The sequence below is a fragment of the Aulonocara sp. 'chitande type north' Nkhata Bay genome, linkage group LG22, assembly GCF_057382095.1.
Source record: "Aulonocara sp. 'chitande type north' Nkhata Bay isolate Kocher_YH1m ecotype deep benthic linkage group LG22, A_spYH_male_GT1.1, whole genome shotgun sequence".
Lineage (NCBI taxonomy): Eukaryota > Metazoa > Chordata > Actinopteri > Cichliformes > Cichlidae > Aulonocara > Aulonocara sp. 'chitande type north' Nkhata Bay.
The window spans coordinates 12,508,831-12,731,224 of NC_141364.1; the positions used below are offsets into that span (position 1 = coordinate 12,508,831).

General features: G+C 42.3%; 2 protein-coding genes across 3 annotated transcripts; one reads left to right on the forward strand and one right to left on the reverse strand.

Moving 5' to 3' along the window:
• The first annotated feature begins 19,196 nt into the window (after positions 1–19,196).
• ext1b (exostosin glycosyltransferase 1b) lies at positions 19,197–157,620 on the forward strand. The gene is made up of 11 exons (XM_086279684.1): positions 19,197–21,080; positions 112,452–112,545; positions 115,678–115,785; positions 117,698–117,817; positions 124,400–124,532; positions 128,674–128,792; positions 135,010–135,105; positions 148,156–148,245; positions 150,400–150,560; positions 151,245–151,416; positions 153,649–157,620. Exons 1-11 carry the CDS (start codon positions 20,137–20,139, stop codon positions 153,832–153,834), a joined length of 2,223 nt encoding a protein of 740 aa, XP_086135810.1. The 5' UTR covers positions 19,197–20,136; the 3' UTR covers positions 153,835–157,620.
• A 5,310-nt stretch (positions 157,621–162,930) lies between these two features.
• On the reverse strand, positions 162,931–217,208 carry med30 (mediator complex subunit 30). Of its 2 annotated transcripts, none has more exons than XM_086279710.1 (6): positions 217,103–217,208; positions 216,268–216,551; positions 214,330–214,488; positions 201,851–201,958; positions 164,403–164,486; positions 162,931–163,557 (listed from the first exon to the last, which is right to left on the reverse strand). In XM_086279710.1, exons 2-6 carry the CDS (start codon positions 216,451–216,453, stop codon positions 163,486–163,488), a joined length of 609 nt encoding a protein of 202 aa, XP_086135836.1. In that variant the 5' UTR covers positions 216,454–216,551; positions 217,103–217,208; the 3' UTR covers positions 162,931–163,485. The 2 variants fall into 2 exon arrangements, with proteins under 2 accessions (XP_086135836.1, XP_086135838.1); XM_086279712.1 differs by adding an exon at positions 174,211–174,309 and having other exon boundaries at positions 162,931–164,486.
• Positions 217,209–222,394: the final 5,186 nt, after the last annotated feature.

Sequence of the window (222,394 nt, forward strand, 5' to 3'; positions counted from 1 at the left end):
GAGGGGCTGATTTTCATTTGCCCCCAGCTGCAAACTACCCCTCTACTGCACCTAGAAATTCTAGAAAAGTTATGAAGAGTAAAAGGGACAAAGAGCAGCTGTGGTAGAGTTCCACACCCACTGGGAACATGTTTTTATCACTACTAGCAATGCAAACCAAGCTCTAACTCTGGCTCTACGACAACTAAATGCCACCCATACACTTTTCACTAAAATTTAAAGACCCTGACAAAGGCATTGCACATGGCATACACTCCTCTCCTTTGCTTTGGCAAAGTACCTCCCTGAGAGGATGAGGAGAGTGATCTCCCTGAGGCCAGAACAAACCCTTGGGTCTGCTTCTTAGAGAGAGGAATACTCCACTCCACATTGTCCTCCACCTCCACAACATGTGATGTTTGCGATGCATGCGTAGAATGAGCATGTGCCGCAGTAATACTGTACGAATGAGTGATATAGTTAGATATGCTAGAAACACCGTGTCTGAGAAGTCAGTAAGAAAATATGGCAGTTACTCTAATCTGTGTCTCACGCCACTTGCGTCACCCCTTCTTCAGTGTACTCTGCAGCCCAGATATTCAGATCCATCCACCTTCCGCCCTGTGTTCTCTCTTCTTTCATGTTGCTTTATTATCTGTTGGTTTTTCTTGCTCCCCCTCCCCTCCCCTCTATTTTCATCTGGCATTTTGATAAAGGGTTAGGGTGAGTCCCAATTTTACAAAGGTTTATGGCCAACAAAGGCCAGATGATTCAGTGTCCCCGCTAACCCCCTCCCCAAAACCCCTCAGTTTTTTTTTTCTCCCACAGAACAGATGAAACAGCAAGAGGCTGAAAATCTTCTATCTTAGCTGAGCTCAAATTGGAGAATATACACACAATACTGGCCCGAGAAAACCTTGATCTGCGTGTCTTTATTTTTCTGGACCCCGATGAACCAAGCTAACTCTTAGATGTCGGTTGCCAGTGGGGTGTCCTTGAGCTTCTCGAGCGTAGTTTTTGTTCTTTGCCAATACTATTGGCTCAAAATCCCTTATGGAATCGGTGTCCAAGCCAGCTGGAGATAAGGGGCTCTGTAGCGCTTGAGCTTTCATAATGAGGGATTAATTACTATTTTGCATAGTTTCTCCTTATTTTTCCATAATCAGTTAGTAGTTTTTCACCAAAAGAAAACAGAATAAAGAGACATAAGCATAAAAACGTGTAACATGATGTTGTTGGCATTATTTCATTTAAACATACTTAAATAAACACCAGTTTTCAGGTTTTCACTATTGCACGGCTCACTCTGACTTATCATTTGGAATCCTGAGCTATGAAACAATGCTTTGGATTTCAGACAAAGGTAGACAGTAAAAGCAGACTACAGAGAGACCTAAGGGACTTCAGATTCATTCTGTTACCCACAGAATAAAGAGCAGAATGACATGGTTTGATCCATGAATCCATTTTCTTGTGCTTATCCAATTTAGGGTCATGGTGTGGCAGAGCCTTTCCCAGCTGTCACAGGGTGAAAGGCAATGTACAAACAGGACAGGACACCAGTCTGTCACAGGGTAACACAGATAAAGACATTCATGATCACATTCACACCTACAGCCAACACCTAGCAGGCATGTGTTTGGGAGGAAGGTGGAAGAAAAGATCCAAACTCCACACACAGAGGGCCAGCTAGCCAGTAGATTTGAACCTATAGGAGCTTCTTGCTATGAGACAGGACTGCTTACCACAGCACCACTGTGATGCCCACCATGCTGAGGCAGCTGGGGCTTAGATGGTTGAGTGGGTCATCTGCCAATCTGAAGGTTGGCGAATTGATCCCCGACTCTTGAACAGAGGGAGAAGTATCCTGGGGCAAGATACTGAACCCTCCACTGGAGTGTGAGTGTGTGCAAATGTTAGAAAGTGGTTAGGAGTATATAAAAGCCTGCATGAATGTGTGTCTAATTGGGTGAATGAGCAATGTAGATAAAAGCACTTTGAGTGTGTAAATGAGTATCTAAAGCTGAATTTTTTTTCTTTCACTTATCCAATTCAGGGTCACGGGGAGTCTGGAGCCTTTCCCAGGTGTCACATGATGAAAGGCAGGGTACACCCGTATGTCGCTGGGCTGCCACATAGAGACAGACAGCCTTTTAAACCTACAGCCAGTTTAGAATCACCAGTTAACCAAATCACATGCAGGTTTTTGGACTGTGGGAGAATACCCAGAGAAAGTCCACACAGACACAGGGAGAACATGCAAACTCCACACATAAGGAAGTATAAAGCCGACAGATCTTTCATGCTAAATTACAACTGCTCAGTTGGGATTTGGCCTTGATTTGGTGGAGGGTTTTTATATTTTTAGTTCATCTTTAAAACAGGTAATCTCCCATGTCCTGTTACAAGTTGAGGCCTAATCTTCATCGATTTGAAGAGTGCCGGTTTTTGTTGTTTAATGCTGTTTTCATGACAATCTACAGATCTAAGTGGACAAACCCATAATTTATCATTTCAGCTGCTGCCGCTGTCAGTATGTGAGAGTTTAATGACATCTCTCTCTGACACGTCCATGAAGCGCAGAAATCCTCTGAATAGAAGTCGGTCTATAGAGCACTCACGCATGAGACTGGGTTTTTGTTTTGCCTGTTTGGCAAGCACACCACAATTATGTTATTTCGTGTGGCTTCATTGTGCGCATTTCCCTGTGATGTAGACTATTGTTTAGCACACTGGATTAAATTCACTAAATTGGATGACTCCCTGTTCTTGTGTGAGTGGGTATGTGTGAGTATTTGTATGTTTGGGGCTTCTCTGCTTTGTGTAGCTGTAATTTCAGTATAATGGGTTGTATTGATGCTGAGCCTATTTAGTCTTAAGTGCTCGTCTGTACATTAAGTTTTAGTGTCATTGTGTGTTGTATATACAACAAAGTGGATTTAAAATAGACTTTTGTTATTTATAAGGAATGCTTGTAGTAATTTTTGATATTTATACTGTATACCCAACAGAAAACAGGGTAATATTTTTAAAGAATACATCTTTCATACACTTTTATACACACAGACTGTATTGTCAGAGCTTCTGTTTGAAACCTGAGCATTTCTTTACAGCTTCCAGACAGGTTTCATTAAAAACATGTGCTTTTTCATATGTGAAAAAAACGATGGTAATGTCTTACAGTGAGCTGTGCGATTATAAATTCTCTAATCGGCAGGCGTGTATGAATTGCTGTTCTTTGAGGATTATGTAGGATTACTTGCTTAAAATTTGAGTCCGTGGAGATTATAGACGTTACTGATATCAGATCTGAGGACCTTGCAGAATGAAAAGTGGGCACTGAGGTAACTGTCTTTGTTCAGGAAAATAATTGCCAAGCAGAGGTTTAAACATCATTCTTGGCCAAAGACACCATCTCACCTCCTTTTAGTGCTGCTGCATTGTCCTGTGCGGTACTGCACATTTTGATTTGATCTGATACCAAGTAAATATGGGGCTAGTATTGCCAATACCAACGCTGATACTGATACTTTCAACTTATAAAGGCAGCTAAATCACTTAGATTTTTACTCTCCAAAATTGCTAGCTAACAGAACAAAACGTGCCTTTCAGATTTTCGTGTATTTCGAAAAATCAGTTTTTATGCAGACCTGGAAGGTCTTTAAAGCAGTTTGGGTCAACTTCTGTTGTTTAAACGTGTGACAGATTATAAATAAAACCAACTTAAAAACCAAAAGGGTGAGGCATTTTTCACAGTGCGTGTATATTTTCATTTCCGAAAAAGTGTATTTGACACAGTTCAGTGGTCCACATGCTAAACTTAGAGGGCAGAAACGAAATATCGATTTTATCACACTGGTATCGATCCAATTCCAATACCCACATTGACAGTGATGCTATCTATATTTACATGTAACAGCCCACCTCTACTGCTGCTACACGACACCTGCAGACAACGAAAAGCAGAGATCATTCCTGTTCTTCTTTGGAGTCCACTTAAAGGGCACATGCGTAGATGGTGCAGTGTAGTGTAGTGTCTCCATGGGTGAGTTTGTAGTTTAATATATCTCGTGGATACAGCAAACAGCCCAAATAAAAGTGTAAATGATTACTGATATGCACTGACATCTGATCACTCAAATCAGCTCCCGAGGCGCTTTGGGATGCATTTTGCTTCATACTTGTAAGTGTTGATGTACTGTAGCAAGAAAATATGTCATCGATGCAAGGGTGTGGCTGAGAAGTCAAATTTCCTTAGGAAGGTTCCTAACTGAGCAAAATGCCCCACAAGTTTGTACGGTAGCCATAAAAGGGGCTGGTTGAACTGTCTAAATGCCAAGGAAAGCCACATCAGAGCTTCTTTATTAGCTCCTTTACCACAGGATACACTGGCTTATCCTTGATTTAAGGAGAGGAGACAATGCCATCCCACAAATCATAGCAACATAACATTAATAACACACCTGAAAAGTGATGAAAATCTTATGAATCTTAATTATAAGTTTGTTGCTGATGTGCTTTGAATTTTCAGCCTGTTGCACCAACAGCTGAACTTCAAACGTTAGGCTTTGCTCAAGGTGTTAAATATAGTAAACATGATTTAAAGTTCATTGTGGTTCAGTTTGCATAACTCAGTATGTCCATTGTTGTACTGGCAGCCTTTAGGATAAACATTAATCCATTCAGGATCTTCTAGTCCTGAATGAGAAGTTTACTTCAGTCACGAAGGCATCAACAAAACAGAGGAAAAGGAGTTCCACTGGGTCATTTCACCAGCAGGAAAAAAGAAAACAATATGTATTTAATTTATAGGGTATATAAAATATTTCACCAGAGGAACGCATGGGGTGAAGTAACATGCATATTTTATATTTCATCTTCTGGACAATGTAGTGTTTAGTGTGGCAGGCGTTGTGAAGATTCTAGTGCAAGACTAGTCCGATTCTTTGCACAGCACTAAGTCCTTAGAAATTCTCCTCGATTTTCCTTCACCTCAAGATGTTTTCCAAGTTAAGTGATTAGGAAAATGAGGTAAGAAATGTGTTTTTCATCTTTGCCCTGTCAGCTGGATTAGCCAGTTCATATATAGTATGTATTTTCTTCAAAAACTGAATCACTGTCTGCAAAAAAATCTAGGTGTAGCTTCCTATCTAATAATCATAACATCAATGACTCCCTTTAGCTGGATGCTCATGTTATCGCAGCTCTACCATCTTACAAACATCTGGAAGAAGACTGTGGTTTGAGAGCACAAAAATACCTCACTAAACCTTATTGCTTTGTGACCTTTTTTCCACTTTGCTGCCCCAGACTTCAGATTCAACGTTAAACTGGCCTTTTCAAAGACAGCTCTGTCGCAATTCCCAGCTTTTATAAATTTTACTGTGCCCAGATTGCACCACAGAGATCTTGATTATATTCTGATGGCGCTGTGAGTGAGTTTAGCATATGTTTGTTTGTAAGTGCCAGTGAGCTTGTCCTTGCAGCTGCAGCTTCTCTGTGCCAAAGAAAAGTGCCAAAATAATGCCACACTAAAAAACTGGGACTTAAACTTGCTGCATTGTAATTCTGAGACAGACTACTTTGTCTCGCTGGAACTGCTTTATTTGCACTTTGCACGTTGATGTGCAACTCACATTACAGATATTTTTAAATCGGTAACACACTGTTCATTTACATTCAGTTGGGTGTAACGCAAAAAATGTGAATTACACTTTCTTTCTACTCTCTACTGCCTGTCAGTTTTTGCTGACCTTGCAATGTAGCTGTTCAAGCCAAAAAACAAAACAAAACTGCAGCGACATTCAGAAAATGCATCATCCATCAAGGTTAATTCCCTGTTTATCAAATTATAATGTGTATGCTCCATCTTTCCATCAAGTTTCATGAAATTTGGCTTTGTTATTTATGCATAATCTTTCTGGCAAACAAACAGCCATCAAAATAAAAAGAACCTGTCACATAACACAAGTTTTTTCGGAAGTTACTGTTCTAAGGGAGGAGTGTCCACGCAGTATGATGTTTGCAGATGATCTGTAGTAAGAGTAGGGAGCGGGTGAAACATGAAACGGAGCCTGGAGAGGTGGTAATGTATGCCCTGGAGAGAAGATGAATGAAAATCAGTAGAAGCGAGACAGATAATGTGTGTAATTGAGAGGGAGGCAGGTGTAGCAGTGAAGATGCAAGGTGTAGAGGTAGTGGAGGTGGACGAGTTTAAATACACGGGGTCAACTATCCAAAGCAACAGGCAAGAGAGGTGTAGAAGAGAGTGCAGGAGTGGGTGGAGATGAGTGTCAGGGGTGATTTGTGACAGAAGCAGCGAGATTGAAAGGGAAGGTTTACAAAATGATAGTGAGACCTTCTGTGATGTAAGGTTTGCAGATGGTGGGAATGACAAAATACAGGAGGCAGAGCTGGAGATGCTAAGATTTTTGTTGGGAGTGACTTAAATGGACAAGATTAGAAATGAGTACATCGGGTTGAGTTAGAGAGGCAAATAATTGAGTATGGAGCTCCCAGGTAGGAGGAAGAGAGTAAGACTGCAGAGGAAATTCATGGATGTAGTGAAAGAGGACATCCAGAGGGTTGGCATGAGCGAAGAGGATGCAAAGGACAGGGTCAGATGAAGGCAGATCATCTGCTGTGGCGACTCTTAAAGATACCATCTGAAAGAAAATGAGGAAGAAGAATGCCATCGCATCATTCGGGTCTTTCTTGTTTTAGTTCTCTCACCAAGTATGTTATATTAAGCAACCGATTACATAATTCATCCTCGGCCTCTAGAAAGAAATGTTCTATGATCTGTCGAGCCTCTGAGCAGGATGAAAGCACTGGCTTGTGATCTGGCTTGGAAAGAAATTATAGTTTTGGAGAAAAATAAAGAATAAAGAAACAGTGATTTGAATTAAATTACTGCTTCATCAAGTTTAAAGGAGCTTAGTCATCGGGAATTTGTCTCTTGAGTGTAAACATATCCTGTTTTAGGGAAAACTGCAGTGACTAATGCTTTTCTCATGAAAGCACTGACATTTCAGTTGCAGTTTATGATGTGTTTCGACCTGCTCCTTTACCCTAATGTATGCTTCCATCCTTCCAAGTGCTTTGCAATTAGTTGGAGTGTCATCTTTCAGTTTCAGTAACCCAATCAGTCAACATTATGAAAGTAATGCAATAAAGAGTAACATATGTGTCAGCTGTAATCACAGTGGTCATGGGAACTTTATCAGAAAGCAGCAATTTCCAAACGCTGTAAATGCGTGACGAGTGGCGTGTGGGTGCTTGACATCACAGTGAATGGAAAACACTGTTCTTATCGTTGTGTTGTGTTGGCCCCGGGCAGCATAGCATGTGGCATTAATGTGGATGTGTCACTGCATTCACTCGGAGCTTAGTGAGTAATGAGGAACTCCCTAACTGTTAAATGGATTTCATCAAACTTGATTTACAGCTTTCCACTTCTTCATTTTCCCACACTCTATCCTTCTTTTCTATCCTTCTACCACACCTTAGTCACTTTCCTTCTCGCCCTTCTCCTTCTCCTGCCATCTAAACAAATTAAGGAGCAAATGAAGAGGGAGGAGTGATATGGGTGATGAGGCATGCCAGAATGTCAACAGATGACAAGCAGTGCAGACGGGGGGGTGGGGGAAAGAGGGAGAAAAAGATAGAGAGAATGTGTTGAGAAAAAAAAATAGAAAACGATTCCCTGAAAACCCAGACTTGAAAAGAAATGATTAATGAGGCCAGATGTTGGGCTTCTTTTAGCATGAATCATTGCATTCCCCATGACAAAGCAAAAATTATCCCACATTTCCTCAAATGTAGCAAATTACTCCTCACACTGCAGACAACAGAGACAAATCCACTACTTTTCTGGCTTGAGCAACTTTTTCCACGACGGGTGAGACAGTAAATCGACTAAATGTTTCAGGCTTTTTTCCTCCACCCTGACATCATTTCATTCCGATCCATAACTCTGTGAACAATACAAAAACAAGGTCTTTTAAATAGATACACTCGGGCAGAACCACTTCAGAATGCTTTTTCCCGGCCGAGCTAATTATGGCATCTGTGCAATCAAACGCCTATGAATATGCAGTGTCTTGTGAAAACACAGCAGACCCTCCAGTGGTGCTTTTGTAGGCACCGATTTTAATGAATCAAATAAACTGGGCATATCTTACTTATCCCTGACTGAACAATTTGATGTAAATTTATAGTGTGGAATGAAACGGTGCGTCAACAGAAAATGGTTAATAATCTGTTGATTTATATATACGTGTGCGCATAAATCATTAGTAAAAACAGGGGTTTTCTTCATCTTTTTAAAGCTAGTGACCTACTTAGGTGTTAAGGATGCATGTACACACTGAATAAATATGCCTATCACTAAAGCTGTCTGATTAATACTCTGTTTCTTGTTTGTGTAACCCGTACATAATTGGAAACATAAAACCCATCAAAGCAACCATCTCCTTGGAACAGAAGCACAGGCTGTCTTAGATTTTATATTTCTGTTCTTCCACTTGCGTGTCCATAAGTTGCTTCAGGCTGACAAACATGGCAACATAATGCTCATTATGAGTAGCTGGATGGTTTACCAACTCTCAACAGTCACCATCATGGCTCTGAATTGTAAAGGAGAGTCAAAAAGAAAAAAAGAAGAAGGGAAAAACTAAACAAGTATAGCTTGTTTGGAAGGTTTGCCAGGAGGAAGCTTCTTCGCTCTAAAACTAACACGGCAGCATGGCTTAGGTTTAACAGACTTGCATATTATCGAACAACAAGACTTCCCAACAACTTCTGAGCAGATGAGACCAAAGTATAGATGTTTGCTAGCATATCACAGCATTTTACCACAAACACCTCATACCAGCTGTCAAGCACAGTGGCGTAGGGGTGATGATTTGGGCACCTTGAAGTCACTGAGTAGACCGTGCACTAGGGTTGGGTGACTGGACAAATATATTGATTGATTGATTGGTTTTTGGATGTGGTTAACAATATTACCAGCGGTGCTAAAGATGTGTTCTGATGGGGTGCTTGTGGCTGGTATACACAGATCTTTCCATGCCATGTGTGATATCAATGGGAAACATTTTTCATGCATTTTCCACCAAGCCGGCGGATCTTCTTCTCTGTCTACGACCGCCTCGCTGAGGTAACAGTCCACTTCTATCTGCGCCTTCTCCTCCAGTGTGCAATCAGTCAGTGCATGATTACATTGCCATCAAAAAATCTGCACGAATACATCGCCTATCATCGTTATTAAACTGACGACTGTTGTTTGGAAACTTTTTACATATCGCCCAACCTTACCATCTTTGTACCAAAGTATTCTAGTCAAATGTGAGGCCACCTATCTGATACCTACAACTGTATGATAATCCCAAGCAATGCTGCACGTTTACAATAGAATAGCTGAAAAAGAAAAAAATGAGGGTATTACAATGGCCCAGACATCAACCTAAACAATTTCTTCAAGTTATCGCTGCTGTATCTCAATATTCCTGTTCCTATAGATGACTGTTCCCCAGTAGGTACTTAGCAGGCACCGTTTGCTCAGTGTGTTTCTCAAATTACACCTGTGCTTTTAAGTTGATGTTCGTGTATAAGGATTGTTTTATATTATATTATATTATATTTAATCAATATTAACAAAATGAAATGAACACAAAAGAGTTAGAAAGTTAAGAAAATAAATCCAAGGAAGGTTAAGCTATTAACCTGACACTCTAAAGTCTACCTGAACCACCTACTGATTCAATAGCACAGTAGGTTTGAAATGTAGACATCAGTAGGTAAAGAGTTAACAGTCCAGTCATGTAGGTTCACCGAGCAACTAATGGGACAAAATGTACATGTAAGTAAAGGTAAATGACTTATGAGTGTTGGATTGGAGACTTGTTCACAGCCATTTAGTAATCAAATTCATTTTCAGTCAGTTAAAAATGATTTAAACAACAGAAACATGTATTTGGCCTCTTTATTGTAATAATATGATTCATAGTTAGTTTCGTAAGAGACGCTCTGACTGGGCATCTATTGTATGTGGAAACAACATCGACGTCTGTCCTCTGTGGAAGAGCTTTTGCCTGTTTCAACATAGTTTGCCAGGTGCAGATAAACTGACAGCATGTATTACAATACCTGCTCTGTGTGACTCAGTGTGGGAAACTCTGTGCTAATATATTTCAGTTTTAGTGAGTTTTGATTCGCCTAAGTTAGCCGTCCCCCCCCCACACACACACACACACACACACACACACACTTTCATGCTTTGCACTACGCTAAGGTACCCATGACACTGGTATCAATCTTCTCATCTCACCCTCTGAAAGAAGTGGAAGTGTTTCTCCGTAATGTCGGACTGATTTTATAGGGAATAGATTGTCATCGCATTGCTGAGGAAAGAAGGAATTAGATGTGTTTCTTCATGAGTCTCTGGTTCCTCTTTTCAGTCGGGCGAGTTAAGCAGTTACATCAGCTCCACGTTACTCAGGGGATGTGTTTCACTCGTAATCCATTAGTAAAATGTGTTATCAATAAAACATCAGCTAAAAAACTGTTGTTAACTTCCCATGTCAGAAAATCCTGAGTGGAACTCCACCGGCCCGATGCATTCTCGAGCAGTAATAAAACATAAGGGAACCTAATGCGCACATAGCCAGAAGGCAGCCAGGCTATCTTAGGCTGTGCAACTTAATGTTAAGCCCTCACCAACAGAGGAGGCCATCCATAATTAACCCTACACTGTCAAGTCAAAGCAGCAGTCATAACATGCCCTCACATGTCACTCTAACCTTTTTCACTGCATTGTTTTCTCTGCCGTCAACCCATCACCCACATCTGTTGTTCCCTGCATGAGGACTGCAGCAAGAGGGGGTTGAGGGAAAAGACTTTGATCTACCATGTTTCCTTCACAGCGTTGATCTCAAAGGCTTTAGACAGCGAATGATACACAAAGCAGAGGGAGAAAAACATGCTTCTCATTTGAGATTGTTGAGGTTCGTGTGTGATTTATTTCCTGTTAGCGAGGGGCGATTGAGCTATTTGGCTGTAGGTTAATCACTGCTATCAACATCTGCTGTTCTCTGCAAGAAGCTAAATACCACATATTGTTTCATTTTTCCTTCCTGTTCGACATTCTTTTCCCACCAGTCTAAATCTTAATAAATCTTTGTATGATTAAAGATTTCATTAATTCCGGAGATGGGAGAATGGGCAATTAAAACGTGTGAATCAAAGCAGAGAAAAGGGGCGAGGTACAGGGAGCACAATTGACTGAGTCAAAGGGTCAGAGAGGCTAAGTCAGAGAGAAAGAAAGAACAAGGAAACGAGCAAGAGACGGTGATTAAAAAGTGAAAGACGGAGATAGATTTGCCTGTCTTTCACTAGAAACTGAAATAGAGGCCAATCAAATGTGTCGGGGAGACCAAAGTGAGAGATCTGTGGGAGCAAGCGAATCAGAGATGGATGTCATGTGGACACGGAGAGAGACAAAGAATAAGATTAATAAGATTTATTTGCCTTAAAGGGAGACGTGCATATACAAAGTAACCCCCCCTCCCTGTACTTGGTAACTTACTTCATCTCCAACTTAATCTCTATTAGTTGTTTGGTGACAGAGTCTGTATTTTTGATGGTCAGTGATGGCAGAGGCTGTTTCCTGCCACAATGGTGGATTGCTTTCTTCTTGTCAGTGAGATGGAAAGAAGTTCAGTTCAATTCAGTTTTATTTCTATAGCGCCAAATCAGTTGCCTCAAGATTTTTTATATTTTAAGTTATAAACCTCACAAAAATGCAGAGAAAACCCCAACAATAAAATAACCCCCCAATGAGCAAACACTTGGTGACAGTAGGAAGGAAAAACTGCCTTTTAACAGGAAGGAATCAGACTCTGCTGTGACTGGTTGGAGATAGGAGAGGAAAATAGGGCAAGAGACACACTCAAGACAGACAGAGATTTAAAATAATGTGGGTAAAGTAGAGTGTTGTATGAACACATAGTGAGTGAAAAAAGGTGAGTGAAGACAAAATGCTCCCAGCAGCATTGGTCTTTTGCAGCATAACTAAGGAAAAATTCAAACAGTAAGCTTTATTAACAGGGAAAGCTTTAATCTTAAAACTAGAGAGGTTGTCTGCCTCCCAAATCCAAACTGGGACCTGGTTCCATAGAAGACAGGGCTAAAAGCTGAAGGCTCTGCCTCCCATTTTACTTTTAAAACCCTAGGAACGACAGGTAAACCAGTGGTCTGAGATCAAAGTGCTCTATTGGGGTGCTACAGTACTATGAGCTCTGTAAGATAAGCTGGAACCTGATTATTTAAGATCTTGTGAGGAGAAGGATTTTAAATTTGATTCTGGATTTAACAGGCAGCCGATGAAAAGAAGCCAATATGGGAGAGCTATGCTCTCTAGTTTTAGTCCCTATCAGTAGGGGAGACCGGGGATAGTTGTAACGTGGGTTAGTTGTAACACTTCCAATTTCTCCAATCAGGGCTACGTTTCAAATGATGTGACTCATCCTGTGCATGCCCAATTCAGTTCTGCTATCACATGTGAAAAATCAGCACATTTTGTCAAACACAGACAATTTAACATGAAAAAAAGTAATTTGTATGCCAAAAAGTAAGTTTTTCTACTTTATTTCAATGTTTAATAGCATTATCTGCTTTGCAGTTAAACTCATCAAATTTAAATTATGTTATTTGTATGTCTATGGGGATATATTCTGTGTAAGTCTTTAGTGCTAATGTTTTAGCCGTTGGCTGTAATGTTAGCTAGTTCATGACTATAGGAGTCTGGGTCAGTTGTAACAGCAACAGTCTGGGTTAGTTGTAACAATAATGCAGATGTTACAACTTACCACACTATTACTTTAACTTATATTAAACAAGTTGGGGCAACGACATCAGCAGAGAGAGGTTCACTGGTCACTTTTGTATATGCGGTTAATGCCATTGGCAACACAATTCCTCCACTGTTTGTGTTCCAACACATACATTATGCAGACCTCTGTGTCAGAGATGGACCAGTAGGAAGTACTGGTAGTGGAAATAAATCAGGATGGGTGCAAGAAACAGATTTCCTCATCTTTCTGAAGCACTTTGCAAACCACACCAAGGTAAGCCATGATAAAAAGTAATGGAATTGCGATGCTGGTGAACAACTACATTTTTTCAGCTTCATTGTTATGTTCAAAATTGGTGCAAGAGTTAATATTTCAATATTTTTAGGCAAGGTACATGTCTTTGATTCCTGAAAAACCAAGTATATCTTTATTAATATCTAATGGACTCTGAATTGTGCAAATGCTTGCACAATTGAAGCGTGACAGTTGTTTACTTTTCATCCAATATCATCAGCAAGTCGCATTTTCAATTTGCCCTATATTCTGGTTTATGATTAGATACCTGTTGAACTCATATTTGCATTAGAATCTGCTCCTTTGCAGTCAGTAACAATTAACAAAATCACGGTGAACGTAGTAAACATTATACCTCACGACGCCGCTCTCTCCTGGTTGTAGATGCTTTGTCGCCTGCGCAAAAACCACCAAAAACCTTTTCCGTCTGCAGATGAAGCAAAGATAAAGGTTGGCAGAGTTAAAAAGCAGGTTAAAGTTCAAAGGGGTAAGAAGAGCAAACTCTCCTCTGATCTCTGACAAGGAGGGAGGTTAAAACATTAGCATTCACTCTGCGCAGCCATATTTTAGCCCCGCATCTCCTCAAAGGCAGGGAGGAATTCATGCAGTCTGCACAGGGGAGATACATGGGGTACATCCAGCATATATATTTGTAAATACAGTATGTGGGTGTGCATACTAAACTGAGAGCGGTCCTTGTGTATATACCTTGCTGTGTATATGAAGACAAATGATGGAACGACAGAACACACCGTGTACAGTACGGTCTGATTTCCACACTCACAAGCTCTATCCGTAGGATTACTTGAGTCCATTTATCATTCCATATGAGTGTGGCTTGCATGGGTAATTGTAAATTAAGTGGATTACTGTGCAGTGTAGTGCCTGGGGGAATTAGAGAATCTCTGAATGGATGCAAAATCCTTTCGTACTGGAGCCTGCAGGTCCCAGAGCAGCATCAGCACTTTCTGAAGCAATGATATCAGCATGAGCTCCTTTGAATGATACTGATTTAATATCAGCACGGTAGATTTAATGATACTGACACTCATTATGTTTCAGCTCCCTGAAGTGGGGCCAATGTTTCAAGTGATTGGCACATTCAGCAGTAAGTGTGCTTAAGAATAGGTGTTTCACGGGACGAGGGTTAGACCCTTCCATATGCAGGAATACTTTCCTGCTGCTCAGCCAAGGCGGAGGGTTTGTATTTAATAGCAAAGTTGGAAAGTAAGTGAGGGAAAAGTATATGTAAAGTTGTTCTTTCAGGGCTTTGCGTAAGATGAAGCTACAAGATTCATTCTTCTCCTCCTGGCTTCAGTGGCCTTATACCATCCAAATCCCTCAAATCAAAATCCACCTCGAATGAATTGCCGTGGAATACAAATGAGGAAGCAGTGGCAGGGATTTCTCTTTTAATGAGGACAAAAACCTATCACCACATCTAACCTGAAACGCTTCATTTGCCGCTGCCTGCCAGCCTGCGCTTCCCAGAAGAATTCTGGGGTTAAAACTGTAGAGTTTGAGCGCGGTTCGCTCAGGGCCCTGGCAACAAACGATGGCCTCCCTCCCACACCCCCGAACATTTAAACCCAGCTCAGTTTGCCCAAAGCAATCTCGGCTCGGGAGTCGAAAGGTCGCTTTAAATAAATAAAGAATAAGGAGATTACTAGGCATCCGACACACGGAATGAGCAGCACTTTGAAAGGATAGCCAAGGCTACACCATTTAGCATTCAGTAGCCTCGAGCAGTCCGTGAGGCTAGCAGTCAGAACAGAAAGTCCAGATTGACTCCCACTCACTTGCCACAGCTTCATCAGTTCTTTAAGCTAAACTTCTGACCTGTTTGTCATTGTGCCGTTTGTTGTTTGTCAGCCATGAGAATATGTGGAATTAATTTATTGCCTCAGGTTGAGCAACGCAGACACTGTTTTGACCAGCATTTCATTATAATATGTTTGCATCTCCGTGACTCTCAACTTTTACCCACCCAAACTTTGCAACAATATAGCACTTGGGAATTGTAAAGCAGGTGACAAGACAAATGCTTCAATAAGAGCTCTCTGAAAGCTTTTGTGTTATTTTCTGAATCTTCTAAATAAAAGCGGCAGTGTTGGGCTGGAAGAGCACACTCCCAGTGAGACCATGTAGCCAAGATTACACAGTACATCAGTGGAACTCTATTCCCAGGTATTAGGTGGGACTTCACAGGCTTTAAAAGCAAACTCAATAAGATTTGTGACTCATCGTATACATGCACACACAGACAGCCAGCAAAATATAGTCTCCAGTGCATACGCATGCCGGGTGCATGGACCCAAACACACCTGAAATCCAGTCTTTTTGGGGCATAAGAGCCTGCGTGCACCGTCATACACACCACACACATACATGCCCTTTGTCAAGCCGAGCTTGTTACATCATCCTGAGGGGAGTTTATCAGCGACCAATCAGCAGCAGCCCAAAGGCTGTTTTGTCTTCCTTTTGCCTGAAACTCTCTGAACTCACAGATTACCTTTCAGCCATGGGTATTTGCTTACCGCAGCCTGAATTTGCAAGTCTTTATCGTGGCTACTTGCCATCACTGAGGGGAAGTGTTTTATACACAGTTTATCTGCGCAAGGAGAGTCAGTCCACCGGTAATCCAGGTCTTTGTTTAACTACCTTCTTAGCGTGTTTGCTCAGTCACGGCTTAAAATAAGAGAAATTATTGCTTCTTTTTTTTCATTAGACAACACTGTGTAGCATCTTATCATTTTATTCAAATGCCAAATGAGTACCCAGGTCAAGATATTAAATGTAGAGATTGCACAAGCAAAAATTCATCCATTTATTAAATCTACAAATTGAGAATCATATTAGCTGTGCAGTAATGCTGCATATGAGACTGGAAGTATTTGCTTGCTGTTAACAGGTAATTTGTTACATTCCATGTTAAAAATGTGTAATATTTTTCTATAGACATGGTTTACAGTCCCATATATTCTTCTCAAATGTTTGGCCATTTACACACTGGGAAGCATTTTCTAGTGATGGTGAACTTATGTAGCATTACTTTAATAATCTTTATTCCAAATAGTCCTAATAGCCTTTGAATGCCTCTCTCTTTTCCTGGTAGTAAAAACTAGTCACTTCTACTTCTTAAATTCCCTGCACATGATCACACTGTCATCAGGGCTGCGTTTAAGGGGGTGGGAAGAAAATCAGCACATGTTTTTCTTTATTTCAGATCCTTTCTTTTTCTCTTTTTGGCTGATTAAAAAGGAATGTTTTACGTGACAGTGTTGCACAATCCACCTTATAGGGCTTCACAGGCGACCAAAGGCTTTCTCACCTTCACAAATCTCCACCCTAATACAGTCCTGTGAAGGAAAGCGAGACAAAAGCGTCACTGTAGCAGGGAATTTTTTCTGTGGTGGGAATATTAGAAGCATACACAAGGAAGGATGAGCGAGCGGAGCAAGGCAAAGCTCACTGGAACGACTCCCAGCCCTCATCACAATCATGCCGAGACCACACAGCCACAAAATGTTCCAAAACAGTTGGAATACATGGGATGAACTGGGGAGGGTATGTGGTGCCTTTGATGGTGAGCGGTTAACACAGCTGCCTCTGCTCAAGCAACTGCGTCTCTCTGTCTCACCTGATTTACGGAAATGTGAAATGATGTGCACACACTGCATTCAAAAGATACAAGCTTTCTTTTGAGAGAGCACGTCTCAAATTACACTAAATTCTCTGGTTAACACAATCCTAGTTTCCAGTGTCATTTAGCAACCAGTGTCATTTAGTCTCATTAGAGTTCCAAGCAATTAAGAGAGAAAAGTCCCTCCAGGCATAAACAAAGGCAAGAGCGGCATTGCAAGTATGGCAACTGTAAGACGCTCTAAGGGTGCAGGAACTGCTGCAAGAAGACACTATTGGAGTTAAACCGGGGGTGCAGAACAACCACATTTTGCATAAAGAAAAATGTGAAGCATTTTTGGACTGCTGGACATCAGATTAAGCGGGACAACTTTGAAGACAAGAGCAGCCTTCTGGAACAGCACCCAGGCCTCTTCATCACCAACATATTCTGACGATGAGCACTGGCCAACCTCAGGATCCTGGCCTGTCTCCCAGCCAGCCCTGCTAATTACTCCCCCTCTTCTGAGCTAATTGGCCGATAAAAAATGAGGATGGCCTCTTCACCCAGCCCAAATGTTGTGCCACCATACGGCAGTAGGGAGGATTATGCGGGCTTATGAGGCATGGTGACACTCAGCGAGAACCACTCCTCTGCTATTAATTTCCCTGTCAAGCGGGTCGCCTCTGCTGTGTCACTTTGGTTTGTAAGCGGATGCGAGAAAACTTTGGCCCGGGGTTGACTTCCGACAACTTCTTCTCATTTAGCGCCCTGGTACAAATGAACAATGAGATCACTCATTTGAGCAGATGTTGAGTCCTGGGTGATATCGGTGTTACAACTTGTTACAGGCAAATTACAAAGGGCTTATCTTACTTGAGTGGATTTTCCTTCTCTTTGCACAGTCAGGACTGCGGGTAGGTGATTTGGGATTTCCATGAAAACCCGTCTAACAATAGACCATGCATCAAGTTAATAGAGCTAATGTTTAAGAAAATAAATGCCTTGGACCGGCTGTCCTGGTGGTCTGGCTGTTGAGACACAACACAATGTGACTGCAGCAGATTTTTTGTTTACAGCCATAAATCTCCATATAATTAGGAGGCTATTTGCTGAGCAATTATGATATTAATTTATTCAAACACAGCTATATTTGTGGACTTTGCAGGTAATATTATTAAGTCTGTGAGAAATACAAATACTGAATAACAAGCCGTGCTCAAAGCCAGCAGCCTGTTAACAGCACTGGCAAAGGTCAGTGTTGGAGGTTGATGAGAACCAGGCGAATATTTGCCTGCAGAGTTGCATTCATGTTCTTGGGGTCTTAGCCCCTAATAATAACCCTACACTTTGGAATCCTGTCCAGCATGTGCAGCCAAACTACTATCAAACAGGATGGAGCAGCTGTGCACAGAGTCACGTCTATCTGTGACTGACTAAATGTGGCCTCTTCTGAAGAAGCATTTCTCAGAGGTGGATGCATTGACGTAAATATCGATAGCATTGAAGCAATCGATACTGGACCGATATTAGTGCAATAGGATCAGTAAGCTCAGTATGTAGCCCACTAAACTTTGATAAATTAATAATAATAATAATAATTATTACTACTACTACTGGAAATGTAAAAACTATGCATCAAACACTACAAAAAATGTCTGAATCTTTTTGTGCTTACTGTCACGTCTATTTTATTTATATTTTAACAACATAATTTGACCCCCAAAAAGTATCGGTATTAGTATCGGCAATACTGACACTATATTTACTTGGCATCGGATTAATAAAAAATGTGCAGTATCGCACACTGATCAAGCAAAAACCTGGCGGACTTCTCATTAACTTCTTTTGTCAGCTATTAATAATCACAGTTGACAAATGACACACAGACAGTCACAAAAACATCCGTCTCTAAAACGGGAATAATGTCAGAAGAAAGAAGAAGTGAAACTGTATGTAATTTAGCAGGAACTGATTTCAATAATATTTGATTACTGTTGCTTTGTTCAGTTACTGTCTGTCGTTTTCCCTTCAGTCTTTCCCTGTCTACAGCATCAAAGTTGGGCACATTCAGGTTAAAGGATAAACAGGCCACGGAGAATACTGTGGGAGAAATGCAGAAAAGACAACTGAATATAACACGCGCGGGTAAATCAGAAAACGTTTGATCCAGCCGCAAACAGCACGAGCATCTCCGCGAGATTTTGACGGGCCGCTCCTCCCGAACGCTATCAGCTTCTGTTAAACTGAGAGTGTTTTGCTCTCTGGCAAAGCTCCAGTTTCCATATAGGCTTACAATTAGATAATTTGCACATGCGGAAGACTCCGGTTATGAATGGGTGCATTCCGCTAGTCCCGCCTCTTCCGTTCCCACAGTCTGACCAATCGGCGGCGTCTTTGAGCCGATGGGGCGTCGCGTCGGCTGCCGTCGTGTCGGGATTGGAATGTTAGCGACCAACAATCGGAACAACTGAGCACTCGGTAATTGGACACTAGGATCAAGGAATCCCGTCTTTTTGAACATTTTCTCAGCTATTTAGTCAGTCTGAGGTCACCGTTTGTTACCCGCGTGTCTTCCGGATAACTTCGCCTGCCGTGCGGCTCTTCGCCGACGAGCTTTTTATTGAATAAGAGCGCGTATGTGGGGAGGTTGTAATAAATAAGAGAAATGCAGGGATTCGTCAGGTTACAGTTGTGCCGCTGAGCTTCCTCCTGCGCTACGACGAGTCCCCGGTTTTTTTTCTCCGCTTCTCCTCACACGGGACCATGGAGCAATAAAAAGGGGAAAAGGAGGGGGTGTGTGGGAGAATCGGACGAATTCACCCAGAGGTATTTGGATACACGCGTGGTGGCCGTACCGATGTGTTTTTACACTGCCCGGTCAGCGTGTTGCCGAGTTTAACATCCAATCCGGGCTGTACCTTTACGTCTGGGAGAGCCTCGGGGACCCCAGCCGCTGTTTATCCGGGAGGACGGAGTTCCCAGGCGGCTGTCTGACAGTTTTCCATTTCAATAGCCCCCCACCCTCCGTGCAGCCAGGCTGAATGAGGGTGAGAAGAAGTGCAGGAGAGAAGAGTGGCTGCATATGATTGTGTCCGAGAGGGTCCGGTGAGCGCTGATCTTTGTAGGTGCACCAGAGCCCGGCTGCTAGGCGTTGTGCGATATGGTGAAACTCTACAGAAGAGGGAGAAAGGGACAAGACTTCTAAAATCGCCCACATGCACTGGATCAATTGCTGGATTTGGGAACCGAATACGCAGAAGGGGGGTTGGGGATCCTTGGAGGCTGCCGGAGGATGGAGCGGTGTAGTCAGGGTTAGTGAGAGCCTAACTTCGGGCCACTTTACATTTCTTATTCCTGAACAACTCGCCCTTGTTTTCAGGACACATGCAGGCCAAAAAACGTTACCTGATCCTGCTCTCCGCCGGTGCGTGTCTAGTGCTTCTCTTCTACCTCGGAGGGGTTCAACTTCCAGCGGCGAGCAGGAGTCGGCATGACCGCAGCAGAAACGGGCACCGGCCCGAGCAGCCCTGGCCTCACTTCTCGGACCCTTTACATCTTTTCCTGCCCTGGGATCAGACCGACACCGAGGACTACAACCTGCACATATCTCCGAGGCAGAAGAGGGACATCAACACAAGTGTTTACAAAGGCAAAAGGTGTCGCATGGATTCCTGCTTTGACTTTTCTCTGTGTCGAAAGAACGGATTCAAAGTTTATGTTTACCCCCAGCAGAAGGGGGAGAAGATCTCAGAGAGTTACCAGAATATTTTATCGACCATCGAGGGGTCCAGGTTTTACACCTCGGACCCTGGACAGGCATGTTTGTTCGTTCTAAGTTTGGACACTCTGGACCGGGACCAGCTGTCCCCTCAATACGTCCACAACCTGAAGACCAAGGTCCAGAACCTGCCCCTGTGGAACGACGGCAGGAACCACCTTATATTTAACTTGTACTCGGGGACGTGGCCGGACTATACGGAAGATTTGGGCTTCGACATCGGTCAAGCCATGCTGGCCAAAGCCAGCATCAGCACCGAGAACTTCAGGCCCAACTTTGACGTGTCCATCCCCCTCTTCTCCAAGGAGCACCCGCGTACGGGTGGAGAGAGGGGGTACCTCAAGTACAACTCCATCCCGCCTTTCAGAAAATACATGCTGGTGTTCAAGGGGAAGCGCTACCTGACTGGCATCGGCTCGGACACAAGGAATGCCTTATATCACGTTCACAACGCCGAGGACGTGGTGCTGCTCACCACCTGCAAGCACGGCAAAGACTGGCAGAAGCACAAAGACGCACGGTGCGACAAGGACAACGCAGAGTATGACAAGTAAGTTGGAGCAAGTAGAGGGGAAAGTGATTATCTGTTGGTTATTATTTTAATCAGTGCTTACATTTTTTTTTAAATGTTATTATTTATTTATTTATTTGCGCTGTCATCACTCCAAACTGCGCAGCAGGAGCGCATCATCCACAGTTCTCACGCTGTGGCACAGAGTGAGTGAGTGAGTGAGTGAGTGAGTGAGTGAGTGTGTGTGTGTGTGTGTGTGTGTGTGTGTGTGTGAATACTTCAAATGAACTCATTAAGTGTCCTTCAGAACTGAAAATAGACACTGATCAGCAACATTCACAAGTTTGCTTTCCATTGAATTCATTACCTTTTTAAAACCCGAACCTCTTTGAACCCACCCACCCCTCTAAAACTCCAGGTCATAGTTTATATCTGACTGCTTTACCCCTCCACCCCAGCTCCTTTCTCCCTCTCCTACCTGAGGTAAAAGATCTCCAGCCAGGCTGTTGGCTCTCTGGACACCCCTCCCTCCTCTCCTCCCTCCCCTCACTTCTTCCCTTCCTATGAAGGAATCCCACCACCACCACCACCACCACCACCTCCCTACTGAAGCCTTTTAAAAGGACATGCATGGGCATGTTTGATTTGCACCCTGTACTTAGTGCAAATTAAGTGAAAGTTGGACCATGGGAGTTTTGGGCTCTGAAATTAGAGGTAAAAATGACCCAGCCATGACAAAAAATACAGCTTCCTACAGTTGAAGGTGCATGCAGTGTAGTTTATGTTGGCTGCCGTGCCTAACATGTTTGGTTGAACGCGAGTGTGAATAAATCAGTCAAAATGGGTTAATTACACTTTCATTTCTGGGAGTTAGTGGCGTGGTTTCCATTTAGCCCCCGGGGACAGTTGATTACCTCTAATTCTGGAGGTATCAGGTTTTGTCGAAGTGGTAATTAATGATTCCCCCTTGGGATCAGCAGCTGTACTCGAGTGTTTGGTATGTTTTAATATAGGGGGGAATGTTTTCTCAGGTTCACATATTTGGATTAAGCGGTGAACTCGACTGCTCAGGTTCACTTGTGTGTGAGTAGCATCTGCTTGATTTGCATTTATCAACCTGTGGATCCTAGCGTTTGCAAAGAATCCAGAGTAAACTCCAGGCGTGTGGTAACACACAGCGTGTGTGTGTGTGTGTGTGTGTGTGTGTGTGTGTGTGTGTGTGTGTGCGTACCTGGTGTCAGGGTTAAGGGAAAGAACAGATGGGCAGCATATGGGAAGTTAACACAGACGTATTCGCTTTCTGTTAATCAGAAAGATGGAGAAAAAGGAGCTGCTGGGAAAGATGGCACTTGCTTGGTTGAGAGACAAAGTGACTTTCCTTGAACTTGTAGTGAACTCAGGAACCAGTGTGTATGCACTCAGGAACCTCTTACCAGACGTTTTGGTAATGCAAAAAAAAAGCTCTAACAAAACTTCACAAGCATGCACTTGTCCATCCATTCATCATCCCCTTTTCCTTCTCCTTCCAACATTCCCCTCTTCTCCATCTCCCTGGATGCCTTGGGCTCGGTGTCACCTGGAGAGATATGCCATCCATTATCTGACATTCCAGTCGGCTCTGGACAGCCTACCTCTGCTCCTCTCGTGGCTCTGTTTGCTAAAGGATCAGGCCTCATTCTCGCAAAGGCGGCTTTGCCTCTGGAAGATCTCAGCACCGTAATCGGATGATTGATCCGGCTTGATGGCAGTGGTTCAGGGAAACCTGAGTCTTCACTGCCCATTCTTTCTGCCATAGCGCGTTTCACAGTCGAGTTAATTTTGATCAATACTGCTACATCTCAGTCATTTCATTTCCAGCTGCAATGCTGTATTTGATTTTTGTTCCCACTAAAACTCAATAAATCCAATCACATTTTTACACAGCACATTTACAGTGCAGCTAGATTTGGGCTGTCAATCCGTACGTCTCTCTGTGGCTTTAGTCTTCTTTGTTTTTGTTTTGTTTTTTTCCCCAGGTTATCGAAGTTCTCGGGTTTCTAGTTTTCTCTGGTATTTGGCACAAACGAGGCAACGCATAAATTTTGCTCTTGTTGTGATTTAGCAACCTGTTTAAATTTAATCAAACTGATGCCTCCCTCTTAATCAAATTTAAAGCCCTTTGGGTGCCAAAAACCCTGACGTAGCTCTCCAAGGTAAATGGATCTATATGCAGCTGACCCTCTGGTGTTTGCCAGTGCTTCATTTCCAGAGGCTCAGGGCGGACAGGCGATGCCATGCGGGGACGCTGCAGTGCAGGAACTTAGGAATGCACACACGTGTCACAGCAGCTGTTAGCAGCTGAAGCAAGACCGCTGCCAAAGCAGAGTGTCTGCACAGCGCATGTACCTGGATGTACCTGTGAGCAGTACCTGGATGCTTTTAATGTACAGTGTAATTCAAAGTTTGATCCCAAAGAATAAATCATATGATGGAACACAGACTTTAAATAGATGGAGGCAATCAGTGCAATCAAAGCCAGGATAGTGTTGGTTCTAAGTTAGCCAATCACTCGCTTCTCTTTTCCGTGTGACAGGAAGTTGTAAACAACCAAGTCCTATAAAGTCGGACAAGTGCAGTTCGGCAGTATTTAAAAAATGAAAGTGAATGATCGTACATGTGATGTGTCAGAATAAACTGGCACATGACCAGTCATAGCTTCACTTTGCAAACTAATCTGACGTGTTTTAGCAACATTTGAAATCCATTAATCGCACTGAAGAATGCGATTCTTAGTTTTAAATGGCTCTTAAATGCACACGGTATTTTGTGCGGACAGTGGTTGATCCTACACCTGAAGGAAATCGGTCACCGTTCCACATACCTACATGCATACATACACGGTGCCACGGTTGGTGTTGCATCCAAATTCATGTTCTTCTTTTTTCCCGACCTTTGACCTTGCAGCCTTCTAGAGGAATGCTGCTCTACAAAGGTATGCAGCAGGAGGGCAGAGTGGAAGCCGGTATATAAGTACCAAAACTGATTCCCACCCACCCACACTCATCACACGCAGACACAAACGCACCACGCGCCACACATTTATTCAATTGATTTTCTTAGCCGCAATAGCTTTCAATTGGAGTCACTCTGGTCCACTTCCATGGCCAGGCGCTGATGAAAGGAGCCATTCACTGCTACATTATCCACTGAGTTTCAGGGCTGCTGACAATAATCCAGGGAGAGGACAGTGAAAGGCTATTATGGCTCCGCAGTTGAAAAAAGTTGATGTTGGGAGGAATTCTGCAGCAGTGCTTTGCTTTGTAGAGGAATACGTCAAACTGGGGATTATTATTATAATTTTTTTTGTTCTTCGTGACTTGAGGAGTTCAAAATAAAGTTCCCGATTCTGTTAAATGGTAAGCATGTGTCATGCCCCACGGTTTTTCAGGTGTGAGCTTTTTCCGTTGTGTTATGTGACAAAACAAGGGCTGAAGAATCATTTTAACACACCTCATACTTTTGCATTTGTCTCTGTGCAGTAGCATGCATAGTTTGTGTGTGTGTAGGCAAGCAGTGAATCAACCGTGTAAGTACTGTAATTGCTCTCTGTTTCACTATCAAGCAGATTATCCTGCAGAAACCAAACGTATAGTCTCATCTAATGTCAGTGGAGTGAATTGCTGAAAGTACATCATTATTATCATTGAGTGTTCCATTAAAGTCTGACTGAGCATGTCCTTTTTTCTTTTTTTATTTATTTTTTCCCCTTCGTTGAAGCCTTTCTCCGGCTAACTGCAGCGTCATCATCCCCCCATTTAATACTTAACCAGCTTTGTTGACTCGTATTGACTTTGTACTTTAGCTACTTCACTGGCAGCTGCCGCTCAAGGTCACCCGGGGGACTTGAAAACCCCGACGAGAGAGGGAGGGCAGCGACGAGGAGAGGTAGAGGGAAAGATTTACAGAACGAGAATGTCAAGAGGAGCTACGGGAAACGCGTCCGTGTTTGCAAATGCCCGTGCTCGAAACGGCGCAAGGGGAAGAAGATGAGCAAGTGGGTGTGATATCGAGTGATAATAATGGCAGCAATGTCGGAATGAAAGAAACGGAGAGTCCAGAAAATTGCGCGTGTAGTGGGATTTTTCCCATTAGGAGTCAATGACGGTAACATCAGCCAGGCACTGTGGCATTTTCATTTCCACAACTGTGTCATCAGCAGAAATTTTTCCCACTTGAGAAAATTATCTTGGAAGCATGAGAGGCTGAGAGGGAGAAATGGGGAGACAGGCCGGCCTCTGGCCCTCTTGCATCCCCCTCCCCACCCTTGTTGTCTCTGTTTTACTTTCCATTCTTACCTTCTCTCCTTTTACTCTGGTTATCTTCATTTTTCTCTTTCTCCCCCCTCTTCTGCTTCTGTCTTCGAGCAACACTGAACTGAAGCAATGATGTGATTTGTCTCCCTGCCACAGTTTCATTTTCATAGGATATTTTTCCCCTTCTTCGTCTTTTTTTTTTTTAAAATTCAAAGCAACGTGGCGTCTGACACATTGTTGACAGAGCGCCACAGAGTGAGAGACAGTAGCTGATCTGGGCCAAGTGAAGAAAACCAGCAACATTTCCTTTCCACCTTATCTCGGTTAAACACAGGTTTTTTAAAAAAACAAAAAAACAAAAACGAGAGAACAAAAATTGTGAGTGGGAATAACGACATTCACCTGAATGTCAGCTCGGCGGCGTCGCCTGATAGCGGCCTCCTGTTGGAGAGCGGAGCAAGTAGCAGACACAGTCGTGTTGCTTACCTCGGTGTTTGGCAGGAGAGGGTGTCACACTCCCCGGGTTGCCATTGTTTGTTTTTCTGTAGTCAGATTAATAAATCATGAATATTTCATGATTGCCTGCTCTCTCTTAGATAAAGTACTCAGCTCGTGATGGGGAATGTTAATGATGTGGAGAATAATTAGTCTGAATGTGGTGCAGCTTAATTGGGACTCTTTGATATTTTTTTGTGTGTGCATGTGTGTAAGAGACATATTTAAGCCTATAACTACATAAAACCCTCTGTTTGTTGTGTTGCGTTATCTTATCCGTCTTAAATCCCCTCTACTTTCACTATCTGTCTTTCTCTCCTCTCATTCCAACCATCTTCCTGTGTGTTTGAGTGGATCCAGCCCCTCTTTGGGACACGCAGGGCAAGTCGCTAAAAGAAAAAAGCTCTTTCCAACTTTCCATCTCATGTTTTCTTTGCAGCAAACAGTCAGAAATGTAAAGATATTCATTTTCCAGCAGTATAAACCAGAGGAAGCTAGCACATCCACACAGTTTTGTGATGGAGCACTTGTGAAAACTGTTAGGAGCTGAACCTCTGCTGTCAGACATTACAAGCCTTTGTAATCAGTTGACCAGGTTTTTGAATATGCTAGCTAGACTTGCTACTAATGATCATCCTTTAATCAACCAGTTATTGATCTCAAGTATCCAGTGCCCAAAGCAACAGCTTCAAATGTAGTTTTGTCTAATCAATAGTCAAAAACCCCCCAAATTAAGGCTAATAAAGCTAGAAGATAACTGAGATGAAAGGGTTGAGTTACTCATCATCCTGATTTTCTTTTTTTAAAAAGTCTTTACTAAAATAGAAGGTCACCTGTTGTAAAAAGCGTTACCAGTTTACTTCCTCTTTTAACTCAATTAATTCCCTAATCATTTGATTTCTGCTCATCTCCATTTTTGTGTCTTTCACATTCTACTCGTTCTCATCGGTGCAGTTTTGCTGGTGTGTGGCAGCTCATCTATTCACGCCAGTGTGTGCGTGCGCACCCCTTTGGGCCCTTTGTCTGAATGTGTGTGTATTTGCGAGTGCGCACAGGATGGCTGGGGTCACGACCCTGCTGTCTGTCCCCTTGCTGAGTGACGAAGGCAAAGCCCCACTCGCTGACCCACATTCATTGAGGGATTATCAGGGCAGCCAAGCCGCCCCTGGCCTCAGATGAGGTGGCAGGGGTGGAGGGGTGGGAAGCAAGTGAGGGGAAGAATCGAGGGGGGTTGGATGGACATGAACTCGGCACATACACACACACACGCACACATCGGATCAGACGGCGCAGTCCAAGTGCAACACCCCGCACCCCCCCCCAGGCCAGCAGCTGGCTAGGTGGTGGAGAGAGATTGATCAGCTGGGAGGGTTCCCCCCCAAAATGAAAATCGATGGGAGAATTAGCACAGCAGTGGGCCAGCCCCTGGCGTCATTTTCTCTATTAAAAACTGCTCACTTCCACTCTGGAGGAAAGAAAGAGGTCCAAGGGCTTGTTGTGCTCGTGGTAACTGTAATTGAAAGAGTGAGAAATAACAAGGCATCAAAACGCCTTCCCTTCCCAGGACTGTCAGGAAGTGTTTAAGAGGAATGAATTAATAAGAGACACAGGCACAGCGGTAAAAGTTAACTCTCTATTCTCTCCCTGTCTCTCTTTTTTTTTTCTTTCTCCTTCCTGTCACAACTGAAGCGTGCTCAGGCTTAACTAGTGCCGATGCAGTGATGTAAAAAGTTTGCAGGCAGACAGGTAAGTGAGTAGCTGCGCGTCTTTCTGACAAGCCCAGAACAGAAAGGGAAGAGGAGCAAGAGAACAAAGCTGATTGGATCCCTGTGAACTCAATTAAAGTAGACAGGTATGTGACTGGCTGAGGCAAAAAGCGATGATCAGGACAGACACGTGATTGGCTTCTCATTAAAATCTCCGCAGTGAAGGAATGAAAGGAAGATACGGCTGCTGTCTGCACGTTCGGCTCGCACAACGGAGACTGAGTTCTGACATCTGTCTTTTCTTTTCTCCCCCTTTTTTTTTTTTTTTTTTTTTTTGGTCGACTAAGTTTTTGAGAAATTCTCACATCTCGGTTTTCTCTGCGTAGCGTGGGGGCATGCCGAGACAGGACAACTCCGCTGTGAGCGCACACTCCCGTCTCCATCATTCCAACATTCCCACCGTTAGTCGCTGTAGTCTTTCTCGCCACGTGTCCTTGGATTTAAATTTCTCTAACCCATAAATATCTATCATTCGTTGAGTACGTCTGACACATATTTGCTGCACTTTATCGCTAACTGCCAGTTTCTTGCAGCAGTGCATGGGGGTTACATTTATTTAGGGTTGCTTTACGGAGCGTTTTATGAGTGTTTAGGCTGTGGCACTCCCAAGTTTATTGTTAGGATTCAGCGGCATTGCTTTCGTATCAACTGTGGTCATCAAAAAAAGATCTCCTTTAAAGTCACAACTGAACAGAGAGACAGTTATTCCCTCATTCTTCTCTCCTTTTCTTGCTCTAGTCTGGACTAGTTAAGTAGACGCAGGTTTCACTTTGAGTAAGTTAGGCTGTAATTGTAGAGCTGTTATCGTTTTGCTATAAAACTGTATAGGGTGTGTTTGTGTGGAGGTGGCTGGATTTCCGGCAGCCCAGTGATCCTGGGGATTTGCCTTTTGGGCTGAATGACTGCCTGGTTCCCAATCTGTGGATCACCCAACCACTGTTCTATTATCAGTGATCATCAGTGGGCAGAAACCATGACCTTTAGATGCACTCACACAGACCTCTAGTAGAAATATAAACATTTCCTTCCAGGGGGAACCCCCCCCCCCCACACTGATTACACCGTAAGTCCATCAATATTTGTTACAGGTTTCCCCTCCTGGGAGCTCTGTGCCTCCCTTGAGACACTGCAACAACTCCGCAGGGGAGAGTGGAGGAGGTGGGGTGTTAGCTAGTTTTTATGGCCTTGCAGAATGGCAGCTTTTACGGCCCCGAGAGACTGTTCGGCAAACACCTACTGACGGCACATCAATGGGACGGCGGACTGTTTGACGTCAACTTATATGTTGGCGTCCTTCCTTCACTTCTCTGTCGCAAGAGTAAAAACAAACACTTAACCCTTCTCCTGGTATTCATATTCAAATAGTAATGGCAAAGGGAGGAAATCTGAGTAAGAGCAAAAAGAAGGAGAATGGGGAGGAGGTGGTGATGTTGGAGTGGGGGGAGTTTAAGAGGGCAATAGCTTAAAAAAGCATTATGTCACTGAAGAATGTGTGCATGGCTCAGTGTTTAAGGGGCCAAGGCTTCAAGGAGAGAAAGAAGGTTTTGTTGGAGCAGCTCGGGCTGCCTGGCAGACTGATGGAAGGGCTCTTATCCCTGTTTGGTTCATCTTGCTTTATGACTTCCACTCTTAGGGTGTAAAAGTTGGGGCTGCCCCTAGAGGGGTTCCATTGTGCCGAAGTTTGCTCTCTTTCCAGAGGGAACCCCCGGGCCTCGTTGACACCAATGCCTCCCCTTTCACTCCCTCGTTTTCACAGCTCTCCATTAAGCCTCCCTCTCCCGCCGCGGTGGCCTCTCCTCCTGTCTGCATCTCTTTCCTTTTGGTTTTAAATCCTGGGCGACAACTGGCAACAGCGGCCGCTTGCACAGCTCCAGCCATCGACAACCAGGCTCTGGTTTGGCAGATTTCACAACACTTCACGGTTCAGTGGCTTAGCCAAATCTAACAGGGAGGAGGTGGCTGTGGAGGATGAGAGGATATGGTTACAAGGAAAGAAGGCATCTGGTCTCACCAAGGAGAGTCCCAGTATGCCCAGAGCGTGGGTGTGTGATTGACCGAGAGGAAGGAAGGAATTATGGTGGTTTATCGCTGTTTCTCCCAGTTTCCCTGGCAGCTTGTTTGCCGGTGCTGTTGCGTGGTGTTTATTCATGAGTTTGATAGGGCCTCCTTTTCAGATCAAGCAAAGGAGTGCATGCTTGTCTTTGAGAGGCGATGTAGGACAAAGTGCAGCTGCTGGTGGTAATGCTGGATATTTCAAATTGACACCCACTCGTATTCTCTGCAATTTCTTTCTTCTCCTTCCTCTCTTACGTAGTCATTTCCTCTGTCTCACACTTCCACAGCCTAACAAGCCCACATGGGCAATATTCATGTCTGAATGCGTGCGAAAAGTTAGGAAAATGGATTACTTCTCATGAAGTTTTGGCACTTCAAATAATAAGTGGCTTGGTGAAATTTTTCCACAGGTTGATGTGAAGTTGGTCTGCAGATCAAGTGCAAATTCCTGTAAGTCAGTGCTCTGCTGCTTTATCTGCAGCTCTTTCTGTGGCTGTATTGCCAAGCTGTAGGATGCTTTTTCTTGTTCAGTGGCTTCATTTTTGCCCTGCTGCGTCATGACTGGTGGTGCCTATCCAACTGCATCCTTTCCATACAAGCAGACCTAAAAAAAAAAAAAAAAAAAAAGTCAGTAAAGGATGGGTAACTCGAGTGGGGAAAGCCAGTGACTCTGAATGTGAGCCACTGAGGTGAAAATAGGAAAGCAGAAAAATGAGGTGTGGGGGGGAAAAGCAAGAAAGTGTGCGGCAGAAAGAACAGCAGAGCATCCTGCTTAGTTTAGCAGCTCGACAAGGTGTGTTTTCCTTGTGGGAGTGAATTGAAGTGCTTATTTCCCCAGAAAGTTGGGACATGGCAGCGCTTTGTTTTCAAAGTGTCTTTTTTTAGGTCGCTTGCAAGTCGTGCCTTTATCTGAAGAGGGACTAATGAGCGGAACTATGGATCCTTCGCCTTATGCAACATTTGGATCCTGTAATAAGATGGGAATGTGGAAGGCAGCAGTGAAAACGTTTGGTAAATGGGCCAGTTAGTACTGAGTGTGAAAATCAGGGAACACGATTTGAACAGCAGTATCAGGTATCAGCCTGAGGTGAGATACACTTGACTTGAATACCCGCTGCTCTGCTGGAATCTGTTGAGTGGCCATCAGTTTAAGACTTCCTGTACCTTCGCTGTGCACGTCTACAAATATGTGATTTTTAAGGGAAAGGGCTTAGGAGACAGATGCACTACACGCACATGAGGTTGAGTTCATGTTGCACATGTTGAGCGGCTGCATACATGGATGTGTTCTTTCCGGCTGTTGGTGGCTTTAGGCTTATTCATCTTTGCCTGCTTAAGGAAAGTATGTAACTGTATGACCTTTTTCCTCATTTTCCCACTCACTTCCCACACACTAATTATGTTTGTTGGAAAAACACAACATCAATTTGAGGTCTTCTACCTTTTCCCACTACCTGGATGCACATTCGGAACTGCCCACTGGGAAGCTCCACCGAGAACTACATACCTTTTAAGGGCTTTTTTTCCTCCTTGCACTTGCATTGCCAAAAGAAATGCAAGCGATATCAAGCTTGGTGTACAAGCTTAGCTTGGGTTGTAATTCCGTTGACATATAGATTCAACAAAGCCTGAACTTCATAGTATGTACATTAGTGTCATGTACAGACTGGCTAACACTTTAGCAGTTTGGCATGTGTGCTATGTATTCAACCAATCAACATGTTCTAATGCCCGGATCATTCACTCTTATATTGGATTTATGCCACTGTTAAACTCTAACCCTGTTGAAACTCTACGCCCTAACCTGATGTTCACCTTTCCCAGAAATGCAACTACATGACACGTCAGCGCAGCCCGTAGAGGTATAAATGCTGGCGGGCGGCAGTGTTGGTCGCTTCAATGCAAATTTGGAAATTACACTTTGGTTAATATTTAGTGTTAGCTAAATGGTCCTCGTTTGTTGAGTACCTATCTTAGAGCAGGAACTAAAAACATCCTACAACGAAGCTCTAAGTTCATTTTAGTTCAAACTGCATCTCAGAGCATCTTCTGTGGAAAGTTACAGAAATAGCCCGACATGATACTCCTTTGACTTTCGAAATGCTAATTTGAACTTGGTTAAATGATCTAAATGTTTTGATGTGAGCTCAGATCTTTTCATATACTTGGAAAAAAAGAACAAAAAAATTGTTTGAAAAGTGCTTTTCCAACACTTTTCAAACATGAGACTCCAGCCTGCAGAGTGTTTTTTCTTTTTTGTATCATTGCCTCTTTATTGAGCTTATAGGCCAAAGTTTGAGGTCCTGCATGTGTGTCTGTGTGAAAGAAAGCACATGTATTAGCTAGTGAGTCCAGTCAGGAGTTTGTGGAGTATCTGGTGACTACAGAGTATTTGCCCATAGCTACATAGCTGACAGTCTATAAATACACAAGTATACTACTGGGATCACTGAGTTTTCAGGAGCTTAAGGAAAGCATGAGCTAGTAAAGTCCGAATATACCTGCTATCTTTCTGTGTATCATGTGGCCTAGACAGCCGAGGATTGCTCACCTCTTGTGAAGTGTTTGCACTGTAGCCCACAAGGGGACAGACAGAAATCCAGACAAGTATGTGCTACGTTTACACTGCAGTCTGAGCTGTATGTGTGTTAAATTGTGTATCTGCATATGCATATGTGCATGGCTGTGTATGCTTCTAGGCCTGTGTGTGTGTGTGTGTGTGTGTGTGTGTGTGTGTGTGTGTGTGTGTGTGTGTGTGTGTGTGTGTGTGTGTTCCCTTTAGCAAAGTAGTGCTGATTCAATAGTGTCTTTCCATTCCCACTCTTTTTTTCTCCCCCTGCTTTCCTCTGTGAATGTTCTCCTTTTAAGCCTTCAGGCGAACCTCCTGCCCGGCCTCTTCCATCCCTGTCCGCACGCAGACATACAAGCGCACCCCACTCCCACCCTCCCACGTACTGTGCAGCATCTTGTTTGGCTGAAACCCGGTGCTAACTCTAACTGTGGCCACTCATGTGGAACCCCTAGAAGCTACAAACATGAATAATGTATCAGCAAAGGAGTTTTTATTCATGTTTTTATTTTCTTTTTTTTTTCCTTTCCATATTAACTAGCATGTCTGCACAGACACATCCAGTCACACAGCACAGCCCAACCTCCTCGTCTTCTCAAGGGTATGGGCAACCTCTGGATTTCACAAATATTTCCTCTAAGCTGCATGGGGGGGGATCTGACTTCCTGTACACTCTCTTTTGACCAACAAGATAAATTCCATTTAAATTTTACCCACTATCTGAGAGTGACCTTTAAGGTCTTGTAGCCACATAATTCCCTACCAGCCAGTTGTTACCAGGGGTTTGCTGACCAGTCTGCATGACTTTGGCTTAGCAATCAATTTCACAGCGCCTGCTTGCAACCTCACAGAAACGATCTGGTAATGCTAAATGTTCCCTAGCAGCTGGTTGTTGCCATCCAGTTGCCAATCAGTCTCTAGGCCATTGCACAGTTTCAAGCAATGTGCGATACATACAAAGGTTTAGACAGTACTGAGTTAAATTTTAAGTTATGAGGTAGTGAAACCCTAAAGATGATGTAACAAGCATAGACCCTTGTGTTGTATACAGATAACATAGATTTAAGCTAAGCTGCTATGAGCATTGATCATAGTCTCTGCTCTGAGTGTTTTAGCAGGTGCTTGGACACCGAAGAGGAAAAGGCTGCAATCATCTTTATAACATGTTTGAGGAGGTTTGAGGCTTGGCCACACTGTAGAAAGCTTCCACGCCTTCTCATTTCACCATTCACTAAACTGTGTGACTCTTCTATTCATCTTTTTTAATCTCACAGTTTAAAACGGAGATCTTTCAGAATTCTTTTAGGTTAAAATTAAATTTTTCTGTTTAATTTTTGTGCCTATTTGCTCTCTTTTTTTCTTGCTTTTTCGGAGACTTTAAAACAATTCAATACCCTGTTGCAGTAATATGGCTAAAAGTTACTGATATACAGTATATTTCAGTTTTTCCATGTCTGTTTGCTCTTTAATGCTGAATGGATGACAAATAGTAACTAAAAGTCCAATGCTGGCCACTTAAAATTTCTGTGCAGCTTAAAAATTTAAGCGTGGTTTGTAAATTTGAGTGAAAGATTAGAAATTCTGTCAAATCCCACCAGATCCTTAATGGATTAATAGATGGAGACAATATTGGTGCCTCATCCTGTCCCGTACTATGGGTGTAACTACCCACTATTTTATCCTTTCATTATGGGCTCATGGAGCAGTAGCAGAGCCAAGTTTGGATTACCTTCGCTTTCCAAGCTAATCAGAGCGCTAGGGTGGGATTAGCATCCACTAGCCATGTTATCTTCTAATCACTTCAAAGCTGTCACCTGCCTCTTTGGTGCCAGCGTATTATACTGTTTAACTCATACATGAACCTTTTGTTAAATAATTTAAGCCTATTTTCAGTTAATTAGCATGTGGGACTTTTGACTTAATGTTTTGTGAAGTGTTTTGTTTTATGTGATGTAAATGCGTGTTTTCAGATTAAATAAACTTCACTCAAAGTATTTAATGTGGAATCCTTCATACTGGATGATCAGCCAGGCACCGGCGCTGGCTAATTTCTAACTTTCCCAGCCCTGACAGGCAACCCAGAGGCCATCCTGCGCCTACGTCCAATTTACAAGGAAGTCCATTTCACACTTGGCTGATGTTTGCACAGTGGCACAAGTAAATGGTCGCGCGCATACTCGCAACCAAACACTAATACGTCATTAGCGTGGAACCTCCTCACAGGTAGTAAAGATCTAAAATTTTCCACAGTGAATTGTGGAGGGACCACCACAAAAAACTTACCTACAAATTATCCTCACCCAGCCAAACATGGACAGAGCTCACAAGCTAGCAGCCTCGGTATGAGCAATGAATCTAACTAGCTACAGGAAAACTATGGAGACAAGTGAAAAAGGAAAAAAAATATAATAATAATGCTCTGTTATCAGGTGAGGTACCTGGCATTTATTTTGTTATCTTACTCTGCTGCACCTGCCTTTTGTTTGGTGAGATAAAATATGTCAGCAGGTAATGGAGGGTGTACAGCGGCACATTTTCAGTTAATTATTTGTGCCCGTTTCCAGTGGCAGAGCACTTTGATTTGAGTTGTTTCAGTGAGAGAAAATCCTGTAACTTATGGCAGTTTGAGAGAAATTGTTCAATAATTTCTTTTATTAGGAAATTAATAGATTGCATTAAAAATAGTTTTTTAAAAATGCATCAGTTATAGCTCTCAGAAAGAAAATCAGAGCTGATAAAAATCGATATGAGCAGGTCGCATTTAGAAAATCTGAAACTACAGTCTCTTAATCTCTTTTTTTTTTTTTTTTTTTTAATAGCAGAAATGTTTATTTACTAGTCAGTTAACTTGGAACAAACACTTCAGGGTGATGTATAGATATCGGTGATGTGTGAAAGTGTAATAATAGGTTGTAAATGTTTTCATTCACAAGGAGCCATTGTTTTTTTTTCTTTTCTTTTTTTTCGTTTTCCCGGGTTCTGCACAGTTTAGTTTATGATTTTAGTGTATTTTCACTTTTGTTTCCGGGAGCTTTTTATGATCAGATCCCGAAGCGTTTCTACCCTCTAAGGTCACTCTGGTAGTGCAGCAACTGCACTGTCTAGTTAATAATTGTCAGATTACATTACCCAACATAACCTTATCAAGGCCATAATGTGTCAGGCTGTCACTCCTTATCAGTCTGTTACCGCACGGATGGATGCACATGTGCATACATACAAAATAAACATGGATGTGGAGAGGGGGAAATCTGACCCGCAAACCAATGAGCCCGTTTATTGTACCGAGCTCGGCGGTGAAAGGCGTGCGGGCGGCCACCAACGACCTTTTTTAAGGTGTGTTGTGTTTATAACTCCTCTCTTCTAAGTCATGCTCATTTACTGTCATGATGATGTGCAGCCTGAACCGACATAGTAGAGACAGGATCCGCGAGCATGCATGAACACTGCGCTCACAGGGTTGGGTGTGTTTGGTCACTGAGCCGTGCAGCAGGGAAGGATTATTTTAACTGTATATGAAACACTGCTGTCAGTTTGGAGTAGAGAGCAAATCATATGAAATCCCCTGATGTTGCTAAGAACGTATTCAGAAAGCTTTATGCATGTGTTTTGTTTTTATGGAGGTTTCTTCTGTGGCAAAGTAGCTGCTAGGATCAGAGTGTATTCTGTTAATGGGTCAGTTAATAGCTAGTAGTAGCACATCCGTCATTTCTGAATCAATATGGCTGTAAGAAAGCACATATATCTGTGGTCACTAAGAGCATAAAAGGCCAATGTTCTGTGTTAATTCCCGCCTTGCTGTCCATCTGTGCGCATATGTTAGTTACTGTGTTGGTAAAGCAGAGTCCCTTTAGTCAAAGGAGCTTGCAAAGAAAAGAGTCCCTTTAGCAGCGCAGTGAGGACTGCTATAATCAAAAGACTGTAATAGCATTTGCAGCCATTTCTAATTGATGGTAGAGATCTGTGTGGGTACCTCTCCAGCCTTACTTCCCATGATACAGCAGTAGCAAGACACTTGAGCACAGAGCACGGCACGGCAAACATCAGTAACAGCACACATGATATCGAGGAGATGATAAGATAGGAGCTCGGGCAGAGGTGGGTTGCAAGACAGCAGCCATTGTGAGCAGGCTAAAGTAAAAAGCATGTTCCTTAACTGAAACTAAAGCTAAATTAATCGATTTCATTAACGAAAACTAACATGGAAACAAATAAAAAGGAAACAAAAGCATTGCACTGCATGCCGAGGCTGGTCAGAATTAACGCTGTTCTCACTTGATCATATTAGCATAGACATTAGTTGGGTTATTGATTAGTTAACAGAAAATTTGCTGTCTCCTCTTATTAGAAATTAAACATCTTAGAATTTTGGATCGTTTTGCACATTTTATCCCTTTGTTTCTGACTGGTGGTATTCTGTGGTTTATTATGAATACTCCTTATTCCTTACGTCCCTCAAATTCCCGTTGTTGCTGAAAATGGAAAGTACTATTTAAACTTAAAGTTCAACCTCTTTTGTTTCTCCCAGCATTAGCCGATGAAATGCTAAGGTAACATTATGATAATCAGTTCAGATTGATGATCAGCAATCACCCCCACTCACTGACTATGTAGCCATTGTTGTTTAATGCACTCAAACGGCTTGTTTCCTCACAGCGTAATAAGCCTGATGGTGAATTTCATGAATAAGTTATAATTTCTTATGACAGTAGGAGCAGTGACCTTTACTTCAGGGAAGGTGAGACAGGTTGAATGGCAGTATAAAGTTTAAATGCCCCACGATGCTCTCGACAGCGTGTCAGTGATTTACTTTGGCGTAGTCATCAAGACACTCGTGATGGATTTTGAAACTCTTAATGCCAGCGTTAAGTTTCCTCGCCCTGCTTGTCTGTGCTGCATGTCATGGCAGCTTACAACAAGACCCACAAATGTTCCATCTAAAAATAGCACGCAGCCTCAGAAATCCACATCGTTAGAATTTTTTATTCGTATTTCTTGCGAGGAGTTCACAAGATATCTGACTCTGGCAGTCGTACGTCTTTTCCAGCCAATGTGATACGGGTGCGGCTTCAGCTTCTCCCGGTGATGAATGGCTGGGTTTGAGGCGATCTGAACAGGAGGCGCAAAGTGAATGGCCTTCACAGACAATAGGTGTTTGTGGCTGCTGGCAGGAAGGTGAAATCCCAGAGGAGGAGGCGCTGCAGATCTTGCAAACAAAACAGCTTTAACTGTCTGCTGCATTTTCTCGCACGAATCCTGTGATCAAGTGCGGGGAAGTAAACATGAGCTGGACTCATGATGGTTGCCTTTGACATAAGACTTTGGTCTGGAGCTGGAGATCCCATATAAATCACAGAGAAACCTTTTAGTCTGTCAGACTTTAAATGCTGAGGATAGTTGTGGAATTTGAGCTTCTTTATAGAGACTCGTTTTTCAAATCCTTTATACAAGATGTGTATGTTGTTTGACTTTTATAGAGTTATTTTGAGGAAACCCACCTATATGACACCATGGTTGCAGTCTGACAGCAACGAGCAAACTGAAAACCAAAGCAATTTTGATTCATTTTTGGGTATAGTGGCAATCTCAATCTTCTATCAACCTCATCCCACCTTTAACTGGAGCATTACTTGTTGGATGCTCTTGGTCAAGGCGCAATTATGTAACGGGAAAAAAAGAAAGCGAGTTGAGGCTCGGGATAGCTGAATGGTCCTGATGGGCCTGCCGCAGCATGATGGGAGAACATTTGTGGCAGTAATTTAGCACATGGGTGCTTCCGCCGCAGGGGTTATTGCATCCGTCACGCTCGGCTGCGACCACGCCGACCCCTCGTTTATGTTTTCAGGCCGGCCGGCAACCCCGTAAACTCACTGGCTTCCAACAATAGAGCGCAGAATGAGATGCAGCAGACAGCGAGTTGGGGAAAAGGTGGAAAGGAGAGAAAGCCAGGGAATCCAACAGGCATGAATAAAGCACATAAATACACACAATCCAAAAAACAGACCCCCAAAGAGTGGTTATCTCCGCCGTCCATCCAAATATAAACAGAACTTATTTTGGGGTTATAATCAATACGCTGAAGCTTGGAGAAAAGGAAGTAAGAAATGACTTTAAAAGTACAGCCTGACGGGTGAAGTAAGGCAGGAAAGAAGTTACAGACGATGAGAAATGTTGTGCTCAGATTGCAGATTACGTCGGGCCGGAGCGGCTCAGACCACAGGAAGCCTGAGAGCACAACATAAACAGAGAGCATGTGTGTTGCTGAACCCTACCCGACCACAGACCCGCCACCAAAACAGAGAAACAGACCCGCTCTGTGCGTGCGCGTGTATAAATATGTATGTATATGTACACACGTGTGACAGTGTTTGTTTAAAACCACAACATAACGGAGGCAAACAGCTGCTCCGACCAGTGTGGTCAGCGCTAACCTCTGCTGCGCCCAGAGCTCATTTAACATCATATTTTCAGTCTCTAGGGTGTTTTCTGAGTGGAGGCAGACACCTCTGCTCTGCCCATATTAATTAATGACTTCTCTAAAGAGTACTGTTGACGTAAAGGCCGTGCTGTATGAGTGTGTAGTGTATGTATACACTACTGCCTTCAGCAAGGACGGAGGCAAGGGGAGCGCTTTGCAAGTGGGGTAAAATGCATGTGGATAATCAACTAGGCCATGAGGAGCATAAGTGATAAGAGTAAACTGTGCTGGCTTCAGTTGTGCATCCTCTTTGAAATGTTACTAATGCATCGTGGCCTCAGGATGTGATATATCATCTGCCTTCTCTAGGGTGGAAGTCTAAAGAGGAAATTGAGCTTTATAAAGATACAAATGATTCGATATCAGCAGATCATTCTAAACACGATAAATGCATGCACTGTGCAAAAGTCCCGAGCCACCTCTCATCTGTTTTTTGCATGAACAAAAGGTTTCAATAAATTGATGTGTTAAGTACAAACATACATGAAATACATTATGTAAAAGTCTGTACAGTTCTAATGAGCTTGAAACTAAAATATCTGGCATGGTCACCTTATTCTGTAGTAGAGCCTGAATGCTCAAAGGCATTATTTTTAAAAATGTATATTTAAGCGCTCCTCAGGAATAGTTCTCCAGGCTTCTTTAAGAACCTTCAAAGCTCCTCTTTGGATGTTGGCTGGCCTTTACTCTGCTCTCTCTCAAGATGTTCCCACACTGAAAAATGAAGCACATTCCAATCAGACTCTTTTCAGATGGTATTGCATCATGGATCATATCTGCATCAGTTTTAACAAGATCAAAGTCATGATTTAGAAAACGCCTATAGATGACTGTAGACACTCGCTGCTCTGCCATGATCTGACTGTACATATTAATGGTAATTTGAACCAAAAATGTCAACTTTTGGCTCTGTTGTCTTTCACCACTCATTTTCAGTCCAGTTCAGGTGTAATTTGGTGTGTTTCCCAGTTTCCCTGCCTTTAAAAATGCATTCTCAGTAGCGACCCTTTGATAGTAGGGCTGTGTGATATGACCAAAATCTCATATCCCGATATAAGAATTCTATCGTCCGATAACGATATAAATCACAAAAATGTAACATTTTCTGTAAATTATGTGAATCTCGGGCAGCTCGACTTGCGGGAAGTGTTTCCAGCTGCGCGTCATGTAGCTGGAGTCCATGAAACTACACATTTTTAGACAAAAGTTGTAAAGGCCGCAGTTTTCTTTGTGAGTATTTATTACACGGCGTGCTGCGGGGAAAAGCCTGTTCTAACGTTTGAGTCTAAGGTTTATTTTCTAGCACCTGGCGGCTCTTTTTTACTTCTCATCCGTAAATAATCTGCTCTTTCACGTGATTCAGTTTATTTTGAAAAGTCTCAACAGGATCTTGAGCTTTATTGTGAAAGGTTTATGTGGAACATAAACAAGCGGACACGCGATGCTGTTACCGTCGTTGTTGCTAACCACAATGCATAAAAACAGGCGCTTGTCCGTCTGTAGTGTGGTTATATTAAATATAAGAGAAAGAGAGAACTTTAAGAAATTAATATAGCCACTACAGTGACCATCAAAACGATGAAAAAATATTGCCGTAAACAGTTTATTTTGCGACACCACGAAACAAACGATAGCGTAAAAGGAAACGATAGACGTTTTTATATCGTTATATCGAACAGCCCTATTTGATAGAGACCATTTGTGATGCGAGTTCAGGAAACAGTAGATGGATCAGCTGAAGGGCAAGATGCATATCTCAAGTCCTGCCTGTGAAAATGTTTGGGGATGATAAATTTTCAACTTATTCTGATCCCATCGTTGTTGTTTTCAGCAACTGGAGGGGAATTTTAGTTTTATCAACACAGTGATGCAACATAATGAAGTAAAATCTGTGTAATCCTGTCCTAATCATTCTTAGATGAAAAGTAATTTCGCTCAAGTAAATGGAAAAAAAACAACTGTGAAAATGGAAAAAGCTACTTAGCTACAAAACATAGGAGCACCATGAAAGTATATGAAGATAATAATAACATGTTGACTGACTGTTGGAGCAGACGGCACAGAGTAAAAAGAAACCTAGACCGTTTTCATTCAGGCATAAGATGCTGCATCGTTTCATGTGCAGATTAGTTCCATCATCTAATTGCAGAAAGGATAAATAAGTCCTCAGTAAATGAAAGCAAATGTTTTAGTTATGCCAAGCTGCCAGTCTTAATGATGATGAAAAGGGGGAGGGGGAGATGCAGTTTATTTTTTATTTTTTTTAAACCGCCTTGATCTGTTGGTTCCCAGCCTCTTATCCCTCCATCTTTCTGGCGGGGATGAGCAGACAGCCAGGGGTGAACCATGGTGCCAGGGGAAAATTAGTTTGCCGTCTCAAGGGGAAACCCGAGGTGTGGACTTTGCCCCGATTATTTAGCATTTCAAAGGATGGCCGCTGAGAAAGGAAATGAAGGGTGTGGAGGGATGGTGGGACTGGAGAGCAAGAGTGAAACTGGCCGGGAGAGATGGAGTCTGCCACATCAAGAGCCCTGACCCTGTCCCCAAGTTGGAGCTTTCTCATATCGATTAGTTATGCCATGTCACCGCCATTGTTCCCCGCTTGTCCGGGAATCTATCTCCTCCCGTCTCTGATACAGTACTTCCTGCAAAAGCCCCTGGAGACCGCAGACGAGTCTTAGCCCTTCACATCCCCTCTGTATCACATTGAGAAAAGCTTTATAGCCAACAGTTGCCAAGAAAGAAATGACTTGGTGGCGGTGGGGTAAAAGAAAGGAGTTTGAAAACGAGCATATGCGGTGCCATTTCGACCCCCACCCCCTTCCCTTGTTCCGCTTCTCCCTCCCACGCATACACACACTTACACACAGACACATGCACAATGCCTTTCTGCCATAGTAACCACCCGGCTTTTCCCAGTCCCGACCCTTTTTCGCGGGCCCGTCACTCAGTGTGCCGGAAAATCCGACTTTCTCTTCAGTGAGGGATCAAAGCTCAAAGCTCAGTCCAGCCGGTGTTTGAGAAGTCACATTCTTGGGCTTTCCGCTGATCCACACGGACCTGACTCGCCGCCCGGTAGCGGAAAAATGTTGCAGTCATTTGTCCGGTAGAAAACACATCTCACATTTTGCCTGTTCTTTTAGTCCCTTGCCCTCCCTCCCGGCTTCCGTGTAGATCATGAGTCATGCACACGCTGGCACACCTTAGTGGTTTCCAATGTATGCAGAGCCGTGTGTTTGTGAGTCGACAGAAGGATTACTCCTCACAGGATCACACATGGGGTGGGTAAGGATGAACTGAACTTACCTTGACCCCCTTGGCAAGGGACAGAGGGAACTTAGTGGCCTGTAAAAAGACCGAAATAGGAAAAAAGAGACAGTGGAATATGTTGGTCGAGAGGGATTTAATGGGAAGGATGATTAATACGAGGCATTTGTTATGATCCATGCGAGAGGGGATGACTCTTCTTTTCTTGTTCCACAGCCTCTGTTAACTCCAAAGCTGGTGGCATTGATCAAATGTGGGACAGCTGGAGTTGAGTTTCCAAGGTTAAAAGCAAGAAACGGGAAGAAAGAACAAAAAATGAGGGGATGGGGGGGCGGTCATGTCTGAAGTAAATCTTCCTGAACTGTTTGGTTTACATGAGAGGCTTTAGTGGCTTAAAGCTTTAAAAACTAACCCCCTAAAAATGCCTTTTTCTGCAACTCTTACTCTGCAATTCAATTCAGCTTTATTAATATGGCGCCAAATCACAACACCAGTTGCCTCAATGCGCTTTATATTGTAAGGTAGGTAACGTAGTAATCATATGACCCCCTATGAGCAAGCACTTTGGTGACAGTGGGAAGAAAAAACTCACCTTTTAACAGGAAGAAAGCTCCGACAGAGCCGGGCTCAGGGAGGGGCGGACATCTGCTGCAACCAGAGAAATTCCCTTTCCCCTTCCCTTCCTGCTCTTCTCCCCACAGTGACTCAGACTTTCCATCAGACTAACAAGGAAACATTTTTAAATGTCACAAGAAATGAAAATGAAAATCAGGTGCTCCTCCATTAGCGTAGCTGCAAAGAATACATTTTCTTTCCGAATACAAAACACAGCTCCATCAGGAAAAATGAAATCCTTTTTTCATTCCTGCAGTACTTTTCAAAAAAAGTGTAAAAACATTTTAAAACCTGCATGCATGCATGCATGCATCCCACGGCGCCGGTAATTGGCAAGTTCCCAAAAACAGTTTAGGAGGAAGAGAAAGACGACTGAGAGAAGCACCTTGGCTGAGCAAGCGGCGTATTAAACATAAAAATGAAACATACCGGGTATCTTTATGAAACGCGTATCCGTGGCCTTTATCCATTTAAAGCTCCATTTCAAAAATCAATTTGTTAAACGTTATCAGGTTCAGTTATCGATCGGACTACAAGCAGCCGTGGACTCGCTATAATACAGTCAGTGGCTTCCTAAAGCTCAGTGTGGGATATGAGGAATGGTTATGGTGTTTTAGTTCCATTTAGTGTCAGTGTGCGCGCCCGGCGAGCTGTGCTTTAGTGTCACACTGTCCTTTTTGTTGAGTGTCACATTTTATTTTTATTTATTTATTTATTTATTCTTGAATAAAACGGTTTAAGTTTCCTCGATCCTTAAGCCGCTGGGAAATATCTCTCTTTCTCTCGCTCTGTTTTTAATCTTATTTCTCTGATCCACAGCATGACATCCAGAAATAGACCTGGACAAAACAGTCTGCTTGCTAACTGCGTGAGTCAGAGTCAGAGACAGAGAGGAGAAAGCGAGACAGAAGCCAGATAGAGAGGGAGGAATGAAGCGGGAGAGACGCAGCAGGAGAACGTGAGCGAAATAAAGCGAAGGGCAAGCACAACAGAATGAACCTGACCCATCACGATGCACTCGATATCCTCAAGAAGTGCCCGTTAAGCTCATCAGAGTCAGACCTTTACTGCTCGGGGAGGGGAAAAAGAAAGAAAGACCACAGTATTCCCAACTCTCCATCAAGGTAGACTTTATTATCCAATTACCGGCATATTGTTGGAAAGAGAGCGCAGCTAAACATCTTTGCCGTTCAATTCAGGAACGGCCGAGCCAATATTTTCTCATTAAGCTTTTTGCCAGCAGCGGCAAGTCATTCAGCGGTTGCTCCATGTAGTCATCTGCCAGATTTTGGTATGAATGCAATGACGGCGTTTCACATTTGGATTTACGTCGCGAATTTTGGTGCAATGTGCTGCTCTCGTCTGGCTGTCAACATGAATTTTTCCCCATCCAGCTTTTTGGACATTTAAATGTTACTTTTTTTTCTCTCTTTCTTTTAATGCCGGGTTTGCAGCTTCTCAGACACAAAGTAACCTCGAGTTAGAACAACGCCACGGCGTGCATTGATAGGTTGCTCTATTGAGAAAGAGAGAGACAGGAAACCTGATCCAGGAAGTGCATTCATTTGTTGGGGCATGAGTTTCCAGGCTTATCCGATGCTAATAAAGTGTCACAGGATGTTGTAGGTCTGGAAAGTTATCCCAGCAATGGGTACTGTGTTTTAGTTTTGTTTTGTGGGGCGAAGGCTACGAATATAGATGCTCTCAAGGATGCAGAGATTAAATTAGAAAAATAAAACCACAAAATTTGCACAACCAACAAAACAGCAGGTGATGGATTTGAACAAAAGAGGCCATGTGTTTGCGTAGTCACCCCGCCCATATTGCTTATTGCATCATTTGGAAAATCAAGTGTATTTAACGTTGGATGGTGCAGTGCAGGTATCATTGCAGAACGAACAACATGTCGCTTTGCACGTGACAAATAAAAGGCTTGATTAATTGATCATAAGGAGAATCCCGGCAATTTAGCTGCCCCGTGTGAGCGTGCACTTGGCGAGAGTGTGGAGGAAAAGCTCTCTTTTGTTATCAGGAAGAAACCACTGGCAGAACCAGGCTCAGGGTGGGCCAGCCATCTGCCACCACCAGCTGCAGGGATGGTGCAAAAATGCTTGCCAGCAGTGCACTTCAAAAGTCAAAATAAAATAGTAAAAAATGAAATTAGGCAGTTAATTTTAACCACATTGCTTAATTTTAAAATTACAAAAGAGTTGGATGATCAATTCAGGGGGAAAATAGCCAGATATGACATAATTAGTCTTGCTTGAGTTATGGATCATGGATCAACTTAGTCAATGCATTAGTGTAAGCATTGACTCGTATATAAATCACAAAACTACAGTCCAGCATGACTTAAAAGCATTTCCTCAACTTAAGGTGGCTGTGCCTTTTCAACAAGCTAGAGCACTACACGCTATACATGGTAAAACAGCATGTGCATGCTTGTATCATCGCATGCTCACATATGTTCATCCTTTCTAAATTAATGCACGAAGTAATGCGCACGCATGCATACTAACTCGAAAAAACAGTGTGTCCTAAAGTGCATGGCTGCCCGCTTGTTTTTTGCGTTCGCGTGCGTGCGTGCACGAATGCCGGAGCAGCTAGGCCATATGGTCCACGCTGCAGACAATCCGTTCCAGCAGCTCCTAAGAAACGAGAGAGCGAACAGGTCTATCTTCAGTGAGGGAACCAGAGAGCATTCCCACGGAGCCTCATTAGGGAATCTGGCAGAGAGGAGGAGTAGGAGGAAGTGGCCACAAAGGCAGGTGGTGGAGGAGAGCTAGAAGAGGGCGTAGGGGTATTTTACAGGGACAGAGGAACGGTAGAGAAAAATGCGTCTCTGGGGATAATCAAATGATGAGCATCCAGCGCTGCTTTTTGCTGCATTAAAAGCTGCTGGGTTTTGCTGGCCGACTGGGAGAGGGTAACTGGCGGAAGACGGTAAAAGCACACCTCTGGGCCTTCGACACTTTACATTTCGTACATTTTTTAACTCTCCTTTCTCCATTCCTGCCCCATTTGCTGCCTGTGTTCCTGCCGCTCCTCTGTTTTGAAGCCGTGTGATTTGATGGCCTGCTCGGCACTGTGGGATACCGCCTGATGCCCGGGCACTCTGCGAGATCTCACAGCATCTTGCAAGCAGTAGGCCGCCACTCCTCTTAAAGGGGCAGAGGAGATCAAAGTCAAAGCCTGAGAGTACGGTGATTTACTGCTCAAAGTAAGATGGAGACAGAAGTGAGGCTTATAATGATAAGTAGATAGGAGGGCCTCGATGGGCCTCGATGTTCACGTGTGGCTGGGCACAGAAAAGACGATGATGTGGAGTCCTCACAGTGTTTGTGGTGAGCGGTACAACTGCTACAAGTTTGGCAAAACCAGACTTTGTCACATTTTTTTGTAACCGTGAGGTCTATAAGTTCCCTCCCTCCATATACGCATAGACGCAAATTGTTTGTCAAGTTTCTTTTATGATTTGACTCAAATCACGCGTTGTAAAAAAAGAGAAAAAACCCCATCACAGCACTAAACGAGGGGAAAAAGCGGAAATGTTTTTCAGGAGGCAGCACAATCTGCACATTATTTGTAATTTAATAAATTGTTTAGTTATATAAGCAACAAAACAGGAAAAGGTTCTCTGAGGGGATCTGTAATCAGCCGATGACTTCCTCTTCAGCCTTATTAACTGATAGCTGCCTTCATGGAATATGATATCCTGGTATTTCAAACCCTTTGTCCGCCAGTAACAAGAAGTAAGCATTCGAGCTGAATGAAAAGGGCTGTAACGTGATTTCTTATCTGTTTACACATTATGAGAGAGAAAACTACCATTTTAAAAAGGCAAACTCTGTTAGGTTAATAGACTACATGAGGAAATGATCATCTGTGCAGCTTGTTTTTATACAACACCCTCGTGCATGTACTTTCAGCAAGCTGGTGACGAATGCTCCAGGTACAAGTTTGCAGAACTGTCACTTCCTGAGTTTCAAAACTTTGAATAACTTTACCAAAACCTGAAAGTTTTCAGAACAGCCAAAAAAAGGCCCAATTTGATTGATGCAAAGGCTGCATCTTTTTCCCCCCTCTTTTGAACAGCCATTCTGATCATTTCCTGTTTAGGGTGAATTCATACTGCTGCAGTCTCCTCCTCGTTGTCTTACACGCCTTAACCTTTTCAGTGTTAAGTGCTTCTTCACCTTTGGAGATTTCTCCATCCAGAGCCAGAGAGCCGTCGGCAACATAGATTTCTTCTCTCTGTTCGCTCTGGTTTTTGTGCATGTAGAAGCACTTCAGGGAGGACATTGTGTGTTTTAGAGAAACACTAGAGGAAACTGCAGGGAAGCCTATCTCTTAATGTTATGAGAAACTCACTGCCGCCGCTGCTGTTAGCTATTCCTCCTAGACCTGAACAGCATGAGGCCAGATGCCTTGTGTGCGTGCTGTGTATTTCCTAGCGCGTATCTCTGCTACGGAGCTGGTTTGGACTCTGTGGATATTTTTGCTTAGGAAGTCCTGGTGGGCCGAAAAAGGCTGTTTGTGCTTGCGTGCGCCTGTGAAAGTGCACGAAACCAACCACACTTCTATAAAGCGAAGGGAAGCTCTGTGCCTTCCAGCCCATCAACCACTGCCAATTTTTTCAAACACACGTGCACCCATACACACACACTCGGACTAATCCTCTAAAGGCAAAGTGGCCAGCGAGACGCAGTCGGGGAAAACATGGTCAGTATCCTGAAAGGACGCATCCTGGTCTCTGCTTCCTCTCCATCTCCTCCTCTGTACTTTATGCCTCTCTCGCTAGAAACAAAGTAAATGCAATCCCCCCTTTATGTGTAACATCTTTATGAAGCCTGAGCTAAACAGCTCGGGCAATCACCTTATTGTCCAGTCGATAGGAAACCACAGCACCGCCTGTCTCACGTGGATGTAAACAGAAGGTGCGAGGTTGACAATCACGGTAAAACAATAGGGGAAAGAAAAGCCTCGAGGAAAGAAAAAAAAAACGTCTACTGAAAAATAAGCAGTCCTAGCGATCCCAGGACTCGTGGCTTTCTTTGAATTGCTTGCTTCAATCTGCAAGTGTTTTCCTGTGGAAAAGGTTGAAAATGTCAGGTTTCAGATTGATTATTTGTGTGGGCGTTGGAGTGAAGGAGAGGATGCAACACATAACAAGAAGACATTTTCTGTTATGCTGCAAAACATGCTTGTTTTGGGAGTGATTTTAATGATTTTACTTCACTTGACGTGTGGGGGAAGAGGGCCACTGTATCGCTGACACACTGACCTCTTTCATAAACCCACCAATGCTAAAATGCAATTTTGCAGATATAAACCACAGTCGTTTATATAAAGCTGTTTACTTTGACATGGCTAGATGTGTTGTCAAAAGAGACCAGTAAAAGCGATGAACTCACAGAACATTACACCCAGTCTTGCAGTTTCACTGAGCCCTGTGATCCATTTTAGTGCCTTACAGCTTTTTGTTTGGCTTTACAGCCTGCAGTTAAGTGTTATGGTTCACTTTAACAGTTACATAACGAACACACATAAAGCCAACTCCCCAACAGAGCTCGGGAATCGTTGCGTCAGCGAGGGTTCAGACTGCAGGATCATCATGTGGTACATGTAGACTTTGGATAGTTCCCGGAAGTGCTTAGTGGACAATTGGAATATGTGAACACAGAGAGACAGAAGTCCCTTTCCCAGTAATTGGTAATCAATAAAGGCATTGATCTACAGTTGTTTTAATACCACATTGAAGTGGATGCAGCATAAGTAAAATATTTAACGATTAGTGTTAACAGCAGGTGTTATATTTAAGGCTGCTGTTGGTTTGTTTTATTGGTTTTTGTTATTATTGTTATTTTTTAATTAATATTGTTGTTTTTTTCTACCTGCCTTCTTCTTCTGTGTTTTCAGCAATCTCATGATAACTCAGACTGAAATTAATTTTAATAATTCTATTTTTCATTCTATTCTATCGAAACAGGATAGAATGAGTGTGACAGGTGACTATCAATGATGTCAAGTAGCATAATGAGTCAGTACACCAGCACGAGGAGGTGTTTTTCCTGTGCACTGAGGTGTGGTTTTATAAGCCAACTTACATTTATGGAATTTAATTATTTGTTAATGTTAAAGTATTAGTTACTAGATACTAATAATACTTTAAGTATTTATTATTAGTAGTATTTATTATTTTTCCCCTATACACATACAACATGGGCAGGTAAATACTCGTGCTACATGCTATTCTTGTCATTAGCATAGAGGTCACAGCGAGTATCAACACATCACTGCCTAAGTTGGCCGTGGGAGGAACCACTGCAAACACGTTTTTAATAACAAATCTAATCAGGCACTTAACTCGCCTTCACCGAGCTGAACACGGACATTTTTAAAGAATGTAACAAAGGCAACGTGGCTAAAGCTCAGCGCTTTATGGAGAGTGCAGTAATAAACAAGTGTCAGCATCCTGTTATCTGGTAAAGTGATATACAAAAATGAAAATCTGAATCAGAAAAAAATTGGTTTTGGAAGATCAAACAATATTTCCTCACTAGACCTTTTTTTTTTATAATGCAAATTATTTTGCGAGAACACAGTTCAGGAGGCGGGTTTATACCTTGCACATTAATAAACTTTAAAGCTTTGCCAAATACAATCATTCTGATTGAACCTGATAACTAAATACCAGTGAACAAATATCCAAATAGGACTGTAATGGAATATATATTACTATTTATTTCTAGCTCTATTGGCACTTGGCAGCAATAATCCTCTAAGCTCGTACACGTCACAAAACTGGTGGTGTCCCAGTTTAAAATGCTATATTGTACTTTTTAGGCGCAGTGGATGAAAGCACATTAAAATTGATGGATGTAAATTAGAGAGAAAGCAAGAAGAAACACTTTTCTCGGAAGCCTCCCCGTTGATTACGTTTATTTTTGTATTCCTGTGTGTGATAATCACGTGTTTGCACATCAGTCCCCATTGTGTCTACACTCTGGAGTGGGTGTGTAGCAAAGCAGCAAAGCTTTTGTATGTAAACCAGTCTCTGCATCACATTTATCTGTGTTTATTCTCATGCCCGCTGACAGCCAACAGCTCCCAAACAGTCCAACAAGGGACTGACTATGAAACACCCCCTTTGATCTCCCCGTGTTCCCCCTCTGAACTCTCTCCCTCTCTGTCTCTCCCCATCCTTTCTGTCCTCCTGCAAATCGGCAGAGCCTCGCCCTTTCATCGCATCGATATTTAAAGCCGTCGTCCGTGGCTGTCGCTCTGTGTTTTTATGTTCGTCTGTGCACGGCAGCACGTGTTGTTAAATGCGTGCATGTGTGTTTATATATCTGCGTCTGAGTTAAGGGCTTTAATATTGGTGCTGACAGGTAGTGTCGGCAAGTCCAAATGTGTTGCCATGCTCGGGTGTCTAATGCAGAGGCTGACAGCCCGGTGACACCAGAGGGACCCTTAGATCTGTGTGAGTTTGTGTGAATGTCAGAAGATTTTTTCTTTTTTATTAAGTTAAAGTCAGTTTGACACCTCTTTGTGTGTTTTTATGTCTCTTTACTTTTCTTCTTGGTTTGTACCTCTGTGGCCCTCAGTCTGCTTTCAGACATTAAAGACATTAAAGGCCTTAAAGTGACTTGTTGCTTTTTTTATTTCACCTGCTAAATCTCCAAAAGCTCTTTTAAAGCCCCGATCAAAACTCGGTGCACGGTATCAGAATTCAGAATATGGACTCAAACATGCTGTGAGTGTTGAGGCTTTGATGTACTGTGCTGTTAAGAGAGAAATTTTTTTTAAAACATTTTAAACAGCATAGTAATTTAATTTTTTCCCCTCTTGGAAACTAATTCAGTTTTTGAGTATTTCATAGGATGTCAGCCTCAGTCTTTGCTTCTGCCTTTCCTACATCCATATCAGGATACTGTTTATCCAAACCCAACAAGGCTTACTTCACCTTGGTGGTGTTCAACTGCTGAAACCCCAGGTAACTTCACAAAAACGGGTATTTTATAGAGCTCAGCATTGACCACAATAATTGTAATCGTCTGAACAAGTAATCCGCCTGTAATTATGCACAACATGTAGGCGAGAGGCAGGATTTATCGTGCTGGAAGTTTTCTGCTGTCCACTAGTACTCCAAGGTCTTGGGTGCAGACCGTGTGGAGAGCAAAAGAGTGATTGCATTTGACATCATAGATAATTTAGCTTTTTATAAATAGCTTTTTATCTGAATTAATAAACGATCACATCGGTACAAAGAGAAGAAAGTCTTGGGCTGGGTATCAGCTGGCTACACTGATAGCCTATAAGTAATGGATGTTGATGATGACTAACATACTGACCAAAAAGGGGAAAAAAGTTTCTTTATTGTTAATTTTTCTACAGCAACAGGCTACACAGCTCCAAAGCAGCAGCAAGGTAAGAATTTCAGTGTGTTTTGTTGGTGTTTAGAAATAATTCATATATTGCTATTGCATGTAGTTAGCACAGACAGTATAAAAGAGGTTACTGTATACAAATGAGAGGGTGGAGTGTTAATTTAACAGCGAAAGAGGGCAAGCTGCATTCATACACTTTCAAGGTCCAATGCACAGCCATGCATACCGGCTAATTAGTGCTAAGTAAAGGGATCAGACTTTCCACATCCAGGAGTATACTAGGGTCTCCTCAGGTCCAAGCGACTTGAATTTTCTCATCAGACGGTTAGCGACTGAACATTACACAAAACACTGCTCATCTGTTGAAGTGCATGTAAAGCACCACTTTAAATACTGGAAGTATTTAAAGGTGACACAGTTAACATATGTTGAGGTTTAGGCAGAATTCTCAGTAAAGTTAAATGTGAAAGGTAAAGCGCTGCATTTCTGTGCGAAACCTAAATCTTCAAGAGTTTTAAGCATCTCACCTGCAACGAAGCGACCCACAAAAACATCACGTTACACTGGTAAATTAAATCAACCGCACCTTAAGCAGTTTAGCCCATTTTCAAGCACATCTTTTATTTTCCTGCATGCTCGCTGCTTATGTGACTGTGGTCTGACCTTGTTTGAAAGCCTGTTACTCACTGTGGGCCATTGTCAGTCTAATCCCAGTCAGGTTTATTTGTGGGAGCATGTGTATGGCCTCCGTCTAGGCTTAACGTGACTTAATGCCGCCGAGAGCCAAGCCACTTCTCTGCCTTTGATCCATGGTGGGAGAGACTGCACGGTTAAGACACTCAAAGACCACACCGTCATCTTTAGGAAGTCTCCTCCCCCACCCCACCCGCCACATGGTTTAGTCTCCTCTCTTTCCGACAAGGCTTGCATGTTTTAATTCACCGGATAGTAAAAGCCATCCTTCCTAGCTCTCCTTACCCATTTTTTCCATTTCCCTTTCCCTCTTAGGGTTTTTTTGGGGAGGGGCAGTGACAAAACCTTTCACATGCTGCTAAAGCCATGTCTCAGTGTCTGAGTGCGCTGAACCATCACGGCTAATGCTATGTGGTCGGGTAGTTTTCATGACATAAGCAGACAGTGACAGAGAGATCTATAATTTTCTCCCTCTTGCGCTCGTTTTTGAGGCTTCCTCTCTGTTTCTATTCGGTCGGCAGAAACTGCAGCCAGGGGCGATGAGGGAATACCCTGTGTTTATCCCCTCCTTTCACAAAGATTGTATTTACTGGTGTTGTCTACGTGCTTCTCCGTGTGCTGAATCGACTCTTTTTTTCTTTTTTTTTAACTTCTCTTTAAGTAACAGCATCATGTTCACAACACACATTCACACCTGTGCAGCTATACATCCACTCGCACAGCTGTTTGCACTCCGTCGAGCATAACATTACAGCCGGGGTCCTTCACTCTCTGGGTCTCTGTTGGAAATGCCAGAACTGAAGTTAGGAAAGGAAGTGCTGTCATCGTCTCAGATTGCACCTCAACTCTGTCTAAAGCAGCACCAGTGCATGCTTTCTCTATTTTCATCTGCATTCCTCTTTAATTTCACCCCCTGCTTCTCATCTTTCCTCTTTCACGTCCACTTGCATGGATGCATACATATGTATAGATGTCATCTGCCATGTATTTGCCTTACCTCATTGTTTTCCCTGTTTTTGCTCTCTGCCACCTGCGCTCAAACAGCCATCCCTTATTTATCTCTGACACTGTCTCGTATTTATATCCTGTTTCTCTTTTCCCATACGCTCCTCATACTTCTTTTTATTTGTCCCTCTGTGCATATATATCTTCAGACTTGGCATGGCACCCATAAAAGCCCTTTTCAGTCTGCTTACTTCAGCCATGCTCTAGAATTTTTTTTCTCCCCCCTTCGGTCACGCTGCCCAGCTTAACCCTCTGCACGATTACTCATTCTGTGTTTTACTGCTCCACGTTTATTTTTAAAAATGCTTCCAAGTTCCCTTCATGCTGGCACTGCCGGCCGCTCTCGCCCATGTCAAGCGGCTGAGGTTAGCACAGGCCAGATGATGTAATGATGCAGATTTTTCCAGCGTTCCTGCCTCGCGAGTTGGTCACATGGGAATGGGTTATGGTAGAAGGAAAAACATATATTCAGAGGCACTCTTCCAGGTTTCAGATTTACACAGGTTGATGGGGTTAAAGGGGTGTTATGTATAGCTACCAGGGACATATCTGGTAGCACAGGACATATCTACATGCACGTAGCGTGTAGCCTGTTTTTATGAGGCTTTTATCCATGAACACACAGGTAGTTACTCAGGTGCTGTTCTTCTGTACTGTGCATATGTGTATTTGCTCCCTCTGTGGAACAGGCGGCTCAGCGTGTGTTGACATGTGCAGTCAGCCTTTAGCTTGTGTGTTTACCCAGGACCACAGAGCATGACTCTATCCATAGGCTGACATGCACATGCAGCTAAAGTTAGATGCATGGGCAAAACAGGGAATGAGTTTGTGAGCTAGTGTTGTTATAACCAGGAGAAAATATGTCTCGTTGCCTCCAATATATATCAATCTTACTCTAGATATTTCCTTCTATGGTTTAATAATCATAGCGTTATTTATTCATATTCATCTCATACTCTAAAATTGTAGTGTGAGATATAAAACATAGATATTGATGGTCACCGCCTGCTTTACCCTCAGTAGCCCCCCAGCTCTTCTTCTATGGAGCCAAAGCTCCCTTGTTTTGGAGTAGCAAGGGTCAAAGGTGAGACCAGGAAGAGGCTCCCAACTCAAGAGTCAGACATTCCAGCATTCCTTTGGTCTAAATCGGAGCGAACACAACCTCTCCCCGAAGATCAATGGGCAACTGTGTTATTAAAATGCAAGGCGACCACGGGGGGGAAGGACTGGATGGCTCGGTGGGTGGGAGGTGGCGCACAACAGCCGCACTTCTGATGGGAGTGACGAGAAGACTGCCTTTTTTATCTTGAAATTTGACCCCTAGCCCACCCCATCCACATAAACTTCCATTTATTTCAGTCCCAACTGATCTTTAAACGGAGCTGATGAATAATTCACTGTTATCCACTTGGCTCCCCATAAAGTCCCAATCAGGCAAATGTAATTCTTAATTCTTTATCTCTCGTTGAGATGGATCTTTAACCCTTCGTATCCATCCCTTCTTGCCTTTAACCGAGATTTTTTTCCATTTTTCCAGCTATTATAGGATTTCCACGGGTTAAAATGAAAAGTCAGTAAGGACAGAGTGAGCATAGGGACTCAAAAGCAGTTGAAAACAAGATCTCAGGAAGCTCATGATCTCGTAAATTACACGTTAAGCCACCTTTTAGACTTAACTTGATGCATTTGATCAGGTCTGTATAAGCACGGCGGTCACTTTTCTGTAAAAGTTGCGATGCCAACACGTAACATTTGTGCATCACTTTTACCACAGGAGTCTGAACTGGTTACAGTTGCAGTAAAGGGTGTGCAGTTGCAAGCTCAATGCTTTTATTTTGCTCTCTTCTCTGTTATTTGCTCGACCACAGGAGCTAATGATGCTAATATAAACTGTGAAGCTCTCCTTTCAAACTGCAGCTGCTGATGAAACTTTAATGCGCATTACTTCACTACAGTGCAGGGTTTTTATAACGTTGGAGCTTTAATGCATATGCTCAACAACAAAAATAACATGAATTAGGTTTATTAAGTCTGAATTTTTATGTAATTTAAAAAAAAACAGGCATAATTTACGTCTAATTTTTGGAATATTATGGATTTTTACTTCAATTGAATGTCGGTCTGTTCGATGTTGTCACGGCTGGCAGAGTGAGCCGTGTGGTGTGGAGGAAAGGGAGGACCCAAAATGCAGCAGTGACTGATGATACGAGTGATGTTTATTTACAAAGTGACAATGGCAGAAACAGGCAGTGAGGCATGACAAAACAACTGAAGAAACCTAAACTGGGAGAACTAAATGACAAACCTGAGACCATACAAAAGGGGTGCGGGGCAGAGAGACGCAGAGACAGGAACACCATAGAACGCAGACGAGCCGACAATGAACACAGACCGACACCCACTAAATATACACACACACAAGGTAATCAGGTAATCACACACAGGAGGGAAGAACAGCTGAACCTAATACACATGAGGACCGGAGGACACAAGCTGAACACAATGACAACAGACACAGACCTTCAAAATAGAATAGGAAATCCAGAACATGAGCCTTCAAAGTAAAGCAGGAACACACAGACTGATTTACAACACAACACGGGGACATGAACAGAGCACCAAGGACAGACACAGGTAGGGCTGAATACATACACCAAACTACAGGTTCAACCCTAAACCAATACAAAATCAGAATAAACACAAAGCACAAAAATGAACTTCAAGGAAACACAAAACGCTGGGCCAAAATGACCCAGGACCATGACAGTAGCCCCCCTCCAAGGGCTGACTCCAGACAGCCCAAAACAAAAACAGATGACCAACCCAGGGCGGGCGGCGGGGGCCCAGGACGGAGGGACCAACACCGAACAAAAACAAGCCCCAGCGAACCAAGTGACCTGTCCAAAACAAACACACATGCCGGAGCACAAGGACAAAACACAGTTCAGGAGGCCGGCCCGGAGGCTGACACAGATCCAAAAGCCGACCGAGCGGAAGGCAGCGGTGGCGGAGTGGAGGCAGTTCAGGGGGCCGACCGTGCACACAGCAACGGCGGCGACGGGCAAACAGTTCTGGGGGCCGACCGTGCACACGGCAACGGCGGCGACGGGCAAACAGTTCTGGGGACCGACCGTGCACACGGCAACGGCGGCGACGGGCAAACAGTTCTGGGGACCGACCGTGCACACGGCAACGGCGGCGACGGGCAAACAGTTCTGGAGGCCGACCACTTGGAAGGTAGTGGTGGCCACCGAGCAGGTCCGGAGGACGGCCGCGATGCCAGCGGCGGCGACGAACTCTTTCCGGAGGCCGCCCCCGAAGGCCGTGATGCCATCTTAGAGGCCCGGAAAACGGCCGGCAGAGGCGAGGCAGAACGGGTCGAGCTGGCTCCGACGGCGGTGTGGCAACCGCAGGATCAGACGAAGGCGGAGCCGAGGCCGGACCAGGCGGCGGCGTGGATGACGACGCAGAGGCCGGACCAGACGAGGATGACGCAGAGGCCGGACCAGACGAGGATGACGCAGAGGCCGGACCAGACGAGGATGAAGCCGACGCAGAGGCCGGACCAGACGAGGATGAAGCCGACGCAGAGGCCGGACCAGACGAGGATGAAGCCAAAGCAAATGCTGAAACCGGACCAGACGAGGATGATGCTGAAACCGGACCAGACGAGGATGATGCAGAGGCTGGACCGGATGAAGCCAAAGCAAATGCTGAAACCGGACCAGGCGAGGATGAAGCCAAAGCAAATGCTGAAACCGGACCAGACGAGGATGATGCTGAAACCGGACCAGACGAGGATGATGCAGAGGCCGGACCAGACGAGGATGATGCAGAGGCTGGACCGGATGAAGCCAAAGCAAATGCTGAAACCGGACCAGGCGAGGATGAAGCCAAAGCAGATGCTGAAACCGGACCAGGCGAGGCCGAAGACTCTGAGGCCGCAGCAGGCGAGGGTGATGAGACTGCAGCTGGTGATGAGACTGCAGCTGGTGATGAGACTGCAGCTGGTGATGAGATTGCAGCTGATGGCTGGACGGGCTCCTCGGGCCCCCCAGCTGACGAGGCAGAAGGCTGGACGGGCTCCTCGGGCCCCCCAGCAAAAACAGTCTCGGACCCAGTGGGCACTGGAGCCCCTGGCACACACAGAACAGAACCAGCAGGCACACGGGCCTCTGGCAGGAACGCAACAGAACCAGCAGGCACACGGGCAGGCACACGGGCCTCTGGCAGGAACGCAACAGAACCAGCAGGCACACGGGCAGGCACACGGGCCTCTGGCAGGGACGCAACAGAACCAGCAGGCACGCGGGCCTCTGGCAGGGACGGAACAGAACCAGCAGGCGCACGGGCCTCTGGCAGGGACGGAACAGAACCAGCAGGCGCACGGGCCTCTGGCAGGGACAAAACAGACTGCAGCTGCGCGGAGCACCGACCCTGCTCAGGCAGCGACAGCCGGGTGCAGTTCTCAGCTGGGTTCTTAGCCTCCAGGGGTCCAGAGTCAGCTGAGGGCTGTAACTTAACCTCTGGTGAGGCCCTGGAGCAAGTAGCAGTCTCTAAACTAGCCAGCTGTTGAGGAACGATTGCATTTTTAACGTGTTTGTCTCTCTGCAAATAATACGTACTAGAAAAAGAGTCAAAAATGGGAGGCACAAGCGCAGCCTCCCGTACAGAGGGAGTCTGTGAAGACGGAGACGGCATGAATGACTGGGCTAGCGGAGATACCGGAGTCCGAGTTGCTTGTGGCTGTGCAGCTAAACGAGGTAAAGACAGCTCAGCAGGAGAATGAGCAAGCAACACACAGTTCTCCTTGTCGTCTGCTGCACCAAACAAAGTCCCTGGATAAACTGTTCCACAGTCCAAGACAGAAAAAGGGTCCTTCTCACTCACCACGGCCGGCAGTTCTGAAGTTCCAATATCTGGCTGTGGGGTGACGCGCCGACGGCGCGATCGTCGCTTCCTCCCGGGCAAAACCTCCGGCGGGCCGGGCAAAACCTCCGGCGGGCCGGGCAAAACCTCCGGCGGGCCGGGCAAAACCTCCGGCGGGAGAAGCTGACGTGGCTGTTCCGGGGTGGCCGTAATCCGCTGCTGCTGGACAAAGTCTGTGGATTCCCGAGCTCGCACCACCCCCCGGGCTTTATGCAGGTTGCAAATTAAGCCTGAAACTCCCTTAAGCTGGCAGAGGTAGGGATTTTCTTCCAGGATTGCTTCGATGGCTTTTAACCCCACCACTTGTGCCCTTGCGTTGGTGGTGTGGGTTACCCAGTCCATCAGGCGTCGGATGCGTGCGAGGTCGCTCTCTCCAGACAAAGCTGCTGGGTCCATGTTTGGTCGGCTCGTACTGTCACGGCTGGCGGAGTGAGCCGTGTGGTGTGGAGGAAAGGGAGGACCCAAAATGCAGCAGTGACTGATGATACGAGTGATGTTTATTTACAAAGTGACAATGGCAGAAACAGGCAGTGAGGCATGACAAAACAACTGAAGAAACCTAAACTGGGAGAACTAAATGACAAACCTGAGACCATACAAAAGGGGTGTGGGGCAGAGAGACGCAGAGACAGGAACACCATAGAACGCAGACGAGCCGACAATGAACACAGACCGACACCCACTAAATATACACACACACAAGGTAATCAGGTAATCACACACAGGAGGGAAGAACAGCTGAACCTAATACACATGAGGACCGGAGGACACAAGCTGAACACAATGACAACAGACACAGACCTTCAAAATAGAATAGGAAATCCAGAACATGAGCCTTCAAAGTAAAGCAGGAACACACAGACTGATTTACAACACAACACGGGGACATGAACAGAGCACCAAGGACAGACACAGGTAGGGCTGAATACACACCAAACTACAGGTTCAACCCTAAACCAATACAAAATCAGAATAAACACAAAGCACAAAAATGAACTTCAAGGAAACACAAAACGCTGGGCCAAAATGACCCAGGACCATGACAGATGTAGGTCGTAGAGCTCTGCAGGGCAGGCTATTTCAGGTCTCATCTCTCTCTTCGAAAACTTTTTTTTTTTTTTTTTTTTTTTTTTAAACGTTTAGCTTCCATTACAGTCACATCTTGTTCTGATGCTCGTGGTTCAACATAGTGATGGCAAAGCACTGCAAGGGAAAAAGGAGGAACAGGACTGAGTTGTGTGCACTTGTGTGTCCTCGCGGTGTTTACGTGTGGAGGTCAGAGCAGGAGAAGTGAATGATTTATAAAGATTGATGGCTCACTGTGCCCAGCTAAAGCAGCCGTGCATCGTTGCTGGAGAATGTCACCTGGTCCTGGAGGACCTTACAGAGCCTGAGCGACCATCCCGTATTTCTGATTTTAGTGCGCGCACGTTGCATATTTTGTGAATTTGACATTGTCCTGTTTGGACTGCTGGTGAATAGAATGTCATGTGGCTCGAAAGCTTTAAAGCAGCTGCTTAATGAACTCAGACTGTTTTGTCAGCTGCTATTGCTAAAGTCAATAGTGACAAAAAAACAACTAGTTATTTTTAGGTGCTGTTCATGCTCCCCGACATAGTTAAAAGCTGCCAGTTCATTAGTTAATTCATTTGGCAGAGTTGCAGAAACGCAAATTTTCTACTGAAGTGAAGTGAGTTTTGTGGTGTTTTTGTTACTTTGTTGTTATCTTTGAATTTTCATAGTGTTGATCAAGGATATTACTTTGCTCTTTAACTCTTCTTTCATTAACTGAGAAAAAATTATCTGCATTAACAAAACTCTAGGATCTGCACAGACCGCGGCACTGAAATGTTTCAAACCACAGAGCTCAAACTCAGGGGCTCTGAAACATTTGATAAACTCAACCAACCAAGACGGGCCATATGTTGCTCCTGCTGTCCTCCACTTGGCTTTATTAGCAATGTTCTTTTGGATGAGTTGCACTGTGAATTTTTGCCCGGGTCCAGACCTTTGAATCGGTCCGCTCCACCGAGTTCACTGATTCATCTGGCATCGTGGCATGAGACATCGTTTTCTCGGCTGGAACAGTCCAATGAGCACCGTAGGAAGACCAACTGGGAGCCAATGTGCTTGGAGCATTTTGAAGCTGTATGCAGGAACTAAAGAAGAAGAAGATTGAGGTGGACCACCCAAAAATTGCACCGATCATTGATAAGCTTGACGGCATTGATTCTTACATTATGTTTGCCTGACTCTTAAAGAGCAACAGATATTCCAGATTTGCTAGGACATCTTTTCGTTTGGGATCGGTTAGGAAACATCAGATCCCTCAGAATCGGTACGAGCGGATGTGATGCCCCACCGAAAATAGAATCAGACTCTGAGTTAAGTCTGTCTGTTATCAGGCAAATGAGAATTAAGACAGGATGACACTGCAGTCACTGACAGTTAGTCCCAAACACTTCTGATCACTCGTCCATTTCCAAGAGAAAAACTGTATCTGCATAATTAAAGCAAAATGATAAAATCAGCAGCTCATGTTAATGCATGAAGATTGTGTCTCTAAAGTGACTCTGATCATTAATATTAACAATCGCAGCAATTCACCCCAATTCGAAGAACAGTTGCGCTTTTGCATCAGATATCGGGGATGATTATTTTGACCTACAGCAGGGAAACTTGATATTTCACTCTCAGGCATTCCACATTGTGGAAACTAGTCATGATTAGAGGCAGTTTGCCAAGTGAGCACAAAAACATGCTGTTTGATAAGAAAGGGAAAAACTGATGAGAAACCACCATATGAAGCTGTATAATGGAGCATGGAAGCAGGAACCAGTGATGAGTGACTTAGTTCCTGCCCATTTGATTTTGTATCTGCTGGCAGGCATTTGGTTGTGTTTTGTTTTTTGTGGGTGTGTGTGTGTATGTGGTGGTAGTGGTTGTTTTATATATTTAGTTTCATGTGGATCCATTCATCTGTTGGCTGTGCTGATGCCGAGTCTGATCATGCTCATGGGGTCTGTGAAGTTGATATGTTGCAGGGCAAGAAGTGGATAGCTCAGCGAGGCATTTCATGTCAGAGAGACTTAATGCAGAGGCATACGGGTGAGGGATGAAATAAGTTTAACAGATAGCGTCTTGCAAACCAGGCATGTAGAACATCTAATTTCAGAAGGAAGGGAGGGAGAAGAGACGGGAGTGTTGAGGAGACAGAAGTTGTGAGAAGTTCATCCTCATCATAAGGCAGGGGTAGGCAACGCCAGGCCTCGAGTGCCGGTGTCCTGCAGGTTTTAGATCGCACCCTGGGTTAACACACCTGAATCAAATGATTAGTTCATTACCAGGCCTCTGGAGAACTTCAAGAAATGCTGAGGAGCCATTTAGCCCTTTAAATCAGCCGTGATGGATCATGGACACATCTAAAACCTCCAGGACACCGGCACTCGAGGCCTGGAGTTACCTACCCCTGTCATAAGGCAAGGCAACACAGGCTGTACTAAACAGTCAAAAGTCCAAATTTGTGAATCTCGTGTCCTTCTTCCCCTCACTAAATCTCTGTCTTAACACACACACACACACACACACACACACACACACACACACACTGGCACCTTGGGCAATGAAGATGAATGATGAGCACCTTGCTAAGCAGGGCTGCAAGAAGCTTTGGAGATAATGTGGGCACTCACATACACCAGCCGTCTTTTGGCGGCAAAGACATTTTGCAAATCTCACAGTGCCTTGTCATGCTTGTCATGCAAAATAGATGTTTGTAGCATTGTAGCATTGCTTTGTGGTCACATTAAACCATTTGGCTCATTACAGCCGGAAGCTTTAAGCGTACTGGCGTCCTGTAGAGAAAGACAACACCAATGCAAAGCTTATTAGACAGGCAGGAGGAGAAGAATCACAGTGGCTGGCAGAGTATAGAGCCATAAACAGTAAGAGCTACTGTAATGTACTCCCTTTCATTAATGTTTACTTGAGCTTTTCCATAAGCCTCTACAGGCACATTCACTTATGCAACAAAGAGGAAACACATGCACAAAATAGCAAGAGCCCAAGAACAAATGCTGGATTTTTGAATTAATTGATATTTGAATTTAAAATCTGATCTTGATGACAGAGAAGTCCTGTGAGTATAAAGGGAACTATAGGAAGTAAGTGGGTGGTGAGTTAAACTACTTAAGATGAATGATTGACGCTGCAACCGATGGGAGCAAAAGATGCTGGTGATTGAGGTGAGCGCAAGATGTAGTCAGTAAATGTGCAGCAGGGTTACCTGTGCAACACAGTCATTGACCAAGTTGTCATATAGCCTTTCAGTTAGCCTGAGCTTAAGGTTATTTAATAGAAACATGTTTTTCTTATAAATACGAGGTGATTAGTGTGTAATTAGATCTTTCAACAAATTGATGCATTTTGTCATAAACTTATATTTAACCCATTAAAAATACATAGAAGTGGACCACCTATGTAGTACACAAAGGCAGAGGAGACTAGTTGTAGGTGTTAGCATGCTGTGGAGGGACATGTCTGTACCTTCAGACTCAAGATATGAAGGCTCATACCTTTGTTTTATCATCAACTCTAAGGAACAAGACAACGCCAGCGGCATCTTAATAAAATCTCGTCCTTTTCCAACCTCACCTCAAGCCTCATCTCCTGAACTGAGATCTTGGCTCTAACACACAAAAATGTGCATTGACATGTTTATTTGTTCCTGATATTGTTACAGTTACTTATAGTTAGCAGGTTAGACATGCAACCCTCCCGTCTCTGGATCAATGCCACCTAAACCACAATAACAACAGCTGGTTTGAAGCTAACGTTATCCCGGCTAATGTTGGGCTCGAGTGTTCACTTTCATTCTGATAAACAATTTGAAGCTGTTTGATAAACAGAAGCCTTCTCACATCGTGTAAGAGTTTATTTACTAAGCTTCAGAGCCCAACAATGTTATATGCACTTTAAGGACAGTTTTACTACTGCTGGCTAACAGCAGCTAACAGAGGCTAACAGCAGCAAAAACAGCAGCACTTACCAACAGGAAAGTTCAGCACAGCAAAGTTCCTCAACAACTCTCATCAGTGTCGCTGTCGCCGGACAGAAGTGAGCTTCACTGACTCGATTTGTATCAGACTTGTTTCACAAAGATTTACAGCTTCTTTCAGAGCAGAGGCGAACACTCGTCACCTGACATTGACAGCTGAGGTAAACAATGCGCTAACGGCCCTCCAAAATTCGGGGAAAACGCCGCGGTAAGAAAACAGAATTCAGTTGAGTGTAATTTGCAATCTATTGATTTCTGACGGTGAAAATTTTACAAAATGTAGTGTACATTTGAAAATCAAATATAACACAAACACTAATGCTGGCATGAGGAAGACAGGAAAGGTCGATACCAGACTCAATACTCAGACTAATAGGCAGATTGGGGATGAGCTCATTTGTGTGTCACTGTCATAGGAACCTCTTCCCTAATTTTCCCTGTGTAGTAAATTAGGGAGAAAGTGGTGTTGAATGGGTCGGGATATATAATTGGTAACAAAAGATGAAAGGAAAAGTTTGCACATCCCTAAAGGAAAACAAAAAAGACCCAAACATCAAATAATGCACACTGCAGAACTAGTTCAAAAAGATGAACGGTCCTGTATAATCATTGAAATTAAATGAAGTAGTGTTTTGTCTGAGCAAATACATCAACATGATGGAATTGGCGTGCGATATCAGTGTGATCAATGCATCAGGCGGGCTCTAATAAGCTCTCACAAAACACATACGTAATTGCATCATATGTTGTGCGTGCACACAAAAATACACACATGCTCACACACACAAGGGAAGCAAGGCAGTTATTAATCACGTTAGGGGCTTGTTGTACTGACAGAGCTCTGCAGAGAGAAATGCTTCATTAATATCAGCCCTCAAGCCCCGTAGAAGTACTAAACACACACACATTAAGCAGCTATAGACGCACTGTGCATGTATGTAAAGGAACACGCACATTTGGTTTGTTTGGATGTTTGTTTGTTTGTTTTTTTATCTTATTTGTATATTGATCTTGACCTGACTAGCATATTCCCACTTGTGTATCAATCAAAGATATTTGCACTGATAATCATCTGTCTCTCACACACAAACACACACACACAGAGGCATGAGGGCTCTGTGAATGTGGAAGACTTATTTATTTATTCACCGCTTCCTCTATCCAGGTCAGGTCATCTCCGACAGCTTAATGCACACAAGGCACTGCTTTGAAAACATCAGCCAGCCTCTCCCTCTCTGGGTATTTGAGGACTGACAGCTAAACAGAGAACACGCACACACACACAGCTTCAGGTGGTTGTGGTGGTACTGTCTGTTGCCCCCGCTAAGGCAAAGCTTTGATTTCCTCCCAATTCCTTTCTCGTTGGGGTGGAAGCGCTCCTCCTTCTGACGACAGTTTGTCTGCTGCTGCCGCTTGATGTTTTTATAGCAACTTGCCGTCTCTCCGCGGACTCCCTAAGTGACCCCCTGCAGGATTCAAGCAGCACCCACAGTGACACAAACACACACACTCAAAATTAGGTCCGAAAGGAAGCGCCTTGATTGGAAGAACCACAGGAAGTCTCCAGCTTAGCTTCCTGTTTCCATAGGCTATTGTATTCCAAAATGGCAGCAGTAGCACAATCAGGATGTACGTACACGCAGACATAAACACTTAAACATGCACATGAGATCTGCGTCTCCCTTCTAAGCTCCTGCTCGCAAATAAACAAATATAAATAAGACAATCATTGAGTGCAGTTTATTTCCAACCAGTTGTCTTTTCTAATGGGAGTCAGACATCCAAACATTTGCTTGTTATATTATATTTCAGTTTTTAAAATGCATACAGACAAGTACTGCTAATAAGGGTTTGTTTTTATATTATACTTATATCTTTTTTTTATATCTACTGTCTGGTAAAGTCAAACAACAATCAGTTGAAAGTAGCCGAAGATAGACCATGACTAGCTGAGTCTATCTATTTATCCCCTGCCGGTATCAGTTTTATCTACTTCCACCAGTTATCTTAATCTTACAGCTATTTCAAACATCTGTTGATTCTTATGGGTTAGTTGCTGCAGTCATGTGTTGATTGTAACATCTGAAATTTTAACCACTTGCCCATGTTACAAAATGTAACCATTCCCATTGCATTTTAGTGAGTTCTCCAGTGCTTTTAGCTGCAAACATGCTCTTCATTATTTTCTAACGATTTGACTGTTAGTTTTAGTGAAACCTGCCATTCAGCAGTTGCTCTGCATGTCACGATTTCCCCTGCTCTGGTTTCTTTCTGATCGGTTTTCTCAAGAGATTTGTGACATTCAAATGTTACATCTTGCACAATGTGTGGATATTACTGTGACTGTTTTTTGTTTTGTTTTTTCAAATAAAATTGTAATCTCTATGCATGGAGCCGGGCCATAATCCTTCTCCATATCCCCTGCATAAGTGCCCCTTGGATCCATGGGAATCGCTCTCCAACCTGCCCATCAAAGAGCTCGTACAGTAGTTAGTCCTGCTTCTTACCACACTGACTCTGTCTGCCGCTCCCTTATTCACGACTCTGCGATGGCTAACACCTTCACACATGACACAACAGAAATCATGTCTTCACACGTTATATCACCCTAATTTTTTTTTTTTCCATCTGTTAATAATGAAATTATTCTACAGTTACGCGTCTCTAACAGGAACTAGCAAACTTGTGAGGAAGTCAGAACTTCCCCACAAGCGTTACTGCTACAACATCCTCCTTTTGCGGAGGATGTTGTGTTCCTGTGTGTGTGTGTGTGTGTGTGTGTGTGTGTGTGTGTGTGTGTGTGTGTTTGTTTTTTTTAAAGATCGATTTTCATACTTGGTCTATAGCTTTAACAACTGCTTTCTTGCAGAGAAAATCCAGTAAAAGGTTCAAATGTAGTTAAAAATGAGAATCTGAATGTATGGGACGGCAGTTGTAGTTGTTTTTCTGCCCCAACCTACTTTTTGAGATAAGATGAAAGTATCGGAACCTCTAATGCGGTAATTTCACCCTAGATTTAGATAAAATGAAAAGCAAATCTGCCCCAAGAATGTGCTAACAGGAAGGTGAAAGGGAAAACTAGTTAATTGGCAACCTCATTATTCATGCTGATGCAGATCGCTGTAGATATCAAAGTCATAGTCCATTTGTACAGGTGGACAACAAAAATAAACAAAGGCCCAAAACAAGATTACGTTATGGAAAGTTGTGAAGATTAAACAGAAATGTGCATTTTAGTTGTACAATATAGAACAGTTAGGGGAGAAAATCATTTAAGTTTACCACAATTTGTTGACCACATGCACATATTTAAAGTTCTTTAAAGTTCATTTGATAGCAGTTGCAATTTATTCTATCAGCAAATCTGGCTTGTGCACTTTGTTAAATCCTGCGTGGTGTGTGGTAAACGGATTGGTACTTATATATATATAGTGCCTTTCTATTCAGTGAAGCACTTAAAGTGCTTTCTTACTGCAAGTCTCACTCATGCAGCACTTTTATTTATGCCTTAGGGTTGCCGACACATAACACAGTCCTTGCTCAATAGTACTTTGGCACATAGACTGGTAGGAGTTTTCCCTGGTATCAGTACAACAGCCTAAATGTGTAACATATTAAACAGTCTCTTAGACTGACTGAAGCATACTGCCTCAAAAATGCTGCTCATGGTGCTTTTTTTAAAGAACTATAAAAACTATACCGCACCATATTAAACATTAAATCAAGTTTAATATCTCTTGCGGGAAAACCTGTTAATAACCAACATATAATACTATAAGCTATAGTCTCTTATAAGGGCTCACAAAGCGCACACATCCACACAGACTCTGTAAGATGCTAGGCTCCTGTACATCTGTCGTATCATTTGTAGCCAAACTACTTAGAAAAAAATCAACTTTTCACGACTCTTCCCAGTATTTCTTCACCACCGAGCATATGCGAAAACACACGTTTTGTGCGTTTTTGTTTTGTTCTCGTTGACATTTCACACAGATGTGTTGCGACCTCATGGCTGAACGAGGCCTGTGATGTTTTACTGCACGCAAAAAAAAGAAACACAACAAAAAAACAGACCGGCAGTGTCGATGAAAGGGCACGAGATTGTGGTTATGATAATTTCATGCTGATGTGCAACTACAGTGAAAAATCCCCATAATCTCACTATAATCTAATTATACAGTGTCACAGTGGCAAAGGGAAAATATTAGGCTAATCTGATAACGCTTGCAATAATTAATTGAAAATGTGCCTAATGGGCCTCTGAGAACACCTGGCAGTGTTTGTGCTTCCACTTGTTCCAGTTTCTGAGAACAGCGCTCTTATCTGGGCATTACTGGGAGGCATGTATGGGAGATGTGTTATTGAGGATTACTTCCCTTCCATCTTTTCTCTCCCTCTCTCTCTCTCTCTCTCTCTCTCTCTCTCTCTCTCATTCTGCAGCCCACGCAGACTTTTCTCTGCGGTTTGACACCTGAGTGTGTGCAGGTTTCGTGTCTTACATTATCTAAAGAAAGTGGTGGGTGGAAGGAAGCACACAGCAGCACACCAGCTTTTGAACAGGCACATATGAAGCCACACACACACACACACACACACACACACACACACACACACACACACTGGCAGGAACAGACACACTCTCTTCATGCCGAGAAGAAGACAAAATGTCAGGGCTGGTTCTGGGAGACAACTGCTGGTGCTGCTGTCGGCATGGAGACCGCTGTGGTGTAGGGTTGCAGCAGAAGACTGCCGTGCTTAAATTCACTTAAAATGTCAAAACACCTGAGGGGGGTGTGGGCTGTGCCTGGACCTGACAACTATCAACCTTTCTCTGCCTCACGCACTCTGACAAAAACTGGTTGGAAACCTCAGTGATAACTGTGTAACCTTTCCAGTAAGCACTCTGCCCTTTATTTGTTTTCAAATCATATTCTTTTTTGTTTTGCTTTACACCAACATGAATTTTAGGCGCCGCTTATATTCCCCTTCAGGACACGTGAGGTGATTTGCTGGAGCGCATAGAGCGACTGGTTCACCTCTTTACCTCCGCCTTAACTTACGACCAAAGAGCCTAATAAACACCGCATGTGCATGTTTAAAAAGAGGAAGACTATTACGGATCCCATTAGGGCTGCTTTAGGCTCTCTTCCGTCTAATTTATTCCCTGCATGTTAATTGACACAACCTTGCTTGATATTTAGTGGCCATGAATTTCCTACAATGCGCGCTGTGGCATTTAACAAAGCCTTAAAGGGGAAGGAGAGCGTTGCTGTTCAGCCGTCAGTATTCGGTACAGCTGTTACCGGCTCTGCAAAGATTTATGGGAAGCCTAATCCAGGAGGCTGCTCCACTTGTGTGCAATTTTTGTCTCAGTGGGAATAATGTGCAATTTGTCCTAAGTTTGGTGCTTTGCCAGAAGGGAGATGCCAGCCGTGTGATTTGTCAGGCAAGTGGCCTTCTAGCCAGATGTTGGGCGGTCAGCTGACCAGAAATTAATTCAAAATTTCGACCATGCAGGCAGTAAAACTTCTGGATGTTGGAGCTTAACAAAACAGAAGAAACAGAAGACGCAATTTAGCAAAAAATTTAATGGGCAACCACTTTGATGGATGATTAATTATTTATAAGAACATATTTTATGGTTGAATTTCTCAAATGAGATTTCTATTAAACCTGAGTCTTTGTAGACATTAGAACAGATAGACATCAATCAGTTGAGGTAAAACAAATCTGCTAATAACTGTTACATTCAGCCCTAAACTGCTCATTAATATGGAGATACTTTTTTTTTAAACAATCAGCTAATCTTTCTCCTTAATGCACAGTCTGAAAGACTATTCATTGCAACAACTAATATGCAGATTGGGGAAAAAGTACATCCCATGATTCAGTCGTCTGTTGAACCACTTTTAGCAGAAATCACTTTGATTGTTTTCTGTATGACTATCAGTCTCTCACATTGCCAACACATTAGTTTATTGAGGTTTTCAGCCATTCGTTCATGCACAGCTCTCGTAATATCCATAGTATTTTAATAGGTTTGAGGTCTGAGCTTTGACTGGGCCCTTTGCAACGCCTCAGCCAGGTCATTGTACATTTTCTGCTGCTTTTGTTTGGCATCGTTGTCCTGTTGTGTGACCCAGTTTCATTCAAGCTTTAGTCAGCCTTCCATTTGGCTCTATAATATCTTAGTATACCGAGGGTTCATGGTTGACTCAATGACCTCAAGGTGCTCAGGTCCTGTGGCTGCAAAATGAGCCCAAATCATCACCCCTGTGGCTGACAGCTGGTACGAGGTGTTTGTGCTGATATGCTGTGTTTGTTTTTTTGCCAAACACGGAGCTGTGCATGATGGCCAAATCTCTCCAAAGGACATTCTTGTTGTTTTTGTTCAAATGAAACTTTGCAAACCTAAGCATACTTGTTCTAATTGGGCTTTCATTAACTTTAGCTATTAACATCAACTTTTGGGCTTTTGTGCCAGGAACTCTGCTGGAAAGATCGTCATCGTGCTAACACTCACCTGTTTTTATAGAAGTGCTCACACTTGCTGATGATCACTTAATCAAGTCCATTTGATTCCCAGCACTTGTTTGGTACTTATATTCTTAATTAAGAGTGCATGTTTTTTCCCAGAACTAGAAAGTGTCCAGTAAAAACATTGTAAATGAGATTAATTTTAATTATCCCTGTGTCTGCTACTCTTTAGCATTTTCCAAAGGCCTAAAAAAACACCCTCAGGTATCTTTAAATTGTTTGTTTCTTTTCAACCAACTCTGCCAACCACAAAGATATTGTAATTACAATGATACAAAGCAGAAACTAGCAAATTCTAGTTTTAGAGTTGACTGCAAATTAGACCCACTTATTATATTTTTGCACATAATTTCTCCCCTGGCTTTAAGTGGAAAGTCATTCCCAGCTTTTGATTGGCTGCTTGCCCAACACTGTACCAACAGTTTTTGCATACAGAAGCCGAAGTGCACTTGGTTTAAATGTACACATACACTCCTGCTGTGTGGCAGCAACTAAAAATGCTGTCTTCTCTGTCATGCCCTGTTGCCTGATGGGTTTGTCGTAAGCCACATGAGGCCATGTTCGCCTCCTCAGCAAGCTGACTTTCTTTCTTTCTTTCTTCCTGTTTTAACCGCAGGAAATTTTCCCGTCGCCGCAGGCTGTATGAACAGCTGACTGAATGTCTGACTGAACGGCTGCCTGGCTGACTTAAAAGGGACTTTCAGGCCATAGGCTGCCGTTAAGTGTCCTCAACTTACAGTAATTGGTAGGCTTAGGGCTCATCAGAAAAAAGCTTGTCATGCCAGAACCAGCGCCCAAAAAAACATTCAAGAAATATTTACAGTAAGGAGCGAGTGGTTCCTTGAGCCACTGTTTAGGAGTGCGTGTGGGTGTGGTTGAGAGCAAGCCGGAGCGGTGATGCAGCTCTCTTGCCACTTTAAAACCTGTCAAATAAAACCACAATTATTGTCACACTTGGTTAAAAAACAAAGGGAAATCTTACACAAATGAAGTTTTGCATGCGAGTTTCAACTCTGCATTTCCCATCATCATCAGACTGTTTCACAGGAAATCTGGTACATTGCTTATGACAAAAAAGAGACAATGTCTGCACTGTGTTAGATCAGAGTAATACTAAACTAATATGCCGCTCTGCTATTGTTGCACCCATCTGTTTATCTTGTTGAAATGCCCGTGGACTGTTATCAAAAGCAGTGAGGAATCTGTTGTCTTTAAATAAGCTTATGCTGATTATGTGTGATTGCTCGAAAACCACAGTTTACATTAAGCTGCTGCCACTTTAACCCTGTGGATCCTTAAGCGCAGTTTTTGTTTCGCAACTGTATTAAATCCCTTGCTTCATAAACAGTTGGTACTGTAAGATTTAAGCAAATATGTTTTTTGCACTGCTTTGGCTGGGTTCAAAGCCATGCAGCACACTTCCACTTCGAGTTTGCATAGTGCAGCCATGCTTGCGCAGGTTTTCTCCAGACACTCCAGTTTCTCCTGCCACTGTAAAACATTTGATATTTATGCTCCCCAGAGGATAAATTAGAATTGCTTGGTGGTCTGCCAGGAGCTTTGATGATAATATATATAATAATCTTGCAGCAAAATGTACAATTGACCAGAGTGGCTGAATATTATACACTTGGAATTTGTGGTATTTGCACCCTGACTCGTGAACTCAGAACATTACAGACTGAACCATTTTTTTTCTTGTGCTCAAGTGGATGTTTGAATTTCTCAAATAGCTCTAATATATAGCCAGAGTACTTCATTTGATCGGTTTCCCTTAATTACTTGACCCAAAAAAAGGGGGAAAAAAACCAGAAGAGGAAATCCAGCTTCCAGCTAACATGTTTCTGAAATCAGGTTACCACTAAAAGCTGGGAATAATGACATTGCTATAGTGCAGATAACCTCACTCTGCTGCTTTGGGCATGTAGCAACATCCTCTTTATAATAGGATGGAACATGCTATACGGGGTAATTCCAGAATTTTATTTCTCTTGGTTACCACCTCAGGATTTTTTAGCTCTGTGCACAGCTTTCCATCCAGCCCATTCCCAATCTACCTTCATATTTGACCTGCGGCTCTAGGTTTCTGATGTCTTTTCCCCAAGGGGTAGTATGAGGAGGAGTGAGTGTGTACCACTGTAAGGCTGCAGACAGGAAAGGGAGGAAATAAAATGATGTAACTTGTAGTGAATGGTCACCTTTGTCAAGTGGAGCAGTTGCAAGATGGCCCACCTGCTGGTTTCACTGCTTCTAATTGGGGTTTTCATCATTTCCTGGCTTCCCACGGGGGGTGTTTCTGTCGGTTTGGTACAAGTGGTAAGAGAGCAGAAAATGGGAGACTGAAAAGCTCGAAGAGAAGAAGGGGTTATAAGCGGAGAAGTCCTGTAGAAGATTAGAGGAGAAAATGAGAGGGTGAAATGGGTGTAGGGTAATTGAAGGTAAGAGGAAAGCAAAGAGGAAGAGGAGAGAATAGCAATGTGAGAAGTGTAGCACTGAAGGAATCAAAAAGGAAGACCTGAATACGGCCTCTTCTCTGTCAAGAAGGGGAACCTGCGAAAAGGAGGCGAATGAGAAAAAGCAGAGGAAAGAGCGTTTCACCCTCAGGAGTGCACGGCGGATTTGTTAAGGCGTACTCTTGGCATCAACCTGTTTGAGCCGAACAAGAGAGAGCAGCTTAACTCGCTGTAGGAGAGGTTACAAGTGTTGAACTCGCACACTAATCAAGCTTTCTCCTTGTGTTTTCTCCCCCCCACCCCCTTCTCTTCTCTCTCCTCTCTCTGCCTCCCTGCACTGCCCGTCATCCACATCGATCTACACCATCTAGGTAAGAAAACTTTTTCTCCTTCTCCTTGTGAGCTTGTGTGTGCATGGCGTGTAAATGTGTGGGAGGCTGGGTGGGGCGTGAGAACTGGCAGGGTGGCAGGGGGAACATGCCCAGCATATTAACGATGCCCGAATTCTGCACGCAAGCAGCTCTCAAACATATAGCTCACGTGTAAATAAGAGGCAGGATTGCTGTCAAAGGGCCAGCTTTGTGGACCGCTTTCAACTGACTGAATAAAGAGACACTTTCTTCTTCTTCTGTTGCCTGCCAGAAAGAGAGATTATCTGCTGAAATGTAATGAAGGAAAGAACAGTAGAAGAAGGGAAACTGGATAAAAAATTCTAAAAGACAAATAGAAACTTGAATTTTGCAGAATTTTTTTTCCTTCTGAAATGGAATTAGTCTTAGCATTGGCTCCAGATTTTTAAAGGTTCTGGCATAGAAGCCAGAAAATCATTGTTAATGACACCCATGGCCTCTAAGTGAACTGTAGTCACTTTTAGGGATGAAATACATGGCTTAGAATTCATCCACCAGGAGACAAAAACACAGCCTCAGGGGGTCACAAGCTATTGCTGGTCCCAAGCCTGGATAAATGAGAAGGATGTTTCTGTGCCAAATCAAATATGTGGATCCAACCACACTGGCGATCCTTTGGGAAATAAGGGAGCAGTTGACAGTAGCTTAGCAGCCAAGCTAGTGCTTGCTAACGTTAGCCAAAAAAAGCTTGGGTGCAGACTTTTCCTGATATTGATCCTAGTCTAGTTTTGCTATCATTGGTATGAATTTATGTTTAAAGAGGCAGGTGTCTGGGTGCTGGTTTAGCTCCCTGAGTTGAGCCAGTAACCCTTATGGCGCAAAGCTAATGCAGCTGCCCGAGTTAAAATCTGCCCCATGTCCATTTACTGTGGGGCTTCCCCTGCTCTTCTTTCCACTGTTCTATTAAACAAAGTCTAAAAATCATAAAAAGTACAACTGAAAAGATGAAACTTAGACCAGCTTTAGATGAAACTGGCATTTTCTGGCTAATCTTAGCTAACATTTTTACCTGCGTATCAGCTAGCTGGCTTTCTTAAAGTTGCGTCATCCCTAATGTTATCACTAGCCTGTTTGGGTTTTTTGTCCTTTGCCATTTTGCTGAAGTTATAGCACAAACAGCATAATTGCTAGGCTAATTGGTTGAGCAAATTGCTTCAAATTTGTTGCTTTATCTATACGATGTAATTTCTCCTCGCCTAGCAAACCAGTGATTGAGGATGGCTGCCCCTACTTGATCCTGGTTTTGGCAGAGGTTTCTTCCTGATAAAGAGAGTTTTTCTTTCTCGCTTTAATCAAGGGTTACATGATTGTTGGGTTTTTTTTATTTTTTTTATCAGTATTTCACCTTACAGTAAAAAGCGCCTTGAGGTGACTGTTGCCAATTGGTGCCAATTTGTATACTTTGTGCACCCGTTCTCCCTGTGATTCCTTGTTTCTATTGGTGTTGCAAATGTATAACACAGAACACCAAAGTTTAGCACAGTTGAACTGGGTGCGGCTGATGCAGGGATAAACTCAATGAGCGGTGTGAGCCATAGGAAACGTGCAGCCATGTTGTCGTGTTGCATTCGAGTGATTACTGGACTCCATTTCTGGCCTAACATTAACTGGCGCCCCTCACTGTTGGCATCACAGGGCAAACATTTCCTCAGGAATAATGCATTATAATCTGTTTTATGCATGTTAAAAAAAATGTCTAAAAACCCATAAATTAACAGTTTTTAGGATTTATTGCCGCAAGCCAACTGTAAATAGGTACTTTAAACTCTAGTGGTTACAAATACTGGGACAAGAAGGTTTTAACTTTTTTTTAGTAAGCTGACAGAACCTCTGTGATTTACTTAATTACATTCTGGTTCTTGTTATTTTTACACTTGCTTCTCTCCCTTCACATTTTATGTATAAAAGAGAAATATCTTGCTCTGCTTGCATGAGAGGGCTCAACTCACAGGTGGGACTAATAGCAAAAAGCACTTATTTGATTCACAGTTCAATCACATTATTTAAACAGTATTACTGTGGCAATTTCAGTATAGCCTTCTGAATCTCACAACTGTCATGACCGCTTCCTCGTACAATGCCGCTCAGCTTGCTCCTGTGAGACTGCGCCCATGTGTCATTCCTCGCACTGTGTGGTAGCTGACAGTTGACTGTCTGAGCTGGCTGCTAGTTCACTGGGTCACTTTCTCTTTTATATATTTTTACTGCTGCAGGGAATTAATAATTCAAAGCAATATTAAAGCTTTTTCTTTGTTTTTCCTTTGCTGTGGGTTTCGAATTGATTGCTGCTGAAAACATGTCAGGCCGCAGCGATGCTCCTGCGATTCGCCGGGAAATCCCAAACCTGAATACGTGCTGAGGGAAACAAAAAGTGTGTGTTTGTGTTTGTTTTTAGCTTGTGTGCTTGTGTGATTTCACCCGTAAATGTGGCTTGTAAATTAAAACCCTTTATAGGTCACACGGTCCACAATTAGCATACACATTTGCTTACATCCCCACACAGTGGTAATAATATATGGTGCATTACTGTGTATTATACTCATGCATGGTTGCCTTACTCCCACTTGTTAGGGTGAACAGGTTTAGTATACATTTGCATATAAACTGAATGCAAAGGGCAACAGTTTCCCTGCCTGGAGTTAAGATTTCAGAGGAGCTACCATAACAGGTCAAAAGATCAAAACACCTCCTTCCTTCTAACATTTCTTACAACCATCCTGTCCTTCCTCCAGAACACTACCTGCCCTTTTTTTCCTCCCTTCCTTCTCCCCTCTCCCGTGTGAGGTCTCTCGGTTGTTTATAGCAGCCGGTGGGAGGGTGTTTGGTCTGCTCTCTGAGGACTGTTTGCAGACAAACAAAGCTTTGAAGTTCTGCTTTACTCTCTCCCACGCCAGTTGCTGGAAACGATGTGGTCACGGTGTCCTCTGTTTTGACTGGAACGGGGTGACTGACCCGAGCACGGAGGGGGAAGAGGAAAGAGGATGTGTGCGTTTCTGGGATATCTTCATGTGTTCGGCTTCCACAGCCAATTAGCATTTTCTTGAACATCTTCCTCACAGAGACGATCAAATGAGCCCACAAGATGAGACACGCGTGTCCGACATGCACCACCAGAGCAATTTAAGCTTGTATTCTAACGAAGGTTATCAGTGAAGAACATTACACAACTGTCCTTTTGGAAAAATCATTACAACTAACCACATGGGCCATTTGCTAAATGGCTTTCAGATTTTTGCAGTTCAGCTGGCACAGTTCAACATCACTGGAATAAACAGATGACAAATCTCATTTTAAATCAATTCTTCAATAATCACTGACCTACAGTGCAGTGTAACCTCTTAATGAGCATTGTAGTATCAGTTCAAACAGCCGGTGCAGCAGCAAAAACAGACAATGTAGTCCTAGCATTCGCACTGGAACCCCGTGCAAGTCATTGAGCTCCTCCTTCACCTGCTCCTCCACCTCTTTCGTTCTTTCCTTTCCTTCTTTCATACTGGAGAATAATGAAGTTTTCCCTCATTCTTTATCTCCCGCTCGCACTCTTTCTCCCCCTCCCTGCCCTCCTTCCCTTGCTCTCCTCCACCCCTTCTCAGTCCCTCCTTCCCTGTTCAATAAACTCAGACTTCATTTGCCACAGTGTTGCAGCCGGCTGTTTGGCAGACCTGACGGCCCTGTCGCACAGTGCCGACGGTTGAATGCGGCGCGCCGAGCACACTGGCTGCATTGTGCTTTTGATGAGGCCCTACATCTTAGTCCCTCGAGAGCAGGCGTGTGTGACTGTGTGTATGTGTAGCTGATGGCGAGGTCATGCTTGTGTGGCCACATTGCGGACTTTCACACGCACGCAGATGCAAACACACCACATTGTGTGCATTCCAACACCTTGGGACTTCAAATTGGCCTCCCGGCAGCTGTCAAAGGGGTGTGGGAATGCTTATTAACAACCAGCACGGTAACATGGTGAATGATAAACGGGAAGAACCAGGTTCTGATCAATTAGCTACTCTCCGTCTCCATCGTTCCCTCTCACTCTCCGCTGAAAAGCCTTAAATCTTTGGCCACTCTCCACTTGGTATGCCTGCCAAAACTCTCTGCGGAATAACTCTTCTTTCGCCGTTTAATGGTTTAACTACGTTAAAGAAAAGGGCAAGCCTTGCTATTGTCTTTCACTCTTTAATCATATTAAGTGCTGGGCAAGAATGACAGCTTCATTTTTTGATGCACCTTAAAACAAACTTCATATCTCGAGTGCTTGAGTGCCCACTCATCATCCGGTGTCCTGTCGTACAGAAGATGCTCATTGAAGGACTAGTTTTACCTGTAATTTCAGACAGATACACAAGCACTCCTCCTCTTGCATGCCTGCAGTGCATGGACTATGTTCTACATGCTCTTTTATTGTCTCATTTCTCTTTGTAGTTCTCTGTTTCTCTCACACACACCAGCACACACAGAAAACCTTCTTCCCACCTGATTGCTTTCCCATTTTTCTTGCAGGGAGATTTATGGTTAGGGGAATGTTGGAGACAGGCTATTACCATGTCCTGTTTGAACTCATCAGTCAGACGAAGTGGTCGAGGTGGAAGCGGCGACATTCGCGTGCCTTTACCGAGACACACTCCCTCCTTCGCACCTCCCCTGCTCTCGCCTATGTTAACGCTGCTTCAATGGCTGCTCCCACACTCCCTTGTTTTTCATCAACATTAGGCAGCAGCACACGGTCTCAGACACACTTTGTTTTTACTCTAGTTGAGGCTGGATGCAACGCATGGTCTCCCCTGGAGGGACTCACAATTTCACTGATTATTTGAAATAAACATTTTAAGTCTTCAGTCTAATATAGAGTAATAACTTTGGTGGTGTTGACGCTAAGGCATCTTGACAGTTTATGTATGAAAACTCAGAATCCAGCAGCATATTGATTAATTATTAATTTTTTCTATTTTTTTGAAAGAGCATAACTTTAAAATTTTGTGCTGTAAGTAATAACTTCAGGAAGGAGACTAGAGCCGAGATTAATAATTTAAGATCATATAGACCTGGAGATTGTTCTCTCTGGAAAAATTTATAGTCCCCAACTGGTTGCTGAGTGGTTGTTGAAGGTTGCTTCAGTTGCTAAAGCCCTAGGTGAGGGGTTGCTAAAATTTGCTGGCAGTTGCTAGGTAAAAAACCTTCTTGCAATTGCTTTGGTTGCTAGTAGTTTGTGTGAAAGACACACACTACTAGCAGACTTATCTGCAAACACTTGCCAACTGCTTGATGACTGGTAGCAAAACTGATACAAACCAGAAACGGAGACCATTTGCTTTTATAGTAAAAGTTGCGTTTTCTTTTTGTTCCCTAGTGACATCGCTGACGGGTCTCTTATCTTCTGTCACAGATTAGATTTTCGTAGATTTCCTGGTTTGTATATAGGATCTTGTCTAGAAAATATAATTACATTTTAAAAACCTGTCAACAGACACTGGACGGTTTTGCTTTTCTTAATTGAGGAATCAATATTAAGAACAATCCTAATAGAGATCAAGTTCTTAAATAAACCTAAAGCTTGGTAGTTGTAGGTTGGCAAGTTTGTTGTTTTTCCTCTTTTTTTTATATTATTTGAAACTAGAAATTTCCAAATTTTTTTGATTGAATGTTTATAAATGAATATTTAGTTGTTATTTTTCTTAATCTGGGCAGCTTGAATAGACATGAGTCTGTCAGTGTCAGTGTTAGTACCACATGTATGAGCCAGACCACATATGTAGAGCAGACAGCCATGATGGCTGGGGGGGGAAACACTCACAATTTAATCAAATTTAATTTAGAAAAAAAAACAGCCTACGATAAAAAAGAAACGACTGTGAGATCTTATTTTTGGCAAAGCTGTCAAAGAGGCCTGAAATTTTAGTGTAGGGGAATAAAAGTGAATTAGAGCCTGACAGGCCGATGACATTTTGCTTCTACACTTCATTTTTGGCAGCTTTCTTACACCTTTTTTCATTTTCTCCCGTAGGATTATGTACGGCACCTTTTTAGGAGTTGTGGTGGTCTTTTTCCACTTTTCTGAACAGCGTTGGCCTTCATCCCTGTGTCGTGTAGCTCACTTTGAATTCACGAAACCCCCCCAAAACCAGCTTTTCCGTTGTTATTGCAGGATCCTGATGAGGAAAAATGATGCGAGTCCATTGTAAGATGAGTCAGAAAGCCTGAAAGCTTTTCAAATGCTCTGTAAATAAACAGACGATGATTAATTTGTCCCTGTCTCTGGAATCATGCCTATAGTAGAGATGTAATGTCATTACTGTTTCCTGTCGCAGAGACTGAAGAAATAAGGACGAGTCCGTAGCGCTGCTTTAAATGGTTTATTATTTATATAAAGGTACAGAGACCATCTCTCTTTTCTCAGTGTGTCTGAACTTCCTCAGTCAACTCCATTGCTGAGGGACAAGGACTGTCAGATCCTTTCACTTGTGTGTTAATTTGTCTTCTTTCCCACTCTACCACACACACACAGTCTTACATTGTACTGTCAAGCCATTCTATCCTATTCCTATAAATTTAATTAGAAGTGACTGTGCTTTGCTTTCAGATGTATAGAGAGGAGACAGCAGTCAGCGGTGCTCGCCGCATTGTGTTCGGTAGCCGCGGGATATCTCACTAGCGCTGGCACGGCCACTTCAAGTAATGAAGCCCACACAGCTCACTGGGTCATCCTGACATTGTTGAAGCACGTATATTTCATTTGCCTTGTGTAGTTCACAATAGGTGGCTGGTTTTCTGCCCATGCCTGTCATATGAATGTTAATATTGTTTTCATAAGCTTCCATACTCTGTGTGTGCTGGCAGGCTTCAGTTCTGGCCTGCCGTCGGTTATCAGCGCCGGCTCGCCCGAGCTGTAGCCATAGCATCCGTTTCACCTCGGCACGCCTGCCACCAAGCTTGAATTCCACACTTATCTCCAGGCAGCAGAATGGGTCTCACAGGGACAGGAGAGAGTGAGGAATTTACTCCCCAATGCTCAGAAGCTGGCCCCCCTCCCGCCCCACACACAGATGTGTTTAGGGAGTGCAGCATTAGCCGCTGAAGTAGCCATGTATGTTCTTCAGTATATATATCAAAGCGTTTCAGAGAGCCTCTTTCCCTGCCTCGTCCTTTCACTCCCCTCATCTTTTCTCTTCAACTTACACTCCTAAGCTCACAGTGCATCGGTGCACGGGCGCTGATAGGGGTGTGTGCCCACTGATAAGTAAACACTCTCAAGGGGCTTATGGAGAAAACGCTGCAGAATATTCCCTCCATTGTATTCTAAAACTAACTCTGGCAAAAACCATCTGTCAGCTGGTCGACGTAAACAGATAACTAAACCAATCCCACGGCCGTGTTGACTGTTAAATAGTCGAGCGCTGTAAGTGGATATTAAGCTCTCCTGTTTAGCAACCATGGCAGAGCCGAAGGCTTGTTTTGCTTCAGTCAACACGAGTGCTGTCTGTCATCCCTTAGGAGGTCTCATCTAAGAATCACGGCTTCCTGACAAGTCGCAGTGACTGAGATAGTGGAAGAAGGGTGGCGAGCGATGCCAGATTGGCTTTCCACTGCTCCTCAAAAAAGCTTGATAAGTACTGCATGGCGACAGAGAGGCTGTTAACAGCAGTGTTACAGGTGTCATTCATTCAAACGGGGGTTCGTTTTCTCTCACAGTGACGCTTCAGAATGCTATTGCAGCTCTAATCCTGTCCTGCTTTGGACCAAAGAAAACCAAGCGTATGAATAGGGGAGTTTATATGAGATGCAGGTGCGCTTTTTTAGAAATTTGGACTTGAATTCATGAAGTGTGAAAGAAGGAACTCTGATATATTTGCTTTTCTAATATTTGTGTCACATAAACACACTAATGTGGTGGTTGTTGGTGCTCTACCAGCTATGTTAATAGCCAGTATTTACTATTTAGTAACCAGAATAATACATGTGAGTTTTGTATTTCAAACAGTTATTCACTTAAGAAATCATGATTTTTATTAATTCAGTATCAGCCTACCAGCCTGCCTGTTGGGGTACAGAAATCTTCTGGTTTGACATTTCTTGTATCTGTAATTGTTTTGATAAATGAAGTGCAGTTCCAGGCTTTTCTAACCAAAAAATGGGTCAGACTGATGGATCCAGCATTCTTCTGCTGATATGGATTCCTTTGCATAGGAACAGATGTTTGACCTCTGGGTTTATGGGTAGCATAAGTACTAGAATGTACAAGTACTATAACTGGGATAGCATATTGAGTCATCTGCCTATTTAGTATAAGTGATGAATGTATGACTGATACCTAAACCTCTTAGGGCAACAGTCCCCAACCTTTTTTGCGCCAGGACCAGTTTATGTCCGACAATATTTTCACGGACCGGCCTTTAAGGTGTCCCGGATAAATACAACAAATAAAACCAGTACCAGTTCCAAAGTAGGGAAGATTTATTCATAACACACGGGAAAGGAGTTACCGATAAAAACGATGAAAAAAATAACGATAAAAACCCTGAAAACCATAAATTTCACACCCGAGCCTCAACTCTTGCAGCCCGGTACCGGATCATGGCCCGGGGGTTGGGGGCCACTGTCTTAGGGTTTTTCTGAGATGCAGTAAATTGGTACGTTCCTACCCACAACATGCCTATTTAAGCCCAGAAGGTGCATTTGAATACAGTTTCTGGTTTCTTTAACGGCTCCATGAACTGAAGATGAGGATGGATGGTCACAGAAACTGTCCAACAAACAGCTCACAAAAATCTTCAACTCTGCATTTCCAGTACCCACAAAAGTACCTTGAATGCAAAGCCATTTTTCCCGCTTTCCTGCACTGCTGGTGTGAAAGTTACCCGATATCGTCACAGGTGATCGTACTCTGTTATTGATAATCCATTCAAGAGTCCCGATGCATTTTTTTTCTTGCACCAGGACCAAATGCATAGCTGCTATTCTTAATCATGTCGTGCCTCCCAGTGAGTACATTGAGATACATGGCACAAATGTCTATAGGATGCAATTAACAAATGTCGAATAGGTCCCCAAGGACCCCATGTTGAGCTTGTGTGTCGGTGTATGTTAATTCGTCTTTGTCCTCTGTTTTCCTCTCTTCCTTGTTTATTCCCCCCTGCTCTCTGCTCTGTGTCCGTCTCCTTGACCGCCCTGCCCGCTCTTTCCTTGTACAAAAGTGTTCATTCGGCCGTTTCCCAGCGGAGGTCTGCGGGCTGAGGAATCCCCTTCAGAGTGGGCCTTTATCTGGAGCTGTGCCAGCGGTAGGAGAGGCTTGATTTAAAAAGGGCCCTCTGTAGACTTGCTGTCAAGCACAGAGCGAGGCAAACCTGATGGATATCTGAGCTTCCAAGAGGGGCTGGCACAGTAGGGCCAACAAAAACCTCCAGCCTCTATCACAGTCTCCCACTCTTGTTTATTCATTTCCGCTCCCGGTCTCTCTGATTCCATCTCCCTCACTTATCTGTTTCCTGTTTCTCGCGCTGTGTTGTTCGTGGACTGTACTGTGAATTAACCTGCATGTTTATTTTTAATACATGGGCAGCAGTGATTTAAAAAAAAAAAAAAAGAACCCACACGCAAGCCTTGAGCCCTCCCTTTCTACTTTTTAATTTTGAAGGTGATGCAGAAAGTTCCCATGGGTTTACAAGGTTGAGCTAGATGAGGCGATAGAATGAAATCAGTTCTCAGTAATAGGTTTTCCTTTTGGTTTGTGGTCAACGCTGCTGTTCTCAGAATTGCACATGTGGAGCTGAAGGTTATTAGGCCTCTCAAGTGTCTTTGGGGTTCTCTGTCATACAGCAGAGGGGGAATATTTTCTAACAGAGGTGCTTTATACGGTGGCCCTGAGAGGCCAAATGGACTGCAACTTAAGAAGAAACCAGCAATAAGAAAAATGCTGCAAAAGCACACAAAACACAACGGAAATAGGAAAAATGGAAATGGGGAAAAAACACGTTTCCAAAAGCACAAGGGAAGTGTTTCTAGGGAGACAATAACCCGACGGACCACTTGCAGGAACCAAAACATGCTAAGAATTGTGGGAGACACTTAAACAAAGTGGAGGATCTATTGGTTTTGTGAGGAAAGAAAAGATGAGAGGTAAGTGTGTTAGCCTAACTGTTAGCCTAAAAATCCGTCATCAGTATTATATGAAGCATGAGATTAAAACACACTTACCTAACATGTTTTGATTCCTGCAACTGGTGCGTCGGGTTATTGTCTCCCCAGAAACACTTCCCTTGTGCTTTTGGAAATGTGTTTTTTCCTATTTCCTTTTTTTTCTATTTCTGTTTTCTTTTTTCCTATTTCTGTTGTGTTTTGTGTGCTTTTGCGGTATTTTTCTTATTGCTGTTGTTTTCTTAAGTTGCAGTCCGTGGCCTCTCAGGGCCACCGTAGCTTTAGCATTCTGTAGCTCTGGTTAAAACACGAGCAGTATAACAGTCTCCTTGATGACTGCAATATCCTTATCATGTTGTTCTTTTTTTCTTGCTTTGACCCAGATTCAATGTCGCCTTGTTCCAAATCAGAAAAGACACGTCAAGGAAACAGCTCTTCTCTATGTTTTGTTTTTGCTGTTTCAAGCAGCGGAGAAATGACAGGAGTCCTGTCTATTTTAATGTGCGCGGAGTGAGTGTCGGCTGAGTGATGAGCCAATTAAGCCAAGCTGCCAAGGTAGTCTGATTACTGGAGCTTACCGCGACGACACGGCCTAATTCGGCTGTAATGAGCATGGCTGAGGAGACTGGCATTACTCACTTTAAAACCCTCCTTCAAAGATGAGCTCATTCTGTGTACTGTTTTAGGAAAACCTGGGCTTTTCAGATATCTGCCAAGTCCATACAAAGTCATTGTTCATCCCCAAAAGTCGGTGTTATTGTCATAACACGGTGATTCATGAATCCTGCGGCGCCCACTGCGTCATGTTCAAAGTACATCTGGAAAAGATGACTAGGGGCTTTGTTTAAGGCGGCGACGGCACACACAGGAAATCGGATGTGTGCCCTCAGATACGGACACTGTCTGTACACGCAAACGCACGCTTGACACAGGTTGGCAACTTTTTTGTGTTATATTAAACAGTAAGTAATGAGTTAATTGTGAAACTTTAAAAAAATGGTATAAAGCTGTTAGATAAAGGGACAATGATAAATAGCTCTGTCCTTCTTAGACTGTGTGTTCTTGTAATCCACTGTACAGAAGCAAAAAGTACCTGTGATGAACCTTTACAAGCCTCTTTATGTAATTTTATTTAGCTCTTAGAGTGTCACTGATGTCACTCTGTGTCTTCTTGTTGCATTTAAGCTGTATTTAAGTTGATTAGTGAGTTAATTAATTCCCAAATAGCATTAGCATGTAATGGAATTACCGTGTAATCTGTTTTATACACGAGAATTTGCACTAATCGCATCCCTTGTTGCTGAGTTACCTTAGATGAACTATATGTTATCTGCTCAACCTTATAAATAGCTGATGCACTTTATTTAAATTAATATTACTGAGACTGTATTTGTTATTGCTGCATTTTTAAAGCTCTGTTTGTTATTTATTATATTCAGTCAAGACTCCAGGCTGTCTGTAAAAAAAGCATCTCATTTCAGATGTTTTTTTTGGTGCTTGGCAATAAACTTGACGGTGAACTACACCGAATCAGCATTAGCCAATATCCTCTACAGCTTCTCAGGTGTCCATATACAACAGAGCTCAGAAGCTTACAAATATTGAAGCACGGATTAATTTCCTTTGCCATTCCTGTATATTCACACTCCAGCCCCATGGTGCCAGTAAGATGAAACTCCCCTGCCTATCAGCAGAGACTCCTTCATTCTATAAAAGACAGCCAACAGATGGTGCTTTTGACAGGGTTAGTGCTCCACGAGCGTCCTGTGACTGATATCAAGTGATGTGTTGCCTTGCCCGAAGTGTTTGGGAGGTGGAATACCTCCTCTGACTTATTAGAGGTGAATCATCGCGGCTCAATCACAGGTTAAAAGTTTGCCCCTTCGAATCTTAAGCAGAGGAGAGGCCCAGTAGCAAGTCTTAAGCATTAATCACAGTCTGTCTGCTAGGCCTTCAGTGGAGAGATAGCAAAGAAGACCTCTGAGCCTCTCGAAGCAGAAGAGGAAAGTGAGGCCTCGTGGGCACCCTGGGGTGTTTTCATGCACCCTAATTAGTCCTGTATTTGCCTGAAATGTTCCCTGACTTTCTCTTCACTCTGGTCCCTGTGGTATCAGCTCCATTCTCCTTCTGCATATTTACCATATATTTTTCCCACGCTCAAGTATCCGAGCGTTCCGAAGGGAGTTGGATTTCCAACACAAATAGTCATAAAAAAGATTGATGAGATCTCAGCTTGTCTTTTTTCCTGTCTGATGATCCTCATAGCTAATGTTAGTGCACCTACAGCTAAACAAGGCTTTAATGCCAGTAATCAGATTCAAACCTAACATTACTCCTAGCACAGAGTAAAACGTAATGTGCAGGGGTGTACTTTTAGCGATGCTTAATGTAACAGTTTACCCGATGCTTCTGCTTTAGCTGCTGTTGTGCCTGGAAAAGAATTAATTAATAACTGAACGCTTTCAAAGTTTTTCAAACTCTTTGCTATGCAATCGTTAGCCATTATTTACCCAGCACAAAACTGATACCACATAAACATTATATAATTCACAGCCAATACTTACAATTTTGTCGCCATCTTCAATTCTTTTTGGTTTGTTTTCTCAATTTCTCACACTTTTATGTTTCTGGTCCAATCAAACACATTTTAATGCGAGGCAAAGTTAACCAGAGTATATACAAAATTCAGTTTCTAAATTATGATTTTATTTATAAAGGAAGGAAAGCTATACATAGCACATTTCCCAAAAACCTGACACCCTCCCCGCAAGGGAAATGAGATTATAATTTTAAAACTGTCTTTTGTATTTACTCATTTTGAAACATGAATGTATGACAAATATGAGAGAAATAGGAAATCAGGAAAGGGGTAAGTATTTTTCACAGCACTGTATGTCACATTAAAGGATGGATGGATTCAGTAAATTACCTTAGATGTGTTTCATAGTTGTTGTTGGGGGTTTTTGGTTTTTTTTTTTCAAGGATAAATTCACCCTTAAAGGCTTTAAAGGAGGACATTAACATTTTTTAAATATTTTCTGCAGAGAGGATTGAAACAGTTGCATATGGTAATTATAGCTGCTTAGCTTAGCGTAAAGACAGGAAACAGGAGAAAACAACTAGTGTGGCTCAGCCTAAGCTAACAAAATCTGTAATAAATGCCTCTAACGCTCAAGACATTGTTTAATCTAACAACTTGTTTACATAATAGGCAAAAAACCACCTTGTTTTTATTTTTACCTTAGTGCTAGATTGGGCTAAGGTAAATGTTTAAGCTAGGGCTAATGTAAAGGTTTACGCCAAGCTAAACAAATGGTGTTGTTAAATTTTACTTTTTTTTTAAATTTTACATAAGACTCCTGCTTTCACTGTAAAACACCCGAAGCAGTCAGAAACCTCACTGCTGCTTCCTTGTCTGAGAACATATTAAAATATCAAAGCTAGCATGTGTTTAGCTCACCAGAGTATACTTTATACCCATGTCACACTGCTAGTGGAAACAAAACTAGCAGCTATTAACCGTGCAGTGAGCTGCCATTAATGCTTCATTAATCTGGTTCTCCGTCGCAGGCCATTGTTAGCTTGCGGGTACAGTGCTCAGTGTAGAAACATATTTCTCCCTGTGGCATCTAAATATAAATCCGTGTGACCTTTTTATTTCCCCAGATGTTTCACTGCAAAGTAGATTGCATCAGCTTTCAAACAAAGCACCGCTGCTTTATTTTCTCTCATCTTGTCTAGTAGATTGCTCTTTTCTCTTCAAAAATTAGAGGCGATTTGTGTCCTGCTCTGGATTTTTTACAAACTTTTTTATTATTATTGTTATTATTATTATGTTTTTTCTTTCAGATATAACTTAAAATGCTTGGAGAAATCCTCATAGAGCAGCACTTTTTTCTTTCTTTCTTTTTTTTAGTGAAATTGGTGTTGTTTTTGGAACCTTTTTTGGATTATGATGAAATTGGAAAAAGGAACTTTAACTCTTAAGAGTTAACCTGTTTTATTGTTTTACTAAGCACTTCTATTTATCATTATACTGTGCCACAAACTGCCTTATTTATGTTTTTGAATGTCCTATTTTTCAAGGTTTAAGATTCACAGCTCCTTTGTCATTGCACAATACACTGTACAGTGACATTTATTACACTACTGCTTAAAAAGAAATCCTGCATATGATGTATCCTTCCTGTGAAACCTGAAATTACGCTAGCAGTTATGAGCTTTACAAGAATTTTTAGAAAAATATATAGAATCTATTGATGCATAAAAGAAAGCCTGAGCTACATGATTTCCCAAACTGTTCATTTTTAATGTCACAGTCACAAAATCGCGTCGCAGTATGGCTTTAAAAGAGCTACTCCAAAAAATTCAAATAAAAGGAAAAGAAACCAAGATGTAGTTCATAGTGGAGGCATTCTCCAAAACTAGCAGAAGCCATGTTTCATTGTGAAATTATAGCGAGTTTTGTGAATCTACTCCTTTTATACTCCACTTTTTCATTTTCCAGACTTTTTATAAAAGGAATTTAAATCTCAACCTGAATGTCTGCTTTAGCACTGTAAAAGAGATACAGCTGTTTCTGTGAGCTAAGGAGGGCTCCTTGTGATTAAGCTTCATGTGTAAAACCCCTAGAGTGCCACTCGACGTTAGAAAACCTATTCCTTTCTAATGGTGAGCGCTGCTTCTCGCTTTACCACAAACACCCCCTTGTTGGGAGACCGCACATACTCCACTCATTACCATTAAAGGGTCTAACCTGTTATATTGTGTTTTCATGTACCTACAAGGACCTCTGTATTCTTTATCACCTTCTCTTTGCAGTTCATTAGCGGGAAGCCGGGCACACGGGGCCTCCCGTGCCTTTCAATATTCTCTGTAAGCATATTGCAGCTCCTCTCCAGATAACCTCTCGCTGTCAGAAACATGAAAGACCACCATGTTTGTATATGCGTATAGAAACTCCTGGCCAATGCTGTGTCAAACATGTTGCTGTTGTGTCTTGGCTCAGCAGAAACTTGACAGGGCTGCGTGTTTCAAAGCAAGTGGCTCCATTGTGGCTCACTGTAATCTGAGGAATGAAGGAGGATTTGAGGTTGGCGAGAAGAGAGTGCTCTTACAATGTTCTGTGAGTATGTGCGCGTTTGTTTTTAGTGCTACAAGACCTTGGCCCAGACCAGTGTAATTATCAAGCCTGAGGAGAGTGTGTTTGCCCATGTGAAATCTGACATCACCTACGAAACTACCATCAGCCTACACACACAAACGCACATGCACGCGCTCACACACTTGATGTAGTCGCACACATGCTGCACTAGCTGCCTGGTCCAGGGGCGCATCTCTAAGCTGCCAGTAGGAGGGGGCGTGCAGATCCTGTGAGCGCTAATTAAATGTGTTTAACCCAAGGTCATGTACAGAGCTGAGTGAAAGAAATGTACAAGACTCAAAGTCCAGACAGCACAGCGAATCACGGGAGGGAGAGAGAGGGCGATGGAGAAGGGAGGATACACAACAAGCCAAAGAAGCAGACCGAGAGAAGCGGGGGAAGAAAAAGGCTTAACCGTGTTGTAAATGTTTTATTGGGCTTCTTTGAACTACTCCGAGTGTGTGTGCGTGTGTGTGTCTGCGCGCACACGTGTGTCTCAGGAGAGCACCATGCCTCTCCCACAGATGACCCAGTTAACAGCGAGGATGGGAGGTGAGCCAGAGAGATCTAGGCTGAATAAATGACCAGGCAGATATTTCCCGGGGTTACTTTGCTGGTCTTTTTTCCTGTCTGATGATCCTCATTTTTTTTAACCAAGGATAATTAAAGCATTATTATTAGTATTAGTATTATATGTCATTAAGGCTTTAATCATATAACCTTGTCCCCTGTAATCAGTAGTATTGGTCCAGATTTCTGTTTTTTTGTTTTTTAATTACACTTGTGTTGAAAAAATAAGACTTCAACCATTGCATTTCTTTTGTGTAATTATTACGATATGAATCCTGTAAAGGAATAAGGGACTTGGCAAGTAATAGAAATTATAGGTATTAAAACTACTATGGTATATAATGAGACAATGACTGGCTTTGACTGGAAAAAGAAATAAGTACTGCCATTGGAAAGCTCCACTGATGCATAATTTTTGTGTTACATCTGATTGTTGGAGTTTTTTCGCTGTATTATTGTACAGACTTTACAGTACACTCTAGCGGACAGAAACAGTGCCTTTTTATATGTATGCAAACGCACATTGCAACTTCTTATCTGGTGCGCGTCTTTTATTTTGACAGCGAATGCGCACCCGCAGACCACTTATGTGCACCCCTGGCTATACCACCAAATATAAGTGACTGCAGATGGAAATAACAATCTTTGACTGTACTAGTCCTGACTGAATTGAGAAATTGGAAGATTCACTTTCAAATTTCTTTAATAAAGAACATTTGAACATGAAAGGTGGTGTTGATTCTGAGCTTTTTTGACAGGTTTGTATGAGTAAGTCAATTGGAAAACAAAGAAAAACTTAAAACAGCCAGTTCAGCAGCAACAGACAAAGAGAGCCAATGTCTAACTTCTGCATGAACTGGATTGTTTATAGTCAGCAGTTAAAAATCAATTTATTTCTCAGGACATGGGGGGGAAAAAACCCAAAACAACATTTGCCAAAAAGGAATACAAATATTGAACTTTACAATTTTCATGTTGCTCTAAATACACTTCAGAATAAAAGCTTACACTGGTTTCTAACTCCAATAGAGTGTCAGCTGTTGGTTAACACAACGTCTTTATCAAGCAGTATGTCAACATTATGTTTACAGCTTGTTTTACTGCCCTTTGGAATCCCCCCAAAAATCAATAATGAAGTTAAACCGTCATTATTGATTTTTGGACTTTTAAAGAGCAGAATTTGGAAAACGAGATAAAAAAGTAAGTGAGTGAATTTCAAACACGTTTAAGGGCAGAAAGTGATGAGAACGGAGCGATAACGGATTAAATCAGCTGGAGCCGCCTGCTTTATGTGTTTGGGTGTAATTGCGCTGCGCAGTTGCCGAGGCGAACCAAGGACCGTGTCGTAAGTAGTAGTTTTAAACCATGATGCCATTGTTATGATTAGCACTGCCATTAGCGGTTATAGCTTTGGTAATTGGACTCTCAGTTGGAGGTAAATCCATTACTGTGGGATTAAATTTCCCCCCACATCTCCTCAACTGATGTGTGTGTATAATAAATTCCCTATGCATGAAATTATTTACTGCATGAATATACAGTGTTTTAAACCAAGGCAATCTCATAAGAGCCCTATGTGTGCATGCACACTAACGAAATTGCTGCCAGAGCTGAGTCAGTGTGACATGTGTCAAACCTTACTGTGTGTGTGTGTGTGTGTGTGTGTGTGTGTGTTTCTGACTGGTTTGCTAGACATGGGTCCATTTGTCGCGGATGGTTAATGCAGCAGCAGTGGTGGAATTGTTATGACTTTCAGGAAGTGGAAAGTGTGCCATTGCTGGAGCGGGGTGACTAACAACACAAAGCTGGTACCGCAGCATACCGTTAGAGGGAATTACATGCCTCGTATCGAAGATGACATTCTCTCACCGAGTAAGATCAAAGCAACCAGATTATTCTCCTCGGCTCTGTTCGGTCGGTGGAATAGACGACTTTTGTCGAATTTAAAAGAAGCGACGCCTCTCGGCTTTTTTGTCGTTGTCAGCTCTCACAAAATATCTTGCTTGTGCCCGTCTGCCCCACTGCACTTCAATAATCTCTTCCAAGATGGAAGTTGAGAAAGTCACTTGGTAATTGGCAACCCCCCGTGCTCCTCTTCCTGCTTTCTGCGCCTGCTTATTTTGTACCTACTTGTCCTCTCTCTCTCCCACCTCACATTACCTTTTAGCATTTCTGTCTTTGAAATGAAGAGGCAGGAATGCTCGGTAACTGAAGGCATGGTTCTGTGGCAACAATATCCCTCTGTTACAGGTACGGGGGGAGAAGGCTGGCTCTCTGCTCCACTGCACTGAAGAAATGCCTGAGATGGCTGCTTCTTGATAGAAAAGAGAATAAGGAGAGGGGGGGAAAAGAAGAAAAAAGAAACGAGGCCGGGGGCCCTTTCGCACCTCGCATTAACATTTGCCTGGTGCCCAGATTGTATCCAGATACGATTAATCTGGCAGCCCATTTTCTGCCTGGCATTAAAAATGTTTCTGCGCCTTCACATTAAGCGTGGCGTGCTCTTTACCTGAGAATGCCACATCTAAAATGAGACAGGAGGAAGGATTTTCCTTTTCTTTCCCCGTAGTCTTCGAAGGGTTTTTCTCGGGCACAATGCACCTATTCAAAGCTGTCAAAAGTTTCCCATGTCTTTTAGTTGTCGTTCACCTCTGTTGTCCTCAGCACATCCTTGACAGACAGACAGATAAAAACACAGCTGCGGAGGAAAATACTCACCCTGAGATTAGAAAAATGCACGTAGTAAGATGGCAAGCAAGAGAGCCGGAGATCACCGAAAAACATCAAGGAATGTCTCAAAGGCATGTATTGTTGAGTTTCGAGTGCTGAGCTAGAGATTCTCACCGAGAACTGCCTCTTCATGTTTTCTCTTGCATCGTTCACTTTTTATTAAAAAGAAGACTTTTGTTAAGAATATTGCTTTTGTTCAAAGGACGTGAACTTTTCTCTACATTACAAAAGCTGCTGGAATTATTTTTATGTGAGAAGCAGAAGGTCTGAGATTATAGTCAAATATCCTGATAATATTAAAAAAAAATGTTTCTTTTAAACTTGGAGCTCGGACAAAATAGCATTTTTTGACGACACAGCTTCAAGCCTAAATCACTGAATAGTGGGAGATGAGTAGCAAGAGCAAGAACTGTTGTGTGGCAGTCCTTTGGTAAGCTTTGACTTCTAAATGTGCACTGCTGACTGGTTGCGAGCCATCTTGACAGTGCTGACCTTTAAGGGAACAGAGAGAATTGCATGGCAACACAAACTTTAATCTGCGCAACTTTAGGCCTTCTCTCTGTGGGCAGAAGTGAAGCGATGTCGGTAAATACGAGGAAAGAAAATTGATACGACTGCAACTCATAGACGCATGCCCACTAAGTTTAACCAAACGCAACCACTAAGAAAAACAGTGGTTAGAGACCGCTTCCTGAACCGCTATTTACAATGACGTGTGCGATCTTTTTTCTTGTGAAACGGTTGCCTTATAGACTGTGACCTAGTGTTTGAGCACTTGCAGACAGTTCATATCAACGAAGCGACTTTAGTGCGTCAAAACGGCAATAAGACAGTCGGCCTGCTGTCAGTTTGTGACTGAATGTGGTCATGTTGGCGTTTACGTGCAATCTTCTTGTGATAATTTGGCAATTAACTGTGATGAATTGGCAGAAATTGCAACTTTATTGCTGTTTACATTAACTACTTACATTTAGAGTCCAGCCACAGCATCATAGATCATTATATCCTCAAAAAATAGTGTAGTTACAACAGGATGGTGATTAAACTGTAAATTGCAGACGAGTCACGCGTATCAGCACAGACGGGCTCAGACTGATTGCAGAGTGTTGGCAATCCGTCTGATTTCCAATATTAAACAGCAGTTATTGCAATTACTTGCAGTCTGTCTGAGACAGGTTGCAGTCACTCCCAGTTAGACTGTTGTAGACCGGTTGCTTTGCACCAGGTAACGACCTGCGCAATTGCTTTACAATTGAATGACATGCATTAGGTTATCCAATCTGCGGTGCATTAAGAGCAGAATTAGTTGGCTTTCTAGAACTTCTTGACATCCTGACAGATAAATCCCAAGTTCACGGAGCCACCTCGACAACAAACATGTCATGACTGTGACACTGCCTGCAGATATGAGACAGCTCAAGGATAACAGCCGCCTCATGCACATCTGTCTTTGTACTGTTCTTGTATAAAGACCTGAGTAAAGGTAAAACCTCTCTGGGTGAAAAAAAGTGACACCTACATCCTGTTTTTGTTTGTGAGTTACTGTCAGCAGCATATACAGTGCTTTTGTGTATTGAAAATACGTGACTATTGCTTATCAGTTACAGGAAATCAGACCACTGACACGTCAGAGCACCTTCCTCCCAGTGACACCACTGGCTGAAATTAACCCTCTTAAACAACACTTGATGGCTGCTATCTCAAACAGCTCAGTCTCTTATGTCATATGCATGATATGATAGAAAAAGATGCAGACAGAAACAGCACAGGAAACTGCTACTTTCCAGTCTGGCAAACAATTTGTTATCCGTTACATCTAGTTCAGTCAGTTTACTTCCTATCAAAGCTCACAGTCAAACCACTTGCCATGAAGGTCATCTCTGACACTCATCTCCGAGAACTCGCTTCATTCCGTTTTCTTATCTTTTTCGTCTTTTCCCTCGTTCCTTTATTCAATTTTTTTCCACCCACGACTGCTTTTAATCTTTTTAGACTTTTAATGATTTTAGGTTCAGTAGCCTCGCAGATGGCAATCGGCAGTGTTTAATTGAGGCTTGCGAGTGAGTGGATGAGAGGATTTTAAGTAGCACCTTGGACCGCTCTCACTCTTTTTTACTTTTTTGGGGGGTTCCACAAAAGCCATAAATTGGCTTTTGGCCTAGTTCCATCTCATGCTCTACTCCCTGGCATTCTTATATAATGTAGGCTGCAAATATTATTCTTGCCTCAGATATTATTCTTTTGCTGAATCTGTCGGGCAGAAGGGATTTACTGTTGGGTTTCAGCATAGATGAGGTGCTTTTTTTTTTTTTTTTTTTTGTTCTTGGAAATGGTGTACAACAGTTCCAATAGTTTTTCTTGGTGCCACAGAGAGATGAGCCTATTTCTCTCCCGTTGCACAGGGCTTATTAGTTTTCACTGTCAGTCCCCTTCCCTCTGCCACTAGTTTCTCTCTGTTGTAGGAGCTCCGCTCCCAACAGCAGCTCATGATTGTCTGTGCAAAACTGTAAAGTGATTTCTCAGACTTATCACATTATGTGCTGTCCTGAAATAAGCATTATCTCCAACAGTGGGTCTTTATTCGAGTTACTCTGCAATCTTGGCCAGCAGGCTACCAGGAAAGTCAAGTTGTTTATGAGCCTTATAGCCGTGATTAATTTTCTTACAGTTAAGAGCTTTTCTGGGAATGCTAAGTGACTGTGGTTGATGGCTCTGGATCAGCTCGTTGGATAAGAGCCCACTGTCTACGTGTTTCTAATCCCATGTCTCTCTGCAGTGACCTTGTGGCCAAATTATGCCGCGGTCCACGTCGCCTGCTGGTCTCTGTGGCTTTTCCTGCTTCAGAGCACTCCGACACAGAGGGACATATTCTTTTCTCCGGTGTCTTCTCTTCTCGCTGCCATGTGTTCTCTCTTCATTTGGCCATCTCATCTTGTCTCAGCTTGTAAACGCTTCTTTTCCCAGTGAATCTCTTCTCTTCCTCTCTCGTCCTTCCTCTTGCCCCTGATTCTCTTCCCACATTGTTCAAGCCACAGTTCCCACAAGCCCCAGGGCCACAGCTGTAGTTCGTCTGTGTCTCCCCCCTGACCCTCCCCATGTAGTACTGGAGAACAGCTGTTCCATACACACACATACACACACCAACCAGCCAAGTGCAACGCTTCAGGGGAGGCCTGCAGTAGGGGCAGTAGGTTCACTCTTTGGCTTCATCACAGTTACCACACACACAGACGTGCACATACACACACAGATGCACACACATTTGTTTTCTGACACGAGTGTGAATCTCAGCACTCTGCACTTGGACCACAAGACATAAGCTACAGATCATACGGTAAAAATGTATGCACACACTCCACGCACACTGACAGATTTCGACTATACACACACACACTTTCCCAAGACACACACACACGAACACAATGACCCAGACAGACACCACAACCCCCCCAGTCTAAGCCAACAAGATCCTCACTGAAAGGCTTACTCCTCGCTTTTGTTCCTCAGGGTGGGGACTACTGTGACCTTTGACCCAGGTTTCCTGACCCCACCCAGCTAGAGAGCCTAAGCGCAGTCATATGAGACCAGGTTAGTGCATCAAGATGTCACGACTGAGATGCATCGGTTGTAGCTGCAGGGGCTCTTCTCAGTGGTGACATGACAGAGGTATAAAGGAATGCATACAATGCAGTTGTAATAAAGCATCGGCATTCATTACTATCAGTCATTTTTAATACAGCAACATTGTTTGACTGGACTCTTTTCATCATTTGAATGGAGTTTTTTTATGCTTTGTTCAAAGTTTGCAATTAATGTTTAACATATTTTTTAAAACATGCAGAATTGCTGCACGTTTTAAAAAAGCTGTTCTGAAGGCATTTCTTGTTTTCACTTATTGAATGCCTCCTTGTTTAAACGCACACTATGTGATTTCTGCACCAAGGTATCTCTCAATCAAAACAATGGCTGGGAAACTTGAGGTTTCATGACTTTGCAGAGGTTTTCACAGTTTCAATTTAACTTATTAAGCTGCTGTATCTTTACGCTAGCCTGGATTTTTAGGCAGACTGGCCTTAATTTCCTTCATTTTAGGGCAGAGAACCCTGGACACAACCTTTGGATCTGTGCTATGCTGTAAATTGGGCCGAATCTAGACACTTTTTTTTTTTTTTTAGTCGATCACATTAACTTCATCCCTGCCAGCATCCATGCTCCAGCGGTTGCCACTGATAACTATCTGCCTGTATCAGGAACAAACTGTTCTCATGTTTTGTTCTTTTGGCACAGTGAGCGTGTTCTTCTCGGAGGGAAGTCTTTGGGACAGGTTGTGTTCAGGGCGCGATGGGTCTGCAGTGATGTTTCCTGTTCATTTCCTGAATCTGGATGAGTGAAGGTCCTGAAAGGATTGGAAGCTGGCACCAGTTTTCTCTGCAGCCCCGACTGTCCGTTATAGTCTCTCTGTGTTCGGTGGCCGATCCAATTCAGACAGTGATGGATGAAGAGAGAACGGACTGGATTATTGCAGAGTAGAACTGAATCAGCATTGCCTGAGGCAGGCTGAACTTCCTGAGCTGGTGCAGGATGTACATCCTCAGCTGGGCATGTGCAATGACAGAGTCTATGCAACTTTAAGCACTTGGAGATGGTGCACTCTTAAAACCTGAATTGTACCAATGGTGCTGGTGAGTTTGGTGGTAGAGGCAGTGCTGCAACATTAACCACTAATCACAGTGCAGTTTTGTAGGATTTGGACATAAGCTGCTGAAACTAATAAGGTCAAATATTGATCTGATGATGGAACTAGATGGAAAACAGATGGCTGTGACAGTCAGTTGAAAATGTCATGAGGATCCATTAAGTAGCTCTCAAGACATTTCAGTCTGAGACTGGCTAAGATATAGGAAGCTGTTATGTATTGAAAGCTGCACTCAAGGCTTTATCATATTCCCATTATTTTCATCATAATCGTCTCATTTTAGACTGCGCTTTGTGGCACTTTTGTTGGCCATGAAAAAGGATTTCTACAAAAGCATGCATTCATAAATGCTCAGTACAGACAGACTGCATCAGGTATTGTATTGCCATCTTTTACTGAAGAAAATCCAAACCTCACCAATCCCCCCAGGTCTAATTTTTCGGGCTCGGGCCCAGTTTATGGCATCCATTCACTATTTCCCAGCAGATTTCCTGCCAGGAACACCACAGCAGCATGTGTCAATTGTCATGCACAGACTCAAAGTTGATGGGTCACAGTTCAGCACTAACACACAAAGCTACATAGCAATGCATAGACCGATAAGCAGACTAAGATGAGCTCTCACAGATACACACAGACATATGTAGACATGCCTTTGCTGGTGGAGCCTTGGGGGCGCTGGCTGAATATGAATGTAGACCTCCAGCTGACATCTATCCATGATTAATGAGAGAGTATGGGTTAAGTTTTGGCTCCCTAATGAATACGGCTTGAAAAGTTGAAGAGCCTATCAATATTTGACATGTCTCTTGAATATGTTTGCATAATTGATGCGGGAATCTAAATTGAATCATAATTGCATCATTGTGGATATTTCGTCCTCTTTCTCTTATTATTTTTCTCACCCTTTTTATTCCACTGCCCTCTGTAATTCTCTCAAGGCCAAATATGGCCCCTTCACTCAAACACATGCGGTACACACACACACACACACACACACACACACACACACACACACACACACACGCATACACACACTCAGATGGGTGCCGACAGACAATCAATGTGATCTCAGGGTGTGACTGACACATGGCACTGATGAACCCACTGGGTAGTGTATCGCTCTGCTTGCCTCTGCGCTGTGATTGACAGCTGTACCTCCTTTCTCACTTTCTCACGCACACACGTGCACACCCTCTGAGCTCCGACTGTCTCAGGCGTCATGCTGCTCTCCAGTGTCATGCAGGGATGACATACTCTGTGTTTGATGCTGATGTCAAACTCACTATCAAATGATTTTGTGTGTGTGTGTGTGTGTTGAGGGAAAAAAAGAGATCTGTTTTTAATTAAAAATATTGGCTCATATGCAAGAACGAAAAAGCATATATTTTTTACTCTTTACTTTTTTTGTTTCCTTATGTGGGACATTCACAGTGAACTAACAACAGGGATCGCAAAATCGCTAGCCCGACGTCCTGGAGCTAGTGATATCTCCCGTCAGGCGACCAAAATCTATCTCAGCACCGCCCGTCGGGCTATCCGGTTGTTCAGTCTGACGTCACTAGCCGTGTCTGGGTCTAAACTCCGCTGCAGGTCCATATATCAAACGATCACTATGGCATTACTGAGAGTTGAAAAACTGTCTAAAGTCTTTCATCTTTAATAAAATGATCAGCGTTCTGCTCTACCAGGTGTAAGAATTGAGTTTAACATCCAGGCATCCATGAAAACGGAATTTATGACATTTAACGGAGTTAGAAGTTAGCAGGGAGTTAGCTCGCTAGCTTCTATCTAAATACAATATAGCATGTCCTGACTGCGGGGTTTTGGAAACAAATTAAAACGTACAGCTCTGGTATCACTTCCAGCATAAATGAAGACAGAAAACTAAACAGCAGTGACGTTTATAGGGTTACTGAAGTTGGGCTAGCTGGTATATAATGATGTGCTAGGTGACCGCTAGCGACACAGCTATGTTAGCATAATATAAACAAGCTAACTTTTTTCCACTCGATAAAAGTTACCGTGAGTGTTCTCGGTGGTCAGGAACAAATGTAATCGCATGGCAGGATGCTGTAAAAGGACCAAACTTCAGCCAGGAGAACAACTGAGATAATCCATCCACAATACGAGGTTAGTCATTCATATACTGCTGCATAGGCTGGGCTGTAGTTACATCCTAAGGTTTTAAAGACTGAGCTTAAATAAATGATTAGTGGTAATAAAAGCCGAGGGAGGTCAACAGGGATCACTGACTGTTTTAGGAGCTTTTTGAGATCAAATAGAAGAAAATACATAACATTAAACATGTTAACAACACAAAAGCCATATTAAACGCAGACTACTTTAGACCCGGAAGTAGGATTCGTCGCGTCATCACTGAACAACCGGATATGATAACCCGACGGGCGGGGCTGAGATAGTAACATAATATAATGTTTAAAGCAGCGGTCCCCAACCCTTTTGGCGCCACGGACCGGTTTATGCCCGACAATATTTTCACGGACCGGCCTTTAAGGTGTCGCGGATAAATACAACAAAATAAAACTAGTACCGGTACCAGAAAAAGGAGATTTATTCATAACACACGTGAAAAGACCCAGGAAAACAGAGTTAACGATCAAAACGATAACAAAATAACGCTGAAAACCGATAAAAACCCTGAAAACCATACATTTCACACCTGAGCCTCAACTCTCGTGGCCCGGTACCAAACGACTCACGGACCGGTACCGGTCCGAGGCCCGGGGGTTGGGGACCGCTGGTTTAAAGCACTTCTCAATGTATTGATTAAATCATAGAATACTCACCTCCTTTCGTCAAAATTACATATTTAGAAGTTCTTTCAATGAAAAATATCCATTCGCCACTTGCAAGCTCACACCACTCCACTCTTCCCTTGCGTTTGCGAACCCCAGTTCTCCTACTGCATATAGGGGTTCCATTTGAAGTTCCCAGTCAGAATTTTTAACTGGAACGCCCCCCACACTAAGAAGTAAGTCACACTAACAAAAATGGTGCCAGTCTGCCAAAGTAAATAAGGAGGGCGTGAGAGAGGAGAGGAGATAAAAACCTTTTGTTACCTTTACAGTCAGATAACATATCGTCGTTGGGACGAACTGAGACTCCAGAAGCATTGTCTTAGCTTCACCCGTCTGCTTCACTTCACTCCACCCTGTGAATGCCTGCTTCACAGTGGTACATGGTGGGAAGAGAGCAGTGAAATGGGGAGCAGTCAAAGCAGGAGGAAGGACTCGTACTGCTGAGCTGAAATGAAACAAGCGTGAGCGCAAGCAGATAGCATGACTTCATTGTCGCGGCTAACAATAGGCTGGTAATGCTAGATAAACCTTAGCCCCACACTGAATGTTGACAGGATTAATTTCTTAAGCTGGCGACCTGTCCAGGGTGTATCCCAGCTCTTAGGCCTAACAATAGCTGAGATAGACTTCAGTCCCAACATAAGTGGAGAAGAATGGAGGGATCGATGGTTTTTAGCCTGCTAAAAATCCCAATTTGAACATGAACATTAAAAACGTTATTGTCGTCCCCAAATAGCTGCAACTTTGTAGCTTGGTCAGTTAAATTCCAACATAAACAGTTGGTGATGTCACCGCTGCTTCTCTAAAGTTTTCCAAAGCTGACATTTCAAAGAGGGGCAGACGTGACCGACGACAGCACATCTCTCCGTGTGAGTCCACGTGCAGAGCCGTCCATTTACTCATGGTGATGCTCTGGTGGGGTCTTAGCATTCTATGATTGGCGGTGTTGTGCTGAGGGGACCCAGGTGGCTCCGAGACTGGGTTTAAATTCTGATTTAGAGAAGTCTTCAGAGGGATTGCATTAGGATGTATTTGTAGACAAGAAATTAGGTGTGATTAAATTTCTGCTCACCTATTGGAGGAGAGTCGGACCAGCCTTTGCTGGCAGATGGGACCATGATAATGGTCGATGGCGCTTTGAAAATAAGGGGGTTAGTGTCTGTGTAGTACATGCATATTAACGTGGAGGGAAGAGTGACTGAATGTGTGTGCGAGTAACTCAGTGTGGGTTTTTGTGTGTGTGTAGTCTTTAGGCTCTTCAGGATTTTGGATAATGATTTGCCAGGAAAGAGCCTGCAGCGACCATAATGTGGACTGAAGGAATTGAAATATTTGTCTCCCTCTCTCTCCCCGAGTCTGTGTACGTCAGATGAAAGGACATCTCGGTGAGGGGTAGCTCCAGACTCCTCCGCGCTCCTCACTTTGGCGGCTCTGATGACAAAACGTGTCAGTGTTTTTAAAAAGAGGCCCGCCGCAAAGCACGCGCTGACATGTCTAAATCCAATAGTGTCTCACGCACATAGATCTGCGCACATGTACACACAAGCCACCGCGGCACAGCGAGGCATCCCGAGGGCCATCTGGAAGAGCGGAGCGAGGCACAGCTGGTCTCCGGTGAACATCCACGGAGTCCGAGCCCCTCCCTCATCCACGAGATCACACAGCGAAGCGCCGGCCGCTGACGTGAAGCACGTCTGCGTGCAAGTGTGAAGTGCAATTGTTGCGGTCATCTTGCACCCCTCACCCCAGAGCAGCCCTGCGTACGTGTGAGGAGCAGGCATCGCCTAGTTTGAAATCCACCTCACTTCCATCCCCGGAGAGTTGAGAGTGTGTGCATGCAGTTTGGGACTTTGACTACTGTGCAGACACTAAATGTAACTGAAAAATTGCCTCCATCTGTTGGCAGTGGAAAAAATCTGAGAGGACAAATTGAAAAGATTGCAAGGATAAAGCTGTCATACTGAATTAGTGTCGTGGCAGGAAGACTTCTTGTTATCGGGGTATTTGTAAAATATTCAGGCTTACACGTGCGGTGGGGGTGGAGGGGGGTTTGAAGGGGACCGTAGCTGAAGGGAAAGAACAGACTGCTGACTTGAACTGATTCAGGAGTGCATACCAAGTGTGAGTCTGCATGTATATGAGCCCCGTCTTTATGTGTGGATGTTTTTTTTTGTTTTTTTTTAATGTATTTAGACTAATTTGACACCCAGCACCTACAGCTATACTCACTTCCAAGATCTCATTTGAATAGTGACATGGATCCAGTACAGCTGTGCAAACTAGCATAACATCTTAGAAACTCCTGATGCCTTGTTATGAGTTGAGTTCAAAATCTGGCTGCCTGGAGACATGCTCACACACAGCGAGATGGTCTATGTGAAGCCTGCACACACATTTTATTTATGCATGCAACACAGCATTCGGTAGCTATGAAGAGACGTGTCCAGAAGTGTTTCGGGGGTTGTTTGTGTGACTGTAGGCGCTCTGTATTCACACAGTTTAAGAGGGACGGAGAGATAGAGACAAAAGGAGCAACAGAAATATTACCTTGGATCTGTCGGTCAGCAGTTCCCCCTCAAGAAATAGCTCTTGACGGGTCAGGAAGGCCTGTCACATCGTGGCCCTGCTCAGATCTTCTACATATTCAGGTGAAATCTGCTCAAGATGGACTTTGGTGTCATTTATCAGAATGCACGCTGAGATCGGGGACTTCTTTGTTTTGTTAGCTCCCACATGTGGGCTAACAGATGTCCTCTTGTGATGCAGTCCTCATCTCCCTAATAACAATATTTGCTGTATTACAAACTGGATGTGTTTGTCTGGTTAATTTCTAGTTTAATGGGGTTAAACTCTTGTTGTTAAATATCTTTGATTTTTGGCCCATCGTGCTCCTTTCGTGTCAGTGATTTGTACCGAGGACGTTAGAAATGAGTTTCGTTAAAGCTGGGGTCACTGGACTGACAGGAAACACCGAGACTTCTACATGTTTTCTGGGCTCTGTTTCTAGGCTTTTATTTGTAAATTCAAAATGGACAGTACTGAACGGGCCTATCGCTTCTTTGATATGACCTGTAGTTACATTTCCAGGGAGCTGCACTTCAGGTTACGGCATAGATCATGTAGGGGTTCAGAGGGGTTTGTGGTTATGACGTAGCTACAGAGCAGATTAACACAAAAGTATGAATCCCTTGTTATTCTGATCTAGTAACACGTTTGATGTTTTTTATCCTTTGTTGGTAGACTGTTACCATGTGTTGCTGGGAAAATTAGATTCTTAAACTCACTGACTGATCATCGATGGTCAGTAAAGTTACAGACGATGGCCAGTAAGTGCTGAAAACCCATTTAAAATCAGAACGACCCCTTTGCACTCTCCTCTTCTTATCTTGTGCCACAGTAGTTCAGCAAAAAAACCTTCAGTCAGTCCATATTACAGCACCAGAACTGCTGGCATTTCAGCCTCAGTGGTTTTTTGGGGGGTTTTCTTTATGCTGCCATATATGTTTGCGTACATCTCTCACGTGTGGCCAGCACTAAATCTGCTGCCCTTGAAGGCGGACCTCACCATCATCATGGTTGGTTGTCCACAGAAAGCTCGTATGTTTGGCCATGCGGACTCTGGGGTCATGCCACGCTAGAAAGCTAATAGGAAGTAGCATAAGCTGGCTAATGAGCTCTAATTAGGCTAATGAATTAGATGCACAGTGTACTGTAGGCGTTAAAAGAGCAGATGAAGGGGAAGATGGGAAAGAATGGACAAGCACAGATCAGGATGCGCACATACAGTTGCTGACACATGCTTTTTCCGTATTGCCACAGGGTAAATAAAAAGCAACGATTAAGAGGGGGAGGACATAACACACGCAGGTGCTCTCAAGCTCATATCTCTCACTATATGCATGTACGCACATTATAATCCTTAACTAAACACACGACATATGTAGATAAACACAGCCAACACACACACACACACTCCCCCTCACCAAACACGCTCTATCTCAGTCAAGAGCCAACAACGTCCCCTTTTCTCCATAAGCTCACTTAGCCTGCACATCTGTCGTATTCTCGTGGGAACACACACCACAATATGCTTCAACTTAGACACTCGCACTTTTACGGGGAGTACGAGGCTCCTGTTTAATTACTGCTGGAATCTGTCCTTAGTCTGTTTGGTAGTTATTTACCAGACAAATGGGCACATCTGTGAGATGGTATTCATAAATCTAAATAACTTTTCATATCCCCTGATTTTTGACTGCTATATTTGGAGGTTCACTTCTATTCTTATGCGCCAAAAGGGGCCAAGTTGCAAGACACCAGAGCTTTTTTTAATCATGAACTATTAATCAGATGAGTCAGAGGTCTTTATTAGATCATTTTCCCTTTAACAAAACCTCAAGCGCATACTCTCAAACCCAACTACAGTAGAGTAGAAAAAAGAAGGAGAAAAAACTTTCCAGGATTGTGTTCCAGCCATCATCAGACCTCCAGACACCTATTCTTCCACAGACTCTCGCAAGACTCGCACAGAAACCCACTTTGGAAGACAATTAGAAATTATCCAGAGAGTGGCAGAGGGAGACAAGAGAGAGGTCCGGGAGGCTAATGTAACAACAGTCTCAATAAGCAGTAAATTGGATCTCTTTCTCTCTGCTCTTTGCAAGACACTGAGGTTTTGTGTTTTCGTCACCCTGGAGCTCCATGTTTAGGCAGTGGACAGTATAATCGACTGGTGGGTGCCTGCACGGCCACAACGGCAGGAAAATAACCAAGAATGAGTCCACTGTGTGCTCTTATAGATTTGTGGTCGTTGCATAGGCTACTAATACAATCTGGCTGTTGGTAGTGCATCACCCGCAGCATAATACTGTATGGAAGTAAACAGCAAGCAGAAGTCATTTATAAGTCGTTGCGCCGTGGAAGCCAGTGATTTTTGTGAGCAGATGGCAACAATGATGAGGAGAAAAGCAGACGAATTTTTAATTATAGGTGCGTGGATGCGCTGCTATTAGTGCTGGGGTTGTGACAAGCTACTTTCAACTATATCTGTCACTGCCTCTCTGCAAGGCTCTCGCAGCCGGCTCTCAGGTCACACACAGAAAAGTCGTATTCATTTCTCTGACTGTTTCCAGGTTGCAAAAAATACAAACTGCATCTCACTTAGGAAGACACGTGGAAATGAAATGCATGTTTGGATGTTCTTCCTTCATTCATCTTTCACCTTATTTACATACGTAAGATTTCTTTATTAATCTAGCCATATTTTACAAATCCAACTGGCTACATGATTATTTGGGTTACTTAAAAAAAAAGACTACAGCTGTCTGTCCTTAATTTAGTTTAGGCCTGTGGGAAATCCTGCCTTCCTAATTTCTTATGTTTCCCAAATTTATTGGTTAGTTTTCATGCTTAAATTATTTCCCGTCATGTAAGTAAACCATATCGGTTTATTAGACCAACAAGGAGGCATAAATCTGTGCAGGGTTATAGTTTAGGCAAAGAATTGATCATCTATTTTGAAATCTGAAGCCGGCATGTGTCCGCTTTATTTGTGAAATTAAATGGCTAATGAGGGTGTCGTGGTAACAAGAAAGGGAAGCTATGGATTTACTGGTCATTATGCCTTAGCCTGTGGCCACGAACTATGAGTAGTGACCTGAAAGAATAACATGGCTGATACAAGCTTGGAATCAGCTTCCTCTGTGGGGTGTTCAGGCTTAGTCTTAGAGACAGGGTGAGGGGTTCGGAGTAGAGCGGCTACTCGGCCACTGCATCTGCCTCCTGGATGCCTCCTGCATGCCTCCTGCATGCCTAGGTGAGTTGTTTAGGGCATGCCCTATCAGGAGAAGGCCCAGGGACAGAGATGGGACATGCTGGAGACATTATATGTCCTGGAAGAGCTGGGAAGGTGGAGAGGGAGGTCAGGGCATTACTGCTTAGGCGACTGCCCCCATGACCGAGATAAGAAGCAGAAGATGTTGTACCAGCTGATTATACCTTAGTGGAATGGAGGGGTAAGCAGATTTCAGTTTCCCTCTCCACTTTCACCTTGTACCCCCCATCTGTCTGAAAGACGCACCTTTTCCATGTAATTACGTTGCTACAAATAAAGGCACTTAATGACAGGTTGCCATGGTGAGTGTGTGTAGGCTCTTGACATTGGGGTTGGTGAAGAAATGTTACTTAACTGCTTTACACTTGTTGTACATTGGGGAAAACGCACACACTCAAAAAGTCTTGTTTTCTGGACACTTTCTGTTTCCCGCTCCCCGAATTGTTGGCTGCAAATGTGGCGGCTCGCGCAAGTGTCTGAAAAACATAAACACACGATCACAGCCTGCAGGCATGCAGCTAGGAGGTGTTTTTTTTTCCCCCACCGCTAACTCAAGGACACAAAGAGGAGAGAGAGCCGGCAAGAAAATAAAAGAGAGACAGAGAGAGCGAGAGGGGGGTGGGATAGAAGGAGATGATGGTAAAGGAAGGCTGTGCAAACAAACAGGACATTTAAAGGAAGGAGGAACGTGGGTTTGTCCACCAGGAACTCGCCTCCTAGAGGTCTCGTCATGAAACCTCATCACATCATCTAAAACCACCAGAACTCTCGTGAAAAGAAAATTATCGGTTTTAGGCACAATCCCAGTCGTACGATTAAGGTGCAGAGCAGGTGGATCATGTGGGAGGGAGCCAGCTGTCACATCCTACCTAAAATCTGCATCCAGTAAGCCAGTGATTTCCTCGACACTTTCTTATAGTGGTCTTAAGATATCCCAAAACCTGGTGCTAAAAAAGTTCTTTCCATGTCCGGCTGGGTCGGATAAATGGCAAACATTTGTGTCGCATTAAACATGTGACAAAGAAAAGTGCAATGGCTGGATAAAACATGCTATAGGGCTGTTGCGTGTTAAATCCCACATTGATATTCAGTGCCATCAGCTGCTGGTCTGTTTTGTGGGCTGTTGTGTGCACGCACACACATACGCACACGCGGGGACACACACACAGATTGTCCAGAGAGACAGCTGGTGTGAAAATATGGGCTAATATAGCTTCTTCGTCTCCATCGACAGGTGACGGAACGTCAATGTGAGGGCGTGCAGCTGTCGCTTGTTCTTGCGGCGCGCGCGTCTGCGAGTCTGTGTGTGCGATAACTGTCTTATGCGCTGTGCAGAACGCTGCGCCTGTAGGTGTGAATGAGGGTGGGATTTTTATCACAGGCTGTCATGTCGCCGCACTTTATTAGAGCTCGGCTGGAGAAGGGACAAGGCACCATCAGCAGTCGCCCATCAGTGTGTATGTGTGTGAACAAGAAAGAGGGAGAGAATTGACTGGCTTCTACCTTTGACCTGTCAGCGTGGGCCATAGTCAGAGAAACACACCAAAGGCAGCATCAGCAATCACCTTCACACTTCCTTACGTGCTACAGCACAGCCGCTCTGTTATCAGTAGAGTAGAAGATACATGTAAAAGTAATCATGCAAATGCATTACGGGCACCAGGCTACTGCTAATTAAAATGATCGTGTTTATGCTTTATGCCAGTTTATCTCCTTCTTATCTTCTTAATGCTAAAACACGCTATCAGATCTGTCATTGTTGCAGGAAGATTTAGTTTACATTGTTTTGATTATTGTCTTCATCACATGTGGTGTCATGAAAATATGTCTGAAGATCATTTATGAAGGATGCTTCCTTTCTAATGCGCCACTGGCTGGTAATTTACCTTTGACTATACATTGTCTGGGAGAAAATGCCTTGTTGATGTTAGAGGTCAGAGAAGAATAGCCAAACTGCTTTTAGCTGGTAGGAAGGCAACAGTAACTCAAAGAACCAGTCGCGAAACACCCTCGCTGCAGGAAGGAGCGCTTTCACAGATCATTCATCCCAACAGCAGTTAGACTCTATAACTCCTCAATCACGATGTCATAAGTCACTGGGCATTGTGGACATCCACAGTCACCACTTCATGCATAATGCACCTTCTATGTGTATGGACGTGTGTATGCATATGTATATTTAGTGTGTACCTGTGTGTGTGTACGTGTACATGTCTATACTTATAGATATCTATTACTTACATAGGAATAGTAGTGTCTTGCATATTTCCACAACCATATCCATAATCACATACTTTGTATGCTTTTTTTTTTTTTTTTTTTTTTTTTTTTTTTTTTTTAAATGACATCAGAAACAGCAGTATGCGACATTACGTGATGGCAGAGCTTCAGTTCATCCTTTGTCTTTTTTTTTTTTTTTTTTTTTTTTTTTTTTTTTTTTTTTTTAATAAATAGGACAGGGGGAATGAATGAGAGAGAGAGGGGGAGAGAAAGAAAGAAAACCCAAGGGGAGAAGAGACGGTGAGAAGGGGGGGAAGAGAGACAAAAAAAAACAACTCCTGGGTCACCTGTATGGAGAAAAAACAAACAAACAAACAAACAAACAAACAGAGGAGACAGCAAACAACAAAGAGCAACATAATAATAGAGAAAACAAAGCACCATCACAATAAACTAGCTAGTCATAGATATCAGTATTTACTAAGTAATAAACAATATTGTGCAGCACGCAAGATAGACAGCGCACAGTGTGCTTTGAGGCAGCAGCCAAGAAAGCTTTAGTCCGCGTCTGTGAATACCCATGTGTGCATACCTGTGTGGATCAGCATGCTTGCATTCCAAAGGTTTCTCCATGTAATGATCTGCTAGGGAGTGTGGGGGGGCCACAGCCCCGTCCTCCAGGGTGTGAAGCGGGTATGGAGGAGATCAAAACTCCAGACATCCAGAGGCCCCCAGAACACAAGAGACCATGGAAGACCAACAGAGGGGCAGCCGCGCCACTGTTCCAGTAAGAGCTGAGGAGAGTCCCAGATGAGGGCTCACTCAGCAGCCGCGGAGCAGAAGCCAGGGGGGGTTGCAGTGACGCGCCCGTGAGCTCCGCCGGCCCCCAGCCGCGCCTGAGTGACCGAGCCCTAGGCCGAGAGGCCGGGGGCACCCCACCTCCAAAGGGGCCCGAGCGAGCCCCAGGCCCCAGGCCCCGACAAGCGGCCGCCAAGGAGTGAGCCGGTGTGTACCCGGACGCCCACCCCCAGACACAAAGAACCACCAACACACCGACATACTTTGTATGCTACCGTTGTATATAGTGTATTATCTTACTTATTTTATATTTGTTTGTATTTTATTTGAGTTTTTGTATTTTCCTTCTGCTATCTGTACCTGAGCTGAGGTAAAGCAAAACTTTCCCATCAATAAAGTCTTATCTTATCTTGTTACAACCAACGCAGAAGAGCGTCTCTGTCAAAACTTGCCGCAGATGGGCTACATGTTCGGGTTTTAGGCTCAGAATTTGGCGTAAACAACACAAAAGCATATCAGGCTGCTGGTGGTTGTGTAATGGGGCATATCTTAGTATTTAGTATTTAGTATTTATTTATTTATTGTCATTGTCAAGAACAATGAAATTGCGTTTGGGGCTTCCATACAACCCAAAAAAAAGAAGAAAATAATAAATACCCTTAAAACCCAAGTGTACATATTTAACCCAGTGTGACTCCAATGCAATAAGACAATCCTTAGCAATAATGTTCGTAGAAATTCAGACAAAGACCTGAGAAACATGACAAAATACAACAATGCAACCCATTCAATATTATTGTACTGTGAGATATGATATCAGATATGATAGTTATCTATTTAAGAAAGAGGGGGGGGGGGGGGGGCAGGAGGGGGAAGAGAATAAAGATATGATGCACCAATGCAGACCAGTTCATTGCTATTAAGAAGTTGGATATGGTTATTGTCCGTGAGAGGGGGGCAGAGAGTTCAGGAGCCTCACAGCCTGTGGATACAGGCTGTTGGCCAGTCTGGATGTTCTGGCCTGTATAGACCTGTACCTTCTCCCTGAGGGCAGCAGATGGAAAAGGTGGCGCGCAGGGTGATGTTGGTCCCGCAGGATACTGTGCACCCTCCTCAGACAGCGAGTGGGGAAGATATTACTGATCTCTGGCAGACTTGTTCCAATAATTCTGCCAGCTTCTTTCACCACCCGCTGGAGTGCTTGCTGATCGGCCTTGGTGCAGCTGGGGAACCACACTAGAAATCCATACGTCAGAACGCTGCTGATGGCACAGTTGTAGAAGTTCAACATCAGAGATCTGGGAATGTGTGCGCTCCGCAGTCTCCTCAGGTAGTAGAGACGCTGTTGGGCCTTCCGTACAACTGAGGTGATATGGTTGCCCCAGGACAGGTCCTCGGTCACAGTTACCCCCAAGAATTTAAAACTGCTCACCCTCTCCACCGCCTCACTGCCAATGAAGAGAGGCAGATGGTTGTTATGGCCCCTCTTCCGGAAATCTACAATGATCTCCTTGGTCTTTTTGGTGTTTAAGACCAAGTTATTGTCGTGGCACCATGACTCTAGTTGTTGCACCTCTGTCCTATAGTTTGTCTCATCATTGTTGGATATAAGTCCGAGCACTGTAGTGTCATCTGCAAACTTAACAATGAGATTGGACGCGCAGGAGGAAATACAGTCATGGGTGAAGAGAGTGTATAGCAGAGGGCTCAGAACACACCCCTGAGGGGCACCGGTGTTGACCACAAGGGTGGAAGAGGTGTTCTTACCCACTCTGACACTCTGTCTACGGTTAGTGAGGAAGTCCACAATCCAGTTGCACAGAGAGGAGTTAAGTCCCAGTTGGTGGAGTTTGGGACGGAGTTTGTATGGCCGGATGGTATTAAAAGCCGAGCTGTAGTCTACAAAGAGGAGCCGTGCATAGGTGTTCCTGTGTTCCAAGTGCTTCAGTAATGTGTGCAGCACTGTGGCGATCGCATCCTCGGTTGACCGGTTCTCCCTGTATGCAAACTGGTGCGAGTCCAGGGATGGTGGAAAAGCAGCTCTGATGTGTTTAATGACCAGTCTCTCCAGGCATTTGGCGGGAATGGGGGTGAGTGCCACAGGTCTGAAATCGTTCAGACATGTGACATTTGACTGTTTTGGGATGGGAACGATGGTTGCTGCTTTGAAACAGGATGGTACCAGTGAACAGGACAACGAGGTGTTATATATAGAGGTGAAGACGTCCGCCAGGTCCGCAGCACAGTCTTTTAGCACCCGGCCCAGCACTCCATCCGGCCCGGCCGCCTTCCTGGTGTTAATGCTCCGGAACACACGCCTCAGCTCATGAGTGCTCAGGACCGGAGCAGGGTCGGTTGAGGGGAGAGGGGACAGGACAGGGTCGGTGTTCTCCCTGTCAAAACGGGCATAAAAGAGATTTAGATCCTCAGCCAGAGTAGAACTGTCGGCTGAGGGTGATGGTGTTCTTCTTTTGTAGTCCGTGTAGTCTTCTTGGAACACCTGTTAGTATTGTTGAACATCTTTTAAACAGCACAGAGTAACCGACTATTATTGTTGACTGTGCCCGTGTCTTTATGACCACAGTTTACCCGTCTTCTGATGGCTGCTTCCAGGCAGATTGTAACATGTCACAAAGCTCAAATAACCTCAAACTGGTTTCTTGAGCATAGCGATGAGTTCACTGCAGTTAGATGGCTTCTACAGTCACCAGATCTCAATCCAATACAGCACTTTTGGGATTTGGTGGAACAGGAGATTCTCATCATTGAAGTGTATTCGACAAATCTGGAGCAACTGTCTGATGCTATCATGTTAATATGGACCAAAATCACTGACGGGTGTTACCAACACCTTGTTGACTCTGCCACAAAGGCAGCTGTGAAGTCAAAATGGGGTCCAACCTGGTGTAACTAACGCATTAACATCAGCATTTCCGTGTCAGGGTCAATTATGGGGACATTATAGCAAAAAAGTCATGAATTACCTCTTATTTTTATTTTATAAAAAGTAATAAATTACTCCTTGAAAGATATAACATTACTTCCGCATTATTGGGCAAGATTGCCTGAAATGCATGATCGCATAATAACCAGCTGACGATGCAAGTCCTAAACTGGGATTATTCTTTCCTGTACTGCTGGTGATGGACTTCACGTGGACTGTTAAAGAAGTACAGCAGTGAAGCTCAAGCTTCAGCTGTCTGTGTCCGTGTCTGCAGCAGAGTTTAATCTAGGCCTTAGAATACGTGCCCACACACTGGAAGAAATCCCTGTCCTAATGAGGCCAGAATAATAACAAGATATTTCTTTTGGAGAGACAGGTATGGGTAGAAATGGAGGCCACAATTCTACAAACCTGACTGCTCATCACAGCTTCTCCTACCCGTTGAAAATCAAGCTTTGGCTCCTTGACTGAGGTCAACATCACTCTGGGTCCAGAGTTCTTCGTTACTGGCTTTGCAGATGCTCAGAAAGAGTTAATGTTGTGTTAGATGCTGCTGTTTCTGGCCCGGAAAGTCATTTGTGCTTCACCATTACATTCTCATCCTTTTTTGCAATAAAGATTAACGTTCATATCTCCATTGCTCAAAAGTTGAAGACGCTTCGTCCTCCTGTTGTGCAGAGAGTTTAAAAACTTACCAGCGTAGCAGTTTGAGTAAGTTTAGTGTGATTATAGAATTACAACCTATTACAGTGTTAAGGAAAAAAGTGTCATTACAGCCAACGCTGGTCTGAACACACAACCTGTCAAAATATGCGAAAGCACCGAGCATGCAAACATGAACGCATAGACTGATGCACAATTTGTCTATTTCTGATGCACACACGTGCACGCGCAGAGCCAGCTGTGTGGTGGAAGCAGGTGTCACTCTCAGCTCATTACCCCTGGCTGGGTTGATCACCCTGTTTGTAAAGCAATAAGATACACCTCACTGGAGAAATAGAGGGATGAGCGGGGGAAAGCAGAGAGAGGAAGATGGGGAGGGTGGGAGCTTCGGCCTCCTGCTCCGAGAGATAAAAAGAACCGGGACAGGTAGCAGACAGAAGAGGGGAGGTGTGCACAGGTGGATGTGAATCTTGAGATTGGGGGAAAGAGAAGAAAAAGGAAAAAGATGTAGAAAAGCTGTGAGAAATAAATGACAGGAAGTGGAGGACAACATAGGTGGAAGGAAAAAGCAGAAAAGAGGAGGCTCGGTGGAAAAAGGCAAAAGCAAAATCAGACACTCTGGGGACCTTAAATAATAAAATAATAATAAAATCAACTCGTGGTTTTGTTCTTGCTGTGATTTCACACATACACCTTGTTTTCCAGGAACAAGGGATTATTAGCCAGCTGCTGACTTGTTAAACCCACTTTACAATACACAAAAAGCAACGCTTTAAATGTGAGAACTCCCCTTTCTCTTGAAATCCCTCAGATAATTATTGTATTTTACCTTGTTAAAAAAGTTGTTTGAGCCCTCCTGATATAACTGTTTGGTTTTTATGTCATTAAATGTGTGGGAGTGTGTGGAAAACTACATGCATAACAGTAGCGCTGCAAAAGAGCAACATTGTGATGCATCATCTTCTTGCAATCATTCAAAATATTGTAATATGAATCAAATTCTGCTTTTTGGCTCTTTAGGACAGTTTTGTTGATGTTGTTAGTTACACAGATTTCATACTCTCATAGATACTAAATAATTGCAATATGATAATCACTGTGTCATGATAACAGCATTATCATGGGCGATGATTCCAGATAGCATCGTATCCAGAGTCACATCACAATTTCCACCCTAATACATGTTGTGGCAAAGATTTCATCCCTTCATCAAACAATCAAACAATTGTCTAACTGACTGATGAGAACTAGCTCATACAGCATGCAATCGTCTAATCTGTAAACCGGTGACACGTGACTAGAGACACCACTCTGACTACCACAGGTTGCTAGAGAAAGATGGGCAGTCCCAAACCAGATGGTGAGTGGTTGCTGGCAGTTGCTAGGTGCAACCTTTTCCAATTGCAATTGCGTCTTCTTCGGTCAGTAACAGATGCAGTCGACAGTAATGTGCATGCAAGACGGCGACTTGTCTGATGACGCTCCCCAACAGCTCACTAAGTGGTGGCGGTGAACCTGGAAACGGACGAGTAACAGTTGCACCTTCTGCAGCTTTTTGGTTGCACTGGCAAGGCAACGTGTTCTGTTTCTAACCATTCAGAACCCTTACAGAGAGCTAGTGAAACTGTGGCTACAGGGAGATCTTTAGGTGCAGCTCTCTCTTTGAGACTGATGGTGACAACTGGTTGGGAATACACATTTTCCGTTAGCCTCCCGTGGTTGTCCATGGGAGGATGACTTGTCTCCAGGCCTGTGTGGCTGATGATCACTCACATGTTTTTCTAAGCCCGTTCCTTTAGTGTCATTTTCACATCAGTGAACTCACAACACGTCTGTGTGTGTGTGTGTCCCTGCAGGTACGACTACAAGGAGATGCTCCACAATTCCACTTTCTGTTTGGTGCCCCGCGGCAGACGGCTGGGCTCCTTCCGCTTCCTTGAAGCGCTGCAGGTAAACAAGCAACACACACATCCACAGCACTGCGAGAGAGCATTGCTCACTGCTCTAAATTCAAGCTAACCAGCAAATATCACTATGAAGAAAAATAATCACTACCTACACTCAACCTTCCACTTAGCATTTGTTTTAATGGTGCTACCTCTAGCAAAGGATCACTAGATCATTACCACCTTAATTTTCAGACTAATAGTGTAATTAATATAAACAAACGAGACCTTCGCTGAGAGGATTAGCTGCTGCTTCCTGCCTCTAAACACTGATATTCATTTTGCAGATACACTGTTAAATTGTTGCCTGACTTCATGAAAAAAAATAAATAAAGATGGTTTGTTTTTTTTATGCATTTGCATAGACATGCAGAGACCGTTTGCTAGCCCAGGTTTATATTAAGCTGGATTACGGGTGAAACTGCTGCACATAATAAACATAAGTCATCATAGTAATTTCCTAACACTGGCTCTGGATTCACCTCCAGTTTGCCTCTTCCTGCCTCCTTTTATTTACATGCGCCAATCGTTTTCTTTTTTCCTCCTCTCTGTTCATCCATTTCTGTAACTGCGCAGCACTCTGCATTACTACTGCACTGTCCTTTACCTCTCCTTACCGTACGCCGCTGTCCACAGAGTGCACTCACATAAGTGTGCTTATCTCACTATCAGCTGACACACACACACATGCACGCGCAGAGAACACTTCACTCAGGAGGCAAATTTGCCCTCTCCTCTCCTTTCTCCATTTGTCACACTCACTCCAACCATCGAATTCAAACCGTGACGACAAAGAGAGAGTATTTGCCAGCTTTGGTCTTTGCATGAAAAAGCAATTCTTCATAGAGGTCAGCGCTTGTGTGCGTGTGCGTGTGTGCGTGTGTGTGTGTGTGTGTGTGTGTGTGTGTGTGTGTGAGAGAGACAGCAGCAGAGCCTGAGGGCCAGTTCTGGTTTAGCTGACACCTTTATGACCTGGGAGCGACAGGGCCGTCATTGACATCAAACCACAGACACACACGCACACACCAGCTGTTCCCCTGTACCTCTCCTCTCACCCCTCCATCCTTCTGCCATTCCTTTGCCAAAGGTCATCTGTGGCTTTACTAACTCCCCACCTCTCATATCATTCATATCTGTTTATCCGCGTTCATCTGCCTTTTCATCTTTTATGAATTCCCTTCATCGTTCCTCGAGCTCACCTCCTTTTGAGTAATTAACACACCCGCTCCTAATGTCATCATTTTTAAACGTTGATGTGAAGACATGAAGTGAATAAAACAGCCAGAGCGGCCTGGTTCCTTTCTTTGATTTTCCAGACTTGTGAATGATTCAGACATTTTCAGAAATCAAATAAACTGAAACAGGGCGAGTAATTAAGGAATTCTTTTTGTGAACGTTTCACCTCTTGTAGTTCTTGTCGCAGCAGTGTGAGAAAATGTTTTTATGAATCTGGCTTTTTAAAATTTTTTCCACACATCTGAAGTTGAGTCTGGACTCCTGTGCTTTCAGTTCATAATGAGATATAGTTGGTAAATGGCCTGTATTTGTATAGCGCTTTACTTAGTCCCTAAGGACCCCAAAGCGCTTTACACCACATCCAGTCATCCACCCATTCACGCACACATTCACACACTGGTGATGGCAAGCTACATTGGAGCCACAGCCGCCCTGGGGCGCACTGACAGAGGCGAGGCTGCCGGACACTGGCGCCACCGGACCCTCTGACCACCACCAGTAGGCAGTAGGGTGAAGTGTCTTGCCCAAGGACACAACGACCGAGGCTGTCGGAGCCGGGGCTCGAACCGGCAACTTTTCGATTCCGAGACGAACTCCCAACTCTTGAGCCACGATCGCCCCCCAATAGTTGTCTTGCTGTCTTTGCATATAGCCTGTCTATTAGCATGCAAATCTAGAAATGTTACGTCATACGCTCCTAAGATCCCAACAGGTTCATATTAACCACTTTTGCAACTATGAGCCAGTCAACATGGGTTTAAGTCCAAATGTGTCACATTGTTCTGTCAGAGTGAATGCAAAAGGAAAAAAGGCCGGTCGTGTCCTGTAGGATTTAAGCTGCTCTAATCAATATTAATCAGTATATTAATAGGTCACAGAACAGGTGCTGCACCTGTTGTTAGTAAACCTACATGAGCACCGACTCGCCCAATTAAATGCTTTTGTAAGCCATTTCTTCTTAAGGGCGTTTGGTTGGAATAGCACTTAATGTCACAGACCCTTCACAAGCTGAATGAGGGCAGTGGTGTAGTGAGAGGGTGGAGGGACCCGTTTGAAACTTATTAAAGAATAGCTGGTGTGCACATGGCGTCATTTAGAGGCTCAAGTCAAATAGATAGATTAGCTAGATTTAACATGTCAGATAATCCAGTAAAAAGTAGTCCAAAAGCAGCTGTACGTGCAATATTTGCTGAAACTAAGTAGTCGCCACCTTTCAAGGTGCACAGAGATGTTTAAATAACAACCACATCCACAGGCCTGTGGTTTTCCCCAGAGGAATCCATCATGAGTCATATCTGCAAATTTATAATTGAAAAGATGTTTGCTAAATACTTGAAATTTCCATCAAAAGTGTATTATTTAGAGGAAACTGTGGCTTATTTGTCAGGATTCGTATTTCTCATATCTAGGAAAAAATAAATAGGAGTGAATAAACTCCATGAAAGTTCAGGATCTAGTCTTAAGCTGGTACAGTTGACTGAGCAAAAAAAGGTATGTCTGCTTGGATCGTGGTTTCTTTCCTTCCATTGGTGTTTTTTTATCCACTGTATGTCCAAACCTAAGGGGGGCTTAATGGCTGAATAGTTAGGAATCTACAAGGCTCTTAACCTCCACCTGAACTTTTATTCTTTCTCTCTTCACGTTTCCTTTTCTATTCTTCTACCGGTCACATTGTCAAATAACGGGAAAAACACTAAAAGTAAACTCTTTCAATTCAAAGAAACTCAAACACAGATAATAACAGAGTGATTGATTATTATGAAGTCCAGTTATCACAGCTTTATATAAACAGAGCTGCGTATTGTCGCTGTAATGACGAGGATCAATATCCAGTAAATCAGCCGAGATTAGGCAGGTAGCAATGATTCCAGGCCTCACTCTCTGTATGTGTGTGTCTCAGGCTGCATGTGTACCAGTGATGCTGAGTAACGGCTGGGAGCTGCCTTTCTCCAAGATCATCGACTGGAACACGGCCGCAGTCATCGGCGACGAGAGGCTCCTGCTGCAGGTAACGGCCCGTAGACGCGCTCGCACAACAATCACATGCTCTGTATATCACCTGAAAGTGACACGGCGAAGAGAAACCGCAGCATTCCCACAACTGAAATCAGACTCTCTCTCTGACTCTCGATACCCTCGGCACACGCTCGGTCTTCACCATCTTCACCATGTTTGGTTTTCTAGCGACATGGCTGTTAACTAAACAAAATTCAAGCGGCATACCAAGTCCCAGACTGCTTACAAAGCCCCACATTGTTTTGTGAGAGGGCAAATAAATAAAACCACCAAATGGATTTCGTTGGAACGGCTTGAACTTCATAGGGGGAAAAGTAATTATACGCCCATTAAACCTTAATTTGAATGAAGTGTGTAATAATATTGTTTGACTTTGAGTTTTATAATGCAGGAGCTCCATCTCGGCTTTCTCTGTGCAGCTACAAACAGGTCTGAGACGTCCTGGATCGTTCTCCAGATTTATGTATTTTGCTGCAGTACAATGGGGCAAGGTGCACACAACACCCACTTAATATGTGTGTTTTTCACTAAATGTGAGATGCCTGTACTCTTTATTAGAGGTATTTATCGGAACCACAGAAATATCTAGAAAATATTGCTCGTACAGTGGATCTACCTCTCCAATAAACATGCTAACAGATAGAGGAATGTACTCTTTACTAGAGTGGATAAATACCGTTTATTGGCCATTATCTCCCCTTTACTGTGACAAATGGTCACAACAGAAACTACACATCTATTGGAACAAAGGTGTAAAACTATCCATTAAATTCCAGCTGAAGCATTTAAAGCTTCTCTCTCGTAATATTGTTTGACTGATAGAGGCCGTTAACTTTATTCCTTCTTTCATGTGCTTTGTTTCCTTCATGAACGGCACATATTTGTCTCCTGTAAATGCTGCCGGTTTAAAACAAAACATTTTTTAAACCTACCTTGAGTTTGTGATGTCTTCCTCCCCTCATTCCCAGCCAGTCACGGCAGATGGTCGCCCCCTCCCTCAGCCTGGTTCTGCTGGAGGTTTCTTCCTGTTTAAAAGGGAGTTTTTCCTTCCCACTGTCACCAAGTGCTTACTCAAAAGGGGTTGTTTGAATATTGGGGTTTTCTGTGTTATCATAGGGGCTCTATCTTAGAATGGAAAGAATCTTATTTGATGCTTTATGAATAAAACTGAATTGAACTGAGTTACACAAATAGGACTTCATTCTTGATTGGGACTAAATTCTGCCAGGTTAAAAAGAGACAGACGGAAAACAGAAATCTTCTGATGTTGCTGCTATTTTTTACTAAAACTTGCTCTGAAGTCTTGAAGTTTTTGAAAAGATCTAAATCCTGGACCTAATCACTAAAAGTTCAGCAGCTCACTGCTCTCTGTGAAGGCAAAGAAAAAGTACACAAAAGAAGAAAACGAACAAAAGGTAGACCTGGGTCACAGGTATCATAACTTACCTCAGGTGACCTCAGCAGGTCACATGACAGGGTGGGGCAAGGTCTCACAGTGGTTTCACTCGTGGTGATGGTAATGATCCAGGCCCCCTTCTTACACCTTGGCTCACATGACAGCTTGCATGAATAATCCGTCGTAGTAGCAGTAGTACTCAGTAGTGGGTCCCAGCAAAGGGGGAAACCCCCACAAGGGTTAAGATTACATATCTGGAACTCCAGTTTTGTTTTTAGAATGAAGGAGACATAATTCCAGCTGCACTTTTTTTCCCCAAGCTCTAAAAGTTAGCATGACCTGGATGACTAAGAACCTACATGTACATGTAGTTCACATCTACATGCATATGTCTATGACAAGACAGTAGAAGCAGGTGCATACCCACAGCAAAACGTTTTCATGCCCAGATCAATCGTTCTTCAACAGCGATGTGCAATACTGATCGAATGCCGTTTGTTCTTTGCAGATTCCCACAACGGTGCGCTCCATCCACCAGGACAAGATCCTGTCCCTCAGACAGCAGACTCAGTTCCTCTGGGAAGCCTACTTCTCCTCTGTGGAAAAGATTGTTCTGACCACCCTGAAGGTGAGGAGTCAAGACGCACATGCACAGTTGTACAAACTCTCCTTCGTCCATTATCAGCCTTTCTCTCCGAGGGCTGCAGTGTCACTGCAGACTCCATAATCGCTGCGCTCTCTGTTTGGTCTGTTTGGTGTGAGGCTAAAAGTAAAAACAGAATTTTTCTGTGTTTTTTGACAGAGAGCAAAGAAAAAATGGAAATTGCGGAACGTGTTCATGTAGAATTTCTCACAGGCCGCTTTTTGTTTTTATTAAATGCTATTTTATGATATATCAATAGTAGTTGCAGCAATTGGCGGGGTAGTACTATTTATAATGCCACCAGTAGAGACAGTTACAGTGGCTTGCAAAAGTATTCGGCCCCCTTGAACTTTTCCACATTTTGTCCCATTACAGCCACAAACATGAATCAGTTTTATTGGAATTCCACGTGAAAGACCAACACAAAGTGGTGCACACGTGAGAAGTGGAACGAAAATCATACATGAGTCCAAACATTTTTTTTACAAATAAATAACTGAAAAGTGGGGTGTGCGTAATTATTCAGCCACCTGAGTCAATACTTTGTAGAACCACCTTTGGTGCAATTACAGCTGCCAGTCTTTTAGGGTATGTCTCTACCAGCTTTGCACATCTACAGACTGAAATCCTTGCCCATTCTTCTTTGCAAAACAGCTCCAGCTCAGTCAGATTAGATGGACAGCGTTTGTGAACAGCAGTTTTCAGATCTTGTCACAGATTCTGTGGGTGAAGTTTCTGAGGTCCTTTTAGGTCCATGGAAAGTTCTCACACATCCCTTTTAGCGTGTTTCACATCAGTGTAGTCTGCATCTGTGTTCAACTCTGAATATGACAAAAAGGCCAGAGGGTGTTTGAAACAATCTAGTTTATACAACATGTCATCCAAACACGTCTAAAAGCAAAAGTGTTTATGGTTGTTTCAAATGACCCCGCTCAAAGGCAAGGCAGTATGCCTGCTGGCAAACGCTGGAGCATGATGCGATGACAGAGGGATTTGGAATAACAGTGTGCTCATCTGAAGTCACTTAAAGTGACTGTAAGACTGTAGCTGTAAATAATTTAAAAATAAGAGCATCAGAGAAGTATTCAAAAGAAACCCTGCATACTTCCGCGTCTCGGCCAGACACAGCTAAATCATTCTCTAGACTGCTTGGTTCAAAAGGTCATAAAATGATGGGACTATGTTGGAAGCTAGAAATAAACAACTTAGGTCTGTAGGTCGTCACGATATTTTGTAGTTGGGAGGCAGAAGTGTGCATATTTATATGAGACGGTGGAAATACTGAGTTATTCTTGTTGGCAAGGTGCATCCTTAAACAAGATTTCACACACACAGATAACTGTTAATTAGTGCTTGTACAGTATATAAATGTCATACTAGAGTTTTACTCACCAGTAAAACCACAGCGCAGACTTCTCAGACGGTCAGTTAATACAAGCGTACAGGAAGCCATGTTATTTATCAGATAGTTAAATATCCTGAGGCACCGACATTACAAACGGCATTGACAGGTCCTCCTAACATGTCATAAGTATACTAGCCTGTGCTGATAACAGAGATGACGTAGAACAAGGATGTACCTTCAAGTTTCAGCTCTGGAAGCTGCTAAAATGAAGCCAGTGCACCTGCATTATTTCCAGTGACCAGCAGGGGCCTACTCTTGTTGTCCTGATGAGATTGTTTTCTAATTTGCTAATTTCTGGTCTTATTAAATAAAATATGAGGTTTGATTTCTACATTCTGATCACCATTAGAGTGCAAAAGGAGCATACATTAATATGTCAGATCCATCAGTCTCTTCATGTGTGGTTTTAAAACGGCAAGGTAATGACGTCGACCACAATGCTCAGTTTGTGGATTCAAAACAGGCCTCGGTAAATCAGTGGGTGGCATCACAGTGGCTACAACCGTCTTTTATATGCAGCCACAGCTTTAATTATTCATATCTTTCAGACTTTAATAAAATTTGAATTGGTGAGATATAAAAATCACCCATCATAGTGGTTAAAAACTGGGGAATAGGCTTATTTCTGTAGTAAATTTGGGCATTTTAACATCGGAGTCTACGGGGAGCAGTCGCTTTTCTAAGAACTGCTGTTGTTCAGTTAGATTTTGCTCCTGCTCTTTCTTTTCTTAAAATAACTTAACAAGCAATGCACATAGCTACATGCAGGCTTGATTAGCAGCATGCACATGGATTAGTAAGATGAAAGCAGTATAGGTAGTCATGCTATGGTAGACGTATTAGTCATTTAAGAGGTTTTAAAGGATGGGTTAATAAATCCATGCAATCCAAACCAAACGTCAACCACAGGAGGCACAAAACTGAAAACTACTCAAAAGTGCCAGAGCCTCCTCCCAACCCCATATTATCATGCACATTGACTTTGTTAACAATAACCCAGTTTAAGGAATCTGCGAGTGGAACAACAATTTATCCACTCAATCCTCCTCCATCCCTTATTATTCATTTTAAACAAATTGTTTATGGATGCAGGGATAACACCGGGGCTTACTGCTAGTTTCATGCTGCGGTTGCAAATGTCTCCTCCTTCCTGCGTGCTCCCTCATTCAAGCACCCCATCACGCTTTTAATTTCCTTTCTTACTGCATTGCTGAAGCAAGATTCCCCTCTCAATGCTACAATCTCACTGACACTATAACCTACCAGATCTTACACACACACACACACACTGCACGTAATCTGTCGTGACTTCAGTGTCTAGAGTTGTCTGATTTCAGCTAGCTCTACATCTCTAGTCTGTTTTCTATCTAGCCATGTCTCACTGTGAGCTATTACACACACACACAGACACACACACGCAGTCAGAAACACATCTCCATATGTCAAGATGTGTCAGGCCAGATACACACGGCACCACCCAGGCATAACCTTGCTGACATGTTGTCACTCCACGCTGAAGTGCAAGGTGACACGGCCTGTGACTCAGCGTGCGTCTGTGAGGGTGTGCGCGTAGTTTGCCTGCATGTTTGTGTGTGTGTGTGTGTGTGTGTGTGTGCTGAATGGGGCAGTGGCTAAACGTTTAATCCTGACTGACTGTCCTGTTAAAAGAGCAGAGTGGGGAGAGAAGGGGTGAAGAGGAGTGGGGGTGACATATGTAAATGGCGTTGCAGTGGCAGGCCCCCAGATAACGAGCGACATGGTTTATTCATCCTGTTGGGCCTGCACTTGCACACACACACACCCAACTCTACTGCAGATCTGTAAGGATACACACATGCTCAAAACACACATATACACTCTGATATCTTGACAGATTGAATCTGCTTGCGCGCATTTAAAAAACACACTTGCCTGTTTTATTGACTACCTGTGTGTGTATGTGTGTGTGTGTGTGTGTGTGTGTGTGTGTGTGTGTGTGTGTGTGTGTGCAGCGAGCAAGCAGGAAACACAAGTTCAACCTATCATGCGCTCTTTCCTGTCAGGAAGCAGCCACATTTCGACCAATCACAAGGTCAATATCGCCGGATTCCGTGCTGCTGGTACACCTATTAAACTCACCTATTAAAAGCGAGTTCACAGTGTGCTCCCACGGAGGCAGGATTTATCTATCATGCTCTAATTGGTTGATTGTGGCTGTTCTGAGGTGAGATTGAGTCGTCCATCATGTCCCGACTGAGGGCTGCCGACGGGGGAGGAGCAGCAGCCAAGCGAGCAAAATTGCCCCTCATAAGGTGTAAAGGGCTTGAGGGTGTTAAGGTGGCAGGCAGTGTTTTTATAGAGAAGTTAACGGATTCCGAGTTAATCTGTTTTTCTGAGGCAAATGGTTATCGACTGCCCTCGGGGACAAAGCTCGGAAAAGTAAAAGAGACTCACACGGGGCTGATTTTTTTTTTCTCCCCCTTTCTTTCTTCACATCCCCGCCTCACTATGATGAATTTTTATGCCGCTTTGTCAATATTATTACAGTAAGGCCCTCGAGCTATGTTATTAGCTTTTCTTTTTTTTCTTTTTTTTTACAATTTGAACAGCTATCAGCAGCTCAGCCATCGCCCCACCTGACTCTCTCTACTTCTTTCCATGCTATGTATCCATCCTTTGAGTTGCCAAGCCAAGCAGCCAGCACCTTCCCGCTCAATAGCGGCCATAAAACACGGCCGCAAACCCGTGTCTGTTTTACTGAAGCAATTTAGCATGGCTCAAGGGCACAGCAGCAATATCTCTTTCTCCTGTCTGCCTGTTCAGCAGAAGCCCGGTGCGAGCTGCAGCTGGGGGGAAATAGTGCCCATTCTCACGTCCGACCCGTTTGACTGACTGCTCTATTTGGGCGCAGAAAGGATTGGGGCAGGCCTGACTGACTGGTGCTTAGATGCAGCTGATGACTTTGTCCGTGTCCACCGTTTGGCTCTTATACCCACCCTCCCCCCACTGTCTGTGTGACTGACCGGCACAGATGCTTTTTGGCTTGAGGAAAGAAAAAAGAAGGGGAAGGGGAAAAAAACAGTTTGGGTTGTCAGCGGAGAAAATATTGCACAATAACATAGATTTCTTTCAGCCTCGCTTTGTGCCAGTGCGATTCACTCTTGACACAATCAATGGCTGCTATTGAGGTGATACAAAGCAAACATTTGCAAAGCTCAGCTAGCTTTTTGCTTTCATCTAACGCCCGCAGACTTACTTTTATACCAGTTTTTTTTCTTGCTTTCACCTCTAATACACCGACTGAGTTTTGAATAATACTCGAGTATTATTCAGAGCTGAAAGGAAGGAAGGGGGGGGGGGGGGGGGGGGGGGGGTTATTGTAAGTTGGTGCATTAGCCGTGTTGATTCTCATTCACATTTACGACTGTCTTCTTCTTGGCACTTTTTGTGAGAAAACTCATTTCTCAGTGTGAGATATTTTATAGACGTGATTACAAGGCTCATTGATCAAATCCTTCATTCAGCATAATCTGAAAGGCTTACGAATGTTCGCTCATCTACACAAATATTTCTGATTGTTATGAGTCCTTTGTGATCTAAGAAGTGTTATTTAAAGGTAATCTTTGTTGGGTTCATGCTGCTTTTTTTGTGTGTTTCTTCTGAGTTTGAATTAATGAAGAAGCGGCACAAACGACAGAGTGGCCCGAGGTATACATAGACCCTGCTGTAATTAAAGCAGTACAGTTTTAATCCTGTAAAACAGACTCTGGATTCATATGCACTGAAACTTTGAGCGGCCTAGCAAAAAGTCAGAGTAATGTCCAACTGCACTCAAGTGAGAATAGCGAAGGTAATTAACCGTCCCGGTGGATTCGCAGCCAGCGAGGCGATGGCGTGTGTCCCGAGTCCTGTGCGGTCCACAAAGGCCGAGCATTTCCAGTGAGAACATGTCTGAAGTGCATTTGCAAGAGGACATGCCTTGACTTAACTCTCCCAACTCTGTCCAGAGTGAAAGCTGCCGTTCAAAGTCCTCACAGATAAACGCACCATTTTAAGTTCATTACTTTGCAGGTATTTTTGGTATTTTTAACCCTTTAAATTTCGTACAACTTTTAAACTAAGCGCTAGAACCCCGATGATCTATCGTCTATTTTCAAATAAACTGGGATCAGCTTTTATAATAGCTGATAAATTAAAATAAAAAAAAGTAAAGACTATACAGAAGAAACACCCTGAGTGCTGACTGGCAACACATATATGGAACAAAGTTGTTAGGCTTTTAAAAATATATTTTCTAATTAGTTTTTAATTTTCATCTAATTTCTAGCTTTTAATTAGGTTTAGTTTTTGTTAGTTTCCAGATTGGGTTTTCTAGTTTTAGTTTAGTTTGTATTAGTTTCTGGGTTTAATTGTTTTTGATAGATAGATAGATAGATAGATAGATAGATAGATAGATAGATAGATAGATAGATAGAACTGCAGTACTTTTTGAGGGCAGTTAACTCGTTGTCATGTAAACATCTAACAATTCAGTAAACACATCAAAATGTCATCAAGACGACCTGTGATAACAATTTTTTACCAAACTGGCAGAGACATATTTGTATCATTTTTCCTCTACATCTTTCTTTGGTTACTTGAGTCACAAAATCCTTTCAGTTAGCTTTCATTATTTCAGGAATCTAAATTTCATTTTTGTTTTATTTAATTAAAATTGTTTTTTTTTCTTTCACATCTAGTTTTAGTTTAGCTGACTTTTACTTTAATTTTGGTAACCTTGTTTGAAATGCCACAAACAACAACTTGTTGTGATAATAAAACCAGATTCTTTTTAAGCCACATTGTCATATTATCTTAGTAAGAACTTAGATTACATTTTAAATGTGTAGCTATTTCTATTTTTTTATTTGTTGTGTCTGAAAAGAAAAATAATTATATATATATTAGATTGTTAATTCACCAAATATTTGTACTGGTATTGATATCGGCCTTAAAAGCCTAATATTGGCAGGGCTCTACAAAGTCCCCGCAGCAGCACAAAATAAAATTAATTGTGGAAATAAAGATCCATCTCATATCTCTCATATGAGACTTGTCTTAATTTATACAGGCTTTATTTAGGCTTTATTTTGTTTTTTTTACGTTGTAATCTAACCTGTGTGTGGTTTTGTTCCTGTGTGCAGATCATTCAGGACCGTGTACTAGAGCACGCCTCCAGGAGTAGCCTGATGTGGAACAGTCACCCTGGGGGCCTGTTCGCTCTGCCGCAGTACTCTGGATACCTGGGAGACTTCCCCTTCTACTACGACACACTGGGTCAGTAGCCTTCACACACACACACACTCTCACTGTAAAGTGCTGTTACGCTTCTCCCACCCTGCATAGCCATTAAATTGTCACAGACTTTTTGAATAAAGACAGTAGATTTGTGTGCAGCTGTGGTTGTGGACTTTGCACAAACACTAGAAAAACAGCCTTGGTCTACTGCCCTCCTCGAACGGCTGTGAATAGCAGCAAGTGGAGTGGACGAACAGGCCTTTGACGGATGTTTGTATTAGCGCTGCTGACACATCGCCGCGTCCATCAGTGGTTTTTGAGTCAGCATTGCTACAGCTTCTGCCGCTGCCCGCTACGGTTCAGCAGTGTTGATTTCTCCCCCCCACCGCAATCCGCGACCCGGGAGCTGCTCCATCCCTCGCTTCTCCACTCCATCATCATCCGCTGCAAACGTCCCCACGTGCACAAAGTCATAGATGCCCAGAAAGCAACAGTGCGAATGCAAAAATGTGTCGATGTAGCACCCGAGGTGGAGCGGATATTAAAATGGATGGGCGCGGTGACAGGCATGGATTACAACACTGGCAAGTTTATTTGTTTGTCAAAGAGGAAGCAATTAAACACGGATGGGTTTTTAGGAGACAAGGTGGCTTGTCGCTGACGGGTAAATGAGTGAAATCAAAGAATGTGAGTTTGCTTCTAAGAGATATTTCTTCTTGTTGTCCAAGAGCCAATAACAAGACACACACAGACTCTTTTTCATGCAGCATATTAACACTCAGACTCACACAGCAGGAGAAGAGTTTGTTTTGATTGCTTTAGCAGAATATTCCTTTTAATAAGAAGCAGAAATAAGTTTGGGTTTTTTTAGGATGATCATAACATACATCTTTAAGAATAGTAATAATAATACCCTGAGCAAAAATACTCATCCATCTCTAAAAATTAAAATATCATTAAAAAAAAGTTTCCTTTTTCATAATTTAACTAAAAAAATGTAATTAAAAAAAAGTAAACTTTCATATGCTCTGTGTTCATATTCAGCACATGTAAAGTGGGTGTTTTTCGTGTTTATTCCAATGACTTTCTTTAAAGAAATCCAGTATCTAATATTATTAGAATGTTTAATTTTGGGTTTAACTAAACTAAATAAACTAAATACTGTTGATCTCTGAGTACATGTAATCATGGGGAAAAGTTCATTTAAGAATTTGGGAGCTCTTCACAAGGACTGGGTGGATGCTGATGCTGGTGTTGAGTATCGATTAATTTGTGTTAAGACAGAGAGACAGTGTCAGATGATCTTACCTGGTCCTCTGTGTTTTATCAGGTCCAAAGTCAATGCAGCCATCTACTGGGATAGTTTAGAGCACTTCCAGCCTCCATCTGCTGACAGGCTTTATGGAGATTTCTTTTTCCAGCAGGAGTCCTGCCCACAGCACCAAAACGATTTACATGTACTTTTTACTCACCATGTTACTGCTTTACTGAATTGACACAGCAGAAAGAAAAGCATATTTATTATATTTATTTATTTTTCATTAGCTCACCTATTATAATTTTATTAAGGCTGAGTTCGTCATAGTATCGCCGTTGTGTCCGTTTGCGTATGTATTTGCCTAGGAGAGAGGGATTTTCAGCCAACCGAAACTCCAAAATCCTAACAGGATGTTCCTTCACACGGATGACACTGTGCGTCAGTCTAATGTTGATTTGTATACAAGTGTACTCAAACAGGGGAGGGAGGGGCAGCAGAGTTCACCCAGAATGCAAGAAGTGTAACTGTAACAGTAAAAATAACAAAGTGAATATAAAACATTACCTCAGATACTTTGTTAGAATTGACGCGATTGCGCGAAACCTCAGTCGAGAAAAAAATAGTCACAGTCAATAGTTTTTATCTCTCCAGCTCGCTGCTTTGTCTCTCACTTTGGGTCCGGTAAAACATCTGTATTGAGACGCACCGAAACACATCAATAATGTTTGAGCATCTCATTCATAAAAATATCAGCAGTAAAATTAAAATGGGCTTCTCTCTTCTGGGAAAGCTTTGGAAAGTGGCTGCAAGGATTTCCTCTCATCAGTATTATTAATGTCAGCCACAGATGTTGGTCTGGCTGTCAACCCTCATGTTTTGGATGGGGTTGAGGTCAGGGCCAAGACTCAGAAGCCAAACCAAAGTGGGACTGATGGGGCTTGACTTTCCACTCTGGGTAACAGGATAAACCTTAAAGTGTCACAAGATGATTGTTGGAGTAATGATAAAATTATGCAACAAAACATTAGTTGTTGTTGTTTTTTATTTGGGCTTTTGCTGTTTTGTTGTGAAATTTTGGCCAGTTTTGCTTTTTATGTCTTCAAATGTTTTATTTTAGTGGTTCTCAACACTTAAAGTGGGACAAAGATGACCACAGTTTGGAGTGAAACTTATGGTCTCAGTCATACAGGCAAGAGACTGGGTGGTGACTGCCTGGCAACCTCCAGTCACTAGTGAAAATGTGTCATCTCTGACCAGCTGGTGTGTGTCTGCCGAGAGCAAACTGAATCAATAACTTCCTGATTTCTTTGGTCGCTTGCAGATTGCCCCCATTGCCTGCATGAAAGACAACTTCAAACATTTGCTAACTAATCAATGTGTGGCACACACTGGAAACTGAGAACATTGCATATTACAGCTGCAACAAACACATTTCAGTAGCAACTTTTAATTTGAAGGGGAGCGATCTCCATTTACGGTTTGTTCAGTTTCACAAACACGAGAAGTTGGTGAGGTTTTACAAACAACGAGCTACCACGGCAACTTATAGTGACCAAAGCTATCGCGATGAGGTTTTCACCTAGCAACAGCCAGCAACCACTTGCCAACCAGTCAGGGAATACACATTTTTTTTGCCAAGTGTCCATAGTTGGGGTTCACAGACCAATCTTTAGGCCTGCTTGACTTGGGAGTAGCACTTGGTTTCGCAGCGACTGCCACAACAACCATCAGCAACCACTCGCAGCTGACCAGAGAATACTGATGGTTGCCAGGTGGTCTCCAACTGGTCTCTGAGTCCCACATGCGATTTATGTAGGAGAAAAACACAAACAAGAGTTTGCAGGAGCAGTCGTCTTGCATTTCTTTTTCTATAACATTCAAGTATATGTATATTTGTTTTTTTGCAAATAAAAGCCAAAGAAATTATGAATTACAGGCCTCATGCTGTTGTATTAAAACAATCCATAATTGGTAATTAGTTTAAAGTCTCGACTCTATCTAGTATACAGTCCATGCAGTATTTCTTAGACGAGGAGGGTCATTGTAAGTAGGAAACTGCCTCAAATTGCTGAATCAGTCTTTAATCTGCCTGGCGTACTGCTTTAAAGTTTTAGCCAAAGAAATGTGTAATGTGCTGATGCCGGATGAGATAAAAGCCACTGAGCATCATGTGCTAAGAGGCAGAAAACAGCATGCACATTCAAAATACAGAATATGCTGCGTGATAATAATCCTGCTCCTTGTTTTCTTCAATGTTTCATGAAAGTCTGTTTATGAGCTTGTTACAGTTTTACATCCCTAGGTGTTAAAAAAGTCGGCAGTCTCTCTACTTTTTATTACAAATCTAAAGGATAGTTTACCAAGTTTGAACTATATTCCTCTTCATAAAAGTTGCTCAGTGGCGGAAAGGAGACTCATCTAATGCTGTCTCCTCCCCGCCATGCTTTGCTGCCTTGGATTAGATTAGATTTAAATTAGGAAAACTTGGACGTCCTCTATGATCCGTCTTGCTCAATATCTTATTTCCTCCTCATTTTCAGCCTCAATTACTCTATCAAGTCAGACTGAATTTAAAGTCACATCAGCAGTTAGCAGTCGTGTGTTTATTGGGTTGCTGATACAGCTGAGGAGTTTTTAAAATGAAATATTCAGTGATCAAAAGATCTGGCATTTTCAAAACACATTAACAATGTTGAATATTTTAAGAGGGGTTTGAAAAACTTCCATCGCTGACAATTATGTAATCTGTGCCACTGAAATGCTGACATACTGGTTTTAAGGAACAGCTTTCACTGAATATAGATATGAGGTGTTTGGAAATGCAGAGCTCTGGTTCTCACTCGGCTTTGCTCTTTTCAAAAGCCTGAAATTGCTGTTTTTGTTCAGAAATACATTGAGTGTTTTCTGTCTGTTGCGTTTCAGGTATTAGACCGTACCCGAAGTTCACAGCTGTCATCCATGCCGTCTCCCCTCTGGTGTCCCAATCCCAGCCCATACTCAAGCTCCTGGCGGCCGTGGCCAAGTCCCAGTACTGTGCACAGGTACACCATTTGTGTGTTTGTGTGTGTGATTGTGTGATTGTTCACTCATTATCTCAAGAATCCTCCACTCGTCTCCACCGCGCATCTGCTAAATTGTGCCGTGTTATGCGGCTCGCTCGTACGGCTATTTTGCAATCGTATTTTCCAACCAGGGCAGCAGCAGAGCTCATCCTCCATCACCGTGTGCTTGTGTGTTAACTCCGGTGGATTGAATTAGAGCAGCAGTTTGTAGCGGTGCTACATCTGTCTCCATGGCAGCCAAACCCCCTTCAGCACAGCTGGAGATGGCATGTATCGATTCCCCTGCTTGCTCCTTACTAAAGCGGGAAATGAAATGGAATTTGCTCCCTGATGGCTGGATTTTGTGTTTGCCTGAGTGTGTGGGTGTATATATGTGTGTGTGTGTGTGTGTTTTTTGTTTGTTTCTGCGACCAGCAGAATGTATGACCAAGTGAGTTTGTATTTTGTGTAGGAGGAATGCATTTTGGATAGTAGTACATGTGTTGGTACAGGATTGCAGGGCATGTTAATTGCATCTTTTTGTTTGCTTGCCATCTTTAAGGCACTTGTTGTTTGTAATTATAAAGCCCACTTGCATACATGCTGTAGTTAAGGCATGATGTAGCCTGGATCACGGTTATTTTCTCCTGGAAATATCGCTCATCGTGAATCACTCTCTTTCATCTAAACATGTTGATTCTACATCTGACCTTATTCACTGATGCCTTATGGCCATTTTTGCCCGTATCTGTTACTGTGATCACTGCCCCACTGATGGACACAACAGCTTGTCTAAAATAAATAACAGTTTATTAAAATCAGGATTTCTTAGCTTGTCCATCCATCTTCTTATATTTATCCAATTCAGGGTCATGGTGAGACTGGAGTCTATCCCAGCTGTCATAGGGTGAGAGGTGTGATATACCCTGGACAGGTTGCCAGTCTGCTGCAGGGTTAGGGAGGCCATTAAGCTTGCTGTTCTCACCCTGGCAAACGGCACCGTAAAACAAAAGATGTGTCAGATCCATCAGCACAAGCCGGCCGGTAGTGCATCTCTTGATTTTTGAAACCTCACTCGTCGTGCCGCCGCAGCCAGGTTGAAGACGTGAGTGTTTACAGCCGTGTCGGTTTTTACAGCTGTTTTAATGATACATGGGTACAGAAGCTCTGAGTTTGAAACTCTGAGCTTTTGTACCCATGCATCATTAAAACAGAGGAAGATGTCGCACCAGTTTCAAAAGATGAAACTTTTTGGAACAAAGTTTTGAAAGACTTTCAAAATAAGTCTAATTTCTTTTCCTTTGTTTCTCTGCTCTAAATTCCATTTAGCCCACAAAATTGTACAAATATTTTTCTTTAATATTTTTGTAAATGAAAAATACACCTTGAACATACACTGTGAAAAACGTTGATTGTCATGTGTATTTATTTATAGCCTGTACCACAGAAAAATTACAGAAGCTGAGCCCAAGTGCTTAAGAGTCGGGCACGTTTACATTCAAGGTGGCCAAAAAACACAGAATACATGAACAAAAACTCAAAGGTGTCTTTTGTTGTGTTAACTAATTATCATGAAAAGTTAAAATCTCAGTGATGTAGTGCAAAGTGTCCAATTTGCAAACTGGACACTGCTCTCCCCTACATAAGCTGCCTTTATAGGTGAGAAGTATCAGTATTGGCAATATTGGCCCAATATTTGCAGCTGAGCTGACAACCATTCACTCACACATTCACACCTGTGGCTAAGTTAGCTGGAGAACTTGGGGAGAACATGCAGAAAGGCTCTGAAAACACAAGTAGGGCTGTGCGATATGACCAAAATCTCATATCCCGATATAAGAATTCTACCGATATAAATCACAAAAATGTAACATTTTCTGTAAATTCTGTGAATCTCGGGCAGCTCGACTTGCGGGAAGTGCTTCCAGCTGCGCGTCATGTAGCTGGAGTCGAGTGTTTTAACCGATGCATGAAACTACACATTTTTAGACATAAGTTGTAAAGGCCGCCGTTTTCTTTGAGTATTTATTACACGGCGTGCTGCGGGGAAAAGCCTGTTCTAACGTTTGAGTCTAAGGTTTATTTTCTAGCACCTGGCGGCTCTTTTTTACTTCTCATCCGTAAACAATCTGCTCTTTCACGTGATTCAGTTTATTTTGAAAAGTCTCAACAGGATATTGAGCTTTATTGTGAAAGGTTTATGTGGAACATAAACAAGCGGACACGCGATGCTGTTACCGTCTTTGTTGCTAACCACAACGCATAAAAACAGGTGCTTGTCCGTCCTTAGTGTGGTTATATTAAATATAAGAGAAAGAGAGAACTTTAAGAAATTAATATAGCCACTACAGTGACCACCAAAACGATTAAAAAATATTGCCGTAAACAGTTTATTTTGCGACACCACGAAACAAACGATAGCGTAAAAGGAAACGATAGACGTTTTTATATCGTCATCCGATATATATCATTATATCGAACAGCCCTAAACACAAACACTGTTTTATCAAGAAATATACTTTCAACATAAATAACTGAAGGAAAAAAGAATAAACCTTACAAAAAACAATGTTTTATAATACTATAAAATATATATTTAGTGAAAATGCTAGATGAGCCTTGTTTTAATCCAGAGGCATCACTGGTATGACTTCAGACCAAATAATTTAAAAAACCTTCTCTTTCTAAGTCAACATTAATAATTTTTATAATAACAACTACACTGACAGAAGAGAAGTGCCACTAGAAAAGCTTGAAAGTTGGAGACTGTGGTTAATGATATTTAAATGTTGCCCCTGCTGCCTTATGTCAGCAGTGTGGCTTCAACAAATAAGCAAAGTTAAGATTTACATTTCCAGACTGTGTAACTCAGAGGGGGCGGTATTATTTTTAACGGCACTGAAATGTAAAATTGGTGAAGTCACTTAAAACTGTTGAAAAAGCAAAAGTAAAAAAAATTGACCTGGATTATAAAAAATATTTATGTGTGTTATGAATATTATAAATCTGAGCCCAGCAGTCAATGCTGCCTCTCCTGAACATTTCATTGTTTTAGTGAGAAGAATGGGTGTTTAATATTCAGCCCTTCCTCGGTGTGGTGTAACCCAGCTGCACGTCCTATCGTCGACAAGCTTTCACAGACGCATCCTCTCATAGCAGCTGGCTGAATGAGTAGATGCTCCCCTCCTATTATTTTTATGGAGGTGCTTTTGTGTTTGCGTTCCTCTGGCTGTGCATGCAGAGTGGAGAGCCAGGTACGCAGCCGGAGTGTTTTCTTCCACTCTCAGCGTGAGGAGAGAAGGAGAGGAGAGGAAGAGCAGGGCTGCTGGGCTATGAGGGGATGAGCAAAGGGATATAAATAAATGAATGGAGGGGACAGAATGAAAGAACAGAGAGGGTGGAGGAGGCTAAATTGGACACAAGAAAGCTTTTGAAGCACATTCTGACAGCCTCCCGCTGTGTGTGTGTGTGTGCTCATGTGTGAATGTGTTCACGCACATTCTTGTGGGAAGCGTTTCTTCCTCTCGCGCTGCAGACACACAACAGCTCCTTCACCATTTCTCCTGCAGTCATATAGGCGCACACATACAGAGCCTCCACCAGCACCCCTTGGGAGCTGGTGAGCTGACAGAGACACCATCTGTCTTTCTAATCAAACAGGAATAGAAGGCTGTAACAGCTCAGCTCTGTGTGTGTGCGGGTGCGTGCACATGCATGCAGACTGCATACCTGTTGTTGTTGTCTAACAATGACGGGCATTTTCTCCGTCCAGATTTGGCATCACGAGTGTTTTTGTTCGCTGATAATGTTGAGATGATTTTGCAATTCATCAAACAGCTGAACATCATCTTCTTTCTCTTCACACAGCTGCCGTAGACACATGGAAACACCTTAGCTCAGATATCTGAATAGCTACCAGCGCATAATTTGGCAGGTCCAGTCAGGGTGCAGAGACCCCGAGGGGAACCGCTGCGTGTGACACAGTTAATGTCAGGATAATGTGAAACTTTATTGATCCCTGCAGGGAAATTCTTATGGGTTGCCTCCATCAGGGACGCCTGAGCACGGTGTCAGCCGCAGCTCTGCACACTGGAACTGGGATGGATTAATTTGCTCACTCGTTCAAGGACATTCCAGCAGGGCAGATGTTAGCTGGCACACAGCAACTGGATGTTGATGATGGGGCCCTATCAGTTTCTTCTTTACCAGCTGGGTATTAACTACACACTGCAGGCTATGGTTTCATCATCTTAAAGGGAAAATCTAAAAAACAAAGGATTTAACTTGCAAGTCACAGACAAAAAGTCAATGTCTCTGACGCTTGATGGTGCATGCAAATAAAAGTCTCAAGAGTTCAGAGTACAGGAAAGAGAAACAAGCATCTGCCCCAGGTTTACAGGAAGTTTGATAGATGCTAAATGGACTGATTTTTATATGTATGTATAGCCCTTTTCCTCTCATTCACGCATTCACACGCATATAGGCACTTTTATTTACACCTAAGTGCTTTCTATCTAACATTTACACTCAGATGAACGCACCAACGCAGAGTTCGGTATCTCGCCCAACGATATTCCGGCATACAGACTGCACCAGCTGGGGGTCGGACCACCAACCTTCCAATTTGTAGATGACCTCCTCCAATTCCTGAGCTACAACCACAACCACCCCTAGACCAAAACAAAATATCTCGAAAAAACCAATCAAAATACTAAGATTCAGTGCAAACACTGAAAGACAGCATACTATCAAGGAAATTGCTTCCTGTTAAATCAACTGCTGATTTCAGTGTAAACCTTTTAGCTTAAATGATAGCATTTTTTGGAGGCACGAGGACGCGTTTTGTGATGAGAGCGGTGAAGAACCAAGTTGCAGCAAATGCAAACCACATCTACAGAGTGTACTGTGCACTGCACAGACACAGGTTTCTGCTAATTAGCTTTTATATATAAATAATAATAATAATGCTGGAATTGCACTCATTCGTGGCACTCACAGCAGGCTGTACTATTTGCCAAATAATTTTTTTTAATCCTCAAAAGGCACCAACACCAACAATAAAGGTCTCCATTTTCTCCTTGGAGGTTACAGAAGTTGTGCTACTTAACCTTTAACTGCACAACCACTTTACTTGCTTTTGTTGGAAGACACTGACTTGTCTGCAAACACCTCGCCAACTACTCACTAAGCCGTAGTTAAACAGGATAAAGGGTGACGCAAACCACCTTCAAAGTAAAAGCTGCGCCTTTTAAACACGTTGGCACAAGTTTCACTGCCACGCTGTGGTTAGTTGGCAAGTGTTTGCAAAAAAGATGCAATTTTTTAATGCAACTGCAAGCAACCAAAGCAATGACAAGGAGATTTGTGCTGCACCACCCAGTAACCACACATGATCCGATCAGTCCTCAGTGACTGGAAGTTGCGTGGGGTTAGTATGATTGAAGCCTTAGGCAGCATATGTTGCATCTAGTTTATGCAACAGTTGTAGCTTAGAGCAGAGATGAGCAGGTTGTTCTTTACTCATTTGCTGTTTTGAAATGCAGAGAAAACCTTCCAAAGTCTTTAAGTCCAGAGTAACATAACCATGTTTGGCTTACCGCAGTTCCACGGCGCCATCCAAAGTTTGACAGGCACGCCACGTCCAGCTAGAGGAGTTTAGCAAGCTTGTGTCGCCACATTATTCCACATCAAATTTAAGATGCATGAGAAGAATGGTTCGAGATATAGGGATGTAACTGTGTGTGTAAATGTGTGTATAAGGTCAGCTAGGATCGTGTCATATTTGGGTGTGTGTGTATTTTTCATCAAATATTAATGAGGCCCGCCGTCGTCGTGCAGCGAATCGGCTGACCTGCAGGTCATATAAAACATGATGTGACTGTGGCTGGGAACATGACTTTTTAATCTGAAAACATCATCTAAAGGGAGGTGGAGCATCACAGGGATGTAGCATTAAGAAGGACAACCTGATAATGCAACGAGATCGGCTACAGACCGAAATGTAAAAAGCACGCTGGGGACATAATTGGAAATATTTTATCACTTCAGCTGCCCTTTTGTCTCTTAAACGTTTAATCAGCTTGTAATAAGGTGACATTTGCTGGCTGCGGAGCACATAAATGTCGCCTGCTTAGGCCAGTTCATTTTGTTTGGGTTTGAGGAGCTGAATTAGATTCAGCGCACAAATAAAACTTCCTTTGTTTGTTCTCTCTTTCAGATCATCGTCCTGTGGAACTGTGACAAGCCTCTCCCCGCAAAGCACCGCTGGCCCGCCACCTCAGTGCCCGTCATCGTGATAGAGGGAGAGAATAAGGTGAGCCGCGCACGCTCGGCCTCTCGGTTACCTCAAAGCTGTGATCCCGATCATTTCTAATTACCTAGCTCGTCTTACACATATATTCTCTGTAAAGCTACTGAATCTTCAGACATTTTATTCAGTCTGAGAGTTTCGGGGAGTTAATGAGTTTCGATTTGTGTCGCAATGATTCCATTAGAGGACAGTTTGTGTGGTTTTAATTAAAGCTCAGTAATGAGAATAATATACACTGAAAACAGAAGGCCTGAAAGGCTAATGCATATTGTGTATTGGAATGATAAGGTGGTAATAATGGCTAAGTGCACAGGCAGAGTAGCTCTACTTTGATCGGAACCAAATATCCAATTAGCTAAAGAAAGTGACAAAATCATTGCAGAGTAACAATTGAGCCATAATCTGCAACATAAATGCACTTGGAGCATTTACGTTTCTTCATCGTTCATCCATTTAAAACTTTTTAGGACTGTAAATATAGGCTATTTATAAAAGATGGAGCCTGAGTCTGTAAATCTGTATTCTTTTTAGCAGCCAACAGGGGGCAACACCTCTGGTTGCAGCTTTAAATCAGATTGGATACAAATGTATGAGGACATGCTCAACCACTCATTTTATATATGATTAAATATGATCTCAGTAAACATTTCCCTGATGAGTTTGGGTTCTTAATCTCTGGTTTTTAGTGATTGTAATTTTTGAAAGTGCTCTTGAGCAATAGTGCTCTAGTCTTTCTTTGAACATTTGCTGTTTTTTCAGTCCAGTCTCTGTACCTGACCATTTTCTTTGTTTGGTAAGCATTAACATTAACCGGTCAAGCATAAACACGGCACTTAGCACAATGGATAAACCAGCGTTGTGTCCACACATAACAGACAACCTAGCAAAGAGCCTGTCTTAAATTGTATCTTTAGCCACTTTGTTACTTGTAACCTGTCACAATAACACGTTATTTGTCCAGTTTCTTTAGTTATACCATTGAAAAATAACACGCGCCGTTTTGACAGGCATAAATCGTTCCATTTTTGCACCACTGAGGTGATTCCCAAAGAGATATTAGCCAAAAACTTGGCATATCTCTGCACTGCATGCAGGGTGTCCTGAAAAGATTTGAGGAAAGTGCACAAATGGAGAACAAAAGAAGAAGAAACTATAAAAGACCTGACGCAGGACCCAAGAGATGCAACTGGCCCTTCATTCAATCCAGCTACAGTTCACTGAAGCCTCATCAGAAATGTATGGAAGCCCGTTTCTGCCACACAAAAAAAGATCCATAACTCAAAATTTTGAGTTATTTTCTCAAAATTTCGACTTATTAACTCGAAAATTCAATCTATTAACTCAAAATTTCAAGTTAGCGCTGCCAATCAGCAATCTACATGAGTGACGTCATTTCCTTGTTACCCAGAAGCTGAAGCCCTCAGGTACAAATGCTACAGCATTACAGTCAGTATTACAGTCAGTCATGAACGCACAGATTGCTGAGTATTTTCAATGTAGCTTCACAAATGATGAAATCCTTGTGCTGTTAGCTGAATCACATGGCGTTACTATCAGCAAACCTACTCTCGAAAGCGTCAATTTGTACATCCCTCTGCGCCATAACCTTCTGGGTAACAAGAAAGAGACGTTATTCACGTAGATTGCTGATTGGCAGCGCTAGCTCGAAATTTCGAGTTACTTCTCTCAAAACTTCAAGTTAATAAGTCAAAATTTCAAGAAAATAACTAGAAGGCAGTGTCCTCGATTTCTCAGTCAGATCAACATCCTCCTCAGGAGTTCTCATTGGATGTGTCCATCATTTATATACAGTATATGACTGAAACTGAAAATGGTTTTTTCGTGATAGATTGAGGTATAGAGATGGTGATTAGAAAATAGGGACAACTGCCTGTAAAAACACTTATATGAAACCATGAAAAGAAACAAACCCTTGCCTCTGATATTTTTCTTGAAAGAAGAATAATCGCCTAAATAAAATATAAAAGATTCTATTTAATCGGTTAAATAAATCAACAGCTCAGTTCCCTTAAATTGACAAGCCGTTAGAAGTGACAAATTTGTTTAATTCTGAAATCTTCTCTTCGAAAATGTTTCCACACAGACGGTAAGAAAAAGCTTTCGACGATGGGTAATGTGCATAAAAGCTATGTTTTCGAGTGGGCGTCAATTTTCTCAGCATGTCAGCTTAGAGACATTTTTCCCTCTGTTATGACTGGCGGTGTCATAAAATGCATGTTTTTCCTGGTTTTTAAGTAAACCCTCCAGCGAGACCCAGAGCATGCCTCAGTGGCATTTATTATGACATCCGCATTAGGCTTTTATGCTGAAGGTACTGTCCTGTGAAAAGCATTGCTATGTTTACCTTAACCTCCCTCTGACCTCTAATTGTACGAGTCAAAGGTCAAACGCGGACACGCAGTTTGACATTTGAATTGTTTCTTTTTCAAAGAGGGTCTTTGAGGTGTTTTTTGAGAGGGTTAGGGTAAGCGGGATCTGTTGCTCGGCTGTATTCCTGGACATCAGACCCATCCGGAGCCCTCCTTTCCCCTTTTTCATCTGAGGACTTAACTTCAACTGCCAATCAGGGAAAGTGGCTTTCACATCAGTGTCAGTCACTCAGCGGTAGGCTGGGTTTATGGTTTACCTCTCCCCGTGGCTCTGAGTGGTTTCTCCCAAGCTGTCAATCACAGTGGGAAGCCTCTGCGTGTAGCTGTGTTGCTTGTGAAAAGCGAGCAGAACGGGCTTAGTGCACTGCTGTTGTGTGTGTTTATGTGCGTGCGCCAGGCAGCCTGTGGTTTGTTGTGGTTGTGGCGTTTTATGTGTTTACCGTGGCGAGCCAAGCTGTGTTCCTCCACCCCACAGAGCGCGAGCGAGAGAGAGAGTTTGTCATCCCTCTCGCCTTTTCCCTGCCACTTTCCCCCCCTTATCCCATCTCTGCTTCATTCCTTCCCTCACTCACACATCCACTGTTTTTATCATTACTCTTTCTTTTATCTTGCTTTTGCTTCTGTCTATCTCTGCATCTCTTTCTCCCACCTTCTTTTCTCGCTTGTTGTCCCGGATGTTACCAGGAGTGTAGAAATACTGACGTCATGAGTCGTGGTTGGAAGAATCGCCAAATTCGCTTCCTTTTGTGGTTTTTACGTCTTCTCACTTATTTGCGTATGCGTGGATGAATTGTGGCATGTTGTTTTTCTGCAGAAAAGAAATCTAGCAGTTTTAGCAGATCCAATTTTCCCCTCAAAAAATGAGCCACTTTATTAGGTACAGCCTAATAACGTGGACCTTCTTTTGCCCCAATTCCTGCCGGTGCCGCAGACATTCCTCAGACATTTGTTGAGCGTAAACGATGTGAATCTCCTCTTGCACCACATCAATTAGACTTTGATCTGGGCTTGGAGCTTATTTGAGTGCATTGAACTGATTGGTGTGGTTAAGAAACCAGTTTGAGGTCATTTTGAGCTTTGTGACATGGTGAGTTATCCTGCTGAAAGCAGCTATCTGAAGATAGTACACAAAGGATGGGCGGAGACCAAACAGCGGAAAATGTACCAAGAAAATCCCACACCATTACATAACCAGGATGGATCCAGGCTTTAATGTTATCTGCGTCTAATTCTGATCTCACTATTTGAGGTTGCCGTAGAAACGGAGACTCATCAGACCGGGAAACATTGTTCAAATCTTGTGTTGTGCAGTTTTGGTGACCCCGTGTGAACTGTGGCCTTGGGTTCCTGTTTTTAGCTGACACGAAGGTTCAACGTGTTGTGTTTTCAGAGATGCTCTTCTGCATACCTTGGCTGTAGTGAGTGATTATTTGAGTTTTCTTCTTATCAGCTTGAAGCAGTCTGGCCATTTTCCTCTGACCTCTGACATCAACAAGGCGTTTCCTACAGATTAGTGGAAATTTCTTTTCTTTTTAGCGCCAGAGATGCTTTTGTGGGATAATCCCAGTGGATGAGCAGTTTCCGAAACAGACCAGCCCAACCAGTGCCAACAACTATGCCACATTCAGAGTCAATTAAATCACCTTTTCCCCATTCTGATGCTCACCTTGACCTCACCTACATGTCCAAGAGAATTAATTTCCTGCCATGTGATTGCACAAAATGAGCAGTTGTACCTAATAGAGTGGCTGTCGAGTCCGCAGTATTTCTCTATTAAATGAGTCCAAACAAACTGTTGTAACTTTCCACTTCTTATTCTGTTGTGGGCAATTAAACTCCTGTTAAACACCATGCAAGACAAGCACAAGCCTCCTAAAGCTGAACAAATCAGCTTACCAAAACTCACTGGAAATGCTTTTCCATCTGAAGAAAAGGGGAAGAGAGAAAATTTTGCTTACTGGCAGCTTTTTCTGTTTACACGTGAGGGCCCGTGGGTCAGCACTTGATAAGGTGAAGATAATTTAAAGTCTGAAGCCCCGAAGAAGAAAATTACAGGATGCACAGTGTGCAGTTTCCATTGCAGTTTAATGAAAACTGTGGATAGGTGCTGCACAAACTAAGTGTAACACCCAGGAAAACAAGGACTACGTTTCTTTTTCCCCCCCTTTCTTAGCGCTTCGCCCAGCGCCGCCTCCTCATGCAGTGTCGGTAGTTAAAAGTTAAGTCCAAGAAAAATAAAACAAATGAGTCGATCCTTCTTCAGCTTTGTATTTATTCTTCTATCGGCGGCATTATATAAACACGTCAGTGAATCACACTAATGCACTGGATGGCATGTTTTGGCATTAAACCACGGTCATCTTTGATGTTGACCTGGGTAATATTGACCACTTGGAGGTTCCTCTCCACCCCACTCGTACTATTAACGCCGACACTGTGGTCAACTTTTCTACGTCTTTTATGAATTCTTCATTTAATATGTCGGACTGTTTTTTCCCACACACACTTGAGAATTTTATCAATACTTTTTTAACCACATGCTCCTCTATTCTTAACACCGTTGCACCTATTAAACACAAACGCCCTAGAACCTACTCGCAATGCTGGTTAAACGACTCTGTCCGTGCTCTACGGCGTTTGTGTAGGCGTGATGAGAGGAGGTGGAGGAATGACAGACTTCAGTCATCATATGATTCTTTACGTATTAGCCGCTCGAAGTTCCAATCTGCTGCCAAAATGGCTAAAGCGGCTTTCTTTTCTAAGATTATTACCTCTAATAGTGACAATCCTCGCATCTTATTTAAAATTTTTAACTCTCTGGTTAATCCTTGTCCCTCTACGCCACTTTTGTGCTCCTCAGGTCTTTGTGAAAAATTTTCAAAATATTTTTCTGATAAAGTTTTATCTCTTAAATCCACTCTTCCTCTGGTGACTGACAGTACGTCTAATCCTGATTGTTCTGCTGCTTTACATCAATTTGAATTAATCTCACTTCCCACTCTGAAGCGTATAATTGGGAAATTAAATAATACTTATTGTGTACATGATGCTCTTCCATCTCGTATAGTCAAGGATTGTTTTGATGTAATTGGACCCTGTATATTGTCCATATTGAACCTTTCCTTGCTCTCTGGTTATGTACCGTCAGTTCTTAAACATGCCTTTATTCAACCTGTTTTAAAGAAGAGTAACCTTGATCATGGTGATTTTGCCAACTATAGACCGATTTCCAAGCTTCCTTTCTTGGCTAAAATTTTAGAGAAGGTTGTTCTGCTTCAACTGCAGACCTACCTGGACGAGAATGGTATAAACGATAAATTCCAATCAGCCTTTAAACAACATCACAGCACTGAATCAGCGCTGCTTCGTGTTTTTAATGATCTTTTACTTATGGCTGATAATGGTCGTCCGTCCGTGTTAGTTCTATTGGATCTTTCATCTGCATTTGATATGGTTGACCATAATATCTTAGTTGCTAGATTGGAGCAGACTGTTGGCATTAAGGGCATTGCCTTGGACTGGTTCAAATCTTACCTCTCCAATCGGCTCTCTTCGGTACATCTGGCCTCATCTTCTTCTTCCCCTGTACCTGTTTGCTGTGGTGTTCCTCAGGGCTCTGTGTTGGGCCCGACCCTTTTCTCTCTGTATATGCTTCCCTTAAGCGCTATCTTTGAGAAATACCACATTGCTTTTCACTACTATGCGGATGACATCCAGATTTATTTTGAGTTATCTGACGATCTTGCTTTGTCTTTAAATAACTTTTGTGAATGCATGAGTGAGATCAAGAAATGGCTGTTGGCAAATACTCTTATCCTCAATGAAAATAAGACTGAAATTATGATTTTTGGCAGTAATGCTCTTCGCGCCAAACTTCAAGATGCCTTTGGCTTTCTTACTAGCTCTTTTTCTGATACTGTTAGGAATCTGGGTGTCATGTTTGACAGCTCCCTTAAACTTGATAAACAGGTGTCTGCTGTTGTCAGATCTAGCTTTTATCAGCTTCGCCTTATCTCCAGGGCCAGACACTATATCCCGTATAATGACTTAGAAAAACTTATCCATGCTTTTGTAACGTCGAAATTAGATTACTGTAACTCACTTTATACTGGTCTCCATGTTACCCTTCTACATAGACTACAGATAGTTCAGAATGCTGCGGCACGTATTCTAACTAAAACCAAGAAGTTTGACCATATTACTCCTGTTCTTGCTGAACTGCATTGGTTACCTATCAAATACCGTATTCAATTTAAAATTCTGCTGTTTACTTTTAAAATTATCAATAATACAGCACCAATTTATCTTAAGGAACTTTTAACCCCCTATGCCCCTGCTAGGACTTTAAGGTCATCCTCGCAGTCATTGTTAGTTCAGTCTAGATCTCGATTGAAATCTAGAGGCGATCGATCGTTTGCTGTTGCTGCACCTGTGTTATGGAACAGCCTCCCGATTGGCATCCGGGAGTCTGATTCCATTTACTCCTTTAAAGCACGGCTTAAAACTTATCTCTTTAAACTTGCCTTCACTACTTGTTAAATGTTGACTTGTTAGCTGCGATTCATTGCATTTATTTTTATTATTTCTTTCTTTCTTGTTGTTCTCTATCATGGCGGCATAGAGTCTGTTTAACCTATGTGCTGCAGTCTATTCTATTAGTGGCTCTTATCTGTGAACATTGTCTGCTGTTCTTATTAAATTGATATTAATGCTCTTAACTGTATTATTTTATTTATTTATTTTTAATTTTTTTTCTTTTATGTAAAGCACTTTGGTATGCCTAGGCTTTTAATGTGCTCTATAAATAAAGGTTGTTGTTGTTGTTGTTGTTAAAGTGAACACGGCCGCTGCGATAATCCCACACACTCCTGCTGCTGCAAATACCCACCAGAGCCTTGAATAGTTATTAATGCGAGCCGTTCCGAACCGTTCCAAACAAGTCCAGTGCCCAGCTGTTTCAGGAAATTGCTTTTTTCCTTTAATAATATTAAATTATGGATTTGGTATTGTATTTTTTTTTTTTAGGGTGTATGCCTTCATTTGAAAGCTTGGCTCTTAGTAACAGACATGTGGTTGCATTGTTGGTTTTGGTTTGTTTGAGGGATTTGTCGACAGCGCGGAAAAAAACACAGAATAATACAGATTTTATCCTTCAACCACATCCTGTCTTTCCCTCCCTCTGTTGTCTTCTCACGGCGGCCAACAAAATCTGGTTTGTGACTGTTGGTTTAGGCCGTGTGAGGATCCCGGCGGCACTTGATATGGTTTACATGCACTGGTGGTCCTCCCTTCCGACGTTCCCTACGTCTCTCTCCTCTGCTGCTGTCCTTTAGAGAGGAGGTGAAGTGCTGTAGGCAGATTCCTGCTGCAAGAGCTCACATTCCTGGAGAGAAGCAGGAAGCCCCAGGCTAATATGTCTCACTTCTAACATTACAAACCATCTGGGGCCTGGAAACATCAGCTTCTCATCCTCTCTTTGTCTCTTTTCGTCTCTTTCAGTATTCGCTGCTTGTCTCACTGTCACTTCCTCACCTCCTGTCTCCTATCCCTGGTCTTTCACCTCTTTTTGGTCTTTTCTGGTATCCTCTATGTGTCTTTCTGGTGGGAAAACAGGTGGGGGGGGGGCCGGAGAGAAGGGGTTGTTTTGTTTCTCGCTTTATGCCCGCAGGACATCATGGCAGTAATGACGACAATGAAATGAGAGGGAGGGTACCGCTTCTCATCTTTCTTCTCATTTTCTCTCCAGCGTTTTTTCATCTTTCGCTGTCACTCACGCACCTCGGCTCTTCCACCCCGTTCGAATGTGAGCGACAGCTGAAATTTTCATCTGCTCTTGTTGCCGCCGCTGGAGTATTTTCGGGAAGACGGGAACACCGCGGCACAGGCCGTTCCCATCTCTGTCGGGCTCCACCGTGTGAGCGGGAGTGTGATGAATTTTAGAATTGCTGTGTGAGCAACATGTGAAGCATTATAAGAATTTAAAGAATCTCAGTTCGCATTCCCATAGGAATAAACACAAATGCTGTGTTTATTCCCATGAGATGTTCTGCCAGGCCTCTACTGCAGCCACCTTCAGTTGCTGCGTGTTTTGGGTCTCTCTGCCTCCAGTTTGGTGTTTAATAACTGAAAAACATGCTCTGAGGTCAAATGACTTAAAAAGCAAAGAATATCTTTGCCTTGAGAAACTCTTGGGTTGCTTTTGGAGTTTGCTTTGGGTTGTGATCCATTTGCAGTGTGAAGCGTTGTCTGCTCAGTTCTGCAGTGTTCGGCTGAAGCTGAGCAGAGAGTATAGCTCAGTTCATCCCGCTGCTTCTATCAGCAGTCACATTATCAATAAAGTGGCCCAGTTCCACTGGCAGCCATACACGTCTATGCCATAACACTACCTCCACCGTGCTTGACAGATGATGTGCTTTGGTTCCTGGGCTGTTTCTGGTTCAAGGTAATATTGGCTTCATCTTATTGTTATGAAATTTAGCAAGGGGTTGATTTTCCTGCAAGCTCACAGGGTAGCAACTCCTGAATCCCAAAGAAGTACATCAGAAGAAACTTTGCTCATTGTCTTTGACTGTAAAAGGGACCACGACTGACAAAAGACCCTAAACGCACCAGGAAGGGCGTTGCTCTAGCTCACCTGGTTTAGCAGGCGGCCCATATGCAACAGGCTCTGAGCATTTCCTGCATGTCCTTCCCACACACTCTGCTTTCCTGTCTGCATATAATAAGCAGGTTTAAGGTATTCCACCTGTCATAACCAGATGCTACATCTGCCTGTGTCTGCGGTTTTAGAGCAGTTTGTTAACAATTTAGATTCCCCTTAGCCTGAAAATGGGGTCATTAACATTATTTTTCTCTACACTCATAAAAATTAACTCAAAGTTTAAGTCAAGACATCAAGAGTTCAACCACAGACTTGTAATCTTTTCATTACAGCACACCTGCATGTCTTAGCATATATATTTAAAACAAATTCAAATAAAGAGCATATATCAGGTCTTCACTTTTTTTTTTTATTCTGCTAAAAATTAAAACAGATATTGGACTTAACTTAAATAATATGAACATTTACATAGTAAAACAATTTTTAATTTACATATATTTGCACATAAAGGACTGAAATCTTATTTTATACTCCTTTAGGCTTTTTAATTTGAGATCAAGTGTTTTCCTTCTTGTATTAAAACGTTTGTGTTTCACCTAATAATCAGCTGAATTTAAAGATTTTCAAAAAGTCCCTTGAGTCATCCAGTAAAACTGGCCACGTGTTTTCCTCCTGTTATCTAAAGGACCTGGCAGACAAGTGAAGTCTGCACGCTGTGCAAATCAGTTCTGATTTAAGTGTTTGAGGAACTCGTGTCTTTCCTTTTGCTTGTACAATAAAAGTTATCAGGAGCTGGAGCACTACAGTAGATAAGAGGCTTTCCGCAGCTCGACTGCAAAACCAGAATTTTTGGGAGCGGTTTGGTTGTTTTATTTATTTGTTTTTGGTGCCCTTCGCCTGCAGAAGTGATAAAGACCTGTTGAGAGTGAGGTCAGCAGTGACGCTCGGCAGGCAGACAATGGCAGGTGTTTACAGGGAAACGAGGTCAGCTTTGACCACTCTTAAATGTAAATGTAATGGCTTTTCTGTGCAGGCGGTGCTTTAAAAGAACAAGAATCCTCAGAGAGGCCTGACCTTCAGAGCCGTGCTGAATAACTAAACAACGGTGCGTGAGAGTGTTTACATATATGGGACGTGTATCTCGATATGTCCGCGCGCATTGAAGCTGTGCGTTTCTCTGCAGTTTTCTAATTGCGTGGGAGGCGGTTCGAGTTCGAGCGCACATCCAGATTACGACACGCACGCTCTTTGTCACCGAGAAACCGCTGTTTTCTCATCCGAATGCCTTTCATCACAGCCAAAGACCAAACAAGTCTAAATATCCTCAAGATGTTGATCTTTCCATCCACCCACCAAACCCCCATCCACGAACACTCTCTCTGCCTCCAGTAAATATTCAAGGACCGTCATGCATTATACAGTTGGGTTTCATCCACTGTTAAATATACATATTGTGTTTTCAACAGCGGCTGAGATAAAGTAAATTTGGGCCCACATGTAAGACACATGACTCACACTAGGTGTCTGACTACATTTGTGTGTTTTTATTGATTTAAAAGAGCGAGTTGACCCTGCAGCAGTAATGGAAACTAGTATCAGCACTCTATCTCTGTAGCAATCGACAGGGTGCAGCCTGCAGTAAAGCGTAGGATATTGGCTTTTCTCTCATTCGCTGTGCACCGCTATTTGTTGATGTCATGGCTTGTTGTCTCCTCTGAATCTCATGAATTTGTGAGGGATCATTAAAAATGCATGTGGCAGATATTGAGAGCAAAAAGGAATTTTTATTCCAAGATTTATCTCAAGGTGAAACTCTGCATTTAGCACTGGGGTCTAGTGAGCCGTGGGTAGCGATTCAGAGCGGTTGGGCTCGTCTGCAGTGACTATGACTGGAGGTTGCACCACGAGCAAAATGATTGCGACTGTTTGTGATAAACTTGGGATGTTGTTGCCCTGGAAGTAGTTGACTTCAAAGATGTGATCACTTGCTGACTTGATGATGATCACATGGCAGTAAGACGGACTTAGTCTGCTCTTGGTTTGCTGTCCATTTGCATTTGAATGAGGTAAAGTTGGCAATTAAATGCAATCTGTTTGTGGTAGTTAGGTGATTAACTTAACTGTGATATATCTGGGATAAATCGGCAGCAATTGTAAATCTTTTTCCATCTACATGCAAGAAATTCACATTTATTGCTTCCTCTCAGACTCCAGCCAGAACCCACGAGATTTGCAACAGCACTTCAGAAATTCCTCCACAAATAGTGACGTAGATGCTGCAGGATATCAAGTTAACTCCATAATGACATAAGCCCTCAGCAGCCTTAATTGCATGTAAGAATATAACCAGAATCCAACCAGTTGGCAACCAGTTCAGTCCCCTATTGCAAAGAGATACATCGTTGCTTTAACATCAGCACAGACTGATTCTGTTTGAGTGCAACGTGTTGGCAGTTATTTGCCATCAGACAAGTTTCCCACCAGGTGACCTGTGCAGTGGCCTTGCAATCAAACGTGGTCAGCCAGGCCTAGAGGATGTTGCAAACACAGTTGCAAAAGCAAGAAAGTTTAAAGCAATCATCAGGCAAGCACCAATTTATTTATTTAGGTGTTTTTCTAGTCCCAAGGAGGTTGCCATCCTGTTTTTACTGTATTGTGACTGAGCTATACAGCAGCTATAAGTGCTATTTTTAGAATAATAACTACTTGCATGTAATTTTCATGAGCTCTACTTTCAGCTTTTTAGCAACTTTCAGCAGATTTGGGAGTTACTAGCCTCAATTTTACTGTTTTACTTTAGTGTCAACATGTGCAGTCTCACTTTGAAGCCATTTTCTGCTACAGTAAAACCTCTAATCATCAACTTTAGTCTGATGCTTGTTACTGAGGTTGGTAGCACAAACCAAGCAAATAGCTGCCAGCTTTATCTGTCAGTAAGCAGCTAGCTGGTGAAACAACAAAGCAGCATCTGCCGGGAGTAATCTAACAATCAACTAAACAGAGAATGAATAGTGAACGTGTATTGATCGGGTGGGCAGGAATACACCTCCACCTGTACGCTCTGTGTGTAAATAAGCAGCTGTTTGTTGTCTACTCTGAATCTCATGAAATTATGAGGAATTGTTAAAAATGAACGTGGTAGACTTCAGGAGCAAACGGAGTTGTTATTCTAAAATGTGTCTCTTGTTTTAAGCTCTCCGTTTATGTTTTGTTCTCAGCTCCACTGAGCACTCCTTAGCATCTTTCAGCTCAATTTTCGGGGGCGGGGGGGAGACTCTTGCCTTGATTTAACAATTTTAATTCAGTCTCGACACTCTCACTGCAGCCATTTTCAGCGAGATAAAACGGACAAAAATGCAAATTGTCTGTCTGTTAGTCGGTGAATAACGGAGCATGTAGGAGCTAAAGAGAGACACATTTCTGCCAGGAGTTGATATAAATCTAACAAACAGCTAAAAGGAGAGTGAACAGTGAACTCGCTTTGATCAGGCAGACGGAAACACAATTCCAGCTAAACGCTGTAACACACCAACATAAAAGGGGGGTTGTCATACCGATGTAAAAAGGGGGATATTATCTCATTGTTTATGAAAATTGCTTCCCCAAAGTGCCAAAGAAAACCAGTTACAGCAGGTTTACAGACTGTGCAGGCGGTTCTCCGTTTGTAAATGAAAGTTTTGATCCTGGGAGGTGACCCTAAAGCTGCAGTTTGCCTGGCAAGGGAAAAAAAGACAGCTCGGTTATGCCGTGTTTAAGTTTTCTCGTACCATCAGCGCCAAAAAAGCAGCAGAAACCAGCTCACGTGATTTTGTCTTTAAAGTGCAACAATTCCCTGAAATGCATTATCTCAAAATTGAAAACGTCTTGTTCAGTCAAGTTTGATTAAAACTCTTGTCTGCACGAGTGCTGTTTAATAAGAGCATGAATGTCAGAGAGGTTTACTTTATTATTTCCCGCTGTGCTCGGATCTAGATTTGCTATTAGTGTAGTTTGAAGATGGGATCCCAGCTTATGTCACTCCAATGATTTTTAACCCTCTGTGCTCTGTGTCTCCCCCTGCAGGTGATGAGCAGCCGCTTTTTGCCCTACGAGATCATTGTGACCGACGCTGTCCTCAGCCTGGATGAAGACACAGTTTTGTCCACCACTGAGGTATCCTCTAATAAACACAGCGACTCTCCTTTGTATCGCCGTCTCCTCCACTTGAGTTGTAAAGTTCGACACTCCCTTATTGCATTTCCTTTTTTTAGCTTTTAGCTTCTTTCTGTTTGTCCCTGCTGCTTTCAAGTTGGCCCCCCAAAATTTGTGGCCTGGTTCTTTAATCTTTTAAAGTCTAACTTTCATTCCCGAGGCCTTGCTTGCTTTTCTCTCTTCTCGTGCGCTTTTCTGCCTCTTTTTCCTTCCCTCTCCTTTTCTTCCTATCGCCCACCTCCTGTTTTTGGCTCTACCTCTCCTATCCCCTATTCGACGGCAGCACTGTTATGGGCATTTTTGTTCCACATGCTGGCGGGGCTGTTCCTGTTTTTCTTTTTTTCTTTTCCTGGGGATACGTTTTGGCGCGGCATCATGGGAAGCCAGAACATAGCAGAAAGAAATGAGTTTATGTGGCAGATCAAGATGGCAAGACAGAAGGGAAAATCCATCCCCGACAACTGAATCGACCTGCGTTACTCCCAGGAAGACGGTTGGATCACGAGAGCAAACACTTCTCAAAGTTTCTGAGCTCAGGGAATGTCGATGCCAGGAAACTTGAGAAAAGGGGGGGGGAAAATGAAGGGTAAAACCGGTAATCTCCCCATCCACCCACTCCTTCTTTTAAACAAATGATTCAAAGTGCAGTTTCTGGCCCCGGCGTCTTTGTTTTCTCATTTTTATCCGACTCTCTCCACCCTTAAGTGAAGATGGCGACGACGAGAGCTGTCTTTAACAATGATACTCACTCCTTTGAATATGACTCCCGGTTCAGTCGGAAAGTAGGCAGAATTATGAAAGTCTGTGAAATATTTTCCTTGTGATTGTAACATCATTCAGCTTCCATCTCTTTTATTTTGAACTGCAGGCAGGAGCAGAAGAAAGTCATTATTTTCCTTCAGGGCTTTTTCATATGTACAAATTTTGGCAGGAAGAGCAGATAGATACTGTTTTATGGTGGATTTTAAATTTTTTCTCTTCTTTTTTAATATTCAACAACATAAGCAGCCTCACAGCGTAGTATAGTGATGTGCGGTGTAATGCAGAGCAGGCTGTTTGAGGAGCCGCTGAGACCTTTCTGATGTTTTTGTCTAATTATTTGATTGAGCGCTTTGATCGTCGCTGCAGTCGTTTGCTACAAGCAGCTGCTTAGGAAAGACTGCTTTGTGTTTCATGAGGCTTTGCCTCAGTTGTATTTTCACTCGAGTGCGTTTTGAACGTGTTGTTCCTTTGTTGGGTTTCATTGTAGTCTCTTTCATTTCCTCTTTATCTTTTTTTCCCTCACACAACACACCGTAAATAGATACATTTTTTACACCTTTGATTAATGAAAACAACAACTTCACTTTATTTGTCTTTTGTAAGAAAATATTTAACACAGCTCATTCCAACAAGGGTTTATAATGACGTTAATGGTGTGAATAATTTTGATGCACTTATCCAACCTTTTTTTACTGATAGAGGACCGTTCTGACGCCATTGAAATATTGTTTTGCTGATATCCAAGAATACAAATTGACTGATTTGCTATTTATTGGTAAATAACAAGAAACTGGACCAACATAAGTTAAAAGATTTAGGGTCAACTTTGACCTTGGGCACTAACAATTGAGGTCAAGATCCATAAAGTTTTTACTGATTTGGTGTGACCTTGACGTCGACCTCCTTGGCGTCCATGCTGGATTTGCTTTACTCCACTAATGATCTAGAAGATGTAGAACAACAAAGAACAAGACTGAAGAGATTGACCCTTGGAACTGGATTACAATCTGATCCAGACATTGGATCGGTGCATCCCGAGTAGCTGGAAAACATCTGCTGAGCTGTGAAAATTCCCCCTTATTTATCCTTCTCTCCCCCAAAAATACCAAAGCAAAAGCAGCTTTTTACAGTACCAGGCTGTCGTGCTTTTTTTTGCACAGTTTCATAGTAAGGGTTATTGTATATGAAAAGTGCTGAACAGTAGCTTTTCATTTTGATCAGCTGAAGTTGATTAAAAATAAGAAAAAAATGTGTACATTTTTGCCACAAAGGTGTCCAGAGGGTACTAAATTAGAGTTTGTTATTAGAAATGATTAATGTTCTGATTTTTTAAATGTTTTAATCTCTGTCTAGGTGGACTTTGCCTTCACTGTCTGGCAGAGTTTTCCAGAGCGAATCGTCGGTTACCCCGCCCGCAGCCACTTCTGGGACAGCAACAAGGAGCGCTGGGGCTACACCTCCAAATGGACCAACGACTATTCGATGGTCCTGACTGGGGCTGCCATCTATCACAGGTGCACTTCAGGCTGTTAAACTAAAGCCTCCCTTCTCAAGCAGCTGTTTACCTCCATGTCCTTTGATTCTCCTCACTCCTGCTCCGTTCTCCTTCCGTTACACGAGGCTCGCTGTTGCTCCGCTCTGCTCTCCAGTGTTCGGTTGTCTTTCTTTTGATGCGGCGCTTTGATGCGGTGATCTGTAGATTATGAAAGTAGATGTGATGTTCAGTGTGGCACAGCCTCGGGAAACCAGTGTTTTGACACGGAGTATGTTTTATCCCCAAAAAATGTCAATTTGTCTGCCGCGCAGCCCTCGATAGTTCCCGCGTTTAGTTCGACTACAGTCCTGTCAGCTTCAATATGGCTTCACTCAGCTGTGATGGGAGCAGTCCATTAAGCTTAAGTCAGCCAATCACCGCAGCCGAACGCTTAATCACTTTCAATAAGTCACTCGTTCAATCCATCCAAAAGCTTTAACAGCGATGGTGTGGCCTTTAATGTGAAATATTCACTTTTTATATTTAATTTAAGCTGTCAGCACAACCGGCTTTAAACCTTTGAAGCTCTAACACTGTTTATTTAGAAGTTTTTAAAGCATTACTTTCAAAATAAGAGCTTCAGTAGAATTAAGACTATTAAGGATTTAAGTGCCACTGGTTTCAATCTGGGAGCCTCTAAATACTCTTCTTCCTGTCCTCTCAGGTATTATCACTTCCTGTACACCAACTACTTGCCCACCAGCCTGAAGAGCATGGTGGACCAGTTAGCCAACTGTGAGGACATCCTGATGAACTTCCTGGTCTCTGCTGTCACCAAGCTGCCGCCCATCAAGGTCACACAGAAGAAACAGTACAAGGAGACCATGATGGGACAGGTAAGAGGGCAGCAGCTGTGACCACTACACCACACCGCATGTGGAAGTATGAATACTTATAATGCTTAGATCCATCTCTTTGTTGTACTTGGAGAGCTTATTAGCGTTGGGGTTCTTTTAAAAAGAAGAGGATAACGGCCGGTCGAGAAAACTGGTTTGCATCTCATTACTGGATGTGACTGAGCCCGTAACAATTTACAATGCTGGATACAGAGCAGCCTTATTATACGGACCTCTTTGAATTTGTCCTTCTTTTCATGAGCCGTGATTCATGCTGAAGCCAGTGTTGTTTTCTTCCCTTCATGAGTGTGTCATGGCCTTTCAGCTGGAGCGAAGCCGTGCTGCTTTATGAACAGCATGAATTATTCTCTTTAAAAATCCTCTGGTATGGGCCACGGAAAAAAACAAAGAAAAAAAAAAACAGGGCAAGTCATAACGGCACACACACAAAAGCAGGGAAAGGAGTCGTGTCGGTCCCGAAGCCTTGCGTCACGCTTTCTCATCGGGCTCCGGCCTGTCAAATATGGCGGAGCTGACGATTTATTGAGAGAAGTTGACATCAGCCATCGTTCAGTGATGGCTTTCTCTTGTTACTACGATGAAAGTTTGACCATGATTGAGTCAAAGAGCTTCTTTTTGTTTAGTATACGTCTAAAATCCCTGCTTGTTAATGATCGTGGTCCGAATACGCTGACTGAAAAGTGGATTGAAACTAGCATAACATAAGAGTTTCAGTATTGGAGTATTTAGTCAGTTATGGACAGATACTTGGTGCCTTTCTACTCTTTTGGAGCACTCAACACACTTTTAACCTTCACATATTCAAACCCCAGCAAATGAGGATCTGACCCGCCAACCTTCCGACTGGTGGCCAACCACGCTACTTCCTGAGCCACGGCTACCCCAGTTAGCTTTTTACTCTTTTAGCAGTCAATCAAAAAATTTGGGTGGGAAGCTCATCTTGTAACCGGAAGGTTGCCGGTTTGATCCCTAGCTCTGTCTGTCTTAGTCGTTGTGTCCTTGGGCAAGACACTTCACCTACCGCCTACTGATGGCCAGAGGGGCCGATGGCGCGATATGGCAGCCTCGCTTCTGTCAGCTTGCCTCCACCAGTGTGTGAATGTGAGAGTGAATGAATAGTTGAATTGTAAAGTGCTTTGAGGGTCTCGAAAAGCGCTATATAAATGCAATTCATTGTATTATTATGTATTATTGTTATTTCCTGTTATTATCAGGAGGGTTTATGTAAAAATACAGGAGTCCGCCTGGATACCGGTGACAAAAAATGTGTCATTACTAAATGGACCGGTTCACATATTGTGCTTTCCTACTCTGCTGGAGCACTTGAAGCCCTTTTATAAAACATGTTTCATTCATCCGTTGACACACATTCACTTTTTTTCTACTGAGTGTGAATCTAACATTCACACTCAGTGGCTTTCCCAAGGACACTTTGGGAAGCAGACTGGAGCAGCCAGGGATTACACTACAAACTTCCCGATTAGCAATGACCTGCTCTCCCTCCTGAGCTACAGCCAACCATTAAGAAGAGGAATTCAAGGCTCCGATCATTTCAAGCGCTGCATAGTATAAATATAACATGTGCATGTCCACATGAGATTATAATCCCGGCTTTATTCGCCATGCTTGCTATAATGGAATAATGCAGACATAAGAGAAATGCAGCCCTCCTCGGTCATGCTCATGCATATGACATGAACTGTGGCAAAATGAAAAAGTAAAGTAGTTCCTTCTTTCTCTGCCTCACTCATACATCATAGATTTGGTCTCATAAACTCTTGCACACTTGCAAAATATTGTTTTAAAGGGGTCCTACTGCGGTCATTTCCATACTTTTCGTCTTTGCTTGGAATGATTTACAGTTAAAATATTCCACATTTATAGGATTTAGAGGAGTTTGACGTCTATGCTTTTGGCTCACAGGGATTACCCGAACGTATTCTGAGCTCATTATTTGAAAATGTGGCCATGTTTAATATAATTATTCACTGCTGTAACAGGATACATATGACAGAAACTAAGGAAAAGCACCTGAGGCTCTTTTAAGACGTTACCACTGATATTTTATAAAGATCTGCAAAACTGGATTTTGTTCCAAAACACAGTCGACTTGTAATTAGTTTTTTCATGTTCCCCCAGGATCTGCATCTGTTATTGAAAACTCTAACTTTTCTTCTTTTTGTTTTTCCTCCTCTTCTCCATTCCCTCCAGTCTTCAAGGGCTTCTCGCTGGGCTGACCCAGACCACTTCGCCCAGCGGCAGACCTGCATGAACAAGTTCGCCAGCTGGTTTGGCGCCATGCCACTGGTCCATTCCCAGATGAGACTGGACCCCGTCCTGTTTAAGGACCAGGTCTCTATCCTCCGCAAGAAATACAGGGACATCGAGAGGCTCTGACAAGACCGCCGCCCCCTCGGGGGAGACCCTACGCAGGGGGAAAGAGACTCTGTGGAGATTAGGAGTCATCAGAGTACAGGGGGATGGACAGGGAGAGACACAGGTCTGTCTTCCACTCAGCACATTGCCAATGACCAGAGCGCCGCTGCTGGAAAGACTCGATGAGGAAAGGGATAAACGGGAAACGAGCGTAGGCCGTTTGGGTGTGAAAAAAGCAAAGAGAGTACACAAACTGACGGGCTTACCAAACAGTACTGTGTTTCACACATGTGCAAACACGCAGCACGCACTACTGACGACAAGAACTCTTGGATAGAATATTTTTTGTATGACACGGACGAGGACGACATCGTCTTTCCTGCTCTTTCGGCACTCGTGCGGGGCGATGGTAGAAGACAGGAAGGTGTTTGTGATCTCAAACCTGGCAACCCAACCTGTCATCCCAAGCAACCAGGACATAATACTGGACTCATTACCAAACTCCTGCTTTGTAAACCCATGAATATTTTGTTGCCTCAAGTTAAAAAACAAAGATTGTCCAACCTGTCCTTTTTTTTTTTTTTTAGCAGCCATTACTTCCTAATATTCTCAGCAGTTGACAAACACCCCGCGTCTCCTGCCCTTGGCTCGTTCCTTTATGAGTTGATCTGGCTTTTATAATGGTCTATCTGCTCCCGTGTTATCACAAAGATAAGTTAGGAAAACATCTCATTTCATGTCCCATTTTCCTCTCGTACTCGCCACAGCAGTTGTACTTTTCTCATCTTTTTTCCCCACTTACTTTCATCATCTTTTATCCCCTCCCTCCCTTCAGACTCTCTGCTCTCCCTCTTGTCCGTGTGTGTGTTGTGTGTGCAGACCCTTGAAAAGTTGGCTCATCCAACCATAAGCCCGAGCGGAGTACATTTTCCCTCCGTTGGAATGAGCGAAATGAACATTTCTGGATGAAATGGAGCAGAACGTTGCATTCTAACCCAAACTTTTTTTTTTTTTCCTCCCCCTCTTCTCTCTCCCTCCCACCCCTCTTCCTGCATGGTCTCTGAGCACCAACCTTACTGTGGAGGGGGGGGCCATAGCAGGTCTTTGGTGACCAGCATCATTTCAGAGGACAGATTTTTAACGCTGAGCGCATCAGTGCCATTCTGACATCAGGGTCTGCCTTTAAAGTTGTTTATTGCACATCACGTTGCCTACATCCGTTTGAGATGCTCTTGTGTTGAAATATTGTAATCGCCACTTTTATGTGTCTCTCCTGGCGCCCTGATTATTTTTATTCCCCCCCCCCCCGTGACATATCCAAGGACCTCGGAGCCATTAAATTGACAAAAGGTTTTCTCCTCCATTTGTCAGGCAGAGATACGTTTAGGCTTCAATTAGGTATTTCGTTTGAAGTGCTGTTTTATTCCCAGCAGACACGCTGTTGATGAAACACCGAACATTATGGAGCATAGCGTTTGCGAAAACAGTGACCGGCAAACACTACCTGCTGTCTAATGCGATCCTTGGGATGACAGCTTTTTCCCCCTTGGCACACACTACCTGCATCAGTGTGTGTGTGAGAGAGATGGTGGCCACGCTCGGTGTCTTTTCTACGGCTGACACTTTTTTGCACCTTAAATGATCTTATTGGTATCGGACAACCAGATCAAAATGCTTAAATAACTAGATATCTTGACCTTTAATTGATCATTTTTAAAGACAGGCTGTCAGGGGAAGAAAAAATAAAGGTGGCTGGCTCATAGCTGAGCTGCTATATGCTGTCATTAGGTCTGCATGCAGCGTGCAGGCGGGAGCACAGGCGGTCCAGTCACACATTTAGTTTGCAGACACTTGGATGAAAGCAGCATGCTTTTAGTGGCCTTTTCTGTCAGACAGGCATTCAGCATAATGTCTCAGCCAAAGCTGCTCAGCGTGTTAATCAGTTAGCTGTCACTGACATCGTCAACATCAGTGTCACACATTCAGTGGCTGCTTTAGATTCATTTTTTTTTTCTTTCTTCACACTTTGTTTTTATTTTCGCTTGACAAAGAGTCGATGTAAAATGTATCGTAAAGCCTTCGCTGTTTCAACAAAGGGGACAGACGTGCTTTGAAGTGCCATATCCAAATGCTACTATAGCAGAGCTGCTCTGTTTCCACGAGTCATATCAAACCCAGCAGGACTAACTTGTGTTGTTTTGTTTTTTTGCCCCAATCATGTCACTGTTTTGAATATCGCTGTTTGTGCTTGTACTCTGAAACTTTGAAACTTGGAGTCGTTTCCCGGGAGATTCGTCGTCAGTGTAACAACATCGATACGTTGCGATTCTGGGAAACTCATGCTCCTCGCACGGTCTGCATCTGGCCTCTATTCCATCTTCAAAAGAATCATATTGTTTCAATCCATATCAAGCCTTTTATGTCTGATTGTCAGAGTTACTGTTGTTGATCGTCTCAAGACAACCACATTCCCCAGCTTTGCAGATAATCCACACACACTAAAAAAAACAACCCACCACCTATTTCAAATCCCTGGTCTCAGCACTGTACATAGACATATTTATTTTTTGAAAAGGAAAAAAAACAAGACTGTGTACGATTTGAGATGACGCGGCGAGAACATTGAGACCGATCCTGCGTCGCTGAGGGGAGTAAGTGGTATTTATTCAGTTTATTTTCTACACGCTGTGCACATTAATCCACACAGATGCCGATATACAGCTCGTATTATGTCGCACTCTGCATCGGTTTTCCAGGGGAAGCATCTATCACACTCTTTCTAATACAGAGCTCCCCATTTCCAGAGTCGCCGTAGTGGAGTTTTAACTCCTGGAAAAGATTGCATACACCAGTGATCCAGAATTGGATTGGGCCGCTCCATCTTGGCTCTCTGCGGGAGTGAAATTGTAAAGTCCCAATAAAGACTACGCCAACTGACACGTGGAAAATAATAAGCAGCTGGGGCCCCCCAGCCCTCTCTCTCCTGCACCAGATGGAAACATTTTCACATTCTGCCGCAACATCTTCCCCTCATGCATTACAGTAATGCGTCTGAGGCTGTGACACAGTGGTTTAAATTGTCTTTGTCGCAGCTTGGGGCTCAAGTCGTAGCTCGCAAAACAGAAACGGAAGTGTATCTACAGTCTTTCAATTCCAGAGCTCAGTCAGAGTGTGATGGATGTGAGTCGGGGCCCTCGGAAAAGAAACGGCAACTAAACTTCGTATCCCCTTAAAATGCCTCCGTCATTTGATCAGGGAAACATTATGCAAGTTATCATCTTGAGCTTCAACACAGATGGAAGAAGGTTTACCCAAAACGTGCCAGGCGGTTGGCGTGTGCGCTGGAAACTGGTCTGCTCTCGATTTGATTTGTGCCTTTTTATCAACATGCGAGTTCCTGACATGCTGAGCACTGTCTGTCCCAGACTTGTTATTTCCAGTAGACGGGCAGCAATAGCACCATGTGCGGAGGACTCATATCCCTGCCTTCATACACTGGATGAGTCACAGTTTCCATTCTCTTGTTTTGACGCCCCATTTTCATTGTTGTGTTCGGACACTGTTGCTAAGGCGACAACGCATGACCACTTCCTGTTTCTGATTATTTATCAGTGATTGACTGTATTATGCGAGCAATCAGCAGTAGTGTCTGTTGATCTGTAAGGACTTGGTCAAGCCCAGCTGTCCTGATGCCTTCTCCTCCCTCCTACCTTGTAATTAAGAGAAGACTTTTATAGAGGTCACAGATTAAATAGAATAAATTCCAATTTTGTAAGAATGATTTATAAAAAAATAAACTCATATTTGATGGTAACTGCATCTCTGTGCCTTTATTTTTGTTTCATTTTTAATTTTTCTTTAAAGAACGTGATGATTTGCCTCACATGGACCAGTTCTGTTTTCAAATCTTCACCTGCAAGTGCAACAGGGAAAAGCATACAGTACATGACAGACTAAGCAAATGACATGTACTAAAAGAGAAAAAATGTGTGAGGCTATTAGGAAAAACTGGATATAAGTAGGAAAGTGTTGACAGTTGTCACAATCCGGTAGGTGAAAGAGGCAGCAAACTGAAATGTCAACCAATGCCAACGCCTCCAACAACCATGATGGTTGAACTATCTACTATCACAGAGGGCAAAATGCAACACAATGAGATCCACATACCAGAAACTCAAGCAAGGACAGATAAGGAACTAGAAACTGGCAGTATGGTGGTTCCACTCCCACCAAGGCCACCCAAATCACCAGACTCAACACCAAAACACACAGTGGTGATGAACCCACATGAACCCAGAATTCCAGAGTGGCCACAACCTACAGCAAAGACCAAAATGCAGTGGGCACCAACTAGAAACATAGAAGAAGGCCTCCACCAGAGCCTGAAGCACAAACCAAAACCCAACAGAGGCCAGGCAGCTCATCCTAGACCTCAAGCGAGTGCACAAAATGGTGACAAATTATTTCGAAAAGCCTCCTATGAAGAAGATCTGATAGCTTTGTTATACCGAGGTTCTACTTTTCCAGTTACACGAGGTGCTGACTCCTCCCTACAGGCTCCTTCAAGCAAAGTTGGGGTTAAAAAAGCATCAGTCTTTATCCATGGTATCCAAATGTAACAATAAGGCTTAACTAAGCATAATCCTGTATTTTATACTGGAAGAGTCACTCTGAATCAATACAAAGCTGTTCTGAGTGGTCACCTTTACCCTATGACGAAACACTTCAATCAGCCAGAGAATAGTACATAAAGAAAAAATGTAACTTATAATTTATGGCCTACACAAAAAATATGGGATTATCTTTTGAATGAATGTTCATTGCACCAGTTAAATTCCCGGGACTTGGGAGAAACAATGCCAATACGGCGTGATCCAAAACGTACCACAAAATAGCCGAGTCTAAAGTTGGAGCCACAGATGTGGGCTAACACAAGAAATTCCTCACAAATTTCTTCCAGAGGAATGTATCCCAACTTCTGCTCATTAAGCTAAGCAAAGTTCAGTCTTAAAACATTTTGAAATGTGGGATGGGTCCCCAAAGGCATGACGGAAGAAATGAAATGGCTGTGGATCAGTATCAAATCCACTGAAAATGATATGACATTTTCAGTGATCCTTGACCTTTTTGAGCGGAAGTGGAAAGAAGGAAACGTTGGGTTTTTCTTTAATATGTCATCCATCTGCAGTTGAAAACCCAAATAGAGTCGTGTGCAGTTTTCACAGGACCGTATGCAGTTTAGTTCACTGAGGTTTACTTTTGTTTATGCGCAGCTCTCTAAAGTGCCAACCACAGCATTTCATTCGGGTTGACATCTGGACTTTGGACCATTGCAACTCCTTGATTTTCTTTTTGAGCTGTTCTTTTGTACCCAAAAAGTTGATCCTGTTCATTTTTGGGGGGGATTTCCTTACCTGGATGATTGAGCACATATCAAGACTGTTCTGTTGTAGATTCCATGCTGTGTTTGGGCCCATTGTCCTGTTACATTACACAATTTGGACAAAACTGTCAGGAAAGATTGCCTCAACTTCGACTGTGGATCGCTGTGGGATACAGAGGAGTTCATGGTCGACTCAGTGGCTGTAAAGGTGCCCAGATCATCAGCTCTCCACCTCAGTGCTTCACAGCTTATATGAGGTGTTTGTGCTGATATGTTCTTTGGCTTTAACTACTGACAATGCTGTGCTTTGGGGCCAAACGGCTCCATTTAAGTCTTGTCTTTCCAAATGACATCATTTTAGAGAGAACCCTTCCAAACTAGCCATACTTTTTTGAATTGTACTGTCATGACCTTAGCATCTAACATGTTCACTGAGGCCTGTGGCTTTTGTTGTCTCTCAGCATTGTATGGTCTGACCTTGGGGTGAATTTGCTGCAACCTCCACTGGGAATCCTGTGGTGTTGTGTTAACACACACCTGAATGCTTTAGACCCGCAAACTTCCAAAACTTCTTTTACAGAGGTGCTCACAGTTAGTCAAGTCATTTTGATTAGCAGCACCTCGATGCTTTAATTCCTCTGGAAGACAAAAAGGTTTACTTTTCATCTTCCAGACAGGAAGGACGTAATAAAGGATATTACATGTCCCAGTGTCTGAGGATTACTTTTTCCCGAACAGACGCTGCAACAACACTGATGATTTGTTTGTGCTTGCTTTTGTGCACACGTTGTCAACAGCCGAGTGCAACCCTGCACATTTTTTTTTATTAATTTCATCATCTGTGACAGAGTGTGCACGGACAAGTACTCAGCCCCTGACCTCTGCCTCAGCTGAATGTGAACACACTCCATTTGTACAGTAATAATAGTCCCTCGATGCTGCGTTGCCCTCTGCGATATAATAACCACCCCAGTATTAGACCACTGAGGAGGGGTTTATTAGTCACTACTCAGAGCATTGATTTCCCCCCACAATGCTGAAAGCCTTCTCACTGCTCCAAAGCTGCATCTGTCCCTCTGCGTCTCCCTGAGGACAATAGCCTCATAACACATCTAAGATACGACCCCAGCTTTGTTCTGAATTATTAAAAGCACCCATATCAGACACTGATATTCTCATGCATATCTGTGACCTGACAGCAGTGCCGTATTTGTGCGTGTGTGTGTGTGTGTGTGGATTTGTTGCCACGAACATGTACTCAGATTTAAGCTCATGTTTCATGTTTGGTTGAATAAGGCCCTTTGTGAGTTCTTCTCACTGCTTCTTTCTTTTCTGATCTATAAATGAGGCTTTTTTAAACTGAGGCTGGAATCACAGGACACCAACAGAGACCAAAAAGCTCTGACGAGTTGATCTGGCGCTCCTCTTATCAGAGCAGGGCCTTTATTTATCAAGCATCTCACAGTAAGAAATCACTTCTAATTGGCCGAAGGTTTTTAAGAGTGACGTGCTTTAAGCTTCTAAGAAGAAAAACCCACATTATATGAAATGGCTCTTATCTTCTCTAATATTTATGAGAGATTGAGACATGTGCAAACATGTTTGGAGTCACAAGCAGATGGTGTTCAGGCTGAAACCTGCGTTTGAAGCACATGTCATTAATGACTTAAAGCTTATTAAAATGAGGAATTATTTTATGGACTTTGTGGGAGATTCAGCAGGGTGAATGCAGCTTTGATTCGATTCCAATCACAACCGGTGTTTTTGTTATTTTCCTGGTGCAGCTTTGCGGATATTTTTGTTATTTCCAAACTCTTTGGAGCGAATTAACGAAAAACGAGCTGCATGATTTTTTTAAGAGTGGTGATGTTAAACTTGTTTTACATACAGCTCACTGTGATCTTAAGTGGGCCGGAACAGTGAAACTCCCCTTTCAGTCAGCGTAAAGAAGTTTAACGAAATCAAATTACACTGAGATATTGTAAGAAAAGAAAAAGAAGTGCAATTTCAACTTCACAAAAATGCTGCTCTATTACCAGAATGGGAAAAAAATCTATCAGCACTGTAAGAAATACTGTAATTGAGTTAAAACACTAAAATTTATGCCCTTGTTCGCATTTTCCAAAGATGTGCGCACGTGCAGAGGGCCGGATTGGACTCTTATACGGGCTGATTCTGGTCCCTGGGCCTTTTGTTTGAGACCTCTGGTTTAGAGTTACTGACAGCTGACCTTTACCTAAGATGTAGTTATATTGAGTGACATTTTTCCAACAGTGGGCCTCACCTGTAATAATACACCAGATGATTTGAAATATCAACTGGACTTTTATGAAGAGGAGAAATTCTGTCTTCAATAAAGACACACTCACGCACAGTAAAAGCACGCTGCGGTCCAGTGATTGGACCAGACTGCATATAAAAAGAAGTGATGTAGCCTCCGGGTCTGATAAGTGAAGCAAATGCCTAAGTGCCTTTGGATCTGCATTCCTCCTAATGACAGGCAAAGGATGGAGCGGTTAGCACTGCCGCCTCACAGCAAGAAGGTCCCAAGTTTGATTCCACTGGTCGACCGGGTCATTTCTATGTGCTTAGATGTTCTTCCTGTTTCTGCGTGATTCCCTTTAGTTTCCTCACATGTATGTTAGGTTAACTGGTGAATCTTAATCAGCTGTAGGTGTGAATAATTCCTTTTTCTGTGTTAAACCTTTGATGAACTGGTGACCTAAGAGCTGAGAGTGGTCTCCTGGAAGATCTCATCATACTAAGAGATCTTTGAGATTCAACAGGGTTTGATTATTTAAGACTTTGTATATGATAAGAAGGATTCTAAATTCAATCCTGGATTTAACAGGGAGCCAGTGAAACTGGGCAAAACAGTGCAGATGAAAGAAAGCAGTCTTACATACTTGTTATATATGTATTGAATGACATCTCCTGATTACTGGAGGCAAAGGTAATGCTATCCATAGCAAGCATCTTATTACATACACCATATTTCTAAGGTTTTAGGGCCAAATATAATGACCTCACTCTTGTCTGAACTGTAAAGGTGGTTAGCGCTGTTGCCTCACAGTAAGAAGGTACTGGGTTCAAATCCACCATCTGGCCGGGGCCTTCCTACGTCAAGTTGTCTGTGCTCTGGCTTCCTCACCCAGTTCAAAGACATGCAGTTTGTAGGATTAGGTTAACTGGTGGTTCTAAATTACCTACAGGTGTGAATGGCTGTCTGTCTCTCTGTGACAGCCCTACAGGCAGTGTATCCTGCTTCTTACTCCATGGCAGCTGGGGCTGACTTCAACAATGCACGAAATTAGAGCTCACCCAGGCCTTTAAGAAATGCCTTTAGTTTAACCAACTGATTTGAGTGACTGCATGGATAAATAAAGCTGGGATTCATCTGATTAGCCATGAAAATGGATGTTGTGTTTTGTAATACTACCACTTAAGAGAAGTGTGTACAATATAAAAATTAAAGGTCCCGGCACAGAACCCTGAGGAACTCCATGACTCGCTGTGTGAGAAAGATTCCTCATTTACATCCACAAACTGGTATCAAATGCTGTACTGAGGTCCAGCAGAAGAACACAAATGAATTTACCATCAGAGAGTATGAGGAGGGTCCATTAGTACCCTTCAGTTGTGCTTCCCTCAGTGTTAAAACAGCAACACTGTGGGAAATGCTTAATGAAAATACAGATTAAATAAACCAAAAAAAAGAGTGATTCAAAAAATAAAATCACAGGAAGATTTAGTTCAGTTGTTATAGGATTACGGATGTAAATAAGCTGTTTTACTAAAATCTTGTTTGTACACTTGGCATACTAATGTTCTTGAACATGTGTTGTCCCCATTACTTACAAGAAAATGAAAATTGGAACCAGATAATCGGTTGGATTAAAATATAAGCTAACATCCACTTTAAAAAGATCAACATATTCACAATAAGTCTCGTGATTTTGCCACAGTGTTTTTTCTTATTGAAGTTCTCAAGTACAATATACATTTGTAACATAGGCATGTAACAGAATATAAGGATTAAATAGAATATATCAATTTCTCTACAGGCATAAACCCTCTATTGAGCTAGCAGCTACAGACAGATAAAACATTAACTCTTCAGATTAACTGAGAAGGAAAAAAATGCTGATTGTAATGTTGAATGTCGAGGTAGACAGAATATTTTCTGCCATGCTGATGACACCGGTGCCCTCCATCCCCTGGCTCCTCCATGGGATGTCTTGGCCTCATTTGTCTCCTCTCGTGTATCCTCTGTTCTTTAATGTCTTCTTTTAGAAGCCTTTTGATATTGCTAGAGTACCAATTCCTTCTGTGAAGCACTGCTTCAGCCAGTCTGTGGTAACCTGTCATAGATCCAGTTTAAGAACCCATCACCAATCCATTATCTGTAGTCCATGTGTACCTGTGGATGTCCTACATACAAGGTGCAATCAAAAAAAATCTGAGCTTGTGCCTGTTGAGAAAGAATCGACTGAGACATTGATTATGTGAATGTGAACGGGTGATTAAATTAACTTTTGTGAGTCAGGGGTCATTGATATTTTTGTATCCACGTGCAGGTGCACATTTATGCTGTGAAACAGGCACAGTGTCTCAGAGTCTGCAAGCAGATCTATCAACAGACTCCAGAATGAGCCAAAATCTGTCTCGCAGATCATCGATTTTAGTTGGCTGTTTTGCTTTGCCTTAACAACTAAACAGGTTGTTTTTGCAGGAGAAGAACCTAAAGTGCCAAAGCATGAAGTGCAGGACAAAGAGCATGCTTTGCATTGTTTTCTTCAACATTCAGTGTGTGCACTGTGAATTCATCCACAGTGTCAAACTGTCAATGAGGTCTGCAGCAACGTCCTGAGGGAGAAGATTCAACCAACACAAACTTTGGCACGACGGCAGCTCGGTGGTTCGTGGTGACATTGCACAGGTTCTTTGGCCACACTGACACACCCACTACCCACCCTATGCCTCGTGTTGTTGCTGAACAAGTAAGTCCCTACAAGCTGTTTGCTTAGATCATCCTTGCTCACAAAATGAGCTTCATATTAAGCAACAGCTGTTATTTGGAAGCTGTGGATGAGATGCAGCCTGTCGTAAAGACTACTTTACTTTTAAAGATTTTATAGATACCGTCTCTAAACTTTCTGATTGCACCTTGTACACGTGTGTTTGTGTGTGTGGCTCAGCTCCTGACAGCCAGCATGGAGTTGATCTCCCAGATGAGGTTGCGGAGTTGGTCCATGATCTGTTTCAGGTGCTGGTTCTTCTGCTTCAGCTTCTGTAGGAAAAACATAGAAAAGAGATGGGAAAAAGCATGTTTTAGATACAAAAGCAATAAAAACTACAAATGTGAGAGCAGTTTGGTTACTGAAAAAAAAAAAAAGGCCTGCTTAAACAGTGTAAAACCAACAAAGCAATTATATACACACACAAATAATTACAGATTTGTTTGCAGCTACTACCCACAACAACACAAACGCTGATTCATACCATTTACTATAACACTGTAAATCCTTGTAACATAAATTACTTAACAAACGCTACTGAAGAAAAATAAATTCCAGATGTGATCTCGCTCCTAATGACGCTGCCACTTTGCCGCTCCCATTAGAAAACAAGCAAGTTCTAACCACAAAGTCTGGCTCGACAAATATTTTCAAAATTAGTATTAGTCAGTTATTCTGAAGGCAAATAAAATGTTAAAATACGCACACACACAACTTTTGACTGGGAAAGGCTTTTAGTGGGGACACTGCTGATACTTGGGCTGGTGTCAAAAATCACTGCCAGATTTGGGAGTGGTTTAGAAAAACGTCACGGTAAAAGGCGCAGGATTACGTCACTTATTCCTCCGTTCTACAGGGCTCAATTGTTCCTACAAAATGAGTCACATGGTGGCAATGTGCAGCTTGTTCCTTAATTAAGATAAACAACCCGCTTTAACCCTCGAGGGGCTTAGTTTGTATTTAACTGGTTCCTCCAAAAATCTGCACCGTAAGACACAAGCAGGTTGCGGATATAATTTTTTTAAGCACGCCATGCTTCGGTAAACTCAAAATAACATTATCAATAATTTAAATGGTAGAAAGTGAATTTCCAATATTTTATTCATTTTTCAATGAAATAAAGTGTTTTGTTTCTTCAAACTTGGCCTCTGACAAACAAAAGTACAGCTGAGTGGCTTTTCTGGTTGTTTGTGTGTGGGGAAACCCTAGAGGGTTAATTCGAGTCAATCGTTCATCCACCATCCTGCTGCTATAAATGATCGGCAAAATAAAAAATGTGCATTTCTCTGCAGCTGAAGATTGTCTCCAACAATGAACCATTTAATCCCAGTCTGTCATAAACTACGGAGCCCCCACCTTTTGGTTAAAAATGATCCTTGCTGTACTTAAACATTTTGGTGGTTTTAATCTTATTGCTAAGAAAAACAGTGCCAATATCTAGCAGGCATCACGTTTACCTTGTTCAACATCTTACTTTACTGTATTAATTTTATCCCACAACTTAGACATTCACATTACTCACACTCTCATTACACATACATATAGGATCTTGGGGGTGGGCACGATACACGGAGTCCAAAGTACCATCAGGGTGTACACCCCACCCCTGGCATCGTTGCCCACCTCTCAATTTTAAATACACGTAGACATTGAGGGCTAGCAGGAGGGACCATGCGCTTACCTGCTGCTCTCTGGCAGGTAGCTCCAAGCCCTCCTGGGTTTTAAATGCACCTTAGAACACACATGCATCAACACTACAATGACCGGGTGGAGGGAGGTTTGGAGTCTTCTCTCACCCCCGTTCTCTGCGACCTGCTGGAGCAGGGGGGCTAGGACTAGGAGGAGGAGTTGGCCGTCCGACTGCGGTCTGGAGTGTGGAGCCTTCCTGCTGCTGCGGAGTCGGGGCGGTCTGCCTCCCCCCACCGCAGGGAAAAGGGAAACACCACCTGGGTCTGGGTGCAGTTCCCCCCTCCAGGGGCGGGGGCACCTAGACCCGGTTTGTAGAGTACGCTTGGGGAGTGTGATCGTGTGTACAACGTCTCTTTATGTCTGTCTCCACGTTGGTTGAGTGTGGAGTAAGTGCATATGAGAGCATGAGGGTGGGAATGGATGTTTGTATCTGTGTGTGCCTGTATGTCTGTGTCTATATGTCAGGTTGGGTGTCAGGCGCCACCTCTCTGGGGACATCTCAGGCCCTCCAAGGTTTGGAGGCCTATCTCCCCCTACCACCACTTCCCCTGCCAGTGGCGGACCCCCTCAGACATCGGTGCGTTGGTGGTTCTTTGTGTCCGGGGATGGGCGTCCAGGTACACACCGGCTCACTCCTTGGCGGCCGCTTATCGGGGCCTGGAGCCTGGAGCTCGCTCGGGCCACTTCAGAGGTGGGGTGCCCCCGGCCTCTCGGCCTGGGGCTCGGTCACTCAGGCGCAGCTGGCTGCCGGCGGAGCTCACGGGCGCGTCACTGCAACTCCCCCTGGCTTCTGCTCCGCGGCTGCTGAGTGAGCCCTCATCTGGGACTCTCCTCAGCTCTTTCTGGGACAGTGGCGCAGCTGCCCCTCTGTTGGTCTTCCATGGTCTCTTGTGTTCTGGGTGCCTCTGGATGTCTGGAGTTTTGATCTCCTCCACACCTGCTTCACGCCCTGGAGGACGGGGCTGTGGCCCCCCCACACCCTCTAGCAGATTATTACATGAAGGAACCTTTTAAAAAAACAAGCGCGTCCATGCTCACAGGTGTACACACGGGTGATCACACCCACAAACTACACCCTTTTTGGCTCCTACCTCAAAGCACACTGTGTTCTGTTGATCTTATGTGCTGCACAATAATGTTTAATATTTAGTATTTACTGTCATATTCCCATATATCATTGTGATGCTGTTTATTCTATTACTCTTGTTCTCTTCTGCTTGCTTTCTTTTTTCTTTCTCAGCAGGTGATCCAGGTGATTGATATATGCATTTTTCTTCTCTGCCCATTCTGTTGGTTTTTGTTTTTTGCCCTTCTCCCCCGTCCCTCTTCTCAGCTGTTTCTCTTTCCCTCTTTCTTTCTCCCCTTCTTTCCCCCAGTCAAGTCTGTCCCGTATTCAGTAAGTGAAAATAAAATAAACAATAAAAGGTGAATCAAATGGACCATTACGGCAAGGCTGGGATGGTCAGTTTGGTAAAGTAAATCCGTTGGGCATCTTTCTTTGCCTTTAGACAACAATTCTGATGCAAAAGAGCCAAACGGGACAGGCAAAGAAGTAAAAAAAAAAGGGCAGGGTTGTCTGGTTCTGTGGCGTATGAGCCAACATAACTCTGTGATGATTAAATGACAACAAATAACCGCAAAGTTGTTTTTATAAATACTTTTAATTACATTATACATGTTTGGACAGCTATTTTCAAGGGGTAACTATCTGCAGTACAGACTTTGATGGAGTGGAAATATTCTCACACTTTCAGTCCAAGCTTCTTCTCTTTTTTTTTTACATGCTTGTATTTATTAGCCTCTTTAGTTGACACAGAGACATATGCAGTTTTCACCTTCACTTTTTCCATCCAAACTTCAGCTGAAAACGTGCTGTAATTGGTTTGCCTCAATGCTATGTTGTTCACTTGCACACAGATTTTCCATACGCATGCCTAGTTATTTGTGAATATCTGACCTATAACAAACAGCTGTTGGCTGGCTGCTTAGTTCTGCCTCAGATGAGAGCAACCTCTTTGCCACAGTCGACATACAAATAAATAAACTGTTTATTTATCAGGCTTTTAAACAACATCGAGCTCGTTATACAGTCGTTAGGATGACTTGTGTCATGCATCAGTTTGAAATGTCATCTTGTGACCTTATTATCCCCCGTTGTTGTGATTAAACCTGTATTTGTGACTCTCTTTGCTTGTGTGTGCGCTTGTCTGCAACAGGTGTTGATACATATTAACAATATTTCAGGATATTTGTCCAGCCTGGCGCGATGCATTGTGCATAATATTGTCTCAGCTTGACACTGTATTATAAATGAACACAGTTCATAAAGAAAAAAAAAAAAAAAAAACTTTACTGTATTAACATGCTCACATTTACTAATTAGCATCAGTTCCTTTGTGAAGCTGAGTGGTGTAGGTAATCAACATCTGATTGTGAGAATTCGTCCTGGATTGTGGAGAAAAATCAGCACTAAATGCAACTGCCTGTTTCCTGAGCTGCGCAGAATAAGAAGCTTGTTTTTCACCTGAAAAGCTGTTAAGTCTGTGGAAACAGAAGAGCTGTGTAGGTGCTGCTCTCTCTAATTCAGACTTTAGATGTACAGCTGCTCAAGTGGTGATTATAACTGTCAGCTGAACAATTCATAATCAACCACATTAAGTGAAGAATTGAATAAAATACATTAGGAAATGTAAGGTTAGTAGCTGATGTCAAAAAACATATTCAAAATACAAACTGCCCATTGCTTAGACCAGGGGTAGGCAACGCCAGGCCTCGAGTGCCGGTGTCCTGGAGGTTTTAGATGTGTCCATGATACATCACAGCTGATTTAAAGGGCTAAATGACTCCTCAGCATTTCTTGAAGTTCTCCAGAGGCCTGGTAATGAACTAATCATTTGATTCAGGTGTGTTAACCCAGGGTGTGATCTAAAACCTCCAGGACACCGGCACTCGAGGCCTGGAGTTGCCTACCCCTGGCTTAGACCCAGCAGGGCGTCGGTTTAAGCCGAGTGAGCTACCGGGCTGAAAATATACTGGCAGAAAACCTAAGAAAAAATCAAAACTCACAAAATGTCACTTTCATTGAGTGAAACTAAGACTGTGGTCAAGATGAAATCAACAAATAATTCAACAACCATGTAACGGAAGCGAATTCACAAACCAACTTATGTTTAGGACAGGGGTGTCCAACTCCAGGCCTCAAGGTTTTAGATCTCACCCTGGGTCAAACACACCTGAATCAAATGATTAGTTCATTACCAGGCCTCTGGAGAACTTCAAGACATGTTGAGGAGGTAATTTAGCCATTTAAATCATTTATCTCACTGGCTTGATCTAGAACTCAAATATTCAAAAGGTTTCAACAAAGCTGTGAGGCTGAAAAATGAAGCCAAAAAGTGCAGTCTCTGTAACGGCTGGCTCCAGTCCTCACAGACTCCCATGTTAAAGCTTCCAGCAGTAATGCCATTTCATTTTTGACTTTCTGCTTTTCTTCAGATTAGTTTCCTGTCAGAGGCCAGACTGGAAAATCAACACAGGGTTGGACCATCAGGGGTGGACAAATATTAATAATATTCCCAAGGGGCTACAAGGGAAACTGGGACTCTTGCGGAGGGCCATCCCAACGAACTAAATTCATCTTAATATTAATTTTTATCTCTTTATCTTTTTCTGAACTGCTACTGGTAAATGTTGGAATTAGACCCCAGTTGAGGTCCCTTGAGGAAATTAGCTGCAGAGCGTTGTGGATGGACAGAACATATGAAATGTGTTTTGTTTTCCTCTTTCTGAAATGTGTATGGCAGGAGGCTTAATAAAAGCTTCAAAGCCACATTTAACTCCAGGTATTTCTCTCGCACACAATAAACAAAGTTTCCTCACCTGCCTGCTGACATCTCTCCCAAACACTCCCTGCTTCAGCTCACTTCATCAATCCTCGCCCCACTAATCGCTAAACTAACACACGCATCTGGCCTGTTTCGGGAGGGTACCGGTACATCACAGAGCAGCAAACAACACAATCTCCCAGTTAGTCACTCAGGGTTTTGTTCGCTGATTGCCTCTAAATGCCGCACCAAGATCTCTAAGTCAACAGCTGCCATGGACTGAAGTGCCTCATTGCCCAAGCTTTATACATAAACAAATAATAGCTCCTGAGCTGCTGTCGCTGGAGAGCCAGAAGAATAAAAGTGAGTACAGCTGCCAAATGTGCCTTTTGAAAAAATAACTCTGCCATTTGGAGGTTTGGGCAAATCAAGCAGCAGCAGTACATCACAGCGACTCGCTCAGCCGCTTCTCCTCTGATAGATATCCAGAGTGAGTGAGGGGGAGAGAAAGAGGAGAGCTCCTTCACTCAGGAGCTACTGTATCTGCAGTGCAGTGAAATCTATTAAGATTAAATCCATCTCACTCTCTCGCTAACACTCCTTTAGCCATGACTAATTACCAGCCATTTTTGCAGCGCAGATAACACCTTGAGCAATCGATTTCACACAGCTCTTTTAATATCAACTGTTTAGCTGATTGTCCTTGAAGATATTCCACAGTGGAACATTTGGAAGCCTTCCAGTCTTTCTCCCCCTCACTCTTCCCCTCTCTCTGGGGGGCTCTAAAAGCATCTCAAGCTCTCTTACTCCATCCTACCTTCTATCTCTCCAACTTACACTTTGAGTCTTAAGTGTGTGTGTGTGTGAGAGAAGATGGCAGTGAGTGTGTATTAAAAGGGATATGCCTCATTAATCTGACAAGCAAGTCTTGAAATAACTCGGTCATTTACGTATTAATGAGACGATACCCAGAGTCTTTGTAATCTTCCTCCAAGAATACAACGTTGCTCCCCTTTTTTTTAAAAAAAAAGTGAAACACTTTTTGCTCCATGAAGCTTCAAAAAAAGGAGCTGCACTCAGAAATATGTTTTTCATCTTGCTTTTTAAGAATAAAACAGCCACATATGGCTTCAAAGATGCATTTTTTGTCTTCACTTTTGAATACAGACTCTTCCACAAAATTGTGCCCTATGCTTTTTTTGAAAGCAGGCAATAAAATTATACATTTTTCACAGTGGAAATAAGACTATAGAGGCAGCAAAGCCTTCACAGCACATTTATTATAAAAGGCTCGCTGGCATATCTTGATATATGAATAACAAGACTGCTATTATCACAGTAATGATTCGGCAACCTCAGGGAGATATAATTCCATTCATAACCTCATAATTAGCGGAACTCTAATCCTTCACACCTATAATGCAATATTTGGAGAAAGGGTTTACAATAGAGAACAAAGAACTCTGAACTGTCTCCTCTTTGTCTGAATTACCAGGCGTTTTGCACACACTTCAGGAATCCAGCAAATACGCTCCCTCGTTTCTCTATGTTCGGACCCACAATAATGTTCTGATGTCCTTTCAATCCACAGCAAGAGCACTGACAGGCCATCGCCCACTGCAGGGTGGCCAGTCAACAACTCATGTCTGTCTGAGTCCTGTCTCCGAGGGCCTCCTGCAGACTGGGAGACTTCCTACCTGCTTCGTATAACCTGGAAACGCTGGTAGTAGTCTGCGGTAGAGCTTAAAAGAACAGCGACCTGAGATAGAAACTGTGATTGGCACGCCCAGAAGAGAAGCAGCGAGATGAGGGGAGTGAAAATAATGGTCCAGAACAAGTGTTTAGGTTGTGATGTGTGTGTGTGTGTGTACATGGAAAGGGTGGGAGGATAAGGGTGTGTTTGTGTGCATCAGTCTCTGTCGTGCAGGTGATTTATCCACAGTTTTTACTTTGGACGTTAAAAATCAGAATCAAGACATCTGTGGTTTGCAGAAATCAATGATTCAAAAGGAGAACGCAAGTCACGCTGTTACGTTAAAAAAAAAAGGCTTTTACTTTATCTGCTGTGCGGACAGAAAGCCACTGCAGCCGCGATCACCGTTTATCACAGAAGCTCGGTGCTGTTTGCAGGTTCTGTATTTGAACATAATAACACTGCAGCCAAAGCCATGTAACAACCGCCTCATCTTACTGCATATAAAGGGGAATATGGCAGAGGTTGACAGGTTTTAGATTTGGAAAAAGAGTGAATCAATACTCAGCAAAGGTCAAATAAATATGATTTTTATAGAGAGAATAAAGTCAGGTCAGTGCATCGCTAGTATGGGTACCCAACTGAGTGAATTTGTTAGTGTGTGTGTGTGTGTGTGTGTGTGTGTGTGTGTGTGTGTGTGTGTGTGTGTGTGTGTGTGTGTGTGTGTGTGTGTGGAATCTGAGAGTAGGAAGAGAAGGTCATGCTAATGTCCAACTGCAGGACGCTCTCAGGTGCACTTGCAGAACATCTGGGCAGAGGACAGGCCGGGGTGAGATGTGTTTTTCAAAGCACAGGCAAGTTGCACGCAGAATGAGCCTTGTAAACAAGTCACATGGACTCACAGAGCTGTTTATCGGACATAGTTTTGGGAACACATCATCTAAAGAGATTAAACATTTTGGCAGCAGTGGGAGAAATCCAATTCCCATCCCTGTAACCTCCACTAAGTATGAAAGACATGTCAGAGTACCTGTCTGTGTTGTACTTTACCTCTGATTTATACACAGTAATAGCAAATTTCTATTTAAAAAAAGAAGAGGAAAAAAACATGCTTATGAAGACGGAGAAACCAGAGCCAAAGAGCAGCGTGACCTTTTTTTTAAATCTTACTTTTAAAAAAAACACGTTATTTTGAAGAAGACAGAACATGCAGCAGAACAAATGAGTAATAAAACCAAAAGAAAGAACAAAAGCAATATTGTATTATATATAATATTAAAGAGTACGACTTTGTGTGTGCAGGAGTGATATATCTATAATGTAGTATATTAACCTTTACAGGACTGAGTGGAGGATATATAATACTATAGATGTTTGCTATTAGGTGTTAGCTGAGCTGTTAAATCATTACACAGGTCATATTATTGTCTCTTTATGTTGTTTTGTGGGTTATTTCTGTTTATGTTGTGTTTTATTGCGTTTTCGCATTTTTCTATTTGCTGGCGTTTCGTTAAGTTCCAATGCGTTTGACCTCCCAGGGCTACTGTATAATACGCTCATGTTCCCTTCTATACTTCAGACACTTCATAAGATTCTCGTGTTGTTCTTTGATATGAAAGTGACACAGATAAGACGAGCAGCTACAGTATCTGTGTCACTGTACGCTGCTGCTCTGTAAAGAAAAGAAAACCATCCTATACATGCTCTGAGCCACACACTGATGAGATCCATCAGTATCTGTAGCTTTTATCCAGACAGTATCTGGTATCTTATTCACCATCAACTTAAAAAAAAACTACCAGTTTGGATCTCATGGAGAAAATGACCATTGATTATTCAGAGGTCGGCTGAATATGTCTGAAAATGATGAGATGTACAAATAAAGGACACGAAATGGAGAGTGGACACATGAGGTCTTGGTTACCGAGCCATATACCAGTTTGTTTAATGGATGAAGGATATTTCTCTGTCTCTTCCATCCCTGTCTGCCTTTCTCTGATTTCCTACATCACGCTCCCCATCCGCCCCACTCGTCCAAACTAGATCAAAGCTGCTGTCCCCGGTAGACAAGTGAAAGACAGAAGTAAAAGGGGAGGAAAAAAATGAATTTTTCATCGAAATCACTACATTAAAATTCAGTTCCACTGAAAGTTTGCCACAAGAGAAGCTCTAACGACTATATCTGTGTGTCATGTCAAGACAGATTCTGACTCAGGCCACCAAAGGACATTCCCTGACCTGAAATCCATTAGTGACAAATATATTCATACATTCACATCAGTGTAGGCCCACTGGAGATTGCTTTCGATTAAAGTGAATAGCTTTGCGCACCTTCAATACGGCATTCATCAACAGTCAGGCGCAACAACTCAGCACAAAACCTAAATCTGTAAACACTCGGGATTTGTCGAATGTAGGCCATCAAACAACAGGGCGTCTCCAGGGTTATCGAGCTTGATAATTGCCATCTCTATATGAATTAATTCTGCTGCATTATTTCTGTGTTAAAGCTGACTGGGGAGGGGTTATTTTTATCCCTTAGACATTACAGAAAAATCGAGCTAATCTGACAATTATATTACTGTGTGAATAGGATGAAGTATTCACCTGCTTTTTAACCATTTACCGTGTTTCATCTGCAATTAAAAACACGACCACCACACTTCTTTGAGCACATTAAAATCTCTTGTGGGCTTTTTGATGAAGGGCTGGAAAGAAAAGACTTCAATTTAAAAAAAATAATACTACACACACACACAGAGGAATGTAGCAAGTGAAGCAAAAACCTGCCTTCACTCAGGATTCTTCTGCTAATCCGGCCTGTCGCCGGCAACTCAAATCACAGCTTTTACTCCAATGGATCTGGCTGGGAATTACAAGTGTAAGTGTCTGTGAGTGAGGAGAGAAGAGAAGAGAAGAGAAGAGAAGAGAAGAGAAGATGGGAGACCTTTTTACCCTTTTTTAAACAGTCATATGAATGATTTTTCATGAAATATGACCGCTTCTATATCATCATTTGCAACTATTACCATCCACACACTCAAAATCCTTTGATCTTTTTCATCATGCCTGACATCAGCCATTATAAATCATAAAATAAATTAAAACCTTCAAACACTGTCAGTCCAGCGAGAGAGCAGCAGGTATTCATGCTCTTACTCCTTCGAAAAAATAATGCAAAATCACTTTCTGGGGGTTGTTTTATTTGTTTGTTTGTTTGTTTAACCAGAACTGGATGATATTCTAATCATAATTTACTCCAAATATATGGTTTTCCACTTGGTTTAAAAAAAAGAGACTTGTGCTTCCCATCTGGTTGTGCTAACAATGTACTGAGCTTTCACTGCAGACAGGGCTCAGGCAGCTCCTCCACACACCATGAACCAAGCGAGGTAAAGACACAGAAAGGTTTTAATCAAGACTAAGGTGGTTTGGAAGAATCAGTCCAAATGGAGTTTGTGTCAAAGCAGCACTTCAGAACCAACAAACCTTGTGTTTGACTTAGATCAAAAAACATTCCTCAACAAAAGTGACATTAAATCTAAGCCAAAAGCAGGTATCCTTTTAGGGACCGACTATATAGCTAGGTATGCAGACAAGCATTTCTGAATGTACAACATGTTAACCCAGCAGCAGACGACACACTGTGTGACACTCCAGCCATCTAGAGTAAACTGAGGCTACAATTGACACAAGCCCACCCAAATTAGACAATAGAAGATTAGATAATTATTGCCTGGTCTGATGAGTCTCAATATCTGCTTTGTTCAGATCCCTTAGTACTAACAGAACATCATTCATGTCCATCCCTTTATGACCACAGTGTACCCATCTTCTACCCAACCAGGTAATGTATCAAAGCTCAGGTCATCCCAAACAGCTTTCTTGAACGCAACAGTGACTTCACCGTACTCGAATGGCCTCCACAGGCACCAGATCTCAGTCCCATAAAGCACCTTTGGGATGTGGTGGAACAGCAACTTTGTAAGTCTGTCATGTCAATCTAAAAGTGTTTCTAACCCAGTGCCAACAAGGTGTACCTAATGAAGTGGCCAGCGAGAGCACTGCAAACCTATATAAAGGAAATATAATGATATACCATAATACTGCCAGAATGTTTTTAAAAAAAATTTACCAAGATAACAAAAAATATTTATTTTAAAGCACAGAAAACCAGCAAGTAGGAAGACATAAAGGAAGGGAAAACCATCTACCTACAAGTTGCTAGCTTACCTAGCATGGGCTAGCGTGCTAGCTCAGAAATTCATCAGCAACACTGGTGTGAAGGCAGTTAGACTGGTGCTTTGTTCTACAGTAAAGTAAACTGACCGTGCGGTGTCAGGGCGGTGTCAACTAAAGCTTAACACATTAAAAAGTAAGAAGGCACCACCTTGTGGCTATTCAGTAACTGTGCTTTATAAAGTAATTATTGACAGCGCTGAAGATTACTATAAATTTTAAAATAAAACAACATAAATCATGAGAAAAATGACCCAAATAGTCTAGCTAGCAGTGGGTTTAGCCAGTCATTGATACATATTCGTCTAATCGCCCAACCCACAACTCGAAGTGAACAAAAACAGCTTCTGCCTTTTCCACAAGGTTTGCTAAGGCTAAAGCAAACCCCCTGGCTATCCTCAGACAGCGAGATTGAGATTGGGTGCCTGCGCCGGAGTGAAATTTAATTAAATTTTATTATTCATAACAAGCGTGACAGGAAACATGGAGAAGAGCCACAGCTATGTGTAAAGGTGCTCTTTTCCCCCCAGAATCCAGTGATCCCCTAAATTATGTAGAAATGACTCATTTCCTGAAGGAATTGTAACTCTCGTTCAGGAAGAAGAATTAGGACAAAGCAAACTCATGGGGCCAACGCGTTTAGCATCGAGAGTGTCTACAGTAAAAGCTTCCAGGCTCTGTTCTTAAAGTGCTATAATCTCTGTCCATGCAGCCATAACGCTGATGAGCATAAAATCTTTTCGGGACCTTCTACTGATTATTTCGCAACCTAACTTTTGCATATTTATTACAAGTGAATGAAAATGGCTTGGGTAATCAATCATTTAGATTGTTCCACAGAATATGCAGCATGAGTAAAAATAAGCTGCAATGATCTGCAGTCACCAACTCCTTTAAGAACTTAGTTTAAAAGTGGTGCACAGACTAAGTCCACTGGTGATATGTGGCAAACTGCCAGTAACGTGACTGAAAACGTGAGTGTAATAAGGCTATGGGTTGTCCTTTTGATTATATCATTAATCGCTGCTTAACTGAAGCCGCAGATTCCTTACCTCACCTTAGAATGTTTAGTAAGGTGCGAGAATTTCCCTACACTGTTTGATTGCTGATTGCATTTTATGTGCATAAAAATAACAAGTCGAGATATTTATTTGTAAAGCCAACAGGAAATTATTCAAGGACTACTTGAAAAATGATATCTGTATCAAAAATGTAGTTTTTAAGAACAGGGTTGTTCAACTTATTTATCTTTTCATGCTTTGTTCAACATTCCTGTAATATTCAGTCAAATACTTTGTTTGAATTCATTACCTAGTAACACAGTTTCTGTTATAGCTGCTTAAATGTGAGTTATATTATATTTCATTTAGACACAGTTAAGTCAAAAGTTACAGCGATTCTTAATCTGTCTGCATTAATTTATTATTTGTGGTATGGGAAGGTCCCAGCAGCAGGACCCCCAGTCTGGAACAGAGCAGGCATCAGTAATAACAGATAAGGGCTATGCCATATCATCACATTTAATGCAATAAACTGTCACATCACAATATCACTGACATAGAAACACCACGCTTTTATTTTCCCCCAAAACAATGAGGCAAGCCTAGACATGCTGGAAAGCCAGAGCCCATGTCATCACCTACTAAGGATTTTTTTTACCTGTAAAGGGAGCTACAAAAAAACAAGCTTGTTTTACCACTCAAGGCAAAAACATAGAATCAAATGCAATAGCTGATAGGTGCACTTCATTTGACAGGTAGAGCAAATAGTGGATGGAAATTACTGACCTTGCTAAAAGAATGGCAACGGAGAGACCAAAAGGTAGAAAATATTTTTCATTAAACATTTTTTATGTGACAATATTGTGGAAGGTTAAGTTACTTTAGTTATTGTTAAACTAAACTATTAAGCAGCTATTTGTAATACTTCTTTTTAAATATTTATGGAAAGCACTACGTGGGCTCATGCTGTATTACAGTGCATAATGCTATAATGCTTCACCTGCTGGCACCTTGTTTCAGTAGATTTATACTTTAAACTCACTGACATCACTAACACTAGCTCACTGATGACGGATGAAAAGCCCTTCATTTATTTGCACTAAGTAAATGCTGCTGCCTGCAAGCGGCACTCACCCAGAAAACATTGGTCAGTATTCATTTTCTATATCATGTTAAATATCATTGCAAATTTCACTGCAAAATTGTGATATAGATTTGAGGCTATAATAAATAGGATATTGATTCAGTGGAGGAGGAGGAGGGGGTGGGCTGGGTGGCAGAGCAGCTTGCAGAGGACACGGCAGAAGTAGGCAGGCTAAAGCTTGAACTTAAAAAGCACACAGTATATGAGATTAGCCAGAGGATGTGCAGGAGGGTATCAGTTGAGCTATCAGCTGTTGTGAACTGGCGCTGAGATCAGCTGTTATCAGCTGATGTGCCAGAATTACAGGCTCGGCTTGACTCCATGCCCGGTTTGTACTAAAGGCAGGCTCACAGTAAAAAAAAAAAACAACTTTCACATTTTATCAGTTTTGAAAAAGTGAGACGTTGATTATTTTTGTATGTGCAGACCCTCTCCTACCTTTCCATGTGCATGTATTTTTACCTAAGAAAGCATTCAAGATTCAAAAGCACAGTCTAGTTTCAGGCCACTGTGCATCTCTGCGCCCTAGCCAGAGGCTATCCAGTTGACAGCATTTGGAGAGCAGACAGAATATTCATGATGCAACCTCGATGGTATGCGCCAGCACAAACATGACAACACAGAGCATCACAACTGTATCACATGCTGCCAAATAGAAAATATTAACGATGGAAATTTTTACACACAAAACAATATAGTTCACATTGCACCACTAAACTATATGCATAATGTATATATATATGATGTATTTGCTCTCGTATCGCTTTGAGCTCACAAATATTGGACATACACGGTGAGTCAATACGTTGGGCAGACACAGCAGGAAACTCATTGATTTCTGCTGTCCAAATTAGACATCGCAGCTCTTGTTTCACAGTGATTAGCGCCGCTTTAGAAAGTCTGCTGCAGTAAATTCCCCTAAGCTGATTAATGTATACGATTCTGAATGAACAATTTAACATGAATGCTTCCAGATTGCACTTGATGATGTGAGTCCATGTGTATTAAAAATGTTCCACCAAAGTAAAATGTCACTCCCTGATAAAACAAAAACAAATTGCCACTCTACGGGAACTTGTAAAAAGCATAAGTGAGTTGGGGGTAAGTAAGAGGCTTACTGCTCTGCGCCCTGCCTGGGGAACCCCGTGACACTAAATGGGCCCTGGTTTACCATCTGACAGTATACCCACGGGGAGCGAGGCCAGGCAGCTTTAATTTGCCTGACATCAGTTAAAAAAAAAAGCCTTAATTGACTTTATAAACTTTATGGCTTTTTCCTCAATGGGAAGGTTTAAGTGCGAGTGTGTTTTGTGTTTAGCATGGGCTGTCTCAGGAGAGTAAAGGCCTTTAAAGGGATTCTGAAAGCAGATAAAAGCTTTCTCTTCCAGCAGTGGCAGAAATACAATAGCCATGTTGTCATCCTTGCATACACCTACCAACGGGGTTCTTTCAATACATCCTCAGCATTGAGGTGGAAAGCCTGCAGTGTCAGCCGACTGATGCAGAATGGTTGCAATCGATTCAGTATCTGAGGCTAGTCGCCTCCTCGCTCTCTCCAAAGCATTTGAGTCTCTGCCAGGTAGCCCCATCGATCGGGCTTTCCTCTGTGATTTGGTTCCCAAAAATAATGAATGAGGGCTGAGCGGGTGAAGTGCTGTTGCTTTAAAACTACTGATGGGCAACCATGCAAGCAACTTAACCTCTGGCAAAATTTCACTGAATAATTATTAATTCATTTTCTTTCTTTTTTTTCAAACAAATGCACATGCACGGTACTCTTATATCTTCTCTTGTCCTATTTAGCTCATGTGAGCTCCTGAATTGATTGCTAACTGCAGCAGATTGCAGTGTGAAGAGAATGCAAACAGATTAGAAAACAACATAACATTAACAATACATAACAAATGCACGGCTATGAGGGACAATGCCATATTATTTTTAAAACATGATGGTGGGTGATATTAAATTCCACTTAACTGTATTTATATAGTGGCAGAGACATGCTGGGACGAATGCATTACATTCTGTGTTCTGCTTGGTCTGTGCAACGTTTTTATTTAGAAGCCTGAGCATATTCTTTAGACCGCTCTTTTGTTTGACCTCCTCCCCTGTTCTCCAGCTGTGCTGTGCAGCTTTTCATGACTCACATCAAAAATAGACAAGGTGTATGTTTTTAGTAGAGGAGAGAAAAGCTTTTGGCACGCTTCTAAAACATTCTGCAGAACATAGTAGAAAAACCCAATTGCTTCACTTTCTTCTTGTTTGCTTTTAAGCATTTTCCCCCTTTGCAATCATCTTGATAATGTACCTATTAAAGAGGGCTGGTAAGTATACAGAGGCAGAATCCTGTAAGTATAGAGTTATAAATATGAGTTACTCACTTTTAGCCAAACTGTAGCTGTGAGACAGATGGCCTCACATTTGACCCTCGAATACTTTGATATACAGAGGTCAGGGTCGACTCATTGTCTGCAAAGCACCCAAGTTCTGTGTCTGCAAAATAAGCCCAAATCATCACCCACCATCACCGTGCCTGACAGCTGGGATGAAGTGTTTCTGTTTATATTTAGTTTTCTCCAAGAATGTCGCCGTGCATTATGGTGAATCATCTCCACTTTGGTCTTTTCTGTCCAAGTGTTTGTTACAGAAGGCTTGTGGTTTGTTAAGCTGCATCTTAGCAAAGCAGTGCAGCCATGTTCATTTTAGAGAGAAGATGTTTTCTCCTGGAAATCCTTCCAAACAAGTCAGGCTTGTTCAGTGTTTTTCTAACTGGACTGTCATGAACTTTAACATGTAACATGCTAACTGAGGCTTACAAAGAGTCTTCTGAAAACTCTTTGTCACATGTCTGCATATATTGTACTGCCATTTACTGTATTCACCTTTGTATATATGATATTTTATCTTTTTTCTTTCATAAACTGTCATCAAAACAAAAAAGGAAGCAACCCGTCCAGCCATTTTATGCTTTCATATTCACAATTCCCATGTTAATATCAATTCCCATAATATTCCCATATTAACAGCAATCAAAAAGACTGACTTGTTTTGACTGATCAATATCAGTTAGGCTCTGCCTGGAGACACAAACGTAAACAGCTACAGTCAGCTGAACCTGTGCTGCTAACTAGCTAGCTTATTGACACGGTCTAAAGAGGAGAGGTGAATGTGGAAGTAGCTTCGGAGAGCTGACACCGGCTCTGCAGGCTTGCTGCAGAGCTGGCTTGTAGCGGATGATGTGCGAGTTTTCTGTTTATTTACCTATTACATATAAATTGCTCATGCTATGTGCACTTAATGGGTTTGTGTGAACATGTGAGAAGTGAGAGCTTGAAGCCAGTATTTGAAGAGCGATACCCCGCCGTCTCAATCTCAGAGCAGACAGGACCTGTTTCTTTCATCTCTCTCAGATGTCTGTCAGGACCTTATATCATCTGAGGCCAAGCCGAACACCACCTCTCACACTCTAAGTAAACATGATACTTCAAGGGGTTTTAATGGGCAGAAAAGGATTCCTCCGAAATTTAAAAAAAAAAAAAAAAAAAAAGTTCTTCAGGTGCCAAAAACAGTTCTTCATACATGAAAAGCATCATGTGACGCAGTGATGTGTTAAATTGGCACAATCACTCACATACACTTAAAATCAGCTCTTTTGTGGCACGTCTCCAAAAAGTAATATCGGTTCTAATTAACTCCATCGTTTTAAGAGTGAAAGCAGCAGTGTGGGGAGGGTGAGAAAAAGAGAAAGGCAGGCAGATTTCAGGAAAGATAAAAGAGAGGTAATTTCAATTTAAAGCCTCCAATGCACTCACAGGAGATGCTGTTTACTGAGTGCAGGGAAGAGTTTCAAAAGAGTAACAGCCTGTTACTTGTGCCTCACCCTCATCAAAACTCTAATAGACTCTTCACATACACAGAAAGCAGTTTCTGAAGTTCAAATGTACACATTTCTACCAGCTCCTGAGCAAGCAGCTTTCCCTTTACTAAATAAAAAGTGGAATGGAAAGTGATGACAGGGTTTGACGCAAAACAAAACATAGCAGGCTTTCGGGTGATGTAACATGCCCTTTGGCAGTCACAGCACAGATCCTCAATCAGCTCCTGACAACAAACCCTGACTACAGCTAAATCTGGAAACAAACGCACCTTATCAAACCATTCGCATCCCTTACACAGCACACGGGAGAGGCTGCTGTTGTTTGTTGTCTACTCCTTGATTTCGTGGTTCTGATATTAGCTGCCATATTTTGCTGAGTGCTGAATTGGAAACCCACATGCTCTGAACCGAGCGCACACAAACTGCCCTTTATACTGTAACTCACCCTGTACAGTAGATTGCAAAACAATCAAAAACAAACAACTTCCCAGCCCAGCCAATCCCAGCACACATGCATGGGGGAAATTACATTTGGCTCTTCGGCACCTTATTCTTCATTCTGCTCAACATCGACCTGTTGGACCTCAAATGAGTTGGTGTTCTAATAATTTCAACACCAATAATCTAATCTAGAGAACTGACACGTTTTCTTTGTTTGCAGGGGCCAGGAGGTCACAACCACTCAGCTCCAGAACCAAACATAGCTCTTTTTCCCACCTCCAGCTTTGACAAACCCATAACGTCAGTGACGGACACGTTCATCCATCCAGCTCCTCATCCATCACAATTTACAAGCTATTATTCATAAAGCATCAAATGTAACCTTGAGCAAAATTTAAAGATCCATTAGGGTGTCATTTTGTAATTTTGATTAGCTTTGATCAATATTGTAGGAGGAGTAGCAAGTGTTATGAAAAGTGGAGGGGTGAACAGACAACAGACACCTCACAGAACCTGTGCTTGTTGATTTCTGGAAGGATAAGAAAACAGAACAGTGTCTATTTTTTAAAGTTTTTAAACCTAATTGTCTGTCAGTTTGTTTGCTATACTTATACTTTAGTTGATCTTTTATAGCAGTGGTTAGCATGGATGTATCCACAGTGAGTCCCTTCAAGAAATAAACACTGTAGAGGAAAATAGAGGATTTAAGAGAAATTGATTCCTTTATTCGCTTGATTTGTGGCTAGACAATTTTTGGTTTTACTACTTTAAAAGCTTTTAATCGGTTTTAATTTAATTATTATCAAAGTTATCTAGTTTTAATCTGATTAATTTGCACAAACAGAGATTACAGGAATAGCCTTACAGGAATTATCTCTCAAAGTATTCCTAAAGCTACATTAACCGCTACATTCTATGGATGGAGTCACCACGATGGGTAGCTCTGCATGGTCGATTTGGCCCAGTTTAATGCTGGATGCCCTTCCTGATCCAACCATAAAGAGATTCGCATCTCCTCCCATTCTCAAACTGCCTGTTAAAAAATGCTAATAGATATTTATTTACCTGCACTTCTCAGTTTGGCAGCAATAAAAATAATTTTAAAAACCTGTATTATTGTAGTCAAAATCCACTTAAAACTACTAAATTATCACAAACAACCCACTGCTGCGTAGTCACGAGTAGTTAAAGTATTTGCCCCTAATAATTATGTTGATGGGCTAATTTATACTTTATACTAAATGGCTCTTTTGATAGTAAAGGTTACAAGCCCCTGCCACAGAGCAAGATGCAGAGTTAAACCGATCGATCATTTACCTTTACTTTAAATAACTTTGTCGATTTTGGCCACTAGGACACGTCCAAAGTTGCACTTGTGAATAAAATTTCACAGCCCAATGCAAGATGTAAGAAAACGGCAACCAAAAGCAAAGAGACAAATGAATGGAGAACAAAGATGCACAGATCAAACACAAATAGTAAACAACAACGCATGTTTCTTCAGTGGAAGAGAACAGAAAGTCGAAAAGTGGAGAATGGGAGAGTCACAGAGATGTGGCTGTGTGTTTTTATTTGATTAGTAAGTCATAAGTTTACAGAACAAATTTGTTAAAACTCAAGCACATCTACCATACACCTTAGTTTTAAGTTTTTCTACATAAAACTTTAAACTATGCATGATGCATTCAGCTGGACTACACATTATTGTAAGCTTGGAACTTGGCCTAACGCTGCACCGGAGGAGGAGGAGGTGCATCCCAGGATGTGACTGATACAAAAGCCTCCTCCAGACTTTGGTACAAAGAGAAAAGAAGGGAAGCGCTTGATTCAACAACAACAATCTACAATCCCAACACATCTACATTTACTACACCACATCTACTACTCCTACCACCTCATTAATAAACACCACGTTTCAGCCATTATGTTTCATGCAGTCTCCACTAATATGAAATATGATGAATAGAGAAGATAGACATGATGCACTGTAGGCTGGATTCTGATATATTATGGAGCCTAGAAGCTTGCTAGAATAACTTGACCTCCTCCCACATGTACTTGGAACATTGATTGAAAGCATATATGGCATAAACTGGATGTAATCTTTATTAAAGAATCTATTTTAAACTTGTGCTGTCCTGTTTTTTGCTATTATTTTTGATGCAAACGAGAAGCTAAGAAAAAGTTTCTTTCCTCTGGCCATCAGGATCCTAACCTCTGTCCTCAAACATCTGTATATCCTCAACCTTCTCTTGTACCTTGCTATTATTTATAATCTACACTGAGAAAACCTAGGAGCACACCACCATACAAATAACTTCCTTGACAAAAAAACCCTCAGTCTTTTAAGAGACATGCATTTTTTTTACATAAATGCTGTCTGCAACAATCAACAATTCTACAGAAATCTACATTAAAAGAATGGATTTGTTTTTCTTACATTATAAATAAGTTGAAACTTTTACTCAGACTCTTAGTGAAACCCTGGTGACCTGAAAGTGCCCCAGCACTAGTCTCCTTCTTACTAAATTAAAGACATCTCTCTTTACTGACCAGCTTCATCTTTACTGAAACCTCTTTCACACAAATTAACCTCTGACGCGCATCCTACATTTTCCAGTTTATGCTAAAATTAGCTTCAAAAGCATACAAAAAAATATAAAAGGCTTAATGTGGTTTTTTTAGTTAAACAAGTAACCTGTGCAAATTATGTGCACAATACAAGCTGAACAAGGTTTTCCAACTCTCATGGCTGCTCGTCTGAGTAAACAGCAGTCAAACAATAGCAGCAAAACTCTGCTTCTCTAATTGCTTACATAGCCCTTAAACAGTGCAACACAAAACAGAAATAATTGGGGTTACATTTGAAACAAAACGCAACAAAATGCTGCAAAATACCCTCCCCAAATAAACGCTCTGATACCACCCCTGCAAGAGCTTTGCGGCTACAATGCCCCTCTGACCCCAGCAAAACAATTAAAAAGCCCTCGGCATACAAAGAGCTAGTAATGGGCCACATATGAGGCTGCTAATAAGACAGAGGTACGGACACCCACTGTGCACAGCGTACTAATTCTGGAGCCTGAACATAGCTGGAGAGCATGGGAATAGAGGGACACAGGGATAGAGGGATAGAAAAGAGAGAGAGAAATAGGTATGAAAAGGAGGGGGAGAAAGTGGAGCACAGCAGGGGGAGTAATGTCTGCGTGAGTGGAAAGGTAGACAAAAAAAGGACAGAGACGGGGAATCGGAGCAAAGCAAAAGAAATTAAAAAAGAAAAACACAGCGAGAACATCTGCCAGTCAAGCAGTATCCCTCTCTCCTGGTCTTATTACAGTGAGGTGGTTGCGTTTGTTTATCATCAGGCCTCGGCAGAATACGCGCCTGCTCTTAGATAAAACTAAGCACCAGTAACACTAGAATTCATTATATACACCGAGCCGGCAGCAAGCTCAGACAGGTCCAGAGAGGAGAGAAGAGCAAAGCCAGACAGTGGATGCCTGTTCTATTTGAAATTACAAACATCCCTTTGCTTTTAATTTCTCCTTTTCTTATTTGAATAAAGAGGACAGACACGGTAATTAACGGGGTATTAAAAAAGCAAAACAGTGTGCAATGAGGGAGGGAGCGAAGGAGGAGGAGGAAGAGGGTGAGGGGGCATGGGAGGCAGCAGCAGCAGAGTGGGAGAGATAGTAACTAAAAGAGGGGAGAGGAAGAGAGGAGCTGTGGAGAATTAATAACAGGCCAGATCTCTCCAAGGCCTCCTTAATGGGCTGTGACAGGAATTTATTCACACTTAGGCTGGTATTAAATCAAACGCAAGGCGAGTGGCAGTGGCAGGCTGCAGCAGTGGAGTGGGGCGGGGGGCAGGGGGTGGGGGGATGGAGTAGAGAAAGCATTGGGTTCTGCCATGTCACAAGGGTCTGGCATTACAGTCCCTCTCTAAGGTGGAGGGTCATCTCCAAGGCCCTTGGGATGGATAGAAGGATGGAGAGATGGCGCAAGGAAGGGTTGTATGAAGAGAAGTAAGGATGAGTGATGTGCCAACGACAAGAGAGCCTGTCCCATGCCCCAGATGGAATGATTATCAAGTAGTCCAGAGAGCCGCAATGAATCATTCTTACTCCATTCTGCAAAATGCACCGTCACTCAGCCAGACAGCCGGCCGGTCCGTCAATCGGTTAGCCAATCAGTCAGTCAGGTGGGCAGAAAGGAGGCTGATTCCCTCAGACTTGGACACCCCTCGCTACAGAAAGCTGGCAAAAGTGAAAGCTACTCAAATCACAAAGCTGTATTTGAATCAGCACTCTGAGAAATGATCTGCTGGCTACTTTATTTCTCATATTCCTAGTTTTCCTCCATTAATTGGCGTGTGACCAGTAATGAATGGCTGCAATTTATGGTCACTTGGGGACGAGATAATTCAGTCCTGTTTTTATTTTTTATTTTTTTACTGGAGCAGAAACATGTGGCTGACTGGGGACCCTGAATTGATATGCACAATCACATTCCTTGCTACCAGGGGTCTGCAGCACAGAGATTGAGCAATCGCAACCCATTAGGCTTCAATGAATTATGACGATTGCATCTAAAACATTTATGCAAACACTGTTGACTTCTGCACACGCTCAGATAAACTTTGCTTCTTCTCACAAACATATGCAAAGACTGCAGCTCACTTACACTTGCATGCATGGGAGTGAGCATTAAAAGATAATAAATAGGTTGTATACTTCAACATAAGGCAAAAAGGCAAAAATTCATATTCACACACATGTATAGAAGGGAATGTACACACTCAAAGACACTTAAGTTAAAACACATAGTGTCACACAATGTGCTTCCTAATAAAAACACTTGTGGAGAGTGATGAGGGCGTAACCTCCCCCCTCCACCCATTCCAGCTCTGGGCAGATTGCATCACCATCCGTCAGCCAGACTCCGACAAACAGCAATTACCCCAATCGACAGATAACGAGAGCAAGGCTATCACTCACAGCCAGGACGCCCCATAAAGCAGCCAGACATTACCATGAAGGAGTCATTTATCTGCTTCTCCTCTGCCCATCCCCCTTCTGCTTCCACTGCATCCTACTCTGATCTCTATGTTTACTACCTGTTCACGCCACAAGCTTTAAGGGTGGGCTTTAGGCCCAGCTGAACAGAGGGTAGGATAGAAGTCTGAGGCCAAATGGAAAGTGACAGCTAACCCACAAGGGTCAAGATTACTAACTCAAAATGCAGTTCTTTTAAAGGCATCTACAGGTATTGTTAATATGTGTGTTTCAATCACATATTGTATATGAATAATGGATATGATTTCTGTGTCTTAAATGTGAAGCTAATGCACAAGTACATTAAACTTGCATTCTATCTAATGGCCAACAGGGGGCACCTCCTCTAAATAACCAGGAGCTGATGAGTTAATGATCTCAATCTTTATTTAATGTAAAATGATGGTCGTTTTGTACATTAGGGTCACCTCTGATGTCCATAAGGAGGGTCCCAGCAGTCTCGCTTAGTTTCAGTCACACCCACGCCTCTCTTGTGATGTGCGTTTTCAAAAAGCTAAGATGGTAAAGGCAAAAATTTACCATTTACCATAGGCTATGGTTTCTACCTATTTTTATTTGCCTTTTCACATCAGTTCACCTGTGACGAACTGGCAACATATCCCAGGTGTAACCTGCCTCACACCCTCAGACAGCTCAGGTTCCCGTGACCCTAAGCTGGAGAAGTGGTTAAGAAAAGGGACGGATGATGGGGCAGCCAAGTAGCTCCCAGGCAGTACAGTATATACCCCATGAAGCCCAGATTTTAAAACCACCATAGCTGCATTCACCCTCATCCACCCTTTGTGCTCTACACAGTTCTGTCAAATAAAGGTCTAGAGAGACAGAAATAAAATTTTAAAAACAAAATAGAAATCAATCACAATGGAAACAAAGCGCTTATAATGTTGCATGCTACAAAGAATTGAATGAGGACTTTAGGGGAAACAGAAAACCTGTGACCTCTGGTTCAATCCAGAGAGTCTGTGTGGACATTGTGGAGGACTATAAATATATCCGAGTACACATAGATAAAAAACTGAACTCGGTTAAAAAAAACACTGCTGCACTCTACACGAAGGGCCAAGAGTCGTCTCTATTTTCTGAGGCGGCGGAGGTCTTTTAACATCTTTCAGACAATGCTCGGGATTTTCTATGAGTCTTTTGTGGCCAGTGCCATCCTCTATGATGTTGCATGCTGGAGCAGCAGGTTGCTAACAGACTCAATAAACTTATCCACAAGGCTAGTAATGTTGTGGGGACGGAGCTGGACTCCCTTAAGATGGTGTCGGAGAGGCGGATGTTGTCCAAGATAAGGACAATGCTGGACAATACCACCCACCCACTCCATGGCGTGCTGGCCAGGCACAGAAGCACGTTCAGTGAGAGACTGAGATTACACAATGCACCAACGCACAGGAAATTATTCCTGCCTGTGGCCATCTCCCTGTTCAACTCCTCCATCCAATGCACAGTACATCCAATACACTCTTTTGCACATCCTCTACAGTCAAATAAAATATATTTTAGAATAAAATATCAATCATATTTATTTAATCTCTGTTAATCTATCTATGTTTAATCCATGTTCTGGAGATGACTAATTGAGCTGTTTGTATATAAAAGAACTATTTCTTATATTTTGTAACTTTGTCATATATCGTATTATTTAATTTAGTTCAGTCTGTCACTGTACATATTGTCTTGGAGCAACTGTAACCACATCATTGCCTTAAGCATTTATAAAGAATTCTGATCCTGATAAAAACTGTAACATTTTCCTGAAATACAGTGCAGTGGAACCTGCGTGGGAATTATGTGTCTGCATTATATCTATGCTGTAGGCCTCCATAATATCTGCGTCAAAAACGCATTTTTAGTAGATTTGTCTCTCTACACAACCACAATCAAATATAAATCAAACAATCAACATGTGATTGAAGGGCAGACTTTAAGCTTTAATTCAGGGTTATTGTTTTGTTTCTTTTAAATACCATAAATTGTTTAAGAATTACAGCCATTTTTATACACAGTCCTCCAAAAATAAAGGAAAGAAATAACATTAGAAGTGTTGAGTATGTATTTTATAGCTTTTTTGTGTAATTTTACATAACAAGAGGCAAGTAAGGGAGGCCATCATTAGACTGTAATTCCATATAAACCTGTTAGATAGACAGAAAAAACTTTAGAAAAGGACAAATCAGAAATCTAGTACATTGTTAAAAATAATTAACATAATCTGAGTCAAGAACATTCCTGGAGAGTCGGGTGTATCAAGAATGGAAGTTTGACTGAGGGTTTACAACAATGTTTGAACCACTGATTACACTCAAGAACAATAAGGTCAAATTAGACTTCTACATCTAAAAAACCTGAATAGTTATGTAAAATAAAATAAAATACATCTTGGACAGAAGAAACCAACAGACATTTACCAGAATGATGAGAAAAGTATGAAGAAGGAGAGAAGCAGCTCAGGATCCACATTATCAGTTTAACATGGTGTTATGCCATGGTTATGCACGGCTGCCAGTGACCAGTGCATATGTGGCTGCTGATAGAACTGGCAGGATGAAGTAGGCTGGCTAACAAACCAATGCAAACTGCAAAAAGCAAGCCAAGAGTTTCTCAAGGCAAATAAATGGGAAATTCTTCAATGACCAGGTCGGTCACCTGATCTCAAACCAGTGCAACATGCTTTTCCACAACCTAACCCTGAAAGCAGACAGATTCACAAACGAGCAACTGAAGGCAGTTTGAGTAGAGGTCTAGTAGAGCAACTAAGGGGGGGAAACATTTGCTGATGTCCACGAGCTTAAGATTCCACGCAGTCATTGACTACGAAGGATTTTCATCTAGGTTTACCTCATTAATTTCCAACATCTAAGAATGAGGGACTGTGTATAAAAATGGCTGTAATTCTTAACAGTTCATGCACAATATTAGTAAAACCCCTTGAATTAAAGCTGCACTTTAATCACATGCTGATAAACTTACAATCCCCTGTGGACTAAAAAAAATATCTCTTTGCCACAAACATTATGGAGGGTAGAAGAAGCCCAACAGCTATCATATCTCAATGATGATGGAACCTCTGCATATCACCAGTTTTAACACTGTCCTGGTGGGTTGTTCTATTAAGGGGATGTTAATCCTAAAAGACATGTTTGCATAAACTAATATGTCTCTCAGCTTCACTTGATTGGTTTACCAAAAATGACACCTCTAACCAATTTCAGATCCAATAACCTAAAATAACCAATGTCAGGCTTCACCACATCCCTCATGTGGCTTACACCACAGTAGATATGCCAATATGTTTTATCTGGATTTCCATTTCTGAGCTGACAAGGATTAGTTTGGTATGATTTAGGGTTGTCCCATTTTTTTATTTTATTTATTTTGGGGGTGTGGTGGGGGGGGGGGGGGGCTATACTAATATTCAGCAGTGAATAATCAAAGTCTTGCTTGTTTAGCAGGGGGTGGTGGTTGTAGTGGTGGTGGTAGTAGTGGCGGGTGGGGGGGGGGGGGGGGGGGTCAATAGCTACTCATGTCAAGTTTTTTAACTGCAGCAGAATCTCCATGCACAAATGACAGATGATGCCAATGCTGTGATTTCAGTTATTTCGTTTATCCACTGAATGCTGGTGAAAGAGAAACTGCTGGTGTCAGGATGAAACAGTAGGATTTTTGGTATAACTTTTTTTTTTTTAACTGAAAAAACTCTGTGGTTACAGCCACAGCATGTACTTAATGTATGGAAATATGCAGTTTTTGTCACTGTTCCTAATTAAAGCCATCCCAAAACTCTGAAGGATTTCCAAATGGCCTGTTATTATTATTATTATTATTATTATTATTATTATTATTACTCAGCTCTATGACAATGAGACCAGTCCTTGATGATTTTATTATATAGAGCAGGGGTGTCAAACTCAAATTCACAGTGGGCCAAAATTCAAAACTGGAACAAGGTCGCGGGCTAACATTAATATTTATTGGAAAAAAATCTTCCTCCAGATTTAAGAATGAATCTCTTCTTATGGACTCAAACAAGTTTTGCTGAAAAACTGAATATGGAACAAGCAAAGCTTAATACTAAACAATATATATATTAGCTGTATAATACCAGTAGGCCAGCTCTAATAATAATTTGGTATGGCTTTGCGGGCCAAATGTAATTAGGCTGCGGGCCAAATTTGGCCCGCGGGCCAGAGTTTGACACCTATGATGTAGAGCGATGAACCCCATCTTCAATGAAAGGGATTTAAGACAAACGATATGATCACATGCACTCATACACAAAGGGTCACATTCAAGAAGGTGTGACATGCTCAGTCATAAAAACATCTTGGAACAATTACTAATTAAAACTGAATGACTCTTCTGTATGATGAAGCTTTCTTATTTTCACATTAACAAAATCATGATGATTTTATTATATCATGTTTGATTGAGTCTGCTTTATCCCAATCCTTAATGTCATTGTTTGAATATTTATGGTTTCTGTAAAGAACAAAAAGTCAGATTCTTACATAGTTGGGGAGCCAGAGCTGAACCCAGTGTTCCTAAATCACACTTGCACCAATTCGTTGGCACCCTTTCCACAGCGAGTTTCAGTGTCTTCCTTATGGACGAAGGCTCGTGTCCCTTGAAAGCGCAGCAACACTGTGTAAAAACAGCTTGTTCTAGCAGCAATCACCCAGATGAACATGACGCATGATTTATCTCTTCATTATGTTGTTGTCTGTTATTTGTGTGTGTTTTGGAAATGTGCATGAGAGGATGGGTGACTCATCGACTGCAGACCAGATCTACCTACGGGTACAAACAAAGTAATCTCAACCCGAACCTGCCAAGAGGGCTTGGAAAATGGCTAAATTTAGTAACAAAATTACTACCTTAGCAATTTTGGTGAAATGAAGCGTGATGATCGCTGCTGTGAGGGAGAGGGACGTTGGCTGGAAAAATAAACTTACATATTAAAGAAAAAACACAAACGAATTTTAGCAAAAAATCCAAACTCCAAATTAAAAAACTGAATATCTACCTAGTGAACAAACATCTGGATAGTCAACTATATGGCTAAAAAGGCAACAAGAAAGTAAACACTCTTGAAATTCTAAGGTTTTACATTTCTTTTCATTAAAATGAGGTAAACACAACTTTCAGTGAGCAACAGCACATAACATATTATACCGTGTCATCATTTATTTAACAAAAACGAACCCCAAAATGCAGAAGGAGTGTGTGAAAAATTAAGTACACTTTTATTGCTCAATTTAGAGGGAAAGTAGTTGCCAGCCGCTGCTGTTCAAACACATTTGATTAATTGATCATCAGCCAGAATGAGCACCTCTATAAAAGTTCACGTTTTGTCAGTTTGTTGGTCTGGTGCATTCAGGTGTGTGTTAATAGGAGGAAAGACATCAGCAATGATCTTAAAAAGTAATTGCTGCTGCCTATCAATCTGATAAGGGTTATTTGGCCAAACACATTTAGGGACAAGATTTGCAAGAGTTGCTAGTCTTCCAGAACATTCCAGCAAATTCATGCCAAGGTCAGACATCTCAGGCTACAGCCCTCATTTAGCATGTAAGATGTTAAAATTCATGCAAGAACAATTTTTTTTTAAAAAAGACTGAAAACTTGCTTGCTTGTTTGGAGGAAGCCTCTTGCAAAACTGCATCTGAACAAACCACAAGACCTATGGAATAATGCCCCTTGCACAGACGAGAGCAAAGCTATGTAATGCACAGCATATACTCCTCATACCAACTGTCGAGCATGGTGGTGGAGCGGTGATGATTTGAGCTTGTTTTGCAGCCATAGGACTTGGACATCTTGCAATCATTGAGTCCACTATTAACCCCTCTGAATAACAAAGTATTCTAGAATCAAATCTGAGGTCATCTGTTCGTCAGCTAAAGTCTGGCTGAAATAGGGTCACGAAACAGAACAGTGATCCCAAGCAAAACAGCAACAACTGAAATGCTGTGGCTGGACCTCAAAGGAGCTGTGCATATGTGCAAATTCTCAAAAACTTCAATGAATTAGTGCAACGATGGGAAAGAGAGCGAACCCACTGAGAAAATTATCTAGAAAATGATTTTTTTCAAGTCATTGCTGCTAAACGTGGTTCTTTTTGTTTAATGAATGATGATGTGGAGTAATACTAGAATGGCTCATCTCAGGTTGTATTTACCTAATTTCAGGAACTTATGCAACACCTCAGATTTTACTTTCTTTTAACCATGACTGTGTGTCCTTACTTTCCATTCTTTCCTTTTGTATAAAACAAAACGCACTTCAACGGCCTCCCTCAGATCACTCCCTTTTGTTGAGCGGTAACCATTATAGTTTCTGCTCTGAGATTAGCTCACTGAGAGCAGAGCATGCAAAAAAACCCATCCATGGATTCAGAACTCTGTTAGGCCGCCATCCTATCATCCCATGACAATACATTACGCCATTGTTCATTATTTACAGCAGTGAGTGAATTTAAAGTTTGATAGATGCCATCTTTTCTACAACGAAAAAAAAAATCTTCTTTTGGCATTTCTGTGGGGGACTATGAAGCTAAACCACTGTGACATATCAGTCAGAGAGTCTGCAGCAAGCTTGGACTTATCTTTTCACTTATGCATCAATCTTCCCCCTGTGTCGGCATCCTGCTACAAGAAGGCCTCCTTTTTTCAATGCTGCAGCTTAGTTTCATCAGTTTTCTGTTATTCCTTTTGAAGACACTATCTGAATGGGAGCGGCTTAGCTCTGACAATTCACAGCTGTCTACACATCTATCAATCCATCCTTTTATCCATCTTTTACCTGTTTCTACCTTTCTGTACATCAAGGAGTCCCTGATTCGTTGCTACTGTTGTATACCATTTGATCCATCACAAATGCAACGCAGGAATGCTTTTATTTCTTGCACTTTGCTACATGTTTGCTTTGTTTTGTGTCCCTCCCCCCTCTCGGTTGTCTTCCTCTGTCTCCCTCTGCTTCACACATCTATCCTCAACATGACAAAATGGCTATCTGTCTGGTGATCCATCTTCAAACACCTTTCCCACCTGAGCGGTCCATTTCATTCTCTTCTTTTCCTCCAGAGAAAGCTTTGCTCCCAGACTTTTCTTTTATTTCTTTATCACAAATCTTTCATCTTTCACTTCTTCATCCTTTTCATAATATCTCGCTGCCTGCCATTTAGCCCTCTCTCTCCCATCTCTTCTCTCTCTCTGTTTTTCTTTTATCTCTCTCTGCTTGCTGATATCGCACCCTCCTCCTCCCCCTCTCATCCAGAACTATCCTATCTGGCTGGAGTGAGTGCAGCAGATGTAGCCAGGCTGCAAACATCTGCTTCCCCCTGTCCTGCTGCATCTCTACTCTGCTGATCAGGCTAACTGCTCTAACTCCCCAAAGCTTGGTGTCCTTACTGCTGCCTTAACGCACAGCTGGGCACCCTGGGCAGAATCACAGCTAAACACGATTTTTTCCAAACACATGAGGCATACACCAGAAATCCAAGAGCCAGATTGGAAATGTCTGAAAAGTTCAAGTTTAAAAAACTTCATCGTGGTAGAAAACTTCTTCAATAATAGAACTAAAAAAATTACAATAAAAAACAGAAAGGATCACAAGCAAACAACTGTTATACATCTCAGTACAGACAGAAAAAAAATAACATGAGAGCAAACACAAGTACTGTACTGTGCAAAAGCCTCGAGCCACCTCTCATTTCTTTATATTTTGATAGGAAATGGGAAGCAGGAGTGGAAATGTTCAAAAATATGTACAAATTTACATGAAAATAAAGCAGAAAAGGCAAAAAAACAGAGTCTACAGAACCCTCACAAGCTTTAAAGTCAATATTTGGTATGACTACCCTTATTCTTCCCTAAGAATCTCATAGGCAAGATTTCTTGTAATTTTTTTAAGTATTCTTTAGGAATAGTGCTCCAGGTTTCTTGAAGGACACCCAAAGCTCCTATTTGGATGTTTGCTGCCTTTTATTCTGTTCTGTCAAGATGATCTCACACTGCTTCATTAATGTTGAGATTCAAGCTCCAGGGAGGTCAATCCACGACTGGTGGTGTCTGTGTTTTTATCCAGCTATGCTTTTACTGTATTAGCAATGTATCTGGGAAAAACGAAGCTGTTGCTGTCTGTGTTCATAATTCCATCAATGCTGTCAAGATCCCCCAAACCACGACAGAGCCTCCACCATGTTTGACAGATGGCTGTAGACACCCACTGTTAAACCTCTCTCCTGACCATTTTGGAATATCTTGACAATTTGAACCAAACACTTGAAATTTGGATTTGTTGCTCTATAAGACCTGTTGCTTTTGTCCTTTGTCCGCTGACAGAAGGGTGGAGCTGTATTGGACAGCTTGTAATACACTGACATAAACCCTGCATGCCACAGAGCATCCAAAGCACACATGGTCTATGGTTTATAACTCATTATTTAAATATATTCAGTTGTTGGGTGTTTTTCAGCTTCTGAAGTAGGAAAGTCAAAGCATAAAAGGTATTATTTCTAACAACTAGTAATGCCATGTGGGTGTCTACTTTGCTTGCCGATGACGTGATATACATTCTTGCCAGTGGTTTCGCATTTTTAGTTGATCCACAGGGGACGGTAAAGCTCAGAGATATGCAGCAATGCACCAACACATGCAAGAAAAGGGAAGACTATTAGACTTGTAAACAATACAGGTTTCAAGCTTCTATGGAAATCAGGTTTTCAAATATTTCACAAAGCAAACACACACACACACAGCAAGTTTGTTATGATTGAAGGTTACTCATAAGAGTTTGGTAAGAAGCGCTTTATGTAAACAAAAGTTTTACTTGTCCACATGAAAACAACAGGAGGCGCCTGCAAAGGAACGATGAATTAAAATCTCAATTATGCTTTAAATAAGCCCACTTATTAAGTCAACAACAAGCCCTAAACTAAAAAAATAAGTATGAAATAACATATCTTTTGTACAGTGTAAAGAGCGTTTTTAATTTATATTCCATAATAACGTCTTGCTAGTGTTGAGGATTGCAGAATGTGAAAAAAGCTTTCCCAGAGCGCATTAGGACAGCTTGTCTTCCCAATCTGTATATACTCGGATCACTTGACAGAAATCAATTTGCATGCTAATGCTTTGCATAAGAGGAAGGTCACGTCACAAATAAGGCTATCACTTCGATACAAAGGTGTCTAAACTTTATTCACTTTCAGCTCTTGTGTTTAATGTGAGAGAAACACACAGATCTGATACTTTTTTCCCCTTCCTTTTTTGCATTACTCCAGAATTGTAAGGATTGGATTAAGCACTTGCTCCGGCAGGCTTCTAATGTTCTTTTTGTGGGTGTGGTAGCGTTGTGTGCAAAGGTGAAGAGACTGAGTGCAGTCGAGTAGAAGGCTCGCTGCAATGTTTCACTGTAGTGTTAACATTTAAAAAGCAGCCAGGGGAGCTCTGCTCATCTCTTCTGCTGACACTTCTGACCTTGGACTATTATCATTGCAGCAAACGCAGACAGAGTGGCATGTTCAATCTGTACAGAGCCAGTACAATGCACGTACAAAGAGAAGAAACAGAGAAGAGCAGGGCGTCAAGACAGCACACACACACACACACACTGGAAACACGAGTAAAGCAAACTCGATCTCTTCTCACTGAAGAAAGAACTAAGAGCTCTTTGTCTCACTCAGTACACACACACACACACACACACACTCTCTGTATATATAAACAAAGCAAATCCCCTACTGACGAGGGGAAATAAAAAGTCATCCTAAATAACGCACAGTGTGCTTTACCTAAATCTATGCCATACTCCACTGTTAATAACCACTATGCTCACTTGAGATATGGGAGATATTCTGTGTGGCTGCTGCCTGCGTACTCTAACTCCCTGGTATAGGTTTCATCGACCCAGGGCGGATATTTGCATGTAGTGCTTTGCTGTCGTCATGATGGGCCTGCTTCCCAGGGAGAGATTAAACCTAATCCAGGACTTAGTTCACTTTCTGTTTGACGTCTTAAAAACCGGATTCAATTGGCAATGACGGACTCTCGCTTTCTGTATAAATTTTGTGATGTTTCCTGGACCTGTGGAGCTGAAAAATAAAACTATTTGGAAGTGTTAAAAAGCTGCAGTTCTTCATGCAGCCACTAGAGGCTAGCTCCAAAAGGGAGTCAATCCCCTTAGACTACCATGTTAACATGCCCAACTTTACAGGGGAAACAAGCATGTTTAGAACCTGTTATCAAAAGTGTTTTGGCCTCTACGTATAGTTTTCACCAATAAAAACTCTGAGTAGGATGAAGTTATTTGTTGTTTTTTGTCTGTAGTTGTTTAGCCAGTTCTTTGTCAGCTGAGACGGGAGGGTCACATGTCTAAAAAGCTGACAATAAGTATTTGTAACAATATCGGGAATAAATCCTGATTTGAGTTCAGGAGATGACGTTTGAGGCGAGGAGGAAGAGATTGAGATTATTCTAATGTTAAATGGTTATATATAGTTTAAAGGTCACAAATGGGACTTATATAAGGCATACTACATATTTGGCCTGTTTCTAGCCACATACACAAAACACGACAGGGGGCAAGATAGCGGTTTCCACAAACCAGCAACCCCTTCACAAGACTTTTTAATGGATTCACTCTTTATTTTTTCGCTTTAAGTTTATGACAATGCATTAATTTGTTGGAAGGCATGATTACACACTAATCAAGGCACATTTATGAGTTCACCATTCTTTTTCTTTTAAATAAACTCAAAAACAGTACTTACCGTACCTTTAATTGTATGCAAATGACAGCATGATGTCGCAAAGTAGCCCTACTCAAAACTGGAAGACACGCGTTCATTATGACTGTGTGTAGATATGCGACTTTTATCCCAACACAAAATAAAAGTGAAGCTATAATGCTCTTAGCTTTGCCAACATTTTGTATTATTTATCACTATCATTATTGAACATGCCTGACAAAAAGCCAAACCATCTGCGTCTGGTTTTCAGACTGCTAGAAGCCTGCTGTCACTTGTTGATCTGCTCTTGTCATGCAGTCTGATTGGTACAGCTGCTTTAGCGCAATGAAATCAGTGATGTGACTGACTGGAAGTTCATTAACCACCACAGCCTCCAGCTTCATCCTCCTCTTTTACATGCTGATCTACATACACCAAAATAGCAAGTGCACCTGGAGACGCCCACACAGTCCACTCTGACATCTCGCTGTGCTTGTGCAATTAAAATATGGAGCTACAAATCCTTAAGACTAAAATCACACCCTGTTTTTATACTAGCCTAAATTTTCTGAAGTAGCTACAGAGATTTCACTCATAGCGATAGGGTCTATTTTCCCCCGCTGAATGAAGTATCATCACTTTAAATCTTTGATAAAGTGGGTCCAATACAGCCAACATTTCCTGCTATTGCTTCAGAAAAAAAATGTATTTGAAACACACCATTATGAACCTGTCACAGAAATTTTAGTGCATCTATCCACAAGGTCAAAACCAATCTATACATTTGTCTGCAAAATGTGACATGAGTGTAATACTTCTTGGCATTTTTGACAGTGCAATTGCTGTTACCAAAGAAACCACAGGCCTTACTAAATCAATCAGGATGGGTCTTTATTTTAAGAATAAGATGACACTAAAAAGCCTTTTCCCTCTCAAAGCTTCATCCACAACATTTCCTATTGTGCAATTTGTTTAATTAACATATAAGGGCCCACATTTCCATGTAACTGACTTCTCATACTCAACTCGTTTGTTTAGGTCGTGACTTGGGATCTAATCTACCTTCAACATTTCAGTCCTGACTGACGCTGGCATGTCAGTCCGAAGAAAAGCTGCACTGCAATTCAGATCGCTAGAAAATAGCCGCTCTATCACAGCTGAGCGAAAACTTATCTGACAGTGAATAAATTTAAAAAAAGCTCTTAGGTGTGTTTGATGTCTGACAATTGAAACCAAACGTGAACACCTTACACAAGATATGGGGAAAAAAAATCAAGTCATCTCTTCTTTCTTCTTGTTAATATTTAAAACACCTCCAGCTACTATTTTTTCCCCACACAGCTCTTTGTAGTTGAAGGTCAGCTCAGCTCAGTCTGTTACTGCGATCTAAAATGTATTTATATACTACAGAGGTGTCTAAAAAGCTGATAAGCATTTTCGCTGCTTTTTGATTTATTACCGCCATTATTTTTAATTATTTTTCATATGTTGCAAACACCTTAGCAATGTCAGTGTTCATGACCGTAGATGAACACTGAGACCAAAACACAACAAATCCAAATATCACCACTATGACTGGATGTGCAGAGCTTTGCTAATGAATCCCTAAGCTGGAGCAGAGGCCAAGATCCCTCCACAGATCGAACAACCTGTTTATGTTACTTTGGTCACAAACCGTTTGGCTAGGATGATCACATAAAATGGCTTTTTTTGGCTTACATTACCAAATGTTAACATACCTGCTAACACAGACAAACTTCTACCCACCCAACATAGCAGCTAGTGTCCAACCTTACTTTGCTTCCTTGCTAACGCTGTCAGTAGCAAAATACAAATTAAATTGTCTCTGGAGTTTGTGTTGCAGTCAGTGATGCACTGAGAACAAGTAGCCATTAGTGAACTCTATTGCTAAGCTAACATTAGCTAGTGTTACTCACTGCTTTGCACTGTGGGGGAGCAGCAAAGAGTGACTGAGGCACAGCCAAGTAGCAAACTCTGGGGTTTAAGAAGCAGCAAGCACAGAAAACTGCAGCTCCCAGTGCAGCTGCTTGAGGCTGCCTTGAAAAGCAGTCAATGCCACATAGACTCCCATGTTAAAATGTCAAACTGCACAGGATTAAAAAGTATATTTACAGCTTAGCACAAAAAAGCCCAAAACATTTTGGCCTCTATGGATAGTTTCCTCCTCCATAAAACCAGTACAGGGGGCAGATTTTTATTATAACTCATCCATCTGAGGAATAAGGCTTAAAGTTATGGCATATGGCTGATAAGGCCAAACAGGAAGCTGTAGCTGACAGCTGCTTTTCAGATCTCACCTTTGCTAATTTCATATACTCATTTGGATGTTTTCACCGCCTTTGATGTATGAGCATTTTTAATGGATTTTACAAAAAAAATAGTGCAGTTTGCTGTGCTTTCTGGCTCAAATAAACTAAATTAATCAGCATAGCGAGGTTTTAAAATGATAGTCCAGTAACCAGTGGGTGTAGTCGCAGTGTTTACATCCATCTTTGAGGTACAGTCTATGGGTAAGGCACACGGTAGCATGTCTTTTAACATACAGGTGAGTTCACAGGAAGTTGCAACTCAGCCAAGGTCTCATTTAAATAAGTTACTGTATAATCAACTCCCAGATTGGCAAAAATTACATGGAAAATGCAATTAAACAGAACTACATTGTCAGCAAAACTCAGGGATGCCCCCTGGAAGACATCATGTGTTATTCAATTTCCCTGCCACTGGCAACAAAGACAACAAACTTATTATTAATATGATGATTATATAAGAATCACATGCCTGTAGGTCTATATCAGCACTCCAATGTTTCACAAATACTCCCAAAAGTCCCTGTATTTCCTTGGAAGGCTGAGGTTGGAATTACATCCGCCTCTTCATTAAATATGGTAAGAATCAGTCAGCCAGTCCAGGTGCTGCACTCAAACTAATATTAAACACTTTTATGCAGACAGACAAACATCGAACACGACTCTCAGACACCCGAGGTGCAACACGACTACAAAGCCTTTTCAAAAACGTAGGAATTAGGAATTAAGTTAGACAACTTCAAATTAATTTTTAAAAACCCAATAATAATAATAATAACAATAATAATTACTACAATAAAATCTGTATACCACACTGTGCTGGATTAAATGTGGAGGTGATGCTTGAGTGGTGCGCATTAAAACAGAATCAGCTGCACAACATATCAAATTGAGTTCATTTTGAATCAGTCACAACATAATATCTCCTCGGTTCAATAAGATCAACAGTAAACCTCATATGAGATGAGTCTCCTTCATTTTAACCGTACGCTCCTCCTGCACAGTTGGAAAAATGTCATTAGGTTCAAATATTGGGTCTTCAAACTGCTCCTCAGGTTCCCCGACTGACCAGGAGATTCAGGTTTTGATAAAAATTAAACTAAAAAAAAAAAAAAGATAGCTGAGGATGAATCTAGTCCCCAGGAAAATGTTGTAAAATGCATTTGTGGTTAATAGGATTTCCCAGTGGTATCATGACCTCCTTTAAACACACAACCACTATCATCAGACAAAGTTTATCAAGTGTGGCCTCTTAATTTTGTTTTTGCACAAACCTTCTGTACAACCTGGATGGTTGCAATTCAAATAAGAGCAAACCTGCAATTAAAAATTCAGGTTAATGATGTTGAGTAAAATTATTCATCTGGAATAAATTGCACGCCTAATTATCATGTCTTGTCTGTACAATGATACTGAAACATCACTGAAATAACACCATGTTTATAGCTGAAATAAAAAGAGACTGAGATATCACTGTGAGCCTTTTCAAACCTTTCCCATTTTTTCTCTAATAAGCTTCTCCTCGTGTTGTTACAGGCTGGAAATCAAACCTGTAAGCCTGTCAGTGTTGTGCTGTTCATCCAGAACACCATACCTTGTTGACCTCCAGGATTTCTCTCCTTTCCTCACTGGCAGAGCGGCTCTGTCCACCTGATCGGTCTTCATGTTTGGAGCCGTCATCTTCCACAAAGGGTATCAGTTGCTGGAAGGGACAGCAAACAAAAAAATGTGGCTGTATTACTTACTGTAAGCAAGACAAGCGTAAGAGGATCGCTCCCAAAATGCTGACTTATTCAGATAACTGGATTGTGTTTCCCTGCTTGGAGTCGCACAGTAAGATCCATATCGTAGTTTTTTCAATAAAATCTGTTTAAAGATTCACCTCCTGATGCAATTATTCTCTTTCCTACTTCTATGTTTTTCCCCAATCTAACGTCTAAGGTCCAAATAAATTAAAAGCACTGTGCTGCCTAGTCACATCTTTCCTATACGCCCACTGAGCGCAGTTATAGGCCACATTTACATGTGTATGGGAAATCTCAACTAAGCTATATTCAACATATCTCTATGCCTTCTCGCACGATTGTTCCCACAAAGTGGTGAAAATGGGGATTGTGTGTACGTTCTCGAACACTCTCTTCAACGTGGAAAGACAGGGACAGGAAAAGAGTGAGAGGGAAAAGCGAGTGGGAGATTAATTCATTTTTAAACACTCTGTGTGCTTGACCTTGTCTGCTTGACACTAGAGTGAGGCTGATGTGCAAGAGCCTTCAGGCGAGGCAGCGTTCCCGAGAGCCGACAGGGTCACTGCCTGCTGCTTTGCGTCACACTGCCCCCTAGTGGGCACCTCGGTGTGGGTAGGGGAGCAGGAGGCTTGCTGCAGTCACACATCAAGTAATGTATGAATGTCTTGAGAACACACTGTTCCTCATAACACACAGACAGCAAGGATATAAAAGACCTGCACTGACAATGTGTGATTGATGTTATGCTATCTTTGCAGAGCGACTGCACAAAATTGAATTTTGTCAACAACAAAATAATAGACTGTAAAGCACACGCAGTGAAAATGGAGTTTCATATTCTCAAAAGACAGCAACAGTTTTATATAGCATGACATTTTATGGGTTTTAATAAAGGCTGTGGACGACTCTGCTATGGTTTGTAATACTGGAAGCAAGAAGTTCCTGTTACAAAAAAACATCTAGAAAAACATTGTTTTCCTTTCCAAAACAATACTGCCATACCAGACAAGATCACAAACATAGATTAGGTAGGACAGTCTCCAAGCAACATTAGCTAATAAAAAAAATATCCCATATGATGGAATAGCAAACCTTCCTCCAATAATGACTTGGCAAAGCAGTAAATTATGACTGACTACAGATTTTGGCCCGTGTTGTGCAGCTGGAGCAGAGGCCCTGCAGACAGTCGACGGCTGATTTAAGTAACCCGATTCATCTGGAAGCAATGACTGACTAGTGTATGAGTAGAGTTGGAGCCAGACAATATCAAGACAAGCACAAAGGAAGTTATAAAAAAATAAAATAAAATACAGACAGAGAGAGGAGACTAATAGAGTAGGATAGCACTGAAGAGGGCAAGAGTCGTGGGAAAAGAGCCAGAGAGAGGTGAGAACAGAAAATGGGCACGGGAAAAAGAAAGGCAGACAAAGAAGAAAATAAAGAATGACAAAAAGACATAAAAGTCTGGAAAAAGTTTCTTTACTCCTGTCAGTTTCCAGGCTTAGCTCTGCGCCAAACTGTAAACTCTGACTCTTGGAGGGAGAAAAGACAGCAAGGACATGTGCAGGATATTATACCAGACAAACTATGAGCTCGCCTTCAACTTTGAGCAGGAAAAGATGAAAGTTTTTTCATTAGATAATTTGAGGCCGAAGCCAACGACATATCACATTTTAAAGGTGGTGGGCTCAGTTTGGCAGCCCGCGGGGGGAAAATGAAATGTGCTGAGTAGGTTGGGAGAGATGGATGGAGAGTGTATTTTGTGTGTGTGTGTATGTGTGTGTGTGTGTGTGTGTGTACATGTAGCTATGCAGCACGTGCACGTCAAAGTGTGAGTCATAACCCCTGCCTCTTCCACAGAAAGATGGATGTGGTTTCCTGGCTGACAGAGAAGAATGGCCTAATGAAGTTCTCCAGGTTGCCTCAGTGAGACAAAAAGAAAAGGGTAAAAAAAGACTGAAAAAAAAAACAGCAGGGTGAATGTGTAAGAGGAGAGGGAAATGAAATGGCATAGCTGTTCACTGCAGGAAATGACAAGAGGAGAGCAAGACTTGAAACCACAGGGAAAGAACAACATGGGAAAAGCAGAAAAAGACAGAGAGACAAAGCCAACAAGGACAAACAGACCGGCCCGAGAGAAAGAAGGAAATGAGCAGAGATCCAATATCTAGCAGATATCAGAGAAAAGAAGATGAAAGTGGTAGAAAATGTGGGGAGGAGGAAGAAAAATGCATCTAAAAAGGAAGAAAGCAGATTAAAGTCTGAGAAGGGGCAAGCAAAAAGCTGCAACGAACGACAAGTGGAAAGAAAAAGGGGCGAAAGCGCTGACGTGTGCAGTTGGTCCAGCTGTTCATTAAACGGGTCTGCTGCTAATTAGGCTGAGATGAGGTCACGCTGCCCGAGTCATTGATTCCACTTCCTGTTTCAGGCAGCCAATAGTGAGCGGCTGTCAGGCAGCCACCTGAATTCTCTAGGATGATAAATGGCATGCATGCTGGGGCCAAAATCAACAACCCCTCAGCCCCAGACAAACATGGTGAGAGGAGCTATTGGCTGGTCAGCACCGGACTGGGTCTCAGCCTCGGGGGGAAATGAATAAACATTTAAATAAGGTGGAATGAGCAGGGGGAGGAAAAAAAATAGCCAGATGGTGTAATGACTCAATGAAGGAACGGCAAAAGGAAAATGTCAAAGAAAACCCGTCACCGGCTTTGATTTAAGGGCACAACTGCACACGAGAGTCACTTTGAACAGATCGTTCAAAATGCCTCTCGCTGACTGTACTCCTCAATGCAGAAAATGTACGTGGTGGCAGCCATCACAAATTTGTTCCAATTTAAGACTGGTCTCCTCCCACATCCTCCTTTATCCTCAGTAGGAGCCTGGTGAGAAAGATTAGCTCCGAGCCAATCTGTAGAAATTGGGAAGGGACTGCCGCAGTCATAAATCCAATCAAACAGTAGTGGATAGCCGTGCCGGAGCCCCGCATGGTGCCTCACAGAGTGCACCCCCAGCGAGCCAGTGCGTGTGGAATTGCACATGTGGCGAAAACATGCTATTGTGCCAAGTTACACTGCACCACTTGCATTTCTATGTTGTACATTTATGTGTGTGTCGGGGGGGGATACAATTGTGCAATCATTCTGTGAAGGCAGGCACGGAAGGAGCGGGGCTAAGAGGCAAAGTGGTGTTGTTGCTCCTGAAGGTGGATGGTGACTGTAACCAGCAGTAAAGAGGCTCTGGAGACTCACCTGAAACGACCAATGAATCTGCTGCAGGCAGAGAAAAGACAGACCTAGAGGGAGTAGGTGAGATAAGAGTTCCCCAGGGTAAATATGTGTGTGTTTGTGTGAGCAGCTTTGTGAGAGGGTGTGTGTGTGCATGAGCAAGGGGATATGGAAGTTACAATGGAGCAGGGAAATTATTTTACTGCTATTGTTAAATAATCATCATTATTACAATTGCATTAATAATATAATCTGGAGTTTATATTGCATTCAGGGGTTGAACAGTGTGTGTCTTTCAGAAAGGCTAAAAGTCACAGGCTGACAGGAAACAGGCTTGCAGAGAGTTTGCAGAAGTAGGAAGTTATTTTGAGCAGCAGGCTAAGACGAGGCTTTAACAATGTAACAGATAGCTTTAAGATGGCCTTAAGATGTTTATGATGATGTTAATTTTGTATTTCAGATGCAGTTATAACTATTGTGTACACAATGCATATCTGTGCTTATTTGAGTTGATGTTCAGGTTCTTTAAAGGTCTTAAGCTTCACTGACGTGACTGTTCAGGTGATACATGCTGAGGGAAAACTAGAACATAGAAGGAATTGCAATACATGCTTACAAAACACTTATATATCAGGTCATTTTATATTAAGGTTTTAAGTAGAGGTTCTTGGTTAAAACATTTATTTAGTAGAAGACATACATATAGTCTCAGTGAGCCTCTGGTCTGGTGAAAGGTCAGAAGTGCAACAGGTGAATTGAGAAAGAGCATGTGAGGTCAACACACACACACACATGAGTTAGATTTATTTAGAGGAACCGTCCTTGTTGTCTCAGCAAGAAAGAGGAACAATTCACTTTAAGACAAGAACGGAAAGTACCATCCATGAAAATAGAAGATGATCTTCTGGGTTAAAAGTCATTGTGGTGTTGATCTGATCTATGTATAAAATGTATCTGTGACGCATGAAGGGGCGTCAGTAAATCAAACCCTGATGCTATAAAATATCTGTTCATGCTTTGATTAAGTTGAAGACTACTTGCTGTCTGCGTACAGAGTTGTCTTCCCACACGTGTGTATTCATTAAAAATCATTGTTTGACCAAGAGCTTCTGGACCAAGGGTGGTTTGTACTCTCCTTCCTCAATTTTGAACCTTAACATTTGGGGGCTTCGTCCGGTGGTTGAGGAGGGAGAATTGGAGGTGTAGATGGAGAAATTTGGTCTTAGGTGGTCTGACGGGCAGACATGAATTCCAGTGGTCGAAGTGAGTGGGCATAAGCCGGCTTATCCAAAGGTAAGGCACTACCTGTTGAATTATTTCCAAAGTGTGCCAAATTGGATATGATAAAATTTAAGTCTACTCACTGAAGTTACTGGTGGATGTCTGTTTTGATTTTGATGAAAAATCTCATGAGTTGAAGCAGTTAGAGTTCTGCTAAGAAGAAATGAAAGCAGTTAGAGTCTGCGAGAGCAGTTAGAGTCTGCCAGGAAAAGTTTAAATACTGGGTTGAAGTCCCAAAGAAATTGAGTTAGAGTCTCAAGTAGTTTGGTAGGGAATTTGGTCATTTTGTGGGTTAAAGTCCCGGTTGGTCATTAGGTCAGACCTTGGTTGGTCATTTTGTGGGTTAGAGTCCCCATTGTCCATCAGGGTAGATCTGCCTCAGTCATACACTTGTGTTGGGTGTTGATTGTTGTTTCAAAGTATTATAAATTATTCTAGGACGGCAGTTAGAGTCTGCAAGGAAGTGCAGTTCTCGGAGGTAACGCTCCCTCCCGGCCAAGGACGCTTGGCCCTGACCTATCGGCGAATAGGGTTAGTACGGTCGGCAACCGGGAAGAACTTGGGAACCTTCAAAATAGCTAGGAGTTAGAGTCTCCTTACCGTTTGGAACGGTACCTGCGCTTTTTTTGGTCAGAAGAAGTTGGACTTCGGGCGTGTAACTTTAACTTAAAACTTCGGGGTAAGCCTTGGCTGTGTAATGCCAAAAATAGAGCTTCAGGCAAAGTTTGGGTTGGTTGACGCTTTTAAATTGAGTTAGGGATTTTAGAGATGAGGCCAGAAACAGTTAAAGTCTGATACTGGTTAATTGGTCGCAAAAAACTCAGGGAGTTTATCCGCTGGGCGGTTATTTTAAATTTGTCGAAATTGTGTAGGCGCTAAAGCTGACAGATCTGACAGTGGTTGTAAATATAAGATGTATTTGTAATATAAAATAAGAGATCTCTGTGTGAAAGGAGTCTGAGGCAATGCTGGAGCTATTTTTAGACGGTGTGTGTGTGAGTGAAAATGCAAATGAGTAAGCAGTGAACTGTTTAAACCACAGTTGGTTTTACAAATACTGCTGCAAACATTGTTGAGTGTGTTTAAAATGCCATTTATGTTTATTAGAGGACTATAAATAAAGTATTGAGTTGCCGTAGTGGATGTATAGTAATTGACTGAGTTTGGATGTAGATATATAAATATATTGAGTGCACTGTATATACTTAAGATTAACATATTACTTTCAGTAGTAACTTTTCTCCAGCATTAGTTGCTGGTGTGGTTTATTTTTTCAATTTCTTGTGTGTGCGGTGAGAAGTAATGGAGGTTTCAATTTTTTGTTTGTTTGTTTTTTACTTGCTCTTTTTGATTATGACAAGCATGTCTAAAATACTTTTAGGAAAGCATATTTTGAGTGATTCTAAGTGTGTGAATGCTGTGAGTAGTAGGCTTTGAGGGATTGGGTGTGAGGTGTACAAAATACTAAATAATAATAACACTATGAAAGTTGATAGTAGAGTGAGTGCAAGGCGGTGTGTGAACAGAGGAAGTCTGAGAGAGAAGTGTGTGCGTAGGCAAAATGCAGAGTGTGTGCGTGAAATAAGGGAGTATTGTTTTTACATCAAGGTTTAGTAGAACTAAAGTAGAACGTCACAAACAAACAAAAGAAGGTAAAATGAAGAGAGAAAATAACTGACAATTACATTAATGAATAGAAAACACACATACACAAAGTGCCATATGTGAAATTATTCTAGGAAGGAATCAGAAGTGAGATAGTTTAATATAAGATGCAATGAAGGAAGCAGCTTACACTCCTTTAATTTCCAGAGCCAGTGTGTTCCCTCCCCTGCCCACTTGGGCCCCGTATCAGGCGAGTATGGAAGGCTGGATAGCCCATGACGGGTAAGATCCCACCTCGAAACCCTGGGACAACCTAAGGCAGGCACAGTCACGATTACTCGGCCTCACTCAGTCCCTGTGAGCTCAGACTCATGGGTGAGATGAAGTGAAGAAGATGGGACCTCAAGGGTAAAGCCGCTGGGCTAAGGCGAAGGGGGTAAGTGGCAAGTGGAGCCCTACCTTCTGGCTGAGGACAAGGAATGCTGTTAATCAAGGTGGGAAATCAAAATTTGGGTTAGTAAATTTGGGAAGGAGTAAATTGACTGTTTAAAGGTAAAATTATGAAGGAGTCTGACACACTGCAAAAGCAACATATGCAAATTGACATACACAAACATAAAATACACTTGAGTTTGAAGCTGAGGAAAGTGAGTTATGAAAACAAAAAGTGATTGAAGTAATTTTAGGTAAGAGTGACTTAGGAGTGCTCTCTCGTACTGAGTGATCAAGTAGTGATCACTGTAGAAAGAAATAAAATGATTTAATGAGTTGATAATGTTTAAACATATGTTTCTGTTGTTACAGCAACTTCTTGAGATATGACTCAGTATGCAAATTAGCTGGAGTGTGTGTGTGACTGAGGAAGTGACTTTCAGAAGAGGAAGCATGGCAGACAAGAGAAGTACAGATTTGGGTAGGAAATAGTTTATAGTTTAGTGATTATATGTTGTCGTAAGGGGGTTTTATGCTGAATTTAAGTATGTTAAAGGGGGTGATTTTTGTGTGCAAATTGTGTGGTTTTAATGAGACTTTCGGTGTATTGAGGAGGTGAAGTTATGTGGTGGCAAAACTTTTGTGTGTTTAAGGTTGTTGAGGTTGTTGTGGTGAGGGGTTGATTCTGTCAGTTAGGTTGTTGTTGTTGTTTTTGTTTTTAATGGAGGGAGTTTTAGGAAACATCGACATGTCTAAAAATTGGGCCCATTATTTTGTAACAGTGCACTTAAAGAAAACCTGTCAGGTGATTTTGATTTTGTTTTTATGAGCTAATAATCAGCTCTATTTTTTCTCATTTCTGTTCTAAGCAGGCCTGAAACAGCGCTGAAAATTTTCGGGAAGAGCAAATATAAGGGGGCTTTCCAGATTACAACTGGCCGAGGAGAAAGCTACCTGTGGGGGCTATGGAAAAAATGAATGAGCTCATTTTGCTGAGGGTGGAAAAGTTGCGCGGGACGCTCCACTATTAGCAAATATATGGTGTGAATGCATGTGAGTGAATGTGTGGCTGGATGAAGGAGGATGAATTAATGTGGACAAACAATTGGCTTTTACCAGAGAAAATTTTTGTTTTATTAAGTGGGGTTAGATTATGGGATTATAGTATATTGTTGGGAGAATGCCAAATGTTAAAGGGGACACATTTTTTGATATAACTCATGTTACCATTAATTGAAGAAACACATGACTGATAATTGTTCTGTTTTAAGTTTATTTTATGATATAGATTGGAACATGAGTGGGGAAAACTGAGCATTTTTAGTTTTGTATAGTATTTTGACACATTTCATGTATCAAAATAAAGGGGGGTTTAGGGTGTATTAATTTAATTGTTTAATAATTTAGGATCATTTTAGGACTTTTGGGGTTTTTGATCATTTGGATATGGTAAAACTGAAACTGTTATTTTTATGTTAAGGTTAAAGGATTAAAGTGAACTGAATCCTGTTTAGAAGATACAATGCCGGTTTTTCAAAGCTGTGAATAAATCTTAGAGGGAAAATTAGTGAGGGTTGAAGGAGTAGAACAGGTTTGATTTCTTTTTTGATTTCTAGAAGTAGTGGTTATAATGTAGGCTTACACATACAGATATTACATAGGTATTTTTAGGATAAAGGGGAGAGCTTATAAATAGAAATGATTTTTATACATATTGCATTTTTTGATATGAGTTATTGAAGTTATTGAAGGATTGCACACGCTTACAGACACAGAGTTAAGAAACACACATGACAGTATTGATTCCAGGCAAAAGGCCTTAAATTCATTTAGCTTTTTAACTGAACTTAAAGAAGGACCAAAGAGGAAGGAAAGCATATATTTTGGTTAAATCTGATAAATTAGAATTAGAAGGTATTGTTACATTAAAAGGAGCAAAATGAAACAAAAAGGCTATACCAAAAACAGGTTATAACATAGGAAATGTGAGGTTAAAATGAAGTTAGTGTTAACAGACAGGTGTTGTTTCAAGGCAGCATTTAGCTATGATGAAATGTATACAGGAGTAATTGCTTATATGCTTAAACTTAATTGATTAAAGTGGTTGTTTTCTTTTGGATCTTTTAGTAGAATAGGCGCTTACGATGATTTTCTTGTTAAAAAGGTGACTTAAGATTAGAGTAGAGGAACTTGCAGCAGCGACAATTTGTGCACAGGATGTTGATGATCATATAGGGAAAAATAGAGCGAGCAACCGGACGTGAAAGCAGCGCTTAAAGAATTTTAAAGTGATGAGGAACGTTGAAGAATATATATAAATACAAGTCAATAAGTTAAGAGCATAATTAGGATCATGCTTTTGATTAAAGAGTCCCAAATAGGATAAGTTAGGGAGGTGCAGGAAAAGGTATTTTGCTTCCTTTGCAGAAGATCTCGGCGACCACAGGGAGGTCCGAGACCACCAGAGAGGGACCGAGAAAACCTAAAGCTTACACATGGAGTGTTCTCGAAGGGGAGCTGGTGTTTATTACCGGACCAATTGGATGACATGAGGTTGTCTGATTTGCTGAGCCAGGACGCAATGTATTGCGACCTCTGGAGAGAGGGAATGTGGAGCAGGGAAATTATTTTACTGCTATTGTTAAATAATCATCATTATTACCATTGCATTAATAATATAATCTGGAGTTTATATTGCATTCAGGGGTTGAACAGTGTGTGTCTTTCAGAAAGGCTAAAAGTCACAGGCTGACAGGAAACAGGCTTGCAGAGAGTTTGCAGAAGTAGGAAGTTATTTTGAGCAGCAGGCTAAGACGAGGCTTTAACAATGTAACAGATAGCTTTAAGATGGCCTTAAGATGTTTATGATGATGTTAATTTTGTATTTCAGATGCAGTTATAACTATTGTGTACACAATGCATATCTGTGCTTATTTGAGTTGATGTTCAGGTTCTTTAAAGGTCTTAAGCTTCACTGACGTGACTGTTCAGGTGATACATGCTGAGGGAAAACTAGAACATAGAAGGAATTGCAATACATGCTTACAAAACACTTATATATCAGGTCATTTTATATTAAGGTTTTAAGTAGAGGTTCTTGGTTAAAACATTTATTTAGTAGAAGACATACATATAGTCTCAGTGAGCCTCTGGTCTGGTGAAAGGTCAGAAGTGCAACAGGTGAATTGAGAAAGAGCATGTGAGGTCAACACACACACACACACATGAGTTAGATTTATTTAGAGGAACCGTCCTTGTTGTCTCGGCAAGAAAGAGGAACAATTCACTTTAAGACAAGAACGGAAAGTACCATCCATGAAAATAGAAGATGATCTTCTGGGTTAAAAGTCATTGTGGTGTTGATCTGATCTATGTATAAAATGTATCTGTGACGCATGAAGGGGCGTCAGTAAATCAAACCCTGATGCTATAAAATATCTGTTCATGCTTTGATTAAGTTGAAGACTACTTGCTGTCTGCGTACAGAGTTGTCTTCCCACACGTGTGTATTCATTAAAAATCATTGTTTGACCAAGAGCTTCTGGACCAAGGGTGGTTTGTACTCTCCTTCCTCAATTTTGAACCTTAACACCTACTTCCTTTAAACCAACAGCTTCCTAATTTAGCAGACAGCTTTTACGAAAAGCCGGACTATGTGAGGCGACGGCTGAAAGCACAAAAAAAAAAAATCCTGACAAGCATATAAAGCATTTGTTGACGTTCACATCTAAAAAGATCAATCAGTCAACTTAAAATGTAGTATCAGCACTTCCCCGCTTACAGCCTCATCATGTAAAACCTAAATGCAGTTGCAGGTGTGCTTTATATAATAAAAGCATGACCTAATTTGAGGTAAGACAGCATCTTGAAAGTAATAACAAATGGACAAAATATGTAAAATACAAAGTATAATACAATGTGTTTTATCAGGTAACAACTATATTAAGCTGGGAGTAATGTGTATTTCATTTAATCTCCTTTCAGCATGTAATACCTAACCAAATCCAAAGCAGAATGTTTGTAGCATGATCCGGGCCTGCTTACCCACTAATTTTATTTGTTTGTTTCATTAATCTTTTGTGAAGAGGGGGAGAGTGTTGTTCATGAGTGAATGGAAGACGGATTGAGAGGTGGACCAGCAGATTGGTATGGTTTGAGCAGAAATATAGGCGTTGTACTGGACTGCCATGGTTAAGAGAGAGCTGAACTTTACAAGTCAACCTACAAATCCAACCTTTACCTATAATTATGAGTCCTGGGTAATGACCAAAAGAGTAAGGCCACGAATACAAGAGGCCAAAATGAGTTTCCTTTATAGGTTGGCCGGGCTCAGCCTTTAAGGTGGGGAGAGGAGTTATTTCTAAGGCTGAGCATGGCTGGGTGGACTCCGGACAGTATGTCAGCAACACACAAAATCCACAATCAACATGTCTCACTACTGCAAATACTTTATTTACTTTTGGTGAGGGCGGTGCCTGTATAGAGCCTGCAGGAAGCCGGACACATTACACTCGCTCACTCAGGGTGAATTAATCAGATCATAGCCTGATATCACATATCACACTGACTTTGTAATATGGAGCTAATGACTTAAAAACAATTTATTGTCCAACTGAGTCTGACATTTATGTCCTCACACACATCCATGCTGGCAATGCATTGGAAAGTTCAGTGCATCAGTACATGTGTGTAATCAGACAGAGCTCTTCGGCTAACTTTACCTTACCTTTACCCGAGTGCACTGACATGCATCAACCCATGATTAAATCTCAGTGTTCCCAGGTGCACGCCAATCTTTTGTATACTTAAATCAACTTGCACCAATGTCATCACCTCTCCTCCACATCACAGCCAACAAATCCCAACTGCTTCTTTTGTCTGCGTTATGCAACCAGTGCGTGCCGCCACTGTAGACGTGCGTCATATTGCTTCAGTCTCTGCAACAGGACCGGCGTGTGCAGCAAATACGGATCAAAGAAATGTTAGAAGCCCTTTTGGAAAGTTCAAAGTTTTCCATTTTTTATGTTTCAGGCTCATCTTAAGATTAATTTTCCCTCCTCGTCAATCCTTTTATGATTTATAAGTGCACTCTGTTGTCCCCTAACCAACCAGCCAATGTAAGAACCTGCTAACTGTTCCCACCTCACACTTAAAAGACTGAAGGCGGCTGAGCGTTAGCTGTTAGAGCTCCTCTGTTATGTAACAAACTGCTGCCATTTCCTTTTAGACCTCTTTTAAAGATTTAAATATATCGGCAAGCTTTCTTATAACTTTTTACTTTTCTTTTAAACCTTTAAGGCTTTTTTATTTTATTGTTAACTACTGAGTTGCACTGTATTTTCATTCTTGATGCTGCACTTTCATGACTCTGTTTTATATTAATACACCAACTGTTCAATCATTTGGAGCTTACATTTATGCTTTTCTAATCTTCTTTAATTTTTTCCCCCCGTTTGTATGACTGTATTTTGACACATTCTTCATTATTACATGTTTCTTCTGAAATATTTTGTATTGATGAATGTTGCAAAAACATTTCATTAATAAACTTCACAACTTTATTTTTAATAATTATGGAAAGTGCACCACTGGTGGTATAAAATAACTGATATAACTGTGTGTATATATGTGACAGGAAATGGGGAAAAAGCACAACGGGTTTCCTTTGGAAATGGAAGGAAGTTTCACAAATGTGACTATTTTACCAACTTTTAACAGAAATTCAATAACGTCAGTAAGAGAAAGCTGTCATTAGCATATTTCTTAGTGTTGTCGTGTCTCACCTCTGGAGGTATGGGGTCGAGGCCGGCACAGTTTTCGTTGCATTTATCGTAGACGAGGCGCAGCTTGCGGAAGAGCACAGAAAGCGTTCGTAGATGCTCCTGGAGTTTCCCCAGCCTGTCCTGGTGGGTGTTGGGGTGGTAAGTGACTCCATTAGGCAGCTAAGAAGAACCAACGGGGAAACTCTGTGTTAAATAAAGTACTAGAATTTTCTTAGTGCTAATAAAAAAGCTAAACTTATTGATCCTCACTGACTGCCAAAGCATCACGAAGCCTCTGTTGTTCCCCAGCTGATAAGAAAGCATTAGGAAATCCTCTGATAAAAAAGTGATAGTGTTCTTTCTACTTAAGAACGGGAGCCATCAGTCTGAAAAGACGCTTTAAAATGTGTTTAACACGTTTGTGATCCTGCAACAATATGGCATGTGGTTTTAATAATCACAATTTAAAGCACCAAACATAAACTGAGACAGACAGAGAGAGACGGAAGGAGTGGAGGGAGGAGAAGACACATGAGGAATTTTTACAAGTATAAAGGCGGCCTGTGATCTAAAAAAACAAGTCACAACAATGCTGTTTGTGCATTCTGCGGCTGAGGTCGCGCTCGCTCGGCCCATCTTGCTGGCTGTGATCTTAACAAGGTGCGGGAGCGGCGTCTCGGAGGAGCAGGCAGACATCCACGATAAACTCATTCCAGTTGCATCTTTAAGATGAGGTCAAAGCTGAACTACATGTGAACTGCAGACCAAGCTAATGCACAAATAAATGATCTCAAGGAATAATAACAAGCATCCGCTGGCACTTAAATGCAGTAAAGACTGATGCACTGTTTGGAAATAAAAGAAAACATTTGGAAGGAAAGTGCACTAACACATCTGACATAAAAGCAATACGTTCAGCTCAATGATATATGTAGGATGACTTCATGAGTCTTATCTACGAGCGCTCCTTCTTTGTTATGACAACATAAACAAAGCCCTGCAAACACAGGAGGAAACCACACAAAGGCAACATCCTTGCTTAGCCAGTGTTGGATTTATCGCAATCACTTTGACAATGGTTGTCATATCACATTGCTGCATGGAAAAATGCACTTCTGGTCATAAATTCCTGACAGTAAGCTGAACTTTGAGCAATTAAAATATCCAAAAAAACTTCCTATCTCAAGAAAGACGAACAAGATCTGCTTGCAGTTCTCCAATTTTTGCGTGGCAGGCCCCCACATGCCTCATTTTTATCATTAACAACTGAAAATTGGGAAGTAAAGGTGATTGGAATCACATCAGCAAACTCTTGTTTATTTTGTCAAACAACATTTTTTTTAAGTGATATTAATTTAACTTCAGTTTTATGCTGTGGTTCCTGTCCCCAGATTTAAGAGGCACTGCCTTATGCTAATATGTATTTTCCCTGCCTTAATGATTGAAGGCATAAAAAAGGGTCTGTACTTTTCCTGCTCCTAGTTGTCAAAATGTAATTTGTGAAAAAGGCATATTTGGAGCCTAGACACTGATTAAAAGCTTCCTTACATCTTTGTACTTTCTGCCAAATTCTTTCAGAATACAATCTACATGCCACATTATTTTAATGAACCTTAAACTGCCTCTGCAGGCTTCTCAAATCAAGTGATTTTGGCCTTTTAACTGCACTGCGCTTCTTGCTGGCTGTGGTCGTCTCCCATTTACCATCAAGACTGCAGGCATCCTGTTGTTTTTAAATCCTGCATCAAAATGTGTTGATAAAGAACTGCCATCCTGACTGGCATTTGCTTTGTTATTAGAATAATAGTCATCATGTTATGTTAGTATCTCTTTTTTTCCCCCCTTACATCTTTTGGCTGGTCTGTTTTCATGACAGCGTGTCCAAACCTTTAATTTTACTCATCTTGTGTCATACTTAAGAGTCTCACATTGGTTCTAGAGCTACAAACGTGACCATACCTGCATGTTTCTGAGGAGCTGGAAGATCTCCATGGTCCTGAGGACGATGTCTTGGACCGTCTCCTGACCGATGCGACACAGCGAGGCCGTGTTGACGTCCCGTGCTGCCTGAGCCTGCTGCTGCTGTTGCTGCTGCTGAGGTGGCGGCTGCCCGCCAAAAGGTGACACGAGAGGAGGGGTCGTCATGGAGACTGCAGGTGACGATGCTGCTGGAGAGGATGGATTGGAGGGAGGTTCACGTGTTTCCCTGTCAGGTTATTCCACACCAGGAGACATTTACATGCCTTTAGGGAGCAATTTAAAGAGGATAAAGAGAAGGAAATTTAGAGAAGTTAAAGGAAGTCTTGGTCATTGTGCTTGCTTTGTGAATACTCAACAGCATAGAGTTTAGCAATATCAGCTTAGCTTTTAGCTAGGCTAAAGTTTGATAAAAACATATTTTCAGCTATATAAAAACTCCACAAGTGCTAAAAAGTAACAAAAACAACGCGTTAGTCTCTGTGCTAACGCCATAGCCTTTAAAATAAGTTATCTACGCGGATTTGAATCTATTTAAACGATAACTCACATCAGTACAAGTCTCTCAAATGCCACCCCGAGCTTTGAAAGACACACCCAGATACATGAAATAGAGTAACGGGTTAATCATCGCTCATGTAAAAGTACAGTGATTGTCACAAAAGCTAAGTGGACAGTCACACCATACGACACTCTCGCTTTCTCTACGTTTATTTTTTGTGGGTTTTTTTATATATATATATAATTTTTCTACCACATCAACTCACAGAGAGTATTCATGTTTGCTCACCGGCACAATTACAACATGTTAGGTTACCTGTGTGGTGATAATTTATCTCTTTTGTTGACATGTCAAATCCCTCTGCTTCAGGGATCTCAGCTGCTGCTGCAACTATCGCGAGAAGTCTTAAGTTGACGCCGTTATTTTGGGTTGTAAATAATGTAATAGAAGCGAAACGTGAAAATGTGTGTGTGTGTGTGTGTGTGTGTGTGTGTGTGTGTGTGTGTGTGTGTGTGTGTGTGTGTGTGTGTGTGTGTGTATTTATTTATTTTTTAATTTGGTATAACTTTAACGAGAATAAGATGTTATAACGGACATGTACTAATATCAAATATGCCTTTGGTCAACTACTGCTTCCCTCTGAATGCTTCTAAGGCATGAAAACATTACGGTAAAGCAACGCGCACACCAAAATGTGTTCGGGCTACTTGGGGTAAGAGCGACACATACTGGCTCATTTTTTTTATAACAGCATCACTACCACACATCTGAGTTCATCAGCCCCCAGGCCAATTTACGCCACATGATTGCTTCTCATGGGTCATTCTCTTTCCCTTACTCTGTGTTAAATTAAATCCCTCAGTGCATCTACCCATCCATTATTTATAGTCTACTGTACAGTTGTGCTTGGATTGTTTTTTGAGCCATCAGAATTATAATTAATTTGAAATACAAGAGGTGTCACGAACAGACAGCAAGCTGTCCAAGGTTGCTTCCTCAGCATGTGCTGCAGAATTACTGCCCTACTAGTGACTTACAGACACTAGAAATAAGAGTTTTATTTATTTCTTTTTTAAAAAGAAGGGGGGAAAAAAAGGAAAGGTTTTACCTTTAGGCTTGAATGAGGCTGAAAAAAGTAGATTAGGATGCTATTACTTAATATACACCATTCACTGAAATTTAGGGCCATGGGCTGGATTTCAATTTTCTTTTATCAGTAACACACTTTATGTAATGGTAACCCAGAGTCTTTTTTCCCACTCTTTTTAGCAGCAACATGCAATACTGATGCGAAAAACACTGAGTTCACTTGACTGCCCACAACTTCTTAATTGCAGACAGAGTGCTGGTTAGCTTGCCAGGATGAATGAGTGTTACTCTCACAATCCCCATCTGCTGTAGCGCCAGACTAACTGAGGCATGCCTTTTGGAAATAAGTTCCTCCATAATCATCCAGCATGTCTTGGTGAGCTTAATTGGAAAGAGGAAGCAGCGATGGTGAGTGGGTGGAGGCAGGTAGCGAGATGAATACGTTTTCCCATATTGCTATGTTGCTGATTAACGATGCAACTTTAGGAGAAGGATGGAAAATATAAAAGTTTGAGTGAGTGTGCAAAACCCTTGAGTCGGCCCTTACTTCTTTATATTTTGCTTCAGAGGAGACAGATTTTTTGTTTGCTTGTTTTGTTTGTCTTAAAAATACGTCATTTGTTCTTATTTCTTCAGTTGAATCAACAAAAATTCAAAAAGAAGAAGTGGCAGAACCCAGATCTCAACATTATTGAAGCAGTGTGAGAGCATCCCACCACAGAACAGAACAAAAGGCAGCCGACATCCAAATATGAGCTTTAAAAATCCTTCAAAAAGCCTGAAGACTTCTTAAAGAAATGACAAGAAAGCTTGCCTAATAGAGTTCAGGCTGTACTGAAGAATATAGATGGTCACGCCAAATATTGAACTTCAACCTTTCCATGTATGTTTGACTGTGACTGCTGCAGCTCCTTCCCACTTTCCTGGCAAAATACAAAAAATAAGGGTGCCTTGAGACTTTTGCACAGTATTGTATAACGTAAATGTGTCCCAAATCCTAAAGAAGACAGCTGTCTCCAGGCCCTGATCAACCAAGAGCTCATCTGTCCTCACTGTTCAAAGTGAATAGAGAAACAGCAGAATGTATTGATCACATCAAAACGAGCTGATGAAAAACGTATTGATTCCAAAGGGCCCACTCTTGTTGATGTAATCAAACCTCATTGCAACAAAATAAAAATATAAAAGACCTTCATTCATCATAAGGCATGGCTCTCAGAAATCTTAACAACTTCGTATTTGCTCAACTGTGTGTTTGTTTGAACAGTTCCAACCGTCACTGATGAGCAGCAGGACGAAAACTCACGGAAAACACAACTGAGACTGATTACTAGAGATGGACCGATCCGATATTACGTATCGGTATCGGTCCGATACTGACCTAAATGACTGGATCGGATATCGGAGAAAAATAAAAAATGTAATCCGATCCATTAAATATCACGAAAGCACCTCACAAAACTTGCAACACGCCGTAACTCGCCTCAGAACGTTAGCACGTCGGAGCAATATGCATCACGTGATAGAGCGGCTGTGGCATGCGGGACCTGTGGTCTGGATAGCATTTGGAGCTTCGCTAGCAACCCGGCATTTCATCTCCGACAAAGTTATCCCCGAGAGAAGTAAAGCAAGTGTGTAAGTCCATCTCTGAATGTTTGTAAAGCATTCCTGCGTTAAGCTTAACGAGCGACTGCCTCTCGCTCTCCGGCTGCTACTTCAATCGTGAAACTGCTTAAATGATCAGCTGATCGGCTTTTCTGTCGTGAGTCCATCTTTGTTTTTGGCCCACTTTGCACCAGAAAGAGGAAACCAGCGGCTGAACAACAGCAGCACGTTTAAGCTTGATAAGCTGTTGTTAGAATTTATTTAATATTACTTTCTACACCAGGATCTTTTTCTACAGCTGACGTAACTGTGCAGGGGCGGATCTAGCAAAGTTTAGCCAGGGGGACCGATAGGGCATTAACAGGGAAAAGGGGGCACAAAGACATACTTTTCTTTCTTATTCTCATTTAAAATGTCTAGCTTTTAATAAATAATTATCTGACACACAAAGTTTTAATTTGATGTAAAATGAATAGAAGTCAATTACTGTATATAGTGACTATTAAGTCTAATATATATACCCTAGTAAGCTATAGTGCTTTTTCCTTTGGGAAGGTACCATCTGTGCAGTCTGCAATTTTGTTGAAGAAAGATGTTGAATCTATTTAATATTTCTTGAAAAATAATTGATTTCTGTGCATTTTTTTTCACACTGCATCAAATTAAGGTTGATTACGTCGATTAAGCATCATGAGGTGGCGCGTGAGGGTGGTTCCCTATTTTTTATTTATTTATTTTTGTTGTTGCTGGGAGTTGGAACCCTATTAGTTAGGTTGCTTAATATTTACGCTAAGTACTCTTTAAAATACCAGAATAGGGAGGATGGTGTAGGTCTAAGTTTATTAGATTGATCAGTATTGCTGAACTATGAAATATTTTTTTTGTATACAGGTATAACAGAATAGCTTTAGTGTAGTTGTTGTTTTAAACTTGAGTATGAACTTGCAGACTTGCAAAATGCAGCAAGATATTTTAAAAAACAGTTTTGTTGATTAAAAAACACTATATCGGATTCATATCGGTATCGGCAGATATCCAAATTTATGATATCGGTATCGGTATCGGACATAAAAAAGTGGTATCGTGCCATCTCTACTGATTACATGCAACAGCACACAATCAAGCAGCACAGATTACCATGAAAGTGACGACAGGCTTGCAGTACCGCATCATGTAGTCAGTTCTGCAGGAGCCTGATGAGAATGCACGACAGAAAGATGGAGACAGATAGAGTGGAGAGGAAGGCCAACAGGCGACCTGATCACCCCTTATAGGGAAATAGAAACAGTGTAATAATTATGAGCGGAGGGGGTATCGTAACTAAAATGGATTATCTATCCACCTAGTGCATTACCTATGCTTTAATTAAATGCACACTGATCTGATCCCTGCAGGGCTAAGTTCAGATGGAGAGCAGGGAGTACAATGGCTTGCTCTGAAAGCAGCAGCATGTAAAGTCCACTCAGCTGTTCTCAGAAAATTCACTTACAAAGAATGAGATCAGCACACCCGGCGCTACAAGAGCAGAGAGGCAGGACAGTTTATGGGTGTGAGTGAGGTTGCCAAAGCAGGCAGGCATGTTAGAAGCACTCCACTCAGCAGCTATAGTCTTATTACCTGACATTTCAATGTCATTTCATTAGGTATTACAATACCTGTGGCTAAGGAGGCAGAGTAGGTTATGTGTCAATGACATGGTTGGTGACTCTTTCAGAAACACTCTGAATCCCAAACTGCTACCATGAGGCTGATTGAGACACATCACAAAGAGCCTTGAGTAAACACAATCTAAAGGGGTACTCTCGTTTCCATCTAAATATATTTTGGATTCTGCCATAATAGTTTTGATGATTTAGAGTTCAAAATAATAATCCTTTAATCAATCATTGTTAGGCCACCCTCCCTTTAAGGCTGTTTTCATTTGATTGGCTGCCTCTTGGAAGCAAAATATTTAAACAGTGATAGTGCTAACAGTAAGCAGGTTTTACTGCCAGAGCTATGTGCCTGAAATGAGCTGATCTGGAGTATCTCATCTCAGTGGCATCATACAGAGCCAAGACCAGAAAATAAAAAAGCAACGTAAGGAGAAGAGAGGACCCAAATGCAGTACACTGAGGCGTAAGACATTAGAAAAAATGATCACTTGATTGAGCTGCAAACGTCCTAAAATGACTAAAAAGACCCAGGAGCCTTGGAGCATAGGGGAAGATAGAAACACAAACTATCATGGACCTGGGGTTTTGTGGCTGTTGTCTAAGGGGTTTCTATTAATATGTAGGTCCTGGGATGAGTTTCATTGTTCTTAGTTGTGCTTCCTTTCTAGGCGAGTGTAGACTCCTGTGCTCATTACGTTTTGAGTTTTGAATGATGTTTTTTCGGGTAGATATTTCCGGTATAATTTCCTTAATTGTTTTCTCAGTTTACTCTTTACGTTTCTTAGTTTTGGTACCTTTTTTTAAAGTAAGACTGTTGCGGTTAGAGATGTAGTTTATTTTCCGTTTTTACTGGTACCCCCATGTTCCCTTGTATCTTGTCTTTGTGGTACTTGTTTCTATGTCATGCTGGTTCCTGTGCTGTTTTGATAGTCTTTTGTGCTTTATAGTTAGTTTTACCTCTCTTGTCCCATTGCCTTTGATTAGTTTCAGCTCTTCATTTTTCACACGTTTCCACTACTCCGATTTGTCCACGTAGTATCTGTGTGTATACACCCCAGGTCTCCCTTGTCTTTTCAGTGTCTTTTAACCTACTCTTGTTTTTATCTGCAAGTGAGTGTGTTTTGTGTCTTGGGATTCGGTCTTGGCACTCCTCCTAGTTTGTGTGTCTGTGAGTCCTGCAGTCCTAGAGGAATTTCCTGCTCTGTTTCACAAGCTGCAAACAGATAAAAACAAAAGGGAGGGTATACACTTACGAGCC

Coding starts and splice junctions, on each gene's coding strand:
- ext1b (XM_086279684.1), top strand. CDS start 20,137: ATGCAGGCCAAAAAACGTTACCTGATCCTGCTCTCCGCCGGTGCGTGT. Junction 21,081..112,451: donor GACAACGCAGAGTATGACAA/GTAAGTTGGAGC, acceptor GTGTCCCTGCAG/GTACGACTACAAGGAGATGC. Junction 151,417..153,648: donor AGGAGACCATGATGGGACAG/GTAAGAGGGCAG, acceptor CATTCCCTCCAG/TCTTCAAGGGCTTCTCGCTG.
- med30 (XM_086279710.1), bottom strand. CDS start 216,453: ATGACGACCCCTCCTCTCGTGTCACCTTTTGGCGGGCAGCCGCCACCT. Junction 201,959..214,329: donor TCGACCCCATACCTCCAGAG/GTGAGACACGAC, acceptor TGTCCCTTCCAG/CAACTGATACCCTTTGTGGA. Junction 163,558..164,402: donor AGATCAACTCCATGCTGGCT/GTCAGGAGCTGA, acceptor GATCTATGACAG/GTTACCACAGACTGGCTGAA.